The 220000-nt window shown below is 41.0% G+C and overlaps 3 protein-coding genes across 4 annotated transcripts; 2 read left to right on the forward strand and 1 right to left on the reverse strand.

Moving 5' to 3' along the window:
- Positions 1 to 3335: 3335 nt before the first annotated feature.
- On the forward strand, positions 3336 to 26419 carry LOC137630084 (uncharacterized). The gene is made up of 12 exons (XM_068361566.1): positions 3336 to 3449; positions 11682 to 11788; positions 14596 to 14833; positions 15407 to 15548; positions 16833 to 16954; positions 17932 to 18164; positions 18713 to 18828; positions 22148 to 22242; positions 23491 to 23643; positions 24301 to 24446; positions 25412 to 25541; positions 26170 to 26419. Exons 1-12 carry the CDS (start codon positions 3383 to 3385, stop codon positions 26292 to 26294), a joined length of 1674 nt encoding a protein of 557 aa, XP_068217667.1. The 5' UTR covers positions 3336 to 3382; the 3' UTR covers positions 26295 to 26419.
- A 1128-nt stretch (positions 26420 to 27547) lies between these two features.
- On the forward strand, positions 27548 to 116113 carry LOC137630418 (UPF0598 protein CG30010). 2 transcript variants are annotated; one of them, XM_068361878.1, is made up of 6 exons: positions 27548 to 27604; positions 47711 to 47933; positions 63988 to 64036; positions 87010 to 87152; positions 100152 to 100313; positions 115439 to 116113. In XM_068361878.1, exons 2-6 carry the CDS (start codon positions 47781 to 47783, stop codon positions 115514 to 115516), a joined length of 585 nt encoding a protein of 194 aa, XP_068217979.1. In that variant the 5' UTR covers positions 27548 to 27604; positions 47711 to 47780; the 3' UTR covers positions 115517 to 116113. The 2 variants fall into 2 exon arrangements, with proteins under 2 accessions (XP_068217979.1, XP_068217978.1); XM_068361877.1 differs by lacking the exon at positions 115439 to 116113 and having other exon boundaries at positions 100152 to 100570.
- A 1320-nt stretch (positions 116114 to 117433) lies between these two features.
- LOC137630417 (acyl-coenzyme A diphosphatase FITM2-like) lies at positions 117434 to 167202 on the reverse strand. The gene is made up of 5 exons (XM_068361876.1): positions 166231 to 167202; positions 158379 to 158578; positions 142893 to 143062; positions 134069 to 134186; positions 117434 to 118017 (listed from the first exon to the last, which is right to left on the reverse strand). The coding sequence occupies exons 1-5, from the start codon at positions 166814 to 166816 to the stop codon at positions 117811 to 117813; spliced, it is 1281 nt and encodes a 426-aa protein (XP_068217977.1). The 5' UTR covers positions 166817 to 167202; the 3' UTR covers positions 117434 to 117810.
- Between the last annotated feature and the right edge of the window lie 52798 nt (positions 167203 to 220000).

The following is a 220000-nucleotide window of genomic DNA, read 5'->3' on the forward strand; positions in this document are numbered from 1 at the left end:
TACCATTTAGATTTTCGTATTTTTTCCATCGAGTTTTTTCAATCTTTTACCATTTTGTTCTTTCCTATTTTCTACCATTTGGTTTTTATTTTATTGATAAATTATTTTCCTTTTTTTTGTCATTTAGTTTTTACCGTTTAAATCTTTCTATTCTTCTCGGTTTAGTTTTTCCATTTTTCCGCTGTCCTTTAATATTCCCCCCCCCCCCTTTTTTTTTTTTTTTTTTTTCTTTTAAGATACTGGTCTTTCATGTCCTTTGAAGATATCATCAGTGTCCCGTCTATGATGTCTCCTTTCACTGGAAAAACAACGCGTGAGCTACCTCAAAATCATTTAAACAGAATGATGGTGAGAAGGATTTCAGTACTGCAGTATTTAGTTGTATCCTTGAGTAAGCGTCATTACCCTTGTAAGTAATGCAGTTATCGGAGAGTAGTTATCAATCTTTTTTAAGTATGAATTAGTTTTAACCCTTTTACCCTCCAAAGGACGTACTGGTACGTTTCACAAAACTCATCCCTTTACCCCCATGGACGTACCGGTACGTCCTTGCAAAAAATTGTTATAAAGATTTTTGTTTTCGTTTTTTTTTTTTTTTTTTTCAAATTCAGGCATTTTTCAAGAGAATGAGATCAACCTGACCTCTCTATGACAAAAAATAAAGCTGTTAGAGCAATCTAAAAAATATATATACTGCAAAATGTGCTGGTAAAAAAAATAATATATGCTATAGAGTTACCAGTAAATTTTTACAGGGTTTAGTGGCAGTCGGAGACACATTAACCTTGTTTCGAGTTTTTTTTTTTTTTTTTTTTTTTTTTTTTTTTTTTTTTTTTCCCTCGCAGTATTAATTCATTTCTTCTCCCTTAATTTGAAACTTGTGTGAATTAAATATACTGTGTTTCCGGCAATAGTAAATTGCAAATTTTAAGGAATAATTACCAGCTAAGTAAATTTGTTAAACCATGCTGTTGATAAATCCAAATGAATTTACCTTATACACCTTTCCTAACGTTAGCCTTATCCTAATTCGCTATTTTGTTTACTTAACGCAACATGGACTGCCTTGGTATAGAAAAGTATTTGAAACTATAGGCAGTACTCAGTAGTATTTGAAATATAAGCTTTCCTATTGGTATTTCGAATAGAAAAAAATATTTTGTTAGTGTTTGTGTAGTCACCCGTATGTTTATATGAAAAATAGTTTGTGTATTCGATATATCATAGTTTTATTTAATGCGAGAATATTTGCTATAGTCTGGTATCATTATCTAAGTAAATTATGATATATATATATATATATATATATGTATATATATATATATATATGAGTGTGTATATATATATATATTTATATATATATATATGAGTGTGTGTGCATATATATATATAATTATATATTTATATACTTTTATATATATATATCTATATATATATATTTATATACTTTATATATATATATATTTATATATGTATATATATATATATATATATATATATAACAACAGTCATTGAGCTTATGCATTGTATTGTAATAAAACGGACCACTATTATAGATACAGTATATATGTGTGTTTGTGTTTGTTTGTGAGTGTTGCTTTTGATCTATTAAATTCCTTATCCCTGATCTATACACAATCTCTGTCACCGTCGTTCAGTTAGTTCTTTATGTATGTTGCGTAAGATTTTTCATAATTCTGACTATCTTTTCCATTCAGATATTCTTAAAGTATGCAGTTCATTCTAACAGTCTTGCAATCTCCACTATAAGCCTCAATACTGCACAGCATTGTATTATTATTATTATTATTATTATTAAATGCTAGGCTACAACCCTAGTTGGAAAAGCAGGATGCTATAAGCCCAGGGGCCCCAACATGGAAAATAGCCCAGTGAGGAAAGGAAATGATCGTCCTAAATCTGGCGGTTGAGTCGGTGCAACTTCAGAAGTTCTTCAAACTTGCTATTCTATTGAATATGTTGATACAAGTTTCGATTCATACCTTATATATGACAGATCTATTTTAACATTGTTACTGATCTTAATATATTTTATATCATTATTATTTCTCATTAATAATTTACTTGTCCTCGTTCTATTTCCTTTCCGTTCTGGTCTGCTTTTCCTTGTTGGAACCCTTGGGCTTGTAGACTCCTGTTTTTTCACCTAGGTTGTACCTTAGATAGTAATAATGATTATCATAATTCGTATGTGTATATATATATATATATATATATATATACATTGTCAACATTAACCAGTTTTCTCTAACAAAGAATAGCCTATGATAAAAGTCCAATACTTAATTCGTTTTCTCTAACAAAGAATAGCCTATGATAAAAGTCCAATACTTAATTCGTTTTTAAATGCCTAATCCTGTATGAGCATCCTGCATGGTGAAAATATGCAATATACTTTAACTTTGTATATGTTTATGTATATATATATATATATATATATATATATATATATATATATATATATATATATATATATACATTTACACATATATACATCGATAAATATATATTAATACACATAGAACCTCTCATAAATTTATAAACACAATAAGACATCTATGCAAAATAGATCTAAATCCTACCAAACGAATAAAATCCCTCTTTCTAATACGCTATATGACAGATCATCACGATGAAGGGGAGTTTGTTAGATGTCTCATTAACTATGATTTAATGACTTCCGTATCGAATCACTTCTGAGTTTATTAAGTTTTAATTGCTCTCTCTCTCTCTCTCTCTCTCTCTCTCTCTCTCTCTCTCTCTCTCTCTCTCTCTCTCTCTCTCTCTCGTCTACCGCCGCCAGCTATGTGGTTGAAATAGGTTTTAAAGCATTTTTATTTTGTAAATCGGTTTCCATCATTTAACATTCCAGATTTAAGGTTTAAGGTTTAAAGGTCGCTCATGAATGGCAGAAGCAAGGGACAGTGACAGTCTTAGATTTATTTCCTTAATTTTAGTATAACTTCATTGGCCTTGTCATTATTTTAGAGTTGAATGACCCACATACGAAAGCAATTATTACCCCCTCGTAATCTTCCAAGTTGACATTTAATGTAAATAGAAATATTAATTTTAGACAGTTTAAGAAAAGTATAAAATACAAAAAAATAAAACTATTATATCTAGTTACCCTATCAACTAATATTAGTTCTGTTTTGTTATTAAATATTGGTGTTAGCGATGATAGAAATCGCGAATTAAGTCAAATTGCATGAATTATGGCAACGACTAATAAGTCACTCGTGATGTAAGTGCCATAATTACTGACCGTATATATAGTAGAACGTTCCCCGAAATCAGTTTGTCGGTAGCCCACCTTCCTCTCCTCCTGACGAATCCTCCTGACGACGGCAACACTTTCATGATGGCGACGTTCCTCTGGGTCCCTGCTCTTTTCACCCTCTTCTTACGAGACGCCCTTGGCCAGAGTAAGTCTTTGGGAGAGTTGTATACCGTAATTTGAGGTAATGTTTGGGCAATATTTTGTCAATTCAATTAAGTAAGGAACACGTCGAGGTCAAGTAGATCAAATCGGGGCTTTGCTGAACTAAGCAGTAAATTCTGTACTTGGTAGTTGGTCAAACGGTGTTGAACTTATTTTAATGTTGTTAGTTTTTTTTAAATACGTTATATTAATTGTTCATTAGCTATCTTTTAGTTTACCTATTTCGTTATTTCATTTCCTCACTAGGTTATTTTTCCCTGTTATAGCCTTTAGGCTTATAGCATCCTGCTTTTCCAACGAGGGATATAATAATAATAATAATAATAATAATAATAATAATAATAATAATAATAATAATTGTAAGGAGATGGGAGAATAGTTTTATGAAATAGCTTACTTCCGTAGTTTAACGGATGATTTTTGTAAAGTACTTTTTACATCAGTCAAAAACTTCTGATTAGCTACCTACATTGAATATCTAAGTGGCATAAATCATTAAGTCATTCAATTTCTTGTGTGCATTTCCGTGCAAGTAATTGGCCTGCCAATTTAGAGTATAGGTACCTGAAAATCTGGCTTTGAAAGGGACTTTCTTGAATGAGAATTTGTTTCATATGTAGTTCGTTAAATACTAACCTGATATGAATGAAATAGGGGGAAATTCGATAAAAGTAAGCGTGTGCTCATATATATATATATATATATATATATATATATATATATATATATATATATATATATATATGTATATATATAAATATATATATATATATGTATATATATATTATATATATATATATATATATATATATATATATATATATATATATATATATAGAGAGAGAGAGAGAGAGAGAGAGAGAGAGAGAGAGAGAGAGAGAGAGAGAGAGAGAGAGAGAGAGAGAGAGAGAGAGATGAGTGTGTGCCGTCGTTCCGTTCAATAAATATACTTGAATAAAATTAATATCATCAGTTTTATATACAGACGTTAGACAACAAAAATGGTCTTGATAAACTAAAATTTACTAGTCCATTTTTGTTAGCATTTTTTCAGTTGACCTTTGTTACTAAATTTGCAATGATCTTTTATATACATAATGCACAGTGTAAGGAAGTTTTAAGAAGTGTTTTGTATCTCCAATATATCTCTAAAGGTATTCTGTGGTGAAGTTATCTTACGAAAAACAAACAACGAACAGACCGAAACACACACACACACACGCACACAAAACATGAGAACCGTAACGATCACGTAGAACAAATAAACGGAAGAATCAAATTAGAAGGTTTTTTTTTTTTTTTTTTTTTTTTTTCAACGTCTTGGGAACACTGTTATTGAAGCGAATATTTTACATTCCTTAGTGTTCAGTTTTCACCTTCAACCAAACGATCTTTGGCTGCTTTTAAATAAATGTGAAATGTTTTATTAGCAGTAGTTAACCTTTAAAGGGTTCAAGTTAATATTAGAATAGTTTGCTCACGTCTGCATTATGCTGTGTTGGGTTCATGATTATCTGCCTGTTGCTTGTTTTTTGTCCATAACAAAATGTTCGTTGCTTACTCCCAGTTTCAAGTGTATAGCATTCTTCATATTGTTTGTTTCATGTAACACATTCTATAGTTACATATGTATTCTCTGCTGACATTAACCAGAAATTCTTAACTACTTTCAATTCGTCCGGAATTTCTTATTGCGTGAGAAAAGGAGCATACGTGAATCTGTTTCAAGACATAACCAGTTTTTCACGCGAAGACTATGTTAAACATAATTAGTTATTCAATTAGAAAGAAAACCAGTCTTTTTAAGCAGAGGTAGAATCTTCAGTTTATTAAAAACATTTTTCAACTTAGCTTTTTTTCCAATTGAATTATGTCCATTGCTTACTCAAATTGTACTAGGTGACTTCATAGGTGGTATCTAGAACTCAGGTCTATAGAACCTGCTCAGGACAAGTTCTTCACATGCCTAAGGCGATTCAGACGTCGATAGGTGATTTCACCAATCGCTTGATTTTTATCACGTAATCTCCTCACCTGCCTTTTTGCCAATCCCCCAACAAGCTGATTGAACAAGATACATCCCTTTTCGCACCGATGGAGCAAGATAAAAAATGTTCTTATCGCTTCGCAAGATCTTTGGCAGTTTTTACTTAAGATGCAACTCCGGTTTTAAAAATAACACAGACGTAAACATCATGAGGCTATTTAATTGTATGCTTCTAAATCTCGTGTTAATAGCTCCAAGGTGGAAGAATTGATCCTTAGGGATATGTGACTTACGCAAGAAAAAAATAAAGAGAGTTCAAATTGGTGCTGATTGGTTGGAATTCGATGAGCATTTCAAAATCGCAAGTGCTTTTGGAATCTCTCTCTCTCTCTCTCTCTCTCTCTCTCTCTCTCTCTCTCTCTCTCTCACACACACACACACACACACACACACACACACACACACACACACACACACACGTAAGATATCACTCACGAGGTGCAAAGTGGTCTTTTCCCTTTAGGAAAGTAATTTAAAGTACATAAGTCAGTCAATAAAAAAGGAAAATGGGTTTCACCGCAAAATATGTTTATGGTGCCTCTCCAATGACCTGTGGAGTCTTCTCTGCTGACCTCAATATAAAAAAGACTCTTGAATGACTGTACTGGATAAGCAATGTGAGCGTATTGTTTTCCATTTTTTATTTTTTAAATTGTAGTATGTACATTATTGTATCAGTGATTCATAAAGATTATCTCATAAACAGACCAGGTTTTGATTATAAATATTTTCTCACAAATTTACCACAGACATTTTTATCTATACATCTGTAGTTGACCACCACTGAATGTAGGATACTGTAGGCACCTGAGTTACTGTGAATATATGTGTGACCTGAACGCGCGAATGGTTATGTCATTCCACAAATACATTCAGGAGATTCTGTGGGATTATAAGAAGTTTTATATTACCCCAGTAGTACTCGGTTTACAGTAGCTTACACCCGTCTTCATTTCGTTAAAAGATTTCTATATTTGTGAATTTTCATAAACGGTACTTTCTGTGGGATTGAAAACTTCCAATGTTCATAGTTTAATGCAACGATGCTAAGCAGCATAGCGTAATATTCTCTTTTTCTTCATTCAAATTTTTTTTTTTTTTTTTTTTTTTTTTTTTAAGAAAATGCAGATACCATGGTCAAAGGGTGGATGGAATTTACTGCCTTATTATAGTAACTTTCTTAAGTTGTAGTGGTCTTGTGTATATATCTCTTTAGGTGTAGTGGTCTTGTGTTTGTGTATATATACAGTATATATATATATATATACATATATATATATGTGTGTGTGTGTGTATATATATATTTATGTATATATATATATATTTATGTATATATATATATATATATATATGTGTGTGTGTGTGTGTGTGTGTGTGTGTGTGCGTGCGTGTGTGTTTAAGTATAGGTAGATGTGTGGATGCGTTTGTTAAAGTATTAACTAAATCTATAAAAAAATAAGCAATTCACAGGAGACAAAAAAAATATGTATATAACCATTATCCCCAAGACAATAGCCCAGTTTATTAAGTTACCTCGGGGGAAAGAGGAAGAGAAGTTCCACTTCAGAAACGTTAAAGTTCCTTGGATACTGCGGTGGAATTTATTACATCTTTATTAGTTTGGGAGAGGTCATTAGATTAGCATGGATTCTCAGGACCACGACGCTGCGGGGATCAACTGTAGCCATTAATGTTGCAACATATCGCGTCTCCTCCCCCCCCCCCCCTCTCCTTCCCCCTTCCCCTCCCCTTCCTCCTCCCCCACCGAAGAGGAGTGTTCAGGGTGAGTAACCTTCACACCTCCACAATACACACGTCTTTGAAGGGGAGAGGTCATGTCTATAAATGCTGTTGCAGCATTTCCCAACAATAGAGGAACGATCAAGATATCTTCAAATGAGAGAATGGAAAAAATTCGGTGCAGTTTCCGAGGACGTCTTGGTACTGCAAGAATGGCGGGAAACACGTCGGGAATGCGGGAAGCTGTTCATTTGCATTCTCGTGCTCTTGAAAAGTCGGGAAAACCAGCTGATGCTGTACTTATTGCCCATCATTAACGTGTTAAGATTTAAAATTATAGATTTAGAAAAGGTAAGCACTCCAAAAAGCATAGTTTCTATTAAACTTTCTAGCTTTCGACAGTTAACTGGCGATAATTATTCCATTGTCGTCATGCTAGCGAGGTCACGATTGACTGATAAGACATTACTCCGGATTTTTTTCCCATCCCATTAAAGGGAATAAAAATCCTCTTGCTTGACCTAAAACTCGCGAAGAATCGTTCTCGTATATTTCATTTACTAATTATCTGATTGATAAAAAGTGAACCAAAGTTATTACAATAGTATTCGCAATACTGTACTTATAAATTGCCAATGAATTACTTGTCTTTTCAGTATAAGATTGTGTGTTTTAAACCAACCCTATAATAAAGTAGAGCATTTCCGTTATGATTTTTAGGCTAAAGCTTTTTATAGCTAAGTACACCACAATGTTTATACACACAAACACATACAAACACACACTCCTTCCCTGAAATTAATGATAGGATTATACTGAGGCTTAAACAGAAGTTATTCTAGCCGGTGGAATTATAGCGATGAAAAAAAAAGTCTGGCTCCGACCAAGAAGGCAGTGATCCTGTTTACTTAGTATGCAAGAGAATGTCAGATGAGAAGGTTTACAAAAGTTCTTGTTTCATTTGCTTAGGTTTACATAGCGTACCTGAGACCTTTTTAGTTGTTTTGTAGAAACTTGGAAACAATTCCATAGCATTGAGGGATGAAGAGTTTAAGTGATTCATTGTATTTTTGGAGTTGAGGATATAACATTTCTCAGTATCTGGTGTTGTTCTGTAATATGAGAGAGAGAGAGAGAGAGAGAGAGAGAGAGAGAGAGAGAGAGAGAGAGAGAGAGAGAGAGAGAGAGAGATCAAGTTGTGACTTTCAAACTAAGAAAAGGATCTAAGTTCATATTCAAATGTACCAATGTAGTTATACAACGTACTTGGCACAGAGGTGAAATGATAAAATCCACAAGATTATTTAAGCTCATCTAAATAAAAAGAAACATTCCAAAAGATTTAAGTAATTTGTGAAATTTCAGGAAAAGAAATATTGAACTGTCTCACAACTTTAAATCTGAGTTTTCTATGAAACATTTGCCAAAAGGTGTACGGCTTTTTTCTAAAATAAGAAAAAAAAAAGTCAGCAAAACCCTGGTAGCTTATGACTTGAAAAAGTTAAGTTTGTAATCTGTCTTCGATTTTATTTGATTTAATATTCATGTAATCGAAGATGGTGTTAGATTTATGGGGGGGACTCCAGTATTTATAAGCTAAGTAATCTGAACAATTTGGCTGTTAGTGTCACCAGAACTTGTGATTTATTTAGCCCTCGTAAATCCGCAGAGATTAGGAAATCATTAACAACACGGAAATCTCAACTTGTGCTGTAATTGTCGTATTAACATAATTATGTCAGTGAATACGTTGGGATTAGATGGTCTTCGAATGATTAATATGGCGTCATTATTTATGTTCTCTAAATAGTGAACCGTTCCTTTTCTGACGTTTCATGTTAAACATACACGCACATTATATATATATATATATATTTGTATATATATATGTATGTATATATATATATATATATATATATATATATATATATATATATATATATATAGAGAGAGAGAGAGAGAGAGAGAGAGAGAGAGAGAGAGAGAGAGAGAGAGAGAGAGAGAGAGAGAGAGAGATTATATATATATATATATATATATATATATATATATATATATATATATATATGTGTGTGTGTGTGTGTGTGTGTGTATGTGTGTATGTGTGTATATAATTTTTGTGTCATCCAACACTTATTTTCCTGTGTAAACGAGCATCAGGATGACAGGTACTGTTCTCATAAGCTATCGGTGGACACAGCTACACGAATCTATTCTCTCATGCACCCCCTAGTCCTCACCCAAAATCTCTGTTTAGACAACATTAGAAAATTTTTATCTCTTACTAGCAAAACAATATGCCGACCGCCTCACTATTCGATAGAAATACACCTCAAGCATACATTGTTATTGCATGGGATCGAAATTTTAATGAGAAAACTAACGTCGATATAGCCTCTGATAATTTATTTAAATATTCGTGATCTTAACTTACTTTTTATATTTATCATGAGTATAAGATTTTCAAAAAAAAAAAAAAAAAAAAAAAAAAAAAAAAAAAAAAAAAAAAAAAAAAAAAAAAAAAAAAAACAATGCACTACTACTACTGCTAAAGGCAAGATCTATTTAAACTCAAATTACAAATTGTTATTAAGTTCAACATCATAATATGACAAATATATGATAAGCATCAATTTAAACAGTTATCACAAACCGTTAATACGAAGCATCAAGAAGATACGATTACCTAATTCGTCCGACATTTTCATTCTTACAGATAGAATACTACTTATGAAGAGGATTCTTGAAATGACCAAGTGCTTGCTCACCCAAGGCTTTGAGTGGACGCTTTGCTTGCACTTGCGCTTATGTGATTCGGTTGGGTCAGTCCAACGTAAATTCTTGATTGTTATGTGACATCTATCTCGTTTGCCTTTCTGAAACATTTGGCTGTTGGTGTATGCGTTTACTTATATTTGGTTGACGAATAGATTAAATTATCTTTCATTTATAAGAGAGAGAGAGAGAGAGAGAGAGAGAGAGAGAGAGAGAGAGAGAGAGAGAGAGAGTATATATGATACGAAATTATTGAAAATTAAGGAATTTAGTATTGCAATATTGTCTGAAATGAGTGAAACTTATTCTATTCCGTGAAAAGAAAGTCATACTGGAACAAAAAAGTAATATAATTTCTCTTTATTTTCATTATGTATTCAAGGTTGAGAAATCGTACTTCTTAAGAACTGGAATAAATAAAAATGCAGGAAGTTGTCAGATTTATGTATGTCCTTAATAGTTTAAGAATATTTTACTAAACACGTGCATTCATGATCTTGTACTTTAGGCCTGTTTCATTCATTTTGACTCATTTCTATTCTAACATTTCTCTTTCCACAAGATTTACCTAAACCAATTATTTTCTATCTTTCATTTCAAGTATTATCTTTGATATTTATGTGCCTCATGATAATAATCTATTCTCTATTTTCGCTTTGCAATAACCTATTAATGATAAGATACTTTATGCAGACCATCCACATTGTATCTCTTTATATTTAGACGTATATCTTTGTAATGAATATAACGTCTTAACATAAATTTGTTCCTCTATTTTATTTTCCGTATTCTTTTTTAGTTGACCCATCTCAATTGTTATTTGTCCCAGAATTGAATGTTTTTCGGAGCCTATAAATCTAAATTAGCAACACTTGTGTCAGGCGCAGTGAATTTACAGAGATGAATTGCAAAAAGGTAGTGTTGCCGAAGGGGGCATTCAGAGCACGTTTTATTTGTCTCTGTTTGGGGTTAGGTTTCACATTGGATTTTGAAGAAAAATAAAAGGTCAGGCGCCAAGGTTTAATAGTTTTAAATAGGCAATTTTGATAGTTGTTTTCATAACATATTCTCATCTAAATTATCGAAAAAAAAAAATTCATATTGAATGCTTCAACTTTATTTGTAGGAAAGTAAAATAAAGTATTTGTAGTGAAAGTTGCCCTTATGTATATTCTCCTGTAAGTCAATATGCAAATGAGTAGCCTAATTGATTGTTTACTAATGAAGGACATTCATTGTAAATATTTTCATAACTTCATTGCGGTTAAATTTGTCATGTTACTGTTTCAAAATCTGTAGAGTTTATTTCTCTAGTCATTAACAGATGTAAGAAATATGTAATTCAGGAACATTAATTTTCAATGAACTTGTAGATTGTTATATTATCCTGTTGATGATTGATATCCCAGGTTAGCTAAATTGTCTATCGAACAGCAAAGTTTGTTGTAAAAAGGTGCATTTATGATATCTACAGAACCACTTTCACCTTAATCGCATTTCTTCAATTATCAACTGATCAAAAATAATTTTGATAAAAATTTTTGTTTGACATTACGACATATAACAGAAATTGCATACTTGCTAAACAAACCCTCAAGTTAGTTGGTGCCTATAATATTTCCGAACCTAAGTTAATTTTCTTTCCTCCCGCAGATTGTGGTGGCGTAGTGGATACAACCCTTCATCCCTCCGGGCGTTTGGCATCTCCCGGGTATCCGGATCATTATCCGGAAGATGCATCTTGTACCTGGCGGATCAAGGTGAGTTTTTACTTATGAATTTGTTTAATCTGTATTTGAAAAGATAGTCTATTTTGTTTTCTAGCTCTAGCATATAACTAGAGGTCGGATAGTCCACCAAGATTCCTTTTATTAGTTTCTTAATATTATAAATACTCTTCATCTCTTCATGAGCTTTATATTGATTTTTTATTAGGTATGGTTAGAAAGAAGAGCTATTCTATTTATCGACCTCATTAGAAATTTTATCTTCGCCAACAAAGTTATAAATCAGATACGGGAGCTATCACGTCAAGAACTCTACGCGTATTTATCTCCAATATTGGTGCAAACATCTGTTGTTGCCAGATTTTTTTGGTTTAATATTTTGGATTTTTTAATGATGGAAACAGCAACTGTGATATCCAAGATTGTGGTTTTCTTCTTTGTCTAAATAAACCGAGAGAATGAAATAGAAATTTATGTTAGTAATACAACTGTTGGTTATTTGAAAACCGCACTCGTAAAATAAAGATCTTTAAAGATTTGGACACGTCGATAATAGTTACAAAAGATAAAATTAAGTTTTTGGAAGATCGGGAAATAAAAGTTATAATTTGAACACGTCAACAATGACAAAAATGGTTTCTATAATGCTGTATTTCAACTTCATATATTTACACTCCATATACACATAACTAACCATTATTTTAAACCTAATATCTCATTATATCTCCATTCTTAAACTTACAAAATCCCCCCCGAAACCATCTTAGAAAAAAGACTACCGGGAATCTTTATAACATCTTTTTCTCTCTCCCCCTTCCACCATCTTCCTCATCTCAGCCATCTCTTGATCTCCCGGCGTCAAAGGAGACTCTCCCCGGAGTCGTCTTTTTTTTATCATTATGAGAATACAGAATAAAAGTTGTCTTGCATCTTTTATGCGGATTTTCGCTCGGGCTTTTGAAAGACTGGAAAGAGCGTTTGATCTTCTTCTTTTCTTTGTTTTTATATATCGGTTTTTTTTTTTCCTCTCTGTGTTTCAGGTTTTCATAACTGTTTTCCTGTCTGTGTTTGTTCCACTTGGAGAATGTCTACTATTGATATTTATATTGGTATTTTACCGCAATTCCTTTATTTCGCGTTCCTCTTTTATTCTGTTTATTTTCCCTTTTATTCTTTTTTGCATATATGCATTTTATTCTTTTTACTAATATATTTTAAAGTTGCATTTTCCTCTCTACTTTTTATTTTTCATATTTTTTCAATACAGCATGTATAAAAAAATCTTACAGCTCTTTTTATGTATAGAAATACTTCTGTTCATATCTTCTTAGATAAATTGATATTCTGTGCTTCCAAATTTATTAAAAAACGATTTGGAATGTCGAAATTCTACGTCAGAAAATTATCATAGCTGGTAATATGTTTACTGTCCAGGTTTAAGTAAAATTCATGATTTGTTTTTATGCACATGACGTTTAAATTTTGATCCGATATTTAAACGATTAATAGGCCAGCTATTTTGTTTTGCATTGGAGTTATTCCTATTAAGGGAAACGGTTACTTGGAATTGAATTTGAATAAGGATATGGAGAACTACTCAGAAATTGTATGAGCATTGTAAGGAAACTATAAAGTGGAATTAGGTCGCCTCTCTCATAGAATGCATACCTTTGTTTTTGTCTATTTATCTTTGCATATTTATATTACTGCTATTGTGGGTTTTGAGATAATTTTAAGGTAGTTCGTATTGACTTGATTCTATATATATATATATATATATATATATATATATATATATATATATATATATATATATATATATATATATATATATATATATTTGCATTCATAAGCAAACATATATTAGCAACTATTAAAAAACAATAGATAACATATGGAAGATAAGAGTGAAAAATGTGTTATAGCTTATTGCTGTGAATGGTTGCAAACCACCCCTTGAAGTGGGTACCAAGGGAAAAAAGAAAAGAAAGAAGAAGAAGATAAGAGAAAAGGCCCGTTATTTTCATAGAAACAGTAAGAACTATCTATGCATTTAATATTTTCCAGCATTTTTTTGTCTAGCCTTCTCTCGTAGTATCCTTACGCCGAAGGGCTTTCAAACCCTTGGCCATGGGAAATATCCCATGCATATATGGTATTTAAGGTGATTTACTTCGGTATCTTCATTTTAAAAATATACAATACCTTTGCGGCTGTATCTTTTCCCTTTGCTACTGTGGATTTTCCCTTTGCCACTGTGTCTTTTTCCTTTGCTGCTGTGTCTTTTCCCTTTACTACTGTGTCTTTTCCCTTTGCTACTGTGACTTTTCCTTTTGCTTCTGTGGCTTTTTCATTTACTACTGTATCTTTTCCCTTTGCTACTGTGACTTTTCCCTTTGCTTCTGTGACTTTTTCATTTACTACTGTATCTTTTCCCTTTGTTACTGTGTCTTTTCCTTTTGCTTCTGTGGCTTTTTCATTTACTACTGTGTCTTTTCCCTTTGCTACTGTGACTTTTCCTTTTGCTTCTGTGGCTTTTTCATTTACTACTGTATCTTTTCCCTTTGCTACTGTGACTTTTCCCTTTACTACCGTATCTTTTCCCTTTGCTACTGTATCTTTTCCATTTGCTTCTGTGTTTTTTTCCTTTGCTACTGTGTTTTTCCCTTTGCTACTGTATCTTTTTTGTTTGCCACTGCGTCTTTTCCCTTTGCTACTGTATCTTATCCCATTGCTACTGTATCTTTTCCCTTTGCTACTGTACCTTTTCCCTATGCTAATCTATGTTTTCCCTTTATTACTGTGTCTTATCCATTTACTATTGTATCTTTTCCTTTAAGGCACCCCACGGGGAGAAGGTAGCTCTAGAGTTCTTGGACTTCGACGTCACTGGATCTGACGAATGTTCTGGCGATTACGTCAGCATCCTGGCCAGCGAAAGAGCAGAGGAGCAGAGATTCTGCGGATCGCGTAAACCCAAAATTATCACTTCCGAGGGAGATACCCTTGTTTTGACTTTCGCGTCGAATGCCCAGGGATCTTGCAGGGGGTTCAACGCTACGTACCACGTTCAAGAGGGTAGGATATCATTTCTATGTTTACCATTTACTTGTTTTTCGCCTTTTATTATTTTCACTCGTACTGTTCCTGTCATTTCTTAATAGCTTAGTTTTTAATATTTTGTTATATCAGTTTGAAAAGATATATATAAACAGCCTATATATATATATATATATATATATATATATATATATATATATATATATATATATATATATGTATATATATATATATATATATATATATATATATATATATATATTGTTTCGAATATGCTTGTCGCTGGAATCTTGACATAAAGCACATCCATAAGATTTATCAGTAATAATAGTTCTTGAATCAAAATATCGTTATCACGTATATCCTGGGATTCATTTTCGAACAATTACTCATCAGTGATATTTTTACTTTTGTCTATTATTTTAGGTTCAGATAATCTATTTAGATTTAGCACCTCAAACGAGTGTTGTGCAATAAATTCAAACCATGAAGTTAAAATACAGTTGTTGTTTCTGATATCTTTATAATTCTGGTTCCTTCTGCTTGAACATTTTCACAATACTTGACGGCAATAATCTTTCACATCCGCAGAAACCTTAACTTGCGGCGCCAAGACCAACGCCCTCGAGTTTACGTTCAACTCCCCATCTTATCCGGAGACCGTAGGCAACGACTCCCTGGAGTGCTCGGTCACCATCGACCATGGATGCGACGTCCCCATTTGTCAGCTCAGGTAGTTTGAGTAGCCAACTTTATGATATCCTTTGCCAAAATAAACCTTTAGGGAAGGCTGTTGATTAAATAGGAAAATGACACCATATAAAGAATCTTCCATTGCCAAGATAAACCTTTAGCGAAGGCTGTTGATTAAATATGAAAATGACACCATATAAAGAATCTTCCATTGCCAAGATAAACCTTTAGCGAAGGCTGTTGATTAGGTAGGAAAATGACACTATATAACGAATCTTCCATTGCCAAGATAAACCTTTAGCGAAGGCTGTTTATTAGGTAGGAAAATGACACCATATAAAGAATCTTCCATTGCCAAGATAAACCTTTAGCGAAGGCTGTTGATTAGGTAGGAAAATGACACCATATAAAGAATCTTCCATTGCCAAGATAAACCTTTAGCGAAGGCTGTTGATTAGGTAGGAAAATGACACTATATAACGAATCTTCCATTGCCAAGATAAACCTTTAGCGAAGGCTGTTTATTAGGTAGGAAAATGACACTATATAAAGAATCTTCCATTGCCAAGATAAACCTTTAGCGAAGGCTGTTGATTAAATATGAAAATGACACCATATAAAGAATCTTTCGAGTACTGTCTACTGATGTCCAATAATACATCAGATGTAGTTTAGTTTTTTTCTCTGAATGAAAGATAGAAACTGCAAGTGAACCCAACTTTTGTTACTGTCATAACTTGTAGAGAATAACGATGCCAGACCTACTTATGAGTTTTAAACCTTTGGCTTACCAACCGAAAAGGCGTAAAACCTAATTGAGTCTGATTCCTCTGCAGTGAAAGGTCGCTTTTGTGTTGTGATTGTGCAACGATTGGACGACCCTTGAATTTTGGAATTTCAGTATCCGGGGTGCCATTAATATATCTTAGCAAAATCGAAATGAGATCACTGTAGTTTAAAGTTTCTTGAAACAAGTGATCACCACTAGAGCCGGAAGTATGTTTATATTTATTCATAAATTCACCAATAACATACTTTTAGATCTTAGCCGTATGTCAGCATTTTGTTTTGAGGGTGAATATCTCAATTGGTTTAGAAGTCTCTTAAACTGGAAAATAATCCCACCACACACTCAATGAAGAACGCTTATCTCTTTCTTTCAAACGGTATGAGTTAAGAACTATGTTCACAAGAATTTAGAAAGTTTGGGGGCTGGTAATTTACAGAAATCATTAATGTTTAAGTCAAGATAGAGCAGTATCTTTGTCCCCAACCAAGATTATTTTGTCCGCCTAATGTCATTTAACATATGTTTTTCTTTCAGACTTGATTTCGAAGACTTTCAGCTCCAGCCACCATACTGGGGTAACTGCAAATACGATCGTTTCTATGCAGAAAGCGTCACTCCTCTGCCGACCCTCTGCGGTGTCAACAATGGATCACACAGTTAGTGTTACCAAACGTTTTCTTTTCGATCTTAGATTGTTTTAGTTCTTTATGGATTATATTATTTACAGCTTGCATTTTCTGTATTTAAGCATTCTTTAACAAGAATTTTTATAAATTGTTTAGGTTTGTGTAATTTTTGGTATGGGTTTGTGTAATTTCGTTATTCATTAAACACATTATAGGCAAAACTTTTGCAGTCTACGGAGATCCACATCCAGTGCCTAACTATGTCTTACTTGGTTATGCAGATATCTCTTTAACTCAAAATTAAGGACATGATATAGAAAACATATAATTGTTATCTGATTTGGTGTATTAACAATTTTTCATTTTGTAATGAATCCGAACTTAAAAATAGCCCTGAGGGTCATTGTGCTTTACTTGTAGCTGAAGCGGACACAACTCTTTAGTTTGGCAATATTCTTAATGTTTTGAAGCCTTTTCTGGATCTACACTCATATGCAGCACAAAAGCAAGAACGCTCAGCATTTGTACTCATGCACAAACTGTACGACCACCTTTTTTTTAGTCATTACCGCAGAGTATTGTGAAAATAAGCTTACAATATATTTTGTATTACAAATAATCTTTTATTGCAATAAAATGTCCAAATTTGACACTCGGTCTTTAATAAATATGCGCAAAACGCATGGAATCGTTATATTATCAACACCGTGCTTGACAACATTGTTGAAACGTTTTATTTAATGAAATTCTTTATATTCTAGTATTAATGATTACCAGACTGGCATCCAATAAGATAGATATTTGTTCTTTTACGTGAGATATGCAAATGTCATCCTACCCATATATTGATACGAACTCAAATGTTCTTTACCCCACCTCTCTCTCTCTCTCTCTCTCTCTCTCTCTCTCTCTCTCTCTCTCTCTCTCTCTCTCTCTCTCTCTCTCTCTCTCTCTCTCTCTCCATTTAGACCATATTATGTAACTCGCTTCTTAATTTTCCCATACAGTGTATGTAAATGTTCAAGGCCGAAGTAAGACTGACCTGACATTCCTTTTGAGTGACCTGGAATATTACCTTTACCATTGCTACGACATCTATGGAACAAACGTCCTGCCCAATACTGGTCCGGCTGACGTGGATCCTCACGCCCGAAGGGCACGAAGGGCGTTGGATGAGGATTTCGGTGTCCCATCTTACGAGGAGGTGATGGCTTACCCCGAGGGATCTTTCGTTAGGCAGGTGAGCATAAGGAATATGTTTGAAACAACAATAACAAATAAACTACAAAAGTACTTGCTTTACCAGAACCAGGATTCGATTTCTATGGACCTAAGCTGTGAATTATGCACATAATAGTTTCTTGACATTTGTGGATAAAGAAATGGGGTCAGCAACCTCATCTCCAAAGACTGTGTCAACCGGAAGAGTTAGACTTAAAACCACTCCCTTTGAACGAAAATAAAAGTACATTGCGTTGGTAGACAAAGAAACAAATGTATGATGTTATTGAACAAACAAATATATGAAAATAAACCCTACTTATCCTTGCACTGGTTTGGGACTTTAAAAATGCAAAAGGCACTTCTGGATAGGCCTGTCCTTTGATTATTTATTTTATACTACTGGCTTCACGACGTTCCAGTCATCAACGGTGAATAACCTCTACCGTATAGATTCCATTTTCCTTTGTTTCATTGATAATTTATTTAAATGATTCAATAATGGTAAGCGTTCATCTTTGCTTACGTCAGAAATTTTGCTGATGCTAAATTGTTTCATCCGTTCAGATTGTAACAGGAACGACCCCACCAAATACTGTAGGACCAACTGACACTACTTCCGCCGTCGATATCATAGACACAACCACAAACGGTGATGTCACTGTTGCTCTCTATAACTACAAGTAAGCTTAGTGTTTATGGATTACTGTGTCTAAGCATTGCATTGTGACGTTAACCTTACTTCTATTAACTTTGTTTCAGAGGATCTGTTATTTATTGTTCATTATCTTACTAGTAAGTCAGGTGAGTTGCTTTCTTCTTGGATTAATCCGTTACCCCTCACTTCTTTTTTTTTTTTTTTCTATTGATCAAAAAGAAGGAAGGATTGTTTTTCTGGAGCTAATTTCAGGAAAGGCTATTTATTTATTAAGTTGCCCAAAACATTGCCATGTGTATATATATATATATATATATATATATATATATATATATATATATATATATATATATATATATATATATATACACTGCAGAACAAAAGCCCCAGACATGTCCTTCCATTCGTGTCTATTTAAGGTCTTTCTATGCCAGTCCACATCCGCATACTTTCTTTGTTCATCAATCCCTTGTCTTTTCTTCTTTCCCCTGCTTCTTTTGCAATCTCTATGGACCCATTCTGTTATTCTTAATGTGTATCTATTAGCTGGCATTCATATTATATGCCCTGCCCATGTCTATTTCTTTTTCCTCTACTTTAATTTGCCATCATATCCATGTTGCTCTTTTTGTTTTTTTTTTTTGTCTCTTTGTTTTATTCCCTGGATTATTCTTTCTATAGGTCTTTGTGTTGTAACTAGCTTATGTTTTAGAACTTGAGTAAGGCTCCACGTCTCTGATACGTAAGTTGATACTGGTAGGGCCATCTGATTAAATACTTTTCAATTTAGAGAAAGTGGCATTTCATAATTCCATTTTGTTTACCAAAAGGTCTCTATCCCATGCTGGTTTCGTGTCTTAAGTACGTAAATTCATTAACAATCTCTGGAGGTTTGTCGACAACTCTTATTTATTGTCTCTCTGCATTTTCATTGAACATTATCTAAGTTTTACTCTTATTCATTTTAAGTCCTACATTTATGCTTTCTCTTTTCAAATCTTCTATCATCTTTTGTAATTCCTGCCATGATTCACTAAACACAATTATGTCCACTGCAAATCGTAAGTTATCAAGGTATTCCCCATTAATATTAATTCCTACATTTTCCCAATTTAAATTTGAAAATTTCTTGGCACGCTATAAATAATTTAGGAGAGATGGGGTTTCCCTGTCTAACTTTTTCTCAATCGGAATTTTCTCACTATCTTTATATAGTTTCAGGATAGCTGTGCTTTTTGTATACATATCTTTAAGTGTTCTAGAACAAGGTTCATCTACTCCTTGTCTTTGAAGGGCTTTCATTACTGCTGAGGTTTTGACAGAAATAAAAACTTTCTCATAGTCTATAAATGTCATGCATAGGGGTTTGTCATATTCTGTAGATTTTTCCATTAGCTGGTTGATTACATGGATATTGTCAGTTGTTGAATATCCACATCTAAAACCTTCGCGCTCTATTAATTGATTAAAGTCTAGCTGTCTTTCTGTATGGCCTAATATGATCTTTGTAAACATTTTATATATTTGGGAGAGTAAACTTAATTGGGCGGTCATTTTTCAGGTCCTTTGTTTCTCCCTTTTTGTTAATTGGCATAATGATAAAGTTTTTCCAAGCTGTAGGTACAGAGCATTCTCGCAGACATTTTATGTAAAGTTCAGCGAGTTTTACTGCTATAATTTTTCAGGTCTTTTGTGTCTCCCTTTTTGTGAATAAGTATAATAATAAAGTTTTTCCGGGCTGTAGGTAATGAGAATTCGTTCAGACATTTGGTTTAAAGTTCAGCAAGTTTTACTAATAGGAAATCTCCCATCGATAATTAAATCAATTCTTACGCCATCTCATCCTCCTGCTTTTCCTCTTTTCATGCATTCTAATGCTTTCTTTACTTCTCCTACTGTTACTTTTGGTACCGACTCAGGTATTTAATTCTTTCTATTGGCAAAATAATTTCTTATATCACTTTTGTATACCAATTTATAGACATCCTCTGCAATTTTTATCACTCCATTTCTTTTGTTTGTATTTCCTTTTTCATTCTTTAAAGCAAACATCTGTTGGCGCCCTGTTCCAAGTCTTCTTTTTATCAATTTAATGTTTCTTCCGTTATTTAGTGTTTCCTCATTTTTGGTGTGATTGTGTTTACGAATGTCATGGTTTTTTTTTTTTATTATTGTTTTGCATAGTTCTGCTAATTCTATTTCATCTCGCTTGGATTGTGTGTGTGTGTGTATATATATATATATATATATATATATATATATATATATATATATATATATATATATATATATATATATGTATATATATATATATATATATATATATATATATATATATATATATATATGTGTGTGTGTGTGTGTGTGTGTGTGTGTGTGTGTGTGTGTGTGTGTGTGTGTGTACAGTCTTTTGCTCTTTCTCTGAACAAATAAAGTAAGCTTTGTATAGTAAATATTGGAACAAGGAACTGGTTATTATTCTTATAGTGTTTATTTAACATTGCAAGCTGGTTGAATCGTCTTTAGGTAAACAATTTCAGTTTGGTATTCATGCTAAGGTCTGGTATTTATCCTCCATAACGATTCTAAAAAGTACTTTGTTATTAACTTAACATTCCTTTCAATAGCGTATATTTGATTAATTTATTACAGAAAATAAGTAGTTAGTTGTGTACGGTGAAACCAGATTTAACACTGTAACTCTTTAGTATTATCCACGATAAATTAATCAAAGGAAAGGGCGATATTCCTGAATATCCTTTTACTTAGGCCCTAGGTTGCCTTGACTCATTTATTCAACGATTATTAAGAATTTAATGCAAATCCACATAATCTTTAATATCAAAAAGTTTTGTTATGAATTATTTTCACAATTGAATGATAGTAAGGAAATAGTATCACACATTAGAAGTCATTGAAATGTGATAAATTTACAAAATGTATTGAAATGTGATAAATTTACAAAATGTATTGAAATGTGATAAATTTACAAAATGTATTGAAATGTGATAAATTTACAAAATGTATTGAAATGTGATAAATTTACAAAATGTATTGAAATTTGATAAATTTACCAAATGCTGTTTTGTTTGGCAAGGGCCAACAAATACATTCTTTAGTCTTAGTACAAAATCTCTATTGGAAGTTACACGTTATCCTTCCAGCTGGCTTTACTAAAAGAAATTTTAGTTTTATGTTCATGACCAGTACTGTATTTAACCCACTTCTTTATTAATGTAATTATCCCTAAGTATCACTTTTATACAACGTATCATTAACGAAAGCAAATAAGAATTTTGACTAAATTAAAAGTAAGCAGAGGAATAAAAACTTATTCATTTCAGAGATGCTGACATTGTCACTTTCGATACGCGTCGAGCGTGGAAGGTACAAGTCACTCAGATACCTTGTGACTGCCCCAATACCCGAGTACCCAAAGGTAAGAAGTCAAGCAACGACCTGTGAGGGTTTAAAGTATATTTCATTGTATTGTAATGTAAATTTTTTTTTTTTTTTTTTTTTTTTTTTTTTTTTTTTTTTTTTGACTAACCACTTTTTTAGTGGATAAACAATGAATTGTTTACGCGTTTTTATGCATGTGGATATGTACTGTAGTCCATTAGATTATTTTTAATCCCCAGGATTAGGAAGGCTAATCTTTGAAATAAGTTAGAAAAAAAGATAATGTTTATACTATCTAGTTCATACATGTATAACATATTATTTAGGAATTTCATGGTACCCTTCTTTATCAAATAACTTTGAGCCAAGCATCAGCTTTGAAGGAGAATAGCAGTCAAATAATTAGGAGATTCCACAGATACGGACTTATAATGAAAATCATCAGTAATTGGTTGTCATATTTATCGTTTTCCCGATATTGAATAGGGCGACTAAAGAAAAAGAAAACCATACCTGAATGGCAGTCCAATTAGTGAAACTATGAAGGATCATTCCTTAAGCTTTTCAGACCCGTTGGTTTAGTAGTTAACAGTGTACATGAAAACCAGAATATCTAAAGGTATAAAGAGATGGAATAAAACTAGAGTAGTTTTTCTATGAAAAAGAATCTCTTATGGTAAAAGAGAGCGCCGAAGATAAGTAAGACATGATCATCAAAACTAATGATTTTGAATCATTAAAGTTGCACCAGCAACAGTATAGATTGATAATGGAAGTATTTTTCGTTTCAAAAAGATTAATAACCTGAAAGACAGTGGTTGGACCATTCTCTTTGGAGCCTATTAAACCTATTAAAAAGTAACATATTAGCATTTTTAAGCTGAGCTTCGTTAACCCGCATTCCTTAAATCCTACAGTTTAGACTGTCTTTACGTAAAGCTCTGCTAATGTTTGAAATTGGACTGATACTACCCAAAATATTTTACTCTTTTATCTTGTCATCATTGTACTTTGCTTTTACAGTTTTGTACTAGAAAAAAGTAGTATATATATATATATGTGTGTGTGTGTGTGTGTGTGTGTGTGTGTGTGTATATATATATATATATATATATATATATATATATATATATATATATATATATATATATATATATATATATATATATAATACAATATGTGTGTTTATAGAAACCATGTCTATGAAAATAAAATTGCATATTGAAGAAATTTACAAAATCCACCCACTACTTAATTCATATGTTTGCTCTCTGTCTCTGTGTAGCTCCTGAGGGATGTCTCCAGTACTTCCAAGGGCTCACTGGCAACTTCAAGAGTTTCAACTTTGATGGCGTAGGATGTTATTCAGAGGACAGGTGGTGTGATTTCTCCACCATCAGGCATCCCTCTGATTGCGACATCCGAGTGGGCTACACAGGTAATTTCTTTCCTTTGATAATGAAATGCATTACGTTTAACCTTTTACCCCCAGGCTATTTGGAACTTTCCAACCCTTAACCCCCAGGGGGTTTTTTTTCAAGGACATTTTGCAGTATATATTTTTTAAATTGCTCTAACAGGCTTAATTTTCGTCATAGAGAGGTCAGGTTGGTCTCATTCTCTTGGAAAATGCCTGAAGTTTCTCAGTAAATTATCAGAAATATGCAAAAAAAAAAAATATAAATAGCAGTTTTTTGCAAGGACGTACTGGTACGTCTATGGGGGTAAAGGGGTGAGTTTTGTGATAGTAGTAAGAAGGAAGGAGAATAATCATCCTCATAAAAGTTATTTTTTGTAGTAATTTATATAAAAAAAATGTGGGTGACAGACTTGTTTTTGGCAACTCTGTAAGAGTGGTTTGTATTGAAAAAAAAAAAAACAAGAAATTTGCATTATTTTATTACAATGAGTATCAAGATTACTTTGTGAATTTAGAAATATTTTACAGCCAGTTCACTTACCATCCCTTTGCCTGACATACTTGTTATTTACATATGTGATAGAGAGTTAGAATGTAAAACATTTTATATTATGCTTACATTTTCATATTTTTATTCATTATGACAAACTTACATTAGTTATGCATTCCTTTCAGGTCATCTCAACGATATGGATTACAGTATCTGCATTGAACCAGAGTCCGGCTTCTGTGGTATTCAATATCAACAGGTTGGGACGAATGGATTTTCGCTTACCAATATTACTGGCTATAAGGATGATACTCTCCTACCTTTGGCAGAAGTAAGAATATTTTGTCTGTATCCTTTTATTTGTCTCACTCTTTCTGTTTCGATTTTTGCCCTAGTCTTTCCTCATAAAATGTATAATGCACCTTATGTATATATGTGTATGTATATATATATATATATATATATATATATATATATATATATATATATATAAATATATATATATATATATATATATATATATATATATATATATATATATATATATATATATATATATATATATATATATATATGTGTGTGTGTGTGTGTGTGCGTGTGTGTGCGTGTGTGCGCGCCTTTAATCCACTTTCCAGAAAAATGTGTTCCTCTCTTGCTTGAGAATTTTTTTTTTACAGAAAATATTGTCAAAGCTTTCCTTTGTTCATGTATTCTAGCACCTGCATTAAAGGTTAAGTGCATGATTATGTTTATGTTCTTAAGCTAAACCATTCAATTTAACAGTGATCCAAAAAACATTCCAGCTGTTAATGTTTTGGTGTTCATTTAGCTTGGCCAAGTAAAAAATTGCATTCCACCCGGCCATCCCAGAACCATGGATATGTATACAGGGAAGTAATCCATCCACTCAGTAAGATAAATTAACCCAGCCATACTCCCTTTTGATTATTTAAGATTATCAGTGACTCAATTTATTTACGGTATACGAGATAGAGAAAATCCCTCTCCAAGGTAGAACTGGTTTTCCTCACGTTTGACTAAATGTTCTAGAGCCAATAAACAAGCATATAGCGACAAACATTCTCTTGTGTTTACAGTAAACAGATACATTTTATTGCAGACATATTATAGCAGCTTTATAAACATGGATATTAATAAATGAGCATAGAAAACTCATTATATTTTTGTGAAATATTTATGCAATATGTAGAATGAATACCATGCTAACTAAGTACAGTAATTTCAAATTTGGTATATCCTGTGTCTTAATTACTGCAACACTTTTCACTGATGCAGTACAATGATATGGGCTGCATGTCAGACTACCTGTGGGTTCCCGGTGCTGAAAACGAATGGGGCCCTGAAACCTACGAGAGATTTTGTGGCACCAAATTTGGAAATGCTAGGAAATGGGGCACTGTATCAAGTAAGTCTTCAGAATTCTCAGTTTTTACCTTTTTTTTTTTTTTTTTTTTTTTTTTTTTTTTTTTTTTTTTTTTTTTTTTTTTTTTTACAGAGGGGAGCAGTGATAGGTGTATGAGTCTGATTTTCTTGTAATGCAGTAAGCCCTATAGTAAAAGTAAAAGCAAAATCAGTTGTAGCGGAATTCAAAGTTTGGAAGAAAGAAATTTTCAATGTTGAGGAAATTAGGATTGAGTCAGAAAAAAACACATTAAGAGTGTGAAATAACACAGTTAGCTATTGAAGTATTAATATCCGCAAAATTATTGCATGACGAAAAGGAATACAGAATACACTCCACTATAGGTGTTGTGGAAGCGAATATATAATATGACATATTTCACTCCCCAATCAAGAAAGGACCTGACTCAGAAGCACCATATTGTGACTACATAATTGAAGTATAGTGGTGTATGCACTAGCATCTTTGTTATCCAAATATATATATATATATATATATATATATATATATATATATATATATATATATATATATATATATATATATATATATATTTATGAATACATACTAACAATAAGCTGAAATAACTTAGAAATTCCAATACTAACATTAACATAAATCTCCTTCACAGGTTATTCAAAACCATTCACTGTTCGCATGGTCACAGACTCTGATGAACACAGCCTTTCACATGACTACATGAACAAGGGATTCCATATTTCATATTCCCAGATTCCTTGCAAACTCTCTGGATAAAAGGAATTGCTAAAAATTTGGAGCTTCGATTACAGGCTTCAATGTTTTAAAATATGTTGATTTGATGCAGAGGAAGGTTATAATTTGAATTTTTCATTTGATTTTATTAAAAAATGCAATAAACTGACACCATACTGGAAAGACATCAGACAATTGTTGGCTGTTTATATAGAATAAAGTAATATGGACGTAAAGCATAGTCATAAGATAAATTTCTCAAGAATTTTGCTTTTATTACTGTCTAAACACTAGAATTTGCTCAATAGAGTAAAAACATCCCTACTTACCCTACCCTAATCCAGTAGTCCAATGTTTTTGGCCTTTTACATATTTCCATTGTTTGATTTTTGAATAGTTATGTAAGCACTGTATATAGCATGCAACATAATCTTAAGTTAGCTCCATTTTGTACAGTTGTAGATTAGATAAAACATACCCAAATATTGTGCCATGAAATCATGCTTGAGTCTCCATTAAGGAATGAAGAATTAATAAAAAAAAGGTGGCTTCCAGAAAAATTTGTTTCTCCTAATTGTGTGGATTGTTATAATTTCTATTCAAAAGATTGTAAAAAGAAGTGTGCCGTTAATTATCAGAATATTATAAGTGTTGATTATCCCATCAGCATACCAATACTCAGTACCATATCTATTGATATGGTCAGTGTCTAGTATAGACACAAAATTTAAAGTTTGATTGATTCAGGAACCTTTTTAAGTTCTTTTATAAAAGGTTTTATATCCGAGGAGGGGGTTAAAGTTACTAAGCACAGACCTTATAAAAGGGAACCATGAAACTAACGGAGTTCCTTCGCAGGGAAGCACCCCTTATGACATCAGAGATGTAGCATGATGACGAATCTCAACATTACTAGGTACCACCAGGTGAAACAGCCATGTCTGATTCTGCAAAAGATTATGTTATATGGTTTCCAAGTTAATTCATACAAAATTTTGTTATTAGCAGTATCTAAGAAATATTGGGGACTAATGAAATTATCTCGTACAACTCAGTCAGTTCATGTGGCCAAATGAGTACTGTATAAAACTTTTATTTGCTGACTAGCTTATTTGAGCAGTGAGCACCTTATATCATCCACTGAAATGCGAGGTGGAATAGATGAATGATAATGTGAACCAATATGAAAAAAAACAATGTTTCAAGCAAAAGAAAGAGAAAAACAAAAAATTGGCGTTAGAAGTGACATTGGAGAGCATTTCCAAAGGCACAGTTTCTTTAAAACTACTACTATCGTGTAACTTGCCTAACTTCCTAGCAAGTTAGCAACAGTTTGTTTTAGTTGATAGCCGGTAAGTAGGTATTATTGCATAAGTTGACATTGTTCGATAGCTCAAATTACTATGCACAATTGGTTAGAGCATTAAAAAGTTAAAATTTTGTGTAAATATATGATACTTTAATTTGTAGTCAAATACATGAATCGTATATTTTTCCTAATCGTTATCTTGTGTTTTATGCATTTCTGACCGTGATTATTGGGGCAAACCACCTGTTCAAGAGTTTTTGGACCCCCTTATATAAAGACAATTATTGGAGAACCCAGTTGGAAACCTGGGTTTTTTGGTTGGGGAAATGCCATAAACAGAGTGATTTGCGGCAACAATAATGGTCTAAAATGCAAAATAAGCCGAGATAATCAATTGGAAAAATATATGGTTTAGGTAAGTGGCAGAAAACAGGCTAAAACGTGAGTATTTATCACTGTTGAGATTTGTAATATGGTACAGAACATAAACCCATCTAACCTAACCTAGTAGTTCCCAGGTCACAACCCCCTAGCTGGGGACAAGCCCCCTGGACTCCCCTTCCCAGGTCACAACTGCTAGCTGGACCTTCTTCCCAGGTGGCAAACTAAAAATAAATTGCAAAATATATGGTGGTTAAGTTGAAACTGAAGAGGAAGGTGAAAAAAAAAATGGCTGTTGTAGAACAATATCCCGGAACTTACGAAGGATACTTGTAAGCTGTTAATTGGTTTAAAAAACTACCTGACAGATATGTCATTGTAAATGCACAGAAAGCTCCGCAATCCATAGGAAAAAACGCATGCGCAATAAGTCCCCTTCTGTCTCTCAGATGTAACCAATGGACTTAGAATGAAAAACATACTTCACATTATTATAGACCGATATGTAAGTTATTATTCCCCAGGCCCTATTAAACATATTGAGGAAAATACCAAACAAGCCAACACTCGTCCATTTCTTATACCAAATTCTAGTTTTGCTAGTACTGTATTGAAAGTATCATATATTTACCACATTTTGAATACCATAACTCCAGGTGCAAATAAATACTAGTAAATGTATGAAAAAACATGGGGCAACATTTCTAAGAGAAAAAATAACTGTTCTTACAAGAAATGATATGCTTTCAACGAATTTGACCTTTATTTCCACTGCAAATAAGCTGTTGTACTGTTATGGACCCCCTTTCCCAAGGGACACAGGTGGGAACCTGTGATTTTGAGTGTGCAAAAACTGGAAAAGCCATGATTATTCAACAGTTTTGAGATTGTAAAAGGGTACAGAACCTAACAAACCCACCTAGCCTAACCTAGTAGTTTCCAGGTCACAGCTCCTAGCGGGGGCTCCTTGTCAGGTCACAAAACGTGATACACTTATGGTTTGTAAAAGGGTAGAGAGCCTAACAAATCCACCTGTTTTAAAAGCTTTGCAGTCAATTACTGAAGTACAGTAAAGGAAATTACACCAAATTTAAAAGTACATTTCTGTACTGTAGATTGAACTCTCCTCTGAGTGATGTCTTCTTGTGACGGCTGGAGGTTGTTAAAGAACATCTTTGAACTTATGCATAGATATTTGGAAGCTCTTAATTGCTTGAAACAAACCTGATAATGATTGCCTCATACAAAAAACATAAAAGCTGCCAAAAGCAATTCCAGAAAACACAGGTGCAGTAACTTACCAATAGTCTCCCAAAAGTAAACAATAGACTTAGACAATGAAATAGTGTTCATATTTTGGTCGATTAATAAGTAAGTTATTTTGCCCCATCTGCCATCATTCGTACAGAGAAAAAGATCCAAATAGACAGCACTCGTCCAATTTCACTGGAAATTAAAGTATCATATCAACTAAACACTTTCTCACATAGAATAATATTTTTTAATATTTCCATTTTCCTTTAGTATTAGAACATGACAACGGTTTTTTAGTCGTTGTCTAAGTAAAAAAGCTAATTTTACCAGGGAAAGAAACTGCAATATGACCTATGCTAATGTCTTCTTCTTAACCTAACTAAATATTAACACTAACACTACCTGCATAAGCAGGGATACTGTACTGTACATGTTATTATATCCTCTCAAACTTTTCTTACAGAATCACTTTCATTTATGTATATATGACTGCAAACAAGCATTGTTCGAGTACTATACAAAACATTAAGCTCTTTATAGTGGAGATATATTTTGGCGATAGCTGAAACTAGCCATCAAGCTTTTTGCGAGGTGTAACTACCCTCCTCTAGTTGGCCTAGGGGGGAGTGGGGGTAGACCAACTACCCCACTCACACCTGCACTAGTAACTTCCCTTGATAGAGTATAGGCGTTGTCTTGCTCTCCCATTAAAAACCTCTTAACTGTAATATGATTAAAGAGAAACTGGTCTGAAAGATAAAAACTTTCCATTCCTTTTTCTTTACTAGGCCCATGGAGATCTAAAACCATATTGGGGAGCCTTTTTAGTTTGTTGGGACAGGCCTGGAACCACCAGAAGATCGAGTAAAAAATGTCCGAAATCAACCAACAACCACCCCCAGCAGCAGAACCATCATAGGAGCCTTTGTAGTTTGTCGGGACAGGCCTGGAACCGCCAGAAAATTGAGTAAAAAATGTCCGAAATCAGCTCTTTTTCAATATTAAACTTACCCGATAATCATGTAGCTGTCAACTCCGTTGCCCGACAGAATTCTACGGGAGGGATACGCCAGCTATCACTATACTAGAAGGGGGTGTACTCACCAGCGCCACCTGTGGCCAGGTACTGCAGTACTTCTTGTTGACACCACCTCACTTTTTCCTCTGTCGTGCTTCCGGCAAGACATTCATGGGATACGCTTATGATCTTGGAGTATTTTCACGGCTTTTGGTGAAGTATTTCTCTCAGATTTCGGCTGTCGCTTTACTGGAAAACTTCTATATTAGCTTAGATAGCTATTATTTAGTTCTGATTAATGGTTATTGGAATCCCCACTTGGCTAACTCTTTGATTCAAGATGTCTGACATTTCACAAGCCCCACCCCATAGACGATGTAGGTCTTGTAATAGGCGCATTCCGAAGGCCTCGGTAGATCCTCACACCGCTTGTTCTGACTGTAGGGAAAAACCCTGTCAGTTGGAAGATCGATGTGAGGAATGCGCCGGACTTTCGGAACTTGAATTTGTCCGTTTTCTTAAATATTCAACTAAGTTAGAGAGAGAGAGAGTTAGGAGGAGTTCTTCTCGCTCTTCACTTTTTTCCTCACCACATGATCCCCTACCTTTTCCTCCCCCTGTAGTGGCTACCCCCGAACCTACTATTTGCCCTCAACCTGATATGTCTATTGTTTTGCGTGCCATTCAGGCTTTAGGTGACAAAGTGGAATCGGTGGTTAGTGATCATAAGTCTCTTATGGCCGAAGTCAAGGAACTTAAGGTCAAAAGTGCAGTGGGAGGTAATAGTGCCAGTGCTGTGACAAGTGCGAGTGTCAGTGCAGTGCCAAGTGCTAGTGTCAGTTTCAGTGTGGTGCGTGAGGGTACTTCTGTGCGTGCCAGTCGTCCTCCCAGTCCGGGACCTCTTGCAAACTCCCAAGCCCAGGGGAGAAGCAATGTCGAAGGGCAAAAGGGTTCGGCAGGCCTTGATCGGCGCACAGAAGTATCCTCGGTGGTTGCGGGCGTGTCTTACAAAGACCGTCACTCCCACCCGCAGACGATTGAGCCCGTCTTTTACTCGTCTGCTGAAGAATTATCAGGGAGAAAACGTTGGACTCAGGTCTCAAGACCTCTCAAACGCAGAGTCCAGACCTCAAGAGCTCTACAACCTGGCTGCAGTCATTGGATCAGCTCTGACTCGCCGCAGTCATCAGCTGACTGCACACCTCCTAAGAGGAGTAAGGTGCTGCCGCAACAGATCTCTTCTGTTAAGGCTTTGCCTCAGCAGACCTTAGTGTCTGCCGACCCCAAGTTGACTCTACTGCAGTCCATGCAGTCACAACTTGCGGTCTTAATGCGTGAGTGTCAGGCTGAGAAGGTTACACCTCCTCCTGCGATCGCTCCGCCTAACCGCAGTCCTGTCTGCCAGGCGTACGATGTTGAGGCTCCTCAGGATACCTTACCACGTACTGAGTTGCCAGTTTCCAGCGGTGTGCAGCTACCTCCGCCTTCCTTAAGGCAACCTCAGCAATGGGAACAGGAAGCTTATACCTTACTTCCTCCGCTTCCACTTGCGGTTCCACCAGTGAGGCAACACTCTCTTGAGGTACAACAACCTCTCCCATCCATGAGGCAGACCACGTACTGAGTTGCCAGTTTCCAGCGGTGTGCAGCTACCTCCGCCTTCCTTAAGGCAACCTCAGCAATGGGAACAGGAAGCTTATACCTTACTTCCTCCGCTTCCACTTGCGGTTCCACCAGTGAGGCAACACTCTCTTGAGGTACAACAACCTCTCCCATCCATGAGGCAGACACCTCAGCTCTCGCTGTAGCGACCTCAACCCTCCTCAATGCGAGAGCCTCATCACCTTAGCCTTGCGCCTCAGGAACCTCAACTCGCGGGACAAGAACTGCGTTCTGTGCAGCCACTACCTCAACTCTCGCAGCTCACACCTCAGGAACCTCAACTCGTTCCTCAGGAACCTGCTACTGCGCATCCGCTAACCTTACAGCAAGCGCAACTCTTGAGTCAAGACACTCATGCCAGGAGTCAGCCTCCTCAACCCATGCGCCTACCTTCTGCTACTCCTTTTGACCAGCCTTTGCAGCCTGAACCTCAGGTTTTGCCTCAGCAACAGAGACTTGAGGATGAAACCACAAGCGTTTTTGCTCCCGCTCGTGCAGATTCTGCTGTTCAGCATACCTTACCTCTCACTTTGCTACACTCTGGTGATGAGGTTTCTGATGATGAGGCTGCACACCTGGATCCCTCATCAGACGTGGAAGAATCCAAGTCTTCTCCTCCTCCGATAGACTTTCGTAAGGTCCTGGCTCTTTTCAGAGAGGTATACCCAGACCACTTTGTCTCTGCTACCCCCCGCTCTCCGCCATCTGAGTTTTCGCTGGGCATGCAGCCAGCCAAGTCAACTTATACTAAGCTCGTCTTTGCAAGGTCCTCTAAGAGAGCTCTAAGAATTTTAGGGGAGTGGTTGCAGTCTAAGCAGCAACTAGGAAAGACTTCCTTTATGTTCCCACCGACTAAGCTCACTTCTAAAGCGGGCGTATGGTATGCCACAGGAGAGGAACCAGGCTTGGGAGTACCTGCCTCTGCCCAGGCTGACTTCTCGAGTTTGGTCGACTCTCCTCGTAGAACAGCAATGAGGCGCTCTAAGGTTTGCTGGACCTTCTCCGATCTAGACCACTTACTAAAGGGTGTATTTCGGGCCTTTGAGATGTTCAATTTTCTAGACTGGTGCCTGGGGGCCCTTAGCAAGAAGACCTCCCCTGCGGACAAAGACTCGGCCATGCTTTTAATGTCCTGCATGGATAAAGCTATTAGGGATGGATCTGGCGAGCTTGCTTCAATTTTTGTGTCAGGAGTTCTTAAGAAAAGGGAGCAACTTTGTACCTTCCTTTCTTCCAGCATCACACCTTGTCAAAGGTCTCAACTCCTTTTCGCTCCGCTTTCTAAGTTCTTGTTTCCCGAAGAACTTATCAAGGACTTGTCTGCGGCAATGATTCAGAAAGACACTCATGATCTTGTGGCTTCTTCAGCTCGTAAGACTAAGGTTGCTCCCTCAGTCCCCAGGACTTACCGCACCCCAGTTGCTGATACGCCTGCTACGAGGTTTATTCCGCCCTTTCGTGGTAGAGCCCCCAGCCGAGGAAGCTCCCGTCCAGACTCTTCCAGGAGCAAGTCTAGGAAAGGTTCCAAGACTTCTCAAGGCAAACACTGACTCTCCTCCTCTCCAGACAGCAGTAGGAGCCAGACTCAAGATCTTCTGGCAAGCTTGGGAAAAGAGAGGTGCAGACGCCCAGTCTGTCAGGTGGCTGAGGGAGGGTTACAGGATACCATTCTGCCGCAAACCCCCTCTGACCACTTCTCCCATCAACCTCTCTCCCAACTACAAGGAAAAGGACAAGAGGCTAGCGTTGCACCAGGAGGTGTCGCTCCTGTTACAGAAGAAGGCAGTGGTTATAGTCCGGGACCATCAATCCCCGGGCTTCTACAACCGTCTCTTTCTGGTGGCCAAGAAGACAGGAGGTTGGAGACCGGTGCTGGACGTCAGCGCGCTCAATGCTTATGTCACCAAGCAGACGTTCACTATGGAGACGACGAAGTCGGTCCTAGCAGCGGTCAGGCAGGAGGACTGGATGGTCTCGTTGGATCTGAAAGACGCATACTTTCACGTTCCTATTCATCCAGACTCCCAACCTTTCCTGAGATTCGTTTTTGGAAAGGTTGTGTACCAATTCCAAGCCCTGTGTTTTGGCCTAAGCACAGCTCCTATGGTGTTTACGCTTCTGATGAGGAATATTGCAAAATTCCTCCACTTATCCGACATCAGAGCCTCCCTTTACCTAGACGACTGGCTGTTGAGAGCCTCCACGAGTCGTCGCTGTCTGGAGAGTCTCAACTGGACTTTGGACTTGATCAAGGAACTGGGTCTGTTAGTCAACTTCGAAAAGTCCCAGCTCATTCCCTCCCAATCCATTGTTTACCTGGGAATGGAGATTCGGAGTCAGGTTTTTCGGGCTTTTCCATCGGCCCCAAGGATAAGCCAAGCCCTAGATTGCATCCTGAGCATGCTGAAGAGGAGCAGTTGCTCGGTGAGACAGTGGATGAGTCTCACAGGGACCCTGTCATCGTTAGCACTGTTCGTCGAGTTAGGGAGACTCCACCTCCGCCCTCTTCAATTCCATCTAGCAGCTCATTGGGACAAGGATTTGACGCTCGAAGCAGTCTCTATCCCGGTCACCAAAGAGATGAAGACCACTCTCTTGTGGTGGAAGACCAACCTCCTTCTCAAAGAGGGCCTATCGTTAGCGATTCAGACCCCCAATCTTCATCTCTCCTCGGATGCATCAGACTCGGGCTGGGGCGCGACCTTGAACGGACAGGAATGCTCGGGAACGTGGAACAAGGAACAGGTAACGCTCCACATCAACTGCAAGGAGCTCCTGGCAGTTCATTTGGCCCTATTGAACTTCAAGTCCCTCCTGCTAGGCAAGGTGGTGGAGGTGAACTCCGACAACACCACAGCCTTAGCTTACATCTCCAAGCAGGGAGGGACCCATTCGAGGAACCTGTACGAGATCGCAAGGGACCTCCTCATTTGGTCAAGAAGTCTAAACCTCACCCTACTAACGAGGTTCATTCAGGGCAACATGAACGTCTCAGCAGATCGCCTAAGCAGAAAAGATCAGGTCATCCCCACGGAATGGACCCTTCACAAGAGCGTGTGCAACAGAATTTGGACCTTGTGGGGTCAGCCTACAATAGATCTGTTTGCCACCTCCATGACCAAGAGACTTCCTTTGTACTGTTCCCCAGTTCCAGACCCAGCAGCAGTTCATGTGGATGCTTTTCTGCTGAATTGGTCCCATCTCGACCTTTACGCATTCCCACCGTTCAAGATCATCAACAGAGTCATTCAAAAGTTCATCTCGCACGAAGGGACACGGCTGACGCTGGTTGCTCCCCTTTGGCCTGCAAGAGAATGGTTCACAGAGGTACTACAATGGCTGGTCGACATCCCCAGGACTCTTCCTCTAAGAGTGGACCTTCTACGTCAACCTCACGTAGACAAGTTGCACCCAAACCTCCACGCTCTTCGGCTGACTGCCTTCAGACTGTCGAAAGATTCGCTAGAGCTAGAGGCTTTTCGAAAGAGGCAGCCAGTGCGATTGCCAGAGCAAGGAGGGTATCCACTCGTAGAGTCTACCAATCCAAGTGGGAAGTCTTCCGGAGCTGGTGTAGAGCCAATGCAGTTTCATCCACCAATACCTCTGTAACCCAAATAGCTGACTTCCTATTACATCTAAGGAATGAGAGATCCCTTTCGGCTCCTACGATTAAAGGGTACAGGAGTATGTTGGCTTCAGTTCTCCGCCACAGAGGTTTGGACCTTTCTTCCAACAAGGACCTTCAAGACATCCTTAAGTCTTTTGAGACTACTAAAGAACGTCGTTTACCCACTCCAGGCTGGAATCTAGACGTAGTCTTAAGGTTCCTTATGTCGCCTAGGTTCGAACCTCTCCAGTCAGCTTCCTTCAAGGACCTTACCCTCAAGACTCTTTTCCTCGTCTGCCTTGCAACAGCTAAAAGAGTCAGTGAGGTTCATGCCTTCAGCAAGAACATTGGGTTCACATCCGAATCTGCAACATGTTCTTTACAGCTTGGATTTTTAGCTAAGAATGAACTTCCTTCACGTCCTTGGCCTAGATCGTTTGAAATTCCTAGCCTTTCCAACGAGCTAGAAAGAGTTCTTTGCCCTGTCAGAGCTCTAAAATATTATCTTAATAGGTCAAAACCTATACGAGGACAGTCAGAAGCCTTATGGTGTGCAATCAAGAAACCTTCGATGCCCATGTCCAAAAACGGACTTTCGTATTATATAAGGCTTCTGATTAGAGAAGCCCATTCTCATATGAAGGAGGAAGACCTTGCTTTGCTGAAGGTAAGGACCCACGAAGTGAGAGCCGTAGCCACTTCGATGGCCTTTAATAAGAACCGTTCTCTGCAGAGCATAATGGATGCAGCTTATTGGAGGAGCAAGTCAGTGTTTGCATCATTTTATCTTAAAGATGTCCAGTCTCTTTACGAGAACTGCTACACCCTGGGACCATTCGTAGCAGCGAGTGCAGTAGTAGGTGAGGGCTCAGCCACTACATTCCCTTAATCCCATAACCTTTTTTAATCTTTCTCTTGAATGCTTTTATTGTTGTTTTTATGGTTGTTACGGTAGGCTAAGAAGCCTTCCGCATCCTTTTGATTTGGCGGGTGGTCAATTCATTCTTGAGAAGCGCCCGGGTTAGAGGTTGTGTAGAGGTCCTTTAGTAGGGGTTGCAGCCCTATATACTTTAGCACCTTAGAGTTGATTCAGCCTCCTAAGAGGAACGCTGCGCTCAGTAAGGAAGACGAACTTAATAAAGGCAGAGTAACGGTTCAAGTCGACTTCCTTACCAGGTACTTATTATTTCATTGTTATTCTGAAATAACTGTTTATATGAAATACGGGATACTTAGCTATCCTTTAGTCATGTACACTGGTTTTCACCCACCCCCCTGGGTGTGAATCAGCTACATGATTATCGGGTAAGTTTAATATTGAAAAATGTTATTTTCATTAGTAAAATAAATTTTTGAATATACTTACCCGATAATCATGATTTAATTGACCCGCCCTTCCTCCCCATAGAGAACCAGTGGACCGAGGAAAAAGTGAGGTGGTGTCAACAAGAAGTACTGCAGTACCTGGCCACAGGTGGCGCTGGTGAGTACACCCCCTTCTAGTATAGTGATAGCTGGCGTATCCCTCCCGTAGAATTCTGTCGGGCAACGGAGTTGACAGCTACATGATTATCGGGTAAGTATATTCAAAAATTTATTTTACTAATGAAAATAACATATTTCAAGGGAATGATCACAGAATGAAATAGTATTCATTAGTTTTGTAAATGCTTGTCCCAACAAACTACATACTAGGACAGGGTTGCGATCGCCAGAAAATAGAGTAAAAATCATCACTTATCGAATTTTTCACGGAAATTTTAACAGAATGAAATAATGAATTCACTAAATTTGTAAATGCTTTCCAATGACCTAACGGGCAGGCTAATGGCCCCTGCAACCACCCAAACACTGTCGCTATCGTACAAACACCACAAACCCACCTAACCTAACCTAGTTGTTCCCAGGTCACAACCCCTAGTCGGGGGCAAGCCCCCAGACCCCCTTCGTAAGTCTCTCTCCTACACAAAAAAAAGCTATGGGCAGCTCTCTAAATTATATCTTTAAAATGATAAAATAACTTCATATTATGGTATATCGTATCATAGTAAAGAACATCTCCCCCATAAGGAATAAGGATTTGGCTAGTAATAAGAAAGATACCGCCTGTCCCAACAAACTACATTCTACCCCCATAATGGTTTGTCCTGGGCATCGTAGGGCGCTGTTGTATCACCTTCCTGTTTGTCTTGAAGACTGATCCTCAGGGTCTCTGTACTGCATGTAGAGGTTGACAATATCTTACCCTATACACGTGCTAGCGCTCTTTTTCAGCCTTGCCTTGGCAGCACTCGGTAAGCCTTTCAAGGCAAACAGCAAGTTTCCTAACAGGGTAAGGGGGAGGACTTTGCCTTTCCTTCTGTTTGGCTGGGTACTCATATGGAGGGTGCTTGCTTCCCTAGGGAAGGTAAGCTTAGGGAAGAGCATGAGGTGTCATCCTCTCGTGCGCTACTGTTCCTTGACACTCAGGAAACACCCACTCATAGAGACACCTCTTCGAAGGATCAAGCAGACCTATCAGCGCAGCAGACCTACCAGCGCAACCTTGCGCTGCAACTTAGTCCGTGGACTTTGGTCCTGGACTCTAACGCGGACCTTTTTACGGTCCCCATCGGTGGATGCTCGCCCTTCCAAAGGGCACATCCCAGTTCCTGATCGTCCTGCCAGCTGACCTACCGATTTACCAGCGCAACCTTGCGCTGCAACGTAGTTTTTTGGACTTCGGACCTGGACTCTAACGTGGACCTTTTTACGGTCCCCATCGGTGGATGCTCGCCATTCCAAAGGGCACATCCCAGTTCCTGATCGTCCTGCCAGCTGACCTACCGATCTACCAGCGCAACCTTGCGCTGCAACGTAGTCCTTTGGACTTCGGTCGTGGAGCCTAACGCGGACCTTTTTACGGTGTCCATCGGTGGATGCGCGCCCTTCCAAAGAGCATATCCCAGTTCCTGATTGTCCTGCCAGCTGACCTGCCAACCTACTAGCACTATCTTCGCGCGCGCGCCAACGATCTTCCACAAGCGGGCGCCGATGGTCTCCCGCGAGCGGGCGCCAATGGTCTCCCGCGAGTGGGCGCCAATGGTCTCCCGCACGTACGCCAATGATTTTCCGCACGCTCAAGTACCAATGCTCTTGCGCGCGCGCCAATAATCTTGCGCGCCAATAATCTTGCGCGCCAGTCATCTTCTGCGCGCGTCAATCGTCTTGTGCGCGCGCGTCAATCGTCTTGTGCGCGCGCGTCAATCGTCTTGTGCGCGCGCGCCAATGCCCTTATGCGCGTGTGTGCGCCAATGCTCTTGCGCTCCAATGATCTTGCGTGCGCATGCAGCCTTCCGTCCGCGCCGACGGTCTTCTGCGCGTGGGCGCCGATGGTCTCCCGCGCCAATGGTCTTCCGCACGCGCCAATGCACCCACCCTTGCGCAACCAGTCACACACTTCGGCGCATTCTAGGGAGAATGCACAAAACTACACAGTGCCTTAATGCGCGTCAGCGCTCTTCCGCACTTTCCTGCGCTCTTCTGCGCAGTTACGGTCTCAGTTCCAATGCGCCAGCTCTTGCCAAAGAGTCAAGGCTCGCAGATCCAATGCACCAGCTCTTGCCTAAGAGCCAGCGCTTGCCTGCTCTCCAGGCAGAAATTGAGCACCAGCAGCATCCTGTGTGCCATTGTTCCAGTACTCTCCTACACACTCGCGCAATAGGCAGTAAAAGGAATAAAACTTTTTGGACAGGTCACCATTGCCCCATTCCTCCCCGCAAACACTTAAACATTGCCACCGGGAAAAGAGGAATAAGGCTTCACAGAAGGATTCAAGATCCCGAAGATTCCATCCTACAAGGGGAATCGAAACGGGGAACCCTTGGTCCCTGTCTCTTCTGAAGTTTCTTTTTTCCTTGACAGACCACCGTCAGCAAACAGAAAAGCATCAAGAGTCTGATCTCTAGATCACTGTTTGCTGATGGCTAGTTCACAGTTTACTGATCGCTAGGTCGCCGATCACCAGATTGCCAATTGCTAGCTCAATGCTGATCTTTGACCTCTAGTCCCTCCAATGACTAACAATCTCCAATTGCTAACGTTTCCAATCACCGATTGCTAGTCAATAACCAGTCATCAGCTTGCTGATCACTAGATCACCGATGGGCAGCTCATCTTTCTTGGATCATTGAATTCAGCTCGCTGATCTCTGACCAGCCCATCTTCAGCTTGCTCATCTCTGACCAACCAAGGGGGGACTATAATCAGCTTACTGATCTCTAACTCACCATCGGCTCACAGACCACCGATTCATCGGTCATCGGCAATTTGCCAACAGTTGGTGACTCGAACTTACTAGTCAACCTCTTCCTGTAGTTTCCTAGATCAGAAGGTATACAACATACTTCTCGCTACTGGCTGTTCGCCATCACACTGAAGTGATCGGCAAACATTCGACAATCCTCATTAACGGCTTGTCGACAGGGAACTACTTGCGAGCATTCTCCAACTGCACAGTAACCACGATACCCAACAATTAACCATTGATTAACATTCGCCAGATTGATTCTATTCCAAGGAATAGCATCAATCCCATCAGGGCACATGGTAAGGCTAAACGTTGCCTTCCTTTTGTTAGTTAAAGGAATTCTCTCTCAGAGAAGAATTCTTACACTGGGTATCGCACCTGATCCTTTACGACACGAGTCAAGACTCCAGCGTCGACAATCTTCCATGCAAAAGGATCCGGCAAGGGGCTGTCCCTTTGGTTCGATGTCCACACCATGTTGGAGTTCGAACAAGGGCTAAGACCTCAGGTCTTCATTTGCACACTGGACCTTAAGGACACTTACTCCCAGGTCCAAACCATCCATCTAGGAAGGTTGGAAGATTCAGTCTAGACAAACAAGAAACACCAGTTCAAGGCACTGTGCTTCGGTCTTTCCACTACACCCATCCTGGTCTCACAGGATCGGCTTCTGTCTCCTCTGTCTCGGGACGACTGACTGACCTTAGCAGACTCAGTGGCAACCTTGCATTAATACCGGAACTTCTGAAGCCTTTTTACCAAGATCCAGTGATAGGGGTAAACCTACGGAAGTCTTCCCTACTTCCCTCCCAGAAGACTGGTGTATCTGGGAATAATTCTAGACACCAATCTCCACAAAACCTTCTCGAAACGAGAACGACTCCCATTCCAAGAGGCTTGAGTCGGAAAAAGAAGAGAGGAGGGACCATAGTGCTGCAGCACACGACCTCAGCCCTCTGGACAGAGTCTGAAAGTACCTTCACTTAAATCTCTTAAGAGATGAAGGCCAACTTTCCAGTCCTTCAGTAGCCTCATCGGTTCCTAACAGACCACTCAGTGATGTGATGGACGACACACCACACACCACATAGAGACTCACATCGACAAGCAAGAAGGAACTAACTCGTAGCCTCTTCCCATCTAACAGTATAAACACTAAGATGGGCCAAAGTCCGTTCGGTACCACTCTCAGCCCGCTTCATTCCAGACTAGAAGAACGTGCTCGCCGACAATCTTTGCACAGCATCTCAGATAAGGTATACCGAATGGACTTTGGAACGCCTTGTAGCCGACAAAGTCCCGACTTTACGAGGTCCTCCAACTAGGGGTCTGTTTGCAACGCTCCTGAATCTCAGGCTGCCGTTGCTCCCCAGCCCTAGACCCCAAGGCTCTCTGGCAACAACGGTGGGTACAACAATGACGTTTACGTCTCGTCCCGGTTTTATCTGGAGAAGGGCACTCAAGAAGGCTAGAACATCGGTCAACCTCTCAAGGACTCTCCTAGTTCCGCTATGACATTATGCAGAACGGTTTCCAAACCTTTTGCAGCTCCTGGTAGAGTCTCCAAGAGAACCCTCTCCACATCACAGACAACCCACTTCGACACCTACCACAAGCTATAGCTTTGCTATGATTGTACGCCTGGAGACTATCCAATACCTCTTTGCGAAAAGGTTGTCTAGATATCTGAGGAATTCCTCAGCATCAGTCTACCAGGCAGTATAACATTTTGTGTGGTTGGTGTCATGTGAAAGTGTGTGTCTCCACTCGATACCTCGATTCCAGCAGTAGCGGAATCCTCGAGTATATACAAGAGGAAAAGACCCCCTATTCAGTTTCGACAGGTAAAGATGATCACTCAACCTTGATCATTCACCTTCAAACTGAAAGAAAGGGGCACCCTCTCATCGATAGACTTTTCCTAACTCATACGGACTAACAACTTGCCTTTCCCCAGTCGGAATTGAGACCTTCCTCTCGGAACATGGTACAAATTCTCCGATCCCTAAAGGGACCTCCTTATGTTCCACTTCACCAGGCAACAAATTTTCTCCTGATTTAAGAACACAATGTTCCTACACACTCGGACAGCAACCATACGAGTCAAGGAACTTCATGGTCTCTTTCGACATCGCCCATTATTGAGAAGGGCGAAAGACAATGTTCAGTTTCATCCCTGAGTATGTCGCCAGAGGTGACAGATCCTACACAAGTCTCCACTCGGTAACGAACAATCCAGATCATCTGTTACTGTACCCAGGGTAAGGTATGAGACTTTACCTAAAGAAAACGGCAACAGCCCGCCCGTGTCCCTTCTCTTGTCATCAGCACTGGGAGAGACTAGAGGAGGATCACCGAAACATCATCTTGACATGACGACTCACAGTGTCAGGGGCATAACTATGCCCCTGGTCCTTCTTAGTAGATTACTCTGTGACGCAGGTTTGACTTTCACAACCTTTCTCCTGCAAGACGTGACCCACATGAACTCGATACAATCTCTATCGTTCTGGTGGTGGCTGCACAACAGCTGGTTTTATACCTCAAGCTCCTTATTGGACAAGTAGTAGAAGGTTGAGGGCACTGTTACCCGGTTTTAGTCTGCGTGAATGAAAAGATTCGACTGGCTCTTATTCTTTTCTTCATCCTACCCTCTCTAATAAATAGCGTGGTTTGTATTCCAGTTACGGAACAAATGACAAATTCGTAGATAATTTGTATTTTTCCTAACTATACAAACCTTAGCTATTTATACAAACTTGCCCGCCATCCCTATCCCCCTTGAAGTCTTACCTCCAAGCAAAGTGACTAAATCACAGGTGTGTGAACGGGAGTGGTAGCAAGCTACCCCCCCACTACCCCCGCTAACTAGCGGTGTGGGTAGTCAACCCTCGCTAAATTTTAATGGCTCGTCATTTCAGCTCCGCCGAAAGTATAACCCCTAATAAATAGCTAAGGTTTGTATAGTTAGGAAAAATACAAATTATCTACGAATTTGTCATATACTAGCTCTCTGGTTCATGCATGTCTTTATGGGAGCGCCATAGCTTCTGTTAAACTTAATGATACGCGCTTGATAGATCGAGATAGCACATTGCCTGCTTTCAAATGCTTGCTTGCCGTCTTCAACCTGAGAATCTCTCTTGTTCATGCGCGCTCTCTTATTCGTACACGTAAGTATCGCTCTCTTCTGTTTGTGTATGCTTGCATTACACTCATCCTTTCGTGTACGCATGCATCACACTAACCTGTTTGCTTGCCCATTTGTATAGATGAAGGTTTACCTATTTCTGGAGAGCTCTTCTGGTTGCATGCATCCACCTGATTGCTATTGCTCACCTGGCACGGGTTGCACTATGAAGCACGAGAGCTCATCTCTCTGTGCGCTCTCATATGTTTGCTTGTGCTATCCTGTTAGAGCACAATCTCCAGTTTGTCCTTACCCATCTGGTTATGTTCACTCATCGGACCATGAACAGTCCAAGTGTTATGATTGGTCAGCACCCCTTCTAGCCTCCATACACACACACACACACACACACACACATGACGTGTGGTAGCGGAATTATGTGCGTTCACCTATTGAAGAGTGATCCTCAACGGAGGAGACCTTTAACAAGAAGTCATTGTGATCTAAGGGGCTGTCAGAAATACGAAATCAAAAATGTTATCATGAATCTGCTTCATCCACACCTCAAATCCTCGGTGAAGATCAAAGTTACTACGTTGTGTGCTGGTGAGGGGATGGGTCTTCACTGCCACCCACCAGTAACTACTGACATATTGTTATAGATTTTAAACAGAAAAGTTTCTGTAACACTTAAATCATACCCCTATTAAAGGGCTGAGGTCTGTATAGTTAGGAAAAAACCAAATTACTTAAAAAAAAAAATTTATTTTACAGTCTTCTGCCTACTGATTTGGTTGAGACCATTGATAATTTTGCCTTTAAAATATATTCTGCTGTTAAATACCTCTCAAATTTTCAAGGACTACAGGGATGTATTGTATACTTTTGAGTTTAATAACTCAAAGAATATGGTTCATCAGTAAGATGGTCTACTATCTTTCAGGTATTTGGTATTGGTTTAGTTTGATGGCTTCAAGAGGCAATGTTCATATATACTGTATGGTCAAGAAAACACCATAATTTTGTAGCTTGAAACTGCAAAGTGTAACATATTACATGTTTCATTGAAAACTTAGTACAATAGTATAATTGTATTTTAGTTTGAAGATATTTGTTTTATCACAAATACAAACTTTTGTCCTTTACATGGAATACACAATCGTTAAATTTTTATGACGAGGTGTAAATTGATGGCCGGTAGTTACTGAAGGAATATGAGGAAGCGCCGCCCCCCCCCCTCCCTTTCTTCCTCCGAAGCACATGCCCAGATATGTCATAGCTTGGTGGAATCTCTATGGCATCATGTGCAAAGCTTATCCAGCATCTCCTCTCAGAGGAAGGCTGTTCCCACAAAGTTGCTTAGCAGATAGCGGGATACCTCCAGATATCTTCATTTTTTTGTGTACCAAGCCAAGTAGCTATCCTCTGTGGTGGTGCCGTAGGAGGTGTGTTTCTCCTTTCAGAGCCCCTATTCCTTGTACATGTATAGCCAAGTTATAATTTGTATCCGTAGAGAAAATCTCAGCTCTGTATCAGTGGTGAAAGGCTATTGCTCAGCCTTGAACCAGGTCTTTAGGCTGAAAGGAGTCAATACAGTACTTTCTCTTCAGCAGAAATTGCTATGCTCATGCAGATAAAGGTAAAACCCCCACCTTAAGATGTTACTAAGGCTGTGCGGTCCCTTAGGAGGGCACCTTATGAAGCGTTGAGACTTGCCTCATACAGAAAACTTACCCTCAAAACGATTTTTTTGCTCGTCTTAGCCTCCTCCAAACAGGTCAGCGAGCTTCATGGTCTCTCCTTTAGTGTCGCTCATACTGAGCATTGGAGACATGTCTCGTTCATCTTTGTCTTTGAGTTTGCAGCTAAAACTCAGAATCCGTTAAATCCCAATTATAGGTTTTCTTCACTTCAGGTCGTGAGCCCTAGAACAGTAACTAGTGATCCTGATCAGCTTTTTTTGTGTCCTGTGGGGGCTCTGAGGTGCTACTTTATACATACACAAATAACTCAATCACACTTGCTGTGCCTCTTCGTCTGCACGGAGACAGTCAAGAAGTTGACTAAAATACAATACCCCTTGGCTAAGGGAGTTTATGGACTCTACTTATCCACCACCTTTACCTCTAACTTGGGTTAGAGCTTATGATATCAGAGAAGTCAGCTGGATTGTAAGAATCTCTGTGGTGCAGATACTCCATGTAGGCATCTGAAAATGACAGGCCATGTTTACTACTCATTTCTTGCGGGAATTGACTCACAGGTCCCTGGACACCTTTTCGCTAGGATCTGTGGTAGCTACACAGCTGGTGGTATAGCTGCCTCAGCTCCTCTTACAAGACCATTAGCATTGAATTGAGCATTAAGGTTATGTGTTATGCTGGGATGAAAGTGAAGATTGACTGGCCTTTTCCTTTCCCTGTCATCTTCCCCTCTATTGGGACACAGCAATGGAAACCCTATCAGCTGGAATCAATATGCTTGCAGGTAAGCCTCCCCTAGCCTGTAGCTGTTCTAATATGTATAGAAGTGTCATTCTCCACACTACTTCTGAGGGGGAGAATGTTTAACTGAGAAAACTATTGACATTTATATGCCCCATTGTTACTACACACAATTTTTGCTACACACCCTTTATTGGATGGGCCATGGACCGGTGACCGGAATTTTTGCCGCATACATTTTCGCCGTAGGACTTTTTGTCACGGACTTTTTGCCGTAGGAATCTTTGCCACAGGAATCTTTGCCACTAGGTGTTTTTGCCGTAAGGAATTCTTGCCGCAAATTGCATATTACTTTTATAATTTAAAGGTAAATGAAAGAGTTGACCTATAAAAAAAAAGTAAGTATAGTGGCCTACATACATACATCTAATGCGATGGATGGTCTCTGATAATTAGCTCTTACTTATGAAGTTTTAAACAAGCAGTTTTAGCCCATACATACACTCCACTGGTCTTTGATAAATAGCTCGTGTGCTTCTAAAGTTTAAAACAAATGTGAGTGTAACCGGATGTTTGTTTCATTTAGCTAAAAATATTTTTCGAAAAGTCTGTGAATTTGGCCATAAAGTGCGTTACCAGAGTGATTCAGAATTTAACACCTTGGTCAAATGCTTTACAGCACTTGCATTTGTTGCTTCTAGTGACGTTATTAGAGCATTTGAGGAACTAGTTGACAAGGATGATTTGCCTCAGGACCTGGTATCTTATTTTGAGACGTATTATATTGGTGGGGTAAGATGCAGGGGCCCTCGTAGACGAAGAGTCGGTCCAACATTTCCTGTGGATATGTGGAATGTTTATGAACGGACTTTAAATAAGTTACCAAACACCAATAATAGTGTAGATGGGTTTCATAATGCCTTGCAAAGTTCCGTTACAAATATCCACCCAAATATTTGGCAATTAATTAACCTTTTGAAAAACGAAGAGAGTCTAGCAAAAAAGAAAAGAATTGATATTGAACGCGGCGAAGCATCTCACATGAAGAAAAAGTACAAAGATGTTTATGTAAGAATACAAAGAATTGTTTCGAGATATGATTTTCAGCGTAAAGTACACTATTTACGGAGTATTGCAATGCATTTGTACTCATTCTAAACTTGATTAAAGTTTTTTTTTTTTTTTTAAATATTTTGAATTTTAAATAAATAAACCTTCTATATTGTAATACCTTTGTTATTGATTTTATTTTGACAATGATGAATATTTGAATATTTATTGTAACTTCAATTGCTCTTAAATTTATTACTTGTTTTAAATAAATAAACTGTTTTATAATACACTATTATTCTCATACCCTTTTATACTCATAATCTAGATATATTTTATCAATTATACGGCATTCATGTATGTAGTAGAGTGTATGTATGTATGCTAAAAACTGCTTGTTTAAAACTTACTAAGTAAGAGGTAATTAGATGTATGTGTGTATGTATGTATGCTAAAAACTGCTTGTTTAAAACTTACTAAGTAAGAGCTAATTAGATGTATGTGTGTTTGTATGTATGTAAGTAGGTATGTATACTTCTTGTTTATAAACAACTTGTTTTAAACTTTAGAAGCACACGAGCTATTTTATCAAAGACCAGTGGAGTGTATGTATGGGCTAAAACTGCTTGTTTAAAACTTCATAAGTAAGAGCTAATTATCAGAGACCATCCATCGCATTAGATGTAGGCTATGTATGTAGGCCACTATACTTACTTTTTTTATAGGTCAACTCTTTCATATACCTTTAAATTATAAAAGTAATATGCAATTTGCGGCAAGAATTCCTTACAGCAGAAATACCTAGCGGCAAAGTTTTCTACGGGAAAAAGTCCGTGACAAAAAGTCCTACGGCGAAAATGTATGCGGCAAGAATTCCTAGAACCCATGGACCTGTTGGTATTGCTAAACCACGGGTGCACGAGGTGTAAGGAACCTTAACTCTGCACCACTTTAAGGAATAGGGACTTCCTCCGACCTAAGGGCGAATCTCCTAAGTACATGACGAAGTTTCGTATTTGTGTCGTTTATTTATACAGTAATTCTCCACCATCACCTATGTCCTAGAAAGTCTTGAGCACAATCAAAGTTAGCAAGCAAGGGGATGGGGCTGCCATGCTCTCAACCAGTAACTACTGGGCACCTGTTTACACCTCTTTATAAAAGTTTAACTGGCTTGTATGCCAACTCCGTTGATATTCTATCTTATGTAAAGGACTCAGGTTTGTATAGTTAGAACAAATACAAATTACATCCAAATTTGTCGTATTTAAGGGTGTTTTTATAATTTCTAAGTTTTTATACTCTTCATTAACAGGAATTGTGCACTTCTATCGAGTGAAGAAATAGCCTTGAAAGTGAAGGGCACCATCACTTTCTGCTACAAAATGCTGCCGTTTATGAGAGTATGTAAGAGATGTACAAGTTACAGCTTCTACAAAAGACAAAGTAGCAATGGAGCAGCTGTTGAATATGTTCAGGGACAGTCGCCTTCTGCAAAAATTCGTGAATATTTTTATTACATAGATCATCAGGGAATGGTAAGCATTTTATTTTCATTTGTATACTATTTATATTAAGTGCTCTTGTAATAACACTTTTGACATTAGCAGACCTGGCTTTCATAGCTTTATGTAAGCTGCTGAATTTTTTTATTATGCAATTTAGCATTTGCAAGTAAGCACTCTGCTTCCTTGTTTGAAGAATCCAGTATCCTCATATTATACTGTACACAGCTTTTTTGCAGCTTTTACTAAGTCATAGACCTGTTTTCTATGTTATTTTTTTGTATTAAATCTGTGTTGATAAATTTCAAGGGATTTTGAAGGACTCTAGCAAACATTTATCTTAATTTTTCATTTGTTCCGTAACCGAAATACAAACCACGCTATTTACATAGGGTTTACTTTTGGCGTAGCCGAAATGACGAGCCATTAGATTTTAACGAGGGTTAAACTACCCCCGCGCTAGTTAGCACGGGGGTAGGGGAGGGGTAGCTAGATACCCTTCCCCCCCCCACACACCGGTGAGCTGCCTCACTTCACTTTTGGCTCGGACGATGTACAGATGTGTCTATCTCGTCCTCGCATATTTGACAGCCTTAATCTGTTTTTCTTTTTCTTTCAGTTGTGTGTTTGAAGTTGGCCTCTACCTTTTCTTCCCATTATGCAGAAATGCCCTGGACTTCCCGACCGCCCCTGTGGAACATTCATGTCGGCGGTCGATACAGACCCTCACACCCTTTGCCCGCAGTGTCGAGGTCAACGGTGTGAAAGTGATAAATGTTTTTATGGAATGTAGGGAGTGGCCTACCTCCCAGTGGGAGAGGTTTGCCCGGCGGCGTAAGAAGAGTTCTAAGCGAGACCGTTCTCCCTCAAGGACTGCCTTGGGGAAGGAAGGCTCCAAGGACTCTTCTTCCGTTGCCCGAACCTCCTCCAAAGCTCCCACTCGTTCGATCTCTCGCGAGAGGCCGCCGAGTGGTAGCGTAGGTCCTTCTTTTGTTTCCCAATCTCGGGGTTCGGGAGAGGGCGTTGCCTCCCATGGCGAGGCAGCTCCCCCTCCTACTCCGGGGGAGGACATTATTGATTTTGTTGATTATGACCAGACTGTATCTAACAATGATCTTTTCCAGCTATGGGCTTCCTTGGGGATTAAGGGCTCGGCCTCCAAGGAAGCCCTGTTTGATCTGATCCAGTTGGGGGCAGCTGTCCAACAGTCGCCGGTAATACCAGAGGTAGACCCTCTGGCTATTGTTGACATTGTTGTGGCAGAGGCATCCGACGGGTCGGGTCAAACCCCAGCTGCTACTGTTGCGGATGTTGCTGAAGGCTCAGGTTCCCCCTCCGAACATCCTTCGAGGGGAAAGCTGGGTCCAACGGTCTCTCCTGCGGGTGTTCCTCCCCCTCGGGGGAATGCACTAACAGAGACTCCTCTTCGGAGGACCGACGACGGTGATACCCTGCCTCGAGGTCGTCTTCGCTGTAAGGCTCGCCCTCCTCTTTGCCGCCGAGGCCTTCCTTCTCCTTACAAGGGAGTTAAGAAGCGCCTTCTCTTCGGGTCTTCATCTTCGTCGTCCCCTGCAAAGGACTCTTCTCGTCGGGAGCAGACCGTGGCAGTAACATCACTGGACCTCTCCGCAGATCGTTCGCGATCTCCTGCGCCTGCCAGATCTTCCTTGTTAACTCAAGCACCGGTCCCTTCGGGGCAGAAGGGCTTATCCCACGACGTGGGTAAGTCCCTTCCGCGCCAGGTTTCACCTGTGCGCCCTTCAGTAGCGCGGAAGCGCCACCGCTCTTCTGATCGCCAGCGCCCTCCTGCTCGTCAGCGCTCTCCTGCTCGCCAGCGCTCTCCTGCGCGCAAGCGCTCTCCTGTTGAAGAGTCACCTGACTCTCCTCGCCAGCGCTCTCCTGCTCGCCAGCGCTCTCCTGATTGCCAGCGCTCTCCTGCTCCCCAGCGTTCACCTGCTTGCCAGCGCTCTCTTGCTCGCCAGCCCTTTCCTGCGTGCAAGCGCTCTCCTGCGATTGAGTCATCAGACTCTTCTCGCCAGCGCTCTCCTGATCGGCGACGCGCCTCTGATCGCTAGCGCTCTCCTGCTCGTCAGCGCGCTCCTGATCTCCAGCGTTCTCCTGCTCGCCAGCGTTCACCTGCTCGCCTGCACGCAAGCGCTCTTCTGTTCCTGCTGCGCGTCAACAGTCTCCTGAGCGCCGTCAACCTCCTGCTCGTCAGCGCACTACTGCGTGCCCAGTTCCTGATGCGCGCCAACGTTCGCCCACATGCCCACGACCTTTGGATCTGGGCGCAGGCAAGGACATTGATCCTTTGCCTCGCCAGCGTTACCCTGCGTGTCGACCACCGCCTACGCACCACAGTGCGTTTTCTCCGGTGCGCACTTCTAAAGTGCATGCACGCCCGCACGCCCACGAGTCGACTCCTGAGCCCGCCCACGAGCCTTCGCCTTCGAGCACATCATCGCCCCCTGGCCCTGCGCCCAAGTTGGCAACTTCTCTCCGCGCCACTGCGCGCCATCCTACGCGTCAGCGTTCTCCTATGCGCCCTCGCGATCCTTTGCCCGTGCGCGAACGCTTGCCAACGCGCCCACGCGTCTGATCGCCACAGGTCACCGAGTCGCCCACGCGCTAACTCGCCTGTGCGCAGTCGGTCGCCTACTCGCCCCACGCGTCATCGTTCGCCAACGCGCCATCGCTCGCCAACGCGCCATCGCTCGCCAACGCGCCATCGCTCGCCAACGCGCCATCGCTCGCCAACGCGCTTACACTCGCCTTTGCTCCACCGATCGCCTACGCGCCATCGCTCTTCTGATCGCCAGCGATCACTCGGGCACTCGCGCACACCCTCACCTGTGCATTCACGCACACCTTCGCCTGCGCGTCCACATGCCCGCGCGCCATCTCGCCCGCACGCTCATCTCCGCGCGCCTGCGCGCGACCCAGTGATTTTGCCATCGCGCGGCCCCCAACGCAATTCCCGCCGGGTTTTGCAGCGCGCCCAACCTTGCGAGTTGCCGGGGTCGCGTGCTTCCAGATCGTCCTCGCGATCGCCATCTCGTAAGCGCCGAGTACGCGTCCAGGAGCAGGAAGATTCACCGGAGAGGTCCAGGCAACATTCTTCTTCCCTTTCTTCATTTCAGGCAGGCCCAGTAGTATCCACTCCTAAGGATCAGCCGATCCCCTTCCCTCCAGCGGGAATCGCTGACACTGTGTCAGTCAGCCGCCAGCCTTGGTTTGGTTCCCTGATGAAAGCGGTCGTGCAGGCTATGAAGCCAGCCCTCGCTGTTCTGGGACTAAAACCAAAGGCTCCCTCGCCCCCGCTGAAGAGAAGGAGAGGAGTGGATTTTGGGGTAACTTCTCCCAGGGTTAAGCTGGCTCCCACGAGGTCCGTCGGGAAGGCCCCTTCCCCTTTGTAGGCGTTTTCTCCTTCTCCTACGGAAGAACCTTTCCCGTCCTCGGGAGAATCCAGCGAGGTGAGGCACTCTCCTACGGCACCAATGGGAGGAACCCCACCTCAAAGAAGAGAAACGTCTCGCGTAGGAGGGTCCTTCCAGACCTCTTTGCTGGAGTCCTGTATCCCTCCCAGGAGGGAGCCCAAGGACTCAAAGACAATACCCAAGTCATCTTCGAGGTTTCGTCCAGAGCCAACCGTACCCCGGGAGAACGTCTGCGTGTCCCCCCAAGAAGAGCCTTTGGGGACATGAGACTTAGCTGCCAGTCCACAAGGAGGAGAGCAGCGCGAGTCAGAGCACGCCTTCTGGCAGGTCCTTAATCTAATGAGGCAACTCAATAGTTTTAAGGACCCCGAGACCGCCCCTCGCGAAGGCAAGGATACGGTCCTGGACCAAGTTTATGGTATTCAGAAGCCCCCCAAGGCCAGTGCAGCCCTGCCATGGTCCCAGGGGGTGAAGAGTGCCAGGGACAAGGTCGAGGGCCAGCTTTCCGAGCTCGCCTCCTCCAGCCGTTCTTCTGCCGGGAACAAGCTCCTCCCACCTCCTCGCGTTCAGCAGAGGAGGTACTTCGAGATCATGGAGGAGTCTTGTTTAGCTCTTCCCCTCCACCACTCTGTGGAAGAGCTCACCAGAGGTCTCTCTCTAGAGAAACTCAATGCCCGGCAGGTGACATTCTCAGCGTCGGAGATCCTAAGCCAAGAGAAAGTCGCGAAGTGTGCCATGCAGGCCACTTCGTGGCTGGATGTCTGGCTAGGGTCTCTGGGCATCCTATTGCACTCTGAGGACTTGTCCAAGGAGAGCAATAGGAAGGCCCTGGAGACCTTCCTCCTCTCGGGCACGCGCTCCATCGAGTTTTTGGCTCACCAGGTCACTAACCTGTGGGCTAACTCGATTCTAAAGCGTCGTGATGCGGTGGCTGAGAGGTTCCACCCGAAGGTCCCCGCTATGGATGTCAGCAAGCTCAGACATTCCTCCATCCTTGGAGGAAACCTGTTTGAGCCCAAGGATATAATAGAACGGACAGCTGAGAGATGGAGGAAGACGAGTCATGATTTGCTCCTCCAGAAGGCCCTTACATCTCGGCCCTACAAACCTCCAGCTCCTCAACAGCAACAGCAGCCTCGCAGGACACCGAAGCAGGCTCCGGCAGCTAAGACCAAGGTGTCTAAACAGCAGCCCTTTCCTGTCAAAGACAAGAAGTGCGAAAAGTCCTCCAGGGGAGGCAGAAATCCTAGAAGGAGCAGCCAAGGCCGCAAACGCTAGGATTGACAATCCCCCTGCGTGTCCACCTGTAGGGGGATGCCTGCAAAGTTGCATGCTCAGGTGGCAGCAACACGGGGCCGATTCCCGGACGGTCTCTGTGATCGGACAAGGATATCGCGTCCTGTTCATAACATCTCAACCTCCCCTGACAGCGAATCCAGTGTCGTTGAGCTCCTATGCCATGGGATCGGCAAAGGGGCTAGCCCTTCGGGCAGAAGTCGAGACCATGCTCAAGAAGGATGCTTTCCAGGAGGTCGTAGACGGCTCCCCAGGCTTCTTCAGTCGACTCTTTCTTGTAAAGAAGGCGTCTGGAGGCTGGAGACCCGTCATTGACCTCTCAGCCCTGAACAAGTTTGTCAAGCAAACTTCGTTCAGCATGGAGACAGCAGACACGGTCAGACTTGCAGTGAGACCGCAAGACTTCATGTGCACACTGGATCTGAAGGACGCGTACTTCCAGATCCCAATCCATCCATCTTCCAGGAAGTACCTAAGATTCAGCCTAGACAGCAAGATCTACCAGTTTAAGGTGCTGTGTTTCGGTCTCTCCACAGCACCCCAGGTGTTCACCAGAGTGTTCACACTGATATCTTCGTGGGCGCACAGGAACGGCATCCGTCTCCTCCGTTATCTGGACGATTGACTGATCCTGGCAGACTCGGAGTCGACCCTTCTTCGACACCGAGACAGGCTTCTGGGAATTTGCCAAGATCTAGGGATCATGGTAAATCTCGAGAAGTCCTCTCTGCTCCCAACACAACGACTGGTATATCTAGGCATGATATTAGACACCAATCTCCACAAAGCCTTTCCATCAGACTACAGGATAGCGAGGCTGAGGAGGGTTGCAAAGCCTTTCCTCAGTCGAGAAGACCTTCCAGCCCAATCTTGGTTACGTCTCTTAAGTCACCTAGCCTCCTTGGCCCATCTAGTTCCCAACGGCCGCCTCAGGATGAGATCCCTGCCATGGCGGCTCAAATCCCGGTGGGATCAAGGCATCGATTTCTCGGACTCTTTGGTCTCGATAGGACCTGCGGAACGGACGGACCTGCAATGGTGGCTGACCGACGACAACCTTCGAAAGGGAGTGGATCTTCTCGTCCTTCCCCCGGATTTGATGCTGTTTTCGGACGCATCAAAAGAAGGGTGGGGGGCCCACGTTCTGAACCAGAGGGCCTCAGGCCTATGGTCAGAATCAGAAAAGTACCTCCACATCAACCTACTAGAGATGAAGGCTGTATTTCTGGCCCTTCAACAGTTCCAACAGACCCTGGCGGGCCACTCCGTGGTGGTGATGAGCGACAACACCACAGTAGTGGCTTATATCAACAAGCAGGGAGGTACCTTTTCACGACAGCTATCCCATCTTGCAGTAGAGATACTGAGGTGGACCGAAGTCCACTCGATACATCTATCAGCTTGCTTCATTCTTGGCAAAAGGAATGTGCTCGCTGACAGTCTGAGCAGAGCTTCGCAGATAGTGAGTACCGAGTGGTCTTTGGATCCTCAAGTAGCCAACAAAGTCCTGACTTTGTGGGGTTCCCCGACAGTGGACCTGTTCGCGACAGCCTTGAATTTCAAGCTGCCGCTGTACTGCTCCCCAGTCCCGGACCCCAAGGCACTCTGGCAAGATGCCTTCCAACAACGGTGGGACAACATCGACGTCTACGCCTTCCCACCGTTCTGTCTGATGAGAAGGGTGCTCAACAAGACCTTAATAGCTCCGCTATGGCATCATGCAGAGTGGTTCCCGGACCTTCTGCAGCTCCTGACGGAACTCCTGAGAGAGCTTCCCCCACGACACGAGCTACTCAGACAACCACACTCCAACATCTTCCACAAAGCCATAGCATCGCTTCGGCTTCACGCCTGGAGACTATCCAGCGTCTCCTCACTGAGAGAGGCTTTTCGCAACAAGTTGCGGAAAGGATGTCTCAACACCAGCGAAAGTCATCCGCAGGGGTCTACCAGGCGAAGTGGAGAGTCCTCTGTGGTTGGTGTCGTGGGAGGGGTATCTCTCCCCTCGATGCCACTATTCCAGCAATAGTGGAGTTTCTCGTGTATTTGCGGGAGGAAATGCGCCTTTCGGTCTCGGCGGTGAAAGGCTATCGCTCAGCCTTAAGCCTAGCCTTCAGGCTGAAAGGAATTGACATTTCCTCCTCGCTGGAACTTTCCTTACTCATACGAAGCTACGAGCTTACCTGCCCTCAGTCGGAAGTGAGACCTCCTCCATGGAACGTGGTTCAGGTCCTCAGGGCTCAGAAGAGACCCCCGTTCGAACCATTACGCCAGGCCTCTGACCAACACCTGACTTGGAAAACGGTATTCCTACTCGCTCTGGCTTCGGCCAAGCGGGTCAGTGAACTTCATGGTCTCTCATACGACATCGCCCATTCAAGGGGATGGGGGGAGGTAACGTTCAGGTTCGTCCCTGAGTTTGTTGCCAAGACTCAGAACCCTGGAGTGCCGGACCCACGGTTTGACTCCTTCAGGGTTATGAGTCTCTGTTCCGTAACAGATGACCCAGATCATCTGCTACTCTGCCCAGTAAGAAGTCTGAGACGTTATCTGAAGAGAACAGCTGCAGTCCGTCCCCGCGTGCAAGCTCTGTTTGTGAGCACGGGAAGGACGAAGAGGAGGGTCACCAAGAATACCATCTCGGCCTGGATTCGGCGGACCATTCATCATGCCTTGAATCCAGACCCTCCTCCGTCACGTCGCCCTAGGGCACATGATGTCAGGGGCATCGCCACGTCCCTGGCCTTCAAGAGAAACTTCTCTGTGACGCAGGTGCTACAAGCTGGGGTCTGGAAGCGTCAAACGACCTTCACAGCCCACTACCTGTAGGACGTGACCCACAGGAGCCTCGATACTTTTTCTATTGGCCCTGTGGTGGCTGCACAACAGCTGGTCTAACCTCAGGCTCCTTAATGGACAAGTAGCAGAAGGTTGAGGGAACTGTTACCCGGTTTTAGTCTGCGTGAATGAAAGAGTATGTCTGGCCCTTACTTCTTTCTTCATCCTCCCCTCTCTTGGGGAATGCAGCATCCTGGGTCTCTGCATAACTGACCTCAAACCTCTGCAGGTAAATCATGCTTCCTTGTGTTCCTAGTATTAAGAATAATACTGTCGCGTCCCCCATACCCTGACGAGGTGGTATGGGGACGTTCTAGCCTAGAATTCCATATAAAGGACTTCAGGTCAACTTCCTAGGACGAGTCACACTTCATTTCTCCACACACAACTTATGTAGGCCGCACGTTTCTTGCATAGCAAGAAACTTACGAGGCGCAGGGACACTTTTTCTCGAGTGTTGCTCACTCGGATTCTGAGTTCCCGGGTAAGCCGAAGCCAGTAAGGCTGGGGACTTTCCACCCTGCCTAAGGGTAAGTCACCCTATGTAAATAGCGTGGTTTGTATTTCGGTTACGGAACAAATGACAAATTCGGAGATAATTTATATTTTTCCTAACCATACAAACCTTAGCTATTTACACATATTTGCCCGCCAGCCCTGTCCCCCAAGACAAGTCCTACCTCTAAGTGAAGTTAGGCAGCTCACACGTGTGTGTGTGGGGGGGGAGGGGTAGCTAGCTACCCCTCCCCTAGCCCCTTGCTAACTAGCGCGGGGGTAGTTTAACCCTCGTTAAAATCTAATGGCTCGTCATTTCAGCTACGCCGAAAGTAAACCCTATGTAAATAGCTAAGGTTTGTATGGTTAGGAAAAATACAAATTATCTCCGAATTTGTCATGTTTCCTTGTGAAGATATTTGTTCTGACACTCATACAAACCTATGTTCTTTACATAAGAGATAGAAAAAAGTGCAAGCGGGAACACATCCATGAAAATATTTAATGATGTATCAACGACCGGTCTGGTTGTTACCAATGAGTAGTGAGGAAACATTGCACCCCCCTCACTCACAACAACCCTTTGATTTTAGCCGTGGTTGAGAGCAGATGGTCTTTTCCATGCTCCTGGAACTGGTTTTCCTAATACAATAAGACTTGAATAATTTTCTTTTTTTTCTTTTAGGCATGAGCAGTTAACCTTGAGGTTGCTGACATTTGTGTGTCCTGGCAAAGCAGGCACCTCTTGTGGTAAGTTTATGTCAGGAGGAGACGGATCCTCACCGACTTTTCCCTTTGTGCAGAGGACCCTCCTGCACAGAAGCATCATGTGCCAAGTGTCAGGAGTGGTCATCCTCCCAGTGGGAGTGGTGTGGCAGGAGAGGAAAAAGCAGTCTTAAAGGGATTCTTCACCTTCATGATCTTCTTCGAAGTCCAGGAAATCCTTAGGACTTCCTCCCTCTCTTGGTACCCTCCCGTCTGCCTCTTCTCATTTGGCCTTCTCTGGCGGTCAATCAAACAAGAGTGGTGACCCTTTAACTGTCGGGCAACCATCGGGCCAGAGAGCTTTTCCTGTCTTCCTCAGTGAAACAGTGAAAGATTCCCCCCCTGTGCAGTCCACAGCTCAAGACATTTTTCATCTACTCTGGCTTTCACTGGGACTTACAGGTTCCCTATCAAAGGACAGGTTTCTGCAGGTGTTGGTTCTTTGGCAGCAGGAGAGTTCTTTTGTTCCAGGTGGGGTGGCTTCAGCAATTCCCCCTCTAGAGCTGACTGGAAGGAGTCTCTCTTTGGTCAGTCTCTTGCCCCCCTGTCATGGGAAGATGCAAAAAGGAATATATTATTAAAACAGAAATGTATCTTTTCCAAAGTGAGAGCAGCGAGGCAAGATTTTTTTAGCGTTTAATCAAAGATGTCATCACCTCACTATTGTCAGCATTTTGGAGACAAATCGAGCCCTGATGAAGAATCTCTGCACCTAAAAAGAAAGTCTAGTTTGGACAAAGATGTCAACGTCTTAATCCGAGGAGTCAGCATTATTGAGAAACTTAGCCTCGAGGCAATCCTTGTTCGGGGAAAGTTTCATCATGGGTCATCACGTGGCCACGCTTTTGTTATGGCATAATGCGAAGTCCAGATTGCTTTAGAAATTTGTTCTAGAAGCTTCTATGACATGACCGAAGTGGGTGTTTTTGAGGAAACCAATTAGGATGCAGAATATAAAAAACATACTGATAATGAAATGATGAATATCCATCGTAATTAGCTCCTCCCTTACATGGGTATATAAACTTCAAGAAGAGATTGTCCAAAAGAGGTAGGATGAGAAGAACCATGTTCTGACAATATAGAAACTACATTCTGATAAGATATTGACAAGAAAAGAAGTCAAGAAATCGGACAAAACCAGTTTCCGACCTTCCCTTCAGACGACAAAAGCCTACAGTATCTCCAAAGGACCAGCGCAATTTGTTGCCTGAGAGCTATAGCTGATGATTTGTTTAGCGATCACCCAGTGGAGAGGTAGTTAGCTCACCATACCTAGGTTGTCTCGCAAGACTCTGCGAGCCTTCAGTGCACACAACTCTAGGTGTGTTCACCATCACACTCACCAGGATGAGTTGAGAGCTCTGCTCGCCATCTACTTGCGCATCGTAATATCCACCTGTGCCTCATGCTCGCTCTCAACCTTTAGGCAGTTGAACAACTACTTAAAGCAGCTGGTCCAATGGGGACTGAAGAAGAAGCAGATTGTGAATCATCATTCTGGAAGGTCCTGGCCTTGATCAGGAGGGTCAATGGACTTGGGCAAAACAAGTCTGCTCTCATTACCTATTGATACATTAGTATTTACAGCAGAACTATCGTCAATTTTACAAGCAATTGACATGTTTAAAACAATTGAAGATAGGGAGAATATCAAGTATGTCATTTGTTTTGATTTATGAAGTGCCATAGAAGCCATCAAAAGTTGCACACATAAGAACCAACTAGTATTACAAATAAAAGAGCTTCTCAAAAAATTTTATTCTCAAGTGGTAAATACAGTACTGTACTGAAATTTGTTGGATTCCAGCACATGTTGGAGTTATGGTGTGAAAAAGCAGATACTGCTGCTAAATCAGTCATAAATTTACCACAACTTGGTATTAAACTCCCTGTTAAGGACTATGTAACCACAATAAAACATTGGTTCCTGTGCAAAATGCAAACCCACTCTTTACTGTGGATTATTATTTCGTTGAAGCTGAAACCAGCCGATGAGCTTTTTTGTCAGGGTGTAACTACCCACCGCTAGTGCTAGTTAGTAGGGGGCCAGCGGGGTAGGTTAACCCTCCTGCTCACACCAGCACTAGCGACCAACCGTCACTTTTTATTTCGGCTCGATAGAGTAAAGACGTACAGTAGTCTTTCTCTCGCCAAACCATTTTAACTGGTTACTGTTAAAAGCAACTGGCCTAATGGTTCCTTTTGAGCTGCCTTCCCTACACGGGTTCCTCCATGCAAGGAAGATAGCAAAGAGGCCTTTGGCCTCTACCTCTGCTACTCTCAACGTTCGCTCTGTTTCAGCGGGTGGGCATAATCAGTGGCTGACATGAACTCCTCGAAGTGACTTTTCATGGGACTGCGAGGTCTTTGGAACAAATTTCAGCTTCGTTCTGGAGGTTGTACAGGATGCTGATCCTCTAGCTGGGTTCGCCCGAAGGGAGGAAAGGCAACCTGTATGACCGGGAGGTTCATCTCCAAAAGTTGCGCAGTCCGACCTTCCGAAGAAGGACGATCCAACACTCCCTTCTGAGCAGCACCTCCCTCGTCCGCGAGGCGATGCATCATCGAGAGGAGGAGTTGGTCGATCCTCTTGTTTGCGAGAAGAGGGATCTTCAACACTCCCTTCTGAGTGGCAGGTCCCTCGTCCGCGAGGCGATGCGCCATCAGAAGGAAGAGGAGAGATCTCCTGATTGGTCCCCTCCACAAGGTCCCGCCGAAAGGTATTGGACTCGTCCATACCACGCACCAGGCCATCGTAGCTGGATGATGAGGTTGGTCGCCTTTTCCATACATGGGAGACACTGCCTTCATCTGTGTGGTTTCACCTTTGGTGGATTAATTTGTCAGAACTTGGATTCGTCCATGTCCTGTCCTTGCTCTTTGGAGCTTATCGACGATTGAGTTAGGTGATTGCTTACAATTCCTACTCCCCACTGCTGTACCCTCAGGATACGAAACGAGTCTGGTCGCTTTTTCCCTCTGGGATCTTTGCTGCAGATGAGAATGACTGCCGGCCGCCTCCTCTCTCATTGATGAGTTTCGTGTCTCCTAGGCCTTAACTCTTCGGGGTTTTTGCCACATCCTACCTTTGGGCACAAGCTCTTCGGGACCTGCGCCTCATAGTTTCTAACTCTAACAAGGACGAAACAGCTAGTCTTCGAGTCCAGCAAAGCCTTTTTCAGAGGGAATGACATAAGGCTAGTTACCACCCCCCTTTTTTTGGGGGGGGGAGGGTAGGAGTACTAAGAGGAGAGGCGAGGGTATGTGAGATTCTCGCCTCATACAAGACCCTCGCCTTGTGCAAGACCCTCATCTTGCCTCATTACTCTTGGCAGGCTTGGGAGACCCTCGCCTTGCTGTAGTACCCGAGGCATGGGTTTGCGAGACCCTATCCTTTCCTTAGCTCCCATGGCGAGTTTGTGAAACTCTCCTTGCCAGCGCTAGATTACCATACGGTGCTGGGTCTAGCAGTTAAGGAAATTGCTAGCGGTTTTTAATTCTCTTTCACTGATTCTTGCGGGCGCTTGCCAGCGCTTTGCTGATGCTCGCCAGCATTTGCTAGTACCAGATGGTGTTTACTGATCGTTGCTGGTGTTCACGAGTCCACCATCCACCTCAACAAATAGATCGAAAGGACACAAAGAAAAGACAAACATAAAACCCAATATACCAAGACCATCTCTGAAGAAAACTACAGGAAATAATGTTAGATTAAAAACTGCCAATAGGAAGGCCTCATCCAAGATGTCTTCCGGAAATAATCCATAGTTTCCTCCTCTATTTTGCAATGAAATTTTCAGGGTTTAATGGCCAAATATGAAGAACTTAAGCTCTTAATTCATTATCATTCCCCCTTAATTGTATGTCTACAGAAGAGCAAGGTTGGTGCTGATACTCCTTGTCCTAGAGAGTATGTCAGCTATAGAACATCATATAATCAAAAAGCAGGGAGCTATGGCAGAAGTCTCATATACATTCATCGAGATGTCCCCTAAATATCTTTGTCTATTCGTACACCTCTACAGGCAGTGGTTGTACAGACTGATATAGGGAGAAAATATGCAATATGCTCTCTGTACTTCCTCCAAATGATATTTTGTATGATAATTTAGTAGAGGTGATTCAGCAACTCTCTCAACCTTTTCTCTTACTGGGACATTTGAATGGTAGACATTGTTTATGGGGCAATGTTTTAGCAAACACAAGGGGCAATATTATATTATCATTTGTGGAAAATGAAGATGTGGGACTCCTTAATACAGGAGACCCATATACTGTCATGTTCAGACAGGTACATTGACATGTATTGACCTATCAATCGCAAGATCTAATTGCCTTCTCGATTTTGATTGGAGGGCATTAGATAATTGGCATACCAGTGATCATGCATCAATCATTATAAACACCAACAATGGTCCATCTTTACAGAGATCTCCACAATGGAATCTTAACAAGGCAGACTGGGATAGATTTCGTGAGCTAAGCGAAATTGAAGGGAATGGAGAACATTTTGAAAATATTGATGATGCCATAGACTTACTGAATGGAACCCTTCATACAGTAGGAGTCAATTCAATTCCCAAAATAACAGGGTTATTCAAACGACGACCAGTCCTCTGATGGTCTTAAGAATTAACTACCCTGCACAGCCACAAGAAGGTCTTTAACTCGATTGCACAGACACCGTACTGAGGAGAATTTAATTATATACAAGAAATGTAGAGCATAGTTCCGTCGTGCCATGAAAGAAGCTAGGTGCGAGTCTTGGGTGTCTTTTGTTTCCTCCATTAACAGTAGAACACCACCAGGAGAGTAAAAAAGATAGCAGGCAAATTCACCCACAGCACACCACCAGTGTTGAAGATGAATGATCAGTATGTGATGGGAGCAACTGAGTTTAGCAATGCCCTTGCTGATCACTTCTCAAATGTATCATGCAATTGTGAAGCAGCTCCTTGTCACCAGTTTAGGAGCATTGAAGAAAAGAACATTTTAAATTTTGCAACAAGAACGGAGGAGTCATACAAATCTCCTTTTACTGAAAGAGAATTTGATTCAGCACTTGCTACGTGTAATGATACAGCCCCTGGACCCAATGGATTGAATATGTACCTGTTAATGATCATAGTTATCCAAGTGTTTTGGAACTATCCATTATTTTAGCCTTTCTAAAACCCGGCAAGGATAAGATTTTAGCTGCAAACTATTGACCAATTGCATTGATATCTTGTTTATGTAAGATCATGGAGAAGATGGTCAATACAAGACTGATATTCGCCATCACACCAATCCAATAAACAACTGGCAGGCGATCAGCAGTCCTCATCAGCAGCTTGTCGACAGGTGACTACTTGCGAGCACTCTCCAACTGCACAGTGGCCACGATAACCAACCCTTGACCATTGCCAACTTTTGCCAGAATGACGCTGTTCTAAGGAACAGCATCACCCCCGTCAGGGCGCAAGGTAATGTCAAGCGTTGCCTTACCCACTTCTTCATCAGTTAAGGCTGAGTTCTCTCCCAGGGAAGAGTCCTTATGCAGGGCATCATGTCCCGTTCACGAGCTCCTGTGAGAAGGGATCCACAAAGGAGCTTGCCCTATGGGCCGATGTCCACACCATGTTGGAGAAGGTTGGACAAGTGGTAAGACAATAGGTCTTCATGTGCACACTGAATATAAAAGGACGCATACTTCTAGATCCCAAACCATCCATCTTCACGGAAGTATCGAAGATTCAGTCTAGATAACAGGAAATACCGGTTCAGGGAACTATGCTTTGGTCTTTCCACAGCATCCTAAGTCTTGACCAGAGGGTTCGCCCTAGTATCATCCTGGGCTCACAGGATCGGCCTCTGTCACCTCCGTTATCTGGATGACTCGAGAAGTCTTCCCTGCTTCCCACCCAGAAGACTGGTATACCAGGGAATGATTTAAGACACCAATCTCCACAAAACCTTCCAATCAAAATGGAAGTCCTACCTCCAAGCAAAGTGAACTACAGTCACAGGTGTGTGAGTGAAGGGGGTAGCAAGCTAACCCCCTAGCGGGATGGGTAGTTAATCCTCGGTAAAATTTAATGGCTCGTCCTTTCAGCGTACCCCTAATAAATAGCTAAAGGTTTGTATCGTTAAGAAAAACACAAATTTTCTCTGAATTTATTATATTTGTTACATCCCCATATCCCCTTGCAAGGTGGGATTTGGGTAACGTCTATGGTTGAGTCAAAGAAGTCCGAGTACTTTTGAGAATTCTTACCTAAACAGGACACATTGCGAGTATCACAGAATCACACGGATTGCTCAGGCCTCTAAAGCGTGCAAATGCACAAGAATTAAGCGAGTTGTCAGGGTGATTTCTCTATAATCGTGCGTAGCATGGAAGAATGCCCCGGATCAAAGACCATCCAGTTGGTTAGGACTTCCTAGTGAAGAGCAGTAGGGATTGTATTATTGACAGAACAAATGACAAACTTAAGAATAATTTGTATTTTTCCTAACAATACAAACCTTGAGCTCTTTATACAAATTTTTCCTGCCATCGCCTATTCCCTTGCAAGTCCTGCGTGCAATCAAAAGTGACAAGAGAATACAGGTGTGTGAGCTGGGTAGACGGTACTACCCCCTACCGCCCAATAACTAGCTGTAGGGTAGTTATACCTCGCTAAAAGTCTTATGGCTAGTCTTCCAGCTTTGCCAAAAGTATATTTCCTAATAAAGAGATCAAGGTTTTTATCGTCAGGAAAATGACAAATTATTCTTAAATTTGTCTATTTTCAGCTATGTATTGCTGAACTACCATATATCTCCATTGTAAAGACCTCCAGGATTGTATAATTAGGAAAAATACAAATTATTCCAAATTTCTCATTTTTTCTAACTGCATACCTGAGTCCTTTTAAGTTATACTTCTCCCTGCAACCTCCCTGCAAGTTGTAGATTTAATGTCAAAAGTAGCCACTCAGTATACTGGTGGGGGTGGGCGTTGAGCTTCCCTTTCACCCGCCAGTAACTTCTGACATCTCTTTAATGATTATAAAAGCTGAGTTCTGATTAAGCTGAAAGCATATTCCCTCTCATTAAAGGACTTAAATTTGCACAGTTAGGAAAAATACAAATTACTTTAACAATTTGTGATTGTATGTTCTGTAATGTCTGTTATACTGAAGTATACTGTACTGTTGTTTTCAATGTATTTATAGCTTTGATTTGAATTTTGGATTGCAGTCTTTAATGACCATTTAATATTTTTCCAGTTGTTTTTGGATGATGCTAGAATGAAAAACTTCACCTCGTGCTTTAAAGGTCTGTTAGCATTTTGATACTTAATCTGTACGTATTGAAAGAAAAAAAGTTTTTGTATATATAGAATTAATGCACTTAAGTCAGTATCGAAATCATTAATTTATTATTAAAAGTCTTTTTTTTTTTTCAATATTTAACTTAGCCGGTGATTATAATAGCTGCAGCTCTGCTGCTCGACAGAAAACTCTACGGAAAAAATCCGCCAGCGATCGCTATGCAGGTAGGGGGTGTACTTCAACAGCGCCATCTGTCGTCCAAGTACCCAGTACTCATTGTAAACAAAGAACTCAATTTTCTCTCTGTCGTGCTACCGGCAAGACCTACTAATTCGCTGTTGCTAACTGGATTTGTTTTCACAACTATTTGGTGAAGTACACTATTCTAGTTTTGAGCTTTCGCTGTGCAGGCTTTCTCTTCAATAAATCCTTGCATTCTTTTTTTGATATCGGATTATTTGTTGATGACTTTGGATAGTTTTTGAATTCCCCTTTGACCAATTCAAAATGGCTGACCCTTCTCAAGTCCCAAAATTCAGGAAGTGTAATGCTAGGGACTGTTCAAGGCGTCTTCCGAAGGCCTCTATCGATCCTCACACCGTTTGTTCCAATTGTCGGGATAAAACCTGTCAATTGGAAGATCGATGTGAGGAATGCGTTGGGCTTTCGGAATTCGATTTTATCGAATTCCAAAAATATACACGTAGGCTAGAGAGAGATAGAGTCAGGAGAAGTTCATCTCGTTCTGTTGATTTTTCCTCTCCTCATGTCCCACAACCTATTCCTTCCCCTGTAGTGGTTGCTCCTAATCCCCCTTCTGGCACTCAGGAACCTTCGATGGCTGATATGATGCGTGCCATCCAAGCTCTGGGTGAGAGAGTTGAGTCCCTGGCTAGTGACCGTAACCAGCTCATGGCGGACGTCAAGGAGCTGAAGTGTAAAAGTGCAGTGGGAAGTGATAAAGTGAGTGATAGTGTTGTGGATAGTGTTGCGCTTGAGGGTTCGTCTGTTCGTGCCTGTCGTCCTCCTAGTCCGGGACCTCTTGCAAGCTCCCAAGTCCAGGGGAGAAGCAATGTCGTACGACCAATGGGTTCGAGAGGCTTTAATCAGCGAACAGACGTTCCCTCCGTGGTTTCGGGCGTATCTACCCAAGATCGCCCCACCCACACAAAGACGAGAGAGCCCAATTATTCCTTGTCTGCGGAAGAGGTTTCTCGCAAGAAACCATGGACCAAGGTCTCACGACAACTTAAGCGCAAGTCGGTCCCTTCCGCGCAAGTCCAACGGCCCAGTTGTAGCCACTGGGTCAGTTCGGACTCGCTGCAGTCTTCCGATGACTGCTCACCTCCTAAGAGAGGCAAAGCGGTACCGCCTCAGGCAGTTACACCGTCTGTCGCCGCACCTGCTCCTGCAGACCCTAAGTGGTCTTTGCTGCAGACCATGCAGTCCCAATTGACGTCTCTGATGCAGGACTTTCGTGCGGAGAAGGTTGCTGCTGCACCAGCCTCTTGCCTACAACCAACCACACACTCGGTTGTGCGTTCTGTGGACGCTGAGGCGACCTTCTTGCGCACTCCAGCTGAGAGAGTACCGCCACCCATGCGTTCCAGTGTGCCCTGCCAGCCGCATGTTGACGTTCAGCGACGCACGGAGCCTTCCGTTGACGTTCGCGAGGTACAACAACCGTCAGAGTTGTTTTGTTTTGACGCGGTGCGTCAACCTCCGCAACCCAGTGTGGTTGCCACTGCTCACCCTCATCAGATTAGACAGTCTGGAGTAGACGCTGTGCGTCCCCGCGCTGCTATGGTTGTTGCCAGCTCACAGACTGGGCAACAGTTCCATGACGTTGCGTCCGGTTCAGTCACGCGTGCACCCGTGTGACCGGACTCAGCTAACCAGCCGTTACCTACTCCATTGCCGCTTCCACCTCAATACTCGGATGATGGACTTTCTGAGGATGATGATGCGGCACACGTTGATGAACCACATTCGGACCTTGACGAGCCTAAGTCCACGCAACCCTCTTTGGACTTTAGAAAAGTTCTTGCTCTGTTCAAAGAGATGTTTCCGGACCAGTTTGTGTCTGTGGCTCCGCGCTCTCCTCCGTCAGAGTTTGTATTAGGTACGCAGTCATCCTCGCCTGCCTTTACTAGACTCGTCCTCGCACGCTCGTCCAAGAGAGCTTTACGAGTGATAGGAGAATGGATGCAGTCCAAAAAGAGTCTAGGGAAGACAGCCTTTACGTTTCCCCCTGCTAGACTCTCTTCCAGATCGAGCGTCTGGTATGCCACGGGAGAAGTTCTCGGCTTGGGAGTTCCTGCCTCTGCCCAGGGCGACTTCTCAAGTCTGGTAGACTCTCCCCGCAGGCTAGCCATGAGACGCTCTAAGATATGTTGGTCATCTTCGGACCTAGACCACCTGTTGAAAGGGATATTTAGAGCCTTCGAGGTCTTCAACTTTTTAGACTGGTGTCTGGGAGCTTTGAGCAGGAAGATCTCCCCGACAGAGAAGGAAACTTCCTTGCTCATCATGTCCTGCATGGACAAGGCCATACGTGACGGGTCTAATGAGCTTGCTGCATCGTTCGTATCCGGAGTCCTCAAGAAGCGTGAGAACCTTTGCTCTTTCCTGTCAGCTGGAGTGACACCTTGTCAAAGATCCGAACTTCTGTTTGCTCCTCTTTCTAAGTGCCTTTTTCCAGAGGACTTGATTAAGGAGATTGCTGCTTCTTTGATACAGAAGGACACTCATGACCTGGTTGCGTCCTCTGCCCGCAAAGCCACCCCTTTGCCTACCTTGTCAGCTAGACCAAGGATGGACACTCCAGCGTCCCGATTTATTCCGCCCTTTCGTGGCAGAGCCTCCAGCAGAGGAGGTGCTCGTGCCGAAGGGAGACGTGGGAAGAAGAAAGGAACCAAGTCCTTTAAAGGCAGAGTCTGACTGCCAACTTCTTCAGACAGCAGTGGGAGCCAGACTCAAGAACTTCTGGCAAACCTGGGAGAAGAGAGGCGCAGATGCACAATCTGTGAAGTTGCTCAGAGAGGGGTACAAGATCCCGTTTGTACGAAAACCCCCTCTAGCAACGTCTCCCATCGATCTCTCTCCCAGGTACAGAGAGGAAGACAAGAGACGAGCATTGAAACAGGAGGTGTCTCTCTTACTAGAAAAGGGAGCGGTAGTCAAAGTCCTGGACCATCAAACCCCGGGCTTCTACAACCGTCTCTTCTTAGTAGCAAAGAAGACAGGAGGGTGGAGGCCGGTGCTAGACGTCAGTGCGCTGAATGTCTTTGTCACAAAGCAGACGTTCTCCATGGAGACCACAAAGTCCGTTCTAGCAGCGGTCAGAAGGGAAGACTGGATGGTCTCTTTAGACCTAAGGGACGCATACTTCCACGTCCCCATCCACCCAGACTCCCAACCTTTTCTGAGATTTGTTTACGAAAAGGTTGTCTACCAGTTTCAAGCCCTGTGCTTTGGCCTAAGCACAGCTCCTCATGTGTTTACGAGGCTGATGAGGAATGTAGCCAAATTCCTTCATTTAGCGGACATCCGAGCCTCCCTCTATTTGGACGACTGGCTTCTAAGAGCTTCTTCCAGTCGTCGCTGTCTGAAGGATCTAAAGTGGACTCTAGATCTGACCAAGGAATTGGGTCTCCTTGTCAATATGGAAAAGTCTCAAGTGGTCCCATCCCAAACTATTGTGTATTTAGGGATGGAGATTCACAGTCTAGCTTTTCGGGCTTTTCCGTCGGCCCCCAGAACAAGTCAAGCCCTGTTATGCATCCAGAACATGCTGAAGAAGGAACGATGTTCAGTCAGGCAGTGGATGAGTCTGATAGGGACACTATCATCCCTGGAACAGTTCGTATCATTAGGAAGACTACACCTCCGTCCTCTTCAATATCACCTAGCTGTTTACTGGAAAAAGGACAAGACGCTAGAAGCGGTCTCGATCCCCATTTCCGAGAAGATGAAGTCTTCCCTGACTTGGTGGAAGGACAGTATCAGCCTCAGAGAGGGTCAGCCCCTGGCTGTTCAGACTCCCAACCACGTTCTCTTCTCGGACGCATCGAACACAGGCTGGGGCGCGACATTGGACGGTCGGGAATGCTCGGGAACTTGGAACTCGAGTCAAAGGACAATGCATATCAACTGCAAGGAGCTACTGGCAGTTCATCTGGCCTTGAAAAGCTTCAAGTCTCTCCTTCAAGGCAAAGTGGTGGAGGTGAACTCGGACAACACCACGGCTTTGGCGTACATCTCCAAGCAAGGAGGGACCCACTCTATGACGTTGTACGAGATCGCAAGGGACCTCCTCATCTGGTCAAAAGGTCTAAACATTTCACTAGTAACGAGGTTCATCCAAGGCAACTTGAATGTCATGGCAGATTGCCTCAGTCGGAAGGGACAAATCATTCCAACAGAATGGACCCTACACAAGGATGTGTGCAAGAGACTTTGGGCCACATGGGGCCAGCCAACCATAGATCTCTTCGCAACCTCGATGACCAAGAGGCTCCCAATATATTGCTCACCAATCCCGGACCCAGCAGCAGTTCATATAGATGCCTTTCTCCTAGATTGGTCACATCTAGACCTATATGCATTCCCCCCGTTCAAGATTGTCAACAAGGTACTGCAGAAGTTCTCCTCTCACGAAGGGACAAGGTTGACGTTAGTTGCTCCCCTCTGGCCCGCGAGAGAATGGTTCACCGAGGTACTTCGATGGCTAGTGGACGTTCCCAGAACTCTTCCTCTAAGGGTGGACCTTCTACGTCAGCCACACGTAAAGAAGGTACACCAAGGCCTCCACGCTCTTCGTCTGACTGCCTTCAGACTATCGAAAGACTCTCGAGAGCTAGAGGCTTTTCGAAGGAGGCAGCCAGGGCGATTGCTAGAGCAAGGAGGACATCCACCCTTAGAGTCTACCAATCGAAGTGGGAAGTCTTCCGAAACTGGTGCAAGTCAGTATCGGTATCCTCGACCAGTACCTCTGTAACTCAAATAGCTGACTTCCTTTTATACCTGAGGAAAGAACGATCTCTTTCAGCTCCCACTATCAAGGGTTACAGAAGCATGTTGGCATCAGTCTTCCGTCACAGAGGCTTAGATCTTTCCAACAACAAAGATCTACAGGACCTCCTTAAGTCTTTTGAGACCACGAAGGAGCGTCGTTTGGCTACACCTGGTTGGAATTTAGACGTGGTACTAAGATTCCTCATGTCAGAAAGGTTCGAGCCGCTACAATCAGCCTCCTTTAAAGATCTCACTTTAAAGACTCTTTTCCTGGTTTGCTTAGCCACAGCTAAAAGAGTCAGTGAGATTCACGCCTTCAGCAGGAACATCGGATTTTCATCTGAAACGGCTACATGTTCTCTACAACTTGGTTTTCTAGCCAAAAACGAGCTACCTTCTCGTCCTTGGCCGAAATCGTTCGATATTCCAAGCCTATCAAATATGGTTGGAAATGAACTAGAAAGAGTCTTATGCCCTGTGAGAGCTCTTAAGTTCTATTTAAGACGAACTAAACCTTTACGAGGACAGTCAGAAGCTTTATGGTGTTCAGTTAAGAAACCATCTTTGCCTATGTCAAAGAATGCTTTATCCTATTTTATCAGACTGTTAATACGAGAAGCTCATTCACATCTGAGTGAGGAAGACCAAGCTTTGCTGAAGGTAAGGACACATGAAGTTAGAGCTGTCGCAACTTCAGTGGCCTTTAAACAAAATAGATCTCTGCGAAGTATAATGGACACAACCTATTGGAGAAGCAAGTCAGTGTTCGCGTCTTTTTATCTTAAGGATGTCCAGTCTCTTTACGAGAACTGCTACACTCTGGGACCATTCGTAGCAGCGAGTGCAGTAGTGGGTGAGGGCTCAACCACTACAATCCCCTAATTCCATAACCTTTTTAATCTTTCTCTTGAAATGTTTTTTATTGTTGTTTTTGGGTTGTCCGGAAGGCTAAGAAGCCTTTCGCATCCTGGTTGATTTGGCGGGTGGTCAAATTCTTTTCTTGAGAAGCGCCTAGATTAGAGGTTTTGATGAGGTCCTGTGGTATGGGTTGCAACCCTTCATACTTCAGATCCTAGGGGTCGCTCAGCATCCTAAGAGGATCGCGAGGCTCCATAAGGAAGACGTACTTAAAAAGGCAGAGTAATTGTTCAAGTCGACTTCCTTACCAGGTACCTATTTATTTTATTTTTGTTATTTTGATAACTTCTAAAATGAAATAAAAAATCCTTAGCTCATAATAATGTAAACATATATTGCTGGTCTCTACCCACCCCCCTGGGTGTGAATCAGCTATTATAATCACCGGCTAAGTTAAATATTGAAAAATTTTATTTTGATAATAAAATAAATTTTTGAATATACTTACCCGGTGATTATAAATTAAAGGACCCTCCCTTCCTCCCCAATAGAGACGCAGTGGACCGAGGAGAAAATTGAGTTCTTTGTTTACAATGAGTACTGGGTACTTGGACGACAGATGGCGCTGTTGAAGTACACCCCCTACCTGCATAGCGATCGCTGGCAGATTTTTTCCGTAGAGTTTTCTGTCGAGCAGCAGAGCTGTAGCTATTATAATCACCGGGTAAGTATATTCAAAAATTTATTTTATTATCAAAATAACATATTTCTATGAATCTTGGAAAGCTGACTTTCAATTAAGGAAGGAGGGAAAGTGATGGAAAGTGACATCAGACCCGATGCCCTAACCTATATACAGTAACTCATCATCTGAGTCTTACCTCCAATTACTGTACAAGAAGCTTAACAGTACCCGCTGAAAGCTAGAATTCTCATGCAATACCACACAAATCCAGATTGAGATAAATTAAACAATAAGAGCCCACGGGGCCTGTAAACCAATAAAATTTTTTATCCCAAATACAATATACACTAGAAAATTCCCTGCAGCTATCACAGTGCCCAATGCCCAGTGATGCTATATGAAAACCAGGCTTCTTTTAAATAGTACTTTGTAAAAAACTATTTGGTATGCCAATGAGCTGCTGACAAAACCTTTTCCAAAAAAGATTCCTACAGAAATAAGGGAAGTTACTGCATTTATAGTATCACGGATTCAAACTTTCAATTCCCGTACTTGACTGAAATCCAAATCCGTGTGAACTTCAGTCTCTAAATACATAATAAAAAAAAAGATATAGTATTCTTAGGGAGATATCACACTGACATCTTAACCCCTCAAGACTAATTTGAAACTTTCTCTAATGCTCTCAGCCTTACCTAAATATAAATAAACTACCTTTCTAACCAATGAGGGAAAGTGGAAGACTTTTTGCCTTAAAATAATTCTTATAATGAGAGCTAGGCAAGGAAGAAAACCATTTTATTAGCACCAAAACCCCCATTCTTTGAAAGTGCCTGTAACTCGCTTATGCATTTAGCTGAAGCCATAGCCAACAGGAAAAGGGTCTTGGCCGTAGGATCTTTAAAGGAGAGTCCTTTCAAAGGCTGAAAACGGGGGTCTTTAAATACTGCAACTATATCCAAATTCTAATAAATAGATTTGATAGCTAGAGGCTTCTCAATATTAGAAGACCTTAAAAAGACTCTCCCATTGTTCCCTCCAATGATATCCTTGATTTTTCACAAAGATGTATCCAAATTTGTTGGGGAGGTCATTCAAAGGAGACCTAAGTATTCAGGAAATAGTCACCTCAGTTTACAGCATTTGACATTAAGGGACTAATGGCAATATTTCTGTCATTGAGGAAGTTCAGTCTAAGATGGAACTCTTACATTAGAAATCTTCATTGACAGTCTAAGATAGAACTCTTACATTAGAAATCTTCATTGACAACCAGACTGCAGTCTTTTGTCTCTAGAAAGAAAAATCGTGCTCATGACCTTGGAATGCAGGAACTTCTTAATGAGAGAATGCCTTGTCGAAGTCATCGCGCTTCAACTGGGAATATCGTTTCCATGTTGAAGTATAGTGATGGGCAAAAGGGGTCTTGAACTTGGGGAGATTGGTCCTCTCGTTCAAATCTAAATTTCTCTCTCTGTTATCTATTTCTTCTTCTCAATATCCCTTTGATCTTCTCCTAATTTTATAAACTTTTTTTAGTCTTGCTAGGTGAAGCTGCTAGGAATTGTTTTCTTTTTTGTTTTTATTAATGTTTACTTTAATTCATGTGGTAAGTAATTGTTTTCTCTTTTTCTAATACTTTTTTATGTCATTTGTTACATTTTATTAAAGTCTTCACAGTACAATACAGTACGTATAGAGTAATTTATTTAGGATGTTCTGACTTACACTGAAATTCGGGTTACACCGCGTCTTAAGAACGGATCAACTTCGTATGTCGAGGACCCCCTGTGCCACCATGACATTGGCAAAATGAACAGCAATGGCCTCAGACTCTTGACCCTATGTTCAGAACACAACACTGTATTAAAAAACATCCTATACCAGATGAAGAATAAATATAAGACCTCGTGGATGCATTCTAGGTCAAAAGAGTATCAGGCAATGTGACCAAAATGAAGTACTTCATACTAGAGCAATGAGAGGTGCCGAATGTTCGACAGACCACAACCTTATTCGAACCAAACTAAGGCTTAAAATAAGGCTCCAGACCGCTCGAATATCTTTTTCCGAAAAACTGAATTGCAATGCTTTAAAAAAACATTGGTACAAGAAAAAACCATCACAGTTCAGTTGCAGATAATATATCTCGCCTTTCACCTCTTGAGGCTGGCAACCATATAGATATCAAAAGTGAAGGGTCAAACCTTAAAGTACTAATCCATCACTGGGCAGAGGAAACCCTGGAATTCTCCACATATCACCACAAGGACTGACATAGCAAAAATGCAGAAGACACACATGACTGCATCATAAAGAAAAACAGAGCTTATAATGCTTGTCAGATTTAATGGTGGCTTGCTGGCTCAGCAAAAATGCAGTCTCTTTCAGATAGAAATGACCAACATGGTTTCTACAATGAGCTTAAATCTATTTATGGACCGATGAAAAGTAATGTAACACCTGTGCAATCATCTGAAGGAATACTTCTGAAAAATAAACAAGAAATTCTTGACTGTTGGGCCCAACTCTTCTGTGGCCTTCTTAATCAAAGAAACCCTATGGAAACCACCATCATGGATGTTCTCCCAACACTACCCCCAGTAATGGCTCATAATGACCAGCCCACCTTCACTGAAACTGAAGAAGCCATCAAAGCCCTGAATAATAATAAAATCCTTGGACCAGGTGGTTTGCCCTCTGAAGTTTTCAGGGAGGGAGGATACCTACTCCATCAGTGCCTCCACAACCTTAAATTGTCCATCTGGATTCTTGAAAAAATCACAAAAGAATTCCGAGATCCTGACGTAATTACAATCCACAAATGGAAAGGAGATCACTCAATATGGGACAATTATCGAGGCATATCCCTCCTTGCTATTGCTGGTAAAATTCTAGCAAGGATTATGCTCTCATGACTAACAAGACTGTTGTGAGAAACCATACTTCCCGAATCGCAATGTGGCCTTTGGGGGAATTGGAGCATGTGCGATATGATTTTTGTCACCCGTCAAATGCAAGAGAAATGTTATGAGCAAAGCTGCGATCTATATATTGCTTTCATTGATTTGACCAAAGCTTTTGACACTGTTAATCGTTAACTTTTGTGGAATGCTCTCTCCAGGTTTGCCATCCCACCCAAATTCATCAACATCCTGAAGGATCTGCATGACAATATGCAGGCTCAAGTGAAAATTGGCAACAGCAAATCTGAGCCCTTCAATGTCGAAGTTGGAGTGAAACAAGGATGCATTGTGGCTCCTGTCATATTTAACATCTTTCTCACTGTAGTCACTCTTCACAGTCATCAAGTTCAACATCCTGATGACCGTGTGAAAATTCAATTTTGCTTAGATGGTAGTCTTTTTAACCTTAGGCATCTCCAGGAAGAAACAAAAACCACAATACCACATCTTCTAGAGCTCCAGTATGCTGATAACTGCGCTCTCGTAGCCCACACACTTGAAGCTCTCCAACACAGTCTTGAAATAATCTCCATCAATCAAGCAATGGGACTTGAAATAAATATTGCTAAAACAGAAGTGATTGCTTAGAGAAATAATAATGAACAACCTTTAGCATTCCAAATTAACAGATGAAATATCAAACAAGTCGAAAGTTTCACTTATCTTAACAGTGTGCTCTCCATCAAGCACAACATAGATGAAGAAATCATATCCCAAATCAACCAAACATCAACATCCTTTGTTGGCCTTCAATTCAGAGTATTCGATAACAACAACCTAAAGATAGATACTAAAGTCTTAAGTCTAAGCAGGTGTATGCCTTTCCACCCTACTATATGGTGTGGAATCCTGGACTGCCTACCGTCATCACGTAAAACCTATGGAAGCCTTCCATGTTAGATGCTTACAATACGTCCTTGAAATATCATGGAGAGATAAAGTCCTGTATACAGAACTATTACAATGTGCTAAATCAATCAGCATAGAAGCCACACTAGAAAAAAGACCGTGGAGATAGACTAGACATATACATATGCCAGAACACCGCTTCCCTCGTCAGGTCTTATACGGACAGCTCTCTAATGCATGTCGAAATCCAGAGGGTCAAATGAAAAAATATAAAGATAACATAAAGGTAACACTCAAGAAATGCAAAATTAATACAGAAGATCTTGAAGTAAGTGCTTCCAAAAGTGTGGGGATAACCTGACTAGAAGATAAAAGAATCCTTGCAAGACAGTAACACAGGGAATGAAGACAAAACCATCCTATGGGAGTCCTCCCACTGAACCCCAACTGGAGCTGCCAGATGTGTGGCAGAGTTGGTGGTTCTAGGATTGGTCTGCACAGTCATACACAATGGCATCAGCGATAGTAACACTAATTTTCAATATTTAACTTAGCCGGTGATTATATAGCTGCAACTCTGTTGCCCGACAGACAACTCTACGGTAAAAACTCGCCAGCAATCGCTACACAGGTTGCGGGTGTGCCCAACAGCGCCATCTGTCGTCCAGATACCCAGTACTCAATGTAAACGAAGACTCAATTTTCTCTCTGTCGAGCTATCGACAAGACGTACTTACTCGCTGTTGCTAAACTGGAGTTTTTTCACAACTAATTGGTGAAGTACTTTATTCTAGTTTTGAGCTTTCGCTATGCAGGTGTTTTATCTTCATCTTAAATCTTGAACTCGTTTTGGATAGATTTAATTATGGTGACAAAGAGAGTATGGACTTTCTTTCACTTTTAAATGGCCGACCCTTCCCTTAGACGGAAGTGTGTTTAGGCTTTTAGTAATTATATCACGTTATAGATTTTCCTCTATATATTTTATATCTCTCCGCCTTTATTAGGCCTCTTCGATTAACTTTCCATTTATTATAAACATATAAAAATAATTTCAATGTTTTGTTTATATAGACCTTTCCTGAGAGTAGGCGGTCCTAACTTGGAAACCGAAGTTAATCAACGTTGAGCCCTTTATATCGTAATTAGCTTTTAAAGAGCTAAGGATTTAAAACTTTTTAAATGTAATATTTTATGAAAGAATTTCTTTGATAGTCTTCGTACTGTTTTCAAAGATGAACTAACGTTTAGTTTATTTATGCTACGCAGTTGTTGACGTTCAGGACGTTCAACATGCGCTCTATCGTTACGATAGAGAGAGAGTGTATCACGGTTTCACTTTGCAGTAAGAGTAAATCGATTCTGACGTTTTGTTCATTCTTTCTTAGCTTAAATGTTTTAAATTCTATTTTAAAGGAACTTTTTATTTGAAAAACCTTTCAGTTTTTCCTTTAGTCAAATAACATGTTTTTTTGACGAAATATAATTGGGCTCTTCTCTTAGGTGCGAAATCAAGAGAGAAAGAGAGAGAGAGATAGAGACGGAGAGAGAGAGAGGAGAGAAAACGTTCCGTTCAAGCGGGTAACGTTGTTCTCGAGTTACTCTCGTCCCTAGTCGCTGTACGGGGAGGAAGGATAAAACGTTTTAGTTTTTTATTCTCGTCCCCAGGCTATGTGCGGTGAGAGATTGAAAACGTAGTTATATGAACTAGTGTTTAGTCTCTTTCCCAGCCACTGATTTTTTTTATCTTAAAATATGTTTTCTGTTTTTTGCTGGTATTAATGAGCTTGCATTATACGACTGATTTCGCAATTACTACCTTTTAATGAAGGGTAGAATTGCGTGTTTCAGGTAGAAATCAGTAAAAGTTTCGATTTCAGTGAAATAAGTGCAAAACAGAAAATCGAAGTGATAAAGTGATATGCGCAAAGTGTTACAGTGTTGCGTCCGAGGGTTCGTCTGTTCGTGCCTGTCGTTCACCTAGTCCGGGACCTCTTACATGCTCCCAAGCCCAGGGGAGAAGTAATGTCAAACGACTTATGGGTTCGAGAGGCCTTGACCAACGAACAGACGTTTTCCCTCTATGGTATCGGGTGTATCTTACCAAGATCTCCCCTACCATAAGACGAGAGAGACGTTTCTCCTCGTCATCCGAAGGCTTTTCGCATAAGAAACCTGTCACAAGGTTTCGAAGCCCTTAAGCGAAAGTCAGTCCTTTCATGACAGGTCCAGCGTCCTGGTTACAACCATTAGGACAGCTCTGACCCTATGCAGTCATCGGATAACTGCTCGCCGCCTAACAAAAGCGTAACACAGACTCCGAGAGTCTTTTTTTGTAGGCAAAGTGTTGCGGTCACAGACGTTACCCTCGTCTCTTACCACAACCATTTCCGTTGATCCTTAATGGGTTGTATGGCAAGACATGCAGTATATGCTTTCCTCCCTTATGGAAGACTATTCTGCCGATTAGTCCGTTGAGTCTAGCCGTTTATCTCATCGATATCCTGGCTTTCAGCCAACCTAACGTTCCTTTGTGCTTACTGTTGACGTTGGCGTAGCTTAGTCACGTCAGTCAGGTTGTTTAGAACCACACTCGATGCGGTCTCGTGTGGTTTTTCAGCCGCATTTGGACGTTAGGCCACTTGCTGATGCTCCTGTTGACGTTCAAGACGTTCACTAACAATCGGAGTTGACTTGTTTTGACGCTGTGCGTCAACCTCCGCATTCTAGAGTTGTTTTGACTGCTCAGTCTAGGCAGTCAAAGCAGTCTCGAGTGGACGCTGTGCGTCCTCACGCACCTGTTGTGGTTGACAGTTCAGTTGTTGACAGTTCACAGACTGTCAAGCAGTTACATGACGTTGCGTTCTGGTCCGCTACTAATGCACCAGTGAGTGTGGACTCTGCTTGTAAAGCATTGCCACCACGGTAGGTCTCTCCCTTGCTTGAGACTCAGCTTTTATCGGACAAGGTTCCTGTAGATGAGGAAGTTGCTGTTCCCCCTCCTACTGATATTCCCTTGAGGACTCTGTCAGATGGAGAGGAGCCTAAAGCTGCTTAGCCTCCTATGGACTTTAATTAAATCATGATGATTTTTTTAAGGATCTTTGTCCGGATCTTTTTGTAACTGCTGCTCCTCGTTCGCCTAAACGTCAGAGCTTACACTAGGCCTAGCTACTTCGAAGCCGTTGTTGTTAAGCTAGTGCTCTCTCGCTCTCCTAGAGAGCTTTACGTTGGCTAGGCGACTGGTTTTTCACCAGGAGGAGTTTGGGGGATACAGCCTTTGCTTTCCCTTCTTTTAAACTGGTTTATAGAGCGAGAGTCTGATATGACACGAGAGAAGTTCTCGGCTTGGGAGTTCATGCCTCTGCCCAGATAGACTTCTCAATTCTCGTAGACTCTCCCTGGCGCCTGGCCAGGAGACGCTCCAAGTTGTTTACAGGTCAACTTCACAGCTGTTTTCGAGCCTTTGAAGTTTTGCTGTACAATTATGTCACGCATAACAAGGCTTTCAGGGATGGTAAACGGTACCGCCTCAGTCGCTAACCCCGTCTGTTGCCACACCTGCTCCCGTAGACCCTAAATGGGCTTTGCTGCAAGACATGCAGTCCAAGCTTGCGTCCTTGATAGAGGACTTTAATGCGGAGAAGGTTGCTACCGAACCTTCTGGCCAACAACCTTCCAACCGGTCGGTTGTGCGCCCTGTTGACGCTGAGGTAACCTACTCGCGTCTGCCAGTTGAGGTGGTTCCTCCACCGATGCGACCCAGTGTGGGTTGCCAGCCGCACGTTGACGTTAAGCGACGCTCGGAGGTGGTTGTTGACGTTCAGGACGTTCAACAACCAGCAGAGGTGACTTGTTTTGACGCAGTGCGTCAACCTCAGCAACCCGGTAGGGTGTTGACTGCACAACCCAGACGGTATAGACAGTCTCGGGTTGACGCTGTGCTTCCTCGCGCACCCATGGTTGTTGACAGTTCACAGACTGTGCAGCAGTTCCATGATATTGCGTCCGGCTCCGTCACGCATCCACCAGTGCGACCGGACTCAGCGAGCCAGACGTTGCCCACTCCGTTGCCGTATCCTCATCAGTTTTCGGATGAGGAACCCTCTGATGAGGACGTTGCTGAACAACAAGACGATCAGCCCCCAGAATAGATCAAGCCCTGCTATCCATCCAGAAGATGCTGAAGAAGGAACGCTGCTCAGTCAGGCTGTGGATGAGTCTGGTAGGGACGCTGTCATCCGTGGAACAATTTGTGTCACTAGGAAGACTACACCTCCGTCCTCTTCAATACCATCTAGCTTTTCACTGAAAAAAGGACAAGACGCTAGAAGCAGTCTCGATCCCGGTTTCCGAAAAGATAAAGTCTTGTCTGACTTGGTGGAAGGACAATATCAACCTAAGAGAGGGTCTTCCCCTGGCTGTTCAGACTCCAACCACGTTCTCTTCTCGGACGCATCGGACGTGGGCTGGGGCGCGACACTAGACGGTCGGGAATGCTCAGGACTGTGGAACTCGAGTCAGAGGAGCATGCATATCAACTGCAAGGAGCTGTTGGCAGTACATCTGGCCTTGAAAAGCTTCAAGTCTCTCCTTCGAGGCAAAGTGGTGGAAGTTAACTCGGACATCACCACGGCCTTGGCGTACATCTCCAAACAAGGAGGTACCCACTCACTGACGTTGTACGAGATCACAAGGGACCTGCTCATTTGGTCAAGAGATCGAAGCATCTCCCTAGTAACGAGGTTCATCCAAGGCGACTTGAACGTCATAGCAGATTGTCTCAGTCGGAAAGGGCAAGTAATTCCAACCGAATGGACCCTCCACAAGGATGTGTGCAAGAGACTTTGGGCCACTTGGGGTAAAACCATCCATAGATCTCTTTGCAACCTCGCTGACCAAGAGGCTTCCAATCTATTGCTCTCCAGTCCCGGACCCAGCAGCAATACATATAGATGCTTTCCTCCTAGATTGGTCACATCTGGATCTCTACGCATTCCCACCGTTCAAGATTGTCAACAAGGTACTGCAGAAGTTCGCCTCTCACGAAGGGACAAGGTTGACGTTAGTTGCTCCCCTCTGGCCCGCGAGAGAATGGTTCACCGAGATACTTCGATGGTTAGTAGACGTTCCCAGTAGTCTTCCTCTAAGGGTAGACCTTCTACGTCAGCCACACGTAAAGAAGGTACTCCAAAGCCTCCACGCTCTTCGTCTGACTGCCTTCAGACTATCGAAAGACTCTCGAGAGCTAGAGGCTTTTCGAAGGAAGCAGCCAGTGCGATTGCTAGAGCAAGGAGAGCTTCTTCCATTAGAGTCTACCAATCGAAGTGGGAAGTCTTCCGAGACTGGTGCAAGTCAGTTTCTGTATCCTCGACCAGTACCTCTGTAGCTCAAATAGCTGTTTTTCTCTTATACCTGAGAAAAGGACGATCCCTTTCAGCTCCCACTATCAAGGGCTACAGAAGCATGTTGGCATCGGTCTTCCGGCATAGAGGCTTAGATCTTTCCAAACATAAAGATCTGCAAGACCTCCTTAAGTCTTTTGAGACCACGAAGGAGCGTCGTTTGGCTACCCCTGGATGGAATTTAGACGTGGTACTAAGATTCTTCATGTCAGACAGGTTTGAGCCGTTACAATCAGCCTCCCTGAAAGATCTCACTCTTAAGACTCTTTTCCTGGTATGCTTAGCCTCGGCTAAAAGAGTCAGTGAGATTCATGCCTTCAGCAAGAACATAGGATTTTCGTCAGTAAAAGCCACTTGTTCGCTACAACTTGGTTTTCTAGCCAAAAATGAGCTGCCTTCTCGGCCTTGGCCTAAATCTTTCGATATCCCCAGCTTATCGGAGATCGTAGGCAATGAACTAGAAAGAGTCTTATGCCCTGTTAGAACTCTTAAGTTCTATTTAAAGCGTACTAAACCTTTACAAGGCCAATCTGAAGCTTTATGGTGTTCAGTTAAGAAACCATCCTTGCCTTTGTCAAAGAATGCTTGGTCAGACTTTATCAGATTGTTAATACGAGAAGCTCATTCACATCTGAGTGAGGAAGACCGAACTTTGCTTAAGGTGAAGACGCACGAAGTTAGAGCTGTAACAACTTCCGTGGCCTTTAAGCAAAATATATCTCTGCAAAGTATAATGGACGCAACCTATTGGAGAAGCAAGTCAGTGTTCGCGTCATTTTACTTGAAAGATGTCCAGTCTCTTTACAAGAACTGCTACACACTGGGACCATTCGTAGCAGCGAGTGCAGTAGTGGGTGAGGGCTCAACCACTACAATTCCCTAATTCCATACCCTTTTAATCTTTCTCTTGAAATGTTTTTATTGTTGTTTTTTGGGTTGTCCGGAAGGCTAAGAAGCCTTTCGCATCCTGGTTGATTTGGCGGGTGGTCAAAGTCATTTCTTGAGAGCGCCTAGATTAGGGGTTTTGATGAGGTCCTGTTGTATGGGTTGCAACCCTTGATACTTCAGATCCTAGGGGTCGATCAGCATCCTAAGAGGATCGCGAGGCTCCGTAAGGAAGACGTACTTAACCCTGGATAGGTACGGTCCTCGGACACCCCTTTAAGGGTATACTCGGACGCGAACGACCCCGACGCCAAAAAAAATTCTTGAAAAATCAGTTTTTGCAGTAACCTCCTTTTTTCTTTTGCCAAAAAAAAACTTCAATGAATGCTTAAAACAACTTTAAAGATAAATACTACTCATCTGCAGAAAAACTATTTATTATAAATATTTTAAAAAATTAAGTAGAAAAAAAAAAGACCTGACATAAAAATTCATAAAAAAAAGTTTATACATATATACACAAATCCTTTTAGGAATTGATTCTTGAATGTTTAGGACACATCTTGATGTATTTTGGATGAAGTCAGACCCATGGAGGTGAAGATCTGAAATGAGAAAAAAAGGGTAACTTTTTTTGGCCAAAAAAAATTGTCCAAATTTCATGAATTTTTTTGGGTACCCAAATGAAATAGGAAGTGGCTAATTTTTTTAGGGAATAAACATATGTTATCCTAAAATAGAAATATGTAAAAAAATCTTCATTATTTTGTAAATTACATTTATATCAGGGGCCATATCTAAAGGTAATTTTTTGAGTACTTGGAAATTTCGTAAAAAAATACATATATTTAATATATAATATGATATTTATGCAGGTAAAAATATACCAAATTATCACAAATTCTATAGGGAACAAGAATATATATAGATAGGGCAGCTTACGCTTCGGATATGTCCACAAAATGGCCGCCAACCACACTGACTCAGACTCCCTAATCTGCCACTTGAAATGTAGGAAGGGTATGTCAATTTCAAGGTGTTATTTACTAATCTAATTATTATTGGATATGCATAAAAATTGTATGGTGGGTTGCTGGATAATTGTCGATTATTTTACGACTATAAAATTAAAATTCTGACCCAAAAAATTTTTTTTGAAGGGAAATAAAATCGAAGAAAAAAAAATGTAAAACAATATTTTAGCTAAAAAAATTTGATGATATTCAATCAAAAAAAAAGTAAACAAAATTTTCCGACAAATAAACATCTAGAGGAATCATTACTCTGTGATAGTTCCTTAGTACGTAGTAATTTTGAAAGAATTGGGAAAAAACGAAAAAATGGCAATCACCGGAAAATCGAACACATACCTATATATACGCCATATCTGGCTAAAACAAAGATAGGCATGGGTAGCCAGATCATCTAGAAACACTTTCCAACACTATAAAAATATAAGTTTTGCGACACTACTTGCCAATTCCTTACGGTAACATGACTAAGCAAAAAAATGCAAAACAAATAAAAAGGGGCACTCGTGGAAAAATGGCCATTCTAATATACGGCATTTCAGAAAAAAAAAATTTCAGCCACGTGCTAGGCAAACCATCAAGGCATATTTTCCGACAAATAAACATATAAATGAAATACTGTATTACTCTGTGATAGTTCCTTAGTACGTAGTAATTTTGAAAGAAATGGGAAAAAACGAAAAAATGGCAATCACAGGAAAATCGAACACATACTTATATATACGCCATATCTGGCTAAAAAAAAAATAGGCATGGGTAGCCAGATCATCTAGAAACACTTTCCAACACTATAAAAATATAAGTTTTGCGACACTACTTGCCAATTCCTTACGGTAACATGACTAAGCAAAAAAATGCAAAACAAATAAAAAGGGGCACTCGCGGAAAAATGCCCAACATTCTAATATACGGCATCTCAGATAAAAAAAAAAGACATGCACGTGTTAGCCCAACCATCAAGGCACACTTTCTAACACATAAACATGAAAAAAAAATCAATAATATACGGCAATTCCTTACTACGTAGTAAATTTTTACAAATATTGAAAAAAAACAGAAATTGGCAACCGCAGGTAAATACCCAATATACCAATAACTACGTTGTATCTGACAAAAACAAAATCACGCATGGGTAGCCAGATCATCTAGACACACTTTCCAACATTAAAAAAGCAAAAGTTTTACGACACTATTTCGCAATATCTTACGGAAAAATGACTTGGCAAAAAAATTAAAAAAAATTAAAAAGGGACACTCGCGGTAAAATGCCCGACATTCTAATATACGACATCTCAGATAAAAAAAAAGACATGCACGTGTTAGCCCAACCATCAAGGCACACTTTCTAACACATAAACATGAAAAAAAAATGAATAATATACGGCAATTCCTTACTACGTAGTAATTTTTACAAATATTGAAAAAAAAACAGAAATTGGTAACCGCAGTTAAATACCCAATATACCAATAACTACGTCGTATCTGACAAAAACAAAGTCATGCATGGGTAGCCAGATCATCTAGACACACTTTCCAACACTAAACAAGCAAAAGTTTTACGACACTATTTGGCAATATCTTACGGAAAAATGACTTGGCAAAAAAAATGAAAAAAAATGAAAAAGGGGCACTCGCGGTAAAATGGTCCTCGTGGTGATGAACGACATTTTAACTAAAAAAAAAAACATGCACATGGTAGCCAAACAATCCACCAAGACTTTCCACAACTGATAACCTATACAAGTTGCACCATTCTACGACAATTTCATAATACGTAATAACTTTGATAATTATGCAAACTACCTCAGAAGGGTAAACTCGGACGCGAACGACCCCGACGCGTCTCAGAAATCGGGGAAGGAGTACAGCTACAGCAATGCACATCTGGACACTACTAGAGCGTGTAGGGGAGACACCTCCTGCAGGTCGATCACCCACAAATTCAGTCACAGGGGTGAGTCACGTGAGAAAAACCTGTTTTTTTTTGACGCTCGGGGTCGCAAACGACCCACCGTACCTATCCAGGGTTAAAAGGCAGAGAAATTATTCAAGTCGACTTCCTTACCAGGTACCTATTTATTTTGTTTTTGTTATTTTGATAACTTCTAAAATGAAATAAAAACTCTTAGCTCATAAAAGTGTAAACATATATTGCTGGTCTCTACCCACCCCCCTGGGTGTGAATCAGCTATATAATCACCGGGTAAGTTAAATATTGAAAAATGTTATTTTGATAATAAAATAAACTTTTGAATATACTTACCCGGTGATTATAAATTAAAGGACCCTCCCTTCCTCCCCAATAGAGACGCAGTGGGACGAGGAGAAAATTGAGTCTTTGTTTACATTGAGTACTGGGTATCTGGACGACAGATGGCGCTGTTGGGCACACCCGCAACCTGTGTAGCGATCGCTGGCGAGTTTTTACCGTAGAGTTGTCTGTCGGGCAACAGAGTTGCAGCTATATAATCACCGGGTAAGTATATTCAAAATTTTATTTTATTATCAAAATAACATTTTAATCATTATCAGCATAGTAAGCATTTAAGGAAGCAGTAGTCGTTATCGACTCGATGGACAGCCATAGTTAGAAATAGATGCTTTGAGGGGGATGAAGAGAGCTGTGCTTCTTCCTTTCACTTAATGGGTGCATCTGCTATTACCACTCCTGCGCTTAGTCCCTTGGCTCATTCCCAGGGAGTGTGCTGCTGGAGCAAGGAGCCTCGGAGCTATGTCAGCAGACTTTCAGGTTCTAGTGGCAATGTGGGGCTCCTCTTGTGTTCGTCACACCCTATAGGAGTTTGGAGGCTCTTTTCCGATTGTGCTACCACTGATGATGAGTGTGACCTAAAGGTGTTTGGCCTCCTTAGGTCTTTCAGGTAGGCTTCCCAGTGCCAGTGCCTTCTTGGCAACACTAGTGGTGAAGGGCGTATCAGTGTGTCCCTAGTGTAAGTGTTCCCGGTGATTTCTGCAGTGGGTCCCCCTCCCTTGATGGCCAGGGACCAAAACAACATGTTTCCCCTTTGCCAGGGCAACGAGTTCACTGTGCATCTCCCTTTTCCAGTCACCCCTGCCCCACTTCCCATGTGCCTCACCCCAACCCTTGTGCTGGGGGTGTCTGGGGCTTCCTCTCCCTTGTAATGGTGACTTCGCTCCCCTTGACAGTTTTCCCAAATGTTGTGGTTCTGTTGGAGCAACCCCTGTGGTTTCTTACCTTGGTTTCTCAGAATTCGACTCCTCAGAGGTGTGGTCAGATGAAGATTCATCTACTCTGCAACATATAGCACTGTAAGCCTTCCAAGAACATTGAGGAGACATCCCGTGGGTTGTTGCGACAACACCATCATTTTGTCTTACATCTAGTTCTACGTGCTGACGAATCAGGTGCATTTTGTGATGGCATTCCATGCTGGCGAGTTGTCAGCCTGTCACATTCCGAGCAAGAGGAATGGGCTTGCAGACACACATAGTCGCCAAGGAAGGTCATAGGGTCAGAGTGGTTCCCTGATCCAACCCCATGGACTCACTTGGATCGTTACGCCTAATTTCTGTTCAACCCTGATCTGTCAGATAATCTACCATGTAGTATTATGCTGGGACTCAGGTTGATTTGAGTGGTTCCAAGGCAGCCTCATTCAGAATGTTTTCCCATGAAACTTGGCTATTCTCTATGATGGATATCATGGAGGGGATTCTTCTCAAGTTTCATCGTTACTAGACCAGGTAGCAGAGTTCCTCTTCCTCCTGGCTGGGAGAAGCTCTTCTCAGTAGCAGTCAGGCTACCACTCAGACTTAGGCATGCTCTTTCAATGAAAGGGGAAAGACCTCTTCTTATAGAAGTTGCCTATGCTTAGGAGTTGCATCTAACAGTCTTGCTCTACTCTATACCTCGTCCGAGCCTTTGAGTTCCTACTCGCAAGACTGTCATTGCTGCCTAATAATTGGCGAAGGGATTAGGCAAGGGATATGTTCTCTGCCTTAGTCTCTTACTCTAAGGAGTGTAGGAGCTCCTTAATTTAGTGCTGGGGCACATGGCCAAACTCAGACCCTACCAGAATACAACCCCAGGTACGAGTCCTTCTCCATCTCATCTCTACGTGAAGTGGAGAGTAGCACAAAGAGAAGATTTTTGCCCAATGAAGGCTCTGGAGGGCTCCCTGAAGAAGACTTAACACCTCAGATCTGAGTGTCAGTGACTTTTCCTTAGCGCGGGCCAAACCAAGAAATAGGTGTCTAGAACACAATGTGTTTCGGACTTGAGGAGTCAGTCCGTAATACATATTCCTCGACTACCAAGAGAGCTTGGACCGGAACTTGTGAAGTCAGGGGCTAAGTCCTTATCTTCTAGAGGAATCTTGTAGTTGGTCAGGGTATGAAGGTTGGGGTGTGTATGCACCGTACCACCTTCATGATCTTTTTACTACAAGATTACCCATAAGCCCCTTGATGCCTTTGTACTTAGGCTTGTGGTGGCCACTTAATTGGTGGTTTAATTAGCCCAGATTCTATACGTAGTGGTAGGCATCTTGTCTAGGGTAATGTATGGATGCAAGTCTGAAATGGAGGCAGAATGACTGGCTCTTCTCCTCCATTATTTCTGCCCCTCTCTTTGGGGATGAAGTTGTCAAAGATTTCCTCTCTGGATCTGACTTAATGCTGATGAACTACACTTTTGAGCTCCATAGCTCCATTCATTAAAACCTAAAGAAATTCTTCATCATCCTCCTCCTCATCTAGGGAGGATGGTGGAATATATACCAACTCTTTGATCATCTTATTCCTTTGACCATGTACCAGTAAGCCAATTCATCCCAATGAGAGACAGACAGGAGGTTGCTAGAGTCATCTTTTTCACTCCCACATGGGACAAGGTTGATTGATGTTTCCAGGGAAGAAAGAAAACCTACCAGTTCGGTTCTAGGTGGACTTTTGACCCACCAAGCAGTGAGTCTCTAAAGGACGATGGTTTGTATTCGCGTAGGAACAAATCACAAATTTTTAAAATTAATTTGTATTTAATCCTTTAGATTATACTTTTCTCCTCAACCACCCCTCTCAGTATTGAGCCTTAAGATAAAAAATTAAGAGATTTTGACAGGTTGGAGTGCAAGGCGCCTCACGCTTAGCCCACCCGTTGCTTAACTGTTTGTTAAACAAGTCAATGACTGGCCAGCTTTTTCCTGAAAACATACTCCCTACCTAAAGGACTCATGTTTGTATAACTAAGAAAAATATAAATTGCTTTAATATTTTCTGATATTTTATTATCTTTTGTTTTTCAGAAAAGAAGTTTTTACAGTTTTTCTTCAGTCGTCTAAGAATGAACGAGACTTCCAGGTATCCTGAATTTCCATTTTTATCTCCGTGTGGCCGAGAAAGGAATTTTGTCCGCTGTGACGATTTGCCAATTGTGTTTACTCATTTGGTAAGCTTTTCTAGGATATTTAAAATTTTACATAGAGTTTACATCACTTTAGTACATAATTGACAGATGTGCATCAAAGTAGGAAAGATAAAAACAATCTAAATTATTCTTAAAACTATGTTTGCACATCATGCACCCCTTCAAAAAAATTTCTAAAGTAACTAAGTTCATTGCATATCTTGTGTACAGTGAGGGTACCATTTGTGGTATACAGTTGTGTTAGACTAGGCAGGGTTTACCAAACTTTTTCCATTTAAAAATTTATCTGTTCAAAAATATGTAGAGGTAAAATACTAATTATCTTAAGATTGGTTAGAGAAGCTTCATTTTCTGTTTCCAGTCATTGGAACATGTACTACTGTGTGTTCAGAATCAAATATATAGTAGAAAGAGTTTTAAAAAGTAAATATATTACATCATAGATTATTCAAAACTTTAATAAAAGGATGTACAGTATTATACTGTGTCTGGGTACAGTATTAACTTAAGCATCAGAAACTTGGAGCCTTACTAAAAGCTTAGAACATAAGCTAGGAACAACTCAAAGAGCTATGGAAAGAATAATGATGAGAATAGCACTAAGAGTCAGGAAAAGAGCAACATGGTTTCTTCTAGGTATTAAAATACCTAAAGATCAAGGATCCTACTGACCAAGACCCAGTCTTGGAGAGGCTAGGATTGATTCCAATTGTTCCAAAGCAGAAAAGAAGGCAGCAGAGGGCAATCACTCTCCCTCCGGGGATACCCTACATCTGCGTTTGAGTAGGGGTTCAAGATCTCCGAGGGAGATCACCTACACAGACAACTACAGGCTTTCACCTATAGAGTTGAGCCTGCCAGAACCCTCGTCCAAAGCAACAGAGGTTCCCCCTTCTGCTCTCTCCAAAGAAGGAAGACCTAAGGAGGTGGGAAAGAAGGAGAGTTCTTCCCTTCTTGAAGGCTTCAATATCCACTCATGGAAAAGGAAAAACATGAAAACATTACCCAAGAATTGGGGTTCTATGGATGAACATTTTGATAGTCCAAAAATCAGGATATTTATTTTCTTCTCTCCTGTGTGCAAAATAAAACTATTTTTGTATTTTTTATTATAAAGAAAAATAAAAAAATAAAAGTTTTATTTTGAACACATGAGAGAAGAAAATAAATACCCTGGTGAGACATAGATATCTCCATACAGAGCCTCTCAGGAACCAATCCTGCAAACATTCAATCCACATATATATAAGTACAACCAAAGACCAACACAGTATATATTTGGGCCAAACTCCAATACAATTTGAATAAGCTTGAGTTAAGATCAAAGGTATTGTAAGACCAGTTTGCACATCTAACCTGTCTCTACATTCTCTCCTTTACATCAGGAAGATAAAAAAATTATGTAACATATTAAGAAAAGGCTTATTATCCTCGGTGCTACACTCAAAAGGGACGGCCAAATATCACATTTAGCACAGCAACTTCCCAAGGCCATGTTACAGCAATCTACATATTACAGCACACCAATGAACACTACCTTGTGCTCGCTGCCGTTGCCTTGGTGGTCCAACAATCTCACCAAGCAACACCACCTCTACAATAAACATCCAGACATAAAATGTTATCAGCAGCCAACCCCAGCAGCTACAATCATTGACAAAGTTCCCACCTGATGGCACAAAAAACTTCAACCATAATGGAGTCACCAATGTATTGTTTTTTTTTTTTTTTTTTTCTGAAGTGTTCACTGCACTAATATTCTAAGAATCCCCCCCCCCTCCCCGCAATCTCCCACAATTAATCATTGCTTGCCCTCACTTAGCACTTTCAAAAGCAGAGGGGAGTCCAAATAGCTCTCACCACCTATCTTTTATAGGCTTCAGTACAGGGTTCCTTAATTCAGATAATGTATCCAGGTGACACTTCTTTCTTGCCAATCTTCATCTTACACTAAATTTCTAGAACATGATCCCTGCTGGGTGCAAGGCATTGTCACTCTGAAAAATATGAAAAAGGGGTCATGATGTAAATTGACAAAGAGCTGACAATGAATTAAAGTACACTATATAATAAAATTAATAATAAAAAATTTAAAGCTGTGAAATTTGTATTTTTCCTAGGTACAAAAAAAGATTAAGGTTTTTTTTTCACACAAACCCCTTATCATTATTAGAATGTCAATCTAGAGGGAAACGTTTATTGGTTCCAACATCTGCCTTTGTAAGACTAGAGCATAGTGGTCTCCCTCTAAGGGCTCAGTCCTCAAACAAAAGGAACTCTGTTGATGACCTCGACCCTCCCCGGGTTGCTATGGGTGCTAGCTTGGAGGAGGAAGAACCGTTCGATGACGGATCTGAACACTACAACGGAATGCTGCCGACGTCTGCTGGTCCCAAGATATCATCCCTGGAACAGAAACACGCAGATCGCATCTTTTTGCAAGTTCTTGCCTGCATTAGGAATAATTTAGGGAAGCCAGATCAGGTCTAGGCAAAGGGAAAGGACACGGTCCTAGACCTCTTCTGTTATACGCTGAGATCCACCATCCCTAAGGTAGCCTTTCCTTTGTCGGGGGGGGGGGGGGGGGGTCAAAGCTGCAAAGAAAAGGGCTTACACCCAAGTGGTAGGAACCTCCTGATCTCTTCGTTCAGTTGACTCCTGTCGATTGCTTCCTCCGCTGTATGTTCGGCAAAGGAAGTACTACGAGATGGTAGAGAACGACTGGTCTCATACACCATTAGACCCAGCAATCTTACCTTTGACCCAGAATTCTTCTTTGGCTAAATTGGCAACTTTGCCAGTGCATTTCTCTGTGGGTGATGCCGCCAACACGTTTCATGGCTGGATTTCTGGTTAGGGATAGTAGGTTATCTCATTAGCAATGAGGATCTGACGCTCTGGGGCCAAAGAAGACCTCCCAGGCAAAACAATCTGCACAGACGCAAGCTCCCAAGCAGCCCTTTCGACCAAGGGGCTAAAGAAGGGTGCAAAGGAGATGGAAGGAACTGGAGTGGACATTCCCACTAGGAGGGTAGTCCCCCAGCCAGTCCACTGGTAGGGGAATGTCTGAAGTGCAAATTGCAGAGGTGGATGTTCCACGGAGCCAAACCTTGGTCGGTTATGTATTTAGAGAAGGGTATATCTTCCCTTTAACGAACGCTCCCCCTCCTCTGACCCTACATCCGAGGATGTCAGATTTATATGTGAGGGGATCAGCGAATGAGCAGGGCCTACGGGTCAAAGTCCAGACCATGCTAGAAAAGGATGCTCACCAAGAGGTCCCTGAAGGGTCCCCAGGCTTCTACAGTTGCTTATTTCTTGGTGAAAAGGCTTCTGGGGTTTGGAGACCAGTCATCGACCTCTCAACCTTGAACAGGTTTGTAAGTCGGACCAAACGGTCAGAGAGGCTGTCAGACCTCAGACTTGATGATATTGATACACCTCAAGGATGCCTATTTCCAGATCCCCATTCATCCGTCCTCAAGGAAGTACAGTACCTAAGATTCACGTTAGGAGGAAAGATATACCGATTCAAGGTATGCTTCGGCCTGTCCACAGCACCCCAGGTGTTCACGTGGGTGTCCACCTGGGCACACAAGAACAACATTCATCTGCATTGATACCTGGACGATTGGCTATTCTGGCATACTTGAGGGAGTCCCTTCTCATCTATCAAGACAGACTTCTCACATTTTGCCAAGATCTGGGGATCGTGGTAAATTATGAGAAGTCCCACCTGACCAAACTCAAGACTCTGTATATGTAGGAATGAGAATCAGGACCAAAGTAGGCAAGATCTTTTAATCCTAGGAACGAATAGAATGACTGAATGATAGCCCAGATCTTCCTCTCTTTAGACAAATTACCAGCACATCAGTGGCAAAGACTATTGAGGCACTCAAAAGTTGGCTGACATGGTAAATACAACTTCTTTCTACAGCATGAAAAAGAGCTACCACAGCAGAAACAAAGTGATTGGGTTTGGTTTTGATCAACTGCCATTGTATTTTGTATTAGAGCTTTATTGCCAGACTCTTCTCAATTCATTTTCTCGCCATAAATATACCATTCCGTTTTAGCCGCTTAGGCGAGAAGTACCTGTGACGTCACAGAGAGACTTTGGTGAGAAGTGGATGTATACAATCTAGGTTTGTCAGAACAGATTTTGCTTGTTGGAAAAGGGATTTTGTATCGATTGTATGAGATTTTATGCATTGTAATGCCTTGCAGATGTGTTGCAGCGGGGTACTTGAATACAGGATGTGAAAATATGTCCCTGTATTTTGTCCCAAAGGATGAATTGTTAAGAAAACAGTGGGTTCCTTAAGTGCAACGCACTGGTTGAATGGACACCCAGCCAAACCTAGCGGCTTTAGAATCTTTATACTTTATTTCATTACTAATAAGCAAATGGTCTCCTATGGCCACATTATGTTAACAACAACCCAAAAACGATAATGATAATCATCATTATCATCATCATAAAAACAAAAGAATTATCCGTAATATTGATTATAAAGATTATTACAAATACTGTATACCTACCCACATTACATTTCTACCGCCCATGTTACGAAATCCATTAATAAATCAAATATCTGCTACTTGTTGGAAACTTTTAAAATTAACTTTGCGGTAGTGAAATCAGATATTTTCTCGTAATTTTCATGCTCAATTTAAAATTCTCTCTCTCTCTCTCTCTCTCTCTCTCTCTCTCTCTCTCTCTCTCTCTCTCTCTCTCTCTCTCTCTCTCTCCTCTCTCTCTCTCTCTCTCTCTCTCTCTCTCTCTCTCTCTCTCTCTCTCTCTCTCTCTCTCTCTCTCTGTACTTTGTTAAAGTAAGAGAGCTTGCGCGATACTATGAATGGGTAAGTGATGGCGGCGGGGAGGTTTTTTTTTTTCCAACCCGGTAGGTTTTATCATGCTGCTAAGACCAGCTCTAAGCATCCAGACTAGGACCAGAACACTATTAACTCTTCTGCATTTTCATATTCCTGTTTCTCTCTTTCTCAATCCTGCTATCCAAACTCTTAACTTTCAATCTCTCCTGGCTTAAATAAAAAGTTAAGAAAAAAATAAAAAACATTAGATGTTTAGATATGACAGCCATTTATAACTAGCCTATACACAGACATTAAGGAGCTGACAGCTACCTCATGCGTCAGAGCAGAGGCTTTGGAACCTTTATGAAGAACGCTAGGAACTCGCTTACAGGTTTTGAGAGACTGGGACGGAGAATTCCCAGTGTGACAGGGAAGGCAAGAATGGAATTGTGCCATTAGTACCCCGCAAAGCACATTCCTAATGTGTAATAGCTGACCACTCCCTGTGACCGACCCCTAACGAAATAAGCTCAATCGTTCATGAGGTTGACATAGTATTTGTGCTTTGTTGGAATCCTGGCCAACTAAAAAACCCAGAGTCTGGCTGTTCTTGGATGTCCGGAAATCCCAGTAATCACTAGCCTTCCACTGTCAATCCTGGCAAGAAACCAGGCTTCTGCCTTGTGCTTCTCAATTGGAGAGTGCAATTGTCTGGAGATTTGGCTGTTGGTTTGGAAGCAATTAATGGAGGTTAGGAACAGAAAAGATGGAAAGTCACTCAGGATTAAGCGGATGCAGCAGCAGGTGGGTAACTATTAGCCACCCCTCCCCTTTTCACACTAGTGGTCATAAAGCTAATAATTACAGAAGTTATTAACTGAGTTTTAAATATTAAACTTAGCCGGTGAATATATAATACCTGACGTCTCCGACGGCTTGACAGATTCCAAAAACTCGTGAGCGATCGCCATGAAGGTTGCGGGTGTGCCCACCAGCGCCGACTATCGGCCAGATACCGCATATACTTGTCAATCTCTCCAGTTCTTCTCTGTCTGTCTTGTCGACAAGTTGGTTCCGCTCGCTTTAGACCTCGAGTTTTCGACCGAATTGGTGAAGTACTTTATTTTGATTGTTTATTGGCTTTCGCTGTGTTGGTGTGTTTCTTCAATTAAACTCTTGAAACCCTTTTTTTGGCTGGTGTTTATTGTTGATGAATTTGGTTTTGACTTGGATTTTCTCTGTTTGTTCAAAATGGCTGACCCTTCTCCTGTATATCGCAAGTGTGCGAGGGATTGTAACAAACGTCTTCCAAAGGCCTCTATCGACCCTCATACTGTTTGTTCTAATTGCCGGGGTAAATCCTGCCAATTAGGAGATCGGTGTGAGGAGTGCGTGGTCTTGTCGGAATTCGGATGGCTTGAGTATGAAAAATATACTCGTAAGCTTGAGAGAGATAGGGTGAGGAGAAGCTCCTCTAGATCTTTGGAATTTTCCTCCTCCCAATGCCCCTGAACCTAATCCTTCCCCTGTAGTAGTTGTTCCTGAACCCCCTACTAGCACTCATGAACCGTCCATGCGGGATATGTTTTTAGCGATTCAAGCTTTAGGCGAAAAAGTTGAGTCCTTAGCATCGGACAGAAACCAACTTATGTCAGATGTTAAGTTGTTGAAGTGTCAGAGTGGTAAAACAGAAAATCTAAGTGATAAAGTGATAAGTGCGCAAAATGTGTTCAGTGTTGCGACCGAGGGTTCGTCTGTTCGTGCTTGTCGCTCCCCTAGTCCGAGACCTCTTTCAGGCTCCCCTGCACCAGGGAGAAGTAATGTCGTAGGACTTAAGGGGGCGAGAGGTGTAAACCTACATACAGACGTTCCCTCTTTGGTATCAGACGTTTCTCGTCAAGATCGTCCTTACCATAAGACGGGTGAGACTAAGTTCTCCTCGTCCTCCGAAGACTTATCGCATAAGAAACCTTGGCGCAAGGTTTCTAGACCCTTAAAGCGAAAGTCAGTCCCTTCAGGACAGGTCCAGCGTCCTGGCTGTAGCCATTGGGGCAGCTCTGACCATTTGCAGTCATCGGATGACTGTTCGCCTGTTAAGCGAAAGCGTAACACGGGGTCCGAGGGTCACGGTAGAGGCAATGTTTTGCCAACGCAGACGTTATCGACGTCACGGCCCGGTCCGACTCCCGTTGATCCGAAGTGGGTTTTCCTGCGGGACATGCAGTCTAAGCTTGCCTCCCTTACGGAAGAGTATGACTTTGATCAGGTTCACGATGATCCTTTGCTTGCGGGTCGCCAGTGCGCTGAACGTGACTCGGGCCTTCAGCCGCCTAAACGAGTGTTTTCTCGTCCGTTTGACGTTAGTGCTAACGTTTCTAGTGCTTTGAAACGCGATGCTAGTCATGTGCCTAGTCATTCACGTCAGTCATGTGACATGGATCCCCCTTTGCTACAGTCTCAGACTGACGTTCAGCTACTGCCGCCGCAGCCCCGCACTGACGTTCGCCGACCGGCTCCGTTGCCTCGACGTGACGTTGAGCGTCTGTCACCGCAGTCGGAAGTTGTTTTGCCTGCTCAGACTCTGCAGTCAATGCAGGTCCGACGTGATGTCGAGCGACAATCTACTTCAGCTGTTGTTGTTGGTCAGTCACGAGACTTTCAGTCCTTTCAGCAGCGACGTGACGTCGTTGCCTCTTCTGCTGCTGCTCCTCCGTTGCTTGTTGACATTGCCTGTCAAGCATTGCCCCCTCGGCAGGTCTCTCCGTATCATGAGACTCGGCAGTTGTCGGACAAAGTTCCGTCGGATGAGGAAGTCGCTGATCCCCTTCCAACTGATATGCCTTTGGGGACTTTGTCAGATGGAGAGGAGCCTAGAGTTGCTCAGCCCTCTCTTGATTTTAAAAAGATCAAGCTGATTTTTAAGGAACTGTTTCCTGACCATTTCGTGACTGCTGCTCCTCGTTCGCCTCCATCAGAGTTTACGCTAGGCCTAGCTGCTTCGACGCCGTCGTTTACTTAGCTAGTGCTCTCTCGCTCTTCTAAGAGAGCTTTGCGTTTACTAGGCGACTGGTTGATCACCAGGAGGAGTTTGGGGAAGACGGCCTTTGCTTTCCCCCCTTTTAAACTGGCTTCTAGAGCGAGCGTCTGGTATGACACGGGAGAAGTTCTCGGCTTGGGAGTTCCTGCCTCTGCCCAGGGAGACTTCTCAAGCCTCGTAGACTCTCCCCGTCGCCTGGCCATGAGACGCTCAAAAGTTTGCTGGTCCTCTTCGGACCTTGATCATCTCCTCAAAGGGGTTTATAGGGCCTTCGAAGTTTTTAACTTCTTGGATTGGTCGCTGGGAGCCTTGAGCAGGAAGATCTCTTCGGCCGACCGTGATGTATCCGTGCTAATTATGTCCTGCATGGACAAAGCTATCCGTGATGGCTCTAATGAGCTCGCTGCTACCTTTACGGCAGGAGTCCTTAAGAAGAGGGAGACTCTTTGTTCGTTCCTTTCTGCAGGAGTAACTCCCTGTCAAAGGTCAGAGCTTCTCTTTGCTCCGTTATCATCTGCCTTGTTCCCTCAGCAGTTGATTAAGGATATCGCAGCTTCTTTGGTGCAGAAGGATACCCACGACTTGATGGCTACGTCAGCGCGTAAGGCTGCTCCTTCATCATCTTATGTCGTTAGACCTAAGCTCGATACTCCAGCAACGAGGTTTATCCCACCCTTTCGTGGCAGAGCTCCCAGTAAGGGAGGCGCTCGTGCCGACAGTAAGAGAGGCAAGAGGAGAGGATCTAAGTCCTCCCGCGGCAGAGTCTGACTGCCCACGTCCTCAGACAGCGGTAGGGGCCAGACTGAACAACTTCTGGCAGGCCTGGGAGAAGAGGGGTGCGGACCGGGAGTCTGTTTTGTTGCTAAAGGAGGGGTACAAAATACCTTTTGTGCGGAGACTTCCTCTAGTAAAAGTCCCTTTAAACCTCTCTCCCAGGTATCGAGAGGAGTCAAAGAGGCAGGCATTACATTGCAGGTGTCTCAGTTGCTAGAGAAGGGTGCAGTGGTGAAAGTCTCGGACCTTCAATCACCGGGGTTTTACAACCGCCTCTTCCTAGTACCAAAGCATACAGGAGGTTGGAGGCCGGTGCTGGATGTCAGTGCGCTCAACGTTTTTGTTGTCAAAACAAAATTTACGATGGAGACCACCAAGTCCGTTCTAGCAGCGGTCAGAGAGGGAGACTGCATGGTCTCTCTCGACCTGCAGGATGCGTACTTCCACATTCCTATACACCCGGATTCTCAACCGTATCTGAGGTTTGTAAACAGGAATGTGGTGTACCAATTCCGAGCACTGTGCTTCGGCCTCAGCCCTGCTCCTCTTGTTTTTACGAGGCTCATGAGAAATGTAGCAAAATTCCTACATTTATTGGGGATTCGAGCCTCCCTGTACCTGGACGACTGGCTGCTCAGAGCGTCGTCCCGTCATCGCTGTCTGCAGGACCTTCAATGGACGTTGGATCTTGCAAAGGAGTTGGGACTGTTGGTGAACATAGAGAAGTCTCAGCTGACTCCCTTCCAAACGATTCTCTATTTGGGGATGGAGATTCACAGTCTAGCTTTTCGGGCTTTTCCGTCTGCCACCAGGATAGAGCAAGCCTTGCTCAAAGTCCGCCTCATGCTGAGGAAAGACCATTGCTCTGTGAGAAGTTGGATGAGCCTCCTAGGGACACTGTCATCCCTGGAACAATTTATCTCTCTAGGGAGACTTCACCTTCGCCCTCTCCAGTTCCATCTAGACTCCCATTGGAACAAGAACAAGACTTTGGAGGCGGTCTCGATCCCGATCTCCGAACCAGTAAAGACGTGCCTGAGCTGGTGGGACAGCAATATAGTTCTTCGAGAGGGTCTGTCCCTGGCAGTCAAGAACCCAAACCACGTGTTATTCTCAGACGCGTCGGATTTGGGTTGGGGAGCGACTCTGGACGGTCTGGAATGTTCGGGTCTTTGGACGACAGATCAGAGGAGCCTTCACATCAACTGCAAGGAGCTGTTGGCGGTTCACTTGGCCTTGACAAGTTTCGAGAGTCTTCTTCGAAACAAGGAGGTAGAAGTGAATGCGGACAACACCACAGCCTTGGTGTACATCTCCAAGCAAGGAGGCACTCACTCCCACACTCTGTTCGTCATCGCAAGGGACCTCCTCATCTGGTCAAAAGATCGAGGCATCTCACTGTTGACGAGGTTCGTCCAGGGGAAATTGAACGTCTTGGCGGACTGTCTCAGTCGGAGAGGTCAGGTGATCCCTACAGAATGGACCCTCCACAAGGACGTGTGCAAGAGTCTTTGGATGACTTGGGGTCAGCCCACCATAGACCTCTTTGCGACCTCACTGACCAAAAGGCTCCCGACCTATTGCTCTCCAGTCCCAGATCCAGAGGCGGCCCACATAGATGCCTTTCTGTTGGACTGGTCTCACATGGACGCTTACGCATTTCCGCCGTTCAAGATCATCAACAAGGTTTTGCAGAAGTTTGCCTCTCACGAAGGGACAAGGTTGACGTTGGTTGCTCTCCTCTGGCCCGCGAGAGAGTGGTTCACAGAGGTACTTCAATGGCTGGTAGACGTCCCAAGGAGTCTGCCCTTACGGATAGATCTCTTACGGCAGCCCCACGTAAGGAGTCTTCATCAAAGCCTCCCCGCGCTTCGTCTGACTGCCTTCAGACTATCGAAAGACTCTCAAGAGCTCGAGGATTTTCGAAGGAGGCAGCCAGAGCGATCGCGAGGGCTAGGAGATCATCTACTATCAAGGTCTACCAGTCGAAGTGGGAGGTCTTTAGAGAGTGGTGCAAGTCCTCCTCTATTTCCTCTTCCAGTACCTCTGTAGCCCAAATTGCGGACTTCTCCTGCATCTGAGAAATGTTCGCTCCCTATCTGCTCCCACTATTAAAGGCTACAGGAGCATGTTGGCGTCTGTTTTCAGGCATAGAGGCTTGGATCTGTCAAATAACAAAGATCTCCAAGATCTCCTTAAGTCCTTCGAGACCTCTAAGGAGCGTCGTATGTCAACTCCCGCTTGGAACTTAGACGTGGTCCTAAGGTTCCTAATGTCAGACAGGTTTGAACCATTGCATTCAGCCTCCCTGAAGGATCTCACCCTCAAGACACTTTTTTTAGTGAGCTTGGCTACAGCTAAAAGGGTTAGTGAGATCCATGCCTTTAGTAAGAACATCGGCTTCTCTACGAATAAAGCTACATGTTCGCTTCAACTTGGTTTTTTGGCCAAGAACGAACTGCCGTCTCGTCCTTGGCCTAAATCTTTTGAAATACCTAGTCTGTCAGAAATCGTAGGTAACGAAGTTGAAAGAGTGCTGTGCCCCGTTAGAGCTCTTAAGTTTTACTTAGCTCGAACTAAACCATTATGAGGTGGTTCTGAGGCCTTATGGTGCTCCGTTAAGAAGCCCTCATTGCCCATGTCTAAAAATGCGTTATCGTACTTTATTAGACTTTTAATCCGGGAGGCACATTCTCATTTAAATGAGAAAGATCGTTGTTTGCTTAAGGTCAAGACGCACGAAGTGAGAGCGATGGCAACTTCGGTGGCTTTTAAGCAAAACAGGTCTCTTCGAAGTATTATGGACGCGACCTTTTGGAGGAGCAAGTCGGTGTTCGCTTCATTTTACTTAAAAGACGTCCAGACTCTTTATGAGGACTGCTACACCCTGGTTCCATTCGTTGCAGCGATTGCAGTAGTGGGTGAGGGTTCTACCACTACATTCCCTTAATCCCAATATCCTTTTAATCTTCTCTTGAAATGTTTTTAATCTTGTCTTGGGTTGTACGGAAGACTAGGAAGTCTTTCGCATCCTTTTTGATTTGGCGGGTGGTCAAATGTTGTTTCTTGAGAGCGCTCAGATTAAGGGTATTGATGAGGTCCTGTTATAGGGGTGTTCGCCCTGGATAAAACAGCTCCTGGGAGTCTTTCAGCATCCTGAGAGGATGGCTGGGCTTCGTGAGGAAAGCGGACTAATGAGGCAGAGTAATCGTCAGAGTCAGCTTCCTTGCCAGGTACCTATACTAAAGTTGGTTTTTTATGAAATATTTGTCAAAAAACTCTTGAGCATATACGCCTTTATTGTATTAATACTGGTCTCTACCCACCACCATGGGTGTGAATCAGCTGTTATATATTCACCGGCTAAGTTTAATATTTAAAAATTATATTTTGATTATAAAATAAATTTTTGAATATACTTACCCGGTGAATATATAAATTAAAGGCCCTCCCTTCCTCCCCGATAGAGACCCAGCAGACTGAGAAGAACTGGAGAGATTGACAAGTATATGCGGTATTTGGCCGATAGTCGGCGCTGGTGGGCACACCCGCAACCTTCATGGCGATCGCTCGCGAGTTTTTGGAATCTGTCGAGCCGTCGGAGACGTCAGCTATTATATATTCACCGGGTAAGTATATTCAAAAATTTATTTTATAATCAAAATATCATATTTCCAATAGATACGCATTAGATATCACAGAGAATTTGAAAATGAGTAAGAAACTGAAGTTAAAGGCACAAATGTGCAAAATGCCAAATAAGCAAATGGTTTTCTTTTAATGATTTCTTTCAATGGCCAATAAAAGGGTGTACACTTTACTAAACTGCTATCATAACTTCCAGACACAAACACATGAAACTTCTTGTGGTGTCTAAACTCTTCCAAGGCACACCCCGCCAAGTACAGACAACTCAGCCTGCTTTCGGCTAAAAAACATGCAAATGGATGGAAAGTCACCTACAACAATTTTCCTGGAAAAGAAGAAAAAATTGTGGAGACTGACAAATGGGAAGCAAAAATAAGAATGTTTTTTACAAACTAATAAAAAAAATACAATAGTTTGATGCCAGTTACATTTTTAAGTTCATATTGGAAGCTGGCCTTCTTACTCATTTTTAAAAGTATATACTGTAGTCTTAATTGTTCAACTATTAAGTTAATTTATTTTTTATTTTTTTCCAAAGTTACTAATTCTTAATCAACCATACTCCAGTTAGCATCAAAGACCATTGATGTTATGATGCCAGATAATTAACAATCATTCATTCATTCTCTTACTTTAGGCTACAACGAGTATTACATGCTTTGTGATAAGAGTTTTTTCTTAGATATTCTGTCACATTTAGTGTTTATTTCTTACCTAATGATAATTACTTTATTTTTTAGGTCCAGAAACCATCAACCACATCTGTCTCTGATGTCCACTTGGCATTTGGAAATGCAGGTGATACCATGACTCTACCATGGGAACCCTCTAAACTTTTGATGGAAATAGATACAGGACGAGTGTACCACCCAGGTCCTGAGGTAACTGGTGGTGTAGGGTTGGTAAGGTCACAGCTTGCTATACAACTTTCAAAAGATTTCATCTTTTCTAATGGAGAAACTGAGCCTCCAACTCATATAATGTGGAATGGGGAGGAAATCAGTCTTTCTTCTTGTTTAGTTCCTGTACTCAAGAGTCTAGGAGAAATTAGAAAATATAGTTTAGGTTTATACAGTAATGATTGATATCTCAGTAAAATATTTATATTTTCCTTAAATAGAATATTGTCAAGTTTGAAAATAAAATGAAAAATATTGTTGCATATGCTTTAGTTTGTTAGTATAGTGAATTAGACCATATGAAATTTGTCTAATTGAAGAAGGGTATTATCATTGGTTGAGAGTTACGTGGAGATGTCACCAGTCACTAGCCCACTCGCAGTTAGCAGATGCATTTTATTATGCTTTTAAGTACTATGCCGATTTAGTATGCACTGTGATGTGAGTAATGTTTTCACAGTACTATTGGACCAAATGTAGAGTGCTTTAGCTAATGTTCAGTTAATTCATTGAATCTTCCCAAAGTTCATTGCTATATCTCCTCTAGGAAATACAGATTAAAAATAAAAAAAGATCCAAGCTGGTTCAATACAGCACAGTCCTTCATGGCCCTCACCTTCTATGCAAGGCTGCTACCTTCTCAGGCTCTGTCCTAATTAAATTCATGGCTGCTCTGGTTCTATTTGGCCATTTCTAGGTCAGTGCTACCAGCAACATCACCCACTAGAATTTCCTCTTTTGTCTTTATTTTGGTGTTTTATTGGCTTGATAGTTTGTTTCCAAGATACTGTAGTATGTCTTCCAAGTTTGTTAAAGCATGTGTTTGTTCTATATCCAAATTTTTCAAGCTGTTTAAGAAGCATTTTGATCCCCATTGGAGCTATGTGGTACGCCATCTGCTGAGATAAAGTGTGCTTGATGGAAAACTATGCAAGTTTTTCTGAATTATGTCAAATCAAGAAATATGATTAGCAACATAGAAAGATTGTTAGGAGTGCCTCTGCCAGTTCAGAAAGATTAGGATTGTTTTATGGGTAGCAAATGCTGCAGCTTTAGGGGTAGGCAAGGAGTGGTGGCTAGTCCACTCCTATGGTAGATGCTACTTTATATTCCTAAAGGGGCTGTCACACTAGTGAAATTTGCATGGACTTTTTCTGATTTTGTCGTTGAGTTTCCAAAAAAGTCGACGTCAATTTGTACTCTGGTTGTCACACGTGTTCTTCATACTTTGGTTGGTGTCGTCAAAACATTAACAAATCATCTCAGCTGTGACTTCCCAGACTGTTAAAACAACTATGCCTAATTACACAAAGCAACTTGTGGGTTGTGCTTGTATGTGTTTGATGATGTTACATAGAATAAAAAAACATCTTTGGGTTTAGTCCTGGTTAAAAGGACATGAAAAGGAAAGTTTATATTATAAATTAAAATTAAGCTAGAGAAACCATGCTAAAATTTTAAAGATTTATTTATATACTTTTATAATGCAAACAAGCAAACATAATGAGATCAGTCTTAGGCTGTAAAATTATCTGATATTAAAGATATAGTGTGGTTACCTGTTTTCATGAAGATCAGCAACTTCTGGAAAATTTTCCGACTTGCATGTTGATTTCTTTGTAATTTGTTTTAAACCTTTTTTCATAAAACTGTCATGCTTATGGTCCCGTGGCATCTTCTCTCCCTCATCTCTTTGACCAAATACTGCTCAAACAATCTCATCCACTGTAGCATTACTTCAGATTGCTTGGAATTTGTATCCTTGAGATGTAAACAAACGATAGAGTTGACGGTAGCGAAGGGGTGAATTCGATCCGTAACGTTTTCAAAATTCGTGACGACGACACCAAAATGTTGTCGTCAAAACATGTAAAGTCGACGGAAATTTCGCTAGTGTGACGGTGCCTTAAGTGGAAAGCTTTATAGGGATGAAAAAAGAAAATCTCAGGTGGAAGTAAGTTCAATGATTCATGCTTTTTGGGGGAAGACTTCTGGGTTAAACGAGAAGTGAAATTAGTGAAAGTTAGTAAAGGTGAGGGGAAATCACAATTAAGGATTTCTGCATTAAAGACTTCAGCTCATGAATTCATCAATTCTTCTGCCCTTCAGGTAAGTAATGGTCAAAGTTTACTATTTTCATTTTCCTCAACTACTGTGGAAAAGCTGAACAACTTCATACATATTCCCAGTTCTTTCAGAGTGGACAAAGGAGTTTGCAGGATACCCACAATTTATTGCATCCTAGCTTGTGGTTCATGCTATGTTCACCAGCCAATGTGGGTTAGAGTCCAGGTCTAGACTTTTCCATTCCTGTGATGCAGTCCACAACCCTAACCCCATACTTGCGTTAGCCATGCAACCTGAGGCAACCAATAGACAGGAAGTGTTAGTGGTAAACCTCAAGATTTCCATCTGTGGATTCTTGGCTCTCACTATCAGATAGGATCTCCAGACAGAAATAGAGAAAGATACTAAGGTAACCGTCACCAGAGTAGATCTTAGTCTTTGTATATCTGCTGGTGGGGCCATGGCAAGAGAATAGTATCCTCCAAACAGTTCAGGGGATTGATGTCTGTCACCATGGTAGCTAAGCCATGAAATCAACAGAATTTAGCACAAGATACGATTAGGAATTGTTACCTTGGATCACTAAGAAAGATTAGGATGACAAACTTAAGTAAGGGAAAAAAATCTATGGTTGGACCAAGGAGTTACACTGAATATTCCAGACTGTGAAGAGGAGGATGGCTATATCTCCTTTCAGAATTCTGTTGAATGAAATTGTAAAGTAACTTCTATACTGGAAGAACAGGCAAAGGTAGTGTGTTTGGCAGTAGTTGATAGGATTTCAGTGCCTAGGACACCTTTTAAAGCAGTAATTTCTCAGTGATGGTGATGAAGTAATTTCTCAGTAGGTGAGGGATAAAATAGTCTGTTTTGAAAAGGAAAATGCGAGGGCTTCCTTGTCTCCTTCATGCCTCTGTTTAGTCCCCTGTACAGCTTTTTACTTAAGAGACAAGCTACTCAACTTGGGTATGGGGTTAAAACAGAATGCGTTTTTAAATAACCTACTTTACTCTTCGAGTAGGAGGCGAGCTTGTAAAGGCAGAGTTTCATGGTTGGCAAAGGAACTTAGATCAGTGGCTGTCAGTGTATGCAGGCCCTTAGAGATGAATTCTATTGTGAATTTGGTAATGGGGTAGTTTTCCAAAACGTAGAAGATTGAACTGAGCAGAACAAGTAGGACAAGCAAAACTAGAACTTTGTAAAGTAGAATTCCTCCAACTCTGTCTTTGTTGTCTCGCTATAATAAATAGATGATTTCATGTCCTCTTGAAAAATTCTTTGGATAAGCAAGTGATAAGTATAATCCAACAGACTTTCATGGGCTGTAGACATTCTTTTGAAGGAAATATTAGCAATGAGTCTTTGTTGCTTCTTCTGTTAGGGGATTTCATAGCTTCCACGAATTGGAAGAACGAACATATCTAGGATTATATGTAGAGCATCAATGAAGTACTGTAGGTACAGTATACATATTTTAACAGTTATTTCAAGTATATTAATGGTCACATAGCTTATTTTTTTATAATTAGAGCTGAACAAATTTTAATGTTCATAAACTATGGACACTGGGAGCATTTTATTTTTTTTTCAGCATTTCTTGAATGTGATAAGTTATCTGGAAAAGATTTATTTCCAAGGGTGCTGTCCTATTTAATTAATTCTCGTCTTGGTATTATGTTGCTTTGATATTCTTTTTTTAAGATAAGATGTCACAATACCAACATGATAAGGAAATTTGTGTGTTCATCAAATTTACTCCTGAGTACTTTCCTGATATAACTTATGCAGAAGGAGAGTCCTTTGCTGGCCTTCAGATCAGATACAAAGAAACCACTACCAAAAGTGTTTGTGCTGTTCTCTCAACAATTTGCATATCAAACGCATCTAGCAAACTTCATAACTTTTGTGAATTGAAGACACCATTTGATAATTTCCAGAGTTCAGCAAAAGAAAGTCTCTATTTCTTCTCTCTGAAGACAGGTCTTATTTTAAAATCATGCAGATTTTACAGCATGCATTTAGAAGAATGGCTCTCAAACTCATAGTTAGGCAGTGATTTCTCCCATCCAAGGTACAGTACTGTAGTTCATATTTTAGTACTTTATTATCTGAACTGGTAATCCACATAAGTAATTACTGGTAGGTAAAAGCACGTTTAGAATTAATATGATTTTTTAAAGCAACCAGTTTTTTTTTTTTTTAAGATTTTATAACATATCTAGTAAAATAAAGACTTGTATATTCATGAGACATTGGGAATTTTTTTGTTTATTATGTTTTATGGGACATTAGGTAATTTAAGATGGTGTATCTCATTCTCTCCTATTTTTATTATATTTTGGGGATGTTTATTAATTCTATCAAATATTCTTTGGCCAGCTTTGTATTTGTACAAAGGAACAAATTAAGCAAATCAACTCCTGGAGGTGGTAGTCTGTTTTTCCCTTTCATTGAAGACATTAAGAGTGGACTGAACACATTTTGAAGAATGGGTCTCAAACTGCGAGTGAGATTTTTCATTTCATGTAACATATTTTGTTAGTTATTATTAGTGAAAGCTTCATATAATGACTTGAAATAGAGTATTATTTCCATATCTAAAAAGACTAGATGGTTATATGACTGGTTTTATTTCCAGATTATTTTCTACTACTTATAAAACTGTAACACTTTGGCAATGTTATTGATGTGGATGCTGACAATTATTAGTGAGAATGTAATTGACATATTTATTTGTTGTAGAATATTTATTTATTACAATGTTTTATTATGCCTTTACTCCTATTGACTGTTTTTCTCTACATAAGGACATTCCTTTTATGCAAAGTAAGGAAATTTATAGAACATCTGACTTCTTTATCAGTATTTGTACTTACTGCAAAAGAAAATGTCAATTCTTAGATAACTGAGACTGTGTGTGTATATATATATATATATATATATATATAGATAGATAGATAGATAGATAGATAGATAGATAGATAGATAGATAGATAGATAGATAGATAGATAGATATAGCGTGTGAAGTTTGTTCATTTGCAATTGCTTCTTCATCAGGGTCACCTGACAACTGTTCATTAATATAGAAGCTGATTTATAGAAGCAAGCTGCTTCTTTGCATTATAAAAATAATTAAAAATAAATAACATATATAATGGACTTTTTTCAGATAATTGCTTGTATACTGGGAATGTTCCATTAAACATTTCTAAAGAAGAGAATTACACATTCATCATTTTGTATGAAACAGTCTGTTAACAACTAATTTATATAATTAATTTGAGGCCATATTTTATTCCATTTAAGTAACTGAAGTTCTTGCATCTTAATAAACAGGGTTACATTATTCTTTTAAATGATCATGATCAATAGTTGTACATTATGGGTTTGCAAAAAATTGTTTATGGCATAAAAATTTTTCCTTGCTATCTTCACAGTAGTATATACCATTTCTATGAACCTCCCCTGATGTTCATATTTCTTCTCTAGAAGCTCGGTTTAATCGACATTTACCCGTAAAATTTTCCCATTTTCCTTTCCTTCAATAAACACATGCCTTTAAAAAAGGAATGTAACATTCTAAATAGTAAGAGGTCCAGAACAGACATGCCAGCAACTCTTTGTTCATTCAGTATCTGTGTCATCACAGATTAGTTCAAACATTCTATAAACTGTTTACCTATTTCTTGGATAGACATCAGTCAGGAACTGCAGCCCACTTCGCAATGTCCCACCTTCCTTCAGCCGATCTAAGGAAGAAGTTTACGACACTGTTGAGCTAAGGTGGTCACCTTCATAGTGAGCCAATCTTCCAACAGTGGGCAAAATGGGTGCTCAAAGAGAGAGATGGGGTGGCAGGTTGCTTTTCCAACTGTGTGGGATAGAAAGCTGTCTTTGCACTTAGAAACTTGGTGCTGGAGGTGACATCACTGTTCCTGCAACAGGATATTGAGGGTGGGGTCAAGAAATGGAGGAAGGTGGTCCCTCACTCAACAGTCGGTGACTTATAGGGGCAGAGGTCCCTCAAAGCCCTAGACTAATACAGCTTCTTCCTCTGCCCCAAGACCAGAAACAAAGAAGCAAACAGCCGAACCGAAATCTACTCCTGCCCTTTCTTTCGAAGAAGGGGGGGAATCCTTCCCTCTTTCAGCTGCTGTAAGTTGGGAGATGCTGGTTAAGCCCTTGGGCAACATGGCAGTAACACATTGTAGAAAAAGGGGTGATAGAGGTTATACTGACAGGATACCGTATCCATTCATCAACTCATATCCTTCCATTCGTTTGAGTTACAATGACATTTCAGACGGTACGTCTGAAATGTCATTGTATGGGAGTGCCGAAGGAGGTTTCTGGAATGTCGGACAAAAACAGGTCTTCTGGCTTTTAAAGTTGACAGAAAGATGGAAACTAACTTTGTTCGACAAACCTCTTTCAAGATGGAGCTTTTTTGCAAGTAATTGCCGTTCTTCGCCAGGAGAAGTACCTCTCAGTCACCGCACTAAAGGGCTATCGCTAAGCCCTGTGCTGGGTACTAAGACTGAAGGGCTTAGACATTTTCACCTTGTGAGAATTGTCCATGCTCATGAGGAGCTTTGAACAGTTTTACCTTCCATAAGAACTTCAACTTCTGAATGAGACGCTTTGAAGGTCCTCGGAGCTCTCAAGAGAGCGCCTTACGAACCTCTCAAGCAGGCGTTACATCATGACCTTACACTAAAGCATGTTCCTGCTTGTCCTAGCCTAGACAGAGAGAGTTGGAGAGATAATCGGAATTTTGTATACCATTGGTCATTCTAAGGGATGAAAGGATGTTTTGCTTTCTTTCATCCGACAGCTTGTGGCAAAAAATCAGAACCCATTGATCCAAGATCCTAGGTTTAAGACTTTATCCATCACCTCCCTTAAAGAAGGAACTAGCGTTCGAGACAATCTGTTACTTTAGCCTGTTTTTGAGCTGAGGTTGCCACAAAAGAACTCACTCAACACTTCAGACCTGAGCACCAGAGTGTTTCTAAGCTATGGAAAGATTAGGAGACATCATCTGGCTTCAGGAAACCTTGATGTGGAAGAAGGCTGATCATTGACAGTGAGGACACACAAAGTTAGAAGTATCAGCTCAACCTTAACCTTTCAGAAGAATCTGTCCGTGGCACAGGTCATGAAGGCCAGTTCGGAAATGTCAGATGACCTTTACTGTCTACTAATTTGGGGAATATTCCCACAGGTCCTTGAATACCTTTTCATTGGGATCGGTGGTAGCCACTCAGGGGGTGCTGTAGCAAGCCCAGCCCACTCACAGGACAAGTAAGATAGCATCTGGATAACAATTGCGATGCAAGTCTAGAATGGAAGGTAAGAATGTTTGTCAATTTTTCCCTCTTGGCGGTGCAGAAATTGTGCAGTCATATAGCTGCTGCTGAACTGTATACTAGATGCAGGTAAACTATTCACCGGAGTAGCTTTTCTTTACAATTGGTATTGTATGCAAGTACAGTAGTTTCCCCCATCCTCCAAACAAAGTAGACGATGGGCACGTTTACGCATTCATTAATCATATGTCTATAAACTGGACAAATATCCTATGGATATAGATTCTTCATTGACTTGTGTATTGGTAATGGTCTACCGTAACCAGTCTACATCCCTATGCACAGAAATCACAAATTTTAAGTAATTTGTATTTTTCCTAACAGTACTTACCTCGAACTACTTTCTTAGGAGTATCTGGGATCTCCTCCCAACCGACCAGAATTTTGTGTAGTTTACCCTACTCCCGTTTTCTATGCGGGGTAACCTCTGGCGGAGTGATACGCGCCACGAGGCGACCCCAGGTCAGAGAGCATGCTTGCTCAGGTCTCGATCCCCAGTAAGTTTTTGACAGCTTAGGTTTCTATGAAGTCCAGTAAGGCACTCGGGGTAGGATGGGTGGGCCATTACCCGAAAGTAGTTCGAGGTAAGTACTGTTAGGAAAAATACAAATTACTTAAAATTTGTGATTTGTCCCAACACGGAGTACTTAACTTGAACTACTTTCTTAGGAGACTTATACTTTAGGAGGTGGGAGTGTCCTTCAGGACCTAGAGACCGTGATGAGTATAGAATATGAACCTAGATAGGAGACTAGGTTCTGCTGACCCCAAGGAAAACACGAGAAAATAGGGAAGAAATCTAAGGAGACTCGTCCTTCCATTGATAGTGTATCCCATAGGAGTTTTAGGGGGCTTCTGGAGTCATTTCCGGTAAGGTAATAGGGGAAGGAAGAACAAGGGGGTTAAGGAAGGAACCTGTGTCTCTTGGACTTACTACCCGCGGTTACCACTGGGGCTACACCTTTAAACTGTTTGGAGCGCGGAAATGACGGGACCGAGTGAGAACCCGTCCAGGGACTTCCTCAAGTAGTCCTTCAAGTAGTGAGCTGTAAAGGTAGACTGGCTAGACCATGTACCTGCCCTCAGGATTTGGCCCTCTGCCATGTTTTTCTCAAAAGCCAATGAAGTACTTAGACTCCTAATGTCATGGGGTCTGGGCTTTCCTGGAAGGGGGACCCCTGCACTACTGTAGGCCTTGACGATCACCTGCCGTAGCCAGAAGGAGATTGTATTCTTGGAGACTGGCTTTTTCACTAGTCCCGAGGAGACGAACAAACTCTTGATCTCGGGTCGAAGCCTGGCTGTCCTCTCTAAGTACTTCCTCACTGCCCTGACAGGGCACAGCAGCAAGTTCCTCGTGTTGTCCGAACGAGGGATTTCCGGCACTGAGAACCCTTCAAACTTGGGATCCCAAACGGCTGGATTCTGAGTCTTGGCCACGAAGGATGGTACGAACCTGAAGGTAGCTTCACGCCAGCCCTTCAAGTGTGACACCCCGTACAACAGCCCGTGAATCTCCCCTACCCGTTTTGCTGATACCAGAGCTAACAAAAAAACTGTCTTGAGGGCGAGTTCCTTGTCCAAGATGTCCTTTAGGGGTTCGAAGGGAGGTTCTGACAGCATCTTCAGTACTCTGGCCACGTTCCACTGGGGCACTCTAACGGCTTGAGGGGGCACGATTGCTCGAAACTCCTGATGAGCATCGAGATATGTCTGGAGGCACACAGGTCGATGCCCTTCAAGAGGAAGACTTGGCCCAGGGCAGCCCGGACTCCTTTGATGGCTGGGATGGACATGTTTACCTCGTCCCTGAGATAGACCAGGAAGTCCGCTATCTCTGAAATGGAGGCCCGCAACGGTTTGATGATCCTCGAGACGCACCACTTAGTGAAGGTAGCCCATTTTGCCTGGTATACTGCGGCTGACGAACGCCTCAGGTACCCTGACATCCTTGTTGCCATGCTCGACGAATATCCTTCCTTCCTCAGAAGACGCTTGATAACCTCCACGCATGAAGGCAGAGGGACCGAGGGTTTTCGTAGAACCTTTGAAAGTGCGGCTGCCGGAGAAGGTCTGGTCTGTCCAGAAGGGGCCAAAATGGAAGGCGCGCCAGTTCCTTTAGATCTGCGAACCACTCTCTCTCCGGCCACGAGGGCGCTATCAAAGTCATCCACAGGTTGTCCTCACGCCTCACCCTGTTGAGGACTTGCCTGAGCATCCCGAAGGGAGGGAAGGCGTAAACGTCGAGGTTGTCCCAAGAATGCTGGAAAGCGTCCTTGAACGCCGCCTCTGGATCTGGCACAGGAGAACAAAACACGGGGAGCTGCGCGTTCAGTCTCATTGCGAAGAGGTCTAACACTGGCGAGCCCCATTTCTGAATGAGAGTCTTGGCCACTTCCGGGTGCAAGGACCACTCGGACCCTACCACCTGACTCATTCTGCTGAGGCCGTCGGCCAGGACGTTTCTTTTCCCCGGAATGAATCTTGCTGAGATCTTGATCTGTTCCACTTCGGCCCATTCCAGTAGCTCCATCGTGAGGTCGCACAGCTCCTTCGATTTTAGTCCTCCTTGCTTCTTTATGTAGGCCACCACCGTGGCGTTGTCGCACATCAATGCCACGGTGTTTCCCCAGAGCCGATGGACGAACTCTAGGCACGCTCTTTGCACTGCCATTATTTCTAGCATGTTTATGTGCAGGTTTTTCTCTTCATCCGCCCAACTTCCTCTTGCTGTCTTGTCGAGGAGATGGGCACCCCACCCCTCCTTGGATGCGTCCGTGAACAGAAGCATCTCCGGAGGGTCGGCTGCGAAGGGCATTCCTTTGAGGGTGTTCGATCTGACGAGCCACCACTTCCTTCGTCTCCGGGAACACCGGGACCACCTTGTGGGGGGAGTCTCTCTGGTTCCAGATCTCCTTAAGGTTCCATTGTACTCCCCTGAGTTTGAGCCTCCCCTGGGGGACTAGCTTCTCTAACGACACGAGGTGGCCTATCAGTCTTTGCCAGTCCTTGGCTCTCCTGGGCTGGTCCAACAGGAAGGGCCGGAGGATCTGGTCCAAGTTGTCCAGTCTCTCCGCGGAAGGGAAGGCTCTTGCCAACCAGGAGTCTAGGACCATTCCGAGGTAGTTCATCCTGGTGGAGGGTATCAGTTGGGACTTCTCCAGGTTGATGATGATACCCAGGACGTTGCAGAACTGCAGGAGCTTCGCGCCTTGCTCCCTCAGTACTTCCCTTGAGGCTGATAGCAACAACCAGTCGTCCAGGTACTGAATCAGGCAGATGCCCTGTTCATGTGCCCAGGCTGAGACTGTTGCGAAGACCCTCGTGAAGACCTGAGGGGCTGTGGACAGACCGAAGCAGAGGGTCTTGAACTGCAACGTTTGGGTACCCCATTTTACCCTTAGGTACTTCCTGCTGGAGGGGTGAACAGGGATTTGGAAGTATGCATCCTTGAGGTCTATGGACATCATGAAGTCCCCCTCCCTCAAGGCCACTAGGACCGACTTCGGAGTGTCCATCTTGAAGTTGATCTTGCACACGAACCTGTTGAGGGCTGAGAGGTCTATGACTGGTCTCCAGCCCCCTATCGCTTCTCCACCAGGAAGAGTCTGCTGTGGAACCCTGGACCCGGGTTCTTGACTGGTTCTATTGCCCCTTTCGCCAGCATCGCAGGCGGAGGGTATCAGTTGGGACTTCTCCAGGTTGATGATGATACCCAGGACGTTGCAGAACTGCAGGAGCTTCGCGCCTTGCTCCCTCAGTACTTCCCTTGAGGCTGAAAGCAACAACCAGTCGTCCAGGTACTGAATCAGGCAGATGCCCTGTTCATGTGCCCAGGCTGAGACTGTTGCGAAGACCCTCGTGAAGACCTGAGGGGCTGTGGACAGACCGAAGCAGAGGGTCTTGAACTGCAACGTTTGGGTACCCCATTTTACCCTTAGGTACTTCCTGCTGGAGGGGTGAACAGGGATTTGGAAGTATGCATCCTTGAGGTCTATGGACATCATGAAGTCCCCCTCCCTCAAGGCCACTAGGACCGACTTCGGAGTGTCCATCTTGAAGTTGATCTTGCACACGAACCTGTTGAGGGCTGAGAGGTCTATGACTGGTCTCCAGCCCCCTGTCGCTTCTCCACCAGGAAGAGTCTGCTGTAGAACCCTGGACCCGGGTTCTTGACTGGTTCTATTGCCCCTTTCGCCAGCATCGCAGAAACCTCTTCTTGTAGGGCCGTCCTTCTCAAGGGGTCTTTGGGTGCCAACTACTCCGCCTGCAGATCTGGTATCAGAGGTGGGGGGTCCGCCAGGAAAGGCAACCTGTACCCTTCTTTCAGAACTGCTACGGTCCACGGATCTGCTCCGTGGTCTCGCCATGCTTGCCAAGAACGTTTGAGGCATCCCCCCACCTGAGGCTTCGGCAGGAGTAGGGGCCCTCTCTCCCTACCTTCTTCGAGAGGCGCGGCCTGAACGACCTCTTCTGGCGGCCGAATAAGAAGGCCTGAAGGCTGACTGCGCAGCAGGCGTTCCTCTACGGGGGGGCTGCGAAGACTGAGGCCAGGCCGTAGTAGGGGCGTCTCTCCTGGGCTGGCTAGGTGAGGCGCGAGGAGGGAGAGAGACGTCGGAGGGTGTCCTTCTATGGGCAGGTCTTCTCGCTGGAGGGGGTCTGGGTTCTCCCGCATCTTTTAGCTTCCTGATCCTCTCTACCGTCTCCTCCACTGCCTTCAGGGGGAACACTGAGTCATCCCACAGGGGTAGGCTCTTCAGGGACCTCGCTTCTCTGTCCGGGAGCCTCCTGACGAGCTTGTTGAGCACAGTGTCCCTCTTCCGCAGTATCCAATTGGCGGCCTGAGCGATGGACTGGTAAGAGAGGAACTTTAGGGCCTTACCTCCCGAGCTAATCAGCTCTTTCAGCAAGGCCTAGTTCTCCGGGACTGTGAGATCGTGCGAGGACTGAAAACCCACCAGTGTGGAGGCCCACCAATCTAGCCACGATGATACGTGTACCAGGTCCCCGGCTAGCTCCTCCATCATGGAAGTTTCCGAAGGGGAGAAACAAACCGGGGCGGTGGTAGCCCTCTCTTCTGCTGCTCCTTGTCCCAGGATGGCGACTGCTGGCTCCACCGTATAGGGACCCGCGGGGTGTCCTTCGGGAAGGTAGAAACGGCTCTGGGTCTTTAGGCCCTGGAGAAGTTTGGAGGCGCTCTGACTCTTGGGAGCTTCCGCGTGGTTGGCCACCATCCTGTCAACGTGGGCCATACCCAGCCTAACATCCCTAGCCAACAGAAGGGCTAGTGAGGGCCTCTGTTGCACGGGTGCATCTACCAGCCTGCTGAGGTTCGAGAACCAGACTTCGTCAGTGGAAGGCTCAGGTTCGTCCAGCCTGTGGTGACGCCTAATGAGGCCTATCACTCTCCTGTAGGCCAAAACTTCCGCTGCCGAACCTTCTACGCCGTCATCTATATTTTCCGTCGGACGCTCCGCTGCTTGTGACGGAGGACCTCCGACGGAGGGAGCCGCACGGGGAGGAGGCATCTTCCTGGAGCGGTCCAGTCTCGGCGGTTCAGGGTGTAGGACGGGCATCGCTGTTGGGACGGAGGCCTCCGACCTGGACTTATCTCTGCTTACGGAGGTCCAGGGGTCTGCGGGCTTGCTCGTAGAAGGAAGGTGTCTCTCTCGTTCCGGTCGACTCGTTGCTGATTTGGAGGCCAGGACGCGGCTGCCAGACGGAAGGGGCGACTCTCTCCACTGGGCGGATGGAGTCGTACCTGCTGCTGGGGACGTACCTCACTGGCGAGCGAGCCCTTGGGAGCCAGCCCGAGGTGCCCGGGACTGCTGACGCTTCCAGGAGTTGGCTACGTGGGGTGACGACCTGCACCCATTCTTCCCCCGGGGAGCCGCTTCTCCTATACTTCCTCCTGGGAGATCTAGAGCGCCTCCCCACGTGGCGGGATCTGGAACGGGATCGTGAGCGTGACCATCACCTGCGGGGTCTATCTCGCCTTCTTCTATGGTCCCTCGGGGCTCCGTTTTCTGAGGAGTAGGAGTAGGCCTCGACCGAGGAGCCCGAAGACTTGTAGGATCTCACTGAAGGGCCTGAGTCGCGCCGCATTGCTGGTGGGTCCACGCGTCACTCGGTCGGTGACAAAGGCTCCAGGAAGACAGACGGGAACGTAGCTGAAGGCACTGGAGGTTAGCGGGGGAGCTCCTCACTGGGGAACCAGGTCTCGAACTCCTCTTCCATCCTCAAGGGTGATCTGAAGGGCGTCTTCGGAGGCGCCCACGCGAGGGAGTCTGACGGCGGCACCCTCGGCTGCGGACGTACCTGAAACACATGCCCAAGAGGCAGGAGAAGAGGCTGCAGCAGTTTTTCCCCACATAGGATCATCCGACGAGACGGGCCCTGCTTGCACACTCCTGTCCCTCCCTCAGGCCCCTCACTTGCCTGGATCAACGACACAACCCCACTATCTGGTAATTCAGACTCCTGGGGAAGAGCCATAGTCCTCTTCCCCGCAACTGACTTACCTCATCCCCTACTCTGGGTAGGGGAAGGCGGCAGAGAGACTCTGTCCGAAGATGCGCCGGGCGAAGCAAGAGGCGAAGAGACGCTCTGTTTCCTAGGCGATCTCCTAGAAGACTTCTTTTTCTTGGTCCCGTAGTGCACCCACTGCACCTCGTTCCAGGACTCGCACTCCGGACACGTGGCTGTAGGAGAACACACACTGCCCCTACACGAAGAACACAAGGAGTGCGGGTCAACTTCAGGCTTTGAGAGGAAGGCGCCACACGATTTTCCGGCCATAGGCTCAGGACAACGACGGGGATGCTCCATTACGCACTAGTAAGGCACCGCGAGTCACAGAAACACAGAGGGAAAAGGATAAGGAAGAGCACAAAGGGACCACGTGGGAACCGCGTGGGACACAAAGGGTCGCACTGGGTAAGGAGAGTGCGTCGGGATGTTATCGCATGCGACCAGAAAACTTACTGGGGATCGAGACCTGAGCAAGCATGCTCTCTGACCCGGGGTCGCCTCGTGGCGCGTATCACTCCACCAGAGGTTACCCCGCATAGAAAACGGGAGTAGGGTAAACTACACAAAATTCTGGTCGGTTGAGAGGAGATCCCAGATACTCCTAAGAAAGTAGTTCGAGGTAAGTACTCCCGTGTTGGAACAAAAAGGGGGTTAACAGAAATCATGGTTTAAACTTCTATGTGACCAAGCCTTGGTCATAGGGATTTCCTCCCTCCTAAAGATAAATTTCTTATTAAAGGACGATGGTTTGTATTATGTGTAAGAACAAATCATAATTTAAGTAATTTGTTTTTCCTAACCTTACAAACCTGCGACCTTTAAGATGAATGCCAACCTCAACTACCCAGGCCAAAAGTCAAAGCAAGGGTTGTTCTGCGTGTCGGGTGGGCATGCCTAACCTGCCACCCAGCTCTCAATTATGTTTACCTTGTTAAAAGCCTAACAGATGCTTAAGCTTCACCGATGTTGTAAGCCTATTATAGGTCTCAGGTTTGTGTGGTTAGGAAAACTACAAATTAATTTAAAATTTATGACTTTGAATGAGCTTTTCAAGACCACAGACTAAATATATATTTTGTACTTATGCTAGCCATCCAAGATACTTTTTACTCTGCTTTTGGTTTTTAATCATAGTCATAAAATATTTCTTGCTCTTACAGTTATTTGTTCTAACAATGAAGTGGCCTTTTATCCTTCTGATGGTAAAATATTCAGGATTTGAGGATATGAGAGAGTGACCTGTGATATGGGCACTGGTAGCAGAACCATTGGCTACTGTCCCTCAAGTAGAGTGTAAGGTTGACCAAAAACATTTTGAAGAATGGAAAATAGCACAATTTTATAACACAAAGGTACCGTAAAAAGTTAATTTTCAGTTGCTACTCTCTAGAAGCCTGAGAGAAAATACTTCAGACTGCTAGATATTTCTTTGTCAGGCAATTGTACTCAAAGAATCTTTACTTTTTCATAGGCTTTTTACGTTAAAAGTTTTACATAGGGTTAGATTACTTGTAGACTTTCTAAATGTAATGACTGTATACTAAGCAGCATATGCCCTTTATATTATGATACTAGTTCAAATTTTAAGAATGTGGTAAAATCCATCATGGTTTTATGAATTACAGTAAAGGGTCATATTTATACAAAGGTTATTGATTGAATAAGCTTGGAAGTCAATAGGTTTAATACTGAATTGGTAGGTCTACAAAATCACATTTTACATCCATTAGTTGTTAAGAATTTTATAAAAGCATGTTCAGAGTATGCAGTTCCTAATTTATGTTTTTATCTATATTCACTGACCCAGGTCTTTAACTTGTTAACTAGATTTCATATGCTCGTCCTGTTAAGTACAACAATCAATTACAGTTAATGTATGACAAATGATAAGAACAGTAATATGCTTTAAAAAGTACCAATACCACCAGATACTGATAGGAGTATAATGAAATACAAGGGAAGAGATAAATTTGCAAGAACACAAAGTTGAAACATTCCCAAAAACAGTGTATAAAATATTTTAAAATTACTTGAAACCAATCTATTGCTTCAGTGTAAGTACACCATTCTTCATTTAATTTGGTGAAGGAATGTTAACCATAAGTTATTTTTACCTTAAAGTCAAATTGATTAGTCTTTGTCCACTAAACTCATTATCCTTATATACATTGTCCTCTACACAACACTCATGCAAGTTGTTTTTTTATAATACTGCTAAAGCTTTGTATCTGGTTTATTTTTAAAAAACCTTTCCATTAAATTTTATATTGATAACATTTAAATTGATTAATACTATAAGAATATAGAAAACTATTTGTTTTCAATTTTCTTTTATAAGCAACTGTGAAAGACGAAACAGCATACTTCTTTTTCAATATCAGCAGACTATTATGCAGCTAAGAGATATAGCGGTAGAATATGGGAACAGAAAATTTATTGCAGTATATAAGAAAGATTTGTACAGTTCTTGTGACCATAGTACTATACAAATATTCAGTGTGCTAAAGTACATATACACACTTTCTAGTTGTGGACGGTTGTAAGCTATAATGAACACCTGGAAATAGAAATAATTAATACTAGTGATAAATCTTGGTGCAAAAATCCATTCATATATTTAAGTGTCACAAGTAATTAATTATAAATAAATCCTACTTTTCAACGTGACTTGCGTGCATGTAGATTTCCATAGTCATGTGGCTATACAACCATTAATATCATTGTAAGCCGAGTACACTTAAAAGACAAAAATACAGTTTAAATTGGAAGTATGTACAGTCCCTCAGACTAAGTATAATTGTGGCTTTCAAAACAAGCACTTTATCACTAAAGCATTTAATGGCCTTGCTGGCTCCATTGCTTAAATTTTCCATTTAGTATTCTGATCTTAAACTTTTATTGAAGTTTAGCAGTAGACTCTTTATTTAAGTTGAACATCAACAATAGAAGTATTAATGATATAATATAAACAATTGTTTGTTAAAAGTACAAGTTATAGCACCAAATATTACTATGCAATATTTTCAGGTACAAATTAAGTTGTAGTAATGAATGTTATCGAATTTTGGCGTACAACAGCTGAGTATTTAGTTTCTAACAGATTTGCAAATTATACAAACAAAATGGATTTTAAAGGATACAAAAGAAAAATTAGATTCTAATGTCTAGATGTAATGAAAGACTGATGACAAATAATTACAATTCCATAAATGCAAGCAAGCAAATAAAATATAAACACTGTACATATATAACAAGGAATGATAGCAAAAGCAGACTTTTTAGACAATTAGGATGAAATTTTGAGCAATTCAAAAGATTTTATATTGAATAGCTGTATTGTAACTTTTTAACATTCTGGAAGAAACACACCTACCTACCTACAATGTACCAATTTACGAGTCCAGTTTTTCAGCTTGCTTGCAATAACATCACATAATATAGCAGAACTTCATACTGCAAAGTTAATATATTTCACAAATACCCATATTTTCATAGGTAGATAGAACATAAAAGTGTAAAAGTATACAAAATTCTACCGTTTCCACGATCTATTTTTTGGTACATAATCACCAAAGGGACCATTTCTTGGCTGAAACCGAGAATCTGCTGAAGGCTCTCCAAAATCTTCAAGACTTGATCTATCATCTTCTTTTTCACCCTCTTTCTTCTTATCATCTTTATCCTTTTTCAGCCCATAAAGTGGCATGCCCATGAATGTTGGTAAGCCATCTTTGTGTTCCTGAAATAATAAATTTAAGAATATCATTGGTTACGTAGAAATGTGAGTATAGAGTGATAAAGTTTTTAATTTAAAATTTTTGCATTTGTTTTATATCTAAAGAGTAACCTTTTCCTATTGAAACTCCCACTTGAAGATAAATTCCTCCTCACTTGATGATATACATACTGTATCTTTAGCCCATGTCATATTGTTAATTATTTCCATACTAACAAACCTTCCGTTATTTATGTGGATATTTTTTTTAGCGGCAAGTGGAGGTAGCCATTAGACTTTAATTGTGAGGTGGCAACCCTGCCTAACTACTTGAGCGGGTAGGCTAGGGGTGGCTTGGGGGTACCCAGCTGCCTCTATATATACTCACAGCAGTGAGAGAGGTCACTTTTTCTTTTGGCTCAGTAGAGATCAGACATGTCTGCTCTCATCCTGGCTGTCATTGGACTTGTAATTTATTTTCTTTGCAGGTGTGCGTGTTCTCTTCTGTGATTGCCTTCACCATGCGAATGTGTCCAGGGTGAGAGCGTGCCGCGTGCGGGACCTTCATGTCGACGTTAGAGACCACCCCGCACTCTGTGCCTAGGGCATCGATGCCAGCAGGGTTCGCCCTGCCCAGAGTGTAGGGAGTGGTCTGCCTCCCTGTGGGAGAAGTTAGGGCAGTTTAGGAGAAGACGACTAAGCGTGATCGTTCTCCCTCAGAGGCGAGCGGTGCACGTTCTTCTTCTCGCACCCACAAATCTCTCTCAAAGCTCCTTCTCGCTTGCGCTCTTATGAGGGATGTTCAAGTAGGAGCACAGATCGCTCAACTCCTTGGCAACCCCAGGGTACTGGGGGGGTTGTTGCTTCCCCTAGAGGAGCAACTTCTCCATGTCATATTATTAATTGTTCCCATACTAACAAACCTTCCGTTATTTATGTGGATATTCTTTTAGCAGCAGCTGTGGAGGTAGCCATTAGACTTTAATTGTGAGGTGGCAACCCTGCCCAACCACTTAAGCGGGTAGGCTAGGGGTGGCTTGGGGGTACCCAGCTCCCTCTATATACACTCTCACAGCGGTGAGAGACGTCACTTTTTCTTTTGGCTCAGTAGAGATCGAACATGTCTGCTCTCATCCTGACTCATTGGATTAGTAATTTTTTTGCGTTTTCTTTGCAGATGTGCGTGTCTTCTTCTGCAATTGCCTTCACCATGCGAATGTGTCCAGGGTGAGAGGGTGCCGCGTGCGGGACCTTCATGTCGACGTTAGAGACCACCCCGCACTCTGTGCCTAGGACATCGATGCCAGCAGGGTTCGCCCTGCCCAGAGTGTAGGGAGTGGTCTGCCTCCCTGTGGGAGAAGTTAGGGCAGTGTAGGAGAAGACGACTAAGCGTGATCGTTCTCCCTCAGAGGCGAGCGGTGCACGTTCTTCTTCTCGCACCCACAAATCTCTCTCAAAGCTCCTTCTCGCTTGCGCTCTTATGAGGGATGTTCAAGTAGGAGCGCAGATCGCTCAACTCCTTGGCAACCCCAGGGTACTGGGGGGGTTGTTGCTTCCCCTAGAGGAGCAACTTCTCCATGTCATATTATTAATTGTTCCCATACTAACAAACCTTCCGTTATTTATGTGGATATTCTTTTAGCAGCAGCTGTGGAGGTAGCCATTAGACTTTAATTGTGAGGTGGCAACCCTGCCCAACCACTTAAGCGGGTAGGCTAGGGGTGGCTTGGGGGTACCCAGCTCCCTCTATATACACTCTCACAGCGGTGAGAGACGTCACTTTTTCTTTTGGCTCAGTAGAGATCGAACATGTCTACTCTCATCCTGACTCATTGGATTTGTAATTTTTTTGCGTTTTCTTTGCAGGTGTGCGTGTCTTCTTCTGCAATTGCCTTCACCATGCGAATTTGTCTCTGAGCGAGAGGGTGCCGCGTGCGGGACCTTCATGTCGACGTTAAGAGACCAACCCGCACTTTCTATGCCAAGGACATCGATGCAAGCAGGGTTCGCCCTGCCCAGAGTTTACAGAGTGGTCTGCCTCCCAGTGGGAAAAGTTAGGGCAGTATAGGAGAAGAAGACTAAGCGCGATCGTTCTCCCTCAGGGGCCAGCGGTGCGCGTTCTTCTCGCACCCATAAATCTCTCTCAAAGCTCCTTCTCACTTGCGCTCTCACGAGGGATGTTCAAGTAGGAGCGCAGGTCGCTCAACTCTTGGCAACCCTGGGGTACTGGGGGTTGTTGCATCCCCTAAAGGAGCAACTTCTCCAGCCACTGGCAAGCCTTTCTCCCTTTCAGATCTGCTTCGAAGGAGGAGCTGCTGTGCCTTCTTCAGCGTAGTGCCCTGAGGGATCCTTCTTCGGAGCCGTCGACATCTCATGCTCTGAATCTGTGCGAGATCCATCTGTTGGCTTCTCCAGGCCCTTCCACGCATGGACGAGGTGATCTTTCGCGTTCGCCTCGCCAACGACCCCCTGCTGACGACGAACCCTCTCTCCATCCTGGGACCTCGTTGTCCCTTAACCGCCTGTTTCTTCCCACAGGAACCCTCAGGTTGCAGGTGACGATCTTCTGGGGATCAGCGCCATCCACCAACAGTGCTGGGTAACTAGCATCGCCATTGTCTCGCCCTTCTGGAACTTCTTCCCTTGATCGCCATTTGGGATGATTGGAAAATCGGCGTAATGATCGTAGGTCATCACAATCAGTGCACTCTTTGCCTAGGTGACGCTCACGTTCTAGAGCTTCGTGCTCACGAGACCAAAAGTCTCAATGCTCTTTTCGGAGGCGTTCCTCTTCACGAGGACGAGTCTCATGATCACGTTCTTCACGATCACGAGCAAGGTCTAGACCTATGTTCAGACGCTCGCGTTATAGATCGTCACAGTCTAGATCACGAGGAAGGTACTCGCACTCCCGAGGACGATGCTCATGTTCACAAGGGCGGCATTTGCGCTTGCGAGGGTATCATATTCACAAGAACAACATTCTCGTTCGCAAGGCCGACACTCACATTCGTAAGAACAAGAGCTAGACACTTACGTTCACGAACATCACGATCACGAACCGCTCGGTTGCAATCAAGGTGTAGACATTCCTCGTCTAGAGGTAGGAGTACGCGCAGTCCATCAGCGCGTAGCCCCTCAACCAGACCTTCCAAGTGACCTCAGACCGAATCTGATGATGAGAATGTGTACTCCTCAGACAGGCGTCCAGCTAAACCCTCAGTGCCTTTCACAGCATGCGGAGTTTTAGCTAAGCGCTCACTTACGCGATGCTTAGAAACGCATCCCACTGTGACAAGTTCTCCGTCTAGAGTAATCCCTACTCAGAGACCTCCTTTGCTGACTTTGTCGGTCATAGGTGCTCCTCAGGGGCAGCAGGAAGGCACTAGACTTTTCTCTTTCTCTGTGGTTCCTAGTGCTCCTGTTGCAAGCACTTCTGCTCGTGAATTGCATCCGTTGACGTGTGATGTTTGCGATTTCACAAGCAACTCTGCAAATCTCGTGAGCTATTTGCGAGTAGATGTGTCGAAATCACGAGCAAGTGCGGATTCAACACCTTCCTCTCACCCTTCTGCGTTTCCCACCTCGAGCGGAAGACCGACACCCTTCCCAGACGGATTCAAGGAGCCGCCTAATAGGTTCGCAAATGTGCCTATTAGGCCGGATCTTCCTACGTATCTGAAGGAACGTGTTCCTCTGCCTCATAGGTTATCTCCTCCGTCGACTGGCAATCCTTCTGGAGTTTCACCCAAAGGACATTCTTCTAGGGACCTCCAAAGTGTACCTAGGGGTTCAGAGCTTCCTCCATGGGCATCGACTTTCATGTCCACTATCCTGAAGGCGGCACCTCCTCCGCCACAACCCCCGACTGTTACAGTCAGGGCAACCCAAAGAATCCCTCTGGAATCCTCGTCAAGCTCGTCAGTTGGGAGTCATGACCCCAGAGGGAGGTCGACGGCAGACAAGCTTGCAGATCGCCTCCACCCCGATTGTGTGCTGAATGCCATGCCACTTCTGATTCTTATATGGCCAACTTACCTTTCACGCCAGTGAAAGCAAAGTCATTACCAAGAAGCAGAAAGACTTAACTCCACCTCACGCCAACATCGTCCATCCTAAGACGAGTAGGGACATAGGTTCGCCCACGGAGATCACGATCCATCTCTTCAACAAGCAAGACATTGAGGAAATGCCTCCAGATCAGCATCCGGTTTCTGTTCTTCGTTCAGAGGAGAAGCCTCCAACGTCTACTGCCAAGGCTTCGTCTAAATCCTCGCAGGTTCCCCCTCCTAAGACCGCGGAGGAACGTCCTGTGCGTAGGGAACCGGACATGAAGACAAAACCTACAGAGGCTGAGGCACAGCCGCAGTCCCCAGTGGGGGGTCTATCCATGGTTTCAGTTGACGACCCTGACTTACCCCAGGCTCTGGGTGTGAGCCTGGAGGTGGACAACCCTTTAGACTCAGAGGATGATAATCTTCCAAAGGCGGCTAGTCTGAACTATCATTCTGACCAGGAGAGACGTGAGTCGGAGCATACCTTTTGGCAGGTCCTCGCCTCTATGCGGGCCATCAACAGGCTATCTACTCCTGGTTCCACCATCCAGGAAGAGAAGGATATGGTTCTCGACAAAAAATTTGAGACCCAGAAGCCTTTCAGGTCCAGTGCAGCTTTGCCCTGATCCAAAAGTAAGGAAGGAACCTGTGTCTCTTGGACTTACTGCCCGTGGTTTCCCTGGGATACACCTTTAAATCTTTTGAAACGCTGAAATGACGGGACCAAGAGAGAATCTGTCCAGGGACCTCCTCGAACATTCCTTCAAGTAGTGAGCTGTGAAGGTTGACTGATTAGCCCAAGTACCTGCCCGCAGGATTTGGCCGACTGCCAAGTTCTTCTCAAAGGCCAACGAAGTACTAAGCCCTCTGATGTCGTGGGGTCTAGGCTTACCCGGAATAGGAATCCCTACACTACTGTAGGCTCTCATGATCACTTGCCGTAGCCAGGAGATCGTATTTTTGGAGACTGGTTTCTTTACTAATCCTGAAGACACGAACAGACTCTTGATTTCGGGTCTAAGTCTGGCTGTCCTCTCCAAGTACTTCCGTACTGCTCTGACAGGGCACAGCCGCAAGTCCCTCGGGTTGTCCGAACGTGGGATTGCCGGCACCGAGAATCCTTCAAACTTGGGGTCCCAGACTGCTGGGTTCTGGGTCTTGGCCACGAAGGATGGTACGAACCTGAAGGTAACTTCACGCCAGCCCTTCGAGTGTGATACATGTATGAAAGTCCATGAAGCTCCCCTATCCGTTTTGCTGATGCCAGCGCTAACAGAAAAACTGTCTTGAGGGTGAGCTCCTTGTCCAAGATGTCCTTTAGGGGTTCGAAGGGCGGTTCTGACAGCATCTTCAGGATTCTAGCCACGTCCCACTGGGGCACCCTAACTGCTTGAGGGGGGCACGATTGTTTGAAGCTCTTGATGAGCATCGAGATGTATCTGGAGGAACCCAGGTCGATGCCCTTCAGGAGGAAGACTTGTCCTAGGGCGGCTCGGACTCCTTTAATGGCTGGGATGGACATATTTACCTCGTCCCTGAGATAGACTAGGAAGTCAGCTATCTCCGGGATGGAGGCTTTCAACGGCTTGATGTTCTTAGCGACGCACCATTTCGTGAAGGTAGCCCATTTAGCCTGGTACACAGCGGCTGACGACCGTCTCAGGTAACCTGACATTCTTGTTGCGGTCTTTGCCGAATACTCTTCCTTCCTCAGGAGACGCTAGATAACCTCCACGCGTGAAGGCAGAGGGACCGAGGGTTTTCGTGGAACCTTTAAAAGTGTGGCTGCCGGAGAAGGTCTGATATGTCTGGAAGGGGCCAAGGTGGAAGGCGCGCCAGTTCCTTTAGATCCGCGAACCACTCTCTCTCCGGCCACCAGGGCGCTACCAAAGTCATCCAAAGATTGTCCACTCTCCTCACCCTGTTGAGGACTTGTCTGAGCATTCCGAAGGGAGGGAAGGCGTAAACGTCGAGGTTGTCCCAAGAATGCTGGAAGGCGTCCTCGAACGCCGCCCCCGGATCTGGCACAGGAGAACAAAATACGGGGAGCTGTGCATTCAGCCTCGTGGCGAAGAGGTCTATTACTGGCGAGCCCCACTTCTCAATCAGAGCCTTGGCCACTTCTGAGTGCAAGGACCACTCGGAACCCACCACTTGACCCATTCTGCTGAGGCCGTCGGCCAGGACGTTTCTCTTCCCTAGAATGAATCTGGCCGAGATCTTAATCTGCTCCATTTCGGCCCATTCCAGGAACTACAACGTGAGGCCGCACAACTCCTTCGATTTTAGCCCTCCTTGCTTCTTTATGTAGGCCACCACAGTGGCGTTATCGCACATCAGTGCCACGGTGTTTCCCCGGAGCCTCTGAACGAACTCTAGGCACGCCCTTTGCACTGCCATCATTTCCAGTACGTTGATGTGCAGGTTCTTCTCTTCGGCTACCCATCTTCCTCTCGCTGTGCTGTCGAGGAGATGAGCACCCCAACCCTCCTTGGATGCGTCCGTGAACAGGAGCATCTCCGGAGGGTCGGCTGCGAAGGGCATCCCCTTGAGGGTGTTCGTTCTATCGTGCCACCACTCGAGGACCTCCTTTGTCTCCGGGGACATCGGGACCAACTTGTGCGGGGAGTCTCTCTGGTTCCAGGCCTCCTTCAGGTTCCATTGTACTCCCTTGAGTTTGAGTCTCCCCTGTGGGACTAGTTTCTCCAATGACACGAGGTGGCCTATCAACCTCTGCCAGTCCCTGGCTCTCCTGGGCTGACCCAACAGGAAGAGCCGTAGGATCTGGCTCAAGTTGTCCAGTCTCTCCGCGGAAGGGAAGGCTCTCGCCAATCGGGAGTCCAGGACCATCCCGAGGTAGGTCATCTTGGTGGAGGGTATCAGTTGGGACTTCTCCAGGTTGATGGTGATACCCAGGACGTTGCAGAACTGCAGGAGCTTCGCCCCCTCAGTACTTCGCTTGAGGCTGAAAGCAACAACCAGTCGTCCAGGTACCGAATCAGGCGGATGCCCTGTTCGTGTGCCAAGGCTAAGACTGTTGCGAAGATCCTCGTGAAGACCCGAGAGGCTGTGGACAGACCGAAGCAGAGGGTCTTGAACTGTAATGTTTGGGTACCCCATTTTACCCTTAGGTACTTCCTGCTGGAGGGGTGGACAGGGACCTGGAAGTATGCGTCCTTGAGGTCTATGGACATCATGAAGTCTCCTTCCCTCAAGGCCGCTAGGACCGACTTCGGAGTGTCCATCTTGAAGTCAGTCTTGCACACGAACCTGTTGAGGGCTGAGAGGTCTATGACCGGTCTCCAGCCCCCTGTCGCTTTCTCCACCAGGAAGAGTCTGCTGTAGAACTCTGGACCTGGGTTCTTGACTGGTTCCATTGCCCCTTTCGGCAGCATAGCAGAGACCTCTTCTTGTAGGGCCGTCCTTCTCAAGGGGTCCTTCGGTGCCAACCATTCCGCCTGTAGATCTGGTATCAGAGGTGGGGGGGGTCCACCAGGAAGGGCAACCTGTACCCTTCTTTCAGGATTGTTACGGTCCACGGGTCCGATCCGTGGTCCCGCCATGCTTGCCAAGAATGTTTGAGGCATCCTCCCACCTGAGGCTTCAGCAGGAGTAGGGGGCCTCTCTCCCTATCTCCTTCGAGAGGCGCGGCCCAAACCACCTCTTCTGAAGGCTGACTGCGCAGGCGACGTTCCTCTACGGGAGGGCTGCGAAGGTTGCTGCCAGGATGTAGTAGGGGCGTCTCTCCTGGGCTGGTTAGGTGAGGCGCGAGGGGGGAGAGGGACGTCAGAGGGTGTCCTTCTATGGGTGGGTCTTCTTGCTGGAGGGGGCCTGGGTTCTCCCCCATCCTTTAGTTTCCTCACCCTCTCCACCGTCTCTTCCACCTCCTTGAGGGGGAAGACTGAGTCGTCCTACAGTGGAAGGCTCCTCAGGGACCTCGCTTCCCTGTCAGGGAGCCGCCTTACTAGTCTGCTGAGCACAGTGTCCCTTTTCCTCAGTATCCAGTTGGCAGTTTGTGCTATGGACTGATAGGAAAGGAACTTCAGGGCCTTACCTCCAGAGCTAATCAGCTCCTTCAGCAAGGCCTGATTCTCCGGGATTGAGAGGTCGTACGAGGACTGTTACTGGAACCCTACCAGCGTGGAGGCCCACCAATCCAGCCACGATGACACGTGAACTAAGTCCCTGGACAGCTCCTCCATCATGGAAGTCTCCGCCGGGGAGAAACAAACCGGGGAAGTGGTAGCCCTCTCCTCTGCTGCACCCTGTCCCAAGATGGCGACTGCTGGTTCCACCGCACAGGGCCCCGCGCGGTGTCCTTCCTGAAGGTAGAACCGGGACTGTGTCTTCAGGCCCTGGAGAAGTCTAGAGGCGCTCTGGCTCTTGGGAGCTTCCGCATAGGTTGGCCACGATCTTGTTAACGTGCGCCAATCCCAGCTTCACAACTTTAGCTAAAGGGAGGGCTAGCGAGGGCCTCTGTTGTACAGGCGCAGCCACCAGCCTGCTGAGGCTCGAGAGCCAAACTTCGTCAGTAGAGGGGTCCGGTTTGTCCAGCCTATGGTGTCGTCTGATGAGGCCTATCACCCTCCTGTATGCAGAAACCTCCGCTGGCAAACCTTCTTCCCCGTCCTCTACATTCTCCGTTGGGCGTCCCAGTTCTCGTGACGGAGGATCTCACATGGGGGGAGTCGTACATGGAGGAGGCATCTTCCTGGAGTGGTCCAGTCTCCTCGCTTCAGGCAGTAGGACGGGCATCGCCGCTGGAACGGAGGCCTCCATCCTGGATTTATCCCTTCTTCCGGCGGACCAGGGGTCTGCGGGCTTACCCGTCGAGGAAAGGAGTTTCTCTCGCTCTGGACGATGCATCGTAGATCTTGAGGCCAGGACGCGGCTGCCAGACCAAAGGGGCGGAACCTTCGCGGACTTATGCTTGTCCCTTGGTGCCTGACGAGACGAGTCCCTCCATCGGTCATACTTACTGCTGGAGACATAACCTACCGGTGAGCGGGACCTGGGTCGCCATCCCGAGGTGCCCGCGACTGCTGTAGCCCCCAGGAGTTGGCTACGGGGGATGGAGACTCGCACCCATTCTTCCTCCGGCGAAACGCTTCTCCTGAACTTACTCCTGGGGGATTTAGAACGCCTACTCACGTGGCAGGATCTTGAATGGAAACGCGAGCGAGATCACCTCCTGCGGGACCTATCTCGCCGTCTCCTATGGTCCCTCGGGGCTCCGTCTTCCGATGAGTAGGAGTAGGCCTCGACCGACGAGCCCGAAGACCTGTAGGACCTCGCTGAAGGGCCTGAATCGCGCCGCGTTGCTGGTGGTTCTACATGGTGTTCAGTCGGCGACGAAGGCTCCATGAAGTCTGCCGGGAACGTAGCTGAAGGCGTTGGAGGGGAGCGGGGGGGCTCCTCGCTGGGGAACCAGGTCTCAAACTCCTCTTCCATCCTCAGGGGAGATCTGAAGGGCGTCTTCGGAGGCGCCCACACGAGGGTGTCTGACGGCGGCGAGTCCTCCTTCTCAGCGGCACCCTCGGCTGCTGACGCACCTGAAAAACCTGCCCAAGAGGCGGGAGAAGAGACTGCAGCAGTTTTACCCCACATCGGATCGTCCGACGAGACGGGACCTGCTTTCACCAGGGCTCCGTCCCCCGGGTACACACCCGCCCCTCCCTCAGGCCCCCCACTTGCCTGGACCGAAGACACAATCCCACTGTCAGGTAATTCAGACTCCTGGGGAAGGACCACAGGCCGCTTCCCCGCAACAGACTTACCTCGACCCCTACACTGGGTAGGGGAAGACGGCAGAGAGAGACTGTCCGACGGGACGCCGGGCGAAGCGAGAGGCGAAGAGACGTTGGTCTTCCTAGGAGAATGTCGAGAGGCCTTCTTCTTAGTGCCGTATCGCACCCACTGCACTTCATTCCAGGACTCGCACTCTGGACACGTGGCTGTAGGGGAACACACACTGCCCCTACACGAAGAACACAAGGAGTGCGGGTCAACTTTGGGCGGGCTTAGAGAGGAAAGCGCCACACAATTTGCCGGCCACAGGCCCAGGGCAACGACGGGGATGCTCCATAACACACTAGTAAGACACCACGAGACACAGGAACACGGAGGGAAAGGATAGGGAACCACACTAAGGGACCACGTGGGGACCGCGTGAGACACAAAGGGTCGCACTGGGTTAAGAGAGAGCGTCAGGATGTTAACGCCGACGCGACCAAAAACTTACAGGAGATCGAGACCTGAGCAAGCATGCTCTCTGACCCCGGGTCGTCTCTGAGCGTGTATCACTCCGCCAGAGATTACCCCCGCATAGAAAACGGGAGTAGGGTAAACTACACAAAATTCTGGTCGGATGCGAGGAGATCCCAGATACTCCTAAGAAAGTAGTTTGAGGTAAGTACTCAGTGTTGGAACAAACCTGTTTTTGTTTCCACACATTTACATACCCTCGTAAATTATAAAAGGGTGTTAATAACCAGGTAGTAGTTACGTGAATGTAGCAGGGTGGCAATTGTCCCGTTGGCTCACTGACAAACCATTACAATATCAGCCGTCAGTGAGAACAGAAGTTCCACCTGGCTGGAGTTTTGGCAAACTTAATTTTATTTTTCTCAGCAGCACGATCAGACTTGCTAGCCTGAGCAACCCATGGAGCAATAGCTTCATGTGTAAGGATGGCATCACATTGAGTGACATCACGCATAGGAACAGTGGCATGTACAGACTTGTTAGTCTGAACGTACTTCCGGACTGAACCATGAATGGAAAAAACTAGAGGGTGATGAAGGTTTAGTGGTTATAATCAATTTGCTAGCGGTTGGCTTGGAAGGAGAGGACACAAATGATTTAGAGCAACTTGGCTTTGATAAAGTAGTGGTTGTGGACACAGCTGAAGTGGTCCGACCAACCTCAAAATAAAGTGCTGGAGAGGTCGGGGACAGTCATGAGAACTCTAGAGGAGAGCAGTGCCGAGGACCCCTCGGGGTATGAGGCAAGCCTGGCTTGTGGGAATGAACTGGGAGTGATAAAAGGGATCCTCCAATAAGGATGCTTCTGTACATAGGGAAATGGCAGTCTCAACTCTAGGGTTCCGCGCAAGGGAACAGAGGGAGACTTACAACACTTATAAAGGAGATATCTTATCTCCAACAGTGAAGTCGTTCCTGACATAATTAACAATATAAGGCTAACCACTCAACACTAGTGGAAGGCGAGGGAGATATTTGCAAGGCAGAATAATCGGGTATGAAGGATACTGGTATTGGATTCAGCTCAGGGAGTGCAGCAGCCATAGCTAAAGGATCAGTCACAAGTATTAACTCAGGCTCATAATGCACAATCTCAGTAATAGGTGATAAGACATTAACAAAATTATGGTCAAACCAATTACATTATGGACATTGTCCACCATACCAGGGGCCTCAGAGGGCTTCAAAAGGAGGAGGGTGGGGGATAGCTTTTGAGGCATAAACGAGCTTGCATTTCTTACCATTGTTGAAAGAAGACAAAGGAGAACAAACTCTCTTGGCTCATTTCTTGCATTGAGAACGATATTTCTCCCACTAGGAGGATGGCCACTCCCTACTTTACCACAGCTCATGAGGTGCCACTGGGGCGGCCGTCATGGCTGGAGCACAAACAAATGACACTAGAAGAATTAGCCATAATACAACACACTTTACTCGCAAGATAATGAAAGCATAGCTAGTGACAGTGATATAGAAAAAAACAGCACTAAACACTATAAAAGTATCGTGTGTGGATATAAAAGCAAGACAACCAGGAGATATGAGGCATAAGCCATTTTAGCAGCGCATAGCACTGACATGTAGTAGCGTTGCCAAGCAACCTATTGTAATGCGATCAACCAATTTTCTTTTTTGATTTTCTGGACATAGTAAACAAAACTAGGAGTAACTAACCCATTTAAATGACTCCGAAGTTTGTATCTGAGTAGGAATAACTATAAAGTCATTGATCTTTTATCGATAAAACCAACTGGTAATGGGAAGGTATTGTACATAATCATGCCAAAGGTGTAAAAATTATGTATGGAGAAGATGGAAGTGAAGAGATACTATTTTAAGAAAAAATTCTGACACTAACATTTCACTAAATCAAATAGTAATGAGTTAATTTCTCATCAAACCAAATGTGGCTCCTGTTCCTGCAGACACAGCTTTGGATCACTCATTAGATATTTAGCAGAGAAGAATGATGATAAAAGAAGAAAAAAATTAAATAAAGAATGAATTGATTGATGTGATTCCAATACTATTTCTTACGTTTGATTACAATGAACCCAGGTTAGGTTGTTTGCAAATGGCCACGAAATTATGACAAGCTTTATAGCTTGCCTATGAGAAATCCACATTTTCCAATATGGATATGCAACTCTATTCTATGCAAATCTTTGAAATTGACCTCTTACAGTAAAAAATGTCACAACCAAATGACAGCCAAAAATAGGTAAGGGAAAACTCTCCTTTCATTACCCCAGAATACAAGTATCCTGTTCAGGATAACAGGGAAGGTGTTGAAGAAACCTATTTCCATATTGGTATCTCTGGGAGCTGGTAAACGGATCAACAGACAAAAAATTACGCAGTTATTAATGGGTATTTTTATGTGTTAAAATAGTTATGGGCTAATTTTCTTCAGTTGACAAAATAAGTTATAAATAATCGGTTTTGTGATGAAACTAACAATAATTAAATAAAGAAAGTTAAAAAAGCTAGCCTCAGAGGTAACTAAGTAATTTGACAATACATACATATACCAAGGCCCTTCCCCCCAATTTTGGGGGGTAGCCGACATCAACAAAGAAACAAAAACAAAAAGGGGACCTCTACTCTCTACGTTCCTCCCAGCCTAACAAGGGACTCAACCGAGTTCAGCTGGTACTGCTAGGGTGTCACAGCCCACCCTCCCACATTATCCACCACAGATGAAGCTTCATAATGCTGAATCCCCTACTGCTGCTACCTCCGCGGTCATCTAAGGCATCGGAGGCAGCAGCAGGGCCTACCGGAACTGCGTCACAATCGCTCGCCATTCATTCCTATTTCTAGCATGCTCTCTTGCCTCGCTCACATCTATCCTCCTATCACCCAGAGCTTCCTTCACTCCATCCATCCACCCAAACCTTGGCCTTGCTCTCGTACTTCTCCCATCAACTCTTGCATTCATCACCTTCTTTAGCAGACAGCCATTTTCCATTCTCTCAACATGGCCAAACCACCTCAACACATCCATATCCACTCTAGCTGCTAACTCATTTCTTACACCCGTTCTCACCCTTACCACTTCGTTCCTAACCCTATCTACTCGAGATACACCAGCCATACTCCTTAGACACTTCATCTCAAACTCATTCAATTTCTGTCTCTCCATCACTTTCATTCCCCACAACTCCGATCCATGCATCACAGTTGGTACAATCACTTTCTCATATAGAACTCTCTTTACATTCATGCCCAACCCTCTATTTTTTACTACTCCCTTAACTGCCCCCAACACTTTGCAACCTTCATTCACACTCTGACGTACATCTGCTTCCACTCCACCATTTGCTGCAACAACAGACCCCAAGTACTTAAACTGATCCACCTCCTCAAGTAACTCTCCATTCAACATGACATTCAACCTTGCACCACCTTCCCTTCTCATACATCTCATAACCTTACTCTTACCCACATTAACTCTCAACTTCCTTCTCTCACACACTCTTCCAAATTCTGTCACTAATCGTCCAAGCTTCTCTTCTGTGTCTGGAACCAGTACAGTATCATCCGCAAACAACTGATTTACCTCCCATTCATGGTCATTCTCGTCTACCAGTTTTAATCCTTGTCCAAGCACTCGAGCATTCATCTCTCTCACCACTCCATCAACGTACAAGTTAAAAAACCACGGCGACATCACACATCCCTGTCTCAGCCCTACTCTCACCGGAAACCAATCACTCACTTCATTTCCTATCCTAACACATGCTTTACTACCTTTGTAGAAACTTTTCACTGCTTGCAACAACCTTCCACCAACTCCATATAACCTCATCACATTCCACATTGCTTCCCTATCAACTCTATCATACGCTTTCTCCAGATCCATAAACGCAACATACACCTCCTTACCTTTTGCTAAATATTTCTCGCATATCTGCCTAACTGTAAAAATCTGATTCATACAACCCCTACCTCTTCTAAAACCACCCTGTATTTCTAAGATTGCATTCTCTGTTTTATCCTTGATCCTATTAATCATTACTCTACCATACACTTTTCCAACTACGCTTGAATTACAACACTCATGCACATCTCCCTTACCCTCATATAGTGGTACAATACATGCACAAACCCAATCTACTGGTACCATTGACAACACAAAACACATATTAAACAATCTCACCAACCATTCAAGTACAGTCACACCCCCCTCCTTCAACATCTCAGCTCTCACACCATCCATACCAGATGCTTTTCCTACTCTCGTTTCATCTAGTGCTCTCCTCACTTCATCTATTGTAATCTCTCTCTCATTCTCATCTCCCATCACTGGCACCTCAACACCTGCAACAGCAATTATATCTGCCTCCCTATTATCCTCAACATTCAGTAAACTTTCAAAATATTCCGCCCATCTTTTCCTTGCCTCCTCTCCTTTTAACAACCTTCCATTTCCATCTTTCACTGTCTCTTCAATTCTTAAGCCAGCCTTCCTTACTCTCTTCACTTCTTCTTATTCTCTTCATATGAATGACCCAATCCCTGACCCCACCTCAGGTCAGCTGCCCTTTTTGCCTCACGTACCTTGTGCTTTACTTCCACATTTTTCTCTTTATATTTTTCATACTTCTCTATACTATTACTCTGCAGCCATTCTTCAAAAGCCCTCTTTTTCTCTTTCACTTTTACCTTCACTCCTTCATTCCACCATTCACTGCCCTTCCTCATGCTGCCTCCAACAACCTTCTTTACACACACATCACTTACAATCCCAAAAAAGTTTTCTTTTACTAACTTCCACTCCTCCTCTAAATTGCCAGTTTCTCTTACTTTCACTTCGTCATATATCATTTTCAACCTTTCCTGATATTTACTTTTTACCCCCGGTTTTATTAGCTCTTCAACCCTCACTACCTCCCTTTTACATCCACCTACTCTATTCCCCCATTTCTTTTGCTACAACTAAATTTCCTTCCACCAAAGAATGATCAGACATACCGTTAGCCATACCCCTAAACACGTGCACGTCTTTCAATCTTCCAAACATTCTTTTAGTTATCAGCACATAATCCATTAATGCCCTTTCTACTACTCTTCCATTTGCCACTCTTACCCATGTATACTTATTTTTATCTTTCTTTTTGAAAAAGCTATTACTTATCACCATCTCTTACTCAACACACATATCTACCAGTCTCTCACCACTCTCATTTTCACCTGGTACGCCATAGTTCCCAATGACACCTTCTACCTCTCCAGCGCCCACTCTAGCATTTAAGTCACCCATGACAACTACATAATTCCTTCTACCCAGTCCTTCTACACACCGTTAATTCATCACTTTTCTCACTACCTGGCCCATACGCACTGATAAACGCCCAACATTCCCTACCCAACCTAACCCTTACCCACATTAACCTAGATGATATCTCCTTCCATTCCACTACTTTACCTGTCATCCATTCACTCAGCAATAAAGCCACACCCTCTCTCGCTCTTCCCCTTTCAATCCCAGACACTCTACCAGACATTTCATCAAACATCACTTCACCCTTTCCTTTTATCTTCATCTCACACAAGGCCAATACATCCATCCTTCTATTCCTAAACATACTTCCAATTTCACATCTTTTACTCTCTATCGTACTACATCCACGCACATTCAAACACCCCAAAACTAGAGTGCGGGGAGCAGTCACTCTCCCCCCAGCTCCATCTCTTTGTCGATGTCTCACAGGATGTAGGTACAGGAGAGGAGGTTCCTAGCCCCCTACTTACCTTACATAGAGAACCCCTTCTTTTTATTGGAGCTTCCTTTGCCTTATCTTTCAAATTCTGGTACTGGAATAACCCACAGCCAGGCAAACCAGGTGATGCATCAGATTTAAACCACACTCTACAGAGATGAAAATTAAAAAAAACAAATGAGTGCAATACACTTAGTAGAGAACAGTTGGTACAGAACAGTAATATAAAAAAAGATTTCAAATGAAGAAAAATAAATGTACAATACTGCTGTACTTTAACTTTAGGAGCCTAGTCTAAAGCCATGGCTAGAAAGAGTTTTCCAGGATTCCTTCCAAATATCATAAATTTTATTTGTATTTTTCCTAATTATGCAAACCCGAGTCCTTTAATTAGGATATTGATTCAAGCACACAGCTGGAACTTTGTAGATAAAACTTCTATCGAGATGGCGGGGATGCCCAGCCCCCTTTGCTGTACACTGGTCACTTTGATTGTATTTGGGACTTTTGTGGAAGGTGATGGTGGGAAGTTAAGCTAAGGGACTCAGGTTTGTATAGTTATGAAAATTACAAAATGCTTTTAAAACTTGATTTTCCTACATATAAAAACCTTCATCTTTTACCAAACTGGCAAGCTAAAATCCCGAGTGCTGATCTTAGACCTGATAAGGAGCAGAGAAAAGCATCCTTGACACCTCGCAAACCAGGGTCATAAGTACTATCAGGTTCACAGCCCGTGCAACCAGGGCAGTTGCAAAAGAAAATCTTTTCTTTGACTGGTAAGAGTCAAATAAGCCATAAACAATAAATTGATAGGTTTGGCTGAACACCTCCATCCTGCCCCCTCGTAAGGAGGATGGTGGAATGAAAACTATTGATATCTATAGAAAAGATGTAGCCAAAGATGAGGCTTACCTATATCTGCACCTATCTAGCTATTCAGTTTTCAAACAGCTATACCTCAGGAGAGAAGGAGAGGAAAAGGGCCAGGCCCTCTCGCCTACAACGTAGATTTATGCTGTAATCGCTATCTTGGACATGATACTTCGGTACTATAAAAGAACTATGGTTGCTACACCACTTGCTGAGCAGTATTCACAGGCTTAAGTGTCGAAAGTCCTATGAGTGCATTCTCGCAAATAATGCGATGTGAATGTGGTTTGACACTTCCATACTTATCGTCTAAAACTTGTACAACAGAGAAATTTTTCTTGAAGACGACAGTAGCACCTATTTGTTCTGATGCATCGGGTGATCTAGCATAATATTGCTAAAAGTCTCCCAAAGCTAAAAGGCGATTGTATGTTGGGTGACTTTTTCTCTATAGGGTTGTGATAGCCTATTGGAAACATCCCTGCCTGGCGATCTACTGGACTGGGGTTCGAGACTAGCTGAAGTCCCCTATAGTGTCTGCAACCAAACCATACTTTTAAAGTACCACCTTAGAGCCATTATTGGACACAAAAGTAACTCACCTGGACTGTCAGTTACTTCCCTGAGAGAAGAATGTAAAAGATGAAAACTTGGAATCCAGGATCGACGTATTTTGAGTTTTCGCTACAAACTCAGAAATAAAAGATAAAAGGACCTGCTTCCAGTGTTCATAATGAGGGAATGAACACAAAAGTCTGTGTTATTTGCCTATCCGCTTTGTTTAAGATAGGCCAAGCAGAAAACCTGTTTTCAGGTAAGGTTCCTATTTGAGGGTTGCCTCAATGATTTATAAAGTGTCCTCTTCAAAAACTGCAACACCTTTGTTTATCTCCCAAACTGGAGGTTGAATCTCACATACTGTAGAGGACAGGTCTGCTCCATACTCCTGGCATGTAGTGTACAGATAATTCCCATGAAGGGAAAATATTCACTCCTCTCTCTCTCAGTTCCTGGCTCAAGGCCAAATGATACCCTTTTACTGCTGAGACTGAAAGGAGCGTTTCCTTTTGTAGGTAAGCTGAAAAATCTGCCCTTAGTTGAATAGAGGCTCCGAGAGAAGTATTCCTTCGATGGCACCAAGCACAGAAGATGGCCCACTTTACTCTATACACATCACTGGAGAATTCCTTGAGGCATCGCGACACGTCTCGTGCCGTCTCACTCGAAAAGCCTGTTTCAGAGAGGGAGCTGGATAACCTTTACCAGTGATGTGATAGGGATTACACCAAGTTGTGGAACCTCTGCAGGTAGGTCTGACAGAGAAGGTAGTGCAACTGGGAAAGCTCTATCAGAACCTCCACACTAGCAGATTCAAAAGGTCCGGCTACCATTTTACTTGCGGCCATTTCGGAGCTATTAGCATCAACTTTAGGTCTTTGGAAGAAAGCATCTTTGTTATCACCCTCTGGAGAAGGATAAAGGGCAAAAAAGCATAGACGTCAAGGTCGTCCCATGAATGCTGAAACGTGTGCTTGAGTGCTGCCGGGTTTGGCACTGTTGAGTAGTAAACTGGCAGTTTTCTGTTGAGGCTTGTAGTGAACGTGTCAACTGTCAGGGAATCCCACGAGTCAAAAGCTTTGTCACTGCTTGTGGATGCAACTATCTGACACTTCGACTCAACATGTCTGCTATGACTTTCCTCTTGCCAAGAGTGAATTGGGCTAAGAGCACTAGGGCATTGTGGATTGCCTATTCATGCACCGTCACCGTTATTTAACAAAATGTGAGATACTGTGCCCCCTTTTTTTGTTGGCCTATGCCACTACGGGTGTATTTTCGTTCACAACTAGAAGATATTGAATGTTGAAACACTAAAGAAGCTGCCTTCAACTCGAGCCTTGTCCTCTTGTGACCTTTGCCCTGATGTCAGACATCCTATGAGACACCCTCTATCTTTAATGTGTCTGTAAACAGAAGATTTGGAGCAGAACACTAAGGGAGAGCCCTGAAACCGATTCTCCTTGTCTAGCCACTAAAGTGGGTAGTCTGATGTCTTGCTGTATTGGTACCAGGGTCCAGGCCAAGTCTGCAGTTTGCAAACAATGTCTTCAAGGCATCACTGTAATGATAGTAGATGGAGCGGACAGTGAAGATTGTCCTCAAGGCATCATTGTGATGATCATAGATGGAGCAGACTGTGAGGAATGTCTTCAAGGCGTCATTGTAACGATCATAGATGGAGCAGACTGTGAGGAACAAGTTTTTCTTGTGATGTCAAATGACCCAGAAGTTGTTGCACAGGTAACTGTGACTGACGAAGGAATGGCTGAGCTGCCGTCTTGAATCAGGTTACCCTTTCCTTGGATGGATAAACCCTTCTTGTTACAGTATTTATGTTCATGCCCCGGTATGTCATTCTTTGCTTTGGAGAAAGCTTGGACTTCTCTAGATTTGTCACAATCCCCAGAATGCAACAAAATGAGAGAAATCTGTCCTAATGATGAGAAGTTCGGACTCTGGGTCTATCAGTATCAGCCAGTCTTCTAGGTAGTAACTCAGACAAATTCTGTGGGTGTGAGCCCATTGCTGACCCCAATGTAAACACTTGAGTACTGTAAATACCTACAGACCATGGACAGCCCAGAGCAAAGAATTGATGAACTTGAAGACCTTGCTCCCTTGGACAACTCGTTTATACTTCCTAGAAGAGAAAATTATGGGTTTTTGGACATGTGTAACCCTGAGATCGAGTGAGATCATAAAGTCGTTATTCCTTACCGCATATCTGACAGTGTTAGGTTTTACATCCTGAACTAGAAATTGACTACAGGTCTCCAAACTTCTGAAACTTTGTCAACAAGAAACAGAAGGCTAAAGAAGCCCAAAAGGCTGTCCTGGACTCCTTCTATAAGTCCCTTTAAGGGTGCCGGCGGGAATGCCAATATATGGGGGCATAGGAAGAAAAACACAAAATCCTGAAAAAATTCACAGAGCTTCGTATGGCAATGGAGAATATGTGTACGAAATATTTTGTCCAAATTCCTATTATTTTCATAGTTACAGGGTAATTATTACATTTTAATGTAAAAAAAATTGTGAACAATGGCATCTGTATAACTTCCACGAGTTGCAAAAGATTGTAAATTGTTTCACCCTTCAGTCCTACCACAAACCTGAGAGAGAGTACATGCCTGACTTTGACCTCTGACATTCACTCATTTTACGTTTGTTTTTCTCGTTTTTGGCAAGAATTTTATCATTTAAAAGAGGAAAAGACAATTTCAACATCTTGCTAACATAAGGAAGAAGTAAATTCGCTCTATTAAGAGTTCAGAAGAGGGTAATATCGGTCGTAAAAAATAGACAGAGAGATTGTTTTTATGGAGAAGCAACAGCCTTGCCTAACATGAGCAAAGGAAGCAAGATAATGAGAAAAAGAATCTTCGTTTTTGAGTAAATTATGATAAATAACTTTTCGTTTATCAATATCCAAAAAGGGACATAAAATTCATAATTATCAGGATTTATTAATGTTGTCTGTGTAAAAATACGAAGAATAACTTTGAAGGCCCCCTGACATTCACTCATTTATATGTTTGTCTTTCTCGTTTTCGGCAAGAATTTCCAATCAACATCTTGCTAACATAAGGAAGAAAACAAATTCGCTCTATTAAGAGTTCAGGAGAGAGAGAGACGCCACCTTGCCTCACAGGAACCAAAAGAAGCTAGATATGGAGCAAAGGATCTTCATTTATGATTAAATTATGATAAATAACTTTGTTTTCTTTTATTAATACCCAAAAATGAACATGAATTTCATAATTATGATTTATTAATATTGTCTTTGTAAAAATACAAAGAAAAACTTCTGAACACCCATATCTCAAAACTATACTTTTTGACCTTCAAATTCAATAGTCTCCCTTAGTTTTAAAGATATAGCATTGACATTTGGTATATAACTTAGAAATACATTATAAAACAATGAAATGAAGCCCTTTTTTTCCAATTTTTGTTTCATATTTTTTTTCTTAAATTTTTTCCCTGATTTTTAGGGTTTATTTTTTTTATCATAATGAAAAAATTCATATCTGGCAAAAAAAATTACTTTAAGAAAGAAACTCTTCACATTATTAGAAGTCTATATCAGGTAGTAATCCCAGATCTTAGTAATAATTATCAAGGGAGGATAGAATTTTAAAAACACTAATTTTCAGGATAAATCGCCCTGGCATCGCAAAACTGAAGGTCAGAGGCAAAAGTCCTACGCAGTTTGGGGATGTCCCAAGTCACCTTATTAGGTGATATGAATGTCAAAGTCCTGTCATTAAAAATAGGCATTAGCCAGCCGGCCCCCCCTAAAAGCATAGTCTGCATCTCTGAACACAGAGCAAAGTCTTTCTTTGTTCCTCGGCGATAGAAGGATCACCTCCTCAGAGCTGGATCAAGAGGAGAGGGAGATCTGGTGAAAGGGTGGCAGTAACTGATTCAAAGAACTTCTGCTCTGCCCCCCAGGGAATTACTACCTCATCCCTCTCTCTGTCAGGCATCCCCTCACTGGTGATGGCTGAATGGGGAAGTGCCGGCCCTAGCGCGAGTGATGATCTCGCCTACTTCTGCTTTTATGATTGTGGCTCCAAGCCCTTCGTTGGTGTAAAGAATGACCAAAATACGTAAGATTCCCTGATGCTGAAGGTTGGGCTCTTAAGTCACTCCTAATTGACACCAGTCTAAAATCTGGACCCAAAGTGTGCCTAGAAAGGGGAGACAACCAGGAATAGTCGTTCAAGTTGGTTTGTGGTCTAAACGACACCGTTTGGTGAAGTGAATCTTGGTTAGAATTCCTTAATTTCTCAGTTGTAAATTCTACCTGCTCCATGGGAAATGGAGTCTTAAATGAAACTTCTGGTCCTCTCTCTAGTCTACTAAATCTCGCAAACTTGGAGGCCACCAGGACTCACTTCTTCAGGATCCAGTGGACCCACTGGTTGGCTGTCTGATGGACCAAAAGCTCCACTGATGAGTATAAATCTTGAACTTGTCTTCTGTGCCCAAGAGCCCTTTACTCGGAGGATAAATATATCATTGTCCCTGACCAGTGGTATGACCATGATGCAACTTGAAGTATTAACATTGTTGCAGCCTCCGTGTTGGAGGCCTCTGAAACCATAAATGTAATGTGTTGGGCTGCAAGCCTTTCAGCCATCATAGACAGGGTCAAGCCTCTCAGTTTATGCTGTGCATTTGGAACATGCATATATTCTTTTTTTTACAATGGATCTTACAAAGCTTGAAATTAAAAATGTGTCCAAGTTATTGTACAACAAGATATTAGATATAATTAAGGAGGTGGTTACTCAAGAAAAGCGTATTTGGGCAAAGGAGTGGATAAAAAGGGGAATAAAGGGGGCTTAAGAATGTCCCCAAGTATTTTTTATAAGCTACTTTATGCTGTTAGCCAAGAGATACAAAAAAAAGTGACACCTTGATGAGAGATGCATTACCAGCCAAAATCAAATTAGAGATAAGTGCATGTTCACACAGGTCAAATAGAAAGAAAGTATCTTGCCAGTGGTGAATGCAGGGGAAGAAACTTACCTGAAAACAGACCTTGTGTCTATTCACTCGACTTGCTCTTCAGCTTGACTGTCAAATTGCACAAAATACTGGTCAAGTGTAATGTTTACACACATCAAGTTACTTGAAGCAAGTTACTTCCCCTGACGCCCATTTGGGAAGGGACTAGGAGAGCGCACATTGCTTGCGTGCTGTGTGCTAGACAAGTGCTTCAAATGAGCGCACCTGTCATCATTGCTAGCTGTGTGGTTAACAAACGAGCACTCGTAATTACGATCATGCATTCAGGATACATGGAAATATTTCTCCTTGGGGAGAAAGCATGCAGATCCATGGGATTGTGTGAAGTTCTGTCAGATTTTGCATTATTGTGGGAACGCACTGTTGTGTCAGTGTGAAAGCGCACTCTACACAAGCGTATCAAGAGCGCGCTGAGTACATACAAGGTCAGATGAGGAAGGGTTTCGAACAAGTCAAAGAAGGTTGTATGTGTGAAGTAGAGCGTTTACTGGTAAACGACGATTCAGAGTCCAAACTCCTGAGCGTTTGGAGACATTGCTCGAAAATGCATGCAACATTCTTAGAAAGACTATAATCTCTCTTTTGGGAAAGAGAATTTGTTCTTCCAGATACCAAATTCTTTTCAAACTCGTAGGGGGTAGGACAATCAGAAGTCTGACTCAAGGGCGGAATATTAACCAGACGTTCAAGTTCAGACCCATTGACAATGTTATGAGATGCTAAAGTTTTACAGTATTCCATATCAAGGGATTAAGTTCAAAGGCTTAACATAGCATTGCAAATGGGAATGAGCTCTGAAACTTTTAGAGACTCCTCCCAAGGGAGAGGCAAACCTATTTCGCTAATGGAAATCCTGTAGGCAAATCTCCCAGCCTCGAGACTTATCTAAGAGTTAAAAAAGAATGTTAAAAGCCAAGTTTGAAGAGATGCCGATAGCACGTCTATGTTATTTGGCAGCAGAAATCAATGTGACTGTTTAGTGTAACGGCAATTGGGGAGTTCCCCACCACTAGTCAGTATTTACTGGCAACTGCCGACACCTTGTTATAAGTTTTAACTGTAGAGTTCCAACTGTGCTTAAATTAATCTCCTAATTAAAGGACAAAAGTTGTTTTTGTGTAGGAACAACTCTAAGTTTCATATCAATATAACATGAAACATAGTAGGGAGGGTAGTGCACCGTTCCTTTGGGCCCTAGCTGCACTTTCTTTACTTCCTACTTTATCCCCTTCCCAACTTTCTGTATTCCATCATGCTGTCTAACCTACTGTATTTTACCTTTTAATGTGGCACTGAATGGTCTTAAATTCCCCAGCGCTGGACTAAACAACCCAATTTCGTAAATCCAAATCTAATTTCAGATGATCAAATTCCTTTGCAACTAACTTTTTTCACCCGTAAAAGGGCACCACCTTCAATATTCTCATGTAACAGACCAATATCTTTTAACTCTACCTTGCTTCAACTCACACCTATCAATGTAGAACAAATCATTTAGCTGAATTCATGATACTATAAATGTTACTCATTACAGTAGTCTCAAATTTTTGTTTTATAAATACAGTACTGTACAGCATTTAGAAAAATCGCTTTTTCAATAATGATAACTAAAATACTAAAAAATGTGGAACATTAAGCACTAAAGATTTTTAACATAAATAGTCAATATGCCATTATCTTATTATCATGCATGTTTTTGTTTTCATACCAGACTTAATTCTTCTTCACATGCTGGTCTTTTCATACACCTACTGGTCCTTTAACCTTTTCACCATGACAGTCCCTTTTCCTTATTAAAAAAAAACTCCTAACCCCTACTTTTTCCAAATACATAGACTGAAGGATACATTCTTGAAAGAGAGGTGAAAATTAGAGAAAGGTAAAGGTAAGGAAGTTGGAAAGCTGAGTAAGAAGACCCCAAGAAGGAATGATTGAAAAGTATAAAGTAGACAGCAATGCAGCTTGAAGAGCAGGGACACTGCACAGATCCTGACATAGTATATACTGTACTGCATTTTCAAAGCTAACTACAATATGTGAATTTTTGGTCTTAAATGATGTTCATGAAACCTAATACTGTATAACTAAAATAGCTATCATTATTGCAACGGTTTAAGAAGAAATGTTACAATTATTTTCATTTTCCTGGTCTCTACTGGTTACGCTATGTAAAGCATTTCACTTGATCTTTGAAATAATAAAATACTGTTTCTCCCAATGACAGACTCAAGTCCACAAACAAGTATTTCACTTTGTGTTGACAAAACATGAAAACTGATAATTAACAAAATGGTAAATGACATTACCATAAAAATAGAAAAAAGAAAACAATTGTAAAAGAAATCTATAAAAAGCTTCAAAAAGATTTTTAATTAATAACCTACCTGTAAGTAATAAACCATGTGGCCATGGCGATGGCCCCACCGGCAATTTTTTGTGGCATTGTATGGAAAAATATAATTGTACATGTAAGCATCACATCGCTTAACACACTCATTAGTGTCATGAAGACGAACAGTCCTCTGATGTATGGAGTAAATTGGTCGTAATTCATCTGTAAAAATTAAAACAAAAATGATGAAGCACTCACAAACATCAAACACTTCTCAACATAATTGTTAAATCCACAAATTAAAAAAAATATTTGTATTTTTCCTAGCTATGCAAACTCGAGTCATAAAATGGTATACTCTGGCGTGCAAAACTATACATCTGATGAAAAATCATCGAAGATCTGGTAACCAATGTGGATACCTACTCGCCCATGTGTTGGCTCGACAGGCTCTGGCTTGAAAGGGAGAACTCACTCTAACTCCGGCTGAGACTTGCGGGATGGATATGGCGCGAAGTAAAAATTAAATGACTCCGGTTTGTATAAATAGGAAAAATACAAATTATTTTAAAATTTTGTGATTTGTTCCTACCCGAAACAAACCTTTGTCATTTAAAATGGGAGTCTTCCTTGAGTGGGAGGAAGCCTCGTTGGCCTTCTGGCGTACAAACAACCCAGGATGAATATGCAGTCTGATAAGGTGAGAAATGGTGCACATCACTCTTGTATCCCATGACCCAAGAGGAGGCTACAATGGGTAACAGTCCACTATTAGACGACACTATGCTCTTAACTGTGTATGGCACAGAACCTGCAAAGGCTGTACAGTAATAAGACAATTTCGTAAATAATTTGTATTTTTCCTAACTATACAAATCCTAGCTATTTAATAGGGGTATTACTTTCGGTGTAGCTGAAATGACGAGCCATTAATTTTTAACGAGGGTTTACTACCCACACATCTAGTTAGCGGGGGTAGGGGAGGGTAGCTTTCCACCCCCCCCCCCTCACACACCTGTGCTTGAGCTCACTTTGCTTGGAGGTAGGACTTCAAGGGGGATAGGACTGGCAGACAAGTTTGGTTAAATGGCTAAGGTTTGTATAGTTAGGAAAAATACAAATTATCTACGAATTTGTCATTTGTTCCGTAACTGGAATACAAACCATGCTATTTAATAGGGATGACTCACCCATTAGGAAGGGTGGACGTCCCAGCCAGTCTGGCTTTTGGCTTTGCCTGGGGACTCCTTATTTGAGTGTGTAAGCACCCAAGAAATAAGGAGTCCTTGCACCCCGCTAAAACCTTGCTACGCAAGGTCTGCAGCCTACGCAAGCTATGTGTGAAGGTATGAAGAAGTGTGACTCGTCTTAGAAAGTTGTTCTGAAGTTCTTTAGATGGAAACTTGTAGACTAGGACTTTCCCAATACCACCTCGTCAGGGTATGGGGACATAACAGTATTAATCTTAATACTAGGAACACAAGGGAGCATGGTTTACCTGCAGTGGTTTGAGGTCAGCTGTGCAGAGAACCAAAGATGCTGCTTTCCCCAAGAGAGGGGATGATGAAGATAAGAATAAGGGCCAGTCAAACCTTTTCATTCATGCAGACTAAAACCAGGTAACAATGCCCTCAACCTTCTGCTACTTGTCCAATAAGGAGCTTGAGGTTTTAAACCAGCTGTTGTGCAGCCACCACAGGACGAATAGAGAACATATCAAGTCTCCTGTGGGTCATGTCTTACAGGTAGTGGAATGTGAACGTTGTTTGAAGTTTCCACACCCCAGCTTGAAGAATCTGTGTCACTGAAAAATTTCTTTTGAAGGCCAGGGATGTAGCTATGCCCCTGACATCATGTGCTCTGGGACAATGTGATGGAGGAGGGTCTGGATTCAGTGCCAGGTCAATGACCCTGCGAATCCATGCAGAGATGGTGTTCTTGGTGACCCTCCTCTTAGTCCTTCCTGTGCTGACGAATAGTGCTAGCACACGAGGACGGGCTGCGGCTGTTCTTTTGAGGTACAGCCTCAAGCTCCTTACTGGGCATAGTAAGAGATGGTCTGGGTCATCTGTTACAGTACGGAGACTAGAAATCCGCATGGAGTCGAATCAAGGATCCGCTACTCCTGGATTCTGAGTCTTAGCAATAAACTCAGGGACGAAGCTGAACGTCACCTCCCCCAATCTCCTTGAATGGGCAATGTCATACAAGAGACCATGAAGTTCGCTGACTTGCTTGGCTGAGGCCAAAGCTAACAGGAATACTGTCTTGCAGGTTAGGTGGCGATCTGATGCCTGGCGTAATGGTTCATAGGGAGGTCTCCTAAGAGACCTGAGAGCTCGAACCATGTTCCATGGGGGAGGTCTCACTTCCGACTGAGGGTAAGTAAGTTCATAACTACGTATGAGTAGAGCAAGTTCTAGCGATGAGGAAATGTCCATTCCTTTCAGCCTGAAGGCGAGACTTAAGGCTGAGCGATAGCCTTTCACTGCCGAGACTGAAAGGCGCATTTCTTCATGCAAATACACAAGGAACTCCGCTATTGTTAGAATTGTGGCATCGAGTGGAGAGATACCCCTTCCATGACACCAACCACACAAGACTTTCCACTTTGCCTGTAGACTGCTGCTGAAGACTTTCGCAGGTGTCCAGACATCCTGATCGCAACTTGTTGCGAAAATCCTCTCTCAGAGAGGAAATGCTGGATAGTCTCCAGGCGTGAAGCCGTAGTGAACCTATGGCTTTGTGGAAGATGTTGGCATGTGGTTGTTTGAGTAGATTGTGTCGTGGAGGGAGTTCTCTTGGTGGCTCCGTTAGGAGTTACAGAAGGTCCAGGAACCATTCTGCGTGATGCCATAGCGGAGCTATGAGGGTCATTGAAAGATTGACCGATGTTCTGGTCTTGTTGAGTACCCTCCTTATCAGAAAGACTGGGGGAAAGGCGTAAACGTCGATGTTGTCCCACCGTTGTTGGAAAGCATCTTGCCAGAGAGCATTGGGGTCTGGCACTAGGGAACAGTACAGCGAGAGCCTGAAGTTCCGGGCCGTTGCGAAGAGGTCCACAGTCGGAGAACCCCACAAAGTCAGGACACTGTTGGCTACTAGATGATCCAAAGACCACTTAGTACTCACTATCTGAGATGCTCTGCTCAGGTTGTTGGCGAGTACATTCCTTTTGCCTGGAATGAAGCATGCCGATAGTGGTATCGAGTGGATTTCGGCCCATCTCAGTATCTCTACTGCTAGATGGAATAGTTGCTGCGAAAAAGTACCTCCTTGTTTGTTGATGTAGGCCACTACTGTGGTGTTGTCGCTCATTACCACCAAAGAGTGACTTGCCAGGTACTGTTGAAACTGTTGAAGGGCCAGAAAGACGGCCTTCATCTCTAGGAGATTTATGTGGAGGTACTTTTCTGACTCTAACCAGAGGCCTGAGGTCGTGTGGTGCAGCATGTGGGCCCCCCACTTCTTTTGAAGCGTCCGAAAACAGCATCAAATCCGGGGGGAGGATGAGAAGATCCACTCCTTTTCGTAGGTTCTCGTCTGCCACCCACCACTGGAGATCCGTCAGTTCCACAGGTCCCATGGGGATCTGGATGTCAGAGGAGTCGTACGCTTGATTCCACCAGGACTTGAGTCGCCACTGGAGGGATCTCATCCTGAGGCGACCATTGGGAACTAGATGGGCCAGCGATGAAAGGTGACCAAGGAGACCTAACCACGATTAGGCTGGAAGTTCTTCTCGTCTGAGAAAAGGTCTTGCGACCTTCCTCAGCCTTGCTATCCTGTTGTCTGATGGGAAGGCTTTGTGGAGAGTGGTGTCTATAATCATGCCTAGGTATACCATTCTTTGAGTAGGAAGCAGTGAAGAGTTCTCGATATTTACCATGATCCCCAGATCTTAGCAAAGTCTCAGAAGTTTGTCTCGGTGTTGAAGAAGGGTCGACACCGAGTCTGCTAGGATTAACCAGTCGTCCAGATAACGGAGGAGACATGCCAATCCTGTGTGCCCAAGATGATATTACGGTGAACACTCTGGTGAAGACTTGTGGTGCTGTGGAGAGACTGAAGCACAGCACCTTGAACTGGTACTTTCTGTTGTCTAGGCTGAATCTTAAGTACTTCATTGAAGACGGATGGACTGGGATCTGGAAGTACGCGTCCTATAGGTCCAGTGTGCACATGAAGTCTTTCGGTCTTACTGCTAGTCTGACCGTGTCCGCCATCTTCATGCTGAACGGAGTTTGTTTGACAAACTTGTTCAGAGCTGAGAGGTCGATGACTGGTCTCCAGCCTCCAGATGTCCTTTTGATCTATATGCTGAGACGGATAGAACTGAACTGTAATTCCTGATTTATTTAGGTTGTTTTAAGATTGATCAGAAATATAAAGACAAAACATAAAATTCATTTGATGTCATAACTTCAATGTTTCTTATGGAAGGGGGCGAGAGTGATGGAGGTCTCTCTTTTTCGATTAATAGGTGGTGAGATACCTGGTTTTTGCACTTTTCCTATTACAGGTGCAACAGGTAAATTGGTTTTGAGTGGAACCTCCATCAAATCAGGCAAGGACACAGCCTGAGAGAGGTTTCTAGTATTGTTTGTAATAGGGGACGAAGGTTGTACTAAGATAGGCAAAGCCTCAGGAGGCAATATGCTTACTTTGTCATGCAGCATTTTATTATTGGATGGTGTATTTCTTATTCTAGAACTATTGACAGTACTAGGTGGGTTTGATGTGTCCTGTGGTAAATTTCCTTTTGATTTTAATGCCTTTGCATAGCTAGCTAATTTATTCAGTAGTCCTTTTGCATGTCCCACAGATGTAGTCTAAACTGGATTTGTTGAGGGCAGCTTCCTCCAAATTATACAGTTTGTATCTATCAGTGGACTTATGATTAGAGATGCAGTTTAAACACCTGGCTTCTTCAAGTGTACTGTACACTAGCCATGATAAGATTTGGAACAAACGCGACACATTTTTTTATTTTTACTAACTTTAGATGGGTGTCCAAATTTAAACCATTTAAAACCTTGCAGAGGATTCTGCTTGAAAGGTCAAACTATAATCCATTCATTTTCAATAGTAATATTTAAAGGTACATCAGCATCCTGGAAAGTAAGGATAAGCATCAATGTTCCAGGAACTTTATGTACTTTCCATTTATTTAGTGGACACATGGCCAGTATCTCCTCCTCTGTAAATTCATATACTGTACTGTAGGTGACTCCTCTGTAAATTCATATAGACCTTTGTTGAAAACTACTCCCCTTCCATAAGTGAAGTTTAGATGGGGTTTGACATCCAACTTTTCATCACATTGCAGATTGCATTAAATGCTTCACTGTGATTATTAAAGGATATCCAGACTTCCATTTGTCATTTTGAAGTCTCAATCGAATTTCTTTGATTAATCCATAACATTAAAATGCTTTATATAGCACATTATAATCAGTTTCTAATGCAATTTGGGTAACATGGAGGATTCTCAGTTTCCATGTACTGTATTGCCCAAATTAATTGTTTACGAATATACGAAAGATGGTTCTTTTTTTGTGCCTAGGTTGCCAACGGGATTTTCTTTAGTAGAAATCTCTCGGACTTATTTTTCCATCAGCACCCGAACCTCTTCCAGTGAGAGGTAGACCACTCCCAGCATTCAGGGCAGATGTTGTCATGATCAGAACACCACCCTCGGCAGGAAGGACACAGCGAATGCGGATCCGTATCCATGGAGGACATGAAAGTCTCACAGGAATGGCCATCAGGTCTTGGAAAAGTCTGCATAAGGACAGTCAAGGAGGGAAGCACACACCCTGAAAATAAAAAGAATAAAAAAACCAATTAAGTCAGTAGTGGCAAGTCAAAAGGAAAGGAGGAGAGCAGCAACATCTGTTCTCCACAGACCCATAGTCTAAGTGGTTACTCAGCCCAAGTGTGTGAGTGAGCGGGGTAGCTAACTACCTTCCACCCCCCTAACTAGCGGGTGGATGGTTAACACTCGCTAAAGTCTTATGGCTCGTCTTTTAGCTTCGCCGAGTCATTTCCCCTATAAATAGCGTTGGTTTGTATTTGTGACGGAACAAATGCATGAAGCTACAATTACTTTCTATAATTTATACTCTGAACTAGTTTTGAACAATGGTTTTTTAAATCAATATATTATGTAAATGCTCTTTAAAAACATATGAAGCCTTTCATATTCTGTACTGGTTCTATAGTTTTTTATACCTATAATACAGTATGTAACTTTTCAAGCAATAAATTTTTGATGAACCTTACCATCCTAAGTTACAGTTTCCATATTAGTTGAAACAGAAATAGAAGATACAAATGGGAAAAGTCTCATCAAACTGATAATTAATATTGAGAATGCAAGCAACATGAAACCATCTAGCACAGAGGGGACTTAAGCTGACAATACCAAACATTATTGGAATATCCATAAAAAGGTAAACTGATATTCTGTCATTAAGCTGACACACCTTACCACCTTCCAATTTGCAGCAGATGCCTTTATATTTTCAATAACATTATTTTGATAATTAAAGTACATTAAAGATTATGTCTGCACTTTTATAACAGAAAATCATGTAAAATACCATACACTGTACAGTAATACCTTGAGATACGAGCTTAATGCGTTCTGGGACCTGAGCTCGTAGGTCAATTCGCTCTATCTCGGATCAATTTTTCCCATTTAAAATAGCTAAAAAAAATTCATTCGTTCCCACCCTCTGAAAAAACACCTAAAAATGTTATTTTTATTAATAAAATAAATTTTTGAATATACTTACCCGGTGATCATATAAGCTGTCAGCTCTGCTGCCCGACAGAAAAACCTAAGGACAAAATACGCCAGCGATCGCTATACAGGTGGGGGTGTACATCAACAGCGCCATCTGTCGAGCAGGTACTCAAGTACTCCATGTAAACACAGAACCAATTTTCTCCTCGGTCCACTGGGTCTCTATTGGGGAGGAAGGGAGGGTCCTTTAATATATGATCACCGGGTAAGTATATTCAAAAATTTATTTTATTAATAAAAATAACATTTTTCAATATTAAACTTAGCCGGTGATCATATAAGCTGATTCACACCCAGGGGGGTGGGTAGAGACCAGCATTACATGTTTACATTATTATGAGCTAAGTATTTTGTATTTCATTTTAGCAGTTATTCAAAATAACAAACATAAAATAAATAAGTACCTGGTAAGGAAGTCGACTTGAACAATTACTCTGCCTTTTTAAGTACGTCTTCCTTACTGAGCCTCGCGATCCTCATAGGATGCTGAGCGACTCCTAGGAACTGAAGTATCAAGGGTTGCAACCCATACTAAAGGACCTCATCAAAACCTCTAATCTAGGCGCTTCTCAAGAAAAGAATTTGACCACCCGCCAAATCAACCAGGATGCGAAAGGCTTCTTAGCCTTCCGGACAACCCAAAAACAACAATAAAAAAACATTTCAAGAGAAAGATTAAAAAAGGTTATGGAATTAGGGGAATGTAGTGGTTGAGCCCTCACCCACTACTGCACTCGCTGCTACGAATGGTCCCAGGGTGTAGCAGTTCTCGTAAAGAGACTGGACATCTTTAAGATAAAAAGACGCGAACACTGACTTGCTTCTCCAATAGGTTGCGTCCATTATACTCTGCAGAGATCTGTTTTGTTTGAAGGCCACTGAAGTTGCGACAGCTCTAACTTCATGTGTCCTTACCTTCAGCAAAGCATGGTCTTCCTCATTCAGATGGGAATGAGCTTCTCGTATCAACAGTCTGATATAATAGGAAACTGCATTCTTTGACATAGGTAAAGAAGGTTTCTTAATAGCACACCATAAAGCTTCTGACTGTCCTCGTAAAGGTTTAGTTCGTCTTAAATAGAACTTAAGAGCTCTAACAGGGCATAAGACTCTTTCTAGTTCATTTCCAACCAAATTAGAAAGGCTTGGAATATCGAACGATTTCGGCCAAGGACGAGAAGGTAGTTCGTTTTTGGCTAGAAAACCAAGCTGTAAAGAACATGTAGCCGTTTCAGATGAAAATCCGATGTTCCTGCTGAAGGCGTGTATCTCACTGACTCTTTTAGCTGTTGCTAAGCAGACGAGGAAAAGTGTCTTTAAAGTGAGATCTTTAAAGGAGGCTGATTGTAGTGGCTCGAACCTTTCTGACATAAGGAATCTTAGTACCACGTCTAAATTCCAACCTGGTGTGGCCAAACGACGCTCCTTCGAGGTCTCAAAAGACTTAAGGAGGTCCTGTAGATCTTTGTTGTTGGAAAGATCTAAGCCTCTGTGACGGAAGACTGCTGCCAACATGCTTCTGTAACCCTTGATCGTGGGAGCTGAAAGAGATCTTACCTTCCTCAGGTATAAAAGGAAGTCAGCTATTTGAGTTACAGAGGTACTGGTTGAGGATACTGATACCGACTTGCACCAGCTTCGGAAGACTTCCCACTTCGACTGGTAGACTCTAAGAGTGGATGTCCTCCTTGCTCTAGCAATCGCCCTGGCTGCCTCCTTCGAAAAGCCTCTAGCTCTCGAGAGTCTTTCGATAGTCTGAAGGCAGTCAGACGAAGAGCGTGGAGGCTTGGGTGTACCTTCTTTACGTGTGGCTGACGTAGAAGGTCCACTCTTAGAGGAAGAGTTCTGGGAACGTCCACCAGCCATTGCAGTACCTCGGTGAACCATTCTCTCGCGGGCCAGAGGGGAGCAACCAACGTCAACCTTGTCCCTTCGTGAGAGGCGAACTTCTGCAGTACCTTGTTGACAATCTTGAACGGGGGGAATGCATAAAGGTCTAGATGGGATCAATCCAGTAGAAAAGCATCTATATGAACTGCTGCTGGGTCCGGGATTGGCGAGCAATAATTTGGGAGCCTCTTGGTCATCGAGGTTGCAAAGAGATCTATGGTAGGTTGGCCCCATGTGGCCCATAGTCTCTTGCACACATTCTTGTGAAGGGTCCATTCTGTTGGGATGATTTGACCCTTCCGACTGAGGCGGTCCGCCATGACATTCATGTTTCCTTGAATGAACCTCGTTACTAGAGACAGGTTTAGATCTCTTGACCAGGTGAGGAGGTCCCTTGCGATCTCGTACAATGTCATAGAATGGGTCCCTCCTTGCTTGGAGATGTACGCCAAGGCCGTGGTGTTGTCGGAGTTCACCTCCACCACCTTGCCTAGAAGGAGGGACTTGAAGCTTTTCAAGGCCAGATGAACTGCCAGTAGCTCCTTGCAGTTGATATGTAACGTTCTTTGTTCCGAGTTCCAAGTGCCCGAGCATTCCCGACCGTCCAATGTCGCACCCCAGCCCGTGTCCGATGCGTCCGAGAAGAGAACGTGGTTGGGGGTCTGAACAGCCAGGGGCAGACCCTCTCTGAGGTTGATGTTGTCCTTCCACCAAGTCAGTGATGACTTCATCTTCTCGGAAATGGGGATCGAGACCGCTTCTAGCGTCTTGTCCTTTCTCCAGTGAACAGCTAGGTGAAATTGAAGGGGACGGAGGTGCAGTCTCCCTAACGCAATGAACTGGTCCAGTGATGAAAGCGTCCCCATCAGACTCATCCACTGTCTGACTGAACATCGGTCCTTCTTTAGCTTGTTCTGGATGCATCCTTGGGCTTGACTTATTCTGGGGGCCGACGGAAAAGCCCGAAAAGCTTGACTGTGAATCTCCATCCCTAGGTACACTATAGTTTGGGATGGGACCAGTTGGGACTTTTCCATATTGACCAGGAGACCCAATTCTTTGGTCAGATCTAGAGTCCACTTTAGATTCTCCAGACAGCGACGACTGGACGAAGCTCTTAGAAGCCAGTCGTCCAAATAGAGGGAGGCTCTGATGTCTGCTAAATGCAGGAATTTGGCAATATTCCTCATCAGTTTCGTAAAGACAAGAGGCGCCGTGCTTAGGCCAAAGCACAGGGCTGAAATTGGTAGACAACCTTCCCGTAAACGAACCTTAGAAAAGGTTGGGAATCTGGGTGGATGGGGACGTGAAAGTAAGCGTCCTTGAGGTCTAAAGAGACCATCCAGTCTTCCTTCCTGACCGCTGCTAGAACAGACTTTGTCGTCTCCATGGCGAACGTCTGCTTTGTGACAAAGACATTCAGAGCACTGACGTCTAGCACCGGTCTCCACCCTCCTGTCTTCTTTACCACTAAGAAGAGACGGTTGTAGAAGCCCGGGGATTGATGGTCCCGGACTTTGACTACCGCTCCCTTTTCTAGTAAGAGAGACACCTCTTGCTTCAAAGCTAGTCTCTTGTCGTCCTCTCTGTACCTGGGAGAGAGGTCGATGGGAGTAGTTGCTAGAGGGGGCTTGCGCAAGAATGGGATCTTGTACCCTTCTCTGAGCAACTTCACAGATTGTGCATCTGCGCCCCTGTTCTCCCAGGACTGCCAGTAGTTCTTGAGTCTGGCTCCCACTGCTGTCTGAAGAAGGTGGCAGTCAGACTCTGCCTCTAAAGGACTTGGTACCTTTCTTCTTACTCCCACGTTTCCCTTCGGCACGAGTACCTCCTCTGCTGGAGGCTCTGCCACGAAAGGGCGGAATAAATCTTGACGCTGGAGTATCCATCCTGGGTCTAGACACGGTAGGCAAAGGGGTGGCTTTGCGGGCAGATGACGCAACCAGGTCATGCGTGTCTTTTTGAATCAAGGAGGCAGCAATCTCCTTGATCAACTCCTCTGGGAAAAGGCACTTCGAGAGAGGAGCAAACATAAGCTCCGATTTCTGACATTGTGTTACTCCAGCTGACAAGAAGGAGCAAAGGTTTTCCCGTTTCTTGAGGACCCCGGAAACGAACGAAGCCGCAAGCTCACTGGAACCGTCCCGTATGGCCTTGTCCATGCAGGACATAATGAGCATGGAAGTTTCCTTGTCAGAAGGGGAGGTCTTCCTGCTCAACGCTCCCAAACACCAATCCAAAAAGTTAAACACTTCGAAGGCTCTGAACACTCCTTTCATCAGATGGTCTAAATCTGAAGGAGTCCAACAAATCTTGGAGCGTCTCATGGCCAGCCTGCGGGGAGAGTCTACTAGACTTGAGAAGTCGCCCTGGGCAGAGGCAGGAACTCCCAAGCCGAGAACTTCTCCCGTGGCATACCAGACGCTCGATCTGGAAGCGAGTTTCGCAGGGGGAAACAAGAATGCTGTCTTCCCAAGGTGCTTTTTGGACTGCATCCAATCTCCCAACACTCTTAAAGCTCTCTTGGACGAGCGGGCGAGGACGAGCTTCGTAAAGGCAGGCGCGGATGACTGCGTGCCTAAAGCGAACTCAGAAGGAGGAGAGCGTGGAGCTGCAGAAACAAACTGATCAGGATACATATCCTTGAACAGTGCAAGAACTTTCCTAAAGTCCAAGGAGGGAGGCGTGGTCTTGGGTTCGTCGATGTCCGTGTGCGGGTCGTCAAGGTGTGCAGCGTCGTCATCATCAGAGAGTCCATCGTCTGAATGCTGAGGAGGAAGCGGCAAAGGAGTAGGAATTGGCTGGTCAGCTGAGTCCAGCAGCACGGGTGCATGCGTGACTGCACTGGACGCAACGTCATGGAACTGTTGGCCAGTCTGTGAGCTGGCAACAACCATAGCTGTGCGGGGGCGCAAAGCGTCTACTCCTGACTGTCTAGTCTGCTGTGGGCGAGTAGTGGTAACCACAGTGGGTTGCGGAGGTTGACGCACCGCGTCAAAACAAAACAACTTAGGTTGTTGTTGTAACTCGCGAACGTCAACGGAGGGTTCCGTGCGTCGCTGAACGTCAACATGCGGCTGGCAGGGTACACTGCGCATGGGTGGCGGGACTCTTACAGCTGGAGTGCGGGAGAAGGTAGCCTCAGCGTCAACTGGACGCACAACCGTGGTTGGTTGTAGGCTAACGGGTGCAGCGTCAACCTTCTCCGCACGAAAGTCCTGCATTAAAGATGTTAACTGTGTCTGCATGGTCTGCAGCAAAGCCCACTTAGGGTCTACAGTAGCAGGTGCGGCAACAGACGGTGTTACTGCCTGTTGCGGTACCGCTTTGCCTCTCTTAGGAGGTGTGCAGTCATCGGAAGACTGCAGCGAGTCCGAACTGACCCAGTGGCTACAACTGGGCCGTTGGACTTGCGCGGAAGGGACCTTGCGTTTGAGAGGTCGTGAGACCTTGGTCCATTGTTTCTTCCGAGAAACATCTTCCGCAGACGAGGAATAAATGGGCTCTCTCGTCTTCTTGTGGGTGGGGCGATCTTGGCAAGATACGTCCGAAACCACGGAGGGAACGTCTGTCCGCTGATTAAAGCCTGTCGAACCCTTTGGTCGTACGACATTGCTTCTCCCCTGGGCTTGGGAGCTTGCAAGAGGTCCCGGACTGGGAGGACGACAGGCACGAACAGACGCACCCTCAAGCGCAACACTAACACTTTCCACAACACTACCACTCACTTTGTCACTACCCACTGCACTCTTACCCTTCAACTCCTTGACGTCTGCCATGAGTTGGTTACGGTCACTCGCCAATGACTCGACTCTCTCACCCAGAGCCTGGATGGCACGCATCACATCTGCCATCGAAGGTTGTTGAGTGCTAGAAGTGGGATCAGGAGCAACCACTACAGGGGAAGGAATAGGTTGTGGGGCATGGGGAGAGGAAAAATCAACGGAGCGAGATGAACTTCTCCTGACTCTATCTCTCTCAAGCCTACGTGAATATTTCAGGAATTCGAGAAAATCGAATTCCGAAAGCCCAACGCATTCCTCACATCGATCTTCCAATTGACAGGTTTTACCCCGACAATTGGAACAAATGGTGTGCGGATCGATAGAGGCCTTCGGAAGACGCCTTGAACAGTCCCTAGCACTACACTTTCTGTATTTAGGGACTTGAGAAGGGTCAGCCATCTTGAATTAGTCAAAGGGGAATTCAAAATCTATCCAAGTCGTCAACAAATAATCCAAAATTCAATCAAAGAATGCAAGGAAGTATTGAAGATAACCTCTGCAAAGCGAAAGCTAATAACTAGAAATGTGTACTTCACCAAAATCTGTGAAAACCAATCCAGTAAGCAACAGCGTATTTAGTAGGTCTTGCCGGTGGCACGACAGAGAGAAAATTGGTTCTGTGTTTACATGGAGTACTTGAGTACCTGCTCGACAGATGGCGCTGTTGATGTACACCCCCACCTGTATAGCGATCGCTGGCGTATTTTGTCCTTAGGTTTTTCTGTCGGGCAGCAGAGCTGACAGCTTATATGATCACCGGCTAAGTTTAATATTGAAAAACAGTATATTACAGTGGAAAAACATGTTTTTAATTGTTCTTATTCACAACAGACGCTCACAAAACAACAAATACCTATGTACTAGTTATGATTCATAGTAGTAGGTTGGCCAGGGAACCAGCCGCCCGTTGAGATACTACAGCTTGAGAGTTATGGGGTCCTTTGACTGGCCAGACAGTACTACATTGGATCTTTCTCTCTGGTTACAGTTCTTTCCCTTTGCCTACACAGACACCGAATAGTCTGGCCTATTCTTTACAAATTCTCCTCTGTCCTGATACACCTGACAACACTGAGATTACCAAACAATTCTTCTTCTCGCAAGGGGTTAACTATTGCACTGTAACTGTTCAGTGGCTACTTTCCTCTTGGTAAGGGTAGAAGAGGTTCTTTAGCTATGGTAAGCAGCTCTTCTAGGAGAAGGACATTCCAAAATCAAACCATTGTTCTCTATTCTTGTGTAGTGCCCCTTAATAAACTTAAATAACTATAATTAATCATTGTATAAGATGTCTAGAGCTAAATAAAAAGACTACAATTAGTATGAGGAACTAATTGGAAGTCGTCAAGTAAGCATGAAGCTCTCGGAGGTAGCAACACCAAAATGGCTGCCAGGGGAGAGGCATCATATGACACTGTACGAGACTAAAATTAACAATATTATTAAAATTGTACGTGTCGCTACCTCAGCTCATCAAAATTGATAATTGCAATACTTAACTTGGGGTAGGAGGCTCCAGAAGCTCAGACATTTTCACTAAACACAAAATAAAGGTTTCAAACACAAGAACGCGTGTTGATATCACGGTGCTATAGAAGGAATGTTGGGAGAAGCGTGGGTAGTGGTAGTGGTGGTGGTGGGGGCAGTAGCCGTAGTAGCGGGCAGTAGTCGGATGTAGAACAGCACCTCGTAGTAACGGGGGATGTTGAGGAAGGAGAAGACTAATTGGTAAGGGACCTCTGATCTTGGTTTTAACACGCCCCAGTTACTATACAGACACCCTATAAAGGTGAGCGAGCTGGGTATATTCCTGGCATTCCATGCAACTTTTTTCTCTGGTATATTTACCAGTATTTATACCTTAGAAATGATGCTATAAGGAGCATTTCACGTAGCGACACAGGTTGAGCCCAGAAATAATAATAAAATGTGACATTATTATGGACTTCTTACTTTCGAGACAGACGGTAGCGGCTAACGACGGTGTGTGTGGAGGAGGAGGGAGAGAGAAAGGGGAGGAGAGACTTCACGGCAACACGTTCGGTACGCTACACTTTTGTAACACTATGTAACATAACTTAAACTTTAAATTTACCTTAAATGAAATTAGCTTACTATACAGACACTTAAAAAATAAATGTTAATCTTACGTTACACTAAACTTAATTCTAGTTTTGTGTTCATTTTCATTTTTTTTTACTTTTCTTCTTCCAGCTTGGCTCTTTTTGCCTCGCTTTTTTGACTCGCTTTCACCTTCACTTTTTGCCGACCTTTATAAAAGGAACCTATCTAGGGATGTTTGCTTTTGTCTCCCCTTCAAAATGTTACGAAAATGACGCACTCAAGTGTCATCACAAAAGGCTAACGCACGACCACACGCCAACTTGTCCAGGTGCCTCTTTTCCATAAAATCAGAAAACTCCAGCCACTTCGCTAACATGTCTCTGATTTCCTTCTTTATAGCATCCTTCCGCTTGAGGACGGTACATGTTGATGTACTCCTATGATACTGGCGAGCCAGCTCAGTCACTCATACACCACTCATGTTTTTCGATTATTTTATGCTTAATCTCAATTGTCATCATACACTTTCTCTTTTCACTACCCTTGTTTGCACTCGCTTGCTTTGGACCCATTGCTTATTTACTTATTCTGTACTGCTTAACGCAAAAAAAACGTAAAAAATGCAAACACTACGGCAGATGCTCGGAAGTAACTTTATGCGACGGAGAACCGACGGGAAAGAGTGAGTGATGCTGTCCTCGTGAGCAGCCTCTCGCACACTTGGCCACCTAACGGCCGCATAGGGAACCGTCTCGTATCCTCGTATCTCAAATTTGTTCCGTATCTTGGGGCAAAAATTTGCTCGAAACTTTCCTCGTACCTCAAATTTCTCGTATGTTGGGACACTTGTATGTTGAGGTATTACTGTATTATCATTCCTATGAATGTCAATTATATATGCAGTAATGTAAAGTCAAAACATAGTACAGTAGACAGTAACAATGTTGCCTATACTGTACAGTAAACATTCTGTAATAGCATACTATACCTTTAATATGACATACTCCTTTTCTGGGAGATGCTCTAAAATAGTCTGCTTATCTCCTGAGTCTGGTTCCGATCGTTTGAGGTCTTCTTGTCGTTTGTGGTCTTCAAGACGAATCTGTTCTCGAATACCTTCCCAGCCCACAATGGATTTGGCTTCTTCAACTATCACTAAATTGATGTAAACCAACAGGAATGCATGGCCTACAAAAGAATCAAAACAAAAAATAAGAATTTTCTGGCATATTTTATAGCCATATATACATAATGTATTGCATTGTAACTTTTATGTTAGTGGTACAGTACTGTGTTGTAATTTCTGGCTAAAAATGCTTTATGGGGTGATTTCTCTACTCACAACTTATGCTTGGAATCTTGGAAATTCAGATGATTACTGTATATTTTTGGCTTGGAAGACATCTATACTGTATTTCATGTTACAAATAGTGTTTTTAATGAAAACAACTTGTTACATCACTAAAACGTCCTATTATATTTACGTAAGCACATTCGATCCCTTAAGCAACCCTTTTCTGACCAGAGTACAACACAGGTACTGCATACCTTGACTTACGTCGTTTGGAGTTAAGTCAGTTGTCAAAAATAATACGTGGAAAAATAAAAATGACAAATTGGTAGATAATTTGTATTTTCCTAACGATATAAACCTTTAGCTATTTATTAGGGGTATTACTTTCGGTCAAACTGAAAGGACAAGTCATAAAAATTTTAGCGAGGGTTAACTACCCATCCCGCTAGTTAGCGGGGGATAGGGGGGTTAGCTTGGTACCACTCCCACACCTGTGGTTTAGCTCACTTTGCTTGGAGGTAGGACTTCAAAGGGGATAGGGTCGGCGGGTAAGTTTGTATAAAAAGCTAAAGGTTTGTATAGTTAGGAAAAATACAAATTATCTACAAATTTGTCATTTGTTCCGTAACAACAATAAAAACCTAGGCTATTTATTAGGGGTGACTCACCCATTAGGAAGGGTGGACGTCCCTACCAATCTGGCTTTTGGCTTCACCCTGGGGCTCCTTATCTGAGTATATTTGCACCCAAAATAAGGAGTCCCTGCTCCTTGCTAAAACATTACTATGCAAGGACGGCGGCTTACGTAAACTATGTGTTGAGATAAGCAGTGACTGTCAAGGTGAAAGTTATTCTGAGAGTTTATAAGAAAAACTGTTGTAACCAAGATTTTCTCAATACCACCTCGCCAGGGTATGAGGACACAACAGTATTAGCTTAATACTAGATACACAAGGGAGCATGGTTTACCTGCAGTGATTTGAGGTCAGCTTATGAAGAGAATCCAGGATGATGCTTTCCCCAAGAGAGGGGAGGATGAAGAAAAGAATAAGAGACAGTCAAACCTTTTCCTTCACAGAAACTAAAACTGGGTAACAGTGCCCTCCACCTTCTGCTACTTGTCCAATAAGGAGCTTGAGGTATACAGCCCGCTCTTGTGCAGCCACCACAGGACCAATAGAGATCGTATCAAGTTCCTGTGGGCCACGTCTTGCAGAAGAAAGGTTGTGAAAGTCACTTGGAACATTCACACCCTTGCTTGTAGAACCTGCATCAAAGTGTAATCTGCTTAGAAGGGCCAGGGGCATAGCTATGCCCCTGACAATGTGGGACGATGCGTTGGATGAGGATCTGGATTCAGAGTGTAATTGATGACTCTGTGAATCCAGCAGAGAGGATGTTTCGGTATTGAGGTAGAGCCTCAAACCTCACCCTGGGTACAGTAACAGATGATCTGGATCATCAGTTACCGAGTGGAGACTTGTTGTATAGGATTCGTCACCTTTGGAGACTGTGTCTGGCAACAAACTCAGGGATGAAACTGAACGTTGCCTTTCACCCTTCTCATGAATGGGCGATGTCGAAAGGGAGACCTTTAAGTTCCTTGGCTCGTTTGGCCGCTGTCAAAGTGTGTAGGAACACTGTCTTCTAAACCAGGAGATAATTTGTTGCCTGGTGAAGTGGCACATAGGGAGGTCTCCTTAAGAGACTGGAGAACTCGAACAGTGTTCCAAGAGGGAGGTCTCAATTCCGACAGGAAAAAGGCAAGTTTGTAAGACTGCATGAGTTAGGAAAGATCTAACAATAAGGGGATGTCCCTTCCTTTCAGTTTGAATGCGAGGCTCAAGGTTGAATGATCATCTTTACCTTCTGAAACTGAAAAGGGGGTCTTTCCTCCTGCATATACTCTAGGATTCCGCTATTGCTGGAATAGCGGTATCAAGTGGAGAGATACTCTTTCCCATGACACCAACAACAGAAGACATTATACTTTGCCTGGTAGACTGATGCAGAGGAATTCCTCAAATATCCAGATAACCTCTTCGCAACTTATTGCAAAAAGCCTCTCTGAGAGAGGAGGTACTGGGTAGTCTCCAGGCGTACAATCATAGCGAAGCTATAGCTTGTGGTAGGTGTCAAAGTGTGGTTGTCTCTGACGTGGAGAGGGTTCTCTTGGAGGCTCTATCAAGAGCTGCAGAAGGTTTGGAAACCGTTCTGCGTAATGCCATAGCGGAGCTATGAGAGCCCTTGAGAGACTGACCGATGTTCGAGCCCTGTTGAGTACCCTTCTCTCCAAAAACCGGGATGAGACAAACGTTGTTGTTGTACCCACCGTTGTTGGCATGCTTCTTGCCAGAGAGCCTTGGGGTCTAGGACTGGGGAGCAGCGGAAGCCTGAGGTTCAGGGTCGTTGCGAACAGATCCATAGTTGGAGAACCCTGTAAAGTCAGGATTTTGTTGGCTACAAGGTGATCAAAAGAACATTTGGTACATTGGTACACCTTTTCTAAGATGCTGTGCACAGATTGTTGGCGAACACATTCCTCTAGACTGATAGTGGTACCGAGCAGACTTCGGCCCATCTTAGTATTTATACCGTTAGATGGGAAGAGGCTGCGAGCAAGATCCTTCTTGCTTATTGACGTGAGCTCTTATGTGGTGTTGTCGCTCATCACGCCACTGAGTGGCACGTTAGGAACGGATGAGGCTGTTAAAGGACTGGAAAGTTAGCCTTCATCTCTAGAGAGATTTATGGTATGGGTGCTTTTGGACTCTGTCCAGAGGCCTGAGGTTGTGTGGTGCAGCACTATGGTCCCTCCACCCTTCTTTTGATGCATCTAAGCACAGCATCAAGTCCGAGGGGTGGGGAAGATGAGAAGGTTACATCATTCCTTAAGATTCACAACTGACACCCATCCCTTGAGGTTCGTCCAAACTGAATCTCCAATACTTCCTAGAAGATGGATGGTTTGGGCCTGGAAGTATGCATCCTTTAGGTCCAGCGTGCACATGAAAACCTGTGGTCTTAGCCCTTGTTCGAACTCCAACATGGTGTGGACATCGACCCAAAGGGACAGCTCCTTGAGGATCCTTTCGCATGGGAGATTGTTGACGCTGCTGTCTTGACTCGTGGCGAAAAGGATGGGATGCGATACCCTGTGTAAGGATTCTTCCCTGGGAGAGAACTCCTTGAACTGATAGAAGTAAGGCAACGTTTGACCCTACCATGCGCCCTGACGAGATTGATGCTATTTCTTAAAACAGCATTGGTCTGGCGAATTATAATCAAAGGTTAACGACTGGGTATCGTGGCTAACGTGCAGTTGGAGAGTGCTCGCAAGTAGTCACCTGTCGACAAGCCGCTGATGGGAGCTGTCGATCGCCTGCCGATTGCTTTGGAGGACTGCTTCTAGGGAACCACTGGCAGAGGTTGACTAGTAAGTCTGAGTGAGGAACTGCTAGTGAACGGCGAAGTGCCAATGATCGGTGAATCAGTGATCTGTGAGTCAAAGATGGTAACTGGCAGGCAGATGAAGGCTGTCTGGTCAGTCAGCCACGGAAGGTTGACGATTAATGAGTTGGTGATCGACTTGGTGAGCCCTGAGAGACAGCAGAATGATTTAATGATACTCAGTTGGTGATCGGTGAGCCATTGACGATCAGCGCTCGATCGCAGACTGGCAATCGGCGAGCTCGAGATCAGCAAACTGACGATTGGCTGGTCAGAGATCAGCGAACTGAGGTCGATGATCGAAGAAAGACGAGCTGGCCGTTGGCGATCTAGTGATCAGCAAGCTGACGATTGGCTGGTCAGAGATCAGCGAACTGAGGTCGATGATCGAAGAAAGACGAGCTGGCCGTCGGCGATCTAGTGATCAGCAAGCTGATGACTGGTTATAGACTAGCGATCGGCACGCTAGCAATTGGCGAGACTGGAGGTCAATGATCAGAGAAAGATGAGCTAGGAATTGGCAATCTACGAGCTAGCGATCAAAAAACGGTGATCTAGCGATCAGTAGGTTGATGATTTCTCATTGGTGGAAGATGAGCTAGAGATCGGCGATCGGCAGACCAAGTGAACGATGGTCAGTAAGCTAGTTATCAGCGTTCTGGCAATTAGAGATTTCCAAGCTAATGATAGGCAGTTTGCAATGTCCAGATGGTGTTTACTGAAAAGAAAGGGACCAAGGGTTCCCTGTGAGGACTCTCGACCAATGGTAGATGCGATTGATTTGCCTTGGAGAATGGAATCTTTGGGATCTTGAACCCTTCTGTGAAGCCTCTTCCCCCTTTTCCGGGAAGGCATTCTGTAATGCGTTTGCAGAGAGGGGAATGGGGCAATGGTGACCTGTCCAAAAGTTTTCCCTTTCGTTCTTTTTGCCTCTTGCGCGAGTAAGCAGGAGAGTACTGGAACATTGGCGATCCAGAGAGCACTGGCGCACAGTTTCCACAGGATACGCGGGAGCGCGCTGGTGAGCAGTACGGCGGTGCACAGTAGGATGCTGGTGCGGTTTCCAGTGAATGCGTAGAAGAGCGCTGGTTGCACTGTCTCCTTAGAATGCGCAGGAGGTTGCAGGAGAGCAGCTACTGGAAAATGCAGGTGCACTGATGTGCCGGAGGTTGCTGAAGAGCTGGTGAAAGCTTCGGTGGTGGAGAGCACTGATGCGCAGAGGAGCACTGGCGCGCAGAAGAGCAAAGAGCCCTGCGGCTTTGAGTATTATCGATGAAAGGGGTGCCATTAAGTATTGGTGATGGGAGGGATGGCATTGAGTATTGGTGATGGGAGGGATGGCATTGAGTATTGGTGATGGGAAAGATGGCATTGAGTATTGGTGATGGGAGGGATGATATTGAGTACTGGTGATGGGAGGGACGGCACTGAGTATTGGTGATAGGAGGGATGGCATTCAGTATTGGTGATGGGAGGGATGGCATTCAGTATTGGTGATGGGAGGGAGAGCATTCAGTATTGGTGATGGGAGTTGGCACTGAGTATTGTCGATGAACGGGTGCCACTGAGTATTGGTGATGGGAGGGATGGCATTGAGTATTGGTGATGGGAGAGTTGGCATTGAGTATTGGTGATGGAAGGGGTGCCACTGAGTATTGGTGATGGAAGGGGTGCCACTGAGTATTGGTGATGGGAGGGATGGCATTGAGTGTTGGTGATGGGAGGAATGGAATTGAGTGTTGGTGATGGGAGAGTTGGCATTGAGTATTGTCGATGGAAGGATTGTCTTAGAGTATTGGTGATGGGAGGGATGGCATTGCGTATTGGTGATCGAAGAGGTGGCACTGAGTATTGTCGATGGGAGGGATGGCATTGAGTATTGGTGATGGGAGAGGTGGCATTGAGTATTGTCTATGGAATGGGTGGCATTGAGTATTGGTGATGGGAGGGATGGCATTGAGTATTGGTGATGGGAGGGATGGCATTGAGTAATGGTGAACGGAGAGGTGGCATTAAGTATTGTCGATGGAAGGGGTGGCACTGAGTATTAGTGAATACAGGGATAACATTGAGTATTGTCGATGGAAGGGGTGGCATTCAGTAATGGTGATGGAAGGGATGGCATTGAGTATTGGTGAATGGAGGGGTGGCATTGAGTATTAATGAATGCAGGGATAACATTGAGTATTGTCGATGGAAGGGGTGGCATTCAGTAATGGTGATGGGAGGGATGGCATTGAGTACTGGTGAACGGAGAGGTGGCATTAAGTATTGTCGATGGAAGGGATGGCACTGAGTATTAGTGAATGCAGGGATAACATTGAGTATTGTCGATGGAAGGGGTGGAATTCAGTAATGGTAATGGGAGGGATGGCATTGAGTACTGGTGAACGGAGAGGTGGCATTGAGTATTGTCGATGGAAGGGGTGGCATTGTGTATTGGTGATGGGAGGGATGGCATTGAGTATTGGTGATGGGAGAGGTGGCATTCAGTATTGTCGATGGAAGGGGTGGCATTGAGTATTGGTGAATGCAGGGGTGGCATTGTGTATTGGTGATGGGAGAGGTGGCATTCAGTATTGTCGATGGAAGGGGTGGCATTGAGTATTGGTGAATGCAGGGGTGGCATTGTGTATTGGTGATGGGAGAGGTGGCATTGAGTATTGTCGATAGAAGGGGTGGCATTGAGTATTGGTGATGGGAGAGGTGGCATTGAGTATGGTAGGGATCTGCGATACTAGGTTAGGTTAGAATGCATCTCAGTATTCTAAATGAATTCAGGACCATGGGTGGGGGAAGACCCAGGGTCCAGAGAGTCCCAACATAAAACGTTAAATTTCGTTATGTTAGCTAGCACTACTACTTTTATTGACTTCAGAGAGATCTAGGTCATGTTAGATCAGAGTCCTGGTATGGTAAGGACTTGGCATAAAAGGTTAAGGATAAGGAAGGTAAGGATAAGGAAGGTAAGGATAAGAAGGTAAGGGTAAGTTTGGTTGTTGAATCAGATGGCAATACTGTAATGTGATTATTTTAAATAACCTTTTGGGAATTTGTATAACGATGGATAGGACCACCCATGCGCACAGAACACCACCTAACCTAACCTACTAGCCATGTCCTTACCTACTTAGACTGCAATATTCTTACTGATACGCTTGAAAATAAGGGAGTTATGGGGGCATGGCCGTCATCATACATACACCCCAATTTTTTGTCTTACGTATTTTCAGTACTGTTATAGTACTGATACATGTATTTTTCAGTTTATTTATGAAATGACATATGCATATCTGCCATTTTTGACTGGTTTAATTCTGTAGAAAAATTTGGTCCTATCTGGGATACCCATAAATGCTACTGTATACAGGGTAAAAGTAGCAAATAACAATGCGTGGCTTACACCAACAATATTGGTCATTCACACAAAATAAAAGATAAATCGTCTGAAATATGTAGTTCATGTATTTGGAGAGAAACTTATGTACTGTATTATATACTAACCTAAAACAGTAGGTAAAGTTTTGCAAGTCTACAGGGTATCATTTCAAACAGAAAATATATGTTTTCCTGTTTAAGTGTAGAAGATCGAAAACTGCTGTGTACAAACGAACGAACGAGACCGACTACAACTGACCCGTAGAATGTCAACAAATAAATGAAAAATATACCGTTAGTAAAGGATATATATAATAAGTGTATACGTCCAAGAAGATAATGTATGGAAAAGAAAAGATTTGTTTTACCATTATATACTGTTTCCCCACCCAAAATGCCGAGGTCCCACTGGGGGTCCCCATTATCGGTGAATATAGATAGATATTTATATATTTCTGAAACTATTAATTTCCAAAGAGAGCAGACCTTTTTCTTTGGAAAAAAAAAAAAGTTTTTTCCCTAGGCTACATTACCCTGTAATAAACTATAATAGAACCAAAAAGTATTTCTAATTAAGTAAGCTTTCATTAATATGAAATGTTTTGTAATATACAGGTCAGGCTATCGTGGGTAAATTTTGCAAGATTTACGATTATCTAATCCTAATCCAAAATATCATGCAATCTTACAATGTACTAGATTAAAGCAGGCTACTTACCTGAAATATCAAAAGAGTGCCAATGATATCCTCCTTCATTGCATTCATATTTGTCTTTAATTATCGCTTTTCCTAGGCAAGCGCCCGTTCGGTTTTCAACAATACTAAAGAACCATTGGCTCCAAAAGTACCAGAAGCATGTCCCAATCAGAAGTCTGGACATGTGTCTCTTAATCACTTCCCGTCGACCACAGCCTATTGTTGCACTTGTCAGTAATATAAATGCTCCAACAAACAGGATCATCCATGCCCACGCCACTTTGACGTAATAAACATTGAAAAAATTATCCTTCATGCCCATGTAAACCTTCGGCAGGGGCAGAAAATCACATATTAGTGACCCAAAGAATAAACCGATGGAGTACAGAGTTATCTTAACTTCAGTCTGGACAAACAAGACTTTGCGGCAACCGTGAACGAGGATGAGACTGAGGACGTGTTGCACAGACGCTTGCTCAGGCAAAGGCTTGGTCCCCTTAGCTGCCCAGCGACCTTTCTCAATAGGGGGTCGACAGGACTTGAAGGAAGGGCCAGAGACGGACGACCCCCGGCCCTTCTTCGCTTGAGCAGCTCCTGCAGAAGGCATCGTGACGGGAAACTCGCTCACTTTCCTTGGCTCAATAACCCAGGCCGGGATCACGGCACAGCCACGTCGCCATTGACAAACGTGGGGACGTCGTCTAATCCAACACAGGTATCACCTGGCTCTTGGGCCAAATCTATTTCTGGACCAGTCATGGCCGCTCGGTCATTTATTTCCCAGTACTCTGTTTTTGGGAAAACAGTACCACGTTATTTAAGGGTACTCGTCAAAAATTTTATTAGATTTAACAAATAAATGACTTTCCCATAGTCATTTTATGCACTATTCAACATGCCACTCGCGTAATACACTGAAAGTTGTTTGACAATGGTCCTCTTCATGATTTGATTTAGTTGGGCTTTCAGATGCCGCTGCAACAGCAGACGACAAAATGTTTTGTTTACCTCCCGTAGATGCCAAAGGTCACTTCTTTAAAAGAATTATAAAAATAAATTTCTGGACCTATATTCGAAAGACAATGCTATTTCTGTTCCTTTTTCTTTAAATAATCATCAATTGAGTTTTTATCATAATCAAACAATTTATAACCAAACTAATTTGATACCGCGTCATTTTTTTTAATTCCGGCGGAAAAATCAAAGTAGCCAGTCATTGGGACAGGCTGTGCAATGGTTATAATTGGAATTTGGTGACCAAAGTGTTATTACCTCAGCACCTGTCGTTAATTATAAGACGGTGCGTACATAGCTTACGCAGTATGTACTACGTCGTATCGTACAGTACTACTTAGTAGTGAGAAGGTGTAAAAATAATTAACCAAAAAAAGAAAAAAAAGAGATAGACATTCACTGAACGTAGAAATGGCGATTTTCCAAATAAAGCTTCAAAGTTAGTGATGGGACCTTCAATTCACAATATAACTGGCAGGGATTTCCCACGATTTACTTCGGCGGTGAATGTCCTCCCCAGTCCCAGTGACGGATCGTAGAGACTAAATTATATCAGCCAAATCTTGCATTTTCCCTGTCAACTGGTCAGTAGAAAATTACGAACTACAATGATTTCATTACTTCCTTCACATGAAGTACTTCTAGAGTGCATATATATATATATATATATATATATATATATATATATATATATATATATATATATATATATATATATCATCTCCTACGACCATTGACGCAAAGGGCCTCGATTAGATTTCGCCAGTCGTTCCTATCTTGACCTTTTAAATCTATGTATATATATATATATATATATATATATATATATATATATATATATATATATATATATATATATATAGTGTGTGTGGCAATTTCACCAAAATAGTTGGCTCTACACTTCTAAATTCCTTCATAAATACGTGAAATTCAGTTCCGTTGCTTTAGAGGTGTTGTGAATCGCGTAAAGATTCCTTAAAATTACAAATTTGAGGTTTATGGTAAAGTTTTCTTTAAAATATGAAAGGATAGTTTTGCATAATCTGGTTAGAACAGATAAAATACCAAACTATCACGGTTGATACTATTTTTTTTTATCTCAAAAAGTTTCATCTAAAATTTGAGAGTTATACTATGTATTTCCGTTTGAGATAAACAATTTTGTCCATGTTACTTCTGTGAAAATAAAGACTTACACCATCTTAAAAATAAAAATAAAATAAGTCTCATGTTCATTGGAGGATAAATGACTGTTTTTTTTTTTTTTCGTTTTATTCTCTTTTAAGCCGACTTTATTGCTACTTCCGCAATTCCAATTAGATTGCATCACTTACCTATTATTGGTGGTATTCTTTAAGACAGATGCCAGATAGTACAGAGGCTTCCTCGTGTGTGTGTGTATATATATATATATATATATATATATATATATATATATATATATATATATATATATATATATATATATATATATATATAATATATATATATATATATATATATATATAAATATATATATATATATATATATATATATATATATATATATATATATATATATATATATATATATATATATATATATCTATATATATATATATATATATATATATATATATATATATATATATATATATATATATATATAGATATATATATATATACATATATATATATATATATATATATATATATATATATATATATATATATATATATATATAGTAGCAAACAATGTTGTATTGAAAAGTTGTCCCTTTCTTTCTTCAAGTGTATAGAAAATTAACTCCTTACAGGAGACCAAATTGTGTTTTCTGGCATTTGGAGTAACTGGAGGGACGACTTCACTTGGATACCAAACGCGATAAATGCTTCAAGATCCCTTGACTGTTTGTGATGTCGTAAAAAAGGATATTGTGACTTATTCATTACAGATTCTCCTCTGTCCTCTTACACCTGACAACACTGATATAACCAAACAATTCTTCTTCACCCAAGGGGTTAACTACTGCACTGTAATTGTTCAGTGGCTACTTTCCTCTTGGTAAGGGTAGAAGAGACTCTTTAGCTATGGTAAGCAGCTCTTCTAGAAGGACTCTCCAAAATCAAACCATTGTTCTCTAGTCTTGGGTAGTGCCATAGCCTCTGTACCATGGTCTTCCACTGTCTTGGGTTAGAGTTCTCTTGCTTGAGGGTGCACTCGGGCACACTATTCTATCTTAATTCTCTTCCTCTTGTTTTGTTAAAGTTTTTATAGTTTATATAGGAGATATTTATTTTATTGTTGTTACTCTTCTTAAAACATTTTATTTTTCTTCGTTTCCTTTCCCCACTGAGCTATTTTCCCTGTTGGAGCCCCTGGGCTTATAGCATCTTGCTTTTCCAACTAGGGTTGTAGCTTAGCAAATAATTATAAAAACAATAATAATAATAATAATGATAATAATAATAATAATAATAATTTGCAACAGACCTTCGGAGTATGTCATGAGAGGCAGAGAATTACTTATAACGAGGGAGTAAAAAAATCAATGTACTGTACCATGGAATGATCACATCGTTTTCAGTGAAACTGTTTTGTTTAATTAAATGCACTAAGTAACACCAGCCTTTTCCTTCAATTAAGTGCTTTGAAAATACATTATTGTTAAGAAACTTTCTTCAAGTTGCCTTCATAAAATTTCAGTGCTATTTTGATTTTTTCCAAAGGTGAATAGGTTGAATATTTATAAAAAAAAAAAAAATAAACAAATGTTCGAAGGTTAAAACATGAGAAATAACAACTAAAAAGATCAGTTTGTCTATTCGTATGTTGCATTAAAAAAAAACTCTGAACTTTACAAAGACACCTTTCTCATAGCTGAAGGAACTTCTGAGAATTTTCCTTTTCAAATATAAAAATGTGCAAAAATCTCTTCCATCCTTCTCTATATGGGATGTGATTATTCTTCACAGCTGTCATTATCATAATATTGGCAATTTTATCGAGAAAGAAATATAAAAAAAAAGTACATAACACATTTCACATTCTACATGTCTTGCTATAACAGCTCATACAAATTAGGGCTTTTTGTATTGCAAAACATATAAACAATGCATATGTGAAAGAATGTTTTATTTAAAAAATAGCCTCGAGGTACTTGTTCCAGGGAAAAGAGGTGAAACAGTTATTTCACTTTTGTTTAAATTGTGAATTGCAATAAGTGATGGCAAAACAATGAGGATATCTACAAATCATGACAGTTCTTAATTTCCTCATAGCAAAGATGGTTCCTTTCGTAAAACATCTGACTAAAATTCTTCCTAATCAGGTAGTTGAATCAGCAGAACTTCATAAGTTCAAACTTGCAGCAAATATTTTATGTTGAACAGGCTGACATAAATCTATTTATAGTTTATTTATGAAAAAATCTGTTTTGACGTTGTTACTGTTTATAAATTATTTTATTTTAAGTCTTCATTATTTCTCAGATAATTTATTTATTTATTCCTTTCCTCACTGGGCTATTTTTCCATGTTGGAACCCTTGGGCTTATAGCATCTTGCTTTTCCAACTAGGGCTGTAGATTAGCTAGTAATAATAATAATAATAATAATAATAATAATGTATCTATAAAAAAGATTTGGTAGGTGTGTATCCAAGGTGGTTCTTGACCCCAAACCCAACTAATTTTAACAAAAAGAAACAAATTATGGATCTGAGAAATATAAAAATTTCATGATCACATCACAGCCTGCAATCCACAAGGAAACTAAAGTGCATAATATGATATGTAAATAAAAAGCCACCGAACACCACCTTAAATACTGGCTAAACGCATAGGGTTTAGTTTTAGTTTCTAAAACAGAATGCGTCAAAGTTTGGGTTTTAATGTTTGTTCAGAATTAAAATCAATCGAAAACGTAAATTTCACATGACAACTGAATGAAAACTAGCCAAAAGTTGAAAAATTATTATTATTATTATTATTATTATTATTATTATTATTATTATTATTACTAGCTAAGCTACAACCCTATTTGGAAAAGCAGGATGCTATAAGCCCACATGCTCAAACAGGGAAAATAGCCCAGCGAGAAAAGAAAACAAGAAAAAATAAAATATCTTAAGAACAATAACAACATTAAAATAAAGAGAGGATTGGCTGGTTGGCTTCAGAAGGAGCTAAATTTTCGGTTTATAAAGTATAATTTTAGAATAATGTTTTAACATGGATTGAGATCTACCACAGTCGAAGAACTGCCTTGTACAAAATTCACTGCTTACATCAACAGAGGTACAGCAAGTGTTAACGGGGTGTTCCTATCCGCTACTTTCTTATCCAGAATTAATTCAAAAACATCTGTAGGGAATTCATCACAGCCGAGGGATTTACTACTGAGTAAATTATTTATAGATTCTTTGAAGTCACCTTGTGTGATACATCCAGTGAAATGGAACCGAACTTTATTGGTAAACAGGTTATTTTTCGAATGTATTGGTAGGAAATCTCTAAAACATTTATCTTTTCTTAACTATATCTTTTTGGCGATTTGAATACATCATTTAGTAGACGACTGTATTTTTTATTACTTTCCAATTTTTTTTTATTATCTGAACAGTTCCAAAAATATGGCCTTATAACCACTTTATCCATTCCTTCATTTGTTTCCTTCTACAACAAAACTTTGGATTTGCTCCTGAGTCATAATATTTCTTCTTTAAGAGGCAGATATATAGCTTACTTCGTGGTCTTGTCACCTTTCCTTGTTTTCTTCGGACCTGGGCTAGCAAAGGGCATCAGGAAACTTGTTTCATAGGTCTTTATATTTTGATAAATACTGTCTTTATTACTTCCGAAAGTCCATTATTAATTTCAAGGTTTTCATAAAAACATAACAGCTTCCTTTTTGGAAATCAAATGAAGATTTTATATAAAAGATAATAATACAATTAAGTGAATAAAATAAAATCCAATGAAAGATGTTAGCATCGTCTTCTCTTAAGCTGAGACCATGGCTTATTTTTATTCGTTAGCCCAAACAAGTTTAGACTGATAAAGCGTCCGCTAAGTGAGGGCGGGAACGCCGAGGCTCAACCCCTCATATATTAATATGAGAGCGGAGGAGTTTTCTAGGACATAAGAATTGAGATTAATCACGTTATTTAATTACCAAAATGTGCTCAGCCAGCCTTCATCACCGCCACCAGCCACATGAAAAATTAGCCGCACTATATTTTAATTATAGCGCCAAGAATTGTGTTGGTTGACACGGTGTTGGGAGAGGATTGTGGTCTGGGGGAGTTGGGGAATAGAGTTGGGGACGACGTCAGGAAGAAAGAATGGCGCGGGTGAGGATTATTTGCAAGAAGAATAAAGTTAAATAGACATATTGACTTGGAAGGGCGTCAAAACACAAACAACTACTGTTTGTTATTATCGATGTAAAATTACATCCAATGACATTAAATTTTGGAATAAACACGTTACGTATAATAGTAGATGTTGACCCATTGAAAAGAGAGGCATTCAGTTTTCAACTCGATATTTTTCGAATGGCTGCTTTGTGTGGTATAAATACTATGAACTGTCTTCGAATCTCTGCCTTGTCACCCTTCTTTAGCCTGGTCCTATTATATGGAGATGGATCTAAATTCTCCAATTTTTGAGATATTATTATTATTATTATTATTATTATTATTATTATTATTATTATTATTATTACTACTTGCTAAGCTACAACCCTAGTTGGAAAAGCACAATGCTATAAGCCCAGAGGCTCCAACAGGGAAAATAGCCCAGTGAGGAAAGGAAAAAAGGAAAAATTAAATATTTTAAGAAGAGTAACAACATTAAAATAAATATCTTCTATATAAACTATATAAACTTTAACAAAACAAGAGGAAGAGAAATTAGATAGAATAGTGTGCCCGAGTGTACCCTCAAGCAAGAGAACTCTAACCCAAGACAGTGGAAGACCATGGTACAGAGGCTATGACACTACCCAAGACTAGAGAACAATGGTTTGATTTTGGAGTGCCCTTCTCCTAGAAGAGATATACAAATATGTGGATAATTCACATTCATAGACATTAGTGGGATTGATTTTCATATGCGTGGACGACAACAACAGCTAGGTAAAGGTAAAAGTTGACAGCTGGGTTAAAGGAGACCAAATGAAATATTTGAAATGCACAAATTTATAAAAAAAAAAAAAAAAAAAAAAAAAAAAAAAAAAAAAAAAAAAAAAGCATGGGGCCGTGGGGATGTTGCAAAGCTCTCTACTACAGTTAGTAATTTGGTTACAAAGATGATTCCCAATTCCTGGTTCTTAATTGCTCACGCACTAAAATAAGTTTGCGGGCACTCTATCGCATTATAAATAGGTGCAAAGCTTCTAAGCTTATTTTTATTATTGTAATTTAGCTTAAGCATATTTAATCTTGCCTTCACTACAAGGGTTGCCTTATTCGGATCCATTTCCCTGATATAAGGCTGTGATTGGAATTGAAATTGTAACCAGATGAAATATGTCACTTGGAATCAGTCTGATTCAAATGAATGATTAACCTCAGAGTGGAAGACCATGGTACAGAGGCCATATCCACGACTAGATATAAACTGTTTGATTTTAGAGTGTCCTTTGGAAGCTAATACAGAAGTAAAATACCAACATGAAATGGAAACTAAACTTTCTTCCCCAATATTAAATTTTGATTTATAACACTTGGAACTAAATACGGTAAAAGTATAGTTACGAACGGAACATTTGTAAGAAAACGGGCGTTTTTCTCCAAGAAACACATGTTTTTTTTTAGTAGAAAAGCTTGTTCCGCCCATAACTATAATAAAACCTTAAATATTACTATTTCAATCTAAATATAGTGTATCCCAAGAAACTTATATTCATGTACGATACGAAGATCCGTGTGAAATAGTATACCAATAGACATATTACGTTTTCTTTATCACTTGTTTGTAACGTTTTCTATTACTCCCATTATGAGGCAGGACTTCATTGTTCAAAGGTTAGGCGTTCCAGCCATCTACAGCATAATTGTTATTGCTATTGTTACTAGCTAAGCTACAGCCATATTTGGAGAAGCATGATGCTATAAGCTTAAGGGCTCCAACAGGGAAAATGGCCCGGCGAGGAGATGAAATAGGGAAATAGCATCCTGCTGTTCCAACTTGGGTTGTAGCTTAGCAAGTAATAATAATAATAATAATAATAATAATAATAATAATAATAATAATAATAATAATAATAATAATAATAATAATAATAATGAGAAGCAATAAATCATTAGAATAAAATATCTTAAGAACAGTAACATTAAAACAGATCTATCATATATCAACTATAGAAAGACTTATGTCATATAAACATTTGCTGCAAGTTTGAACTTTTTAGGTTCTACCAATTCAATTACGCAATTAGGAAGATTATTCCACAACTTGGTCATAGGTGGAATAAAACTTTTAGAATACTGTGTAGTATTGAGCCTCAAGCTTGCTTGCTTGCGTGTTAGATTGTCTAACCTTGTGCTAGACATGGGCTCTTGCGTTGGCAGGCCGTAGGAGCCTCATGATGGAGAAGGCCTGACTATTCGAATTGACTGCATACCTAGGATGATGCTGTCCGGGAAGATCTGAATGTAAAGAATGGTCAGAATTATGAAAAATCTTATGCAAAATGCATAACGAAATAATTAAACGACGGTGCCAGAGATTAATATCTAGATCAGGAATAAGAAATTTAATAGACCGTAAGTTCCTGTCCAACAAATTAAGATGAGAATCAACAGCTGAAGACCAGACAGAACAATAATCGAAACAAGGTAGAATGAAAGAATTATAACACTTCTTCACAATAGTTTGATCACCGAAAATCTAACAAGACTTTCTCAATAAGCCTATTTTTTGTGCAATTAAAGAAGACACATACCTATTGTGTTTCTCAAAAGTAAACTTGTTGTCTAAAATCACACCTAAAATTTGAAGAGTCATACAGAGTTAAAGAACAATTTCAAAGCTGAAATCCGAATGTTGAGGAGCAATTGTCCTTGACCTACTTACAATCATACTTTGAGGTTTCTTAGGATTCAACTTCATGCCCCATAATTTGCACCATGCACTAATTCTAGATAGATCTCTATTAAGGGATTCAGCAACTTCAGACCTACATTCAGGACATTGAACTGATGTAAAGAGAGTAACATAATTTGCATATGCAACGAGATTGTTTTCTAGGCCAAACCACATGTCTTGTGTTTATACTATGAAAAGTAATGGACCAAGAACACTACCCTGTGGAACACCAAATATCATATTCCTATACTCACTATGGCGTCCATCAACAAAAACTCTTTACGATCTATTACTTAGAAATTCAAGAATGATGCTAAGAAAAGACCCACCCACTCCCAATTGTCTGAGTTTGAAAACAAGGGCCTCATGATTATTCCGGTCAAAAGCAGTACTAAAATCATAACTAATCATACAAACTTCCTGACCCCATGCAAGGGATTTCTGTACAGCATTGGAGATTGTAAGAAGGCCACCACATGCTCCAAGGCCTTTACTATAACCAATTTTCAAAATAGGGAATAGCTGATTACCTTAAGCAAACCTATTTAGAAGTTTTCCCTAAAAGACGCTCAAAAACTTTGGATAATATGGGAGTTAAGGAAATTGGGCGGTAATCAATTGAACTTGAGCTACCACAAACGCATTCACACAATAGAGTAACATTACCAATTCTCCAACAAGTGCTAAACGCTCCTCTTCTTGCTAAGTTGCGCAAAATAACAGATACCTTTGGAGCTAAGAAACCTGCAGTCTTTAGAAACAGAATTTAACCACTCCCTATGGTGAGCATTGAAATAACCCACAAAAAACAAGAGGCATTTCTATCATCTTGTGTCTTAGCTATAATGGTAAGAAGACAGTCGAAGATAAAATCATCCATATCTGGATTCCGGTAGATCGAACACAAATATAAGTTATTATGCTTGCCAGAAACTCTTATTACCAGAATCTTATGACATCCTCATTCATAGCAGGACTTATGAGGAGCAGGGTACTTAGTTCTAATATACACCGGTATTCCCCTGGGACTAGGAATATGACATCCAGTTTCAAAATTATAGGCTTCTTAAAACCAGTTATAAGGAACTTAGATGAGTGCCTTATATTAGAAACCAAAGTTTCTGAGCTCAAAAGAATATCATGCTGTCTGGATGCAACTGTGGGGTCTTGAATATGTGTATAAAGACCACGAATATTGCATTATAGGAGACGACACTGATGAAGTTTACGACGTAATGGTCTCGGATATCGCTCAATGTCTCCAGATAGCATAAGAATCAATGGCGATAAAAAGATACATCAGACTTAAAAACGAAATTAACAATGATGATAGCAAAAACAATATGTACAGAAATATAAATGAAGTGATTAATAAAACACAGACTATAGATAAAAAGTCGGAAAAACTGGTCAACATGGAGGAGCCAATACACCATGCAAGGCTAAATACCCTCCAGGAGAGCCACTTCAACCGAAGGGAGGACAGTAAGGATGGTTTTGAAAATTAAAAAGAAACAGATGAGGAAAAGGCAACCTTTTGATAAACCACCAGGCATCCATGGCCCTTCTATTAAGCCTGCCAAACACACCATTTTAAAAAACAAGATGAAAAAAATAAGATAGGTCAGTGTGCCCAGTGTACTCTTTCAGTCTTACAATTTTTATCCATTCTCTCCCTGGTCTCTATATGAAACTCTTGAACAAAACCTGAGTTATCTACAATATTTGAATAGAATATGAACGGCGTCTAGCCCGAGGAATTACTTTCTTGAACTTAAACAATTCAACCTAGAGATTAACAGATTTATCTTTACAGGGTCTCAGACTAGAGGCAACGTAATTTATTGGGATGAATACATTCTATAATTCTTATCAGTTTTTAGGTTCTTGAGAACAGAATCATGAAAGCAATGCAATAACACATTTCAAAGAAGTCAAGACTTGTCTCTGACTAACAAGAAGCTGTACTCGTAGAAATTTGCAGCACAAGATGTGATGTAATAGTTATAGAATATGATTTAATATATTTTTAATGGCTTTAAATGAATCCTAAAGATTAGGAGGTAGCAATACGATAACAGAGGAGCTTCATTTAAGATAAGCTTCTGCAGCTTTACGAGGAACTTTTCCGGCACAGTGTGGAACATTGATATATGAATATAGAAACTTCGCTTCATAATCTTCTACAAATATTTGCGTCAAAAGCATTTTGTTTTAGATCACCTTAACTTGTCTGAAAACTTAGCTCTCTTAATTCCGTCTTGGACAGAAATTTACAACAACGTTATGAAAACATAGAGAATAGTTTCTCTAGCTTCACTGAAGAAAAAGCAGAAACCAATATTTATAATGCAATGAATAAGGAAGTGAAGCATTTAAAGATTAAACGGAGGATTTCATTTGAAAATATAGCCCACGCAGATTAAATTTTACTGAATACCCAGTCATAATGCTTGTAGACTGATAAACGGACATTACTTTCGAAATAATCTATCTATAATTTCCCCAAGAGAGAACAGCCCTGACAATGAAAGAGCTTATTCTTTGCGACAAACAATTTAGTGGATAAGGAAAATATTCCCGAAATAAATCCGTTGCACTATTACGAGTATGTATCTTTAAGCTTTACCATTATTTATCTTTTCTATTCTTTTTTATCCTTTCTATTATCTATTTTAGTTACATCTCTCCTTCATATTTCCAATTTACCCTTAATTGATCAATGCTTATGACGTCACACAATTTGATTTCCACGACGACGGCTTTGATGTCTGTATGAAATTCTTGATGATTCCTATTTCCTTAAAAGCATTGTATTCTAGGATGATTCACTTACTAATTTTGAAAGTAAATTATCCATTAGAACTTACATCGTAGACATTTTATAAAGGCATAAAATAGGATAGTGATAATTGATCCTAATTAAACTACTTTTCCTGGTTTTTATCTATTTAAAAAAATAAAAACCACTTAAAAAAATTAGTCTAAATTGAATTATCAGGTAAACCTCTGATATTAATTATATAAATTGCTTTGGTTGTCTTATAAACTCATTTGCATTCATGCCTTTGAGGCTATCAAAATATTCACATATCTAAAACTATTTTATCCAGAAGACTTGTTTTAGTTAAAGAAACTCGACATTCAAAATGGATAGGTTGTAAACATTCAATTCTAAGTGTCTCTAACATATTTCTTATCTTTGCTGCTGAAGTGAACGATCCCCGGTCTAAACATTAGAACACTTTAACCATACAATACTGCTCCTCTTCGTGTTCTTGCATTATGACACCAATAGGATGGGGGGGGGGGAGGTGGCTTAAATTTTACCTCATTGGTGATGTGGAACAAAAGTCAGAATAATTGCAGATACAATTTCGAATTTACACCAATTTACATAGAAACAGAGAGAGAAAGAGACAGCCATAGAAGGTAAGGAGGTGAAGCATGGTTGTGGAAAGATGGCAAACCGGTGATCTGTGGAGATGTGGCAAAAGTGGAGGAAATCATTTAAAACCAGGTCCCACGCCTATTGTTCATTTCTTGCTGCATTAAGTATAGTTGTTAAAACAAGATTCTACAAGCCGAGGGGTTCCAACAAGGAGAAGGAAATGACGTATAAACTATATATGAGAAATAATAATGAATAATAATAAGATCCGTAACAACATTAAATAAATCACTCTTGGGTAGTGCCATAGCCTCTGTACCATGGCCTTCCACTGTCTTGGGTTAGAGTTCTCTCGCTTGAGGGTACACTCGAGCACACTCTCCTATCTTATTTCTCTTCCTCTTGTTTTGTTAAAGATTTTATAGTTTAAATAGGAGATATTTATTGTTGTTACTCTTCTTAAGATATTTTATTTTCCCTTTTTCCTTTCCTCACTGAGCTATTTTCCCTGTTGGAGCCCCTGGGCTTATAGCATCCTGCTTTTCCAAGTAGGTTTGGAGCTTAGTAAGTAAGTAAGTAAGTAATAATAATAATAATAATAATAATAATAATAATAATAATAATAATAATAATAATAATTATTATTATTATTATTATAATAATAATAATAATAATAATAATAATTATTATTATTATTATTATTATTATAATAATAATAATAATAATAATAATAATAATAATAATAATAATATAAACTATGAAACGTGCCTTAAGTCAACCGGTTCAAGTGAAAAGCATTTGCATCAAGTTTGAACTTATAAAAGTTCCAACGATTCAACTGCCAGATTATGAAGATCATTTGACAATCTGGTCACAGTTGGAATAAAACTTCCGGAATAGTGTGTAGTGTTGAGCTTAATGAAGAAGACAAGACTTAGAATTAACGGCATACCTAGTATTTCGTACTGTATTTTAAAGTCTGGGAAGATGTTAATGCAAAGAATGGTCATAATTAGGAAAAATCTTATGCAAAATAAGCAAAGTACTAACTACACGAAGTTGCCAGAGATCAATATCCATGTCAGGAATAAGGAATTTAATAGACTACAAGTTTTGTCTTTCAAAATAAGAAGAGTCAGCTGCTGAAGACGTGACAAGAAAACAATATTCAAAACAGGGTAGAATAAGGAATTTAAAATTCTGCAAGATAGATTGATCACCAAAATCTGAGAAAACTCTCAATTTGACAAATATTTTCATTATGTTTCTAAAAAGTGTATTTGCAATCAAGAATCATACATAGAATTTTAAATGGATTGTATATAGTTATAAAGAATTTGACAATGCAAAGATCTGGATGATGAAGAGCACCCGTCCGTGATCCACTAATACAATCATACTTTCAGCCTTGTTACGGTTCAACTTCATCCCGAATAATTTGTTCCATGCACTAATTCTAGACAGATTTCTATCAAAGGATTCAGAAACCAAATGTTCACATTTAGGAAATGGAATTGATGTAAAAGAGTAGTATCATCAATATTTACAACGAGCTTGTTTTCCATCCAAACCACATATCATGCTTATATAGTATGAAAAGTAAAGGACCCAGAACATTATCCTGAAATACGCCAGATATTCCATTTATGTAGTCACTATGGTGTCCACCAACAACTACTCTTCGGAATCTACTATTCAAAAACTAAATATTAATGCTAAGAAAAGATCCACCTACTCCCATCTGTTTGAGTGCGGAAAAAAAGGGCTTTATGATTAACTGTCAAAGGCAACAATAAAATGTCTAAAGCAAGTAACGAGGCTTATTGCAAACCAAGTTCATATGGTGACATGGTGGAACTTGAGTCTACTTTGAATTACCATTCCATATATCATTCATTTTTTTATAATGTAGGCTATTTTTACTTTACATGACCTATAACATTGGCATAAACTTTCTATACCTCTTGCATCTTTTATTTGGTTATCGTCCTATATTACTTAACTTGAATGTGTAGCCTCATTATTATTCAACGTCCTGACTATAAACATGTTGGGCATCATATGTGTTTGACTATCAATTTTCATCTTTCATAAAAACAATATTACGAAGCCAAGTTTCAGAATTATGAAGAACCATCTTCAATAAGTATTCTGAAAACATGTCCTTCTCGAGACCACTGTAAAGACTTCAGAAACATGCAAATTATTTCTGACCACATAAATAGGTGAAATTGGCAGTTTCAAGCTCCTAACCAGAAAAATTATAGATTTAAATATTCTGCCGTCTGAAAAATTTTATAGTTTTACTTGAAATTTGCGGTGCGGATCAAAGAAAAGAAAAGGAGAAAGAATAAAGTATATATAAATGTCTTTAGCAATCATTGCCCTTTAAAATCTAATGATTCAACTAAATGATAAAGGTAGTGAGCGAATACATGAAAATAACAGTGGCTTCCTCATCCAAAACCTCTTACACTGGCAACCTACAATTCTATTTACTTTTAAAGACTTTCTCTCGGGAAACACATCTGTAGCGGTAAACGACGCCGTTACTAGGATATAGAAATTCTTCCTTTGCCATTTTAAGCTGGATATCGTCAGCAACGACCAAGAAAAAAAAATGTTAATGCAGACTTAACCGCATCGTCATTCTCATGAAGACAACAGAAGACGAAGCAGACCAGTTAATGAGGCAGAACGTGGAAACGTAATTACGTCGAGTAATTAAAGGAACATCGAGGAGAATAAAACTGGGAGGATGAAGCCAAACGGGAAGATGGCGCCCTTAATAAAACGGGGGGGATAAATTCTGAGCCTGGACAGCAAAGCCCCGACATTCTCTCTTAATGAAACTAAGGATAAAATCATAGTCTGGCTTAGATGAGCAGTAATTTAGACCTGAGCAAGGCGAAAAAGTTGGGGAGATAATAGGAAAACTTTTTTAAAAAAGTAATTAGGGAATTTCTTTTGATGAGCCACGGGATGGACCTCTACCACCACGGCAGATCCAGTCAGCAAGAGAAGAAGAAGAAGAAGAAGAAGAAGAAGAAGAGATAGAAGGCTAGGGGAAGGATAGCAGGGGAAGGATAGGTTGTCGATGAGATTCTGAGGGGGTGCATCCTTGAGATGACCCCATTAATGTTGTAATGGAAGATTGCATACACCACAATACTATTAGTTGTTTTTGCAAGACATCTTGATGACTGATCGGTGTATTAAGAGAGGCGTAATTAACAAAACCACCCTGTTGGAGCCCTTGGGCTTGTAGGATCTTGCTTTTCCAATTAGGGTCGTAGCTTAGCTAATAATAATAATAATAATAATAATAATAATAATAATAATAATAATAATAATAATAATAATAATAATAATAATAATAATAACTGAGATATGACAGTGGTCAGTAAAGTTTATTTTTAATGTGGCACATTAAAAACGGTCAATGTGTGTGAGAGAGAGAGAGAGAGAGAGAGAGAGAGAGAGAGAGAGAGAGAGAGAGAGAGAGAGAGAGAGAGAGAGGGGGGGGGTGGGGGTGGGGGGGAGGGTTTTGACAACAAATAATTAGATGGGAATGGCGGATTGCCCTTTTTCCATGAAGATTTTATGACTTGCTGTGAGATGACAGTGTACAGTGCTGCCATCTGCATCTCAAATTACGCTACTTAATTTCTTACGACAGAATTTCATCACCCAAAAGGCCTACTCAAATTCAACTTGCGAGTGGATCGGCATGTAAGCAGTAATCTATAAAGATCCATAAGTTATCATACACTAATTCATAGGCGACATTTAGCATATTCTTTGAAGGTTATTCAGGTGTATTAATGTAGTTTCAACCTCTGTATGTCTGAAGATTACAGTTTACAGTGAAACAAATGTATTATGCAAGTATAAATATTTTACCACAGTTGCAAAGATTTGTTAAGAATTTCGGAAATGGATAATGCATTTTTATCTTCATGGCCCTTTTGTAACAAATGAATGTTATTTTCTGTAATAATCTTTATATAATTTCTATATATAGGTCTTTTTTTAATAGTATGCATATCGAAACTGCAATGTTTTTTACGGAAATAGAAATAAGCTTTACCACATGACTTGGAAATAGAACATTGCTAGCAGAACTTTTGCAAAGTTGAAAAATTATTACCTTTGGTAAATCTTATAATTTTACTCCTGATATATTTATTTTAATATGTAATAACTGTTGATATCAATATACTTTTATTCTATTTTCGCATAACAGAGTGACGCTTGATGAATCTGAATCAAATGCCAGTGAAATGCAGACTACGTGACCAAAAGTGGATTTTACTAGGTACTTTAAAAGCGATTTTAATCAAGGGAAAATTCAAAACTTTATTCTTTTTTTAAATCTTTGGTGATAACAGCTAAAATTAGATAATGCACAGACTTGAAAAGACTGTTAGAGGTGAGAGGGGTAAAAGAAGCATTAATGTTTAAGTAAATCAATTTAATCTTCATATTGAACCACCATAGTGAAATATAGAAACAAATTATCGGGCCAAAGAAATCATTAATCTTATTTGCAGTACTGATGCACAGCTAATTGTCCAATTTGCGCTAGCAGTTAATAGTCATATGTATATCAGTCTTCAAAATGACAGTGGAATCAAGACTAATGTTCCAGTTACACCAAGGACCTTAAACACTAAGTGTGTACGTAAAAGTGAACTTATAGACTGTACATGCATTGGCACAAACATAGCCAGCCTACACGGAAATGTGTTTAAGACGTTTTACCCACATAGTCAACGATATGGAGCAAAAAGATAAATTCCAGTCGAATTTTCAATAGAAATGGCATGACCAGATTTAAATGCGTGGTCATAAATAGCATAAGTGCACATTATTCCGGTGTCATATACACTTTTCAATGTGCAGTCTGTAATGAGTGCTACACTGGAAGTACATCTAGTCAGCTTCAGTGTAGGATTTCGGAGCACATGGGGAGATCGGTAAGAACCAAAATACCGTTAAGTAAAAAACCAATTTCCACTATTTATGACCACGCATTTAAATCTGGTCATGCCATTTCTATTGAAAATTTCAAAATTACGGACAGACATAGTAACGTCAGCCGGCTGAGAATCTTGGAGTCTTTATATATTTTTAAGACAAAACCCAGCTTGAATGAGGGCTTACCTGTTCAGTTGCCGGTGACCCATTGATCCGTTTGGTCTGTGGGTTGCTGGTCTGGATGGGTGGTCATCATCTCCTGCGGGTGACTAGTTATATTAGTTATTAAGTCTTTTATATAGTTGTGTGTAATAAGTCTTTTTTTAAGGTTTTATGTTCCTTGATTGGTTGATTTTAGAACTAGTTGATCAATTCATGAAAGTGTATCTTCCTAACTATGTACTTAGGATGAGGAAGGGCAGTGAATGGTGGAATGAAGGAGTGAAGGTAAAAGTGGAAGAGAAAAAGAGGGCTTTTGAAGAATGGCTGCAGAGTAATAGTATAGAGAAGTATGAAAAATATAGAGAACAAAAGGTGGAAGTAAAGCGCAAGGTACGTGAGGCAAAGAGGGCAGCTGACCTGAGGTGGGGTCAGGGACTGGGTCAGTCATATGAAGAGAATAAGAAGAAGTTTTGGAAAGAAGTGAAGAGAGTAAGGAAGGCCGGCGCAAGAATTGAAGAGACAGTGAAAGATGGAAATGGAAGGTTGTTAAAAGGAGAGGAGGCAAGGAAAAGGTGGGCGGAATATTTTGAAAGTTTGCTGAATGTTGAGGATGATAGGGAGGCAGATATAATTGCGGTTCCAGGTGTTGAGGTGCCAGTGATGGGAGATGAGAATGAGAGAGAGATTACAATAGAGGAAGTGAGGAGAGCACTAGATGAAACAAGAGTAGGAAAAGCATCGGGTATGGATGGTGTGAAAGCTGAGATGTTGAAGGAAGGGGGTGTGACTGTACTTGAATGGTTGGTGAGATTGTTTAATGTGTGTTTTGTGTTGTCAATGGTACCAGTAGATTGGGTCTGTGCATGTATTGTACCACTATATAAGGGTAAGGGAGATGTGCATGAGTGTTGTAATTCAAGAGGTATTAGTTTGTTGAGTGTAGTTGGAAAAGTGTATGGTAGAATACTGATTAATAGGATTAAGGATAAAACAGAGAATGCAATCTTGGAAGTACAGGGTGGTTTTAGAAGAGGTAGGGGTTGTATGAATCAGATTTTTACAGTTAGGCAGATATGCGAGAAATATTTAGCAAAAGGTAAGGAGGTGTATGTTGCGTTTATGGATCTGGAGAAAGCATATGATAGAGTTGATAGGGAAGCAATGTGGAATGTGATGAGGTTATATGGAGTTGGTGGAAGGTTGTTGCAAGCAGTGAAAAGTTTCTACACAGGTAGTAAAGCATGTGTTAGAATAGGAAATGAGGTGAGCGATTGGTTTCCGGTGAGAGTGGGGCTGAGACAGGGATGTGTGATGTCGCCATGGTTGTTTAACTTGTATGTTGATGGAGTGGTGAGAGAGGTGAATGCTAGAGTGCTTGGACGAGGATTAAAACTGGTAGGCGAGAATGATCATGAATGGGAGGTAAATCAGTTGTTGTTTGCGGATGATACTGTACTGGTAGCAGACACAGAAGAGAAGCTTGACCGACTAGTGACAGAATTTGGAAGGGTGTGTGAGAGAAGGAAGTTGAGAGTTAATGTGGGTAAGAGTAAGGTTATGAGATGTACGAGAAGGGAAGGTGGTGCAAGGTTGAATGTCATGTTGAATGGAGAGTTACTTGAGGAGGTGGATCAGTTTAAGTACTTGGGGTCTGTTGTTGCAGCAAATGGTGGAGTGGAAGCAGATGTACGTCAGAGAGTGAATGAAGGTTGCAAGGTGTTGGGGGCAGTTAAGGGAGTAGTTAAAAATAGAGGATTGGGCATGAATGTAAAGAGAGTTCTATATGAGAAAGTGATTGTACCAACTGTGATGTATGGATCGGAGTTGTGGGGAATGAAAGTGATGGAGAGACAGAAATTGAATGTGTTTGAGATGAAGTGTCTGAGGAGTATGGCTGGTGTATCTCGAGTAGATAGGGTTAGGAACGAAGTGGTGAGGGTGAGAACGGGTGTAAGAAATGAGTTAGCGGCTAGAGTGGATATGAATGTGTTGAGGTGGTTTGGCCATGTTGAGAGAATGGAAAATGGCTGTCTGCTAAAGAAGGTGATGAATGCAAGAGTTGATGGGAGAGGTACAAGAGGAAGGCCAAGGTTTGGGTGGATGGATGGTGTGAAGAAAGCTCTGGGTGATAGGAGGATAGATGTGAGAGAAGCAAGAGAGCGTGCTAGAAATAGGAATGAATGGCGAGCGATTGTGACGCAGTTCCGGTAGGCCCTGCTGCTTCCTCCGGTGCCTTAGATGACCGCGGAGGTAGCAGCAGTAGGGGACTCAGCAGTACGAAGCTTCATCTGTGGTGGAAATGTGGGAGGTTGGGCTGTGGCACCCTAGCAGTACCAGCTGAACTCTGCTGAGTCCCTGGTTAGGCTGGAGGAACGTAGAGAGTAGAGGTCCCCTTTTTGTTTTGTTTCTTGTTGTTGTCGGCTACCCCCCAAAATTGGGGGAAGTGCCTTTGGTATATGTATGTATGTGATTAATTTAACATATGATAATTGCAGATAGGCTGAAGATGACATAAGTTATGTCGAAAGCTCCCGAATAAAGATGATGATAGCAGCATTGACTATTTTATTCCTACTTAAATTGCGATTCCCAAGAGGAACCCATCTATCAACTATATATATATATATATATATATATATATATATATATATATATATATATATATATATATATATATATATATTCAAAATGAACCTATTTTTCATTGAAGGTGTTGGCCAAGAATTCAAGGTAACCTCATTTTCTAGGCTGCAGAAAATATTTCCTATTTACATAGATTGGGGGAGGGGTGGCTGAATAAACAGTAATAGTCACTGTCACTTTCATATTCCAACTATTGAATCTTAATTGAACACCCCATGTAGAAAACATCCAAAATATACATTTAGACACAAAATGCATCAGTAGCGTGCCAAACCCTTCATGAACACTGTATTCAAGTACACCCTTGCATGCACTTCCGTGCCTTCTACATAGTAAAGACCTTCCTTTTCAACACCTCCATCCTCTATACCTCTTTTGATTAGACTTGTTAAACCACTAATCGTGTTTCTCAACCAGAATCTCTTCTCACAAAACTATTATTTTACATGTTTTCCATAAGATCAAAGCAACAGAAAATTCTCTGACCTATTGTTTCTGATCTATACTTTCACCTTTGCTGACCTCTTCACCACTTCTGTATATCATCTCGCTTGTTTATCCTTTCAATTCTTATTATACCAAATATGCTTGGGAAGAATTGACTTCAGATTTATACAGTTTCATTTTCTTTCGCTTGCAAAAAGAACGTAAAATTCAGTGGTTTTACGAGACAGAAGAGAAAGGACAAGAAATGGTCGTATAGTTGGTGCGAGAGGCGTATTGGAAACAATGGTCCTTATTATCAAGGATTCATGAGAGTGCCTCCAAGATAGGGGTGAGTGGCGCAGTGTGTTTTCATTCGGAACATTGTTGGTAAGCCATCTGTGTGGGTATTAATGTTGTGTAAATCTTAATAATTCAGTAGTTAAAGAGTGAATGAAGCAGTGACTTTTTTTTTCGCTACCTTCTGTTATATCATGTACCATGAAATCTAATATGTATTTGACCCTAACTACTCAAAATGAGATTTATCGGCACTGTAGGTCGTTGAAAGTAATGTGCAGTAGAAAAATGAAAACTAACTATCTGCTAACAAAAAATAAAAACTATTTATCTACTGACAAAAAATGAAGGTCTGCAAGACACATTAAAGATCATTTCAGATTATCATAACATACTTTATAAAAATCAAATGGGAAAAATAAATAGTTAAAGACATACAAGCATGTCATATAACACCCCCACACCACCGACCCCCAATTCTTTCCATCCCAAACCTCAATAATCACAGGAGTATAAGAGGTACCACGAATTCCCAATCCCGTTCCACCCTCCTCCCCAAACCCATCTTTACCACCAACTTCGCAAAACGATAAAAAGCGCGCGCCCGGGAGGAATAAAATTGGCGGTAAAAATCCTGCTGTCTCTCTTAATGGCCACGCTTCACTTGTCGCTCGCTGGAAACTTTCTCATATTAAAAGTTAGATTAAAAACTCATTATGTAATACGACTTTCATCAGAGGGCAAATCTTCTCTCTCGCACACTGACTTTGACTCGCAGATTAATGAGCAATTTGAGTTTCCACCTTCCAACGGACGCTTCTCGCAATGCTGCGTTCGTCTCGCTTGTCTTCGTTCGCCCCCTACCACTGAGGCGCCGACCTATGCTTAAGGTTAGATATCTCCTATTGATTACATTTTTTCTTTTATTTCTGTTTTTTCTCAAAATGATTTTAAACTCATACGAAGATATGCTTTATGTATTTTATAAGTTATTATGCCGTCCTGAAAAAATACAGAATATACATTGCAAATGAACAAAAATTCATTTTCATATTCACGTTAAATTGTCATATATATTTGAAAAAATGCAGCTTTAGGAGAAATTATATCTGGCACGTTGATTATTCCTAATGAAAAAGTGAATGAATTTAATGAAAAAACTGAATAATTAATAACTTAATTGTAATTCAATTAATCAAATTATAATGATTTAATATCAGTGAAATCAACATTTTTGCTTTTTCATTTACAGTTCTATTTTTTGTATTGACATTTTAATTGGCTCGGTTCAAACTAAAAGTCCCGTCCACTTTTTTCCTTGCCTCTTTTTGCACGAAGCAGAAAAAGTGGGACAAATGATAAAAGTCTAATTTGTAAAAGGGAATTCTAACCTTCACGAGATAAATTTAATCCTATCTGTATTTACATAGTGATGTGTGTTCTTTTCGTTCGCTTACTGCCGTATCAGCGGCTCGTATTCAATGCATCACTGTTATATTTGGAGGAAAGGAAAATGCCCGCTCCTATAGTCCATTTCTTTTAGCGAGGCAGATTTGCACTCGCAGGGTGCCCTTTTAGCTCGGAAAAGTTTCCTGATCCCTGATTGGTTGGACAAGATAATTCTAACCAATCAGCGATCAGGAAACTTTTCCGAGCTAAAAGGGCACCGCTGCGAGTCGGTGCAAAGTTGCCTCGCTAAAAGAAATGGACTATAGTTCTCAAAGATTGATTGATTACCAGTTATCTGGCATCCTGACATCTAAGGTCATTGACGCCGATATTATTTGTTGTAAATAAACAAATAAATGGTAATTCAGTTTAAAACAATAAAAGCAAAAACATCCTTAAAACAGATAGCTTTCAGAAGATCTGCTTCTGAAATAAATGTAAAAATACCACTTATTGTGACACATAATGTCCGAGAATCTTAGCAAGGATGAAAGAACTGGTGATGTCTCTTCATTTATGAAATGTAAGATACGATTTATCAGAATTAATAGTCATTGAAAGACGTCCCAAGTTCTAAGTAACAACATCAACAACAACAACAGCAATAACAAACAATAACAACAATATCAATAATGACAATAATAACCTTTAATGCCTGATAACTCTATTGATACTTCTCATAGCACCCATAAACCAAAGTAAACGATGTTCTAGTAAGATATATCTATAAAAAATACGCATCTATCTCTTATACCTCCGATACCCTAAAATTATTGATTATGCTATACAAAATAATACAGCTGTAATGACAGAGTTTCTCATTCCTTGAAGGCTCATAAAATGGATGCATAACATCAACTCGACCCATATTCTTAAGTTTACCGAAAGATTAAGAATATAAATATATACAATGACCAGACATAAAAAAATAAATGTAAATTATAGCTCAATTAGATAAAGAATAAGAAATGTGTTCCCATAAAAAAGGGTAGGTCCCGCTCATTGAACAAAGTCCGTTTTTATGAGAATTTAAGTAATATAAGATAATTCCCATTTATTGAACGAAGCCTGTTTTTATGAGAAATCCAATTATATAAAAAAATATTCCTGCTTATTGAATAAAGTATGTTTTTATGAGAAAATCCAATAATATAAGATAATTCCCATTTATTGAACGAAGCCTGTTTTTATGAGAAATCCAATTATACAAAAAAATAATTTCCACTTTCTGAACAAAACCTGCTTTTATGAGAAATCAAATAATAAAAAAAAAAAATATTCCAACTTATTGAACGAAGCCTGTTTTTATGAGAAATCCAACAATATAAAAATTATTCCCACTTTTTGAACGTAGTCTGTTTTTATGAAAAAAAAAGACAAAAACATTAAAATCATTACCACTTAATGAAGGAAGACTGTTTTTATAAGATATCCAACAACATCAGACAATTGCCATTCATTGAATGAAGCCTGTTTTTATGAGAAATCCAAAAATATAAATATTATTCCCACATATTGAACGAAGCCTGTTTTTATGAGAAATCCGAAAATATCAGACAATTACCACTCATTGAACGAAGCCTGTTTTTATGAGAACTCCAACAATACCCTACAATTTACACTCATTGAACGAAGCCTGTTTTTATGAGAAATCCAAAAATTATTAAAATTATTACCACTGGTTTTATGAGAAATACGACAATATCAGACAATTCTCACCTATTGATATAAAAGCCTGTTTTCATGAGAATTCCAACAATATCAGATAATTCCCGCTCATTGAACAAAACCTGTTTTTAGGAGAAATACAACAACATGAAAATTATTCCCACTTATTGAACAAAGCCTGTTTTTATGAGAAATCCAAAAACATAATATTATTACCGCTTATTGAACGAAGACGGTTTTAATGAGAAATCCGACAATAACAGACAATTCCCTAGTATTGAATGAAGCCTGTTTTTATAATAACACTAATAATATCAAATAATTCCCACTCATTGAACGAAGCCTGTTTTTATGAGATATACAAACACTTAAAAATTATTCCCACTTATTGAAAGAAGCCTGTTTTTATGAGAACTCCAACAATACCAGATAATTCCCAATTGTTGACCGAAGCCTGTTTTTATGAAACTCCAACAATATCTGATAATTCTCAATTAATGAACGAAGTCTGTTTTTATGAGAACTCCAGCAATATCAGAAAATTCCCACGTATTGAAAGAAGCCAGTTTTTATGAGAACTCCAACAATATCAGACAATTCCCACATATGGAAAGAAGCCTGTTTTTATGAGAACTCCAACAATATCAGATAATTCCCAATTATTGAAAGAAGCCTGTTTTTATGAGAACTCCAACAATATCAGATAATTCCCAATTATTGAAAGAAGCCCGTTTTTATGAGAACTCCAACAATATCAGATAATTCCCAATTATTGAAAGAAGCCTGTTTTTATGAGAACTCCAACAATATCAGACAATTCCCACGTATTGAAAGAAGCCTGTTTTTATGAGAACTCCAACAATATCAGATAATTCCCAATTATTGAAAGAAGCCTGTTTTTATGAGAACTCCAACAATATCAGACAATTCCCACGTATTGAAAGAAGCCTGTTTTTATGAGAACTCCAACAATATCAGACAATTCCCACGTATTGAGAGAAGCCTGTTTTTATGAGAACTCCAACAATATCAGACAATTCCCACATATTGAAAGAATCCTGTTTTTATGAGAACTCCAACAATATCAGACAATTCCCACGTATGGAAAGAAGCCTGTTTTTATGAGAACTCCAACAATATCAGATAATTCCCAATTATTGAAAGAAGCCTGTTTTTATGAGAACTCCAACAATATCAGACAATTCCCACTTATCGAAAGAAGCCTGTTTTTGTGAGAACTCCAACAATATCAGACAATTCCCACGTATGGAAAGAAGCCTGTTTTTATGAGAACTCCAACAATATCAGACAATTCCCAAGTATCGAAAGAAGCCTGTTTTTGTGAGAACTTCAACAATATCAGACAATTCCCACATATGGAAAGAAGCCTGTTTTTATGAGAACTCCAACAATATCAGATAATTCCCAATTATTGAAAGAAGCCTGTTTTTATGAGAACTCCAACAATATCAGACAATTCCCACGTATTGAAAGAAGCCTGTTTTTATGAGAACTCCAACAATATCAGACAATTCCCACGTATTGAGAGAAGCCTGTTTTTATGAGAACTCCAACAATATCAGACAATTCCCACATATTGAAAGAATCCTGTTTTTATGAGAACTCCAACAATATCAGACAATTCCCACGTATGGAAAGAAGCCTGTTTTTATGAGAACTCCAACAATATCAGATAATTCCCAATTATTGAAAGAAGCCTGTTTTTATGAGAACTCCAACAATATCAGACAATTCCCACTTATCGAAAGAAGCCTGTTTTTGCGAGAACTCCAACAATATCAGACAATTCCCACGTATGGAAAGAAGCCTGTTTTTATGAGAACTCCAACAATATCAGACAATTCCCACTTATCGAAAGAAGCCTGTTTTTGTGAGAACTTCAACAATATCAGACAATGCCCACGTATGGAAAGAAGCCTGTTTTTATGAGAACTCCAACAATATCAGACAATTCCCACGTATCGAAAGAAGCCTGTTTTTGTGAGAACTCCAACAATATCAGACAATTCCCACTTATCGAAAGAAGCCTGTTTTTATGAGAACTCCAACATATATCAGACAATTCCCACATATTATATTGAAAGAAGCCTGTTTTTATGAGAACTCCAACAATATCAGACAATTGCCACTCATTGAATGAAGCCTGTTTTTATGAGAAATCCAAAAACATTAAAATTATTACCACTTAATTGAGCGAAGCCTGTTTTTATGAGAAATCCAAAAATATAAGAATTATTCCAACATATTGAACGAAGCCTGTTTTATGAGAAATCCAAAAATTATTAAAATTATTACCACTGTTTTTATGAGAAATACGACAATATCAGACAATTCTCACATATTGAAATAAAAGCCTGTTTTTATGAGAACTCCAACAATATCAGATAATTCCCGCTCATTGAACAAAACCTGTTTTTATGAGAAATACAACATGAAAATTATTCCCACTTATTGAACAAAGCCTGTTTTTATGACAAATTATTACCACTTAATTGAGCGAAGCCTGTTTTTATGAGAAATCCAAAAATATAAAAATTATTCCAACATATTGAACGAAGCCTGTTTTATGAGAAATCCAAAAATTATTACCACTGTTTTCATGAGAAATACGACAATATCAGACAATTCTCACCTATTGAAATAAAAGCCTGTTTTTATGAGAACTCCAACAATATCAGATAATTCCCGCTCATTGAACAAAACCTGTTTTTATGAGAAATACAACATGAAAATTATTCCCACTTATTGAACAAAGCCTGTTTTTATGACAAATCCAAAAACATTAATATTATTACCGCTTATTGAACGAAGACGGTTTTAATGAGAAATCCGACAATAACAGACAATTCCCTAGTATTGAATGAAGCCTGTTTTTATAAGAACCCTAACAATATCAAATAATTCCCACTCATTGAACGAAGCCTGTTTTTATGAGAAATACAAACATACAAATTATTCCCACTTATTGAAAGAAGACTGTTTTTATGAGAACTCCAACAATATCAGACAATTCCTACGTATTGAAAGAAGCCTGTTTTTATGAGAACTCCAACAATATCAGACAATTCCCACGTATTGAAAGAAGCCGGTTTTTATGAGAACTCCAACAATATCAGACAATTCCCACGTATTGAAAGAAGCCAGTTTTTATGAGAACTCCAACAATATCAGACAATTCCCACATATGGAAAGAAGCCTGTTTTTATGAGAACTCCAACAATATCAGATAATTCCCAATTATTGAAAGAAGCCTGTTTTTATGAGAACTCCAACAATATCAGATAATTCCCAATTATTGAAAGAAGCCTGTTTTTATGAGAACTCCAACAATATCAGATAATTCCCAATTATTGAAAGAAGGCTGTTTTTATGAGAACTCCAACAATATCAGACAATTCCCACTTATCGAAAGAAGCCTGTTTTTGCGAGAACTCCAACAATATCAGACAATTCCCACGTATGGAAAGAAGCCTGTTTTTATGAGAACTCCAACAATATCAGACAATTCCCACTTATCGAAAGAAGCCTGTTTTTGTGAGAACTTCAACAATATCAGACAATGCCCACGTATGGAAAGAAGCCTGTTTTTATGAGAACTCCAACAATATCAGACAATTCCCACGTATCGAAAGAAGCCTGTTTTTGTGAGAACTCCAACAATATCAGACAATTCCCACTTATCGAAAGAAGCCTGTTTTTATGAGAACTCCAACATATATCAGACAATTCCCACATATTATATTGAAAGAAGCCTGTTTTTATGAGAACTCCAACAATATCAGACAATTGCCACTCATTGAATGAAGCCTGTTTTTATGAGAAATCCAAAAACATTAAAATTATTACCACTTAATTGAGCGAAGCCTGTTTTTATGAGAAATCCAAAAATATAAGAATTATTCCAACATATTGAACGAAGCCTGTTTTATGAGAAATCCAAAAATTATTAAAATTATTACCACTGTTTTTATGAGAAATACGACAATATCAGACAATTCTCACATATTGAAATAAAAGCCTGTTTTTATGAGAACTCCAACAATATCAGATAATTCCCGCTCATTGAACAAAACCTGTTTTTATGAGAAATACAACATGAAAATTATTCCCACTTATTGAACAAAGCCTGTTTTTATGACAAATTATTACCACTTAATTGAGCGAAGCCTGTTTTTATGAGAAATCCAAAAATATAAAAATTATTCCAACATATTGAACGAAGCCTGTTTTATGAGAAATCCAAAAATTATTACCACTGTTTTCATGAGAAATACGACAATATCAGACAATTCTCACCTATTGAAATAAAAGCCTGTTTTTATGAGAACTCCAACAATATCAGATAATTCCCGCTCATTGAACAAAACCTGTTTTTATGAGAAATACAACATGAAAATTATTCCCACTTATTGAACAAAGCCTGTTTTTATGACAAATCCAAAAACATTAATATTATTACCGCTTATTGAACGAAGACGGTTTTAATGAGAAATCCGACAATAACAGACAATTCCCTAGTATTGAATGAAGCCTGTTTTTATAAGAACCCTAACAATATCAAATAATTCCCACTCATTGAACGAAGCCTGTTTTTATGAGAAATACAAACATACAAATTATTCCCACTTATTGAAAGAAGACTGTTTTTATGAGAACTCCAACAATATCAGACAATTCCTACGTATTGAAAGAAGCCTGTTTTTATGAGAACTCCAACAATATCAGACAATTCCCACGTATTGAAAGAAGCCGGTTTTTATGAGAACTCCAACAATATCAGACAATTCCCACGTATTGAAAGAAGCCGGTTTTTATGAGAACTCCAACAATATCAGACAATTCCCACATATGGAAAGAAGCCTGTTTTTATGAGAACTCCAACAATATCAGATAATTCCCAATTATTGAAAGAAGCCTGTTTTTATGAGAACTCCAACAATATCAGATAATTCCCAATTATTGAAAGAAGCCTGTTTTTATGAGAACTCCAACAATATCAGATAATTCCCAATTATTGAAAGAAGCCTGTTTTTATGAGAACTCCAACAATATCAGACAATTCCCACGTATTGAAAGAAGCCTGTTTTTATGAGAACTCCAACAATATCAGATAATTCCCAATTATTGAAAGAAGCCTGTTTTTATGAGAACTCCAACAATATCAGACAATTCCCACGTATTGAAAGAAGCCTGTTTTTATGAGAACTCCAACAATATCAGACAATTCCCACATATTGAAAGAATCCTGTTTTTATGAGAACTCCAACAATATCAGACAATTCCCACGTATGGAAAGAAGCCTGTTTTTATGAGAACTCCAACAATATCAGATAATTCCCAATTATTGAAAGAAGCCTGTTTTTATGAGAACTCCAACAATATCAGACAATTCCCACTTATCGAAAGAAGCCTGTTTTTGTGAGAACTCCAACAATATCAGACAATTCCCACGTATGGAAAGAAGCCTGTTTTTATGAGAACTCCAACAATATCAGACAATTCCCACGTATCGAAAGAAGCCTGTTTTTGTGAGAACTTCAACAATATCAGACAATTCCCACATATGGAAAGAAGCCTGTTTTTATGAGAACTCCAACAATATCAGATAATTCCCAATTATTGAAAGAAGCCTGTTTTTATGAGAACTCCAACAATATCAGACAATTCCCACGTATTGAAAGAAGCCTGTTTTTATGAGAACTCCAACAATATAAGACAATTCCCACGTATTGAGAGAAGCCTGTTTTTATGAGAACTCCAACAATATTAGACAATTCCCACATATTGAAAGAATCCTGTTTTTATGAGAACTCCAACAATATCAGACAATTCCCACGTATGGAAAGAAGCCTGTTTTTATGAGAACTCCAACAATATCAGATAATTCCCAATTATTGAAAGAAGCCTGTTTTTATGAGAACTCCAACAATATCAGACAATTCCCACTTATCGAAAGAAGCCTGTTTTTGTGAGAACTCCAACAATATCAGACAATTCCCACGTATGGAAAGAAGCCTGTTTTTATGAGAACTCCAACAATATCAGACAATTCCCACTTATCGACAGAAGCCTGTTTTTGTGAGAACTTCAACAATATCAGACAATGCCCACGTATGGAAAGAAGCCTGTTTTTATGAGAACTCCAACAATATCAGACAATTCCCACGTATCGAAAGAAGCCTGTTTTTGTGAGAACTCCAACAATATCAGACAATTCCCACTTATCGAAAGAAGCCTGTTTTTATGAGAACTCCAACATATATCAGACAATTCCCACATATTATATTGAAAGAAGCCTGTTTTTATGAGAACTCCAACAATATCAGACAATTGCCACTCATTGAATGAAGCCTGTTTTTATGAGAAATCCAAAAACATTAAAATTATTACCACTTAATTGAGCGAAGCCTGTTTTTATGAGAAATCCAAAAATATAAGAATTATTCCAACATATTGAACGAAGCCTGTTTTATGAGAAATCCAAAAATTATTACCACTGTTTTTATGAGAAATACGACAATATCAGACAATTCTCACCTATTGAAATAAAAGCCTGTTTTTATGAGAACTCCAACAATATCAGATAATTCCCGCTCATTGAACAAAACCTGTTTTTATGAGAAATACAACATGAAAATTATTCCCACTTATTGAACAAAGCCTGTTTTTATGACAAATCCAAAAACATTAATATTATTACCGCTTATTGAACGAAGACGGTTTTAATGAGAAATCCGACAATAACAGACAATTCCCTAGTATTGACTGAAGCCTGTTTTTATAAGAACCCTAACAATATCAAATAATTCCCACTCATTGAACGAAGCCTGTTTTTATGAGAAATACAAACATACAAATTATTCCCACTTATTGAAAGAAGACTGTTTTTATGAGAACTCCAACAATATCAGACAATTCCTACGTATTGAAAGAAGCCTGTTTTTATGAGAACTCCAACAATATCAGACAATTCCCACGTATTGAAAGAAGCCTGTTTTTATGAGAACTCCAACAATATCAGACAATTCCCACGTATTGAAAGAAGCCGGTTTTTATGAGAACTCCAACAATATCAGACAATTCCCACATATGGAAAGAAGCCTGTTTTTATGAGAACTCCAACAATATCAGATAATTCCCAATTATTGAAAGAAGCCTGTTTTTATGAGAACTCCAACAATATCAGATAATTCCCAATTATTGAAAGAAGCCTGTTTTTATGAGAACTCCAACAATATCAGATAATTCCCAATTATTGAAAGAAGCCTGTTTTTATGAGAACTCCAACAATATCAGACAATTCCCACGTATTGAAAGAAGCCTGTTTTTATGAGAACTCCAACAATATCAGATAATTCCCAATTATTGAAAGAAGCCTGTTTTTATGAGAACTCCAACAATATCAGACAATTCCCACGTATTGAAAGAAGCCTGTTTTTATGAGAACTCCAACAATATCAGACAATTCCCACGTATTGAGAGAAGCCTGTTTTTATGAGAACTCCAACAATATCAGACAATTCCCACATATTGAAAGAATCCTGTTTTTATGAGAACTCCAACAATATCAGACAATTCCCACGTATTGAAAGAAGCCTGTTTTTATGAGAACTCCAACAATATCAGATAATTCCCAATTATTGAAAGAAGCCTGTTTTTATGAGAACTCCAACAATATCAGACAATTCCCACTTATCGAAAGAAGCCTGTTTTTGTGAGAACTCCAACAATATCAGACAATTCCCACGTATGGAAAGAAGCCTGTTTTTATGAGAACTCCAACAATATCAGACAATTCCCACGTATCGAAAGAAGCCTGTTTTTGTGAGAACTTCAACAATATCAGACAATTCCCACATATGGAAAGAAGCCTGTTTTTATGAGAACTCCAACAATATCAGATAATTCCCAATTATTGAAAGAAGCCTGTTTTTATGAGAACTCCAACAATATCAGACAATTCCCACGTATTGAAAGAAGCCTGTTTTTATGAGAACTCCAACAATATCAGACAATTCCCACGTATTGAGAGAAGCCTGTTTTTATGAGAACTCCAACAATACCAGACAATTCCCACATATTGAAAGAATCCTGTTTTTATGAGAACTCCAACAATATCAGACAATTCCCACGTATGGAAAGAAGCCTGTTTTTATGAGAACTCCAACAATATCAGATAATTCCCAATTATTGAAAGAAGCCTGTTTTTATGAGAACTCCAACAATATCAGACAATTCAATTCCCACTTATCGAAAGAAGCCTGTTTTTGTGAGAACTCCAACAATATCAGACAATTCCCACGTATGGAAAGAAGCCTGTTTTTATGAGAACTCCAACAATATCAGACAATTCCCACTTATCGAAAGAAGCCTGTTTTTGTGAGAACTTCAACAATATCAGACAATGCCCACGTATGGAAAGAAGCCTGTTTTTATGAGAACTCCAACAATATCAGACAATTCCCACGTATCGAAAGAAGCCTGTTTTTGTGAGAACTCCAACAATATCAGACAATTCCCACTTATCGAAAGAAGCCTGTTTTTATGAGAACTCCAACATATATCAGACAATTCCCACATATTATATTGAAAGAAGCCTGTTTTTATGAGAACTCCAACAATATCAGACAATTCCCACGTATCGAAAGAAGCCTGTTTTTGTAAGAACTCCAACAATATCAGACAATTCCCACGTATGGAAAGAATCCTGTTTTTATGAGAACTCCAACAATATCAGACAATTCCCACGTATCGAGAGAAGCCTGTTTTTATGAGAACTCCAACAATATCAGACAATTCCCACGTACGGAACGAAGCCTGTTTTTATGAGAACTCCAACAATATCAGACAATTCCCACGTATGGAAAGAAGCCTGTTTTTGTGAGAACTCCAACAATATCAATTCCCACGTATGGAAAGAAGCCTGTTTTTATGAGAACTCCAACAATATCATACAATTCCAACGTACCGAAAGAAGCCTGTTTTTACGAGAACTCCAACAATATCAGATAATTCCCAATTATTGAACGAAGCCTGTTTTTATGAGAACTCCAACAATATCAGACAATTCCCACGTATCGAAAGAAGCCTTTTTTTTATGAGAACTCCAACAATATCAGACAATTCCCACTTATCGAAAGAATCCTGTTTTTATGAGAACTCCAACAATATCAGATAATTCTCAATTATTGAATGAAGCCTGTTTGTATGAGAACTCCAACAATATCAGACAATTCCCACGTATGGAAAGAAGCCTGTTTTTGTGAGAACTCCAACAATATCAATTCCCACGTATGGAAAGAAGCCTGTTTTTATGAGAACTCCAACAATATCAGACAATTCCCACGTATTGAGAGAAGCCTGTTTTTGTGAGAACTCCAACAATATCAATTCCCACGTATGGAAAGAAGCCTGTTTTTGTGAGAACTCCAACAATATCAATTCCCACGTATGGAAAGAAGCCTGTTTTTATGAGAACTCCAACAATATCAGACAATTCCCACGTATTGAGAGAAGCCTGTTTTTATGAGAACTCCAACAATATCAGACAATTCCCACGTATTGAGAGAAGCCTGTTTTTGTGAGAACTCCAACAATATCAATTCCCACGTATGGAAAGAAGCCTGTTTTTGTGAGAACTCCAACAATATCAATCCCCACGTATGGAAAGAAGCCTGTTTTTATGAGAACTCCAACAATATCAGACAATTCCCACGTATTGAGAGAAGCCTGTTTTTATGAGAACTCCAACAATATCAGACAATTCCTACATATGGAAAGAAGCCTGTTTTTGTGAGAACTCCAACAATATCAGACAATTCCCACGTATTGAACGAAGCCTGTTTTTGTGAGAACTCCAACAATATCAGACAATTCCCACGTATGGAAAGAAGCCTGTTTTTGTGAGAACTCCAACAATATCAGACAATTCCCACGTATGGAAAGAAGCCTGTTTTTGTGAGAACTCCAACAATATCAGACAATTCCCACGTATGGAAAGAAGCCTGTTTTTATGAGAACTCCAACAATATCAGACAATTCCCACGTATTATATTGAAAGAAGCCTGTTTTTATGAGAACTCCAACAATATCAGATAATTCTCAAATATTGAATGAAGCCTGTTTTTATGAGAACTCCAACAATATCAGACAATTCCCACGTATGGAAAGAAGCCTGTTTTTGTGAGAACTCCAACAATATCAATTCCCACGTATGGAAAGAAGCCTGTTGTTATGAGAACTCCAATAATATCATACAATTCCAACGTACTGAAAGAAGACTGTTTTTATGAGAACTCCAACAATACCAGATAATTCCCAATTATTGAACGAAGCCTGTTTTTGTGAGAACTCCAACAATATCAGACAATTCCCACCTATTGAAAGAAGCCTGTTTTTATGAGAACTCCAACAATATCAGACAATTCCCACGTATTGAACGAAGCCTGTTTTTGTGAGAACTCCAACAATATCAGACAATTCCCACGTATTGAAAGAAGCCTGTTTTTATGAGAACTCCAACAATATCAGACAATTCCCACGTATGAAAAGAAGCCTGTTTTTGTGAGAACTCCAACAATATCAGACAATTCCCACGTATAGAGAGAAGCCTGTTTTTGTGAGAACTCCAACATATATCAGACAATTCCCACGTATAGAAAGAAGCCTGTTTTTGTGAGAACTCCAACAATATCAGACAATTCCCACGTATCGAAAGAAGCCTGTTTTTATGAGAACTCCAACAATATCAGACAATCCCACGTATGGAAAGAAGCCTGTTTTTGTGAGAACTCCAACATATATCTGACAATTCTCACGTATGGAAAGAAGCCTGTTTTTGTGAGAACTCCAACATATATCTGACAATTCCCACGTATGGAAAGGAGCCTGTTTTTGTGAGAACTCCAACATATATCAGACAATTCCCACGTATGGAAAGAAGCCTGTTTTTGTGAGAACTCCAACAATATCAGATAATTCCCACGTATGGAAAGAAGCCTGTTTTTGTGAGAACTCCAACATATATCAGACAATTCCCACGTATGGAAAGAAGCCTGTTTTTGTGAGAACTCCAACATATATCAGACAATTCCCACGTATGGAAAGAAGCCTGTTTTTGTGAGAACTCCAACAATATCAGACAATTCCCACGTATGGAAAGAAGCCTGTTTTTGTGAGAACTCCAACATATATCAGACAATTCCCACGTATGGAAAGAAGCCTGTTTTTGTGAGAACTCCAACATATATCAGACAATTCCCACGTATGGAAAGAAGCCTGTTTTTGTGAGAACTCCAACATATATCAGACAATTCCCACGTATGGAAAGAAGCCTGTTTTTGTGAGAACTCCAACAATATCAGACAATTCCCACGTATGGAAAGAAGCCTGTTTTTTTACGAGAACTCCAACAATATCAGATAATTCCCAATTATTGAACGAAGCCTATTTTTATGAGAACTTCAACAATATCAGACAATTCCCACGTATGGAAAGAAGCCTGTTTTTATGAGAACTCCAACAATATCAGACAATTCCCACGTATCGAAAGAAGCCTGTTTTTATAACTCCAACAATATCAGATAATTCCCACGTATTGAAAGAAGCCTGTTTTCAATGAGAAATTCAACAATATAAAATAATATTATCTTTATATGAGAAGTCTATCAATATAAGATTCTCCCCCCATTTAACGAAGACTGTAACTGTTTTTTTTTTTTAATGAAAACTCCAACAATATATAAGATTATGACCTTTCATTGAACAAAGCCTGTTTTTATGAAAAATCCAACAACATAAAAAATTATTCCATCTCATTGAAATAAGCCGGTTATATGAGCAATCCAATGTTCCAATAATTTAATCAGTCCAGAGGTTGGTAGATTTTTTACCGATATACAATAATTGTCTATACTAGTTCCTGTAGATTTTTTACCGATATACAATAATTGTCTTTACTAGTTCCTGTAGATTTTTTTTTTTTTACTGATGTACAATATTTGCTTATACTAGTTCCTGTAGATTTTTTTTTACCGATATACAATATTTGCCTATACTAGTTCCTGTAGAATTTTTACCGATATACAATATTTGCCCATACTAGTTCCTGTAGATTTTTTTTACCGATATACAATATTTGCCTATACTAGTTCCTGTAGAATTTTTACCGATATACAATATTTGCCCATACTAGTTCCTGTAGATTTTTTTTACCGATATACAATATTTGCCTATACTAGTTCCTGTAGAATTTTTACCGATATACAATAATTGCCTATACTAGTTCCTGTAGATTTTTTTTTTACCGATATACAATATTTGCCTATACTAGTGCCTAAATTAACTTACTATTTCACATAGTGCTAATATGCTATGTATATCAATTTACTGAGATTTCAGCGCTGGTATTCTAAGCGCACTGGCTTTCTGTTTTAAGTCTTTCAAGGTTGATTTTCTAAAAGTCAATGTGAAACAACAATTGAAAGATACCACAATCACAAGCAGTTGTTGATTCTGCAGAATCTCAGGGGATATATGAAGAAAGCGGGGATGAGTTATCATAGATATTTTCCTCAAAAGAATATGAAGGAAGAGTGAAGAATGACAAGTAGAATTTTAAATAAGTGGCGTGTGCTTCATGGTAATTATATGTCCGTTCTTTGAAGTCCCTGTGTCTGTCATGATTTTATGATATTTGAATCCTTTTGTATTCATGATTCTAGATATATGTGTGTATACTGTATGTATATATATATATATATATATATATATATATATATATATATATATATATATATATATATATATATATATATATATATATATACACAATTATATACTGTATATACATATATATATGCGCACACACACACACACATATATATATATATATATATATATATATATATATATATATATATATAAATATACATACATATATATATAGTATATTATATATATATATATATATATATATATATATATATATATATATTTATATATACATATGTGTGTATATATATATATATGTATGTATGTATGTATATATATACATATACGCATATATATATATATATATATATATATATATATATATATATATATATATATAATATGTACAGTGGGTGACGTAAGCGAATATTACAGCACTTGACAAACGATTTCCTTGAATGAGTTCGATCCTGAACTACCCTTCCTCCACAAATTCTCCATAATCTTTTCAGAAGGACAAAAATGGACAATATCGCCCCATAAACACGTAATACAAACCAGAGGGCTTTTCTGTTTTAGCAACACTCAAAAGTAGAAAAATGTGTTAAATACATACATACATATATATATATATATATATATATATATATATATATATATATATATATATACACACACACATATATATATATATATGTATGTATATATATGATATATACATATATATGTCTAAAAAAAAAATTCGGGTTCTGGAAATATATTTCCTTCTAAATGCAAGATCTCGAGTATATACAGTAGTATATTCCATCTCTAGTTATCATACTGAAATGATAGAGAATATAACATTAATCGGTGTTATAACCTTTGTAGCTACAGGAAAACATCAACCTGGACAATATACATACATAATCTCATATATATATATATATATATATATATATATATATATATATATATATATATATATATATATATATATATATATATATATATATATATATATATATATATATATATACCTCATACTTGGGATCGATCGCTAGCCCCTTCTAATGAAAGGCCAGGTCGAAACCAACCATGCCACGAGTGACCATAAAAGAAATCGGAACCTGACGCTACCTAGCTGTCCGAGGATTTACCTGGCGAAACATCAGTCTCTTACCAGCGAGTTTTACCCGATTTCCCGGCCCACCACGTGACACAATTGGTAGTAATTCATTCAAATTACCCCTAATGAGTCAATATGGATAAATATTTATCCATATATATATATATATATATATATATTATATATATATATATGTATATATATATATATATATATATATATATATATATATATATATATATATATATATATATATATATATATCAACTAACGGCGCTTAATATCGAATCCTACCTTTGGGAATGTATATCCATTGGAAATGGATGTATCTATACTTTATTTAATTTAATAGCTGTTTCCTGGTCCTATCACACAAGGGAACTCTACTCACGGCAATTGTCCTCCTGAAAAAAAAAAAACACTAGCATACTAATGCCGAGTCCATTTTGAAGAATATTCCTTAGATATCCAGAATAGACTGGGAATAGTCGACATTCTTTTTTTTTTTTCCCCTGAGGCCATCTTTTTTTTTTTTTTTTTTTTGAAGGGGAGATTTTCTAGTTTCCTATTTATCATTTTCTATCTAGTTTTGGGGAATCTTCTTCAGAGAACACAGCATGCTAAAAAGGTCAGACATGTTTGTTCTGCCTTTGTCCACCTGACAAAGAAACAGTACAAGTGAATCTTCATCAAGTAACAAAGTATACTAATGCTAGTCAGACCTCTTCCCTCTGCTGAGTCCATTTTCTAGAATATCTCTTAGATATCCAGAATAGATTGGGAACAGTCGCCATCTTGCTGTTTCCATGACGACATTTTTTTTTTTTGGGGGGGGGATGTTCTATTTTCATATTTTTGTATTTTCCATCGAGTTTTGGGGAATCTTCTTCAGAGAACACAGCATACTAAAAGAAGTCAGACATGTTTGTTCTGCGCTTGTCCACCTGACAAAGAAACAGTACAAGTGAATCTTCATCAAGTAACAAAGCGTACCAGAGCTAGTCTGACTTCTTCCATCTGCTGAGTCCTTCACGTAGAATATCCTTCATGTATACAGAATTGGTTGGGAACAGTCGCCATCTTGCTGTTTCCCTGCGGCCATTTTCATCCTTTTTTTTTTTTTTTTTTTTTTTTGATATTCTAGTAACATATACATTTTGTGTTTCCAATGTAGTTTTGGGGAATCTTCTTTAGACAACACAGCATACTAGAAGAAGTCAGACTTGTTTCTTCTGCATTTCTCAACAGGACAAAGAAACAGTACAGGTGAATCTTCATCAAGTAACAAAGTATACTAAAGCTAGTCAGACCTCTTCCCTCTGCTGAGTCCATCTTGTAGAATATTCCTTAGGTATCCATAATATATTAGGAACAGTGTCATCTTGTTTCCCTGCTGCCATCTTCTCCATCTTCTTCTTTTGGATTTGCTAATTTCAAATATTTTCTATTTTTTTTAGTTTATATGTTTTATGGATTTTTTAGCTTTTATATGATTTTTTTTTTTTACTTTTTTATATTTTCTTCCTGGATATGTGTAGTCTTGAAGGAGTACATAGACTAAATCTGTTTATTCAGACTTTTCATATTTCAGTATTACTTGTATTCTGGATAAAGCTGCTTCCTTAGCATCTCTTTTCAGAATTTCTCTCAGTGCCACAAGTTCTTCCACATCCATCAGTGTAATATTCACATTTTCTGTGATATCTCCAGTTCCCTCAAAAAGCTCTATAAGTTCTTCCACTTGGCCTTTTTGAACTTCTACTGAATTTTTTTCTTCTTCCATGTTCCTTCATCTTTTTTTATCTTATTCTCGTACTTTTGAACGAGTTCATCAACTGTTCCTTTCACGTGTGATCTCTCGTATTCTAATACTTCCTTTATTCTAGCTAAGGCTGAGTTCTTTGCATCTCTTTTCAGAATTTCTCGCAATGTCGCATATTCTTCCACATCAAGTTTGTTGATATTAGTTTGATGTCCGACGACATTAGCTTTTCCCTCGAATTCTTCTGCTATTTGTTTAACTGTATCTTTTTTTCTCTTGCATAGGAATTCTCTCTTTCTTCCATGTTTCTTCAAGACTTTTCAAAATAGATTCGTATTTTTCAGTCAAACCTTCTACAACAGTCTTGTTTCTATTATAGAGTTTTCTCTCATCCGCCAAATCTTTGTTGAGTCCTTCCTTTTGGGCGTTATAAGATCGTGATTCATTATGAGATATTCCTCTCGCATGTGAAGTAAATGTTCCGGAATCCAAGATGGAACAATAGTAACAGCATAAAAGCTTCCTTTCTGAAGCTCCTGTAAGATCCTGAAGATTTTGTTCTATTCCAGAAACAACTTTAGCATCCAAACTTGCACAACAATAACAATTACGTGTAAAACTATCCATATTCAAACTAACTTCTTTCAGTCCATAACCACCTATAGTTTTAAGAAACCTTACGTTCTGGACGGAGTCTTCACTGGAGTCTTCTGAGCGTCTTCACAACGAAACTGAATCCCGGAGACTTCTGGAATTTGACGAAAGATTTAAGATTTTCTTTTCCTAATTTGTACTTGAAGTATCGAGCATAATAAATGTATGTGTGTGTATATATATATATATATATATATATATATATATATATATATATATATATATATATATATAGATTCACTGAAGGCCATTACCATAACGGCGTCAATGTATTAACTACAGGAATCCTCGTATTTTCTCAGCTTCTTCAGATTCTCAAGGTGTAAACCTTTGGTTGCAGAACTGCGACACTTTATTTTTCTTTTTTAGTTATTTTGTTCACTACAACACTGTTCAACTGTCTTTATCAAGTGCTTATTGTCATAAATTCACAATTCCTTTTATATATGAGGTTCATCTAAAGCACCACACTCACAAGTATTTATATATATATATATATATATATATATATATATATATATATATATATATATATATATATATATATACATATATATATATTTATATATATATATACTGTATATATATATATATATATATATATATATATATATATATACTGTATATATATATACATATATATATATATATATATATATATATATATATATACTGTATATATATATATATATATATATATATATATACTGTATATATATATATATATATATATATATATATATATATATATATATATATATGTATATATATATACACACACACACAGGTATATGTGTGTAACCAGTATCATGAATACGTAAGGTTTCAAATATGATAAAATCACGAATGAGACACGGACTTTTCAAGGCAACACAGACGTCATTCCTATCTAACAAGCGTCACTTATTTAAGATTCAAGCCGTCATTCTTCCTGGCATATTCACTATTGAGAAAAGTATTAGCGATTAACTCATCGCTGCTTTTTTCACGTATCCTCAAGAGATTCTACAAGAATCACCAGCATGTGGTTATGGTATCCTATTAGAAACGTCTCTGCCTGGCAATCTGTTGGACGGCAGTTCGGTACTCGCTCAAGCTCGATAGTTCCTCGTGGTGGCTTCAACCTCACCATCCTTGTAAGATGGTGATGCGGGTTTTGGGGCAGCTTATAGATCTACCTGCTGAGGCATTTATAGTCCTACCTTGATGGAAAGGGGCTTGGATGTTGATCTATGTAGGCTATAATGGTCAGTCTCTAGGACATTATCCAGTCTCTCAGGTATCGTCCTGTCCCTTGCCTGTACCAACCGTGTGTCGCACGATCGTACATAGTTCATTTTGTGCTTGTATCATCGCTCTCCCCTCGCACTAAAAAGAACCTGAAAAAACATGTCTTGTTTCTCCTCTGTAACATTGTCTGTTTTTTTAACATGAAAATTTTTGTTGCCTTGAACTTTTGTATATAAAGGAGAGTGTTCTATAATAATGTCACTCAGTTGTTTCCAACCTGCCTTTGAGTCACAACCTTCTCTCGGCCCATCACATGCCTCTGCTATTCATGAGCGACCTTTAAACCTCCAGCTCCGAAGGGAGGACTCATAAAATCAGTTTGGGTATCATTGGATACTCACCAGGTTTTCTTTGTGCTTAGTGTAACGCCGAAGGGGAAAAAAATGCTTTTGTCTTACATAAATAGTTCGGTAGGGAAGTATATAACTATATACCTTCGGCGTGCTGTATTCTCTTGTAGTGTAGATTTATAAAGGTTAGCTGGAATTTTGAATTAATAATTCATCTGGTTTGTTGGTTTAAGGACGATAAGTGCTTGTATTTCGTTCACGATGCTAACTCAAGGAATTTCTTTGCCCAATGTTACGTCTATGCAACTCAAATATTCCAAGTCTTATTTAATAATATTTGAAGTTTCTGGTCGAAACCATTCTAAACATTTCTGGCTAAAACTAAGACCATGTTCATGACATGAAATGACGATATTTGTCGATTCTTACGAAATACAGCATAAAAGAACTGGTTTCAATGGATAATACTGGAAGCACCAATATTGCTTAAGGAAAAAATGAATAAAATGAAAATATGAAATATTTTACTGAAAGAACTACCACCATGTTGAAGCAATAGAAAAAAATCTTATTGCGTAAAATTGTGCAAACTTATTATTGAAAACATAGATCAATTCTCTTCACAAATGAGTATGAAAATAAATAAATAACTGAATCAAAAACATTCAAAAACCGAAAGCTCATTTCCGTTTATCAAACAAATATGCACACGACAGTAATCATCAAGCAGGTTAAGTACCGATTTGAATAATTGCAAGCAAATATATAATTTCCCCTACTGCAGGTGGACTCGCACAAGTCCTTTATAAGGAGATCGAGCAGTAACTTAATTGTTTAACCTTGTAACTTCTGCACGTGATAGCAATTGACAGTTGGTCTCACAACGATAAAAAGTGGATATCGGCTCAATGGAATGCAGAGTGGATGAACGAGTATAAATCTCTCTCTCTCTCTCTCTCTCTCTCTCTCTCTCTCTCTCTCTCTCTCTCTCTCTCTCTCTCTCTCTCTCTCTCAATCACATGATTCTTTCATTTATAACATCTCAAATATGAATATCAAAGTTATTGAGGTTTATGTATATTTCGACTACATTTATAGATTCAAATCCCTTAAAAATATACATTTTTTATACAAAAAATGTCCGGTGACCATTTAGTTCCAGATTGATGAACTGCAATCAGCCAAAAACTTAACCGCAAAAGCAATCTATGAACATTAACCACAAACAAATAAGACTCCATTAAGTCGTTTTAATCGACGACTGATGATTGAGTTAAGCGACTGTGAAGTCCATTAACTCGAATTCTATCCGGAGAGGATATTACAATAGATAAAAACAAAAGAAATGATAAATTAAAGAAAAACAGCAAAGACGCCGAAAGACGTGACCTATTAGTAGAGACTTGCTTGAAACAAAAAACAAAAGAAAAAAGAAAAAAAGAGGGGATTCTCTTAATTGGTTTTTGTACGTGTTAATTATTTCATTCTATCTTTTCTTTAATATTTCCCTTTTTTATGGTTACTGGCTGTTACAGATGAAAAGTTATGTATTATTATTTTTATTTTTTCAAATTATACTTTGATGATAACGTTAACTAATGAAGCAAGAGAATGGTTGAATTAAGTTGTTTTTTATTCAGAGTGAGGCCGGAATAACACGGGCCAATTGTTGATAAAATTATACTTGCTCATGTTTATCAGAATAATCTTTATTGAAACAAAATGTACGTGATCGAAATGTTACTCATACATACATACGTACGAACAACTTACTTGGAAGATTTTTCAGGTCATTTACAACTTCATTTTGTTGAATTCTAATTCTAATAGTCAGGCCTTCTCCATCATGAAGCTCAATACTACACAATATTTTAGAAGTTTTATTCCAGCTGTGATCAGGTTGTGGAATGATATTCCTAAGCGGGTAGTTGAATCATTAGAACTTCAAAAGTTCAAACTTGCTGCAAATGTTTTTATGTTGAACAAAGTGACATAATTCTTTTTTATAATTTATAAATGACATATCTGTTTTGATGCTGTTACTGTTTTTAAAATAATTTACTGTTAATTTTTTCTCATCGTTTATTTATTTCCTTATTTTCTTTCCTCACTGGGCTATTTTCCATGTTGGACCCCTTGGGCTTATAGCATCTTGCTTTCCCAACTAGGGTCGTGGCTTGGTCCACTAAAAATCTGCTGATTCCCTTAAAAGGGAATTTCAGAGTCTCATTGAAAGAGGACAAATCATGAATCACGAAAAGGAAGATTACTTCTGAATGAGAATGGCAAGGAAGGATTTAGTCATAATAGTCATAAAAATATGTGATATATGAATTTATGAAAGAACCGCTCTTATTTACAATCTCGCAATTCTTGTAAGCTGATGCAATTAGTGCTATCATCATCATCATCTCCTCCTACGCCTATTGACGCAAAGAGCCCCGGTTAGATTTCTCCAGTCGTCTCTATCTTGAGCTTTTGAATCAATACTTCTCCATTAATCATCGCCGACTTCACGCTTCATAGTCCTCACCTATGTAGGCCTGGGTCTTCCAACTCTTCTAGTGCCTTGTGGAGCCCAATTGAAAGTTTGGTGAACTAATCTCTCTTGGGTTTACGAAGAGCATACCCAAACTATCTCCATCTACCCCTCACCATGATCTCATCCACATATGGCACTCGAGTAATCTCTCTTATAGTTTCATTTCTAATTCTGCCCTGCCATTCAACTTCCAATATTCTTCTGAGGGATTTGTTCTCAAATCTACAAAATCTGTTGGATATTGTTTCATTGTCTTACCGCGACTCATGTCCTTTCAGTAACACCGATCTCACTAAACTGATATATAGCCTGATTTTTATATGTATTTTCAAGCAATTTTATTTCCAAATTTTGCTTAAGCTACCCATTGTCTGATTTTTTTTTTCATTAAAGTCTCAATTTGCTTAAAAGAAATGGGTGTTAAAGACTAATACACACACAAACAAAGCCAATCCAACACCTTTTAAAAACATAGACACCTTATACATCTCGAACTGTGTACCTAACCGCGCCAAGGCTCCTCGCTGCTGGGAGGAAGGACGCTGGTTACTGATACAATACATGAACATACGCTACAGGGGTCTAAAGCGATGTCAGGCAGGCACCCGATCGGGAGTACTGTCTACTCCAAAGCCGAAGCAAAGCACTCCAAAAAAGAAGGTAACCATGCTTACTCCATACACAAAAAAAAAAAAAAAAAAAAAAAAAAAAAAAAAAAAAAAAAAAAAAAAAAAAAAAAACACGTTAAAAGACAAATCTTTTATTAAATTCAAATCATAAAGATCCTGTAATAGAGATCATAGTTCTTAAATATTTAAATGATTCCACCTCATTAATCCTTTCTCATTCCGATGATATTTTATCTTCTATTGCATATTCTGTTTTCATCATCTGATGTGATATTTCATGCAATCTGGTAAGCAAGCTTTGCAAGTCCTGTGGTGTTCTGCTAACAAGGAGAGCGTCATCAGCACACTCAAGGTCAGCTAATTTCCTATTACCGCTACAGTCCAATCCTTCTCCACCATCCCCTACTGTTCAATGCATTACAAAATCCATGACGAGGATAAACAACATCGGTAACAACAAATTCCCTTGGAGTACTCCACTGTCCACAGAAAATTCATTTGATAGGACTCCACTATCATTAACTTTGCACTTGCTATGTTCATGAACAGACTTAATCCAATTTACATATCTAAGAGGCACTCCATAATAACGCAGTACTCTCCACAAAACTGGCCGGTGCACACCATCTTAGCTGCATCAAACCTAGGTATTCTATCTGCATTTCTGTTGGGTGTTTTTAGTTTAAACTTTAGTGTGGCAATGAGGAGCTGGTGATTACTACCAATATCTGCACCTCTATAGCTTCTTACATTTCGCAGAGGCCTTCTCTCATTACTAATGGTTATGTAATCTATTTGATTTTTGTAAATGCCACATGGTGAAGTCCATGTATATTTGTGGATGTCCTTGTGCTGGAAGAGAGTACCTCCAATAACAAGATTGTTTGTTGAACAAAAACTTAAAAAATGTGCCCCATTTTCATTTGCAACTTCGGCATGACCCTCAACACCAGTCACATTTTCTGTACCTTGATTATTCCTTCTAACTTTAGCATTGAATTTACCAATTTACCAATCACAATTTTTGGAATCTCACTCTGCAGTTCATAATACTCGTCTTTCCTTTGTTCAGGGAATCATTTTGTGGTGCAAAGCAAACTATAATACTCATGCTGCACGGTTTTTACTTAGACTTTGCAAGTAATAGAAGACGTAATAGAATACAAATCATCTGTTAACATCATCTTACAATATAAAACATTATCAAATTTATAAATGCATTTGAAATTGTTTGTAGATAGACTCAGAACACACCAGCACGAGCGTGCATATATTTTTTCCATTTATAATTTTCCCTTAATTTCCAGGACAAATCGACAGAACAATCACAGCTTCATTCATACTTTGACGGCTGAATTATGGAGGAAAAACGTATGCATAAATATGACAAATATTAGTCGCTTCATGCACCTTCATACAATGTACACCAGCAATGGGTTGAATCCACTTACACACGATGTTTCATTCACCTCCAACTCGGAGGTTTGCCATCTCAACCCTCTTGAAAATAAAATGTATATATCAGTTAATAATTCATTCAATGTACAATTTTTAAAAGAGGAAACACAAACCTTTCTCTGATTTTTTTCCGGAAGACAAAAATAGACATATTAGGATTACTTTTGACGAATTAAAGCCATAAGTTGAAGGTAATTCTTTTAATTTTTATGGTTAAATCACAATGAAATGACTTGGCCTTTGACAGAAAAATAAAATAAAAATAATGCTGCTGAACCTTTGAAGAACGAGGAAGTCACACAGGGCTGAAGAAATGTAGCAAGAGCTATGATGGGATTATTACCGATCAAATCATCATAACATTTGTTGTTTTTGAGATTCATAATAGAAATGGAAAAAAAAATAATAATGATGCTAATGCTATATCACGATGGAATGCCTTGACCTTTGACATGGCGATGAAAGAATGCTACACAGCCTTTAAACAAATGAACTGCGAGGGCTGAGATTCGGAATTATATTTAAGGGTGACGATTAAAACATTATTATTATTATTATTATTATTATTATTATTATTATTATTATTATTAAATGCTAAGCTACAACCCTAGTTGGAAAAGCAGGATGCTATAAGCCCAAGGGCCCCAACAGGGAAAATAGCCCAGTGAGGAAAGGAAATAAAGAAAAATAAAATATTTTAAGTATAGTAACACAACATTAAAATAAATATTTCCTATAAAAACTATAAAAACTTTAACAAAACAAGAGGAAGAGAAAATAGATAGAAGTGTGCCCGATTTAATTGTTTACTATAAAAACAGTAACACTACTCACAATACACCCGATGGGTCAATTTCATTATTATTATTACTTGCTAAGCTACAACCCTTGTTGGACAAGCAACATGCTAAAAGACCAGGGGTTCCAACAGGAAAATAGCCCAGCAAGGAAAGGAAAAAACGAAAAATAAAATATTCTAAGAACAGTAACAGCATTAAAATAAATAAATAATGACCATTATCAGCATATCATTAAATAAAGGAAGAAATTGAGCCAAACACGCCTATCAACTAGTTATAATGTTTCAGAAATGGGTCAACATGACTATGACCATTAAGAAATTTAGCCCATATTTTATTTTTATCCCTCTTTTATAATTTTCGATGACATCGACAATTTCTCACGAACACGCTAAGTAAAATTTGACGCTGCTGTTGATGCTCTTTTATCACACTGTTTAGCAGTCTGTGATGATGTTGATAACCTTTTATCACCATGTTAAGCAATCTGTGATTATTTATACCCCCTTTAGCATCCTGTTTAGCAAGCTGTGACTCTATTTATACCCCCTCTAGCATCCTGTTTAGCAAGCTGTGACTATATTCTTACCCCTTTAGCATCCTGTTTAGCAATCTGGGACTCAATTTATACCCCTTTATCACCGTGTTAAGCAATCTGTGACTCTATTTATACCCCTTTAGCAAGCTGTGACTCTATTTATACCCCTTTAGCATCCTGTTTAGCAATCTGGGACTCAATTTATACCCCTTTATCACCGTGTTAAGCAATCTGTGACTCTATTTATACCCCCTTTAGCATCCTGTTTAGCAAGCTGTGACTCTATTTATACCCCCTCTAGCATCCTGTTTAGCAAGCTGTGACTATATTCTTACCCCTTTAGCATCCTGTTTAGCAATCTGGGACTCAATTTATACCCCTTTATCACCGTGTTAAGCAATCTGTGACTCTATTTATACCCCTTTAGCAAGCTGTGACTCTATTTATACCCCTTTAGCATCCTGTTTAGCAAGCTGTGACTCTATTTATACCCCTTTAGCTTCCTGTTTAGCAATCTGTGACTTTATTTATACCCCTTTAGCATCCTGTTTAGCAATCTGGGACTCTATTTATACCCCTTTAGCATCGTGTTAAGCAATCTGGGACTATTTATACCCATTTAGCATCCTGTTAAACAATCTGAGACTATTTATACTCCTTTAACATCGTGTTAAGCAATCTGGGACTCTATTTATAAACCTTTAGCATCATTTTAAGTAATCTGGGACTCTATTGATACCCTTTTAGCATCCTGTTAAGCAATCTGTAACTCTATTTATACCCATTAAGCATCCTGTTAAGCAATCTGTAACTCTATTTATACCCCTTTAGCATCGTGTTAAGCAATCTGTGACTCTATTTATACCCCTTTAGCATCCTGTTAAGCAATCTGGGATTTTATACCCCTTTAGCATCCTGTTTAGCAATCTGTAACTCTGTTTATACCCCTTTAGCATCCTGTTAAACAATCTGGGGCTATTTATACCCTTTTAGCATCCTGTTAAACAATCTGGGACTCTATTTATACCCCTTTAGCATCCTGTTAAGCAATCTTTAACTCTATTTATACCCCTTTAGCATCCTGTTAAGCAATCTTTAACTCTATTTATACCCCTTTAGCATCCTGTTAAGCAATTTTTAACTCTATTTATACCCCTTTAGCATCCTGTTTAGCAATCTGGGACTCTATTTATACCCCTTTAGCATCCTGTTAAGAAATCTGGGACTTTATACCCCTTTAGCATCCTGTTAAGCAATCTGTGACTCTATTTATACTCCTTTAGCATCCTGTTAAGCAATCTGGGATTTTATACCCTTTTAGCATCCTGTTTAGCAATCTGTGACTCTATTTCTACCCCTTTAGCATCCTGTTAAACAATCTGGGACTCTATTTATACCCCTTTAGCATCTTGTTAAGCAATCTGGGACTATTTATACCCCTTTAGCACCCTGTTAAGCAATTTGGGACTCTATTTATACCCCTTTAGCACCCTGTTAAGCAATCTGGGACTCTATTTATACCCCTTTAGCATCCTGTTAAGCAATCTGGGACTCTATTTATACCCCTTTAGCATCCTGTTAAGCAATCTGGGACTATTTATACTCTTTTAACATCCTGTTAAGCAATCTGGGACTCTATTTATACCACTTTAGCATCCTGTTAAGCAATCTGGGATTTTATACCCCTTTAGCATCCTGTTAAGCAATCTGTAACTCTATTTATACCCCTTTAGCATCCTGTTAAGCAATCTGGGACTTTATACCCCTTTAGCATCCTGTTAAGCAATCTGTAACTCTATTTATACCCATTTAGCATCCCGTTAAGCAATCTGTGACTCTATTTATACCTCTTTAGCATCCTGTTAAGCAATCTGGGATTTTATACCACTTTAGCATCCTGTTTAGCAATCTGTAACTCTATTTATACCCCTTTAGCATCATGTTAAGCAATCTGGGACTATTTATACCCCTTTAGCATCCTGTTAAGCAATCTGGGATTTTATACCCCTTTAGCATCCTGTTTAGCAATCTGTAACTCTGTTTATACCCCTTTAGCATCCCGTTAAGAATTCTGGGACTTTATACCCCTTTAGCATCCTGTTAAGCAATCTGTAACTCTATTTATACTCCTTTAGCATCCTTTTAAGCAATCTGGGACTATTTATACCCCTTTAGCATCCTGTTAAGCAATCTGGGATTTTATACCCCTTTACCATCCTGTTTAGCAATCTGTGACTCTATTTATACCCCTTTAGCATCCTGTTAAGAATTCTGGGACTTTATACCCCTTTAGCATCCTGTTAAGCAATCTGTAACTCTATTTATACCCCTTTAGCATCCTTTTAAGCAATCTGGGACTATTTATACCTATTTAGCACCCTGTTAGACAATCTGTAACTCTATTTATAAGCCTTTAGAATCATTTTAATCAATCTGGGACTCTATTTATACCCCTTTGGCATCCTGTTTAGCAATCAGGGACTCTATTTATACCCCTTTAGCATCCTGTTAAGCAATCTGGGACTATTCATACCCCTTTAGCATCCTGTTAAGCAATCTGTAACTCTATTTATACCCCTTTAGCATCCTGTTAAGAAATCTGGGACTATTTATACCCCTTTAGCATCCTGTTAAGAAATCTGGGACTATTTATACCCCTTTAGCATCCTGTTAAACAATCTGGGACTCTATTTATACCCCTCTAGCATCCTGTTAAGCAATCTGGGACTTTAAACCCCTTTAGCATCCTGTTTAGCAATCTGTAACTCTATTTATACCCCTTTAGCATCATGTTAAGCAATCTGGGACTATTTATACCCCTTTAGCCTCCTGTTAAGCAATCTGTTACTCTATTTATACCCCTTTAGCATCCTGCTAAGAAATCTGGGACTTTATACCCCTTTAGCATCCTGTTAAGCAATCTGTAACTCTATCTATACCCCTTTAGCATCCTGTTAAGCAATCTGGGACTATTTATACCCCTTTAGCATCCTGTTAAGCAATCTGTGACTCTATATATACCCCTTTAGTATCCTGTTAAGAAATCTGGGACTTTATACCCCTTTAGCATCCTGTTAAGCAATCTGTAACTCTATTTATACCCCTTTAGCATCCTGTTAAGCAATCTGGGACTCTATTTATACCCCTTTAGCATCCTGTTAAGCAATCTGTGACTATTTATACTCCTTTAACATCCTATTAAGCAATCTGGGACTCTATTTATACCCCTTTAGCATCCTGTTAAGCAATCTGTGACTCTATTTACACCCCTTTAGCATCCTGTTAAGCAATCTGTAACTCTATTTAAACCCCTTTAGCATCTTGTTAAGCAATCTGGGACTTTATACCCCTTAACATCCTGTTAAGCAATCTGTAACTCTATTTATACCCCTTTAGCATCCTGTTAAGCAATCTGTAACTCTATTAATACCCCTTTAGCATCCTGTTAAGAAATCTGGGACTTTATACCCATTTAGTATCCTGTTAAGCAATCTGTAACTCTATTTATACCCCTCTAGCATCCTGTTAAGCAATCTGTGACTCTATTTATACCCCTTTAGCATCCTGTTAAGAAATCTGGGACTCTATACCCCTTTAGTATCCTTTTAAGCAATCTGTAACTCTATTTACATCCCTTTAGCATCCTGTTAAGCAATCTGTAACTCTATTTATACCCCTTTAACATCCTGTTAAGCAATCTGGGACTCTGTTTATACCCCTTTAGCATCTTGTTAAGAAATCTGAGACTTTATACCCCTTTAGCATCCCGTTAAGCAATCTGTAACTCTATTTATACCCTTTAACATCCTGTTAAGCAATCTGGGACTCTATTTATACCCCTTTAGCATCCTGTTAAGCAATCTGTGACTCTATTTACACCATTTAGCATCCTATTAAGCAATCTGTAACTCTATTTATACCCCTTTAGCATCCTGTTAAGCAATCTGGGACTCTATTTATACACCTTTAGCATCCTTTTAAGCAATTTGCGACTATTTATATCCCTTTAGCATCCTGTTAAGCAATCTGGAACTCTATTTATACCCCTTTATCATCCTGTTAAGCAATCTTGGACGCTGTTGACACCATTTTATTCCCATATTTAGTAATCTGTAACTATATTCATACCCATTCATCAGCCCGTTAAACAAACTGAGATACTGTTGATACCATTATATTGCCCTTTCAAGGCGTCTGTAAAGCTATTTACAACATTTTATCCTCGTTAAGAAATATCAGACACTCTAGATACCATTTTTCACCTTGTTAAGCCATCTGTGATGATATTGCCACCAATTTATCACCTTACTTAACTTTTGACGGGATTGATACCATGTTATCCATCTATTAAGCACTGTGACACTGTTGACACCAAACTATTCTAACACCCTGTTGAGCAATCTGTGACGCTATTGATACCAATTAATCTATTAAGCATTCTGTGAGGCTGTTGATGAGCTACTATAACCCACTTAAGCACCCTGTGACACTGTTGATATCAATTTATTCCCTTACACCCATCAATCTGTAAAGCTATTGATACAACTTCATCATCCTGTTAAGCTATCTATGACACTCTAAGATACCATTTCATTCCCCTATCAAGCACTAGTTAACATCATGTCTTTTAATGTGTGACGCTGTAGATGACATTTTATTATACTGTTAGGAAATATGTCACGCTCTTGATACCACTTCATCAGCTTGTTAATGAATACGTAACTCTGTTGATATCATTTTATCCCCCAATTATCAATATTTAACAATATTCATACCACTTCACCATCTTGTCAAGAAATCTGCAATGCTGCTGACATCTTTTTGTCTCCGTTATCTTCCTCGGATGGTGAAGATCGAGCTTAGATCAAGCTCAAAGTTGGATGTTGGATGAAATAAGTAACAAATTTTTATTTGATTTAAATCAGAGACAGAAAGAAAGGGATAACCAATACCCTTATCTAGTCGACCCCGAAGAACTCGAGAAAAGAAGAAGGCATGAGGAATATGTCAAATCAAATCACAAAGATAGATCTGCCTCGTAGAATATAGAGGGTTATTGGAGCCTGAAAAACAGCAGTAGAGAATAAGGTCACAGGTTTAAAGTAGAGGGAGGAAATATTTCTGAACAGTGCAATCTGTAGATTACTTTGAGGGGAGAGACTTATCTATTTCTACAAACTGGCAAAACAGTCGCTGGGGCAATTGACCCCAATAATGCATGCAGCAAAAAATAGTTTTCCATTCATCAATATCCATGAAAAAAAATAAGCCTTTTGAGATAATGGAAAACTATTGCATAACCAACAGAAGGAAGTAACGTATGAGAGACAAGGGATTGAGCAGAATCGTCTGCTGTTTTTATGATTCATATTTTCAAGTAGGATTGTCGGTGACAAGCAACTTGTGGGTACCGAGTTGAGGGTGGGGGTGAGGCAATTGATCTATCTGTCGAGGCATCAGAAGCCAATACCTGGTCCCCTCCCTGGTGCCATGCTTACATGGAGAGGGTACTAAGTTCTTTGGGACATTGTGTGACACCAAATGACCAGTCCCGTGTTTAAGACGATTATGAGTGACTTTTAAACATCTAAAGGATAATAACATCCGGTATTCTATTGTCCATTTGTATGCCTATTATTATTATTATTATTATTATTATTATTATTATTATTATTATTATTAGAGCAAACAAAGAAAAGAGAAAAAATGCAAAAGTTGAATCAAATATATTGATTGGGTTACTCAAATTCAAATCCATTGGTCATGAGAATATTGTCAGGTGAGAGAGAGAGAGAGAGAGAGAGAGAGAGAGAGAGAGAGAGAGAGAGAGAGAGAGAGAGAGAGAGAGAGAGCGCGCAGACCACTATCCACCAAAAAAGGAAAAGC

This window comes from Palaemon carinicauda, chromosome 38, assembly GCF_036898095.1.
Source record: "Palaemon carinicauda isolate YSFRI2023 chromosome 38, ASM3689809v2, whole genome shotgun sequence".
Lineage (NCBI taxonomy): Eukaryota > Metazoa > Arthropoda > Malacostraca > Decapoda > Palaemonidae > Palaemon > Palaemon carinicauda.

Excerpts from the sequence above, each read along its gene's own strand:
- LOC137630084 (XM_068361566.1), top strand. The coding sequence starts at position 3,383 with ATGATGGCGACGTTCCTCTGGGTCCCTGCTCTTTTCACCCTCTTCTTA. Across the intron at positions 16,955-17,931 it reads TGTCAACAATGGATCACACA|TGTATGTAAATGTTCAAGGC; the intron begins GTTAGTGTTACC and ends TTTCCCATACAG. Across the intron at positions 24,447-25,411 it reads CTCTCCTACCTTTGGCAGAA|TACAATGATATGGGCTGCAT; the intron begins GTAAGAATATTT and ends TCACTGATGCAG.
- LOC137630418 (XM_068361877.1), top strand. The coding sequence starts at position 47,781 with ATGCTGCCGTTTATGAGAGTATGTAAGAGATGTACAAGTTACAGCTTC. Across the intron at positions 47,934-63,987 it reads ACATAGATCATCAGGGAATG|TTGTTTTTGGATGATGCTAG; the intron begins GTAAGCATTTTA and ends ATATTTTTCCAG. Across the intron at positions 64,037-87,009 it reads CTTCACCTCGTGCTTTAAAG|AAAAGAAGTTTTTACAGTTT; the intron begins GTCTGTTAGCAT and ends TTTGTTTTTCAG.
- LOC137630417 (XM_068361876.1), bottom strand. The coding sequence starts at position 166,816 with ATGCCTTCTGCAGGAGCTGCTCAAGCGAAGAAGGGCCGGGGGTCGTCC. Across the intron at positions 158,579-166,230 it reads GCACTCTTTTGATATTTCAG|GCCATGCATTCCTGTTGGTT; the intron begins GTAAGTAGCCTG and ends ATTCTTTTGTAG. Across the intron at positions 143,063-158,378 it reads AGGAGTATGTCATATTAAAG|ATGAATTACGACCAATTTAC; the intron begins GTATAGTATGCT and ends TAATTTTTACAG.